At 41.8% G+C, this 227,280-nt stretch overlaps 73 protein-coding genes across 73 annotated transcripts; 38 read left to right on the plus strand and 35 right to left on the minus strand.

Moving 5' to 3' along the window:
- Positions 1 to 15: 15 nt before the first annotated feature.
- Positions 16 to 178, minus strand: BDB00DRAFT_868376 (uncharacterized protein; the record flags this gene model as incomplete). Its single annotated transcript, XM_053126461.1, has 1 exon — positions 16 to 178. A coding segment is annotated over one exon (163 nt), but the record flags the coding sequence as incomplete, so codon positions are not given.
- Positions 179 to 369: 191 nt separating this feature from the next.
- Positions 370 to 1,042, plus strand: BDB00DRAFT_936198 (uncharacterized protein; the record flags this gene model as incomplete). The annotated part of the gene is made up of 1 exon (XM_053129219.1): positions 370 to 1,042. Exon 1 carries the CDS (start codon positions 419 to 421, stop codon positions 1,040 to 1,042), a length of 624 nt encoding a protein of 207 aa, XP_052983598.1. The 5' UTR covers positions 370 to 418.
- BDB00DRAFT_804045 (WD40-repeat-containing domain protein) lies at positions 1,042 to 4,851 on the minus strand. Its single transcript, XM_053122082.1, has 13 exons — positions 4,585 to 4,851; positions 4,422 to 4,500; positions 4,102 to 4,350; positions 3,942 to 4,025; positions 3,516 to 3,858; positions 3,245 to 3,411; positions 3,059 to 3,171; positions 2,845 to 2,980; positions 2,664 to 2,763; positions 2,348 to 2,594; positions 1,547 to 2,250; positions 1,355 to 1,450; positions 1,042 to 1,283 (listed from the first exon to the last, which is right to left on the minus strand). The coding sequence occupies exons 1-13, from the start codon at positions 4,708 to 4,710 to the stop codon at positions 1,169 to 1,171; spliced, it is 2,559 nt and encodes an 852-aa protein (XP_052983599.1). The 5' UTR covers positions 4,711 to 4,851; the 3' UTR covers positions 1,042 to 1,168.
- Positions 4,852 to 5,839: 988 nt separating this feature from the next.
- Positions 5,840 to 8,973, plus strand: BDB00DRAFT_936201 (major facilitator superfamily domain-containing protein; the record flags this gene model as incomplete). Its single annotated transcript, XM_053129220.1, has 10 exons — positions 5,840 to 5,886; positions 6,307 to 6,523; positions 6,617 to 6,722; positions 6,810 to 6,826; positions 6,923 to 6,997; positions 7,104 to 7,354; positions 7,448 to 7,745; positions 7,860 to 8,166; positions 8,257 to 8,298; positions 8,379 to 8,973. 10 exons carry the CDS (start codon positions 5,840 to 5,842, stop codon positions 8,567 to 8,569), a joined length of 1,551 nt encoding a protein of 516 aa, XP_052983600.1. The 3' UTR covers positions 8,570 to 8,973.
- Positions 8,974 to 10,311: 1,338 nt separating this feature from the next.
- Positions 10,312 to 11,666, minus strand: BDB00DRAFT_784692 (uncharacterized protein; the record flags this gene model as incomplete). The annotated part of the gene is made up of 4 exons (XM_053120481.1): positions 10,312 to 10,886; positions 10,959 to 11,196; positions 11,284 to 11,498; positions 11,579 to 11,666. 4 exons carry the CDS (start codon positions 11,664 to 11,666, stop codon positions 10,312 to 10,314), a joined length of 1,116 nt encoding a protein of 371 aa, XP_052983601.1.
- A 1,352-nt stretch (positions 11,667 to 13,018) lies between these two features.
- Positions 13,019 to 15,824, plus strand: BDB00DRAFT_868381 (uncharacterized protein; the record flags this gene model as incomplete). The annotated part of the gene is made up of 3 exons (XM_053126462.1): positions 13,019 to 14,135; positions 14,216 to 14,629; positions 14,695 to 15,824. 3 exons carry the CDS (start codon positions 13,019 to 13,021, stop codon positions 15,822 to 15,824), a joined length of 2,661 nt encoding a protein of 886 aa, XP_052983602.1.
- Positions 15,825 to 16,134: 310 nt separating this feature from the next.
- Positions 16,135 to 18,053, minus strand: BDB00DRAFT_756775 (major facilitator superfamily domain-containing protein; the record flags this gene model as incomplete). The annotated part of the gene is made up of 7 exons (XM_053118933.1): positions 16,135 to 16,325; positions 16,424 to 17,070; positions 17,148 to 17,250; positions 17,316 to 17,374; positions 17,455 to 17,618; positions 17,704 to 17,826; positions 17,973 to 18,053. 7 exons carry the CDS (start codon positions 18,051 to 18,053, stop codon positions 16,135 to 16,137), a joined length of 1,368 nt encoding a protein of 455 aa, XP_052983603.1.
- A 5,041-nt stretch (positions 18,054 to 23,094) lies between these two features.
- BDB00DRAFT_756754 (major facilitator superfamily domain-containing protein) lies at positions 23,095 to 25,303 on the minus strand (the record flags this gene model as incomplete). Its single annotated transcript, XM_053118930.1, has 7 exons — positions 23,095 to 23,325; positions 23,421 to 23,726; positions 23,895 to 24,192; positions 24,311 to 24,519; positions 24,643 to 24,759; positions 24,901 to 25,023; positions 25,124 to 25,303. The coding sequence occupies 7 exons, from the start codon at positions 25,301 to 25,303 to the stop codon at positions 23,095 to 23,097; spliced, it is 1,464 nt and encodes a 487-aa protein (XP_052983604.1).
- Positions 25,304 to 30,475: 5,172 nt separating this feature from the next.
- On the plus strand, positions 30,476 to 32,560 carry BDB00DRAFT_936205 (cytochrome P450). Its single transcript, XM_053129221.1, has 2 exons — positions 30,476 to 31,008; positions 31,123 to 32,560. Exons 1-2 carry the CDS (start codon positions 30,621 to 30,623, stop codon positions 32,286 to 32,288), a joined length of 1,554 nt encoding a protein of 517 aa, XP_052983605.1. The 5' UTR covers positions 30,476 to 30,620; the 3' UTR covers positions 32,289 to 32,560.
- Positions 32,561 to 34,227: 1,667 nt separating this feature from the next.
- BDB00DRAFT_756730 (uncharacterized protein) lies at positions 34,228 to 35,135 on the plus strand (the record flags this gene model as incomplete). Its single annotated transcript, XM_053118926.1, has 3 exons — positions 34,228 to 34,822; positions 34,906 to 34,996; positions 35,072 to 35,135. The coding sequence occupies 3 exons, from the start codon at positions 34,228 to 34,230 to the stop codon at positions 35,133 to 35,135; spliced, it is 750 nt and encodes a 249-aa protein (XP_052983606.1).
- A 1,228-nt stretch (positions 35,136 to 36,363) lies between these two features.
- Positions 36,364 to 37,300, plus strand: BDB00DRAFT_804065 (uncharacterized protein). Its single transcript, XM_053122083.1, has 2 exons — positions 36,364 to 36,939; positions 37,073 to 37,300. Exons 1-2 carry the CDS (start codon positions 36,632 to 36,634, stop codon positions 37,077 to 37,079), a joined length of 315 nt encoding a protein of 104 aa, XP_052983607.1. The 5' UTR covers positions 36,364 to 36,631; the 3' UTR covers positions 37,080 to 37,300.
- BDB00DRAFT_620105 (uncharacterized protein) lies at positions 37,172 to 38,814 on the plus strand. The gene is made up of 4 exons (XM_053118052.1): positions 37,172 to 37,439; positions 37,554 to 37,589; positions 37,670 to 38,110; positions 38,190 to 38,814. The coding sequence occupies exons 1-4, from the start codon at positions 37,311 to 37,313 to the stop codon at positions 38,709 to 38,711; spliced, it is 1,128 nt and encodes a 375-aa protein (XP_052983608.1). The 5' UTR covers positions 37,172 to 37,310; the 3' UTR covers positions 38,712 to 38,814.
- A 253-nt stretch (positions 38,815 to 39,067) lies between these two features.
- BDB00DRAFT_804075 (metal-dependent protein hydrolase) lies at positions 39,068 to 40,725 on the minus strand. The gene is made up of 8 exons (XM_053122084.1): positions 40,667 to 40,725; positions 40,538 to 40,569; positions 40,254 to 40,413; positions 40,010 to 40,165; positions 39,790 to 39,945; positions 39,386 to 39,717; positions 39,248 to 39,322; positions 39,068 to 39,165 (listed from the first exon to the last, which is right to left on the minus strand). Exons 1-8 carry the CDS (start codon positions 40,673 to 40,675, stop codon positions 39,099 to 39,101), a joined length of 987 nt encoding a protein of 328 aa, XP_052983609.1. The 5' UTR covers positions 40,676 to 40,725; the 3' UTR covers positions 39,068 to 39,098.
- Positions 40,726 to 41,473: 748 nt separating this feature from the next.
- Positions 41,474 to 43,998, minus strand: BDB00DRAFT_620187 (uncharacterized protein). Its single transcript, XM_053118053.1, has 2 exons — positions 43,749 to 43,998; positions 41,474 to 43,659 (listed from the first exon to the last, which is right to left on the minus strand). Exons 1-2 carry the CDS (start codon positions 43,930 to 43,932, stop codon positions 41,777 to 41,779), a joined length of 2,067 nt encoding a protein of 688 aa, XP_052983610.1. The 5' UTR covers positions 43,933 to 43,998; the 3' UTR covers positions 41,474 to 41,776.
- Positions 43,999 to 49,388: 5,390 nt separating this feature from the next.
- Positions 49,389 to 51,595, plus strand: BDB00DRAFT_804081 (Metalloenzyme, LuxS/M16 peptidase-like protein). The gene is made up of 4 exons (XM_053122085.1): positions 49,389 to 49,554; positions 49,806 to 50,009; positions 50,102 to 51,207; positions 51,283 to 51,595. Exons 1-4 carry the CDS (start codon positions 49,489 to 49,491, stop codon positions 51,287 to 51,289), a joined length of 1,383 nt encoding a protein of 460 aa, XP_052983611.1. The 5' UTR covers positions 49,389 to 49,488; the 3' UTR covers positions 51,290 to 51,595.
- A 1,869-nt stretch (positions 51,596 to 53,464) lies between these two features.
- BDB00DRAFT_925865 (uncharacterized protein) lies at positions 53,465 to 55,505 on the minus strand (the record flags this gene model as incomplete). Its single annotated transcript, XM_053128820.1, has 4 exons — positions 53,465 to 54,211; positions 54,320 to 54,430; positions 54,534 to 55,078; positions 55,397 to 55,505. The coding sequence occupies 4 exons, from the start codon at positions 55,503 to 55,505 to the stop codon at positions 53,621 to 53,623; spliced, it is 1,356 nt and encodes a 451-aa protein (XP_052983612.1). The 3' UTR covers positions 53,465 to 53,620.
- An 809-nt stretch (positions 55,506 to 56,314) lies between these two features.
- On the minus strand, positions 56,315 to 57,215 carry BDB00DRAFT_868392 (ferritin; the record flags this gene model as incomplete). Its single annotated transcript, XM_053126463.1, has 5 exons — positions 56,315 to 56,459; positions 56,535 to 56,634; positions 56,741 to 56,771; positions 56,860 to 56,979; positions 57,072 to 57,215. The coding sequence occupies 5 exons, from the start codon at positions 57,213 to 57,215 to the stop codon at positions 56,315 to 56,317; spliced, it is 540 nt and encodes a 179-aa protein (XP_052983613.1).
- A 3,004-nt stretch (positions 57,216 to 60,219) lies between these two features.
- Positions 60,220 to 60,716, minus strand: BDB00DRAFT_756723 (Cullin binding-domain-containing protein; the record flags this gene model as incomplete). Its single annotated transcript, XM_053118925.1, has 3 exons — positions 60,220 to 60,441; positions 60,494 to 60,568; positions 60,648 to 60,716. 3 exons carry the CDS (start codon positions 60,714 to 60,716, stop codon positions 60,220 to 60,222), a joined length of 366 nt encoding a protein of 121 aa, XP_052983614.1.
- Positions 60,547 to 61,572, minus strand: BDB00DRAFT_620330 (uncharacterized protein). The gene is made up of 6 exons (XM_053118054.1): positions 61,387 to 61,572; positions 61,159 to 61,278; positions 61,045 to 61,090; positions 60,878 to 60,939; positions 60,648 to 60,786; positions 60,547 to 60,568 (listed from the first exon to the last, which is right to left on the minus strand). Exons 1-5 carry the CDS (start codon positions 61,447 to 61,449, stop codon positions 60,769 to 60,771), a joined length of 309 nt encoding a protein of 102 aa, XP_052983615.1. The 5' UTR covers positions 61,450 to 61,572; the 3' UTR covers positions 60,547 to 60,568; positions 60,648 to 60,768.
- A 1,380-nt stretch (positions 61,573 to 62,952) lies between these two features.
- Positions 62,953 to 63,351, plus strand: BDB00DRAFT_725291 (nucleoside diphosphate kinase; the record flags this gene model as incomplete). Its single annotated transcript, XM_053118232.1, has 1 exon — positions 62,953 to 63,351. A coding segment is annotated over one exon (399 nt), but the record flags the coding sequence as incomplete, so codon positions are not given.
- Positions 63,352 to 63,821: 470 nt separating this feature from the next.
- BDB00DRAFT_804106 (PQ loop repeat-domain-containing protein) lies at positions 63,822 to 65,524 on the plus strand. The gene is made up of 4 exons (XM_053122086.1): positions 63,822 to 63,975; positions 64,085 to 64,179; positions 64,289 to 64,362; positions 64,453 to 65,524. Exons 1-4 carry the CDS (start codon positions 63,931 to 63,933, stop codon positions 65,292 to 65,294), a joined length of 1,056 nt encoding a protein of 351 aa, XP_052983617.1. The 5' UTR covers positions 63,822 to 63,930; the 3' UTR covers positions 65,295 to 65,524.
- Positions 65,525 to 67,175: 1,651 nt separating this feature from the next.
- On the plus strand, positions 67,176 to 69,023 carry BDB00DRAFT_756810 (uncharacterized protein; the record flags this gene model as incomplete). The annotated part of the gene is made up of 2 exons (XM_053118939.1): positions 67,176 to 67,584; positions 67,654 to 69,023. The coding sequence occupies 2 exons, from the start codon at positions 67,176 to 67,178 to the stop codon at positions 69,021 to 69,023; spliced, it is 1,779 nt and encodes a 592-aa protein (XP_052983618.1).
- A 70-nt stretch (positions 69,024 to 69,093) lies between these two features.
- Positions 69,094 to 71,408, minus strand: BDB00DRAFT_804115 (carbon-nitrogen hydrolase). Its single transcript, XM_053122087.1, has 6 exons — positions 71,238 to 71,408; positions 70,963 to 71,162; positions 70,276 to 70,874; positions 69,974 to 70,207; positions 69,741 to 69,900; positions 69,094 to 69,617 (listed from the first exon to the last, which is right to left on the minus strand). The coding sequence occupies exons 1-6, from the start codon at positions 71,306 to 71,308 to the stop codon at positions 69,298 to 69,300; spliced, it is 1,584 nt and encodes a 527-aa protein (XP_052983619.1). The 5' UTR covers positions 71,309 to 71,408; the 3' UTR covers positions 69,094 to 69,297.
- Positions 71,409 to 75,785: 4,377 nt separating this feature from the next.
- Positions 75,786 to 77,388, minus strand: BDB00DRAFT_804121 (uncharacterized protein). The gene is made up of 5 exons (XM_053122088.1): positions 77,189 to 77,388; positions 77,061 to 77,106; positions 76,882 to 76,985; positions 76,515 to 76,805; positions 75,786 to 76,434 (listed from the first exon to the last, which is right to left on the minus strand). The coding sequence occupies exons 1-5, from the start codon at positions 77,315 to 77,317 to the stop codon at positions 75,976 to 75,978; spliced, it is 1,029 nt and encodes a 342-aa protein (XP_052983620.1). The 5' UTR covers positions 77,318 to 77,388; the 3' UTR covers positions 75,786 to 75,975.
- A 93-nt stretch (positions 77,389 to 77,481) lies between these two features.
- BDB00DRAFT_620810 (ribosome biogenesis protein SLX9-domain-containing protein) lies at positions 77,482 to 78,266 on the minus strand. Its single transcript, XM_053118055.1, has 4 exons — positions 78,137 to 78,266; positions 78,000 to 78,069; positions 77,736 to 77,916; positions 77,482 to 77,653 (listed from the first exon to the last, which is right to left on the minus strand). Exons 1-4 carry the CDS (start codon positions 78,206 to 78,208, stop codon positions 77,536 to 77,538), a joined length of 441 nt encoding a protein of 146 aa, XP_052983621.1. The 5' UTR covers positions 78,209 to 78,266; the 3' UTR covers positions 77,482 to 77,535.
- A 111-nt stretch (positions 78,267 to 78,377) lies between these two features.
- Positions 78,378 to 79,541, plus strand: BDB00DRAFT_868400 (inhibitor of apoptosis-promoting Bax1-domain-containing protein; the record flags this gene model as incomplete). The annotated part of the gene is made up of 5 exons (XM_053126464.1): positions 78,378 to 78,531; positions 78,645 to 78,753; positions 78,834 to 78,973; positions 79,080 to 79,197; positions 79,286 to 79,541. The coding sequence occupies 5 exons, from the start codon at positions 78,378 to 78,380 to the stop codon at positions 79,539 to 79,541; spliced, it is 777 nt and encodes a 258-aa protein (XP_052983622.1).
- Positions 79,542 to 80,054: 513 nt separating this feature from the next.
- On the plus strand, positions 80,055 to 82,615 carry BDB00DRAFT_756804 (alkaline-phosphatase-like protein; the record flags this gene model as incomplete). The annotated part of the gene is made up of 7 exons (XM_053118938.1): positions 80,055 to 80,224; positions 80,319 to 80,682; positions 80,789 to 80,839; positions 80,927 to 81,528; positions 81,602 to 81,881; positions 81,961 to 82,312; positions 82,404 to 82,615. 7 exons carry the CDS (start codon positions 80,055 to 80,057, stop codon positions 82,613 to 82,615), a joined length of 2,031 nt encoding a protein of 676 aa, XP_052983623.1.
- A 2,081-nt stretch (positions 82,616 to 84,696) lies between these two features.
- On the plus strand, positions 84,697 to 86,678 carry BDB00DRAFT_925876 (uncharacterized protein; the record flags this gene model as incomplete). Its single annotated transcript, XM_053128821.1, has 2 exons — positions 84,697 to 84,925; positions 86,578 to 86,678. 2 exons carry the CDS (start codon positions 84,697 to 84,699, stop codon positions 86,676 to 86,678), a joined length of 330 nt encoding a protein of 109 aa, XP_052983624.1.
- A 574-nt stretch (positions 86,679 to 87,252) lies between these two features.
- Positions 87,253 to 87,777, minus strand: BDB00DRAFT_868403 (uncharacterized protein; the record flags this gene model as incomplete). Its single annotated transcript, XM_053126465.1, has 2 exons — positions 87,253 to 87,592; positions 87,686 to 87,777. 2 exons carry the CDS (start codon positions 87,775 to 87,777, stop codon positions 87,253 to 87,255), a joined length of 432 nt encoding a protein of 143 aa, XP_052983625.1.
- A 2,427-nt stretch (positions 87,778 to 90,204) lies between these two features.
- On the plus strand, positions 90,205 to 92,501 carry BDB00DRAFT_951452 (major facilitator superfamily domain-containing protein; the record flags this gene model as incomplete). Its single annotated transcript, XM_053129586.1, has 6 exons — positions 90,205 to 90,387; positions 90,499 to 90,621; positions 90,755 to 90,920; positions 91,032 to 91,191; positions 91,301 to 91,598; positions 91,711 to 92,501. The coding sequence occupies 6 exons, from the start codon at positions 90,205 to 90,207 to the stop codon at positions 92,263 to 92,265; spliced, it is 1,485 nt and encodes a 494-aa protein (XP_052983626.1). The 3' UTR covers positions 92,266 to 92,501.
- Positions 92,502 to 93,732: 1,231 nt separating this feature from the next.
- BDB00DRAFT_804146 (uncharacterized protein) lies at positions 93,733 to 94,868 on the plus strand. Its single transcript, XM_053122089.1, has 2 exons — positions 93,733 to 93,932; positions 94,032 to 94,868. Exon 2 carries the CDS (start codon positions 94,308 to 94,310, stop codon positions 94,593 to 94,595), a length of 288 nt encoding a protein of 95 aa, XP_052983627.1. The 5' UTR covers positions 93,733 to 93,932; positions 94,032 to 94,307; the 3' UTR covers positions 94,596 to 94,868.
- Positions 94,869 to 95,454: 586 nt separating this feature from the next.
- BDB00DRAFT_936220 (major facilitator superfamily domain-containing protein) lies at positions 95,455 to 97,766 on the plus strand (the record flags this gene model as incomplete). The annotated part of the gene is made up of 7 exons (XM_053129222.1): positions 95,455 to 95,647; positions 95,738 to 96,004; positions 96,118 to 96,240; positions 96,307 to 96,472; positions 96,561 to 96,720; positions 96,838 to 97,135; positions 97,212 to 97,766. The coding sequence occupies exons 2-7, from the start codon at positions 95,798 to 95,800 to the stop codon at positions 97,764 to 97,766; spliced, it is 1,509 nt and encodes a 502-aa protein (XP_052983628.1). The 5' UTR covers positions 95,455 to 95,647; positions 95,738 to 95,797.
- Positions 97,767 to 99,102: 1,336 nt separating this feature from the next.
- On the plus strand, positions 99,103 to 100,534 carry BDB00DRAFT_868406 (uncharacterized protein; the record flags this gene model as incomplete). The annotated part of the gene is made up of 4 exons (XM_053126466.1): positions 99,103 to 99,763; positions 99,898 to 99,973; positions 100,058 to 100,416; positions 100,503 to 100,534. 4 exons carry the CDS (start codon positions 99,103 to 99,105, stop codon positions 100,532 to 100,534), a joined length of 1,128 nt encoding a protein of 375 aa, XP_052983629.1.
- Positions 100,535 to 100,753: 219 nt separating this feature from the next.
- BDB00DRAFT_621041 (uncharacterized protein) lies at positions 100,754 to 104,102 on the plus strand. Its single transcript, XM_053118056.1, has 3 exons — positions 100,754 to 101,182; positions 101,351 to 101,758; positions 101,908 to 104,102. The coding sequence occupies exons 1-3, from the start codon at positions 101,013 to 101,015 to the stop codon at positions 104,033 to 104,035; spliced, it is 2,706 nt and encodes a 901-aa protein (XP_052983630.1). The 5' UTR covers positions 100,754 to 101,012; the 3' UTR covers positions 104,036 to 104,102.
- Positions 104,103 to 104,619: 517 nt separating this feature from the next.
- BDB00DRAFT_756736 (uncharacterized protein) lies at positions 104,620 to 105,723 on the plus strand (the record flags this gene model as incomplete). The annotated part of the gene is made up of 2 exons (XM_053118927.1): positions 104,620 to 104,998; positions 105,062 to 105,723. The coding sequence occupies 2 exons, from the start codon at positions 104,620 to 104,622 to the stop codon at positions 105,721 to 105,723; spliced, it is 1,041 nt and encodes a 346-aa protein (XP_052983631.1).
- A 74-nt stretch (positions 105,724 to 105,797) lies between these two features.
- BDB00DRAFT_804156 (dolichol-phosphate mannosyltransferase) lies at positions 105,798 to 107,192 on the minus strand. Its single transcript, XM_053122090.1, has 7 exons — positions 106,879 to 107,192; positions 106,746 to 106,779; positions 106,590 to 106,666; positions 106,473 to 106,498; positions 106,301 to 106,396; positions 106,163 to 106,231; positions 105,798 to 106,079 (listed from the first exon to the last, which is right to left on the minus strand). Exons 1-7 carry the CDS (start codon positions 107,137 to 107,139, stop codon positions 105,860 to 105,862), a joined length of 783 nt encoding a protein of 260 aa, XP_052983632.1. The 5' UTR covers positions 107,140 to 107,192; the 3' UTR covers positions 105,798 to 105,859.
- Positions 107,193 to 109,946: 2,754 nt separating this feature from the next.
- Positions 109,947 to 114,005, minus strand: BDB00DRAFT_621130 (Rab3 GTPase-activating protein catalytic subunit-domain-containing protein). The gene is made up of 10 exons (XM_053118057.1): positions 113,027 to 114,005; positions 111,949 to 112,949; positions 111,563 to 111,829; positions 111,036 to 111,476; positions 110,815 to 110,935; positions 110,550 to 110,719; positions 110,384 to 110,449; positions 110,259 to 110,305; positions 110,046 to 110,154; positions 109,947 to 109,969 (listed from the first exon to the last, which is right to left on the minus strand). The coding sequence occupies exons 1-9, from the start codon at positions 113,886 to 113,888 to the stop codon at positions 110,148 to 110,150; spliced, it is 2,982 nt and encodes a 993-aa protein (XP_052983633.1). The 5' UTR covers positions 113,889 to 114,005; the 3' UTR covers positions 109,947 to 109,969; positions 110,046 to 110,147.
- A 516-nt stretch (positions 114,006 to 114,521) lies between these two features.
- Positions 114,522 to 116,647, minus strand: BDB00DRAFT_756863 (ATP synthase regulation protein NCA2-domain-containing protein; the record flags this gene model as incomplete). Its single annotated transcript, XM_053118940.1, has 7 exons — positions 114,522 to 114,643; positions 114,721 to 114,837; positions 114,920 to 114,944; positions 115,023 to 115,157; positions 115,236 to 115,583; positions 115,695 to 116,047; positions 116,233 to 116,647. 7 exons carry the CDS (start codon positions 116,645 to 116,647, stop codon positions 114,522 to 114,524), a joined length of 1,515 nt encoding a protein of 504 aa, XP_052983634.1.
- A 115-nt stretch (positions 116,648 to 116,762) lies between these two features.
- Positions 116,763 to 119,413, plus strand: BDB00DRAFT_804162 (uncharacterized protein). Its single transcript, XM_053122091.1, has 10 exons — positions 116,763 to 116,913; positions 117,024 to 117,141; positions 117,260 to 117,444; positions 117,554 to 117,758; positions 117,862 to 118,017; positions 118,103 to 118,226; positions 118,312 to 118,472; positions 118,548 to 118,696; positions 118,774 to 119,082; positions 119,165 to 119,413. Exons 1-10 carry the CDS (start codon positions 116,813 to 116,815, stop codon positions 119,301 to 119,303), a joined length of 1,647 nt encoding a protein of 548 aa, XP_052983635.1. The 5' UTR covers positions 116,763 to 116,812; the 3' UTR covers positions 119,304 to 119,413.
- A 2,828-nt stretch (positions 119,414 to 122,241) lies between these two features.
- On the plus strand, positions 122,242 to 123,001 carry BDB00DRAFT_804164 (RlpA-like double-psi beta-barrel-protein domain-containing protein-containing protein). Its single transcript, XM_053122092.1, has one exon. It carries the CDS (start codon positions 122,431 to 122,433, stop codon positions 122,815 to 122,817), a length of 387 nt encoding a protein of 128 aa, XP_052983636.1. The 5' UTR covers positions 122,242 to 122,430; the 3' UTR covers positions 122,818 to 123,001.
- Positions 123,002 to 124,844: 1,843 nt separating this feature from the next.
- Positions 124,845 to 125,337, plus strand: BDB00DRAFT_756689 (uncharacterized protein; the record flags this gene model as incomplete). Its single annotated transcript, XM_053118923.1, has 2 exons — positions 124,845 to 125,016; positions 125,090 to 125,337. Coding segments are annotated over 2 exons (420 nt in total), but the record flags the coding sequence as incomplete, so codon positions are not given.
- A 217-nt stretch (positions 125,338 to 125,554) lies between these two features.
- Positions 125,555 to 127,225, plus strand: BDB00DRAFT_868415 (uncharacterized protein; the record flags this gene model as incomplete). Its single annotated transcript, XM_053126467.1, has 1 exon — positions 125,555 to 127,225. The coding sequence occupies one exon, from the start codon at positions 125,555 to 125,557 to the stop codon at positions 127,223 to 127,225; it is 1,671 nt and encodes a 556-aa protein (XP_052983638.1).
- Positions 127,226 to 128,012: 787 nt separating this feature from the next.
- Positions 128,013 to 129,958, minus strand: BDB00DRAFT_804176 (hemolysin-III related-domain-containing protein). The gene is made up of 5 exons (XM_053122093.1): positions 129,505 to 129,958; positions 129,270 to 129,399; positions 128,720 to 129,182; positions 128,541 to 128,641; positions 128,013 to 128,448 (listed from the first exon to the last, which is right to left on the minus strand). Exons 1-5 carry the CDS (start codon positions 129,894 to 129,896, stop codon positions 128,386 to 128,388), a joined length of 1,149 nt encoding a protein of 382 aa, XP_052983639.1. The 5' UTR covers positions 129,897 to 129,958; the 3' UTR covers positions 128,013 to 128,385.
- Positions 129,959 to 130,239: 281 nt separating this feature from the next.
- Positions 130,240 to 131,765, plus strand: BDB00DRAFT_951484 (GTPase Spg1). The gene is made up of 6 exons (XM_053129587.1): positions 130,240 to 130,661; positions 130,751 to 130,857; positions 130,956 to 131,027; positions 131,129 to 131,265; positions 131,349 to 131,432; positions 131,506 to 131,765. The coding sequence occupies exons 1-6, from the start codon at positions 130,531 to 130,533 to the stop codon at positions 131,677 to 131,679; spliced, it is 705 nt and encodes a 234-aa protein (XP_052983640.1). The 5' UTR covers positions 130,240 to 130,530; the 3' UTR covers positions 131,680 to 131,765.
- A 3,145-nt stretch (positions 131,766 to 134,910) lies between these two features.
- Positions 134,911 to 138,175, minus strand: BDB00DRAFT_920721 (uncharacterized protein; the record flags this gene model as incomplete). Its single annotated transcript, XM_053128746.1, has 10 exons — positions 137,934 to 138,175; positions 137,697 to 137,801; positions 137,585 to 137,604; positions 137,374 to 137,483; positions 137,100 to 137,288; positions 136,802 to 137,010; positions 136,286 to 136,735; positions 136,129 to 136,194; positions 135,941 to 136,060; positions 134,911 to 135,876 (listed from the first exon to the last, which is right to left on the minus strand). Exons 1-10 carry the CDS (start codon positions 137,991 to 137,993, stop codon positions 134,911 to 134,913), a joined length of 2,295 nt encoding a protein of 764 aa, XP_052983641.1. The 5' UTR covers positions 137,994 to 138,175.
- Positions 137,781 to 138,641, minus strand: BDB00DRAFT_804186 (uncharacterized protein). The gene is made up of 2 exons (XM_053122094.1): positions 138,400 to 138,641; positions 137,781 to 138,299 (listed from the first exon to the last, which is right to left on the minus strand). The coding sequence occupies exons 1-2, from the start codon at positions 138,544 to 138,546 to the stop codon at positions 138,189 to 138,191; spliced, it is 258 nt and encodes an 85-aa protein (XP_052983642.1). The 5' UTR covers positions 138,547 to 138,641; the 3' UTR covers positions 137,781 to 138,188.
- A 1,695-nt stretch (positions 138,642 to 140,336) lies between these two features.
- On the plus strand, positions 140,337 to 141,810 carry BDB00DRAFT_756750 (Alpha/Beta hydrolase protein; the record flags this gene model as incomplete). The annotated part of the gene is made up of 6 exons (XM_053118928.1): positions 140,337 to 140,655; positions 140,915 to 141,101; positions 141,180 to 141,262; positions 141,366 to 141,452; positions 141,556 to 141,636; positions 141,728 to 141,810. The coding sequence occupies 6 exons, from the start codon at positions 140,337 to 140,339 to the stop codon at positions 141,808 to 141,810; spliced, it is 840 nt and encodes a 279-aa protein (XP_052983643.1).
- A 1,443-nt stretch (positions 141,811 to 143,253) lies between these two features.
- On the plus strand, positions 143,254 to 144,665 carry BDB00DRAFT_804187 (UAA transporter). Its single transcript, XM_053122095.1, has 2 exons — positions 143,254 to 144,355; positions 144,437 to 144,665. Exons 1-2 carry the CDS (start codon positions 143,431 to 143,433, stop codon positions 144,559 to 144,561), a joined length of 1,050 nt encoding a protein of 349 aa, XP_052983644.1. The 5' UTR covers positions 143,254 to 143,430; the 3' UTR covers positions 144,562 to 144,665.
- Positions 144,666 to 145,216: 551 nt separating this feature from the next.
- On the plus strand, positions 145,217 to 146,231 carry BDB00DRAFT_756785 (uncharacterized protein; the record flags this gene model as incomplete). Its single annotated transcript, XM_053118935.1, has 2 exons — positions 145,217 to 145,478; positions 145,591 to 146,231. 2 exons carry the CDS (start codon positions 145,217 to 145,219, stop codon positions 146,229 to 146,231), a joined length of 903 nt encoding a protein of 300 aa, XP_052983645.1.
- Positions 146,232 to 147,358: 1,127 nt separating this feature from the next.
- Positions 147,359 to 149,987, plus strand: BDB00DRAFT_621705 (uncharacterized protein). Its single transcript, XM_053118059.1, has 8 exons — positions 147,359 to 148,126; positions 148,250 to 148,341; positions 148,458 to 148,531; positions 148,611 to 148,653; positions 148,759 to 148,842; positions 148,926 to 149,080; positions 149,160 to 149,337; positions 149,420 to 149,987. Exons 1-8 carry the CDS (start codon positions 147,559 to 147,561, stop codon positions 149,561 to 149,563), a joined length of 1,338 nt encoding a protein of 445 aa, XP_052983646.1. The 5' UTR covers positions 147,359 to 147,558; the 3' UTR covers positions 149,564 to 149,987.
- BDB00DRAFT_756586 (uncharacterized protein) lies at positions 149,702 to 150,091 on the plus strand (the record flags this gene model as incomplete). Its single annotated transcript, XM_053118915.1, has 1 exon — positions 149,702 to 150,091. A coding segment is annotated over one exon (390 nt), but the record flags the coding sequence as incomplete, so codon positions are not given.
- A 584-nt stretch (positions 150,092 to 150,675) lies between these two features.
- Positions 150,676 to 152,572, minus strand: BDB00DRAFT_621556 (GDP-mannose transporter into the lumen of the Golgi). The gene is made up of 5 exons (XM_053118058.1): positions 152,205 to 152,572; positions 151,707 to 151,976; positions 151,326 to 151,597; positions 151,015 to 151,229; positions 150,676 to 150,892 (listed from the first exon to the last, which is right to left on the minus strand). The coding sequence occupies exons 1-5, from the start codon at positions 152,445 to 152,447 to the stop codon at positions 150,756 to 150,758; spliced, it is 1,137 nt and encodes a 378-aa protein (XP_052983648.1). The 5' UTR covers positions 152,448 to 152,572; the 3' UTR covers positions 150,676 to 150,755.
- Positions 152,573 to 160,133: 7,561 nt separating this feature from the next.
- On the minus strand, positions 160,134 to 160,530 carry BDB00DRAFT_756712 (uncharacterized protein; the record flags this gene model as incomplete). Its single annotated transcript, XM_053118924.1, has 2 exons — positions 160,134 to 160,327; positions 160,392 to 160,530. Coding segments are annotated over 2 exons (333 nt in total), but the record flags the coding sequence as incomplete, so codon positions are not given.
- A 57-nt stretch (positions 160,531 to 160,587) lies between these two features.
- On the minus strand, positions 160,588 to 161,384 carry BDB00DRAFT_784731 (uncharacterized protein; the record flags this gene model as incomplete). The annotated part of the gene is made up of 4 exons (XM_053120482.1): positions 160,588 to 160,615; positions 160,707 to 160,826; positions 160,907 to 161,007; positions 161,274 to 161,384. The coding sequence occupies 4 exons, from the start codon at positions 161,382 to 161,384 to the stop codon at positions 160,588 to 160,590; spliced, it is 360 nt and encodes a 119-aa protein (XP_052983650.1).
- A 6,544-nt stretch (positions 161,385 to 167,928) lies between these two features.
- On the plus strand, positions 167,929 to 168,325 carry BDB00DRAFT_756751 (uncharacterized protein; the record flags this gene model as incomplete). Its single annotated transcript, XM_053118929.1, has 2 exons — positions 167,929 to 168,067; positions 168,132 to 168,325. Coding segments are annotated over 2 exons (333 nt in total), but the record flags the coding sequence as incomplete, so codon positions are not given.
- A 2,524-nt stretch (positions 168,326 to 170,849) lies between these two features.
- On the minus strand, positions 170,850 to 171,246 carry BDB00DRAFT_756770 (uncharacterized protein; the record flags this gene model as incomplete). Its single annotated transcript, XM_053118931.1, has 2 exons — positions 170,850 to 171,043; positions 171,108 to 171,246. Coding segments are annotated over 2 exons (333 nt in total), but the record flags the coding sequence as incomplete, so codon positions are not given.
- A 10,359-nt stretch (positions 171,247 to 181,605) lies between these two features.
- BDB00DRAFT_784733 (uncharacterized protein) lies at positions 181,606 to 182,076 on the plus strand (the record flags this gene model as incomplete). Its single annotated transcript, XM_053120483.1, has 2 exons — positions 181,606 to 181,665; positions 181,789 to 182,076. The coding sequence occupies 2 exons, from the start codon at positions 181,606 to 181,608 to the stop codon at positions 182,074 to 182,076; spliced, it is 348 nt and encodes a 115-aa protein (XP_052983653.1).
- Positions 182,077 to 186,440: 4,364 nt separating this feature from the next.
- BDB00DRAFT_804285 (uncharacterized protein) lies at positions 186,441 to 190,214 on the plus strand. Its single transcript, XM_053122096.1, has 8 exons — positions 186,441 to 186,807; positions 186,952 to 187,110; positions 187,196 to 187,426; positions 187,557 to 187,629; positions 187,729 to 187,852; positions 187,955 to 188,222; positions 188,312 to 189,197; positions 189,276 to 190,214. The coding sequence occupies exons 1-8, from the start codon at positions 186,522 to 186,524 to the stop codon at positions 189,973 to 189,975; spliced, it is 2,727 nt and encodes a 908-aa protein (XP_052983654.1). The 5' UTR covers positions 186,441 to 186,521; the 3' UTR covers positions 189,976 to 190,214.
- A 334-nt stretch (positions 190,215 to 190,548) lies between these two features.
- On the minus strand, positions 190,549 to 191,016 carry BDB00DRAFT_868433 (uncharacterized protein; the record flags this gene model as incomplete). Its single annotated transcript, XM_053126468.1, has 1 exon — positions 190,549 to 191,016. One exon carries the CDS (start codon positions 191,014 to 191,016, stop codon positions 190,549 to 190,551), a length of 468 nt encoding a protein of 155 aa, XP_052983655.1.
- Positions 191,017 to 191,422: 406 nt separating this feature from the next.
- Positions 191,423 to 192,349, minus strand: BDB00DRAFT_621974 (uncharacterized protein). The gene is made up of 3 exons (XM_053118062.1): positions 192,115 to 192,349; positions 191,843 to 191,997; positions 191,423 to 191,720 (listed from the first exon to the last, which is right to left on the minus strand). Exons 1-3 carry the CDS (start codon positions 192,247 to 192,249, stop codon positions 191,663 to 191,665), a joined length of 348 nt encoding a protein of 115 aa, XP_052983656.1. The 5' UTR covers positions 192,250 to 192,349; the 3' UTR covers positions 191,423 to 191,662.
- Positions 192,350 to 192,523: 174 nt separating this feature from the next.
- BDB00DRAFT_804294 (ribonuclease H-like domain-containing protein) lies at positions 192,524 to 194,326 on the minus strand. Its single transcript, XM_053122097.1, has 5 exons — positions 193,623 to 194,326; positions 193,395 to 193,498; positions 193,065 to 193,313; positions 192,965 to 192,997; positions 192,524 to 192,870 (listed from the first exon to the last, which is right to left on the minus strand). Exons 1-5 carry the CDS (start codon positions 194,257 to 194,259, stop codon positions 192,694 to 192,696), a joined length of 1,200 nt encoding a protein of 399 aa, XP_052983657.1. The 5' UTR covers positions 194,260 to 194,326; the 3' UTR covers positions 192,524 to 192,693.
- Positions 194,327 to 195,257: 931 nt separating this feature from the next.
- Positions 195,258 to 198,435, plus strand: BDB00DRAFT_804306 (eukaryotic membrane protein family-domain-containing protein). Its single transcript, XM_053122098.1, has 8 exons — positions 195,258 to 196,127; positions 196,225 to 196,547; positions 196,660 to 196,827; positions 196,913 to 197,238; positions 197,339 to 197,407; positions 197,473 to 197,732; positions 197,832 to 197,967; positions 198,163 to 198,435. Exons 1-8 carry the CDS (start codon positions 195,322 to 195,324, stop codon positions 198,286 to 198,288), a joined length of 2,214 nt encoding a protein of 737 aa, XP_052983658.1. The 5' UTR covers positions 195,258 to 195,321; the 3' UTR covers positions 198,289 to 198,435.
- A 65-nt stretch (positions 198,436 to 198,500) lies between these two features.
- BDB00DRAFT_804308 (uncharacterized protein) lies at positions 198,501 to 200,596 on the minus strand. The gene is made up of 4 exons (XM_053122099.1): positions 199,899 to 200,596; positions 199,774 to 199,822; positions 199,256 to 199,638; positions 198,501 to 199,143 (listed from the first exon to the last, which is right to left on the minus strand). The coding sequence occupies exons 1-4, from the start codon at positions 200,425 to 200,427 to the stop codon at positions 198,773 to 198,775; spliced, it is 1,332 nt and encodes a 443-aa protein (XP_052983659.1). The 5' UTR covers positions 200,428 to 200,596; the 3' UTR covers positions 198,501 to 198,772.
- A 1,941-nt stretch (positions 200,597 to 202,537) lies between these two features.
- BDB00DRAFT_804313 (major facilitator superfamily domain-containing protein) lies at positions 202,538 to 205,342 on the minus strand. The gene is made up of 8 exons (XM_053122100.1): positions 204,850 to 205,342; positions 204,720 to 204,744; positions 204,356 to 204,639; positions 204,174 to 204,251; positions 203,791 to 204,108; positions 203,281 to 203,609; positions 203,100 to 203,183; positions 202,538 to 203,007 (listed from the first exon to the last, which is right to left on the minus strand). The coding sequence occupies exons 1-8, from the start codon at positions 205,179 to 205,181 to the stop codon at positions 202,814 to 202,816; spliced, it is 1,644 nt and encodes a 547-aa protein (XP_052983660.1). The 5' UTR covers positions 205,182 to 205,342; the 3' UTR covers positions 202,538 to 202,813.
- Positions 205,343 to 207,622: 2,280 nt separating this feature from the next.
- Positions 207,623 to 209,044, plus strand: BDB00DRAFT_804318 (ClpP/crotonase-like domain-containing protein). Its single transcript, XM_053122101.1, has 5 exons — positions 207,623 to 207,957; positions 208,044 to 208,230; positions 208,328 to 208,402; positions 208,524 to 208,728; positions 208,812 to 209,044. Exons 1-5 carry the CDS (start codon positions 207,787 to 207,789, stop codon positions 209,023 to 209,025), a joined length of 852 nt encoding a protein of 283 aa, XP_052983661.1. The 5' UTR covers positions 207,623 to 207,786; the 3' UTR covers positions 209,026 to 209,044.
- Positions 209,045 to 209,798, minus strand: BDB00DRAFT_925903 (uncharacterized protein). The gene is made up of 3 exons (XM_053128822.1): positions 209,527 to 209,798; positions 209,348 to 209,440; positions 209,045 to 209,234 (listed from the first exon to the last, which is right to left on the minus strand). Exons 1-3 carry the CDS (start codon positions 209,611 to 209,613, stop codon positions 209,172 to 209,174), a joined length of 243 nt encoding a protein of 80 aa, XP_052983662.1. The 5' UTR covers positions 209,614 to 209,798; the 3' UTR covers positions 209,045 to 209,171.
- Positions 209,799 to 210,965: 1,167 nt separating this feature from the next.
- On the plus strand, positions 210,966 to 212,499 carry BDB00DRAFT_804324 (deoxyhypusine synthase). Its single transcript, XM_053122102.1, has 3 exons — positions 210,966 to 211,292; positions 211,385 to 211,771; positions 211,837 to 212,499. The coding sequence occupies exons 1-3, from the start codon at positions 211,083 to 211,085 to the stop codon at positions 212,362 to 212,364; spliced, it is 1,125 nt and encodes a 374-aa protein (XP_052983663.1). The 5' UTR covers positions 210,966 to 211,082; the 3' UTR covers positions 212,365 to 212,499.
- Positions 212,500 to 213,454: 955 nt separating this feature from the next.
- On the minus strand, positions 213,455 to 214,211 carry BDB00DRAFT_804327 (uncharacterized protein). Its single transcript, XM_053122103.1, has 2 exons — positions 213,907 to 214,211; positions 213,455 to 213,808 (listed from the first exon to the last, which is right to left on the minus strand). The coding sequence occupies exons 1-2, from the start codon at positions 214,115 to 214,117 to the stop codon at positions 213,648 to 213,650; spliced, it is 372 nt and encodes a 123-aa protein (XP_052983664.1). The 5' UTR covers positions 214,118 to 214,211; the 3' UTR covers positions 213,455 to 213,647.
- A 183-nt stretch (positions 214,212 to 214,394) lies between these two features.
- Positions 214,395 to 214,853, minus strand: BDB00DRAFT_756676 (ribosomal L27 protein-domain-containing protein; the record flags this gene model as incomplete). The annotated part of the gene is made up of 2 exons (XM_053118920.1): positions 214,395 to 214,607; positions 214,692 to 214,853. The coding sequence occupies 2 exons, from the start codon at positions 214,851 to 214,853 to the stop codon at positions 214,395 to 214,397; spliced, it is 375 nt and encodes a 124-aa protein (XP_052983665.1).
- A 1,555-nt stretch (positions 214,854 to 216,408) lies between these two features.
- Positions 216,409 to 217,585, minus strand: BDB00DRAFT_804330 (uncharacterized protein). Its single transcript, XM_053122104.1, has 3 exons — positions 217,403 to 217,585; positions 216,778 to 217,308; positions 216,409 to 216,707 (listed from the first exon to the last, which is right to left on the minus strand). The coding sequence occupies exon 2, from the start codon at positions 217,100 to 217,102 to the stop codon at positions 216,782 to 216,784; it is 321 nt and encodes a 106-aa protein (XP_052983666.1). The 5' UTR covers positions 217,103 to 217,308; positions 217,403 to 217,585; the 3' UTR covers positions 216,409 to 216,707; positions 216,778 to 216,781.
- Positions 217,586 to 219,173: 1,588 nt separating this feature from the next.
- Positions 219,174 to 220,929, plus strand: BDB00DRAFT_925907 (Alpha/Beta hydrolase protein; the record flags this gene model as incomplete). Its single annotated transcript, XM_053128823.1, has 8 exons — positions 219,174 to 219,692; positions 219,776 to 219,804; positions 219,890 to 220,044; positions 220,158 to 220,243; positions 220,348 to 220,434; positions 220,546 to 220,626; positions 220,696 to 220,774; positions 220,893 to 220,929. Exons 1-8 carry the CDS (start codon positions 219,230 to 219,232, stop codon positions 220,927 to 220,929), a joined length of 1,017 nt encoding a protein of 338 aa, XP_052983667.1. The 5' UTR covers positions 219,174 to 219,229.
- Positions 220,930 to 222,291: 1,362 nt separating this feature from the next.
- On the plus strand, positions 222,292 to 223,883 carry BDB00DRAFT_868444 (Alpha/Beta hydrolase protein; the record flags this gene model as incomplete). The annotated part of the gene is made up of 7 exons (XM_053126469.1): positions 222,292 to 222,772; positions 222,859 to 222,887; positions 223,005 to 223,159; positions 223,236 to 223,408; positions 223,500 to 223,586; positions 223,691 to 223,769; positions 223,850 to 223,883. 7 exons carry the CDS (start codon positions 222,292 to 222,294, stop codon positions 223,881 to 223,883), a joined length of 1,038 nt encoding a protein of 345 aa, XP_052983668.1.
- Positions 223,884 to 224,122: 239 nt separating this feature from the next.
- On the minus strand, positions 224,123 to 226,413 carry BDB00DRAFT_936246 (FMN-dependent dehydrogenase-domain-containing protein). Its single transcript, XM_053129223.1, has 7 exons — positions 226,256 to 226,413; positions 225,833 to 226,138; positions 225,283 to 225,744; positions 224,993 to 225,183; positions 224,645 to 224,896; positions 224,471 to 224,527; positions 224,123 to 224,365 (listed from the first exon to the last, which is right to left on the minus strand). Exons 1-7 carry the CDS (start codon positions 226,299 to 226,301, stop codon positions 224,192 to 224,194), a joined length of 1,488 nt encoding a protein of 495 aa, XP_052983669.1. The 5' UTR covers positions 226,302 to 226,413; the 3' UTR covers positions 224,123 to 224,191.
- Between the last annotated feature and the right edge of the window lie 867 nt (positions 226,414 to 227,280).

Consider the following 227,280-nt stretch of genomic DNA (forward strand, 5'->3'; position numbering starts at 1 on the left):
TGGCAAGGGGAGCACCACGTCCGGGATCGTGAACAATTTCCTTGACAAGACCACGGATGTAGCCGTGACGTTCAGAGTAATCCTGGACACGGAATTGGGCAGCACCCTTACGACCGACAGTGTGGGCCTTGAAGACGCTTCCAGCACCTTTTCTTTGAGCACGAATAACGCGACCCATTTTTATATATCTAAATCATCCATTCATCCATCCGTCCGTTTCGATGAGTCTTTCGATAATCTATCCATCTCTTTGCTAGATCCATCGCTCTCTGTCTGCTTACCCCCTTGTTCAAAAAGGCCGAGCAACTCTATGCACTTCGGGAACCTATTCATCGAACAACGGCTCCCTGTACTGGATTCAAACGCCGACATATTAAACGTCGTTTCATTTTTACCTTCCTCCTCCCTTTTCCCTAAAATGCAACACCGTCCCTTGGCACAACTCTTGACACGCGCCGAATCGTGTTATAAAATATGGTCGCAACAGCATGCAAGATCTGTCTCCTTATTGATTACGTTATCCAACGTTGTTGCCCAGCGTACTGCAGCAACTGCCAATAGCAATAACGACGCGTTCGAATCCATTGACACGTCCCGACTCGTCTATAAACAATCGCTCGCGTTTGAAAGCATAATTGACAATCTCAATAGAGTTGTAGACGGTTTGGAATCGATACTGTTTGATCTGCAAAAGTTAGAATCAGACGCCGCCAAATGGGTCACTAAAGAAACAGCCACTACTATCAAGTCAAGAGAACCTGCACCACTTTCGACAGAGACATTGATCCAGGTCGCTGCTATTCAGCCTCACGACGTGCACCGTTATATCGCTGATGTCCTCCATATGCTACGCAAAGATTTTGAAAATAAGCAGACATGGATTGATGAGTTACCTCTCCACTCATCGCGACCTGAGCAATTGGAGGATTTAATTCAACAGTGGGATCAACAAACGCATGTACGACGTGAGCTGGTCGAAGAAATGTCTGAACGGATCAAGCTGTATAAACAGGTGTATAAGGTCGTTACATCCACCGATTGATTGGTAAGTAAACTTTCAATAGTTTTCTAAGTGATTGAGTATGTAGAAAGGAAAAGCAAAAAAAGAATAGAAGGACGGTTGTATATGTGCAAGGAAAATACATATGATATTACAAGGGGAAAGATGTTAAGCTTTCACGTTTAGGATTCGTACAGAGTGATCTTCACCAGCGGAAGCCAGTTGGAATGCTCCATCATGGGTTCGCCATGACAGCGAACGGACCACACCAACATGGCATGATCTACGGTGCAAAGAGCAAAGAATATGTTAGCGCTACAATGGATGGGGCAGATAGTGGAAACGGACGCTTACCGTTTATCGACATTGTGCCATGATCCCCATTCGCCAGCAGTGGCTGCGCCCAACAATTGAAGCTGGCCATCCTCTAGACCGACTGCAAGCAGATATCTACACCCACCGTCATACAAACAATACAGCAAAATAAATATGTATATCCTCATCTTTACGAAAGCAACAATATACAACAAAATGGAGTATACTTACTGTCCATCGACTTGTGCTGGTGCAAATTCGATTGCTGTCACAGCTTCGACGCATTTGATGGTAGCAACACAACCCCATGTCTCTCCTTGTTGTGTCCAGATCTTGATTGACTTGTCGCGGGAGCCGGTCGCAAACATAGTATCGTCATGACTCCATGAGCAATCCCAGATAATACGAGCATGTGCCTTGTTCTTTGCTACCAGCTGATACGGCGTCTCTGGGTCGCCTTGAACTCGCTTTGAAAGTGACCAGAAACGGTCTCGAGAAACCGTCAATAGCCAATCATCATTGTGTGAGAAACGAGCCCGCGTCACTGTCAATGTATGTGCGGCAATCTTTGTCTTGCTTTCCTTCCAGTTGGATGTGTCAAAGAGACGAACGACAGCGTGCTCAGGTGTGGCAGCCTTGCATCCAGATGCAATGTACTTCCCGTCGTGGGTTGCTTCGACACAAATGATTTCGTAGCCGTGACCGTACAGTTTTTCGACTTCTGGCCATAATGTGTGTTGTAAAAGATGCTCTTCGAAAGGTGGATGATTCATGACCTCCATTAAGGATGTTGGCGTGGAAGATGAGTGCGCGTAGCTTTGGATGGCTGTATGATCTTCGTCCGCAGCGTCGGTCATTTCGCTGATGTCGCCCTCGAACACGGCCTTGTTTGATAAACCAAGTGCAGGTAGATTGGCACCTACAGGGCGACTTTCCTGTACACAGCAGTAAGCGTCTTATCTCCAACATATGCATACATAAGCTCCCTTTCTTTCATCCATGACAACACTTGAATGTAAATTTCTTGTTTACCGTTTCAACAGCCATGTTCTTCTCTCCTGTCAGCTCAGCCAAACTGGCGACGCAGGATTTTGGTGCATCAAACACACGCAAAACCTTTTCGTCAGCGCCACTGACATATTGCCAGTCATGAATGAACGATAGACATTTAAGATCGTATCCATGAATTTGGGGGCGTCCCATTTCATGCCACGTAGTCACTTTTTGGCCATCCACTTCTCTACACCAAGGAGCAAAGAGCCGAGTGCTTTGATCCAAACTATGTAGTATTATTGATCAAGTTAGCATCCCTATCCTCTTTCTGTGTTTACTTATTCCAAATACTTACCTAGCAGATAAAAGGAAACGAGACTTGGGGTCCCATTTTACGCTTTCTACAGCCTTAAAGTGACCGCTGATGGAAACTTCAGGAGCCCATCGGTTATCATCTGTGTTGTTTTATAGAATTCGCTAGTCAGTTCTCTTCCGAAAACGCCGTAGATTTCTTTCTTTTCATAACTATCGCGTACCGGGATCTGATGAAATATCTTTCCACAAATGGAACGAGCCGTTGGCACCATGTGATAAAACGTGATGCCCTTCAGGACTGAACAAAGCACCACAAAAGCCGAGGTAATTGTTACCACCAATATCACCCATTCGTACCTATTTTCATAGAAGATACGTGTGAGCGAGAAAAGAAAATAGCGGGCCCATTTAAACACGCAACAACTTTTTTTTTACCTCATTCACCCAAACACCTGTTGCTGGATCAGGGCTCCAAATCATCATGGACTTATCACTCGATGCCGACAATAGGCGCATAGGCTGTATATAGCGGGCAGCACCATTGGCATCTTTTACACATGTGAGTCTCTCTTATCAATAATTTTCTTGTCCCAATTCAGTAATCACTAAGCGCATAGTTACCTTTTTCCATCCGTGGCCGTTCCCAGCATACGCTATAAACCCAATCGTCGTGACCCATCAGAAGAGCTTCAAACATGAGCGAATATTGCCGTTTTTTGGAAGGATCGGATGAATCCTTAACCTCCACAAGGTGCGCTTTGGTGCTCAATTCGACTGCTTCGCCTGTTCTAGAAAAATAATAACAAGCAAAGATATGAGCATGCTAATTGTCTCGCAAATGAGTTCTCGAGATCTTGGCCCAAAATGGTGGGTGATAGTATTAACAACTCACAAAGCACTTTCTTGCAAAGCTTGAAGTAAATCATCCGTCAAACCATCATTTTGTTGGTCTTGTTTGAATGGCGCCGACTTTGCTGGCGCGGCAGGTGTATGTGGTGAGACTTTCCAAAGACGTATGTACCGATCTTGCGAACCACTTGCGAGCATAAGATCACCTTCTCTCAAAGTATGGTTGGTAGCTGTTGCGTTGACCTGAGATCCGGTGTATGTAGCAAAGGCAAGCGAGCGGACCCAGTTGTCGTGGCCTTGTAAGACGTGTCCCTTTTCGAACTTGTCGTGTTGATAGATATAAATAGTGATCTTTTTGTCGGTATGTGCACATGCAAGGATTGGAACTTTACATTATGAAACATAAAGTTATGAACATTCATTTATTATGTCAGATCGATAAGCCGCGTATTTATAGATATGGTCTTACTTGTGGTTTCTGGAAGATATGATAAAGCAAGTGCTGTTGGATATTTGTTGCCAGAATCAAGGACTTGCAGTAGTGTCAATTGATCTGTAATTAATTCATTAAGTTTTTTGATCTTGACGTTTCAGGAACTTTCTTCTTCCAATGCCATGTATTGGTTTACCCTCAGTATCGCTTTTGATATGTCGTTTCCAAATACGAATCGTTCCGTCTGTTGCGCCTGTAGCAATAATATCGCCTTGATCCGCTGCAATTGATCGTGCACGCATACAGCCAATAGCCTCGACTGCACCTTGGTGACCTTCCAGCGTTGCCGAGTTCACCCACATATCGTTATGCTTTTTCCATATTTTGGCTGTTTTATCTGCAGAACCCGAGACGAGTGCGACGTCGTGTAGATCCCCTTCATGACCTGTTGTAAACTACTGGTTAAACCTCTTCCTTCTCTTGTTCCTCCTTTTTATTTTCAAAAGCTTTACAGACCTCGTTCAATGAAATCAACGCAAATTACGCGATCGGTATGTCCTGGTAACGTTTCTAGAATTCCCTGACTCGTTTTATCCTATAAAAAACATTATAATGTCAGTTTTCGACCGTTTTGCTTATACGACCTACTACTTATGTAATAAAAACTTTTTCTTTATACCAAAGGGTTATAAAGGGCGATCAGTTGGCTTGCACCAAAGGCAACAAGACCATTCATACCCCAGGCAGCGGCATGAGTCGTACGATTACAGCCAATCGCTATATATTCCGTAGAAATCACAGGCATGGCAAAATGTAAGACGACAAAGCGTGTAAATTGTGCGTCGGTTTCAAAAGTTGAACTGCTGGTTGCCCATTTTCGGAAATCGCCACAAGCCTCCCATTACGCCTGCAGAAACCAAATTCATGCAAAATCGGTTTTCTTTACTAGCTTCTCGTACAGTCACCAAGGCTGACAAAGAAGGATGTACGCTTCTTTTCTTCGCTGGAATCTATCAAGAGCTGTAAATATGGTACATATATCGGTTGTTGGGTTGTCAAAAAGGTTATCGGTGTTGAACACCCATCATACTGTAATGACGTATAAGTCATCATAGAACGACATGAACATCCTGTTGGAGGCTTCTTAGAGGGTTGTTTGTCCCACATTGAACGACCTCAATAGCCCCTTTAAAACCGAACACAGCTTAAGAAAACATCAAGGAGAAAATGTCATTTGCTGAGTGTACATGCGATTAGATTATACGTTTTGCAGCCAGAGAAGGATGTGGTAATTCAAATGGTCAGAGCCGAAAAACTAACACATTCCATTGGCACATTCGAATATTGCCAGCGAACCCCTGATATATGGTACATTACCCTTTACAAGATACGATATGTTATTAAAGCATATTATCAAGAGATATATAAGTCTTTCGTGAGTGAATCGTAAGAGCAGCAGTATAGTATCCAGCAAGTGAAAATCACACTGTCGATTCTCATAAATCCACATTTGGAAAGAACGGGAAAAGCGTGGTAAACAAATGAACCGAGCATAGTTATGCTTTTTTGTTCAAAACCAGCTGACATGATCGAAAACGATAGTAAATTGGGCGCGAAGTAGCGTTATTAATCTCGACTCGTGCGCTCGCTCCTAAGCACTAACGTGAAAACGTTCCCACCCTTTTGGTTGTGCGATTTGTATGTTACAAACAGACATTACAATACAAAGATATATATTAAAGGTACAGGCCTTAGTAATCACGCCATCTCTTAAAGAAGCTTCTCCAAGACAAATGGCTTGTGTATTCGATCGTATACCATACTTAATATGGTGGTTTTATACCTGCACATTCTGCAAAAATACAAAGCGTCAAGGTTTTGGTCGAGCGCATTGTTATTAAACCTGAACCACAGTTTGTACCACATTACCCACTATGCCGCGGGAATGTAGAGACAGAAAGACACAGCACATTTCCACATTGTAAGTTTATATTCTTTCTCTAACAATCGCTTCCCAAGATGCTTTCGCTTTTGTACTCTGTGAACTTTGTGCCTCTACATCAAACTACATTTTGGTGCTGTGTAAAGTAGCACACAGCGTCATAATTGTATTCAACGTCACGTCGCTCTGGTGCACTAGTGATACTTGACTGTACTAAGCACTACTCTGATGATCAGCAGCCGCGACAACACCCCCACACATATGTTACTTATTACTTTCTCTGCTCCTTGCTCTACTGTATTGTGTGTGAACTTTTAACGTGTGCTCACGCGCATTACTGGTATCGCTCATATAAAAAGGGACTGATGTACACCGGGATTTTTTTTCTCCTCGCAACTAGTTCTATCAATTAACTTCTTTGCGGAAATTCTTGAGCACGAGTGATCAGCCTATGAACAGCAACAACCAACAAACGTTCGAGACTTCAGAAAAAGAAGAAGTCCAGTATACAGAGGATGTACATCAAGCTAGTAAAATAACCACCACGGATGACACAGAGAAAGCAGGAGGCGATCTCTCGGTTCGGTCGTTTGAAGGAACACCGGAGGAACGGGCCTATGTCCGAAAACTGAACTACTTTATCATGCCGCTGGTCGGTGGAATCATTTTCGTACAGGTAGATACTGAAATACTGATAGACATATACTTAGCAAAAAAAAAACCGTCGATTATAGCTTACTTGACGACACTTGTCTCGTTTATTAAACAGTTTTGTGATAAAGCAGCCCTCAGTGTCGCACCTGTATTGGGACTGAATGCAGATTTGCAGCTCACAGGAACACAATTTTCGGTTCTGGGCTCTATGTTTTATTTGGGTAAATATAGTCACGGATTGATGTTGTTGAATCTACGTCATGTATTGTATGGTTATTAATATGATATTATTTTGTAATGTTGTATAGGGCATTTGATCTACCAGGTATATTTCAGTGCCTGTTATCTTCTTTGATTTAAATGGCGTGGATACTGCTATATAGCATAAAAATGTTGTTGACAGAAGTTTGAGTTTTATTAGATACCCAATCAATTCATTCTCCAACGCGTACCTCATGCCAAATATCTTTCAGTATTACTCTTATTCTGGGGTGTGGTAAGTATAAAATTTTATATTCGTTCTATTTTAAGGCTATTTTAGTAGAAATAGTACCTGTAATAGTGTCACCGTACGTGCTGATGCAAACAGCAAAAAATCATAGGTAATGGCCCTTACAGGAGCATGTCAAACTTTCGGCCAAGTCGCAGCCATGCGTTTTCTCCTTGGTTTATTCGAAGCTGCTGCTATGCCAACATTATATATGATCACTGCCACGCTTTATCGTCGAACGGAGCAACCAGTGCTATTTGGTTATATCACCCTGTGCAATGGTGTAGGCGCCGCTATTGGCGCTTCGATTTCATACGGCTTCGCGCATATGAACAATGCTCGTGGCATTGAGAATTGGAGATGGTACGTATGCTGTTACTGTAACTACTGCTTGTTTCAACGATATCTCGTCATCCCATTATAATATTAATACTTTGAACGATTACCAAAAAACAGGGGTCATATTTGCTTTGGGTCCCTCACTGTCGCCTTGGGCGTTGTTTCTTGGTTTTGTTTGGTGGATAAGCCAGATCATCCCCTCCTACGACTGACGGAAACGGAAAAACAAATTGCCAAGGATCGAACGCGTGATAATGCCGTTGTCAAAAACAAGATCTTTAAATACGATCAGATGTGGGAAGCAGTGAAAGAACCTCGGTATTGGTATATCATGATTGGTGGTTTATGTATCAGTCTGCAGAACGGAGGTATGCTTGTCTTCAGCACAACCTTTGTCCTTGGTTTAGGCTTTACCGTAAGTAACTATAATTACTTTCTTTGGTTGATCCTCTGGAAACCATCTTATGCGTCGCTACTCTACATCCCGTTACATGTATGCATCGATCTAATGATAAATTGGTGATGTTAGGGAGAGCAATCCCTGCTACTACAGATCCCGAGTGGTATGGCATCCGCGCTGGGAGTGTTTATCGCAGTACTCTTAGCACAGAAGACGAAACAAATGCTTTACAGTTCTATGTTTATGCTCTCCATCGGTATAATTGGGCTGATTATCCTGTTAGCCATTCCCGATGGCGCAATCAAGCTCCTTGGATTTTATCTCAGTTGGGCTGGCACTGGATCGTATGCGCTAGTTGTTACTATCATCGGTAACAACGTTAAAGGATATACGAAAAAGATTTTTTACAACAGTTCTATCATGATTGCCTATACAGGTAATTAGTCAAAAAAAGAGGTTCCAAAAAATTCTAATGCATAACTTTGCTCGAATATCTAATACTCATACATGTGTATATACTCAACAGTCGGCAATTTCTGTGGCCCATTGATGATGGCGGACGTCCAAGGTAAGAGTAACCCACAATTCTCGGTATCTACGCAAGAAAATGATTTGTGCTGATTTTCTTTTACTTTTACCTTTGTTTAGCACCAAGATATCTCGGTGGTGTCGGAGGCTTCCTTGGCGGCTTCGCTGTTGCCTTCATTTGTGTATACTTGGTCCGTGTCCAAGGTGCTCGCGTCAATAATCAGCGTCTGGCTAACAAGTCAGGAGAGGAGACAGATGTGTACTTAGATCTTACGGATAAAGAAGACAAGAACTTTATCTATCGGTTATAGGTTACATATTAACCTACCCGCTACACGCATCTCAACACAGCCAAATGTAATCAATACATACCATACCATTATTGGGTATAACACGCGAAGCGTTCATTATGTATAACCTTTTGTTCTTCTTTTAATATCTTAATGCTATGAAAGCTCCCAATTTATGTATAAAGTATCTATAATATGCCTGTACTACATTTGTCTTCCTATCCAGTCACGTGTGGGATGGCCCACTATATTAGGGACCGCGCAACATGCATGAAAACACCGAGCTTCGCACGCTTTCTATGAAGTATGCATTTGATGGGGGTAGGCATTTTACCTCTAACGAGTAGAAAGTACATTTTTTAGATAAATATCAAATTCAGGCTATGAAAGAATCTAACTGCACGTCGACTTTGTTAATATTTCACGAGTCATCAACACAGCTTATTAACCAACATATTTCAAGGTTGATAAATTCCGAAAAGCGCTTTATAATTAAACATTTTTCGAACATATGTTTTGGTTTCTCAGTAAATCTAAGCTTTCAGTGATGTGTGATAGAACCACAGTATTACCATCGAGAGACAACACTGGCTTCTGCCTCATCTTTTGTAAATTGTTAGGAGAGTGCTTATACTGATTCGAATGTAGCTACATGTAGTGGATTCATCAAATTTTTGTCTTTTATTTGAATCTCACACCTACGAGCAGATTAGAAAATATCATCGTACGCACACTCTCTAAGGGACTTTCAACCATTATTTTGGGAAATAACAATATTGGTGAAAACGGGGATGTATCACGTTCTATGTATCATACGATGATTTCCAAACTCGTCATCTTTTTCACTCTAATGAAGGTGCGTCAGACCTCCAACATCCTGTTTTCATCGTTGACGGTCGAGTACCGGTACCAGCCAATGTCCTTAACGGATGAACCCGTGCTCTTGCTTTTCGCACTTCATAAAACCCTTTTTTGGTAATTCAAAATTGCTCTTCATCCTGGGACGGATTTGGGACCGTCTGGTGAACAACCCTTAGAAATCGATTGGCTTGTTGAGCACTCGGCGAAAATTTCTTGCTCGTGGACCACATTGGTTGCAATTGTTCCAGTATCAAACTGTGCCAATAATATGACAGGTGAATGCCAATTATATGATATCTGGTCCTCGAAAGATGCGAATGACGGAATTCGCGATATCACTTAATGAAGGATAGCAGTGTTATCCACCGATTGCGTTTCTTGCTGACCGTCATAAGTTGCTTGAATTTGTTGCTAAGTACTGCTCGTTCTGGAGGACCAGACATCAGTTCCATCCCTTCTCGGTATATAGATGCGCACCTGGCAGAATACCAACTGATATATGTGTCAGGTCTAATTATGATACAGATAGCTAATTACCGTCCAGTAGTAGTGCATCAACTGAACAGTGAGAAGAACTAAGCTAAATGATTTAATATGGTTGTAATATAAGCTTTGCCAGGAGAAGTTATAATTAAATAAATACCGAAGAAAAAAGACATCATACTTCGGATGTGTATATTGTGGGTGACGCTGATGATTGTTGTGAAAAGAGGATAAGTGGAAAAGAAAATAGCAATGACAATGATAGTAAAAATAACAATACAAGAAAGAAGTATCATGAAATGGTGAGAATATCAAGTAATGAAGAAGAAAAACAATAAAAACAGATATACAGGAATGATGAGAGGGAAAGAGCGGTGTGTGCCAGGACGACGCAGCAGGAGCATCTTGAGTTATACAATCTATAGTAAACTACCGCAGACATCTTTACCAAAGGGTATCGAGCGGAAAAATTCCAGAACATATGGGCGAGTGAAGACAAATGGATTATCATGCCACAAGGCCCAGTAAGCGAATCCATCAAGGAAAAATGGGAAAGTCAAAAATGCATAGCCGATCACCCAAGCGCGTTGGACGATCTGCTTGACCAAGAACGACTCGAGCAGAGCTGGAGGCAAAAGCTTTTTGGAAAAGCGGGCGACAATGCGCTCAAAGGTCATGCCAACGCCGTGGATGAAAAAGAAGAACAACTGGTTTCCAACAAAGAAGCGCGAGTAGACGGACCAGCCGACGTTGGCGTAAACCATGTATTCATGCATTGAGCCTGAAACGGCAAATACGGCCAAGGTACCCGCAAGCAGGGCAAAAGGTAGAGGGTTCTTGACAGTCTTGGCAAGTGCGCGTTGGGTGATATAACGGGCCGGGCGGAAGCCGAATGCAACCCAAGAAGTATGCAGAAGCTGATGCCAGCGGACGGACCAGAGTTCTTCCAGAGAGGTGGAAATGATAGGGTTTATCATTAGTGAGCGCCATTGATCTATTGAGTATTAAGATACTGTCGGTTGAGTTTTAAGCGTTTCAAGGCAGCGAAGAGGTACTTATTATATACCATTTGAGTACGAGCCACGGTCATAGTACAAACAGTGAAATAGCTGTAGCGAGTAGCCGAATATGTTGAATGCACTGTTGAGGACAAACACAATGATGAACAAGAAGGCGAAAAAGAGAAGAGGGCGGTCTTCGCGCATGGTGATCACATCGTTGCCGGTGAATGTTGTAAACCAAGAACCGATCACATCGCAGAGGGCTGCGTGATAAGCCAAGTACATGACGATGTGATACCATTTCTGTAATATAGCTATGTGAGTAAGCATGTTTGACAACAAATCGGAAGGAGGAATTCAGGGGTCACAGACGGGACCGGGATAATATACCTTGTCTTTGACGTAAACTTTTGGCTTTGCATCGTCATCCTTCTTCTTGTGCTTGCTTGGCTTGGGGAACTTGCAGAGAGAGGACCAGAACTCGGTGTACAAGTAGTCTGGATGCGCATATGCAGGTTTGCCGTACAGCAGTGGGCTGATCCAATAAAATTCAAACAAGCGCAGAAATAGGTTGTAACATGCAACAGATACAATAAGATCGAACACTGTGTATGTAATAGCAAGAAAAAGAGTGGTGTGTCAGTATATAGGGAGAGGGAGACTGTTGTTAGGATCGCTCATTTACCTCCATTAGCACATGTCAAGAGAAATGGAGTCAAAAAGACGATCGTCAGAAGTGGGATAGATAAGAGTTGCTTGGCAGTGGTGGGCATTTTCTCTTTGACGATCATAAGTGCGAGTAATCCCGTCGGCACCGAAAAGGCGGCAAAGGTCAACGGGATACCAAGTGAAATGCGGGTATCTCCGGCTTGAAAAAGCGCATCTATCGATTGCATCGTGCTGTTGCTTAGTGGTAGTAGTTGCTGCAGTGTTTGCGAATGGAGAAAGGAGGAGTTTTCGTTTATAAACTTTCTGCAAACAAAGAAAAAGAAGCTTTGAGATTGAACTAAGGGCATCCCTTTCCTTTTTATAATCGACCCTGAAGTGGGGACACACTCTCGTTCTCCGCCCAACGTGGAGCACAAATGCGGATAGAATCAGCCCAACAAAATTCGGCTTCATGGTTTGTGCGCAAGAATCACTTGCAGGTGTGATGAACTACTATTATTATCGGATGACAAAACGGGACCATCGCCCGTTGTTGTTGGTGGTGCTGCTGCTGATGATGATGTATTAATTACAATACTCTCCTCCTTGTTTGGCCGTGTGCTGACCTACTAAACGACTGATGTTGTCCATCAAGATGTCAGCTGCAACAAGCACGTTTTTGGCAACTTGATTTGCAATGTTGTTTAATAGCTGTTCCGGCGCAAAGAAGAAGAAGAGTTGTCAACAAGGTTTTGGCATGTGATTCTTTATTAGACAAATTATCGATCTGCTTGTAGCTATCTATTAGAAATGTTCAGCCGCTCGACATGTACTTGTTCTTCGATAGTATTACAAATGCATACGGCGCTATACTATATATATGAAAGCGGTCATCTTCAATAAGGCACTGTGCAACATAACATCCAGGTGAAAGAGAGAAAGCGACTCGGTAGACTGGGGTTCAAAGCATGTTATTTAAAAGGTACACTGCAAAGTTACACCAACTTGATGGAAACACTTTAGCATGTGCCTGTTTTCTTCACCTTTCCATTGTTTGCCCTTTGTTGCTGACCGTATTACATTTCATTCATATATGCAAATGAAAATAAAAAATAAGCACAAACACCGACTAATACAGAAAAAGCACGGTTGCCATTATTTCTTACATCACAGCATAGCTCTCTGTCTGTTTGCCCCTACTTAGCAGAGAAAGATGCGGAGAGGGAAAGGGTATTCAGAACATAGTGATAGAAGCAACCCGTCTACTTTTGTTTTTTGCCAGTTACTATGTAGTTTACTAGAGAGCCAAGACTCTAACCCGACGAGTCGTCTTCTCAATGTGGAAAGTTACAGCTCTTTTTGTGCACCAAAAAGAGACGATGTTCCAGGCACTTTTATTTCCAGTTTTATTTTTCTCCACTCGTTTCTCCCACATCTTTCCTTTCTTCCTTCCTTCTCTCGGCTGATTTCGATTATCATGACGGCTCCTCCAGTTCCTGAAAAGAGCAGACTACGTAAACAATCGACAGTATCCATTGACACGACAGCGACCACAGCCACAACCGCAAATAACACTGCTGGTAACAGCGCCAATGTCGAGCAACAGCAGCTTAGTAAAAGCCGCTACACAGAGCAATTTGACTTGATTCCACCCCCTGAACTGCTCGAGGCGCTTTCTTCCTCCACTGTCGACAATGACAGCAAGCGAAGCAACAAACCGTCCACCACGCATAAAACGCTACGACCATTCCTGTATTCATCCAACAGTACAACCACAATCGAACAAGTGCAGCCATCGCCCAATAATTCAACGTCGCGCCCACCTATTTCCAATGCAACATTCTGGTCATCGTCATCCATCTCGCACTCATTCTCGGCGCGTAACCTCAGCAGCTACAAGCTTAGCGACCTCTCCGAACCCGAGGATAACAGCAGCGTGAAAAATAAACCTGCAACAACACCAAACAAAAAGCAAGCTAAAAAGAGCAAGAGCAAACTGTTCGGCTCTAGCGTGAGTTTGTCCAAGAGTACACCAACGACGTCGCATGAACAGACTAATAAAAGCACCAATAACGAAGAAGAAGAATACGTCAAAACGAGCGGACCACGCGTGCCCACGATATTTAGTTTGAACCGTGCGGATGTAATTATTTCGCGACTGGATTACTGGCAGCACTTGCTCAAGGCAGTCATTAACTGGATGGAGGAGCTGGTCAAGATCAGCTTCCAAAACAGTCGCTGTTACTCACAACGTGCCTTGCCGGTCCTTAAAGAGGATATCGGTGACACCTCTGATGATGAAAAAAATGCTATGGCTACAGTGCAAGCGGGTCTTCAAATGCTTAGCATCCAGCTCGCCAACGAAGAAAAGGAGTTTGGCAAAAGGATCCAGCAGGATTTCCTGCCTGGACTGATCAAGTTACGCAAGGATGCCAAGGAGATGATCCGTGGTCTGAAGGAGGAGCCTGAGCTGGTCATGGATGAGTTGCTCAGATATGCTGAAACCACCCGCAAGAGCATGACCCAGCTTAATCGGCACTGCAAAGCGGCAGAAACTTATCCTGTGGAACATGATCCATGGCTTGCCAATTTGTGTAAGTTAAAGTTTCAGAGGGATATAGTATGGAGTGGAATAGGGCACATATGCTAATACGCGTAGTTCACTAAATAATAGATGTGTTGCGCCAGCTGAAGCATGAAGTGGATGAAGAGAACCGAATGCGCAAGTTGATGATGCCCATCCAAAAAGGAACGGCGGCATATGAAGCCCGTGCGCTCGAGCAACTCAAACCAGCCATTGAGTTTTGCTACAAGAAGCTTGCACCCGGGTTGTGGGAAGGCTCTGAAGAGAACGATACACCTTTCAGACTTGTGATGGAGCACATTGCACCCTCCACAGAATGGAAGAGCTTCTACGAAAGCAAGAAGAAGGACCTGGTCAATGAGGAGAACCCGCTCAAGGACTACCTGAAGATCAACTATCCCAACAAGTTGAATCCAAAGGTTATGACCGTTGCAAAGGGCATCATGGAGCGCCGTACTGGTGTCTTGAAGCAATATACAGAGCGTTATTTTGTTCTCAGCCAATGTAAGCTGTAATTGCCCATCTTTCTGCTATGTATGCTTGAAAAATTTATGGATTTCTGTTGGTAGGTGGTTACTTGCATCAATTCACGATGGGCGACAAGGTGTCTCCTGAACGATCCATCTATATTCCTGAATGCACAGTTGTACCCTCGATCGATATCAGTCACTTTGCCGAGAACGACAAGACTGACGGACCATACACGTTTGAAATTCACAAGCGTGGGACCCAAGTGCTGCAGCGAGACCGTGTGTTTTATTTCCGCACCAATTCGCGCGAAGAGCTTTTATCCTGGTGTCGTGTATTGTGTGATGTTTCCTCGGTAGCACAAGGCACCCGTATGATTCCACATCCTATAACTAACACTAGCTCTGCTACACGACCTTCGGACTCTGTATCATCGTCAGCATCGTCTTCAGTAGAAGGACAGCACAACAAAAAGAATAGTTCAACAGTATCTGTCCCAACGATTCGGTCGGTTCGCTCGAACATGACAGCTACGCCTCCAGCAGCCTCGCAACCAAATAATACTGCTGCTACTGCCAGTATGACTACCACGTCGAGCACTAGAGTACTAGTAACTTCTACTACTACTGATACCAAGACTACAATGGAAGCAGATGAGAAAACCGAAACTTCTGCAAGCGAGGCAGCAACTCCTGCTAGTAGTAGCAGCAACGGCATCAATGGAACAAACGGTCATCGACATATTAGTTTTCCATCAGCTACTTCTGCTGCTGTTGATGACGACGAAGATGACGCAGCTAGCATCAAGACCGCACGGGCCACCGCAGACGAACCAGAGCAGGAACAATCCAAGAAAGATGAAGAGCAAAAGAAAAAGAAACCCCAGGAAAAGAATCCACACAACGAGGCACACGAAACCGAAAAGGAAGAGAAGAATGAGGAACAACACCAACAACCAACTTTCGTACGACCTGAGTCACGAGCTAGTACCGTGGACGACAGCGAATCTTCTGTATACTTTTCATCTACCTCGGGTCCACCTTCACCTACATCAACCACTAGCTCGATACCCGATCATCACTTTGAATTCCCTGCATTGCAAGACGATGACGACAGCAATAACTATAACAGCAACAGAATTGATCGTCAGCTAGAAAACGATGGTGAAGAAGACGAGCCAAGTACACCCCGAGCTCAATTCTACCAGCCCATGCTAAACTTCTCCATCTAGTATGTAACAGTAATAATTAATGCAGCTTATTTATTTATGTATCCTTTCATAGTACTAATAAATACCATAATACATGATCTTTTTGATTTTATCGATATCAACAAAATGTACACATCGATCTATGATCCAGTTTATATAATAAAAATATGTTGAAGAGGAGCGTGGAATTATTTGGATGTAAATATATAGCTCTAAGAGAAAAGGGGCTTAGTGTATCGTTTTCGGTGCTGTTGTTGTACAAGGAAAATGCGACAAAGTACTACGAGGAAGAGTGGGTTTTTAAAGGATATAGGAACGGAAGTAAAAAAGGCTACAGTCGATACAAGAAGTTGGAATCTTGCTGGTCACTGAGATCATCTTCCACGTTGGTCAAGATAGACGATGGTCTTGCTAGGCGTCGCTTGTTCATAACGCTCATTTGCCAGCGAGCGACAAGCAACAAAATTACGACAACAACATTCGCGCAGCAATAACCGACCATTCCTCCAACATAGGTTGGAGCTGTTCAATTATTCAAGGAAACAGAGTTGGGTTGGTAAGTTGTGACATATAGACATCTTTGAGTGATCAGTGTAGACATATAAGTTTCAAAATAATACCTTGAGTTTCCACCATCATCAATGGACCGCAAAAGTTGCCCAGCGTGTAGAACACCATCAAAATGCCGTTATAAAAGATCTTTTTGGTATAGCCGCTAACATTGTTAGAGATGGACGTGACGAGCAAGACATAGGCGGCACAGTAGGACCAGGCCATGTAAAAGCCGACGAGTTTAACACGCGGGGTGGGGATGACGATCAAGAGGATCAACCCAATGATATCAATAAACATGAGGCCACATGCTGTATACAGCGTTTGCTTGAACTTGTTGACGCACCAGACGCCCAAGACAATAAACAAAACGGTCGATCCACCGGCTCCGATGGTGAGGAGAATCGAGTCGAGGCCGGTGAAGCCGAAACCTTCGGTGATCTGAGCGTTATAGATAGTCATGGCTCCATTTTGCAAGTTGATCAACAAGCATGCAACACAGAAACACCAGAATCGAAGTTCTTTGCAAGCCTCCAAGATCTGATCACGTTTGATCGTTGTGGTGCGGACTACAGCGTTGTCTCGAGTGCGTTCTTCGACGAGGATCTCTTGTTCGGCGTTGAGGTTGAGTGCTTTGGCCTTTGGGTTGTCGATCAGGCAGAAGAAGCTGAATACACCCATGGCAGAGGTGATACAGCCAAGAATGATCATAATCCTATATAATTTATTATATCATTAAAGAAGTTTGGAAGACTGTCAATTAGGTGAGAGCATCATAGACATTTGTTTTACCATTGCCAGTTGGTTAGTCCCATAGTATTGGTCATTCGACCAATACCGTAACTGATCAGGCCACCGACGACAAGAGCAATACCGTTGCAAAGCCAAAAGGCACCTATTTTGTTGTGCAGGTTTAGGTTTCATTGAGCAAAATCGCTATTCTGGCAGTGATATACTTACCAAGACGCGCAGCTTGTTCGTGACGGCGGTAAAACGTGCTTACCAAAAGTGTCAAGCAGCTAAATTGAGATTGACGACAGACGAATATGTTTCAGTCACTGTAAAAATTTCTCACCAAGGTTCTTTGTAAAAAACTTACGGATAAATGCCGGCCTCAAAGAAGCCCAACAAGAAACGCAGTGCAGCCATTTGAGAGAAGTTTGTGCCGGTAGCCGTACATGCGAGTACGGCGCCCCAGACGAATACAATTGTGCCTATGTATCGACCGATGGGGAACCGTTGTAAAAAGTAATTGTTTGGTAACTAAGAAAAATAGGGTGGTGGTGCGTTTTGAATGTCAGCCAGGAAGAGAAACAGCACACTTCCGTTTTGTGCGACTCGGGTTTACCTGGTACAAGAGGTATCCGAGGTAGAAGATCGAGCCGAGCAAGCTGTACTGGTTGTCAACCAGTTGCAGGTCTTCTTTGAAGCCCATCACGGCAGCATAATTGATTGTGGATTTGTCAATGAACTAGATAGGTTGCAGCCGTGATTGCCATGGCAATTAAAGAAGAACGTGATGTTGTGTACGCTGTACGGTGAGATACATTGTGCGCAGGTGGTACAAACCGATCTTATCAAAATTTGTGATGCTCCTATGCGGAGGACGTCGTTTACCTGTAGCAGGTTGATTGTGCAAATGATGGGCATCACAAAGAAGTCGATCTTGCGGACAAGTGCGCGCTCTTCAGTCGACATGGGCTGATCGTCCTCGCTGTACCCTATCGAGTGTTCGTACTGCGACGATGCATAGTCGCCGTTGCCGTAGTCGTGTCGCCCGTAGAGTGATTGGCTGGATTGCTTTTCGACCATATCGTTATTGGCAGCTTCGTTTGATATTCTCGGATTGTACATTCTACAGCTGCTACTGCTAGCTTATATTTATCGTCGTTCGTGCGTGCGTGCGTTTGTTCGTTCGTTCTTTCGTTCGTTCGTTCGTTCGTCGTGAGTTGTCGGTCCCAGCCCTTTGGTGGAAAAAGGGAAAAGAAGTTGGGATGTTCTCTTTTCTTCGCTGTGTTGTTGACGAGAGACGAAAGAGAAAGGAAGACCGAGAGTATGGCACTTGGCTAAGAGTGGGTGTGGAACGAAAAGAGAAGCAAAAGAAAAAGAAGGGAAGGGAAGGGAAAGAAGAAAGGAAAGAGACAGCGTGGGGGAGACGGCTGGATAGTAAAAAATCAAGGAATCACCCTTTTTTGTGTTTTGCGCTTTAGCTTTTTTGCTTTAATGCGTCAAAATTCCCAGTGCTTAGACGCCGGCGTTTCAATGGGGTTGGAAATAAAATTATAAACTGTTTTGTATCTTGCCATGTGGGCGCCCTTCAGCTGGTGCTTGCTTGCATCGTCAAGGGAGCCCCCCCCCCCCAACCCCTACCCTCTCTCGCCTTACAAATAGCATATTACGCACATCGTATATAGTACATAGAGCAACACACCCCGAGGAGTCTCCTTCTTCTTATGGGCACCTCGCTCCTTGTCTGTCTCATTTGTCATCCCGCGCGATGCTCGAGCCAGCAACAAACAACAGCTGCAGTGCATTTCTTGTTTCTGTCTCCCGTCCTCGCCTCCACCTCGGGCCAATGCAATTGTTTTCATCCCGCAACGAAGAACGTATGATAGCAGGGATGGTACCATACAACGAGCCCCATTGGTCAAAGGAATACAAGCAATATTAACCCAATATGTCAAGTGTAAAAAGAGAACTACATAGAAAAGAAAAAACTCCGTTCCTGGCAACGGACAGTCATTGCCATGTAGTACGAAAAGTGCGCAATAAATCCGATGATGAAGATCAAACGTCCGATCTGGGAACACACACAATAAAATTCTTGTCCTCTCCTGTATTGTAAACGACAAGCGGTATAATAAGCCCTCTCTCTTTCTATCGCGCTAACTGGAAATGAAATCATAGAACATTAAGGAGGTTAGAAGGAAAAAACCCTTCCATGTCCTGCAGGAACGTTTTGCAGAGGAGCGTAGAGAGGGAAAATGGTTTTCCGAGTAGGTAGGACGGGAGGAAAGCCAAGGAATATTCTACTTTTGCTATTCCTTTAGTGTGTGAAAACCGAAAATCTGTATACCTGTAACGCTGTAAGTGTGCAGCAGCGACAGCGTAAACATTACATTTATACACACCCATCAATAACAACTCTGTACTGGGCGGTATCACAACGGGCGCACAAGCAAATAAGAGTCTCAAGGAGGGCGCCGAAACTGTGGCAAAACAAAAATCCGGCCATTACTCAAAAATAAAAATGCTGCAGGTCCCTGTATGTTGTGCAACAGACCATTATTCCCTCTTCTTAGCAATGGCTGTTATGTACTGGTCAAGTGTGGAGGGAATTAGAAAATTTATTTTAAGCTTTGTGCATATCAATTACCAATAGTAATACAACAATAGTAATACAATGGTATATATCGTGTGTGGTGAGATTGCTCCTGCAGTGGATTGTAGTACTGTTAGCTTGTAGAGTATCACCGTAAATTAGTAATTTTGTGGGTGTATGAGTGGAGCGTCTTCAGACGGGTCCACCATTTTATTCATATAGCAAACGCTCTAGCAAGTATTGGACGCGGCTTCCCATCGTGCAGTATGATATGAGATTATGACCCTGTATAAGTGTATCCGCTCGTTGATAGAGTCAGAGGAAAATAGTAACTTAGACTTACTAGCCATGGTAGCGATTTTAGATGGCAGTTCATCGAGCATTTGTTGTCCCATTTGAACTTCTTATAATTTGAGTAGCTTCGATCTAGTCTGTTCAGATTGCTAATGCCCATGTTCCAGTGCTATGTACACCCTTTTGCTGAGTAGACTTGAGAACATGCAGACCTCGAGGACTGTCCTGGTGCGGCATTCATGATAAGGAAACCTTGTCTGTATCGTAAAGCATATTATTATCATGATCGACACCGCATAACAGCCATACTCACCTCATCAATTTCTTCCAACACTATCATACTATTAAAATCTATTCCTTTCCAGGTTAAGTTCCTCACTTCTACTACATCCTTTTGTTAAAATTTCCACCCCGTACAATTTTAAGGCAAATCAAGTAGCTTGTTGAATCGAATCATTATCCCCTCACTATACCTTTGCTGGAAGGCACGATCAGCTTGATTGTTTCAGTTCTCGAAAAGATGCGTGATAAGTACTGGGTATGTGGGTTGGAGCGGGTAAAAATACGGAATTAATTGGCATTTCAATACGACAATCGATGTATGATACTTTGAAAACTACAGCTCCTTCATTGGTCAATGAAGGTATGTAGAAATATAAAGAAACGATGTTGAATATCTCATTTCCTCATCATCCTGGCACATACGAGCGAATCTTGTCTTCCTCGAGAAAAAACCCATCTTTACAATTGACTCGCTCGATTTTCCAATTAATTACAACAATGGCAAGCATTTGCATTTCATCGTTTTTTTACGATATTCGCTCACTCGTTACCACTTGATATGACGTAGAATGACCCCATTTCCTTTAGAGTGTTATGGACCGCTCACTCGTCCGGTTGCTCCACGTGAGGTTGTTTGCGTCGTCTCAATGAGAACAATCAGAATATAGAGTTGACGAACATGTTCTCATTTCCCCTCTCCATCGCCCTCCCTTTAAACCCATATACATCGACAATGGATGTGTTAAACTCGTAGAAATAAGAACTGAATCGCACACTTTGTAGAAGTCCAAACACCGTGATTACATACACAGAGACACGGCCCCGATATAAGAGCTCATAGAAGTTTGTACTTTTTTATACAAGCGTCGCAACACCACGCTATACGGTATTCACGGAAAAGAAGCAGCATCTTCCTGTCATTTCAGACTTTTTGAGCGTGCCAATGCAGCACTTGCGTTTTTTCTATAGAATTGCTTTTATGTTGTGGGAAACGCAGCATGATGCCCTGTTATTTGTGCTTTCCGTCCACGCATAGTGCTACATAGCAGATGGCGTATCCCTTCCATGGATGATTACTAACCATCCATTGTACTCTGCAGTACGCAGTTACACACTGTGAATTGTCGAATAGTATTTTTTCTGATGATTTATACGCATTTTGCCTTTTTCATATGCTCCGTAGTATATATAAACTGGTATGTCATTGACCAAGCGTATGTTATTTTGGCTTTCAAATGTGTAAGATTGTATATGGAATGTTTTTGTAGTGCTACATTTCACTTGTTTTGACAACAAGCACATCCAACAATAAGTAAAAGAAGAATTCATCTGCTGTTATACTTATCATAGCTGTTTAAATTGCTCGGTTGTAGCATCAAGCCGATAGGAAGTTCTCTAGGCCATGATGTAGCAAACAGACATGAAAGGTTGAATTCAAAGTAATGTCGAGCTGTGACTAGTTAACCAAAAATAAGAATAATGAGTCATTGGCAAAAAGTACTCCATTCCGGTTGTTAGCGTGGTCCATATTGTCTTACCATATTTATTTTGTAGATTTTGATGAAAGAGAAAACAATAGTTTTTATACATACATTATCAAAATAATACCACCCTCCTTCCGTATTATGATCTTGTGTCATCAAGGAACCCCTCACCTCACAACAACAGAAATCGTGTCATCGTCGAGCACCTACTCAAAAAGACTCCTGCTTTTCATGGACACACCCTCCTTGCCTTACTCATCTGTCATCCCACGTGATACTTAAGCCGGTAAGATTTATAGCTACAAGCGTGAGCTTGTTACAACCTCCCATGTCTCTCCCAGCAAATACAATTGGTCTGATTTTCTCAGAAGTACGCTGCTCATAAGCTCTAATTGAGCTTCCTTTGTTTCGTGACAGACATACAGTAGGGATGACGAGCCCTATTGGTCAAAGGAATACGAGCAATAGTAACCCAATATGTCAAGTGTTAAAAGAGTACCACATAAAAAGAACTCCGTTCCTGCCAAATGACAGTATTGCATGTAGTACAAAAAGCGCGCAATATTTTGATGATCAAGATCAAACGTCCGATCTAAGACACAATAAAAATTATGTCCTTTGTATCATATACCGTAAGCGTGTCATACGCTTTCTCTCTCTGTTTCGCGCTAACTAGAAATGACAGCACAACAATATGAAAGAATATTATAAGGTTAGAAGTAAAAAATTTCAAGAATAAACAATAGCGTTTTGGAAGGGGGACACAGAGGAGGTGGACGGAAAGAGGGCTAAGGAATATTCTACTTGCTATTTTAGTGTGTTTGAGAACCAAAAACCGAAAATATGTTCAGTGTGCAGCAGCAGCAACGTAAGAGGATGATGCGCCCTTTCTTTACACGCCACCTCAACATGAGTCTTGTAGTGCGTTCTACCACAACAGGCTCTCGAGGAAGCTACCGAAATCGTGAGGAAAAACAAATATGCAAGTCTCTTTGTAGCTCAAATATCTGGTTATAGTATTCAAAAAAGATGCTGCGCGTTCCTGTCTGTCGTGCAGTTGACCAACGCTTGCTCTTAATGCTAATAATTACATTTATGTAAGCATTAGTCAAGGTGTGTCTGTGTGGATTACAAGAGAATTAGAAATTTTATTTTAAGCTTTGTGCAAAAGTCATCATATAGTAATACATGGAATATATATGGTATGTAGTATGTTTCTAGGTAGTAAGTTAATATAAGGTGGAATTACAAGCGGTAGCTAAAACAGAAGCAAAGAGCAAAGATTAGTTTTTTTGTGTGCATCAAATATCATCAAACAATCGCTGCTGCTGTTTACTACTACTACTACTACTACTACTTACAAGAACTTAGAATCTTCACGATCAGTCAAATCATCAGTACCAGGTGGTGGGGCGTCGTTCTTCTCCAGAGCTGCAGCGCGTTCACGGTTGATTTTTGCCATGCTATAACGGGCAATCAACAGCAAGAAGATGGAAACAAGGTTTGCACACATGCAACCGATCATTCCTCCGAGGTATAAGGGAGCTTGCCAGGAGACCATGATAAGAGGACCAATGAAGTTGCCGATCTACGTAATACATGACATTTAACACTAATCTCCCATTTGACAGAGCGTGTTGCGTGTAGGAATATATATCGCAATGTTCATAGAGACTCCCATACCGTATAACCGGCGATGATACCACTAGAATAAAAGATCTTCTTGGTATAGCCCGAAACGTTGTTGGCGACGCAAACAAGCATCAAGGTATAGGCGGCACAGTAGGCCCATGACAAGTAAAGGCCCACGAGCTTGACTTGCGGCTTAGGAATGGCAACCAACAGGACTAAGCCGATAATGGCGACACCAAGGAAAAAGCAGGCAACGTAGATTGTCTGGCCATAGCGTCTGTTGTACCATACAGCAGCAGCGATGAAGATACAGTCAGCGACACCGGAAGGAATACTGAGCAGAATGGCATTTAAGCTCTACAATAATAAGAACAATGTGCAGTGGCATGCCAATAAATTTTTTCGTGGGTTACCGCGGCAATGGATTGATAAATTTAGTAAAAAAACATCTTCTTTTGTAACATGCCAATATATGCAGCAGCAGTAGCAAAATCAAGCGGAGAGTCGCATAAGAAAGGGACTTACCGAAAAGCCAAAACCCTTTGTGATGATGGAGCTGAACGTGTTCATTGCACCATTCTGGAAATTCACGAGCAGCGAGGCAAAGACCAAGCAGTAGAACCGAGGTTCGCGGACTGCTTCCCACATATGGTGCACCTTGATTTGCTTGGTACGTACGACCGCATTATCCTGCAGACGATAGTCCACGATGCGCTCCTGCTCAGAATCAAGTCGGAGAAAACGGGAACGCGGGTTATCAATCAAACAGAAGAAGCAGATGAGACCGAAAGCGATGGTGACTGCACCAAGAATAATCATAATCCTTTTCGAAAAAACCGTATTCTTTGTTATTAGCACGTGTACATATACAATAGTTGACGTTTCTCCAGAGAAGAAAAGCAGAAGCACATCTGATGGTGGAAAGGAATACTAGTTCTTACCATTGCCAAGAAGCCTTGTTACCAACGTCTGTCATGTTGCCAATACCATAACCGATCAAACCGCCAACGGCCATGGCAACACCGTTGCAGATGTACACAATGCCGAGACGACCAGCTTGCTCGTGGCGGCGGTACAAGGTACTGATTAGCATAATACAGCACGGGTAAATTCCTGCCTCGAAAAAGCCGAGGAGGAAGCGCAAAGCAGCCTAAGACAAATTTGTCCCGAAACAATCAGCCTCTTCTTTCTCATATATGGACTAGTTGGAAAACAAGTCTAATCTTCTAAGGGTTTTTTTTTAAAATATGAAAGATGGAGTTATGCAGCTTACCATCTGTGAAAAGTTTTTGCCTTCGGAAGTAACAGTTAAAACAAGTCCCCAGAGGATGATCAGCGAGGAAATGTATTTCGTCAATGGTACACGTTGAATAAGAACGGCATTTGGAACCTGAAATATCAAGCGTGTGTTTGTGTGTTTTGCAAGTTTAGGTTAGTTTCGTACGCCAATACACTTCTTTTTCAGAGATCGTATCGCTCTACTATGCCTCTTTATCTTGATATGATAGTAATTTCAATCTCGACACTCTACCTGGTAAAGTAAATAGCCCAAGTAGAAAATCGAACCGAGCCAGCTGTACTGCGAGTCGCTGACGTTGGTATCTTCTTTGATACCGAGCACACTAGCGTAGTTCAGTGCAGACTTGTCAAAGAACTATATATGTTTTTTTGCTCTTATGTCAGTAAACATTCAATTTGTTTCTCTTTGAATTGTGATCATACAATTACATGTGTTGGCCGCTACTAATAATTACCTGCAAAAAGTTGAGGATGGCAATGCATGGCATGACATAGATATAATCTAACTTTCGAACCAAACGTCTTTCAGCACTGCTGTAGGAGACGTTGTCTTCTTCTTCGTTGTGCTTGACACTTGCAACATCAAGCACGTCCTCCTTTGTATCAGGGGCATACTCGGTTTTCGAGTCGGTCATTATAAGGTAATATAGAAATTACAGGAGGTAGAGGGAGATTAAAGAAGGGTCTATCGAAACTTTGCTTTTGGTAGAGCTCTTGCTAGATATATATTATGCGTTATATATAGTAGAGAGAAGAGAAGAAGGGAGGAAAGATGTTGGAAGTGCAAAGAAAAGTAAACCAGGGGCGTTAGCAAGGAAATCTCAGTACTTAGTAAAGGTTACACACGAAATGTGATGGGCTGCCTTTCAAAAATTCGGATGTATATTTTTTTTCTTGCTTTGGTGTAATGTGTACACTGTGAGAAAACTTTTACAAAACCCTGTATATGGCGAAATAAAGAAGAAAGGCAGAAAGTAGAAAATAATAATGATGATACTCGTAAGTTAGTATCCAAACAATACATTATCTTTTCATATGTGTTATATAAACAGAATGATGTTTTTTTCAATTCTGTCATATAGAAGAAGAAAAAAAACTTTAAAAAAACGACTAGGCCGAAATATGGTTAGTGTAGTCCGCTGTTTTTGACTTCTGATGAACGATGTTGCTATTGCAAGACATGCACGCATGCGGAGGCGCGGAGAGAGGAAACGTGAAATAAGGGTGATGGTATCACACAGTGAGGATAAATGAGCAGATGTTTACAATATACGCACCACAACGATTCCCGGGTTCCCGAATGGCAACGGTCTGGTCCCTGTATCCCTTCTCCTTCGGCAACATTCGCGAGAAAGTTGTTTGTCGGTAGACCCATTTAGTATACGCCTCGAGGTTCTACAAGCGAGCGGACGTTATAGCGAGCCAATGGCAATAAACTTTCGATGTGCATGTGTGTCTACGTTTGTGTGATCTAGTAGTGCGTTATGTACTACACGACAAGTATTGGGTGATTTTTTCTTTTTGCGAAAGAAAGTTCGATGCTGTTACCAGGAGTGTGGAAAGAAGGATGCCTATAAAGATGATAACGTCAATCGTAACATCGAATCGCAAACAACACCGGATCAACCCAAAATGGAAAAATTCAAGAACTGCTTCTTTATCGTTGCCTTGCAAAGACAAAATTCACACGGTGAGTAACAGGTAGTACATCTATTACTGCAAAGGGAAGTCTTTTTGCTCCCTTCTTATTTTCCTTTTGCATGGGTAAGGAAAGATGCTGCTGTTGTATGTATAATACTTTACATCCCTGAATGAGACGGATCACAAAAAACAACGTTGAGACACAACTCTCTGAGTCCCAATACCTAGCGCCGCCGCTTCTTGGACATGCATGTGTGATTTGCGGAGCAAACTGCAGTGATGGCCGGTGCTCAAACTCATGAACTGTAATTCAACAGAAGAGTAAGTCCATACGACTATAAGAGGAGCATACCGCTTGATGCGCACGCCCTAAGCACTGTCTTTAATTGATGGTACATAAAATGTCAATACTTTTCTTACGTCCGACTTTGGTACGTTGTCATACAATATTAGAAGAGCTATATCGTATAAACATGTCCCGCTTCTTACAAGCTTTCTTGTTGTGACATAAATACATACAACAATCGACCTACAGTTGTAGTGTGAAGCGCTTCTTCTCGTCCCAATCATTCTTCTATAATGCCAATAAGCACAACAACATGCTGCTCAGGAAGAAGTGATAGTAGGATAACATTATTGAAATAATAGTAGCATTATGAGTTATCTTCTGTGAATAATAGGAGACGCCAATTGCGCTTGGTGCTGATAACGCGATCAATTCAAGGGTTCTTACTTTCGCTGATAAGTCTATGATCCTGTCGAGCCATTTCATCTGGTGGTCGTGCAAAGGCCAACATTACATGATGCCTTGACCAGTTCAACGACAAAACGGAGATTGATGTATATCATTTTTTGCAGAAGTCGATGTCGAAATTATATAGTTGCAAAATTATTACGCGCACAATACCCATCGATTATATTTTGCTTTACTGGTAGTCGCTCTTCATCACACCCGTGTTTATCGCACGTATAGCATAAGAATCAAAAGAAAGGGAAAGATACTGTATCAAAGTCGTGAACATATTAGGTTCTAAGAGAAGAAATAACAGTAATTCCTCATTTTGCTACGATGCTCCAGATAACTTAGCCTAAAAGTTTACTTGGTCGCACCGAGTGAAAAGTCATGCATACTATTTTGAAGTAATTTGAGAAGTAACTTGAGCTGTTAGCTAAAAATAGCTTGTATACACGCTGGAACAACTGTTGTCTGGTTTTGTAATATGCATTCATTATGAATCTATCAGCGCTAACTGTGTTTCGACTTCAAAGGCGGATTATAAGCGTGACTCCTGCTACAGTAAGCAATTCCATGATGATATCTCTTCACTAATTACTCCAAACTGTTGCATTTGTGCTGGCAACTATGGTGAGGACCAAATAGTGAGGAAGTTATAGAAGAACTGTGCTTATATATTACGAGGTGACCAGAAGCGCGACTCAGAATGTGTGGTCACACATTTAAATTGCAGTTGCTGTCCTGAGTGCCAACCTTACTTGTTGTTTCGCATCTTGCCTCAAACTTCTAAACCCTACTATGGCTATTTCGACGTCATTACAACTTCCAACCCTGGTGGAGTTAAGTGATTCTCACTCAATACTCACTCTAACTGCATAAACTCGGCATTACAGATATTAGACGTTTGTTTGACAGGGGAAACTAGCCTAAAAATTGCAAGAGTACGCTGACGCAGTAATCATGTTTACACTTGCACTTATCGTACTGCAAATCGATCTAATGCCAGACATTGCACTCCATCGTGCTGCTGCTTACGAAAAGCAGGAACGATACGATCTTTCCGTATCAGACGCCAAAATCGCATATAATTACAGCTGTTTTTTCCGCTACGACGCCTACACTGTGAGTGGCGACGCAATACTTTTGAGAAAAAAATAAAAGGAGACAGCAGCAACAACATAATGAGGAGGGATGTCTGATCCTCAAGAACATGCAGTACTTACCAGAAAATACAAGCTAATTATTGCGGTCATCAAGAAACGCGATCGGTGGATGACACTGCTATTACCGTACGCAGTGATAACGCGAATCCTGTCGTTCGCATCTATAAAAGACCATATACAACTGGCATCCAGCTGTTGCTTTTAGCATCAAACATACTGAATTAATTACAACTGTTGTGGTCAACGATACATCTTAGCAAGAAATGTCCGCTGAGTGCTTAAAAAACCAGTCGATCGCTAAGGACTATCCACCGAACTGATCCAAATCCGTTGCCGTCAATACTACAAGTAGCACAAGTATGGTTGCATAATGCCTCATTAGTTGCGCTGAAAGATATGGGAGAGAGGATATTAGATCATTTGGGATTGTTGTATAAGTAAAAAGGCGTTACAGATGAATGTCTTGTGGGATGTTCTTTGTAACTCTTTCATACCTTCCTTTCTCCCTCTGTAAGTGTCTATCTATGCGCGAAGATCAACATACTCTCAATACAACGGCATGAAATAGAACCTGAAGAAGTGGCATTCCATCCCAGGACCAAGAGCATTCTTGAATCGATTAACCTATAGTAGTTGAGCCGCAATTTAGCGTTGCAAACAAAAAGAAGAGAGAGCATATGAGTATTGCATATGTCGAGGCTTTAAAAAAGAGTTTGACCTATGTGTGCGTTAGGTCGCGTATCCTGACTTGTGCCTGAAACCGTTCCTGTCGGCTGCGTGATTGGTCCAAGTTTGCTAAACCGGCAGCAGCAAGCAGAACATGTTCGATGGTTAAATCGATCCACAAGTCTTGCTAATGTATGTCTTTGTTTTTCTTTTTGTGGAAGTAGGGGTGGAATGACACCTCAGTGTAACCTATCGTAGAATACTCATGCAAAATTTCATTTATTGATTAAACAACAGGCAGGAGTCAAATTGATCGTATGGTCCGAGGAAACGGGATCCGCGAGCAGTCCAGAGGAAGAAGCTGATTTACTTGAAAAGACGAGAAATCATGCCCTGGAAAAACAAATGTATCTTGCTCTTACTTATGACAAGGACGACGAAACCAACATTTTAGAGAACAAGTTGGTTCTAGTAACGCCAAAGAGCGAAATTGCCATTAATTACAATAAGACCCATCCCGTACCATTTGTTGTATGTGTACATAATATTATTGGGTTTACTACTATCGGTACAAATAGCTTTACTATTGACTCTAAATTACCACTGCACAATAGGAGCCACAACCGCCGGGAAACGAAGAAATTCAATACGTGGATACGCCAGAGCTCGGACGTGTCGGTGCTGCTACTGTATCTGCTTTGATTACAACTTTCCGTGGTATATCCGTCAAGCGAGTAGACATAATGTTGATGTACTGCTGAAGGCATCATGGACATGAGATTTATATATTACATACTCTTCCAAAAAAACACGTAAAGCGGTAAAAGCATAGTTGAGAGCAACGCCACTAGATATAAACTTTAGGCCCTATAGGAACGTATCACGCAAAGAGCAACAGCTTACGAGCAGTAGAAAACGGAATCACTGTGCTCCGCTGTGGATCGCAAAGCTTGTCCGGTTTTATTGAACCTACATTGAACGGCATATCGCTATATGATGTCTTCCTGTTCTTCTTCTTCTTCCTCAACAACTCGCATCCGAAGCTGAAATGTATTTAAACATTACATGTAATAGTGTAACATCAGAAGATGATCCTTCCAGCGAGTTCTATATCTCACATGGCGGACCCTCAATCTTTAAACCGATCATTCGTTAAGCCGATCACTTTCTCGAAGAACAGAGGCGATCGGTTTAACGAGCGGGTACTGTATCAATCATTGGTCACCCAGATGTCATACATATGCGTTAGTACATGATTATGCTCGATACTATAAATAAGTGCTGTTGTTGTACTGAAATAGCATGACCTTCGTGCGAGACTGTGGACGCCTCATTCTGACAAGCATATGTTGTTTGATACTTGATGTGTTATATTATCAAATTTCAGCCGACAAGAGCAGAGATGTGCAATATAGCTTAAAGCGACAAACTTGGCAGTAATGAAGATTCCAAGATGCTGGGATTGGAAGTACACTTAATTTAAGTCCGTCAATAAAATGATAAGGGCTTTCCAGCCCCAATTTTGGCAGTTTGGTCTATATTTGTATAAATACGACCTGAAAAAGCATATTTTTTTGTGTTCCTGGGACAACAACACAAATGCCGCACATCAAGTATACTCACACACCATCATACGATAAACGATTCTTTCTCTTTCTTTCTCTCTCACACTTGGATATTCTATTTTTTTTGGCTCTCCAATTTGTATATTAATCTACTTTTAGGTATATATAATACAACTTAACCATGTCATTAAGCTGGGACACCATAACATCGGCCATAGTCACACTAGTTACGGTGTCTGTTGGTTTTTTCATCACCCAAATCGCACACGCCTATCTATGGGACGGCAAGAACGAGAACGGTACATCCAAATCACCATGGGCACCGAGTCCTTCGAATTTGCCGTTCTACTGGAACGGATACAAAGCTTTCCGTCTGCATAGCTATCTCGCCCTGACGGATTGGTCAAAACAATTACAAACTAGCATATATACTGTTAAATTGATCCAAAAGCGTGTGATTGTGTTGAGCCATGCTGACGTGGTGCGCAAGGCCTTGGTGGAGTTGGAACAGTCCAATTCGTCTCGTTCTATTACAACAGATGCGATCGAAACAGTGATGGGTGATCAAGGTATTATCACATCTCTCTTTCGCTTTCTTTCTTCTTTTTTTTTTTTGGGGAGAACGACCGTGTAAAGTGAGAGAGAGAAAGAGAGCTGTACTCATGGATATTAATGACTAAAAGGAAAAACGGTGTTTACGGCTCAATTTTCGGCGTATTGGGGACGCCTTCGCCGAGCTATCAACAGAGTCATGCGTCATGTGGTTGTGGAAGACAAGGGCTTGAGCACATTAGTGCAAGAAGAAGGCAAGGTCGATCCGGAATTGTTACGGGAAAGAATCAACCGAATGGCCATGGAGGCAGTAATTGAGATGGTCATGGGCAAGCAATCCGAGATGCCAGCAGAATGGGTGGACGCATTGATGCAAGTATGCAAGGAAACTGAGCAACTCCAGTCAAGCCGATTTTATTATCGCTACGGTGCATTGGTCCCGATCATTCGTACGCTGGGAGTCGTGTTGGGTGGCCATCAACCCGTCGTTCAGCTCCGAAATAGCGCTCTGGACATTCTGCTCCGAATGCAACAAGGCAATGTTCCTGAAAGCTTAAAGCATGTCGAACCTTCAAAAAATGATCCTACACCAGAGCCCATTGCACCCGATGAGATTTTGACGAACTCGCTGCACCTTATCATGCACGGATACCGGTTCCTTGCCTCCTCTCTGTTCACGCTCCTGCAGCGTCTGGCCAGTCAATCTTATGATATCCAGGCACATGTTGCTGCATCGCCAGCATTTGCGACAAGCTTTGTCGCCGAAACGATGCGCTATACACCGCCTATGCGATTGTACACACATACGGCACGATCCGATCATGATTTAGTATGGAATGGCAAGAGTTATCGTGTGGATGAAGGCACGCCCTTGGTGGTGAATCTCGATATGATCCATTTCGACCCGCAATACTATTCCAATCCCTACAAGTTTGATCCTGAACGGTTTTTGGTAACCACTTCTGAGACAACAACAACAACAAAAGGTGTGTTATCGCTGCCGTCCATTTTGGATGACCGTGGTGATAATGACGAGGAAGGCGCAAAAAAGAATAAGAAACAAGAAAAGTCGTCTGTTCGGGACCATCTGGCGTTTGGTGTCGGAAGGAGAGCCTGTCTTGGAAGCCGTGCAAGTCAACGGGTGATGGTGGCAATGCTGTCGCAAATCGTCAAGAAATACAAATTGAGGGGTGGCGATCCTGATTCTGTGGTCGATCATGCTAGCGGAATTTGGTCTTGGACAGGCCGGACCGACACGAAAGGGGCGACGATCGAGTTTATCCGCAGAGGAGTGTAGCATTTGCATATACAATAGCAGTACATAGTAGTGTATTGGTAGTAGCTATTCGGTTTATATTATACGCACAGTATTAATGGCTCACTCCTAATGAAATCACCCGGTAATGGAAAGCAACTTTTTTTTTCGTTCAACATGTAATTTATAGTAAGAGTAAGAATATAGAAAAGGGGAGATGCTGCATTCTGATGGCAAGGGTGGCTGTTGTTTTCTCCGTCCATATATTCAATTGTATAATTAGTCAGTATTGATACCCCTCTCACATATACACCTCCTTTTGTCAAAGAAATTATACGAAGGAAAGATAAACTTTTGATCTCAGAGTTCTGAAAGATTTTGATACAGTAATAAGTGGGTAGAACAAAAGAAGAGAAGAGAAGAGATGTTATATATAGTCTTGTTTAAACGAAATGTCTCGGAGCGCGGACCTCGTCGAGCGAGACTGTGGAAAGTTTTTTTTTGTCCTACAATGCCGTGCATAATCAGGTTGAACACAGAAAAAAAATGTTTCCATTTGATGATGCTGCACCAGCACACCACGACATAAACATTAGAGTCTATTCAATGTTAGGCCTGTTGTTTGTTGTTAATGTTATTGTTGTTGCCATGGCCACCTTCACCTCGTTACTATGTAGTATGATTGATTACTGATAATGCTGTTGCTATGCAACGAAAACTGCGATCGATCGTTGTGAAAATATACACTACCAAAAGCAAGGGCGGACTTGGAGGCGAGCGGGAGACAAGGCTCTCCGAAATTATGTGTCGTGTCAATAGGAGAAAAAATAGGAACGCAGGAGAATTAGACATGAACGATAATAGAAGAGTGAGAGGGTGGGTATCAATACGACAGAGACACACAGTGGAGTAGCAACCCGCAGAAGAAAAAGCTGACGATGCATATTAACAAACTCTAGCGGCAGCTATTAGTGATATTATGGCGAAATGAGAGAAGTTCGCTTCCAGAGATAGAATCCAGTGTTCATATAATTTAGTTATTACACAGCAGGTATGTAACCGCTGTCCATTAACAAGGCAAGTAGGTAACCTGGCCCTAATTTATTCGAGTTGCAGGGCCACTAATCTTTGGAGAGTGTTTGTACGACCCAGAGTAAAAAAAAATTACATGTCGACCCTGCTATTAGTTTTCAAACTTCTCTTGTCCATCTTTTCCCTCTTTACTCTTCTTCTAATCCGTCCTTTTTTTTCTCGTAAAAGAAAAAACCCACTCTCTTTTCCCTTCTCCCTCTCATTTCTACTCGCCTTCTACTATCCTTTAACAAAACCACAAAGAGCCTTTTAATCCTTCTTCCCTCTTCACTCTCGCTACACTTCACCTCTACCCCATCACACACATACCGCAACTGAAAGCTCTTCCCCACACACACTCCCTCAACTGAATAACCCAACTCGCTCTTTTCCTCTTAGTCCCTCCAAACCTTCTCTAAAAACAACAACAACCAACGACAACTCTCTTCTCTTCCTCTCAACAACGACTACAACCCAACGATTTCGATAAAATGGAAACAGACTTCGGTTTTGACGAATACATCATGCCCACCACGTACGCCGACATGCCTAAACTCGAGTCGTACGATGCTCAACTGTATCCTTCTGGTAAGTTTTGAAATAGAAACAACCTCTGCTGTCAAGAGTGTTTTCTTTCTCTCTTTTTTTTCCCCTTTCTCAGGGGGAAATACTTTTTTTGGGGGTAGAGGAATGTCGAGACAGTCTGTATGAAGAAAGGGAAGAACGGGAAAGAGGCAAAAAAAATGTAGTTAAGGGATGGGGGCGGGGGAGATGGAAAGGTTGGGTGCCCGTTTAAACCGTACAACTATAATGTGACGTCACTTCTTTGGGCTTAACCAAACTATTATAACAATATTAATTAGAAGGCATGGGCTACATGTGTGATCCCAACGTAATGACGCATACCAGTATGCCTGTCGCGATTCCGCAACATCAGCATCAGCATCAGCATCATCACCATCATGCGCCAGTGTTAACGTTGGATCATCAACAACAGCCGTTACTGCCCTCGAGTCCCGAGAACGAGTCTGTTCACTCTCGACAGCTTTCGCCTCCAGCGACGACACCTCCGCTCCTGTCGTGTTCTCCGACGTCAACTTCAGGTCATACAGTAACACCAGTTGCAGCAGCATCAACAACATCAACAGCAGGAACAACAGCCCACCACGTTATTTCTGAAAAGATTGCTCAAGTCAACAAGTTGCCCGAGTCATTTTTGCCAGAGTTCCATCAGTACTCCAAGGAGACGTACGAGAATGGCTCGTCCAACAGCAAAAAGCGACGACGCAACCACAAGGAGGATGGGGATAACATTGACAATAGTGCCAGCTCTGATCAGGAGGACGATATGGACAGCGTCTCGGCCGCAGAAATGCGTCGCCAGATTCATATCCAGTCAGAGCAAAAACGACGAGCCCAGATCAAGGATGGGTTCGACGAATTGCGCCAGCATTTACCTGGATGTGTCAACAAAAAGATGAGCAAAGCAGCCTTGCTCCATCGAAGTATGTATTCTATGAATAGAGTGCGATAACAGTTCATGATCCATACGATGTCGAGAGGCTGACCTTTATATATTTTTATGTAGCTGTTCAACACTTGCAACATCTCAAGAGTACGCAAGGTGCCCTTCTTGCAGAACTTGAAAGACTAGCAAATGAAAACGAGCAATTGCGCAAGTAAGTTTTGTTTGTAGTAGTGAGAATTTATGCAAAGAAGAAAGAACAAGATCTGATTGTGATAATTTGCTGCAGATTCCAAGAATCCGTGCTTCACAAACAAGCACTTGACAGAATGTACCAAATGGCTCCCATGTAAATGTTTTTGACTCTCATGCCCACCTATCACTATTTCTACTACTACTACTATTTATATAAACCACAAACTGAGTACCCCACCTCCTTGAGTTCATATCAAAGCACACTAAACGACAAACCTCCAAGATTCCCCACAACCTTTTCTCTGATTTCCTTTTCTCATCTATCATTTTCGTCAAAACCCTCTCTCACCCTATCCCCCACTTCTTTTTTTTTCTACTTATTCCCTTTTTTTCTCTTCATTTCCAATTCCAACCTTTTTGTATACACGGGAAAGGATCATCTCTAAGTTATTCTATGGCTGTTTTTTTTTCTTCTTTTCTTTACTTGATTAACTAATTAAGCGTTTGAGCATGCTTTTTTTTAATATAATTTTGCTTGTCTCTCTAAAAACCAAATGTTGCTGTTGTGAGCTCTATGTTTTCCTCTCAGTTTATCATATACACTGTGTTTATATATAGTGCGTACGTAATGACATGATGTGTTCGCCCGCTTTAATTATCATGGCATATGTATGGCTCAGCCTTGCTCCTCCTTGCTTTCTTGCAGAAATGTTGCTATAATTATCAACTTTGTGCAAACAAGAAAGGTGCAGTTGGTTCATTAAAAGATCATCCTCATTTTTTGACCCGCCACACAAATGCGACCTTAAAATAAAAGTGATTAATTAAAAAAGTCAATCGAAAACGTGTCAAGTGTGGCTCAAGCACGTAGATTGCCACGTCGTCGCCCAATATGCAAATTAAAGGGCCACCAGTTTATTGTCCATTCTAATTATATATGTTTTGTATGTGAGCGAGAGATGTAAATTGATGCTAAATTTATATTTTCAGCAGCGACATGAACCGTCAACGTAGCTTACATGTACGACATAGCAATGCTTATCCCTTTTCGGTGCGGGTGCACAGACGCACACACGCTCTGCTTTAGTGGTGCATACACTTTTCCAACTCGATTGCAGCATCTATGTAGCGTGAAAAACACTCGCTCTTACACAACAACAACAACAACATCAATGTCGCTACTGACGCCTATGCTTGGTGTGGGCGAGTGCTGGTGTCGTATCGGATATTCCAAGCGTGTAAAAATTTTTTTTGTCTCTTTCTCACATTGACACATGGACCATGTGCCCGACAGGGACGCCGACACGGCACACACGCCGCGTGTAATATAGCTCCGTGTTCTCTCTGTTCGTCATCATAACACTAGGGCTAATATTGCTTTTATTGTTTTCTCACAAATTGTAACATATCACACCCTGGAATAACCTGGTAATTATGCTGTTGACCCTTGATACTTGTTTATATTTGGCAGCAATTCTTTGTGCAACTTGACCCTTCTTCTTCTCCCTCCTTTGATATGCCGTGCTCTTTGTGCTGTTTCTCCCTCATATTGTACAATCTGGTCCACTGGTTGGATAGCTGACTACTGGCGGTGTGTGTGCCCGTGCCTTACGCAGAAAACAAAAAAGATCGTGTTCAATCATCAGAGACTGCTATGACAGCGAGCTCCAGTGTTCCAGTACGTAATAGCAGAAACACCCGTCTTGTGAAATATCCGCACTTTCGTTTTTTAAGGCTGCGTTTAAAGTTGCTTTGCATACAGTTTAGTTGTGCCGCTATGATGGGTTATAAATATACACCGCTCTCCAACATGCATTTCCCGAGATTTCATCCAACCCTTTTCTCTCCCTTTCTTTCTTTCCTTCTCTCTCTCTTTTTCCTCTCTCTCTCTCGCCTTCTTTTGCCAGCCTTTGTTCTATGCGTTGTTTTGGGCATACAATTGATTGAAAAGCCATTTACTAGGTAGGCATAGTGCCGCAGCAAAACGCCAATTGAAAGAGCTTGGTTGCGAGAAGAAGAACAACGCACCCAAATCAAAAAAATTTACCAAGTTAGGCACGCCGCTCACTTTAAAAAACGCACGCTCCTCCTGTAGTGTTTGAGATTTGTAAAGCCGAGAAAAGCAATCAGTTATTATGGGTCGCAAGAAGATCAAGATTCAGACGATCCAAGATGAACGCAATCGTCAGGTACATAGTTTTCGAAACTTTTCACGGAAATTTGATCGTTGCCTACTACATACAGTTATTAATAGCAGTTGTCAATCTTATTTAAATAAACTATCTCTGATATGACAATATTAGGTGACATTTTTGAAACGAAAGAATGGGTTAATGAAAAAGGCGTATGAATTGAGCGTCTTGTGCGATTGTCAAGTTGCTCTGATCATATTCAATACCCATGGCAAGCTAGTGCAGTACTCGAGTACTGATATTGACAGGATTTTGATGAAGTATACAGAGGTAATAGATCAGCTGGAAGATGGGAACAAGGAGGGGCAGGGGCTGGACAACAACGCACAAAGAATATACCGATGGCTCAACGTCGTGCTTACTATTACATCACATCATTGATAGTATAACAAGCCCTTTGAAACCAAATCAAACAAGGATGTGAGTGTTTTATACGCCATTCAAAGAACGTTTCCTGCTTTCTAAAATAGTGCTAATACAACTTATTCAACAACTTGTAGTTTGCTACGGCTCAAAATGAAGTTGAAGAAGGAACATCGCCATCGCCAGCAGCTTCTATCGCAGCAGCAGCAACAGGAGAAGCTGCAGGCCTCATGAATCCTCTGGAAGATACAACAACCGAGGATGTCAAGACCATGCCATCGGCTGCATCTTCACCCGCATTGTCGTCAACAGCGAGTCACCATTCGTCGACGTACCATGCACCTCCACCGATGCTTCACCAATCGCCGTACTATTCTTCTGTAGCCAGGCAGCCACAATCATCATTGTTTTATCAGCCACAGCCTGCTCAGTCGCCGCAACCGATGTACCGTGGTACACATCAAACACCGTCTATAACAACGACAGCAACTGCAACAACGTATCCACATCAACAGCAACATCACTATGACCCAATGAATCGCGAACGATCGAACTATATGCTACACTCTCATCATCAGGTAAATTGCCACTACTTTTGTAGAATCACTCCTTTTCATGTGGAAATTAAGTATCTTTAAAATTGTCATCCCGGAGCAGCAACAGCCAATATATCCATCTTCCGCATCATCATCGACAACGACTACTACCACCAATATGAGCTCACCACAGCCGACGACTCCATCCTATGCAATGCCAGCTACGGCACCTCTGCCGACATCTACAACAACTGCGACGACCGCATCGGTGTCACCGTCAGGGGCGGCGGCGGCGGCGGTAGCAGCAGCAACAATGACACGAAAACAACAACCTCCGGGACTGCGAGTTCAAATTCCACACGAACAGCAACAGCAGGCACCTGCTTCTGCGCTACCGCCATCGCAGTTTGCCCAGAACTTACCATCGCCGTCCGTGTTTTATCCAGAATTCTACCAACAGAGCGAGTTGCCAAGTCCTTTGCACTTTTCCGCAACACCCACGACCTCAAATGGCATGTTTCATTGGCCGCCAGCGGCGCCCACGCCACCACCACTACCGCCGCCGCCGCAAAACCAGCAACAGCATCGGGAATATAAGCCGTCGCCACTAGCAGCATCATCATCGGTGGTCGATCTAGGGTAAGAAAAGGGGCCCCGGCGCGAACAGAAAAAAAAAGTGTCATAAGTCGGAGAGATAAACTGCAGACCGAAACTGACCGGATCGCCAAAAAAAAAACTTTTTTTCCCAGGCTAAAACGATCGCTCGAAAGCACAGGCAGCAGCAACAATAGCAGCAGCAGCAGCAGCAGTAATAATCCCGACCTATTCAGTAAACGCATCAAACATGGATGACTTTTAAAGTGTACATAGAACAAAAACCCTTCACAGCTCTTTTACTCTCTTTATGGTTCAAACTCTTATACTCGTGCTTGTTTTTAAGGAAACTTTTATTTGTTTTTATGTTGATAATGAAATATATGCAAGGAACAGAAAAACCAGAAAATAAAATTATACTATGCAGTGCTCTTTTTTACATTTCCACAGCCAAACGGGCCATTTCATAGGCACCATGACGCGACTTGTTACCACCGATGAATCTAATAATAAACCATGAGTCAGAAAAGAGAATCCCTCAGGAACATTCTTTTTCTAACTAGCAGCCAACGGGGATCCGCTTACCCTCCAGCATGCACAAAGATACAGTCATTGATCGCTGAGATCTGGCTCAACTCTTGGTCACGGTAACCTCTCCAGCTAAACACCAAACACAAAGATGAGTTTAAAGAGTTAACTTGACAGACCTCGACATAATCTTACCTTTCAGGAAGACTCTTTCTGTTCTCGAAACCTTGGGGACGCGTAGGCACACATTGGATACGCCAGTTACCCTCAGGCGCAGATTCAGGGTACAGCACGTACAGAATGCTCTTGTCACCTTCTAATCCACGTTCCTTTTCCAAGTCCATCAAATGTTCTTTCCATGGGCACGCGCGTTCCAACGCAATCACACGACCCGAAGAATGGACCTGGTCGCGTTTCTCCAAGGCGTCCACAACGAGCGAGCGCGCAGGTAACCAGGCATTGGCCATGCCGGCAACAAACGCGGCTAATTCGCTGCCTGCCATATCAGACGCAGAAACGAATTGTTCCTGAAATACAGTAACAATGACGTCAGTTTTTCCAATGGCGCTTCCATATTGCAACATAATGCGAAAACTTACATCGACTTCAGGGTCAGTAAGCTTTTGGTTCCATGAAGGATTCTTTTGTGCAACGCGGTTGGCAAGACTGGTAGGGCTTTCCTTGAACAGTGGAGTCAAGGTATTGGGGTAGGCGCTAATACCATTGTCGTTGGCATCCAAAGACTCGACGAAATCCTTTAAATATGGTTCCTTTCAATTACTATCTTTTTCTGTTTCCTACCATCATACTTGCACTTACATTGTAAGTCTTTTGATAGATCGTTTCTACATCTTCTGCAGTTTCAGCTTTGTGCAGCAAATTGGCAATCACTTCGCGTCCAAAGTGCTTATAGACGAGACCAGCTGAGCTCAACTTTGTCGCGTGTTTGTCATCGAATGTTTCTGCGAATCCACGCTGTAATTTTGATTCGAATGTGTTGGTGTGAGGGAGGGAATGAGAGAGAGAGAGCACAAAAATGTGGCGTAGTGTGATTTATCTTTACCTGGTGGTGATCATATTTGTGTTCAGCAGGATCGTAAACGCCACCCACGTCGACTACGACATTGCATTCAGCCAACTTTTCGGAATCGCGTGTTCGGACAAGACTTGCGCCATTGAATTCCTTGGTTTGCTTGAGCATCCAGACAGCCAAGGCTTCGTCGCTAGAAAAAAAGACAGTTGTTTATTTTTAGCTTGAACAGTCCCTCTCTCTTTCTTTCTTTCTTTCAAGTCTTCTTTCTTTGACACGTCGATTTTCTCTACGTGTAACGCAATGATTTCTTTTACCAGTGGAAATGCCCACTATGGGTACCTATAACCTATCGTAAGAGAGAAGAGATAGGTCGCGGTTAGTAGTTTAGAACTCTTGTAATCCACGATTCTGTAAACAGGTTCAGATCGAGCCCTTGAAATTACTTTTGGCATTTGAGTAACGAAGGTGTGGAAAAGGCGATTCACGGTGGGCAGAGGGAGAGAGAAGAACAAAAATTTTTTCGTTCACATTTACAGCGTCCGCCTTTCATGCGGTTGTGCAGGTAACACAAGCAATGTTTGTTTCTGGGTCTGTCACCCAAACGGGCTCAAGGAAATCAAGTTTTATTAATGGGCCGGGGGCGTGAAGGTGGGGGGAATGATCACTTTAGGATAAAATAAAGAGTGTGTAAGGGTAACAGCAATGATGGATAGATCGATGATGAGAAAACTGCTGGGAAGTTGGCTTAATGATTTACAACTGAGGATCAAAACCACAGTGGCACTTATTATCAAAGCAGGCTGGAACCATCACTTTTTGGACGTTCGAGTCATCGCATTTTTGGCTGCACCATCCCATATTCAAAGAGTTGCAATCATAATTGCAGTCCATTTGACGTTTTTGGAAGGTACTGGAGAGTGCTCCAGAGCGTTTGCTTTGTAGAAGAGAAGACGACGAGCCGGATGCACTTGCCACCGCCGCAAGCAACGAGATGGAGATCAAGGTTTGTGTAGCAAGCATTATGGTTGTCCGTAGGAAAGTTTAAGTTAAGAAATGGAAACTTTTTGGTAGAAAAAAAGAACTTTGTTCCCCCATATATCCAGGTTCTGTATATATATATATATACTTTTACTATGATGAAATAGGAGAGGTACTGGGAATCATGGGAAAGGAGTGCTAGAGCAAGCGTGTATGCATTAGTAAAAAGGTGTGGAGATGGCATACTAGCCATGTGCAAAACTGCAGTAATGGGTCAATGGACTTGAAAAGATCTTTATTATTAACTGATGATGGTATAAATCATTATGTAATTACATGAACTATTATTATTAATATGCTGATATCTATCTATGATGGTGAATAATGCTAAAGGAAAAAATCAGGATGAACGAGGAAGAGAACTTCAGAGAAGAATTAAGGATACATACATACACAAGGAGAAATGAAGCTGTGGGAATAGGATGGAGAAGTAGTAGAAGAGGAAGAATAAGAAGAAGGGAAAACCATAATAAGGAGCATATAAGACACGGGAAGGAAAGGCGTATATTTTCTTGCTAATGCTCAGTGTAAGCAGGTGGAGGACCCCATTCAGGTTGCATGCATGGAGGTGGGCTGGAGATGGCAGGAGAAGGGGCAGTTATCGTAGGGGCCGAAGAAGGGAACATGTTTGCTCGCCATGGGCTTGATCCACTGCTGCTACTACCACTAACACCATCCAACATGCTGTTGCTGCTGTTAATACTGCCGCTGCTCGCAGCTTTACCAGTGCTGCTACTGCTGTTGTTGTTATTGGACCCCGACTTCTTGCTGTCAGCACGGTTTTTTAGACGCTTAGCTTGACAAGGACATTGCGAACAAGAGCCCCACACGGCGTCCTGAGTAATCGGCCAGCGCTGGACCCAGAATTCGGTTTCATTTGTCGACCCACTACTGGCATTGACTTGTATCGTCTCATAGCTTGGAGGAGGCGGCAAAATAGTCTGTCGTTCGTCATCTGCGGCAACCAAGCGACAATCGAGTAACCGCACAGGCGTGGTCAACTTCACCTTGAGCAGCTTGCCATTGCATTCAATGGCGACAATGAGATCCAACCAGTGACGAATGGAGATTGATTCGTGTGTCATGCTCGGTCGCAAAAAGTGGGCGCACGTTGGCACCGGCATAACGAACCGGCCTTCAAAATACTCGCCAACTTGTACAAGCTGATCTAATGACTTGAGGTTCAGCAATTCGCCGGATTGTGGATCTTGTGCTTCTTCTTCTTCTTCCTCTACTTCTTGGCTGTAGCTGTCATATGGATGAACATCGAACGCGCCTACAGACTGTTGACAAGCACCGCTACCTTTTTCGACAATCGATCGACGGTTGTTGTGTAATTCGTCTGACCAGTGGCTGCGGTTGTGGCGATATCGACGGCTCAACACGCATTGTTTCTGCTTCTGTTTTCTCTTTTGGATTGCTTCGTCGGAAGAGTCTGTGCAACTGCTGCTTTCATCATGTTCGGTCGGAAACCCGTACGCCCACTTGAGTATCATGGCTAACGTTTCTTCATCCTTCCGAGTTTCTGCCTGACCTTTTTGTCCCGCACTTGCATGATCGCCAGGTACTTTCATGGTATACTCGCGTGTCTCAGAAATGCGCGTCATGATCGAACGAATTTTGATATTGTCCATCAATGGCTCGAGCAAGACTTCAATACCAATACTAGTCCCAATGGCAATCGCCGTACGATCAATACCCAAGCGATACCGTAATCCATATTCCAATCCATCCGCAGGTTGACCCCAGTTGTCGACTGTTCTGCCTGCCATCGAATACGCTAATCGGTCGTGTTGCTCGTCGAGCGCCAAGCCAAGATGAAATTGTCCAAAATAGGAAGGGTGGGTGCCGTCGTCTTGTGCGTGTCCCAAATCAAAGTATCGATCCAAGCTTGTTCGACGGTGAGGGCCTAATTCGATTTCTTCGTCGGCTGAGGGTGCGCTTAATGGTGGTCGATCTGAAGATGATGGTTGGCGATGTGCTATGGTGTTAGTAGTAACGGTTGTTGTTGTTGTTGCTGCTGGTGGAGGTAATGGTCGTATTAAAGAATGCTGTTGCTGTTGTGACGATGGTACTAAACTAGGGATGGGCTCTATAGCGCGCACAAGTCGTAAACTTGCCGTCGCGACTAGCTTTTGAGTTCTTTTAAATCGGTCAAGAAAGGAAACTGACGATTCGTCCGAGGACTTGCGAAGGGTGGCTGTCAACTTGTAGGAAATGTCAAGACGGTCGGGTATGCTGATGGTGGTGGGTAATGAGCCTGGCAGAGTGAATTCGAATGGAAAGCGCTGGATGCCGCTGGGCATGATACCTTGTGCGTTGGGTGGTAATAACGACAGTTCAATGACGTACAGCTTTGTGTCAATTGGCTTGCCCAGTGGCCGTATGCCCATGATATCTGTTCATGTTTGCTTATATGAGACAACTAACGATACAACACTGTATTTGTTTTGTTGTGTTAGGTATAATGGGGGCCACAACACATACCTTTCCATGGGTAGTAGCGCTGAAGACCTTCAAACACTAGATCAATGGGGCCCTGGATGGCCGTGTCGTTGATGAAATGAACAATGACCTCGCCGCGTACTATGATCGTCCCATTGGTGTTACCAAGGAAGGAGACTGGCTCATCGAGGACGAGTCGCAAGCAATTCTTCTTTGTAAACGTCATGAACTGGTTGATGCAGATGGACGTGGAAAAAGAAAAGAAACCTGGGTAAAACACGCGGGGAAAGCGGTTCTTTATAAATGCACCCGCCGCAGCAAGCATGTGGCTGTCCTAGAGCAGGAGGGTGGTATGAAGATGGTGGCGATGATGGTATCATAGCGGAGGGTTCGAGGCGGAGGCCACACTCCACGCAAAAAAAAAGATCTCCGTTATGTCGGGCCATCTGGCTGCTGACAAAAATAATAGAAGTCTCTCTGTTTATGTTGCTGCTGATACTTTGATCATAATCGGCCAAGTGAGTCATGGAAGTCATCTGAGTCACACATACACACAAGACCACATATTAACCACGTCTGTCAAAATAAAGCCGTGGTTCTAGACAAAATAAGTGCAAAGCCTCAATGTTATACAGATTTGTAGCAGCGGGGAAAAAGGCAGTGGTTTCCGTGATGATCCCAATGTTACAGCAGCGATTGCTGACAAATACAGCGCCTTCAAGCATGAATCCACTTCTTGTGGTCCTTATTTTCAATGACGATAATGTCAGATCCGACAACAATAGCAGTAACAGCATTGCACGCAAAGCAAGTCATTTTCAAGCCGCCAAAAAGGGCCAATATGGAAACGCTCAATATTAAAGAGTGGTGAAAAAGTATCCAGTGAAGACTGAGTATAGTAATTATACATTATCTATCTTCAATTACACTTTAAATGGGAAATGGTGATGGTGACGGTTGATGCGTTGGTGGAGACGAAGTGCGCGAGAGAGTGAGCGCATCTTTAATATTGAATTACCACCGACGAGCTAGCAAAAAATTGATCTACGGATACAGCTTCCGCGGAAACAGGAAGCCGTGAGTCATTCACTTGCTAAGCATGACTCTGCAAAATTCGCAAATAATAGGTAGCACTAACAACATGAAAAAAGCTAAAGAGAAGTCTATGATGCCATGCTTTTTACTATTTCTGACAGAAGAGTTGAACACAAGCATTTTCTTATGTTCTCATTATTAATAGCGTAGTGTGTAACTGCTAAGTGGCGTTTTTCCTTAGCATTTGACTTCTTAAAACAGCATGTCCTCCGCCATATAACAAGACAGCACATGAAGTACAACGCCTCTACTTTTCCCCAAATGAGGTCAATCGGATTTGTAAGCGATAGACTATGAATTGACCATGACTATTCCTGCGTGTCAAACAGTATAACGATTATTAATGGGTTTTTCGTTGCTGCTGCTACTGAGTGTAGTGTACCTTACCAGTTGTCGCGTCACACGTCAACAAGAATAAAGAGAATGTGTGACACCTTTTCATATTCTTTGCACTGGAAATTTAGCCAGCCGCGGTGAGTAACGTGTTCTACGATAAGATCGTTCCGTTTGCTTATATACGACAATTATTGATCCCGGATAAAACACACACGACGACAAAAGATCAGTGGGGATGCAAGGTGGAATGTATACGGATAAACATTGCTTGGAAACGAGGCCCGATTGGACGATAGATCATTCGTTCTCTATCTAGGTGTATTCTTGCTGACGCTCGTCGGCATGTGGGTGCTGCTTCTTATCTACTCTGATGCAACAGTCCAATGAAAACGGTTTTTGACGCTGTTATTTTTGCCGGGTGTTGTCGCTGTCGTGTGGCTCAATCATGCATCACATTCATAGATTCTGATTCCCGTAGTGGTGCTACATATCATCTCAACATCATGTTTACCATAGACTCGGGCACATTGCCCTTATGTGAGACTCAAACATGGATGCTAGAATCCGGTGATTCTCCTTTCTGGCAGATGACTTTGTTGTTGTCGGCTCGCGTGCTACTGCAACCACCACCTCCCCCGCATGAGCTACGCATGAAACTGCATAGACTGTTGGGTATTGACAGCTTATCATCCAAGGTAGGTTTTTAAAAAGGGAGCGGAGAAGCCGTTGTCGCTTTGTTCAAGTGTCACCTGAAACTAAAGCATCTCAATCTTTCAAAAATCCCAGAGTTACACAGCTATTCGCTTAAACCGAGATTTGTGTCCGTCTTTCGCATTATCAAAAACATGTGCCATCCATGATGCTTGTTTTCTACGCATTTTGTATGACTAGTGTCTGTAGGAACAGAGTTAACTCTTGACATAAGAGGAAAGGCAGTTGCTATTTTCTGCAGAAAATACTCAGTAGCTTGCCTCTTGTACATAGTGGTTTGATGATACAGCAAAGTGGCACGGGTTTGCTGCTGGCAGAATTCTCAAGAATTGCGTTATCACTCACCTCCCACAGTTATCTGACGCTATGATGTAGTGGAAAATGTAACTGGGAAGAATGGCGACTTGTTTCTTTTGTACACATGGACCATCATCTTCTTTCCTTTTTCTACTTTTGTTGTCTCTGCTTTATTTTCTATCTTATCAGATTCCGATCTGTCCAATAGATTCCTCCGTGGCATTTTGCCATATTGAAATTGGCACCATACAAAACACTTCTTTTGTTCTCACGCTCTTATTCCAGGATGTAAACAGTTCTTTAACGTACGCCTAAAATATATAACAATGAGTCACCAGACTCAGTACTCATTACTCTGTAGTACTGCAGCGAAAAAGAAAAGGAAATTGCAATCGACTTTTCCGTCAGTTCTTTCTTCTCTGGATACCATAAGTTGTATCCGGCTACACCCTGAATCACTCGATATGTTGTTGTGTACAAACATGCTAAGTCTTGAAGACGGTTAAGGGGTGCTTTTTGGGGGGATGGGCGTGCGGACCTCGGGTATTGAAAAAGGGTTGCGTCTTTTCTTTATTTTTTCCCATTTACTGGGAAAAAGTTAAAAATTAGGAAAACCGCGCCTCATTCCATGAACTGTGGCGTCGAAGCATCGTGCACTGTCATGTACTTTTGTAGCTTTTGCAATTGCTGTTAAACTCTTTTTAGAATAGCTTGCTCATATGAATTAAGCTAGATAATGGCAGAGATAACATCAACGACAACGTAAAAATTTGTAGGGATTTCCTTGATCTTTTTGAAACAAAACAAACTTCTTGAAAAGCCTTAAGTAAGCTGGAAGTAAGTCCGATCAATCGGGGAAACCTTTTCTTTTTTAAGTGTGGCCATCACATACATGTTCTGTTATCCTGTACTATCTATTTGTTAGCTTTCATGTTGTTCTGCATAAATATACCTCTATAGCAGTGGAGATCATCAAAATTGTTGCTGGTGTGGGCCACGAATCGAGCACAGTGTCATCGAAATAGTCTCTTATCAAGCAGATTTTTTAAAGAGCTTAATCCTGAGATATATGGTGGGTCTTTTTCCAACTTGACTAATATTCCTAGTATTCAGAATGTACTTTCTATTATTTATTTACTACATACGTAGTATAGAATCTCTGTTTTCTATTGCAATAGGTTTAACAAACACTTTGATCGTTTATGCAAATGGAGAGACGTCTAGCAGCTTTTAAATACTAGGAAAACTAAGCTGCTGATTCATGTATCGCTGTTAACCTGTTACGTAAAGGCTAATTATAGAAGTAGATATAGCATTGATTGACAAGGACACATAAATCAAGATTAGCCCACCACTGCCACTACCACTATGGAGCAGCCGCTATCCAAGCATCCAATAGCCGCTAGATATTCCGTGATAATTGCTCGCAAAGACTTGCAATATGGTATGCAGCTACTCGACTTATAGCAGTGTATGTCCTCTTTATAGAAACTACAAACAAATGTCTGCTGCTTATCCGATATACAGCGAGTTACATTCCTTTGATCCGGTTCAATCTAAAGCTTTCATATTGTTTGATAAAAATAGAGTAAATTCCGTGAAGTCTTAGCTCGTAAAAACTATTGCTATGGTGCAAGTAATATAACGCCTAATAAATAAAAAAATTATCATCCTTGTTTTTGAGATTATTTGGAAGTTGCTTCGCTCCACGTACACCATTTCTTCGGGTGACAATTTCCTGCTATTGTGAGTTATATTTCATACAAACGATTATGGAGATCTTCATCCAAATCACGCGGGAGATGTAGGGTGCACAGAATAAATGCTAATTCGAGTAGTACTCCAGCGAAGGTGAAATGGAAAAAGGACGACAAGTACGTGAAAAGGGGTGCATGGCATTGTTGTTATGGGAAATCAGCTTTGATAAATCCAATAGTGTCAAGTGTTGTTTTCGTGTAAAGAGCAGTCTGGGTTTGTGCATCGTATAGCACAGTTGACTTTTGAAGACCTCCTCGTCTGTACTTGTGTAGTTTTGTCAGGTGGTGACATGCGGGATAAGTACAACTGCTCCTATATCCGTTCGTAATAATCACCTCATCATTTGGAGGAGCTGCTAACAAGCCCTTGAGTCGTTCTTTAACTCCGCGCTCGTGCCCTTTAGTTTGGAGTTAAACGAAAGAAAGGCTATAAAAAAGCGAAGGTCTGTTTGAACTTTGCAACGCGCCAGCTGCTGGACAGCTTTTGGTGGTAGACACGATATCGATAGTGTGCACGCTTGCTTTTGCAGTGCCGCCCTATTACCTCGTTCTTGATTAAAAGCTGCTAACCGGTGTGCATGGTGCTTCTAATCTGATGTTACCGCCTTTTATAATGTTTGTGCACATTTGTGCTTCGGCGGTCGAGGAATCGTGGCTGTTGGTATTGCGGGTGTTGCTAATCCTTGAGTTAGAGTTGAAGACGCGTAAAAGATTGATATGAGTGTAGGTGTAAGTGCACAGCGGCAAAACAGCGTATCACTAATGATGCTTTTTCATTCGCACCAGCTGCTTCACTGCACTGTTCCTCGTTGTCGACGACTATTCCCAAAGAGGCCATTTCCAGTAGGTACATTCGAATCGCAGACGCGCGTTTCGTGGCGACTGTGGATTCAATTCTCTTAATCTGGCGACGAACCGCCATAAGCTTTCCGTATGAATGGCAGTTCCTGGTTTTAATCTTCTTCCCTGATCGACACTTCCTTCCCGAATCGGGCCTCTTTTTGACGTGTCTAGTGCGATACGATGCCAAGATTTATATTACTTGCTTATTATAATAAGATTGATACCTTGAATATCGATCTTGAGTGGTGCCATGTCTGCGTATATGGTAATTCGAGTCGGGCATACAACACAACGTAGAAACAGCTTATATAGTGATTGCTGAAAGCCAGTAGAAGAAATATTCACAGCTCAGTACTCTGCGGCGACCGTTGAGTCGTTGGTATAGCATTCATTTTGTTGCCATGGCTATAAAGAAACAAAAAAAGAAGAGCGATGCTGCAAACAGCAGACACAGAGATAGCCCTACTCCAGGAGATGCTTTTTCATACTTCGTGTAGAACGCGAAAAAGGGAATCAGTGAAGGCAGAATATATACTGTTTTGCTCGTACGATTTTAGTTTGGCAACCAGTGCAGCAAGTCACGCGTGCATTTTGATGACATCGAACCGGGGAAAGCGGGTGGCGAACCCCCTTCGAATTTCGTGTGGCGATAAACACTCTAAAGAAAATATTGAAGTTTCCCTTCGTTGTCTGTTTGTCCATCAACCCACCCCCTCACTCTCTACATTGCACGAAATTTAACAATGGCATCCAGACTCCTGTCGAACACCCTACAAACCCTACAAACCCGCGCTGGTTTGAGCAAGCAGGTATTTTTTCTAAATTGTAAAATTATCGAACAAAAATTCCAGCCTCCACGACACAAATTTTCGGTCGACTCGACGAAAGCAACGCGCGTGATTCGTGAAACATTTGAAATTCGACAGGACGAAATAATAGCAGCATTACAACGAATAATTGGCGCACAGACAGATACAGCGACAACGATGAATTAAGGAGGCTGGAATTATGATTATGCAATTGTACTGATTCCTCGATCCCACATAAAAAACATCCTCAGCTTTCTCGTCCCTTGGCAACGGCCGTCGCTAAGCAAGGCTTTGCCACCCGTACTACCGTTCTTCCCAACGGCTTCACTATCGCCACTGAAGAAAACCCTAGCGCAGGTGCTGCTACTGTTGGTGTTTGGGTTGAGGCTGGTTCCCGTTTGGAGACTCCGCAAACTCACGGTGTCGCCAACTTCTTGGAACGCGCCACTGTCCAGGTAAACTGAACAACGGCCGGATCAGAAGGCACTATGACGTTAGAAATTGAGAAGGAAATTTGGGAAAAACTAAATAAGAGTTATGCTTCTAGAGCAAGAACGCTTCGCTTGAGAAGCTCGGCGGTGTCTCCACTTCGGCCACCACCCAAGAACAAACGTTCTTCGCCACAACCACCCTGGGATCCAAGGTATCCGAGAGCGTCGAAATTCTCGGTGATGCTCTCCAGAACAGTCAGTTCGACGATGCCGTTTTGGAAAAGGCCCGTGCTTCCGTGTTGAAGCAGCAGGATGCCGTCAGCAACAACGAAGGCATGACCTTGATCGAACACCTCTATGCTACTGCTTTCCAAGGTGAAGCTCTTGGCCGTCCCGTTGCCGGTTACAAGGAGACTATTGAGAGCTTGACTGCCAAGGACCTGTCTGCATTCCAAAACGAGAACTATGTCGCCCGCCGCATGGTTCTTGTCGGTGCTGGTGATGTCGACCACGATGCCTTGGTGCGTGATGCTGAAAAGATGTTTGGTGGTTTGGAGACTGGCGCTGAGGCTGCTTACGAGAAGCCTTCGTTCACTGGCTCCGAAATCCGTTACCGTGATGACGCTCTGCCCCGTGCCCACATTGCCTACGCTGTCGAGGGCGCCCCTTACTTGAGCGTCGATTACTTCAACTTGTCGGTCATGCAAAAGATCATTGGCTCGTGGGATCGTACTTTGAGCGGTGCCAACAACTTGACCTCGCGCCTATCCGCTGTCGTTAGCAAGAACCACTTGGCCGATTCGTTCGTCTCGTTCAACAAGGGCTACAAGGATACCGGTTTGTTCGGTACCTACTTTGTCTCGCAGAACCGCACTCAACTCGATGACTTTATCCACTTTTTGCAAAAGGAATGGAACCGTCTTTCTACCACCGTCACCCCCAGCGAAGTCGAAATCGCCAAGCAACAGCTCGCTGCTAGCTTGTTGTTGAAGATGGACTCGACTGGTGCTGTTGCTCAGGACATTGGTAGCCAGGTCCTTGCCTCTGGCAAGCGTCTGTCTCCTGCTGAGTTGAAGGATACTATTAACAAGATTTCTGTCAAGGATATTCATGCTACTGGCAGCAAATACATCTGGGATCAGGAACTTGCTGGTGCTGGTCTCGGCCCCGTAGAAGCCATGACTGACTACACCCGTACCCGAGGCAACATGGCTTACAACAGGTATGTAATCAATGAGTGTTAGAGGGTAAAGGTTATTCGATGTTTTGCTAACATGCCCTTTCACTTGTCATGTAGATACTAAGCTTAGATCCAAAATCATTTGACTCTTTCATTTTCCCCCGTCCCTCGCTATCACTTTCTGTATCAACTTCGGAGTACATTATAATACTAGAATTCTGCAACAGTCTATTGCTGATGTTTTTCAAATTTTGTTTTGGGATATACGTTTGCATGCAAAGTGCATCACTATCTAGGCTTTATTATCAGTGCCAAACGCGATCGATAGACATAAACAATAGAGTGGGTTGAAAGAACCTATTTTCGGGCTTTGTTTTCGATATTAATGCTGTTTACCTCTTTGATTATCGCTAGCTGAATTACATCGCTACTTTATGACTGATTTTGTACTGATTGAAATGTAAATCATATTGGCAAGCTTCAACTGCCGTGTGACGGCTTAAACAATAAACCCTAAGCTAAGCTATAACTGTAAGTCGTTGAACAACGTATTTTGCTTTGAATAAAGCACAACGCGCTGGCATCGAAGTATAGAATATCGAAGAGGCTCGCTAACCAGGAGACAACGCGCTCTATAATTTCTTCATAACGTCACATTGACAGGTTGTCGCTCCTGGCGGTGCTGCTGCTCTCCTTTCTACTTCTTCGGCTCATCAACATCCTGGTTGTTGCGGCTGTGCCCCTTGGCCGTCACTGCTACTTCTTTTCTTGAATCGGCCGTTGTGGCATATTTTGACTTACTTGGAGTGCCCTTGTAGCGATTTCCATGTATCTGAATTGGTGCCCTGGAAAAACTTTCCGAAGGCACCGTTCATGCATGAAAACATCAGAAAATTTTGGTGTTACACACACTTTTGGAAAGTTCCCACTCGACTCTTGCCCCTTGTGCATATGGTACACCGATAAGAGGCAAGCTTAAATGAACAGAAAAGAAACGAAACTCATCGTGATCGCCAAGTAGCGGGATGGGACGAGTGTGTGCATGGAGCCTGGAGCGTCTACAATGTGCAGGTGTTATCGGTGTGAAGCATGGCCCTTGAGAGATTGCCATCCATTGTTCGCGATCCTTGTGCAACATCGGATGGTCAAACACGTCAAACTGTGACGCCTACAAAAGAACAGGACTCGACTGCGCATTTTCCTTTCTCTTTTCTTTTCTTCTTCCTCACTGTCGAAAGATCTTTTCCACCTTTTCCACTTCAATGAACGATACCTATAAAAACCACATTTCAGCTTCTTTATTTGAGGGTTGTATTCTGCTACTTGGGTATGAGTGGGTGTACGTGCAGAATCAGTATTCGTTATTGTTTTCGGCGTACATTTGCGACTTTCATTAGGATCTTTGTGACGCAGTACACGAATCGCTAATGCAGCGAGCCCTACCCGTGAGCGCACTACAAGCCGTAAAGTTATCTTTACCGCAGTGCACTCACAAAGGAAATATACACGTAATTTCGCCCTTGACAAATTATTCTCACCCATCTTCTATTTGTAGTGATCTGTTATTGGGAGGTGTAGGTTCCTTTGGAACTGAGGCTTGTGGAGACCAAGGGAGAGCAACCTCTCCTTTGAGGAACGAAGGATTCATATACAAGCCGGTCATTTGCAAGCAATAATAAATAAAGTTGTCCTTTTTCTACTTTTGTGTAAAATAACTCATTTCAAATCTCTTGAATAACGTACTTTGAAGCGTTTGTAACACTTTGAGCTAATTTTTAAAAACTTCAGTAAACGCTTGATTGCCGTCATTAGTGACGTTGGCACATCTTCATGGAGTACTCTGTTGCAGAATACCTCTTTTCAAGGACATTGTGCGTTTATTTGTGCGCTTCCTGAACAGAGCGAGCAGTCGCTCTTGAAGGTTTTTATTTATTGCTTTTAATCACATAATGTCGTATTTCTTGTGCGTCATGACCGTGCCAACTTTTTTGATCCACTTGGAAGTTTGAAAAGTCAATTAAGATGTGAATTACAGGTACGGGTTTCAGATACTAACCCTGGATTTCTGAAAACTGCTTCATCCTTGCATGTAAAATAGCTGTTGACATGATGAGAATAGCACGATATAGTAAGAAAGGGCTGTGTAAAGCAGTAAGTGGCGATACTTTTACTGTAAGACAATAATAATATGTGACATAGAGCCAATAGATATTATTGTATTACATCAAACAGAAGCGTAATATAGTATCCACATTCGCAACATATTGAACATAGGCAATTCTTATATTATTTATGTGATGTTTATGGGACATGCTCAAGCACTATGTGATTGATTTACATACGTGTGTCGACGTACTTCAAAATAACACCACATGGGGAAAATTTTATCTATTTTTATAGTATATTGATCATTGCAATCATGCTCGATATAATCCACAAGGTGTTTCCATTGAGTTCATCGTTCATGACGGTCGCGCATTATGAGAGAGTCAAACGGAATTTTGATAAAGTTCACAAGGTCATCAATGTGATATAGTCCACTCGAGCTTACGATTTCAAGGATGCGCAGATGCTTCATACTTGAGAGTATGTCAAACAACTCTTTGCAAAATGCGGTGACCTTTACAAGAAAAAGCTTTTCCACCGACAAGTAAGCCAGTTTTTGAAGAACATGCAATGATTCCTCGGTTGACAGGTTCTCGTTGTTGGTCACGCCCTGAAACCTCTCGTCTGGATGATTTACGTTGTTTACGTTGTTTAACTCTAGTGTCTTTAGAGTTGTCACAGAACATAACGCGTCGAGAAGCCGGTTATGAAGAATGTTAAGCGCAACAGGACCAATAACATGAAGTTCCTGTAAGGCGATAAAGCCATCAGTAGTAGTATCGTGACAGGCTGCCGAGGCCTCCAACCAGTCGCATAAAGGACTCATGACATCGTCATCTCGAAGCTCTTGGCGACGTAATTGATCAATAAATCGATAATCGATAGTCAAACGCTTTAGCTTGGGTATGATATGGAGTGCATGGAACACAGGCTGGTATGTCTAATTTGCCGTACACCGAGTGCGTGAAGACACCACTTCCAGGGCCTGACACTCGGTAAGAAATGATGCGATTGATTGCTCGCTGCACGAGATTCCATCCAGTTTTACTGTTCGCAGCTGTAGCGCATGGACTGTTTCCAAGGCGTCCCAATTCATTCGAGCATCAGATACACCAGCACTGATCGTCAGGGCTTCCAGGGATATTTCATGATTCTTGATCTGTTCAAGGACAGTTTGATATCCCTCCTGTCTTCCTTCGCAATATATAAGGGTGCGCAGCCCCCTTGATTATTTTTTTTTGACAGCTTGATGATGCCATCACTTGTTTTGTCTTTTTGTTCTTTCTGTATCCTGCCATCCACCCTTCCACATCCGGTCTTGGGCTGCTTGGAGAACTGTTGTATGCCAAATACTCCAGCTTGGGGCACCTAACAAATATATCACGCATGTTCAAGTCAAGTTGCCCAGAGAGCAAAAGATCGAATGGTGGACTGACATAAGAGTTGTTGAGTCGCAAGACAGCTAGGTTCGGGCATTTGCTCAATATTGATCCGAGTCGTTGACGGTGTGCAAGTGTAGCGTCAATGCTTAAACATGTCATTGCTGGGAAGACGATTCCATTATTACTGTTGCTGCCGTCACTTCCAGTTGCGGGCTCGTTAGTGCATATGTCGGCATAGTGAATACCGCGAAAGCCATTGTCGACAGAGTAAGAGAATTGAACTAGTTTTGGACATGCAGCGATGGTTGTAATAAATGGCATATTTGCCCGGTGCTGCAAGAATGCCAGTTCGACCAGGTTAACGCTCAACATACGTAACAGACCCAAGATGTTGGAGTTCACGCCGAACAAGCAGCGTTTGAAAACTGTATACAAGTTGTAAGCGTTCATCTATATAATTAGCAAAGCAAAAATAGGGCCGATAAATATGTACAATGTATCAGACTGTGTAATAAGAATGTTCGATGAAGCACAACACAGCATGATGGCTCACATTTGTTCCCGCGATCATTAGTATCACAGCCACAAGAGTACCATATATAATTTCGGGTACTTGTGTGCTCTTGCTAATGAGCAGCTTGTGGCAGAATGTGCCCTGTTGTGGAATGGATACATATCTTTGGCTCAAGAGTGCTTGAAAACGTTGTTAAGTCATCCTCGTGCACCAATGTCTGCAGCCATACCTGCTGAATGCAGCCATTGCTGAGCATAGTTTACGAGGTATTTGAATCGTTTCAAGTGTTTTCGGGCGCCTGACATGATCAGGGCATCGTACTGCAATGCCACCATCATAATGGGCAAGTAGAAGATGGTATACTTTAAAGGAAGATGAACTCTAGCGTTCCTTCTGTTTAATGGTGACTCATTCGTTTGCACTAAAAGAGTATCTACAAGTAATATGTATGTACTGAAGTAGTGCCTATGCAAACTATATCCAAGAAACAATACTGGTGTTCATAGCCTATCCATTTTACTTTGCTTACTAAGTACAACATACTTTTTCATCAAATGGAGAAGAAAAACATTTAGTATCTATTACATAATAATATTGCTCGGAAGTTGTCGATGGATTGGTGCTTGGAAAGCTATCACCCGATTGAACAACCATTCCCCTTTTATGGAAACAAAGATCAGTCTTGTAAAGCCCCGCTCGCAGGATGTTCGTGAGGGACATGTGGGAATTCGACAACAATGTCTCGCCATCATCTTGTCGTCAACAAACTTTCGTAGAGATTACATACTGATGTGAAGGAGACGAAAAATTTTGCTCAGGGGAATGCAGATCGATGTTACGTTTATTCCAAAAGAAGATCTCCTGAGCAAGCAATGAAACTACGGTGGCCAGCTATATCACTGATCTCGTCTATACCACATATATGCATGATCGCACATCAAAGCTCTATGTTCTTGCATATTTGTATGTGTTAGATGATAAGTGATCAAAGTATCATGGTAACAGCGATTTACAGAAATAGCAATAGTAGCAGTGGAAGTAAAGTAGCTTTACTACATTGATCTCCAGCTGACCACTTCACTTCCACCATTACCATCTGCATTCTTTCCGCGCGTTTATTTGGTAAATGTTAAAGAGTTAACAGCGCTTAGATAGTAAACTCGCCATCGTTATTCAAGATGGCCTGGTCGTACATGTAAAGACCCAATCCTTCACCGTGTGTACGTTCAAGTTGAGTGATACCCTTAGCGACTGCTTCAATAGACTTGACGCGGCTACGAAGCTGGTTTTTTCTAGTACATCGTAGCAGTAGTATTACCACGCGGTAAGTATCAGCTCCTTCATTTTTTCAGTACTTAGCAACATACTTGAGCCAGTGTTTGAACTCGGGATCAGTCGAGTTGATGGCAATCGAGGAAAGGTTTAATAGAGACTTGTTGACGTCCTTTTCGAGGGCAAGGCTCGCCTCTACACAAGAAAAGATCAAGAAAAAACAATAAGGTTTTAATATATCTTTGATCACAACAATCTCCATTGATGTTTCTGGGAATAAATAAATAAATAAAAAACATACCCACCGCACTGCGAGCAGACGCATACTCGGACTACTTTCCCCGCCCCATTTCTCTTGTCTGTTAGCATCACATCTGATACATGAAAAAAAATGGGTGATAGCAAGCAGTGAAAACTTACGCTGGGTTGTGGAACGTCCTTAATGAAAGCTATACCGCCACGCGTGTTTTGGTAGTCAATCAGCATTTGAACGCGTTCCCCTTCGTGTTCCGCTTCTTCCAAAAAATGCTTCACGAGGCCCTGTATATTGTATAGGTAAGATATGTGGTTCTGAGAGGAAATATCCTCTCACTCTCTTTCTCTCTCTTCTCGTAAAACTACATAACGCATACAGGCAAAGCAACATCATCGCGATCGAAATACGCGGCAGTCGAAAGGTATTGCTGTTGGGCAATCTGGTCGATTTGGATCTGCTGGTTTAGTGCGTTTTCCGATTCAGTCGAATAGTTCTGCTTGGCAATCGAAGCTTCAACCATGGTTGTTGTGGTTTTTCAAGAGTGGGGGGGGGGGGGTTGGTGGGGAAAAAGAAAGAGAAACAGTGATTTTCAGGTTGCATCCAATTCAAGGACAGGGCCTTTATATAAAAAACGGAGACATCACGAATTGTTTGTGCTGGTCTGAAACGTTTCCGAGCGTACGCGACCGCCGTGCAACCAAAACAAAGACGCGTGGGCCATTTTTAGTCTTCTTTGTGCTTCTCGCGATACATCCAGTATGCTTTGGTGCAGCTCGTATATACTGCACTCGACTGAGGCAAGATCTAAAGTGTGCGTTTCCTTGTTGTATGCTTCCTTTGCTACCATTGGATATGCTGAATACTACAGTACTTTGTACATGCAAGTCTCTCAGCCCTACTGTCCAACACTCTGCACACAACAACTATTTTAACAAAGCTACAGCCGCCTGAATGTATAGTAGCCACATTTTATTTAATTCGTTTTTGCCGTTTAAGAAAGAAAGAAAGACTAGCAGCACGATCAGGTTTGATGCTGGCTGCTAGAAGAGGGAATAGTAACTGGGGGTATGCGAACTAGTTAGTTTGTTTCATGTCGCCTTGTGATTGCCTGAAGGGGTACATAAAACAAGAGTATGACGACAACAATAAGATCCACCGTCACTGTCGCATACATTATGTGTCACCCAAAAAGGCCTTCAAGTGGAGTATGAAGATGACTGCTCGCGCTGCTTGTCATGACAATAGCGATGGTGGTGATCTACTTGGTATTACGCGTGCATTGTGTATTTTGCGTGTAGTGGTACCAGACAGACGACCCCAACAATAAAATTTTAAAGCGAACCGTGAGAATACTGTTTTCTTTGTGCATTTCATGCTGTTGTTGACTTGAGTAGTGTCGGTCAGTACATGATAACCCTTACTTACCACTGCTGTTGCTTGCGTTGCCGTTCAACTGTCGCTCTGGAGTGCTGCTACTGGTTATGATGAGATGGTCATAGCAGCCAGCAATGTTACGGGGCTGGTATCGACACTGCTGCTAAACAACAGAGGAGAAGGCATTCCACTAGTGTTATCCTTAACATTTTCTGCGCTGTATATGCCGATGCTTGGTGCGGCTGTATCCTATTGCTCAAGTGCTTGAACAAAGATTTGACCTACCATCTTGCTGATATGACGCGAGAGCTTGTCTACTCTTTGCATATGATGGTCATTCCTTGGCATGATATTTTGGACAAAGTGGGTCGAGCCAAATCGCTCGTCCATGGTGGTGTAGTGGAAGAAAAGAAAAGAGTTGTTGTCGCACGGCTGTAAAAGCATTTGTAAATGTACGAGATTGGTTGGGTTGGATAGATATCACTTGATACCGGTGGATAAAAAAGCAGTAGTAGAATGTATAGAAAGAACAATAGAAATGCCTTTTCTTATTTCGCTCCTTGTCGTCTCTCAGTCCTTATATATATCTTTTTTTTTTCCAATGTTGTTACTGTTGGTGGCGTATGTATCTCTACACTTGCTTTCTCGGATACAATGCCGATGGTTCAAGTTATACAATCGTTTCACGATTCACTTATTCTTGGAGTGTATCGATCGGCAGGGATTCCGGGTTTTTGTAGCGAGTCACACGCTCAACTTCTAAGGGTAAGATGTGCCATACATTTTCTCTTCATGTGTGCGCTTTGTAAAAGTTTTGTATGAACAATTACCTTTTATCATCTTGATGCTTATCAGCTTCCAGTAGTCAGCACAAAAAAAGCTTGCATTTAGCAACAGAATGAATAAACGCATATATTACTGCGAACAGCAGAAACTGACTGCTGACCCAGCAAGTCACAACAGCGAAAAATGGATCACGCCACGGGACCCATTCTTCCAGCGCCCGCCGCCAGTTGGGCGTTGAGCACCCTTATGTTTGTCTTTTTAAAAAAAACAAACAGTAGTGTAGAGAAACCGTGCACGACCTAAACATTCCCTCTCCAAGTTGTAATGGAGGCAGCTGGTGCGGAGCTATAACCACGATATGAAATTTAGGTCATGATACTTTCTAACAGTAAAAATAATCGCAACCCAAATATCAGTTTACCGTTTGGACCTTTCTAAGCCTTGCAGGGTCTTGGAAGGTTGTTTCAGGTGTCCGAAAGGCTGCTAGCGGCTACAAACGGCAGGATGCGACTCATAACGAGAGGGCACCCTGCCATTGTTAAATATCCTCGGCTATTGCCCAACACACTGGAGTTAAAAACAATGATAACGAGCATGTACTTTTTAACTGCGTATCATTTATACCTCCCTTTCATTGACAATTATACATAAAAAGCAGTGGTATATAGTAGGAGACCCTCAGTTTTGCAGCTTCTTTGGAGCCAATCCAGCTCTCACTTAGTAAGGTCGCAGTTCACATTCTCATGAAGAGCCAGTACAATGGGATTCGAACTAACGTGTCATAAAGTTGTCACGACTGGAGTGGCTATGGTAGTTTGTTCTTGTTTTATGTTATCCTTCGATGCCACAATGTTTGTTGTGGTTTAGAATACTTATTGTTAATTCAAACATTCATTTTTTTGTAAGGAGTACATACTAAGGGAAGAGGTGTATATGAAACGGTACAGCGCGTACCTTGATATCCATCCATAATCAACAACATCGCAAGCATTCGCTCGGGGGCACCTTTTCATCAAGTGCATAATGAACAGTTTATCATAAAGAATGGTTAATATTTGTACACTTCACTGCGTAGATAAGCACAGTGAGATGCTGATTTCTTGCAGTCAAACAAACACTAATTTAGATAGTGGTAGCACAAGGAAAATACAGCCAAAGAAAGAAGCGTTAAGAAACTTGCGGCATAAGTTTATGTACACAATAGACAAAACAAGACAGAACAAAATGTTGTGATTAGTTGAAGTGGTGAGAGGAGAGGAGAGGAGAGGAGGTAAAAATAAGGGAGCATCAAGGTCATATATATTGGAGGAAAGATGTGAAACCGGTCGTTTTAGCACTGCCCTTGTCGTTTCCATTCTACAAACTCATCCAAAAGCACCGGCCCTGGAAGGAAGCATCCCCAACAACAACAACAACAAGCTCCAGTCAGTTTCTTCTTCAATTTCACCGTCTTTATAACAACAGCAAACCCCAGCCTTACATGCGGACATTTCATCATAATCTGACAGGTCGCTCGACACCGTCAAAATAAACTCTAAAAAGCTGTGCCATTGGTCGCGATTGATCACTTTGACAGGCTTCTTTTCCTAAGTGGCCATTTTCAGCATATTGCGATGACTCGTCAACTGATATACGTACCTGCAAAAACTGGACGAAATCCGATACGATCGGAAATTGCTGTCCCATCATCATTGTCCATAGCACGCATGCCACCTATTATCAAGAAGCCCCTCATTAATGTTACCATCCTGTTGCATCCTTTGTTATTGTTGTCGTGAATTTGAGTACGTACGTCTACATCCATGCATTTCTGGTCCTTATTTTTTGCGTAGCCGAACGTGTAACGGTACACATCTTTCATTTCGTTGGGATCATGTACTACCGCTTTTAAATCAGACCTTTTCTGCTTGAGCTTATCCATCGAATCGGCCCTAAGCAATATTTTGAAACGTCCAAGTTAGATCCTACCAAAAATGACAGTATATATCGTTTTGATCATGGTGTCAATGTCTTTTTGTTTACCCTAATGCTCGCATGCCAGTCATCCATTCGTCCTTGGTAATATAACCTTAAGAAATTTCGTACTAAGCATATGTTGTGTCACACAAATCCAAGTTTTTTTTATACCTCCAATCACCCACACATGCTCTTCTCCGCACACTAATATTATGGCCTTTTTATATATTTACCCATCGTCTCTGCCTTAATTTTCCATGCAAATACAATCCCCAGAACCTATTAATTTACATGATGAGTACGTATCTTTGATATAAACATTAGGTGAGCTTATGATATATCCTTACATCTTCTAATGATAATCCAAGATCTTCAAAAAATCGCTGCATGCCTTCAGGTGATATCATGTTCGGGGTATCGGGGTCAGCATACTGCTCGAACCAACGCTGACATGCTTGTTCATTGAACTAATGATGCTTCAAAGTTAATAAATAATATAAATAAACAAAATAAACGGATATCTTCCTCAACTTCCTTCAAACCCATTCCTAATCCACCCCGGCTATAATCGTTACCTGTGGTCTATCAGAAATCAATCGTAAAGGTGTCAATTGATAGTTGAGAATAAAGAAATACATGAATAACAAACTCTCACGCCACACACTGCATCAAAAGCAAATGAATTGTTAGTCTGGCATTCCCGGCCTCTTACTCTGCAGGAATAGGGCGGTAAGTTGCTGGTGCTGCTGCTGGTGCTGCTGCTGTTGTCGTCTTTAATGATTGCTGATGCCCATTCGGCTTTGTCGTTGTGGCTGCGCGATGTTGATTGAGTTTTAAATTACTGTTGGATCGCTTGGTCCGCTTCGACGATTGCGTCATGTTGCTATGCTTAGCACCCATCGTTGTTGTTGTTGTTGCTGCTACTGTGTCCAGGATATAGTCGGTGTACGATTGAGTGGACCAATTGCGCTTCAACGACATTTAAAGGGGCTATGTGTGTATGTTGCAATGCAGCCCTTTATAGAAATAGCGCACACAGGTTCTTTGTCTTTTGTTCGCCAAGGGGAACGAAGAGCACACGTACAAAGCTGCAAAGGAAAACGGAAAAAGAGAAAGAGAAAGAGGTACACAATGGCGTGTGTGTGTAAATAGCAAGAATATACACGCGCGCGGGGAGCAAAACTGCTTGGTATTACAGTCAATGGGTGATACACTCGTGACGCCATTTCTGGCAAGAGTGCTACACTTTTTTGCTTGCACACATAGTGCACCAGCCCCCTTTGTCCCTTTCTCAATAGATATCAAAAGAGGCACTAGCTTATGCATAGCATTCAATTTCGTTTAATTCTGTTCTGTTCTGTTTATAAAAACAGTTTACAATATTCGAAGGAAACTGTATTAACAAGAATACATGAAAGACAAACCCTGCCTGCGGACGTAATAATTATCATTTATCGGATAAATGCTCGGGATGATCGGAAAAGCATGGCGGACGCTGTTGGAAAATGCGGGCGGAGTGGATTCCTTTCTTTGCCAAGCCGAAGGCTAATATCAAACGTATAAAGGTTGTTTGGAAACTAGGTCTACAAGGTCGTATGCAGTTACACTCGCAGCACAATTCTTTCTCTCTTGATCTCTCGTACATTTTCAAGTCCTATTTTGCGGCAAACTTTGTTTGGACGGCCGTAAACTGTCGGAATGAACACCGAAATGACAGGCATACGACACGGCATAAATGTATATCGGACAGCGTCATCGAAACACCACGCGTGATCACTAACATCTCCATAGCAACAGCAGATATTTTACATAGCAGCAGAAATAAGAATGATTACCCGGTGACTTAATGCACACTTCTCCCCCACGTATCTTCATACGCACCCGCAAATGCCTTTGTATAATCGCCATATGCAACGCTGAGCAGCAGTGAACATATTTTTTTTAAAATGCCGCATGCCTTTCAAGCTTGTTGTTGGACGGCAAGGCGCACACCACTACACCTTACACGAAGAATGGCGCGACTGTTGATCGCATGGATCACTTGTGTGATTGGCATTATTTACTATTACGTGCCTATCATTCCAGGTCTAAAATACCGAGTATGCAGTGCAGTTCCAGCAAATAGCTTATTGTGTCCCGTTGAAGAAACACTGTTAATGTTGAAACCCGATGGTGTCATGCACAAGACGATGGTGCTGCAGCAACTGAATCAGGAGCACGGGTTTCGGATGGTCAAAGCCAAGTCAGTTAATATGACACCAAAGGACGTGATGTTGTGGTACCCAGAGCTGCGCAACAAGGAATTTTTTCCAAGCCTGCAACGCTATTTGACACGGGGACCTTGCTATGCGGTTATCTTGGAGCGCGTAGATGCGATCCGAGGGTTGAGGCATCTGGTGGGCCCCACAAATCCAAGCATAGCAAGACAAGAAGCGCCCTGGTCCATCCGAGCGCAGATCGGCTTATCGGTTCAGGAAAATGCGGTGCATGCAAGCGATTCTCTAGAAGCTGTGCGTCGTGAAAAGGCAATCTTGTTCAGTAATCATGTTGAGGAACCAACACCAGCATCATCATCATCATCATCATCAGGGGGCAGCACATGATAAACAATATGTAACCCTGCTTGGGCATCATGTTATCTCTTATTACGCAATGCACACAGCCACCACCACCACCACCACAAGTCTGCTATCTCTCATTTACTTTATCTCTTTTGATTTAAAAGCTGTCTATTTAACGTACTGCTATAGTGTAAGAACTGAAGAGATCTAATTAGCGTGATCGCTGGCATGAATATACGATTCTTGGAAATATACTGCAAAAGGGGGTAGGACGGAACTAAAAATCTTTTCTTTCTGACCACGATGATTGGTGAAGATCCGGAACGATAACACGCTAAAAGCGCCGATGTGCCTGAAACTGAAAAGGAAATTTTGATATCAATAAGGGTCAAGTCATGTCGTTTTTTCTATCGCCCAGAAAATAATATTTTGCTCGTATAAATAGGTTGACGCAGGATTTCTTTTAGTTTTTCCTTCTTCCCGTTTGTCTTTTCTTGTACACACACACACACTCTCTCTCTTTTTCTTCATTCTATCGTTTCCGCAGACAATAAAATCATGACTCAATGCGTTCCTGCGGAAGGATACATATACTGGATAAATGTATGTTTTGCTCTGCTCTCTCTCTCTCTCTCACATAACTTGACCCGGCATTCTTCGAAAATGAAACATTTGAAGTTGACGATTTGCGCATAATTACAACCAACCACAGTTGATCTTCGGCGACTGCGTATATAGCACACAAGAGGCCATCAGTGTACTGCTCGGCTATCTTTCCATCGTTTGTTGGCTGAATGCACAGCTCCCGTATGTGTTGTTGTTGTTGTTGTTTACGCAAATGACGTGAGAAATTGCGGGGTCGTAACTGATTGTTTGTTATACAAAAAAACATCGTGCATGCCTTCTTTGTCTATAGCCAAGTGATAGAAAACTATAAGATTGCCTCCGTTGACTCGCTGAGCATCAACTTTTTAACCATCTGGTTAGCAGGCAGGTCACCCACCCCCCCACCCCCCCCATTCATTTTGTACATTTCAGCATTCAGCGTGGTATTAACACTATCTAAATGGACACTCATAGGCGACGCGGCTAATCTTATTGGATGCATCTTGACTCATCAGCTGCCTTTTCAACGCTATCTTGGAATATACTTTGTATTTATCGACGTTGCCTTGCTGGTCCAATGGATCTACTACACCCACAAGAACAACAAGCGAAGCCGATCGAGAAATAGAAAAAACACAACCGATGACCCACTGTCACGCGTATTTCAACACCCGTCGGCCCGTACGCCGCTTTTGATTGACGGCAAATCACTCGAGGACGAACTTGCGCCGTGCTCTGCATCGTCATCGCCAAGCAAGTGGTACACATTAAACGATACTGCTAACAGTAGCGACACAACGCTGACGAACAGCAACAGGACCAAAACGTTGATGGTCATCATGTTGCTTGGCTTCCGCTTGACAACCAGCAGTAGTGGCAGTAGTAACTTGGTAACAACAACACTTACAGCAGCAGCAGCAGCAGCAGCAGCAGATAGCAATGACGGCGTACTTGCAGTCCAGGACAATGCACTCGTGATTGGCCGTATCTTTGCCTGGGTCTGCACTACGCTCTATCTTTTGTCACGCATCCCTCAAATCCACAAAAACTTTAAGCGCAAGTCCATCGACGGACTGTCGCCGACTCTGTTTATCTGTGCTGCATGCGGCAATCTCACGTACACAGCGAGTATCTTGAGCAACCCGAACCAGACGAGCGAGTCGCTTGTGGAAGCGATACCGTATCTGATCGGCAGTGCAGGCACGCTCTGTTTTGACTTTACCATCTTTTGCCAGTTCTTATGGTACTGGAGACGCGGCAACAATAAGCGTCATCATCATCATCATCTTCACAGCAATCATGTTACTACAGTCTAAACCTCACATGGCTATTTTTTCCTTAAAGAGCCTTAAAGATACCTATCTCGACTCCATGCTATTTCCGCTTTTCACCGCAAATATCACCCCCTACTCTGTATACACTTCCTTGCAAACAAACCTTGTACATAGATAGTTCATCATCATCATCATCATCATCTCTCTCTCTCTCTCTCTCTCTCTCTGCGCCCTTACACACAAGACTTCTATATAATCATAGCAAACCTCTTTATATGCTATTACTAATCTCATACACACTATACATAAATACAACTGATCTTCTCGCCATATTTGAATGATACGACGTGTAACAATGCCCGTAAGAGAACAAAAAGACCATCAGGAAAGTAAAGAAACTCAGGTACTTCAGCAGAACTCTCTCTGTGTACATTCTCCGCACTCTGCATTCTTCTGGCCTTCATTTTCTGGTCAATCCAATCTCTCTCTCTCCCTCTCCCTCCCTCTCCCCCTTTTCTTTCTCGTTTTGCAAACCACTCAATATTAAACCCTCGAACTCTCGTTGTATGCTGGTGCCTTGAAACGCCACTAAACTAACCAGTAAAAGACAACTTGCAGCAAAAGCAGCAGCACTCGAATCCGCACCTCCATGCCGTGGTCTGCGCAAAAACCTAAACGGCCTTTCCGATTCCTCGCTTATCTGATTGTCCTTGCTGCCTTTGCTCTTTTTGTCCGCCACCTGTTTTCAACACCCCCATCACCACCGCCTGTAACTCAAGATTGGCAGAAAAAAACACCTCCAGCTCCCATCCCGACCATAACTGCAAATAATGTGTCAGATCCCGTTAATGAGGAAGATTACTGGCCACAATGGGACACTTGGGGAAAAGGTTTGCAGAACTTTTCCAGTTTGCTGGGTTAATCGGCTTTACAAGTCTCACCGTGCTTTTTGATCTTTATTTAAATGGGTTAGATGGATGGGTCATGGGATCTGCAGATCTACAGCAACCGTTTCTAAGCAACCTTCAAACGTACAAAGAACAAGGACACGACCGTGCTGGTTTGACGCATCTATTAGATCAACCGACGAATATTCATGCGCTAGCAGCAGTGGATGTGGTCATTCGTGTTACAGACGCTAAAGAGATCCAACCGCAATTAGAAGCTATTGTGTCCCAAACAATCAAACCCAAGACAGTGTGGCTGGTAACATCTTTGCCGGATCCTTTGGACTACTACTATCCCAACGCACGTACCATTCGTATACCCCCAGATGAAGACAGCAACGACGACAACGACTCCTCCTCCTCCTCCTCTTTTATAAATACAATGGGGCTACCCTTTTCCTCGCTCCCTCTCAACGAGGACATAGATTGGGTCTGGGTTCTGGATCAAGATACCATACCAACGTCATCCCGCTATCTGGAATCAATGCTCCGCCTCATGCACTCGCCACCTTACCAAAACGCGTTACTGGGCACACACGCTGTACTCTTACCCTCAAATTTTCATAATGACGGGGATGACGACAATAACAACAACAATGATGCAGTGGTATGTCTCCCTGACAAACACATACCGACCGTATCGCAACCGGCAGATATGGTACAAGGATCATGGGTGCTTGACAAGAAATGGATCCACTTGTTGAGCAAGGCAACACCCGATGAAATGCAACTGCCGCTTGCTTATGCCATCTCACACCAGTTGAGCAAGTACGGTGATATCATGACGGTTGCTCTACCTTTTCATCCCAGACTGGATCTCCGGGTAACATCTAGTAGCGACATGTGCCAGTGCGTGCAACAGGCATATGTCAAAAATGATGGATGGAAGCGCATGCGGGCCCTGCGCACCAGTCCCTCGGCGTTGGATTATCGGCAAGCAACGGTTCGGAGCATTGGCTACAAACTCGACACGGTTATGTTTGTCTTGGACGGGCCGGAGCAAGCAGCAGCTTTCTATCCGCTCATGTGTAGATTCGGCTACACTGTGCATGCTGTCGTATCGGGAGCTGAACGTGGCCTGTCAGGGTCAACCTTGGAAAAGACATTGAAGGATACGGGGTGTGGTCGTCGAGTGGTAGTGCATGATCTGGATGTCATGGTGTCGGCAGAAGAAGGCACCTCGGCTACGGAAGTGGCAATGGGTATTGCAAGGCTGGTTCGTGTTCTTCGACCGCGTGCTCTTTTCCATGTACTGCGCGACCAGCCTTTGTCGCATGCTTTGGAGACAATGGCCGATAATGAAAAGATTACAGCCATCGGGTTACCAGCAGACGATGTGGTCCATGCACTGTGGATCTCCGATTTACCGCTTGAAGCTTTAGAACGTAAGCTCCAGGCTGTTTCGTTACGTTTGGTAGATGAATTGTACTAATACAGGAGTGGAAAATCTCTAGAATGGCACACCCCAGATATCAATCTAGTGGTGATTACGGATCGACGTCCCCATTCACTTTCTCGCTTACTCCAATCAGCTGAACGATCGTTCTACTTGGGCGATAAAGTCAACTTGGTGGTTCATTTGGAACAATCGTCGGATCCAGTGACGCGGATGCTTGTCAACAACTTTCCCTGGCGGCATGGCAAGAAGATCCTTCGTCATCGGATGAGGAAAGGTGGATTGATGCCAGCTATTATCGAATCCTGGTACCCAAAACACATTAACGACTATGCTGTGATATTAGAAGACGATGTTGAAGTATCGCCGCTATTTTATGTCTGGAGCAAGTACAGCATCTTGCAATATCGCTATACGCATGCAGTGGACGATCAACTTCGACGTACAATGTATGGTGTCAGTCTCTATTCGCCTCGGAGTCTGGAGCTTCATCCGCCCGGCCGTCGACCGTTCCATCCCGACAATGTGCTTCTTAACCACTATCCACCGCGCATGCCGTATGTTAGCCAAGTTCCATGCAGCTGGGGTGCGGTCTATTTCCCTGAACATTGGCGCGAGTTCCACGAGTACTTGACAATACGACTGATGGATATGAATCAAGACAAGCTACTCAATGTCACAGTCCCACAGAGTCGATCTGCACGCTGGAAAAAATCGTGGAAGAAATATTTTATTGAGCTTGTATACCTTCGTGCCTACGTGATGCTTTATCCAAATTTCCAAGAATTCGAGTCGTTTTCAACCAACCACTTGGAGACGGGCACACACGTCAAGACCACCGCCAAGCGATTGAATTCTATTAATGCATTCTTGGTGCCCCTGATGCAGCGTGACACGATCCTGGCCCAACTGCCCAATCACCGCTTACCCGAATACGATGATCTACCTGTACTCGATCTGTGGGGCTATCTAAAAACACACGACGAACTCGACGAAACAGCAGCGCAGTGGCACACTCGGATATCAACGTGTCCACGCACAACAGGGACATTCGATCCAAAAGATCTCCTGTGTCCGTTCCCGCCGCCCGAGGAACCTGTTCCTGAACCTCCGAAAAAACCCAAAAAGATCAAGACAGCCTATGCGGTTGAACCGATAGAATATGTCACAATGTACTATAATACCCATGGATCCCAGCAAGCCAAAGAAGAGCTAGTGGCTATTGACCACAACAACGATGATGACTTGCCGGGACCGATCAACGTAGCCCGGATGCCATCCGCACCGGATGATGGCAGTAACCTTTGGGATGATCATTGGCTGGATTTGCTCAGCGAGCTGGACTTGATGAATCAATTATATACCCGCATGAATCCAGAGGATTTGCGGGACGTGCTTGCTGCAGATGCTGAGCTGGATCTGGATTAAGCAAAACATACACACACACGCATATTTAATTAATATTTCTTGTATGTACAATAATAATATATCAAATAACAGTACTTCTATTGCTATATGATAGCCGATTTCTTTCGTCTCCAACAATTTCCTGTTGTTGATTAACTAAAGCATAATTGTACATTCTGCGCCTCCTCTCCACTTGAACGCACTGAGACTTCGCCAATAATAGTCAAAGAGGAAATAACACTCTTTTCATTGTTACAAAACAAATGTTAATAATTATTACATACAAATACATGATTTACACTTGGATCTCACCACCACGGCGATGCTTAACGACGGTATAGAAGACAAGATACACAGTTGCCAATAATCCCACGCCAAAGCATGCGAATCCAAACAGATCACCGGTGTAACCATACAAAGTCTTTCTGCGTTTCTGGATAGGCAAGTGGAACAAGTATTCTGAGTCGGTAATGGTGGCTACATGTTGGCTGAAGATACCGTCGAGTGTGGGTTCGTAAATGCCGGACATGGTTTGCGATCCACACCGGAGTAAAGTAAACCCATTTTCTACGGCTCGTAGACCATTGCTTCTGCCGTGGTACGTTCCCTCGGGACCTAGTGTATGTCATGAACCGCGCATTAAATTATTTTTCGTTCGTGCATTAGCGTAGGTATATATGAATATGTGTAAACAGTTTAAACGGATCTTGATAAACTCAAAAATAAGCTATTATTTACCCCATGTCCATGATGATTCGATCATCACATCCACATTCTTCTTGCTGGCTTGACCAATAAACCAAGGGAAATTGAAATCAAAGCAAATACCAGCACTAATACGTCCAAATTCTGGAGTATCCACATACTGGATTTCATCCTTTCCTGGTGGCCGTGGTTCCTGTTTTTCAAGTTAGTATTTTGTGTATGTATACGCATCCCAACGACGAGGCGCAGCATCATGAGGATATTACAATGAACGGCACAGGATAAGCCTTTTTATAATTGATGGCGACGTGACCCTCGGGCGTGACCAACACTAGCTTGTTTTCAGATACGTCGGGTGGGATGATTTGGTTGTATGTGATGGCAAGATAGACTTGTTTTTCTTTGGCGAGTGCTTGTGCTTTTCCAATCAAACTAGCCTCTTCGTCATAGGATTTGGTGGAAGCCGTCTCCTCGGTCCATGCGATCAATTTCGCACCAGCCTATATCAGAAATGTATATATGCATGAGCATGCATTGCATCTTGACCCACTATGTAGAAACAATTTACATCGGCAAGAGTCGCGGAACGATTCAACCATCGGTCGTGATCTGCTTGCAATTGCCAGTGAATACCACCAGGTCCAATCACACAGCCGACAGGGACGGTTTTCGGTACATAGTCAGGGTAAGCGATTTGGAAGAATGACTTTGGATGGATGTTGATTTGCCAGCCGCCAAAGAAGGATAATAGCGACAGTAAAGCGACATACCAAGTGGCAGGATGGCAGAGCCAGCTCTTGGGACGAGCAGTGTGTTCTTGCTGCTGTTCTTCTTCATCGTCGGTATTACTGTTGAACACTGGTTTTTCAGAAGAGGTACGGCCGAACTCCAGGACAATCGTGGCAAATAGCGCAAGCACAAAGTCGATGGCAGGTCGACCGCCGAGCCAGGTTGCAGCTTGCACGATATCAGGAAACCCAGTCAAGATGCTGTTGGAATACGCGAGGCTGTCGCCAAAACCAATCAAGTGTCCGAAAATGACCAACCATGAGCCTGCAAATAAGAGTGGAAAGACAAGCACGCGTAGAGCGGTGGATTCGTGACGACTTGCAAGGAAATCGCCAATCAGAGCAATAAGGACGTTGACAGAACAACAAATCGCGAGCACTATAAAAAGCGTTGTGTGCGAAAAAACCCCATTGTTTAGATCTAGGAAGATTTTGACGTCTGTTTTTTTTTCTGACAGTGATCTTACCAAGCATCCACCATGGGTGTTGAAATCGGCCGTTGCCATAGATATCGTCTTGAAGCCCAAGAATGGAAATCCAGAACGAAGCCAAATTGACCAGAGAGGCAATGATACCAGTATACCAGTGCTGGCGTGCATAAGAAAGCAAAAGTGGGAAATAGAGTACCGTCACCAACGGAATCGCATGAAAGGCACTAGCAAACACGCTACATACAAGAAGATGACATAATTAATGCAAAAAAAAATGAATTTGAGCCTTTTTCTATAAAATTTTCTTTTACCCCACAACAAATAATGGCAGCACAAGCCATTGTTCGATAGCAATCGTCTTTAGCTTTTCCGCTATCGTCATGGTGAAAAGGTGGAGGAAGAAGTGGGAAAAAACGAAGACGATGGGGATGTTAACTTTTTCCCGTATAGATTCCCTTTGTTTAACGCCGCCCCAGGATGCGTTGGTCGATCGAGCCGTCGAACATTCTCAGCGATCGGGGCGTCACACGGATCTGATACCATGATCCGGTTACGTTCCGTCAGCTGCCCACATCTTTAAAAATTTTAAGGGCTTGTTGCTAGTGGCAGCGATTTGAGTAAAGAATGCATGACTTGTTATCCTGGTAGCTCATCATCCATGTAGTATCATCATATAGCTCCTGTTCTGTAACATTATCATTAACGGAAGCAGAAGCATTGCCATTGTTGTTGTTGTTGTTATAACCGTCTTTATCATATTGTTATGACACTTCTCATGTGGTCAAATTTAGCTCCAAAAAAGTTGTGTCTAGCAGCAGCAGCTTCTTCTCCTTTCCTTCTAAAATGTTCAGAGCCAGGGTTATAGAAGCCAAGATCACGATGGCAGATCACGCTCCTCCTCTGTCCTCTATTACGGTATATATTTAATTGGCTCAACCAGTCGTTTGTGTATAATATGTAGTACATTGTGTGCTCAGATGTGCAGGAATAGTTTCGTGAGGTTAACATGGCATGGAGGATCTTATGAGGAGTCCATAACTGCCGTACAGTTGCATATAACTCATTCGTGACATTGACGCTATTTATTGTACACTAGTGAGGGAAAAGTTGCAGAAGCAGTATATGATAATAAAGTAATAGAATGGATTGAAAGAAGTAAACGTAGTGGGAAAAAAAGGGTCAATGTATTATGCAAATCTTGAAATGTTCAGGTATGCTTTGATGATTTTCAAGAAAAGGTTGATCGGAGGTGTGATGGGAAAAATATAATACGGGATATGTTTGCCTATGTAGATACGTCAGGTGTGCTAGGAAACGACACTGATCGATAAATGTACATTGCGGGAGTAAGCGAAACATGTTTGCTTTACAAAGCTACGTTGGTTCCCTCCTTAGTACTTTATAGGCTTAGCACCCGATGTCTACTAACGTCTGGAGTCTTTGTAGCACGAGCACTGGTTGATCGTCTGGAGTAGGCAGGCCACAGAGAAAAACATGCTACATGTGAGGACCAAAGATTGGTTCGACTTGACAACGAACAAATGGAAACTCATTGTAACTGTTCTCATCGTCCAGACATGGACTACAAAACATCGTAAGGTAGGACTTCGTGTTAAGATAGAAGTATAAAAGAAGATGTGTGAACACCCCGTTTGAACAAAACTAGGACCTTTATTAAGGGTTCCTTATTGAAATAGAACGAGATTAAGTCGTAAAAGTCCATGCAATAAGAGTTGTAATAGAGTTCAGTAACAGCCAACACGCACAATGGGGTGATGCAAGTTCAGTTGGCTTTTCCTACACGTATCCTGAACATTTGTGTATCGTGGAGTTGGCAGAATAATAGCAAACAGCCAAACCATATTGAAGCACAGAGTAAATATTATGTTAATGCAGTCTGTTAGATTAATCATTGTACTTTTTCTATCATATATACTTGACAGATATCTAAATGGGATAAAGTGAGGGTATCATGTAACGAGATCCTGGCGCACGTTCTAGATAATTCGACGATTATCTTAATTTCAAATGTTACAACTTTCTTGTGCTTCTCTTCCTGCATTTCTCCGCCTTTTTGAAAGGCGCACAGGCTCCCCTTATTTAAAAGCCACAGTTCACTCGCCAATACGCAGCCGACCTAATTTCAGCCGATCAATTTCGTTTATTGCACCCACGAACTGAGGAATGGGAGAAAGAGTGTTCATTCCCGTGTGCTTGTCTCTTACTATACGAACAGACGTTTGTAGATCTGTATCTGTAATGTCAAGGCACAGCCGGTGTGTTTATTACACATGACATAGTGTGATATCCCTGATGAGGCTGCATCAATTTGTTGATACAATAATCTTTAGCGGATCAAGTCCGCTTTCAACGACGTTGTACAGTATTAGAAACAGCTCTGTAATATAGTACTAGTATTTAGAACCCAACACATCTGCGCTAGCATATTACTGCTATAAAAAATTAGAGAAATACTGTAAAATCGGTCTTTTTTCGGCATGCAGCTCTATGTTCGCTGAGTTTTTTTTTAGCATGGCGGTGGAGAGAATATCATTTTTTACTTGGCGCGACGTTTTTCGATTCGGCATCGAGATATAGCATGGCGTGAGGTGCTATTATGTGGCGAATGATGTATTGAGATATGACGGCTTACTATTTCACTTTTTATCATAGCTTTATTCTTTGTTGGATATGTGTAAGTGCAAAATGGTGAATAAGAGGGGAGATGCACACCTGGAATCCACGCTTAGTAACAGTTTCTTGTCCCATCGAGTATGATGGATTCTAGCATTGTTCATGATAAAAAACCTTTCATGGGTATCGTTTTTTGAAGCACACCATCACCGTTCCCAAGAATTGGCAAAAATGTTTTGCTCTTGTACCAATTTTGGCAATTAAGCGTTGTTCACCGTCCTCCAACTTTCTTTTCTTGTAGCCCCCGGCCACTGCTTGTGGTCTCCGTAATGAGAGATTTGTCACACCTTCTTTAGCAATAGCGTCGAGAGTCGATATGTTGACACCACGAGTTTTAGCGACTAATGCCTTCGACAGGAGTACCTCTTCGCAATCGCCCGAAAGTTCGCTTCAAATTGCAAAATGAACCATACTTCATCGATAAAACGACATTGAACGAAATCGATATTGTTTCTCCTGAATTCGAGTACCCACTCTTTTCTTAATGGTTCAAGGGAGACCCGGTGCTCCGTGAGCTCTGTAGCTTCTTCATCGTAAGGCCACAGTGCACAAGATGCGTTTGTAATGCGCTTTGGGTGATGAAGACTCGGAAGTGCTCATGGAGCTTTTCCTGTGCTTGCTTTATTGTAGGAGTAAAATCCGCGTCATACATATTCTGAAGAAATAGAGTATGATCAGTATTTCGGACTGGCACTGCTCTACACTTCTTTCAAGCTGGCTTGGGAGGTACATACGGTACCCCATTTTGAAACCGGGCGTAGCATCGTTTGGCGTACGTTCAGGCTTTCGTAACAGGCGAGCAGCCCCAGCAGCGCTCAAAGTTACATTTCAATTTAGTACATATCAATTAACTAGATGATATTCTCATCGGTGTATCTCTTGTTGGGACCTACAAAATCAGTCTCCGATTAGCACTGTATGATAGTTTAGTTTTAGCCATAGTGGTCAACAAATAGAAACTTCTGTTTTAGGCTTTCTGCGCAGTCCGTCTCTTATTTCCGTTCCGTTTTCTGTTACAGGATGTTTGGAAGCATTAAGAGAGTGATTTTGGTTGTTATCCCCAGCTTTATTGGTTTCATGTTCGATTTCATACTGTTTTTTATCGTACCGGCAATGTTCAAGGTCGATTTCAGGCAAATTTGTACAGTGCCTTTTGCGAGTTATTAGCTGCCCTTGCCATTGATACATACAAGACAGCATATACCATTTCACTCCCATCATGTCGACAATGTGGTAAGGATCTTCGGCTTCGATTGTTCCCTCTGCATTTATTATCGCCTTTGCTTCGGCACTATCACCGTCATACCATTTGCAAATGGAAGTTCTTGTTCATATAGGACTTATCCTATTGCAGTTTATCTTGTGTAAATATTTGGGGAGTGTAGACTACGTACATCATACAGTAATTAAAAATGACGTGTACTTGAATCAGAATAGATGCTTTGCTTTCTTTATATCCGGGCGTTGTTAATGCTCTGTGCTTGACCTCAAAATGCTGATGAATTGCTTGGCATTACATGGCTCCACTCATATGTATTCTACAAAGAAACAACATCTTCACGCCCTGTTGAAAAAACGTCGCGCCAAGTGAAAAACGTATCGCGCGCCCATGATATTTCCCACCACCATGCTAAAAAAATTTAGCGCCATTACGAAAAGATCATCCGCCATTTCTATGGAAAAAACCTGTGCATAAAAAAATCTTGACATTCTGTGCATGAAACACAGAAACGGGAACTAAATTATGGAGCGTCGGCATCAGTGACCACACCCTTTTGGTGAGCAAACTGCTAGTAGTGCGATCCGAAACTCCGTGCCAAACAAATTGCGCAGATGATCCACATGCTGGGAAGACAGATTAGAATTTCTAGATACATCCGAGGATCTGGTAGCTGTGCAAGCGGAAAGGAGAGTTCAGCAACCAAACTACCACACACGTGCTGTGTGTTATTATATACAGTGAAGCGGTGTATAGACAAAATATAAGCAATCTACTGGTGCTGCTATATAATTCCAAGATGTGCTGCATGTGCTGCACGTGCTGTTGCCTTGTGCATCACAGATGCGTGAGCGTAAACACAGGCTGCTGTTCTGCAACTTGTGCATCAGTGCTCGGTAAGAGTATACAACCAAGTGCTCATTGAGTCATACAATACGGTTATACGCGGCTCAAAGATTACTCGTATATCTCGTTTTGATAAAAAAAAAGCCGATAAGCGAACTTAATCAGTTAAATCTAGGAAAAAGCAAAAGTTTAAAAAACAAAAGTACAGTATGATTTACAAGAAAAAAGAGGATAAAAGAGTGCGGGTCGATACGGTGGAGGGGTATATCAGAGCGAGGATGAAGGTTAATTTAACGCAGATCTTCCTCATTAGATGAAGGCACAAATGTCTTGCTTGAAGATGACGGCCAACGCTTGTTTCTGCTACTGCTGTAGTTGTAATGATCCGTACTATATCGTGGTAGGCTGTCGTCGTCTGCTATATGAATCACATGGCCGGATTCATTAACTTTGAGCCCCAGAACCGACAGCAAGTTTGGGTCGACGCGTTTCTTTTTCAACGTAGCAGTAATACTCTTTTTGGCAGGTTTCAGAGTGTAATATGTCGTGTTTTGTTTCTTTTCCGAGGATGATGGCGGTAAGTTGGAGAATCCAGTGGGCGGCATGATCGTTGTAGGTGGTGGCGGTGGCATTGGCTCACCGATTTCAGAGAGTGGCGGCACGACAGGAGGCGGTATAGGAGCAGCACGCGGGGGAATAAGGAAGAAAGATGTGCCTGCAAATACTGCAAATACCAGCATCCAATGAACCTATGTGTGTTTCTCAGTTAGTACGTTTTTCTTTACCATTTGCTAATCCATATGTTGCTCGAGTCCTTTTTTCCCCTTACATAGATGATATACATGGCGACAACACATAAAAGTGACCATTTGACTTGATTGGCGAACAGACGATCACAGTTGTAGTAGTCCATTTCTGACCCGATTGTAATGGTCGTGTTGCCTCCAGTTTGGCTTCGGATGTCGTCTTGGGCAACCGAGCGGGAGTGGTCGATGCACCATGTTTCAAAAGCACCTCGGTTAACGACGAATAATATGTAGTTAACTAGCATCGATATAAGCACCAGGCTGGCACCGGCAGCAATCACATAGACCATGATTTGAACTCTCACATATATAGGCTATGGTAAGTTGAATACATTATGTAAGTTATCTCTATGTTACTACATGTTTTCTTAGAGAATAAGAAATGCATACCCGGAAATAGACGACCACAAAGCCAGCAATAGAGATACATCCGAAGATAAGATTCACAACACCAAATATGATCAATGGTACCTCATGTAGATGTGAATAGAATGCTATAGCAGTGTATTGCTTTAGTACGCAATATGTATTATCGACCTGTACATCATTGAGTATTCTTCTCGACTTACGGCTTTTTTGCATGAATGCAAGGATGGCAAAGTAAAAGCTGAATCCCTAATATCACCCAGGCATACAACGGTCAGTCATTATCTTTAGCAGATGGAGAGATTATAGACTGAGTGGCCGGTGTCCTTACCGCCCATGTTAAGCACGCGACCCCGCTTCCAAAACGATTACTGAAGCAACCACAGCACTTGAGCGGCGACAATAACCGAGTCCAATAGTACCGTGTGGCGAAATCTTCGTATCCATGTGTGAAGTCCATCTCAATTTATAATTATGCAGGTACTTGATAGACGGTTGATGAGAAAAAAAACAGAGGAAAGGGAAAAAAGAAGAAGAAGAAGAATAGGCTGGGATACCTTTTGTTGTTATTGTAATTATTAAAAAAAAAGACAAAATTCACTATAATACAAAATGGGTGGTGTAAACAAATGAATACCAAATTAGGGTTTGCCACTCCAGGAATGGCAAAAGGACAAATTATGCGTTGTTGCTGCTGCCATATGTGTTCTGTACATGCTGTCGAATTGCTGCAAGAGGGTTTTGCTGGAATGCTGGCAGCTGCATCACCTTTTGGAACCGTACAATTTCCTGCATCCTATTGTAGTAGACATTACACATTAGAGATGATGTCCTTGTGAGCACCGTCTCCCGCATGAAAGAAAAAAAAATGCCATTACTCTGCTTTCCGCTTGGACTTGTTGGTTTGAAACTTATTGGTGGGTATCGCAGCTGGTCTGTCCTTTTTCGTATCTTTGGTTTCGATCGTATCGAGAATATCGTGAAACTCGGTCAGGTCGGTTTGAAGGTTTTTGCTTTTCTTTGCTGCACGCTTTCGTTGTGCATGCGCTCGATCCAATTCTGTTATTTTGCAGGTGCAATTTAATTACTTGAATCCACTTGATTGCAGCAGCTTTCTGCCCTAGCTTTTTAATTTATCTTACTTTCAAGCCAGGCGTCGTGGCGTTGTTTTCGTTTTTGGTCTTTTGTGTCAACTGACGCTGCAGGTGCCGACTAATTGAAAAACAAAAGTGAGATAAGATCATCGTTGATTTAGGGATTGAATAAATGAGGATTTTACAGTGGTGTCGTCTTTTTTTGCGATCGGCGTTGTCGTCTTTTTCAAGCCTCTGCTCTTTTGTGCTTTTGGCATTTTCTCTTAAATGCGGATCTAATTGATAAAAGACGGGAGGATCACGAAAAATTTTGTGTCGACAGCTCGGTCATGCGGGCGGGCATGAGAAGACCCTTTTCTCCGCAGCTGCAAAGCCAAGCTTTCTTTACTAGAAACCACTCTCAACACAACTAGAAAACAAGCAGTTATGTCTTACGGTGCTCAGCATCAGCAGCAATATTCAGCTCCTCCACCTGCTTATGAAGAAGAAGCACGACAGCCACTATTTGACGGTGGACATGCCGATGATGACGATATGTACAAAGAAACGATTGCCAACAGTCCAGTTGAAGTGCGAATGCGTAAGCAGCCTTATAACTTTTATGTGTTTTATTGAATCATATACATTCTTCCCTATTTGTTCACCATTTTATTTTTCTCCTCCTTCTCCGTTTTCATATTTGAAAAACTATAGAGTTCGTACGCAAGGTCTATTCAATCCTGTCTGTACAAATTCTAAGCACAGTGATTATGTCGGCCATCTACATGTATAACGAATCTGCCAAACTATTTGTTCAAACAAAGTAAGGCTCCTTTTTTTTCTTACCATTTGAAAGCTCTTGTGTTACGAACACAGAAGCTAAACTTTATATTTATCATCCAGTGCCTGGATGCTATACATATCTATGTTTGGATCCTTGGGTGTTCTGTTTGCATTGATGTGGAAAGCACGCTCAACACCTCTGAACTATGGTCTCTTGGCTATATTTACGTTGCTGGAAGGCCAGTTGGTTGGCACAGTTGGTAATTAATCTTTTGAGGGAGAGGTTGCTTTTTTCAGAATGGAGGATGATGTGTGTATGATAGTGCTGGTGCTTATTTTTTATTATGCTTTATCATCATTATGCAGTTACATTTTATGATCAAACGATTGTACTCCAGGCGCTAATCATCACATTCGGCGTGTTTGTTGGGTTGACGCTGTTCACATTGCAATCGAAATGGGATTTTTCGGGAATGGGACCATTGTAAGTATGCGGAGCGAATGTGTGTGGATGGTTAAGGTGGAGGAAAGAAAGAGAGTAAAAGCTTACGTCTTCGAAAATCAAATGCTAGCTTGTTTGCCGGGATCTCGATTCTGCTACTTGTCTCGATCGTTCAGATCTTCTTGCCATTCTCAGAAGGATTCCAACTGGCACTCGCCGTTGCCGGCGTGGTCATATTCTCGGGCTATATTGTGTTTGACACATACCTTATCTTCAACCGCTACTCTGCTGAGGATTATATAATGGCCTCCGTCAGTTTGTATATGGATATTATCAACTTGTTCTTGCGCATCCTGCAAATTCTCAGTGCAATGCAGCGGGATTAAAGCCTTTGTAACAATATGCTGTATTTGCGCAGCGTTATAGTATATTTACTGACATAATACAATTTGCTGGACTATAATAAAGCATTAAACTATTATTTTCTGCTGTGCCGAGGAGAAATTGATCGTTCGTCGATACCGTACTTATCCGACGTCTGATGGCGCGGGTTGAATCATCATTCTATGATGCGCAGATAGGCTGTATTAATGGTTTACAATTATCTCACAGCGGAGAAATATTGTCCGAGCCAACGAAATTTTCCCTCTGCGGCGCATGGACAGGCAAGTGCAACCCCGGTAACGACAGTCAACGACAACGTGGACAAGACAACGACCGTCAGTAGGGACGTATCCCGTCAATAGATCTTGTGTAACGCATCGCACTTGTTCAAACTGTTATATAAAAGATCGAGCTTCGTTTTCTTATTTTGATTAGTGTTGTTACCGGGAATCACTACCACCAAACCAGCCGTTCACTGCTCAATCTCTCCTTCTTCTTTATCTTCTTTCTCAATCATGAAGTCGGCAGGTCTTTACAAGATTGCCTCGTTGGCATTAATTTGCTCTTCTGCTTTGGCATCTGCTCTCCGTCCTGAATCTTACCGGTTATTCCCTGATCCTGAAGGCCAGTACCCGCGTCTTGGTGCCTGCCCTGATGATCACAGCTGCATTTTCCCGCCTGATTTGTAAGTTTAATTTGCAGAAAACAGCGGCTATCCTACATTAAAGTAGACGTTCTGTATGTATCTAACCGTCCTTCAACTTTATATAATGAATTAGATCCCAATTCTTGCCCGGCTCATACTTCGACTTGCGTGTCGAATTGCACGCTTATGACAAGAACACATCCAACCCTGCTCCTGAGGCTTATTCCAATTTCAAGACAACTGTGCGCAAGGATGGTGGCAAATGGCGCGATGTTGATGATTTCTTTGACTATGAAGAAACACCTGCTTTGGATAACTGGAACTTTGAATGGGTTGACTCGATTGAGACTTCGCTTTCTGAGGATGCTAAGCCCGTGGATGTCGCAGTGACCTCGCGTATTTGGCGCAAGCTTAAGTTCGATAAGCCTGGTACCTATGATGTCTCAGTCCAATATGGGCCTAAGGAAGGCTACACTGTTCGCTACACAGTTATTGAGGTAATTTCAGCTCAACATCTTCTGGCCTTGTCCTTGTTTAGCAATAGCTCTTCTTATGAATCTATGCTAACATTTTTGATATTGCGTATAGCCCAAGAAGCCCAAGAAGAAGGCAAAGAACGCCATTCTTTTTATTGCCGATGGTTGTAACGTTGGTGTGAGTATTTTGAATATATATGTTTATATACTGCGTCATTAACATGAGCCTAAACTAAATCTCGGTGACACATTACTATCTATCTAGATGATTACTGCTGCTCGTGCGCTGGCTCGCAAACACACTAGCGGTAAATACCACGATCTTCTTTCTTTCGAAAAGTTTGACAACTTGGGTCACGTCATCACCCACTCGGTGGATGGCTTGGTCACCGACTCTGCCAACTCTGCTTCCTCGTATGCGACGGGCCACAAGGGTAGTGTAAGCGCTCTTGGAGTGTACGCTGACTCAAGCGCCGATCCATTCGATGATCCCAAGGTTGAACTGATCACAGAGCTTATCCGTCGTCGCCAACCTGGTAAGGCCGTCGGTGTTGTTTCTACTGCTGCTGGTCAAGATGCCACCCCTGCTGCCTTTTACACACATACCCGTGAGCGTGGCCAAATGGCCCATATCGTCGACCAGATTGTTCACGGCGTTCCTGACTGGGTTGATGCCGTTGCTCCTGATGTCTGGCTTGCTGGTGGCGCTGAATACTTCAAAGGTGAAGACGCTATGAATGGCACTGATTACTATTCCTTGATGGAAGACAAGTTTGGCTACCAGGTGGTTATGAACAAGAAGGATCTGAACAAGTATAATGGCGACGACAAGCTCTTGGGTGCTTTCCGCACCGGTAACCTTGATGTGTAAGTTGAATGCTGTACTATTAAGATATGAGTGAGTTTGTGGGTACTGATTTATACTCTTTTTCTGCTATAGCTGGATGGAACGTAACATCTTTGTTAACAACACTGTTGGCAATGGTGCTGCTCCTGACTTGAGCGGTAACGATGCTTTGGGCTCGGACCAACCTGGCTTGGAGGACATGACTATCAAGGCCCTGGAGGTCTTGAAGAAGCGTGGTGGCAAGGATGGTTTCTTCTTGATGTCGGAAGCTGCCTCTGTTGACAAGCAGCTCCATCCTTTGGATTTCTCGCGTGCCTGGGCTGATTTGATTGAAATGGATGTTACCATTGGCAAGACTGTTGAATGGCTCAAGGTATATAATACATCGGCTTTTATTACATAACGCTTCTTAATTTGATAGTATGCTAATTTTGTTAATTTTGCTCTATTAGAAAAACGGCGAATACGAAGACACTTTAATATTATTCACCAGTGATCACTCGCACGCCTTCGATGTCTATGGCTCCGTCGATCAAAAGTACATGGCGGAACACTTTTCAAACAAGGACATGCGCGACTCCATTGGTCTTTATGCTGCTTCTGGCTGGCCAGGCTATTTCGATAATGACAATGATGGTTTCCCCGACAGCTGGACCCCAGCTATCACTTTGGCTGCCGGTACCAACAACTTCCCAGACCACTATGAAGCCTTTACACTGGCTACCACCCCTCGTTCACCTGCTTCCCGCGATCCTCATGGCGCTTACGTTGGCAACAAGGAGGATTCTGCAGGAAAATATGGCAGTAAGTTCTTTGCGTGTCTTTTTTATTTATTTAAAGTGGGACAAAAAAAATCTGAGAGAAAAGATGACCTGACAATGATTATCATAAATAGAGGGTTTGGTCATGAACGGTAACCTTCCTGTCACTTCGGGCCAAGGTGTCCACTCGATGGCTGATGTCTTTATCTACTCCAATGGCCCTGGCTCTGATTCATTCAAGAAGACTATTGAAAACTGGAACGTCTTCTATGGCCTCACCGAAGCTTTGGATTTGCAGCGTCCGACCAAGGATGAAAAGAAGCACAAGCACAAGCACGACAAATAATTATTTTCTTGTAGTTTTCTTCGTATTGCACCACCCCACTAAGTGCTTTTGTCACACCAAGTAGTTATGTATACTAGCTTTTTCCCATCATATCCCTATATTACAACACTTTAGCATCTATAATAAATCAACATAATCCTTTAATTACATATCTCTTTCAACAGCTACATACTTATATACACCACTTTTATTTTGCTTTAGTATGGTTGAGGCTAAGCGACCAGTTTGTCCCGTACATGTGTCTTTCTCACGTGTAGAATCAGCATGACATGCACTCTACAGGCCAGATCTAGTTGCCTTTTATACCGATTACTATAATACGTATAATTATTAGTAGAATCTTTATAAATCACGTTTCAGCGTTTTTCCATCAAATGCTAAATCCACGTGGATGTGCCCATCTGTTTGGGAGATCGCCTGAGATTGAGCTGCCTTTGGAGCGCCGGGTATGTTTTCAGGTGGAGGCAGTTCGACACATGTACAGCAACGCTTTTCTTTATTACTTTTTATCCGTGATTTTGCTTGTCCCTACAGTTACGATAAAAACAGCTGCCCTGTCGTATTTTTCACTTGTCACCCACATATGACATGGAACATAATAATGACTGTAATTAGTTGGCCCACGAAAGCTTGGGACAGTACGATATGATGGCTCTCAAGCTTCGGACCACCTTCCGATGTTTTGCCGTATAAGACTACTACATATACCAATACGAATCTTAATATCAATGACCAAGTTTCTTCAAAAGAATTGGGAAAGCCCGTTTATTTTGTTTCAGCTCAAATTGAGTTTGTACAGCATCTTACCGTCGCCATTTGTATTGCACTTTTCCTAATTTACAATATATTGGCTACCCAGGCCAGTATTGATTGAGCGGTCTGTATACTTCAAAGTACGATACATCATTCCTTTGATGGATGATGAGGGGTAACAAATTGGTTCTTTTGTCAATCTTCTAGAAGACGGGCGTCAACTGCTAGCGGGGGGAGCTCACCAAACGGGCAAGCCTCAGTGGATATGGCCATATCTTGTCCTCGCGTACCAGTGATCCCGCTTGAAAACGTCGCGCAAAAGCCAATTGGGAAGATATCGCGAGAGTCCATTCCAACGCTGTGAAATGGGTAAAGAGCTCGGATCATCCAATTTTGGGTAAGCCATTGTCTACCTATAGCAAGAGACGTAAATCTGTTTCTGTTTCTTGGAGGGAAACTTATATATAGACTTACAACCAAAAAAAAAAAGCTTATAGACCGCGGCCAGTCTCGCTAATTGGTCGTCTACACACTCCCATGGCTTTTCAATCCGCGTGGTCATCGACACCTGTGCTTGTCTCGAGAGCTGTGCGGTGCTTCAACGGACTCAAAACGTTGGAAATATATTAGTGTTTCAACGTGCCTGATAAAGCTTTGGCAACTGTTTTATCGGATCTCAAGTCGTTAAAATAAGTCAGGTTTCACCGGGTGACCGCAGTAAGCGAACAAGTGGCTCTATCCTTGGACTCTGTCAACATGGTGCAACTGTTGTCATCAAGTATCGTTAGCGATGGCTGGAAGCTGATTGATAATTGGAGATTTTCATTAACCCTGTCGTCACTAAGGCGACAACCAGTCGCTCAAATCGTGTGACAAAGTGTCCACGACACTAAAAAACTATAAACGCCACCGTCATCACCATCACAACAACAGCAGTCATGGAAGCACCCATGTCTGATGCATAGTATGTCATTTGTGATCTCTTAAATGTCTAATACGATCATTTACTGAGAAAAGGACGGCTGATGATGCACTCAGAATGGATGTCTTGTCACCACAAAATAGTTGCCATGAGATCGTCGGCAAAGTGAAATTGATTTTGTCTTGAACAGTATTGAGATTCGGGAACAATGGAGTCGACATTCAGAATGAGGCAGCCAGCACTAACCCAGCTTTAATTGTAAAAGGCTATTAACAAACAGAAGGGCTTCAAAGACACTCTCATTCTACCGTTACCGAGTTTCACCACTTCTCCTTGGTATACACTTTGCCTTGGAGCACGTGTACTGCACGGTCATTAACTTCTGCGCCATTATTTCTTGGTGTATATGGCTTCTATTTATGTGAGCTTCTTGTTACAATATCAGGCAATCAACGCTCTGGCATTCGACTCTCGGCATTCGATCCTAGGACTCGACTCTCGGAAATCGACGCTCGGCAATCAACTCTCTGGCATTCGACGCTCGGCAATCGACGCTCGGCAATCGACGCTCGGCAATCGACGCTCGGCAATCAACTCCCAGCTTCAGTGTTCGGCTCCCAGCACCCGAGTATCCAGTAAGCAGCCCCTCCAGCATTCGACAACAGCAGCGAATTGCCGTCCTTTTGGGTGTTTCGAGAGTCAATTCCTTCCCCTACCCCTACCCCTTCCCTTTCCTCTTCCCTTCCTTCCTCCCTTCCTTCCCCTTCCCCCTTCCACTTTCTCCACTCACAAGCAATCTTCAAACCGATTGCTTGCACTTGACTCTCAAACTATATGTACGCCATGGCTCCCACTCGTTCGTACCAATGATGGCTTGGGTTTGTGGTTGATTGACTCAAAGCCAAATGATTGGGAGACTGGGACACCCAGGCAGAGGCACTTGGTGGTTTTCCCTCCCTTCCCCCTTTACATACTCCTTCTGCTTCTTCTTGCTTTCTTCATGCTTTTTGTATAGCCTGCAGGTTGTGCGAACAGCTTGTTGAGGGCACTTTGTAAAATCGCGTTCTTATTATTTGTCTTTATCGTCCACTGATTGTGTTCATTTAATAAAATTTGTACTCTTCGACAATTGATATTCATAACGATAACTTCCGTCTTTTATAAAATGTTTCTTTACTCTATTATTACAATGATTAAACCCCTGCTCTTTTACTCTATATCCTGCTCAAACTCATTTACAATTTCTTTCCTTGTGAAGGTATTCGCGGATCGTGTTTTAATATCTTCGCCCCTTCATTTGACAGTTTGGCGTGCAATGTCCCAGTTTTTATTCAAGGTAAGTTGCCATTTAAGAAAGGCTTACACTAGATTCGCGATTACTTTTGCTTTGCGATGCCTTGATCAAATTTACAGATCTCGTCTTTCTGTTTTGCATACAATACCTGGGCAAATGTTTGACACAAGCATAAACATGGACCACGTAACACAATGTCAAATTCTTGTGAGACCCGTTGCGTGGCAGTGTCAGTACTGGGCACATCAGAAATTGATGTAGAGAAAGTTGTCTAGAAACAGCAGGAGCTCTCTTAGACTTGGTGGAGCAAGTTGATCATGTTGTGTTCTTAAACTGTACCATTACTGTTATGGGCGACTCGTCATATCTGTATGTATTACCAGTTTGCCATAAATACTAAACTTTTTTTCCCGTGAAAGCTTACATTTTCTTTTCGCTCCAACTTTAAATCCGTGTCAAGTTACATACCATTTCTCTATGCAGTCAAGAAGGAAAATCTCGGAAGATTTGTTGATGCAAGAACCCCCTATCACACTATAGGAAAGAAAAAACCTTAATATACCTTAAAAAACCTAAAAAAACCTAAAACCTGAAAAAACCTGAAACGGGCAAATTAAGGTATATTCAGGTTTTTTTTAAACCTGAAAAAACCTGAGAAAACTCGAATATACCTTAATATTATCTGGTTTCTCTGATTCGTTTTATTGGTCGGCTGAAGTGTGGAATGCGTTCAACTGTGTTTATGATTGGGTACATACATCGTGTCTTATTGGTCGTTGTACGTATAGCTGATCCGTTTGGGAGCATCATTGGATATTTCATCAGCTATTCACATTTCCTCATTGATCCTCTTTCATATTATGTATGCAAAAAACTGATTTCGATTGGATGACAATATGTTTATTATTAAATTTTGCTTTCTATATTAAATCTTTAACAAATCATTTTTGCATTGTGTAGTATACAAGCAAATAAGTGTTCAATTCTATTTAGTTGCCAACACGACCGCAACAGCGAACACCACGAGCATTACGAGCACCGACGCGAGCAACACTGGTGCTGTCAGTGAAGTCATTAGCAGATCCATCGCATGAACGGGCGCGTTTGCGTGATGTGTCTCTCTTTTGATTAGGTTGGTATATCATGGATGCTCATTCTATGCCATGCAATATGGATTTTTGATCTACTGTTTACCTTGGCTTAAAGAGAGCAACACACTGGGCAGTTGCGACGCGTCTTCGTCTTCCGACTATTACACTAGGAGCCTTGAACAGTCGTCTGTGTTTGATGTCGACGGCAACGCAACCTCATGGTGTTGACGAACGCTGATTGAGTACAACCAGTGTGTGTGCTATGAAGTACGTCAAATACATCAGCATTGGTAGAGTATATATACCTTTATTCTGAAAAAACACATGTTTCCTCTTGTGGAGCGCTTGATAATGTCTGATAGCGTTTAAAAATTGTAATATTTTGAAGGTAAGCATTATATACATATATATCGGAAACGCTAATACTCCTAGTATGTACTTACTGATTTTTGGTAGAAGCCGCCCTAGGCAACGCGTTTCTTGTAAGTTATTGCGCGATCCCCCGAAGTTGCAGGATTTTGTTTGTAGCCCAACTGTTCACGCACGCAGCCAAGGGTGCAGATCTTTAGCATGCGCTCTATAAATCTTGTTGCGCCTTCAAGGTCGTCTCTGGTATCGCTGACCAGCTTGTTCTAAGCAAATCAATATCAGGTTTGCTGAGAATACCATCGACCATTATCCCAGATCGTCCCCATATGTTGTCCCTGATATTGACTTCGTCGCTGCGCGCGATATCCAATTGGTGCTCCCTGACAACGTCGTGGCACAGACTGGTCAGCTCCTCCATTACAAACTTCGTCTGTGAGTCGACTTTGCGTTTGTAAGACCGTGTCAAGAGCATGCCGTCGAACAGCCCAGAAGAAAACGCTCTTGATACGGAGCTGGAAGATTCTACAGATGGACATGAAAGGACAGCACTGTACATCCCCAACTATAAGAGTTACTGATGTGGAAAGATCATCCAACGCCTTACTGTGACATCAACTTCCCTTGCCAAGGAGCCGACCGACCGTGCAAGTGCAAGCATTGAATCGTTATTGTTTTTGATAGCGTTAAGAATAGCTGGGATTTGAGGATTCATGTTAAGTTGTTTCTGTGTCATGTTTTATTATTGACGAAAGAGGAGAAGGAATAAGAAAAGGAACGATTTTTTTTTCAAACGGCAAGATGAAGCATACAAGGAGAGGCAAGGTCAAACAAATGAGGAGAAAAGGATCAACTTTGTTTTGATACTGCCTAAAATGGGAATCACCATAGATACCGCAGTTCACCAAGAAGTTCGTTGTCTCGTTTGTGACCTGCAAACGTAGTGACGCTTCGATGTACTTTCAATACTGCACACCAGCTGTTTGATATGCTTTACATTAACAACTTTATCGTGCGATACAGCCACGTGCCACTGTCATTAGACTTTTCAGCGTCATATACTTTCACCAAGGCAAATAATCTGGCAGCGTCTACATCATAATGCTGAAAGTACACCATAACTTCACCAATACGTATAAGCCTGGACTGCTGAACGCGATTGTTACCATGCCAGCTGTTGGTGTTAATGGTCAACCGCAGGCGGCATAAAATTTTTCTTCCGTGATAGAGAAGGTGTTGACATATTGATGAGATGAAAAAAAAATGTGGTCAGGTGTGTCGGAAGTTTCATTTGGTACAACAACGGTGGTCCTGGTTGAACTAAATTCAGGTTTATTCAGGTTTTTTAAGGTATATTAAGGTTTTTTTTCCTACAGTGTCAGCACCATAGGCAATATTATGCGGCTCTTGCTCGACGAGTCGAAAAGTTACATGTTGATAATGACATCAACAGCAACGAAAGCAGCAAAAAAGATGACTCTGATAGCTCTCTTTGCAAAGATATTTTTCTCTATCTGTTGATAAGGCTCCGATTTCAAGACCAACAACATCAAATGGTCAACCTAGATGATCCAAGCAAGCTTCAATATCGACACATACATCTACTGGAGCCGCCCAAGTTTTCGACTTTCCAAAGCTACTTGCATCATGGCTTGGTATGCTTCCGATGTGGAAACAACTTTGCGTTACGCCAAGTTTTTTCTGACTCAAATCGAACCTCTTCTGCGTGACGAGAATACGTAACTGATGGTTTGTACGAATCATATTTACAACTACGGAAAATCCTTTGATCCTCAAAATTTGAGTAATAGCTTGAACCTTATCGATGTCGATCTTGAACGAGGATTGAGTCTGCAGCTGTACCCTCTTCCAGTCGACTCGCCGTTGCTGAAAGTCTCTGGACGCACATCGCAAGCTTTTGCAAGTTTGTCGAGAACCATTTACATTATAACAATTTTGATTTCGTTTCATATAGTGTTCGCCAAAAAGTAGCAATAATGAGGGAAAGCGGTACGCAGGTCTACTAGTATATCTGTCTATTGTAGCGTCAACCTTATTTAGACTAAAATGCCTTTTGAATGCAGTTATTGTACTTTTGTAAAAGATGGTGGATGAATAGAATACTTACTTACATGTTTCTGATGTGTCAGCCTACAGTAATTCATGTCTGAAAGGCATCACGTATCTTTACTTCAATTCTCAAAACATAACTTATGTTACAGTTTAATGTGAGAATCACTTACCATTGACAATCTCTGAACAAAACCAAATTGGTAATAACGAAACGTCGAAAGTGCCAACAATAACAAACGACTCTGCACATACACTTTTCTTTTCCGGCAAGGTGAATAGACAGCCTTACACTGAGTTTATTGTTTGCGACTACGACTTCTCGAGAGGATCATAAAGAAGCATTGGTTTCTCATTCCGCTTCCATCCACTTTATAAAGATATGAAAGGTATAGGACGTTTAAGCTTGTCTACCAGATAATGATAGCGTTTTCTATCTTGACAAATCGTTTCCAGCGATAGAAAAATCTATACTATACGCGAAACAACATATTGCATGATTATATGGGAACTCTCATAAAACTAGGAGCCAGGAATATAGTATGTACTGTATTTTGCTAAAGCAGCTATAATTAGAGAAACTATAAATGCTTCAGCTACACGAAAGAATTAGGTGCACAGTGACAAAAAGTATTCAGTTAAAGAAGAGAAGTAATGACAGCTTACACATTCCGTCAGTATCCTCATTGAGCAAGATATAGATTAATACATATGTCTATCATATCTGTTTTTGTAACGTGACCAATATTATCGCTCGCCTTGCTCTGTGTAACATCCATTCGCACCTTTGTTCTTCCTCCGCTATGCCAACCCTGGAAGCGTTTTATTATGACATCAACCAATCTTTATAGAAAAGGAAGCAGGTAGTGAATTTTAAGGATGCGATGTCATGCTTGCAAAAGATGAAACAATTGATCACTTTCTTGTCTCGAAACGAGCAGGTTGACTTGCATTTGCACTAATACAGCGGGAAAAAAAGACAGAAGAAGGGGCAATATTTTTATGCATGCATATGCATAATCAAGTTCAGTTCTGCTACAACACTTTCCCCTTTTCTTCGCTTTTTTTCTGACTCTATCACCATTTATTTTTTATGACAGCATCAACGAGAAACGACGTCGATGATGCTTTTCTCAAGCGCACTGCTTATAATATTACCGGCAGAGAAGAAAATGAGAAAAAGACAGAATTTGTTTATTCACCCGAAGAGAAGAAACTCCTGCGCAAAATCAATCTCGTCACTGTACCATTCATATGTGTTATATCATTCATTCAGGTACATTTCACGTACCCTCTGGTAGCAGAAACACAGGAGGAAAAAAATCAATCTGTCAGCTTATTTTTTCGATAAATAACAATGTCTCTACCTTTGCATTTAATCACCAAGTTCCTGGATAAATATACTCTCAACTTTTCTGCAGCCATGGGCATTTTCGAAGATACTAAAATTACCGGCAATCAGTACAGTTGGCTAGGGTCCATATATTATTTGGGATATCTTGCATTTCAGGTACAGTATGTTTATGCAGTATATTATATTTGGTGCAACAATTCTACTTGTAGAGGCAAAAGCCTTGTTTGTCCTCTCTGCAAAAGTGATGCGATAGCATGCTGAAATGGCTGTTCACTTTACATATTATTAGTTCCCGAACCAGTACTTTCTACAGAAGATTCCTATTTCAAAATATCTTGGTGCATCACTTATATTGTGGGGCATCACCGTTGGCTGTACTGCACTTGCACACAACTTTTCTGAGTTGGCAGCTTTGCGTTTTCTGTTAGGGCTTATTGAGTCCGTAAGTTACCCATGTAAGGCAACAATAGCAAGATTATCGCTTTACTGTTTTGATAATACTAGTTTATATTGATATAGATAGTATGGATTAAGACTAACATCAACTGCTTGATATCTTTATATAGCGTTATATCTACTTATCAGTATTCTATATCGACGCACGGAACAAGTTATATGGCTTGGAGCAATTCCTGCATGTAACGGGTTAGGTGTTGCATTTGGAGGCTTAATCGGATTGGGATTCTTGCGTTTGGACGGTGCTCATGGTTTGCGAGCATGGAGATGGTATGTGATATAATGACTTTGATATATACTATAACTACATAATAGTTTGTCGTGGGGGTTCTTTTGTGCTCATACTGACGGTTTTGTCCTGAATTAAAATACCCAAAAGGTGCATGATCATTTTAGGTTGCCTTACCGTCGGTGTTGGGTGTATCACATTCCTTTTTCTACCCGACACTGCAAAATCTCCATGGTATCGCCTTTCTCCAGGGGAGATAGATATAGTTGATGAACGCATACGAGATAATGCAGTCGTACAAAGCAAGACAATCAAATTTGAACAAATAGTAGAGAGCCTAAAAGAAACGCGATTCTATTGCTATATCCTCATCAGTTTTTTAAATCAGCTGGTGAATGGTTGCTCTACCTTCTTCAGTACGATGATTATCAAAAGCATGGGATTTTCGGTAAGGACGCTTTGCCATCATTATTTATAAAGTTCTCGGCATAGGGTATTGCTGTATAGTTGTTTTCGTCCACTAATCATACTTAACGTTTAATATGTTTAACTACAATAAGAATACACAATCCATTCTACTGAACATCCCATCCGGAATTGTTTCTATCCTTCTCATGACTGCAGCGATATACTTCAGTTATCGGTTTAACGAGATATGCTACGTTGGCGCCGTGATGACCGGTGTAAATTTTTGCGGAATACTTTTACTGGTCACTCTTCCGATTAGTGGCGTGATGCTCCTCGGTCTCTTTTTAACGAGTACTGGAATGTCGTATCTATTTCTTCTCGCATTAATCTCCAGCAACTGCACAGGTTATACAAAAAAAGTTTTTACCAATAGTGCCAATGTTGCTGCATTTTGTCTTGGTAACTTCGTGGGCCCTTTGCTGATGCGACAAGAACAAGCGCCACGATATCTTGCTGGGATGATTACTTACTTGGTTGCATTGGCTACATCCATCATCTTGTTTTTGTACGTGCGCTATACATACGCTTGCGATAACAGATATCGAAAGCATTTGAAGGAGGAGAACAAGCTACTACCACAAGTCGAAGAACGAGAACAAATTGATATGACAGATCGACAAGATTTACATTTCTTATACCGCCCTTGATTCGTTCCAGTATATTCTACGCATTTAACGAGCGATTACACTATGAAACTAGTATACGATTACATTATCTCGCCTCGTACCTGCAAATAATAGCTGATCCCTACTTTTTAAGCATTTGTATTTGTTATGTACATGTCGTATTACTATAAAATAATTGACGAGTGCTGCACACTCCTGTCTATTTTTGCGGATTACATGTCTAATGCAGCGCAGTAAAATTACGTACATCATTGAAGGCTCAGATTGTAACGTCGTATATTTGCTTGCATTACGTATTGGAATTCTTGGTTATCAGTACTATGCTGATCCTAGCTTACTTTAAGAAGCATTGCTATATAGAACACTTACTAATTAGCTGATCTCTGATCTCTTGTACTATGCATTCTTCTTCTTTTTTTATGTTTTATGGCTGTGCATTCAAACCCGCACTAACAGCAACGTACAACATAAACTATAACGATAATACGTGCTTTGTTATGTAAGTGTACCAGAATGAACCTTGCATATGATCGACAATCAAGTGAATCATCAGGTAAAAGCTGATACTTTTCTTCTTCAAGTATTTGAACTGAGTCGTATAACGTACATATAAATCGTAGATTATACAGAAAACAACATCTAATATTGCTCGACGACACGGGAAAAATGCGAGGAAGCAAGAATCAAACTTTGATACCACGATTAACGAAAAGGTTACAAAAGACGAGAATAATCATGAAGGCGATAAAATTACAAGGCTTGTTTACACTAAGGAAGAAAAGAACTTGCTGTTCAAAATCAACTTGATCACGGCACCATTTATATGTAGTATTGCCTTTCTCCAGGTAGCGCATCAGCTGACTTCGTGTCCAAAAAGAAGGAGAAAGATTGCTGTATGCATACACCTTTGCATCATTATGCAGCCATGTGCCGCTGTATTTCTTCTCTTTTACGTATACCGTATAGATGTTATCCGCAAACATAAAAGTGTCTGGACATGGTTGTCCTCAACTCTGCAGCTGTGATGAGCCTGTACGAAAACACAACGACTACGGGCGCCGAGTTTAGTTGGTTAGCGTCAATGCTTTGCGTAGGGTATTTGACTTTCCAGATAAGCCTGGTGCTACAGTACATCTGTCACATATAAGCATAAACAGTATCTTCTCTCGTTCCGTTTTGATTATCGATAACAATACCAACAATTACCACGTGTGAAATAGATCACAAAGCAGTATCTTTTACAATAATTTCTGATATCAAAATACTTGGGTACATGTACAGTCCTGTGGGGTTCTATACTTGGCAGTACCGCAATAGCACAAAATTTCATCAATTTCATGTTGCTATACAAATTTAACAAGAGTTTTCTAGAAGCTGCTGCTTGTCCTTATTTACTTGATTACGCCTGTATACTGCTGATTTCTATATAACAACTAAAACACAAAGATGCGTAACAGGCCTATTTTTACTCTAGTCATGAGCACAGTGTATCGACGCCCTGCACAAATCATATGGCCTGGCGCAATTGCAGTATTTAACGACTTTGGCATTGCAATTGGAAGCCTGCTCAGATACGGCTTTTGGAACCTGGATGGTGTCCACGGACTAAGAGCATGGAGGCATTACATGCTTCTTTCCCTTCATCCTATTATAAGTGAAGTAACATTCCATCTGAGCGGAATTAATACGTAGGTAATTATACAACGTTTAGATGAATGTTGATTTTAGGCTGTACAACAATCGTAATCGGCATAATTGCATTTTTACTTCTACCCGACACGGAAAAGCCCCGATGGTATCGGCTGACACTCAGAGAGCATAATATTGTTGAAGAACGAGTACGTGACAATGCAGTGCCGCAAAATAAAACGAGCAAGTTAAACCAGATACTGGAAAGTTTGAAAGAGCCTCGATTTTACTGTCTTACCCTCACTTGCTTCCTAATTGATTTGGTGAACGGTTGTGTGTCCATATTCAGCACAGCAGTTATCATCAATTTCGGGTTTTCAGTAACGATGGAAATAGTATACTGCTTCATCTCGCAATGCTTACTTTAATATGATATGCCTGCATACTTTGGCTTGTCAGCAGTTTTTTGGGATATCGCAACAGTTTGTTTTAGTCATCGGTTCAATGAAAACAGCTACATTGGTGTCTTGGGAAGCTTAACGTTTTTTACCGGTGTCGTTTTGCTTATTGTGCTTCCAGTAGGCAGTGCACAGCTCGCAGGCACCTTATTAACCAGCATAAGCCCCGTAGCAATGATGAGCTCTGTAGCGATTTCCAACAACACAAGCGGCTACACGAAAAATGTGTTTACAAGGGAGCATACTTTCCAGCCTATTGCCTGAATAGCTTTATTAAACCGTTACTGATGCGACAAGAAGAAGCTCCTCGATACCGTAGTGGCATGATTGTTTACATGGCGGGGATGATTATTTCAGGTCTCCTGTTTCTTCACACACGTTGGACGTATGTACGGGAAAACCGAAGGCGTAGTCACATAGAAAGAGAATAACCAACTTCCGCCACTAGTCCGAGATACATAGCAAGTCGATCTCACAGATAAACAGGATAACGATACATGCTACAGTACAAGTGATCTTCCCTTTATATAAATGACAGTTCGTTTTTTAGACCATTATAAGCGAATGATATACTCATGCTTTTGTATATAAGGCATGAATTGCTTGATGACCTATACGTTACGTATGCAGAGAAAAAACCTTTAGGAGCTTATTCCATTACTACATGCACTACGCCCCTTGATTTCCCGCCTTCCTCTGGCCATCTTTGTTCATATGACGAAAAGCATTTAGTTTCACGTTAAGACAACGTGGCTTGATAGCAGATCTATACAGACGAATAAATACAAAGTGAGTCTCAAAAACCCAACACAACCGTTACTGGCTAATACAGATGATCACAAGGCAATTTTAAGACCCTGAGTTGGGCGTGCAAATGGCCAGCGAGTTTTACAGTAGTGATCGAAAAAGTAGAGGGGCTCTTGTTCTTTTGGAAAACAACACCAGCAGCGCAGCATATGCAGATGATCCTCATGCATGGTGTGACTACCTGCAGCAGTAGTGTAGTATTTTTTGAACTATAACGCCGTTGTGCTGGGCAATCAGCACATCCGGGCAATCCAACCAAGAATCGCTCATTACTCGTCTGCTGCGTACTGTTTCTGATTTTCCGTTTCTCCCTTTTGTCGGCTTTAAGACTTTTAAATTTCTTCCGCTTCTGTTGCTTGTAATCCAAATTTTGCACACACACACACACACCTATCTCTACATACAAACACAAAGCGCATCTATCCAATCCATACTACTACTTTGAGGAAACAGCAAGTCAGTGATTCGTCCATAATAGACGCATTATCTTAGGATATAGTATAGCGCAGGTCTGTGGGGTAGATCGCTTATAGTCGCTTACCGATAAGTTAAAGATAAATAACTCATCCGTTATCATCGTCCTTCTTATGCCGCTCTAGATATTAAATACACAACAATCATCATTTTTTAAACACGGGTTGTCTATCTTGCTAACAGTCATGAAAGACAACGCTGTCGAAAACCAAATCGAAGAGGGTCACTATAAAATCTCGACGACATCCGCCGACATTGATGATCACGACGCAAATAGCATCAAAGGTTCTGGAAAAACTCGAAAGTTCGTTTACACTCCAGATGAAAAGAGATTGCTTCGAAAAATCAATTTTGCTACTGTGCCCTTTATATGTGCCATCGTATTTCTTCAGGTAATTGAGCATTCGACTGATCAAAGCGCTAGGACGTTTTTTTATGGTTGAAGGGCATTTTTAGGCGCGAACTTCTCCTTAATTTTGAGCCATGTATCATTGCATCTCTGTAGTACCTCGACAAAGTCGCCCTAAATTTCTCTGCAGTCATGGGCCTCTATGAAGACACAAATTTGAATGGCGCCGAATTTAGTTGGTTAGGGTCCGTTTTCTATTTAGGATATCTACTTTTTCAGGTAAATGCTCTTTGCGCAGAACGCCATTAGCTTTTCCTCCCTTAACAAACAAACGCAATCATATAGGTGCCGGGCCAATATTTTATCCAGCGATTTCCAATGTCAAAATATCTGGGCACGTGCCTAGTACTCTGGGGTGCTGTACTTGCTTGCACAGCGCTTGCAACCAACTTTTCTCAACTAATGGTCCTACGGTTTTTGCAAGGTTTTTTTGAGGCTTCGGCGTATCCATGTTCGTAGTACATATGAAACTTGTAAAAGTGATAGCTCTGGCTTTTATGATTTTCCAAATAACAGATTTTACTACTACACTTATTTAGGTATACAATTACTTATAAGCACTATTTACCGTCGGTCTGAACAAGTTATCTTGTTCGGTATATTGATGATGTCCAACAATTTTGGAATATCTATTGGTGGTTTGATCGGATTCGGATTTCTGAACCTTGACGGTGTACATGGTTTGAGTGGCTGGAGATGGTAAGCTACAATTAAATATCTTTGAATATGTAAAAGACGATACGCCAATTAGGTGTTAAAAAGAGAGAGCACTCACAAACTGTTCCGGGCAATTATTCATACTACCACTGCGGGTAGGTGTATGATCATTTTAGGTTCCGCTACTGGGATCGTCGGTATCCTGACGTTTATTTTCCTTCCTGACACTGCAAAGTCGCGATGGTACCGATTGACTCCAAAAGAGGTCAGCATTGTGCAAGATCGAATGCGCGATAACAAGGTTGTACAGAATAAAGTAATCAAGTTCGATCACATATGGGAAGCTTTACGAGAATCAAGGTTCTATTGCTACGTTCTGATATGTTACTTGGTACACATCATTAATGGCTGTACAAGCATTTTCAGCACAAGTATTATCAAAGATATGGGATTTTCAGTAAGTCTAAAAGTGTTCTTGAGCTTGTCGAAGTGATAATTTTCATAACCTCTTCCAATTTCTGTTCATAAAACAGAATATGGAATCTATATTGCTCAATATCCCTTCTGGATTCTCGGCCATGATACTTGTTTTGATCACAGTTTACTGCAGCCGTCGATTTAATGAAAACAACTACGTTGGAGCTCTAGCGTGTGTCGTCTCTTTCACCGGAGTTCTGTTGTTGACGGTCCTTCCTAGAGGCGGAGCTATGCTTGCCGGGATCTTTTTAGTGACCACGAATCCAGCATCAGCGATTGTTTTGTCAGTCATTTCCAACAATGTCAATGGCTATACAAAAAAAGTGTTTTATAATGCAGCGTACCTTGTTGCCTATTGTCTCGGTAACTTTACCGGACCGTTGATGATGCGACCAGAGCAGGCTCCACGCTATTTGGGCGGCATGAGCGGTTTTATGACAGCAGCACTAGCTTCTGCTGTTCTTTTCCTATATGGACGATGGACCTATGTCAGCGATAATCGTTACCGAAGGCATTTGAAAGCAACAGAGAAGCTACCATCACCAATAGAAAGTGGAGAGCTAGTAGATCTCACAGATAGACAAAACCTAGAGTTTTTGTATCGTCCGTAATAGTGACATTATCGGTAGCAGCTTTATGTATACATTGTCTTTGTAAGGATACCCATAATAATTATAGAACAACACAAAAAGCGGAACAATTATATTACTCGGTTTTACGTTCAAATCGGCATTGTATTTCATGAGCTTGGGAAGCTGTGCGGAAGAATGCTGAGGAAATTGCTTACCGCGAAGCTTTTTTTTTTCGCCAAAAACTTTAGGGTGTAAGCTTTTGTCATGGAAACGTATCAAGAAGAAATTAACACTTCAATTTACCGTTTAGATTTTCAGGAGCTACTCTGTACTCTTTAAGATTGCTCTTCTACTCCTCTTTTTCCAACTTCTCGCAGACTTTGTAGTGACTATTCAATATTATTTATGTATTTTGACAGCAGCCTTATCAACATCTCTTTTTGGGTGACACTGAGTGTTGACGACAATCCATCAGAAGAACCGGCTGCCACTTGCTCATTGATCCCTATCCGCTATATAATCGATGTTGACGCTAACATACAGAGGTAGTGGATTTTACAAACGATGACAATCGATCCAGCGTATGTGCCAACAGATGTATGTTAGTATACTAGTCATTGATCACCCTTCTTGAGAGTGACTCGGCGGAAATTATGGCTTTCGCTGTAGGAACTATCATTATGTATCTCTGTTCACTGGTATGCATCCATTATGATATCAGCATGTCTTTTTTTTGTTAAAAAAGTAAGAACGTGACAGCTGCTGAGACCGCCGAGTACTCTGTACAGATTCGGTCTACTTTAATCACCGTTCTTTTTAAATTTGCGATGTAACAATGAAAAAAAGGCTAGTTTACAAGACCAAGTGTTTTTACCGTATTAATTAAGTATTAAATATTGATTAATTATGTGAGGGTGAATTGCAAACATTTTTTTCTCAATCACCTTATTCCTCGGCAGAAAATCTCGAAAGCATATGGATAGTGTGGGCTACGTATTATTGTGCTTTAACATTCCACATTGGCCTCTCAAGTCTACATGTTTTTATGGTATTGTTATACAGCATATATGATGAGCTTGGTCCACATATAGTACGTCTGCGAAAAGCAGTGCTCCAATTCAGTTAAAAGTTGAATCTTCTGATTGGATGCTGCGGCAAAACTGCTCCGAGCTAAAATCTGAGTTACTGTTGTTGCGTGAAAAGTGTGCTAAATATATACCAAACAACATTGCTGCAATCAGTCGCTACTATACAGACTCATCCTCTCTCTTTCCGCACTTGCCAAGAGCGTTTTGCTTCTCGGCGACCCAAGCCTGCCCAACCCACTCCTTTTTTCTAGCATACTTATTTGCTTCCATTTGCTTCATTTTCCGACATGAGCGAAAGAGATCTTGTTTTGGCCAATTACATGTTGGCATCTATTCAAAAGGACCTTGGCTTCCTCAAAGACAACCATTACTTGAACGCCCAGACCTACAGTGAAATATGTGCACTTCTTCCTTCTACACTTTCTGTCAATGACAACAGCCGCAACAACAGCAACAATGCCGCTGCTGCTAACACTTATAAAAAGCCTCCCCTTCCAACACGCAAGTCGGCAGGTTTGACACCAGGTCAAGCGCCTGTACCTGTCCCTCGTGATATGCCAAAACTACCAGCTCGTCGCTCGGCAGCAGAACAACAACCACAAACACAGCAACAGCATTTACCTACGCCTGCACCACGACCTTCACCTCGTCCTTCACCTCGGTTGAACGCAGTAAACGTTATGCCAATGCCAGCTCCGGCTCCAGCACCAGCTCCGGCTCCAGAACCCGTTGTACGACATTCCCCTGCTCCAGCACCAGCTCCAGCACCAGCAGCACCAGCAGCGGCCGAACCATCGCCAGCTTTACCACCACCTGCATACTCTAGCACTTCTCCTTTGGCTACCGTAGAAGCTATCTATGATTATGTAGGCGATGATCCAAAGACAGATCTTAGCTTCCGTTGTGGTGATGTGATTCAAATCACTGAATATGGCAAGTGCTCACGCGGTTCAGGAGGATGATTTAGATTGGATGGATGACGAGGGAAGGAAGGGCTAGACTAGGCATTTTTGCGTGTTAATGGTTAGTAGGTGATTGATTGTAACAACGGTATGGTCGATTAACCGATGTTTTAACAATAGTCAACGACGACTGGTGGCGCGGTGAACTTCATGGCAAGTCCGGCATCTTCCCTCAAAACCATGTCAAAAAAACAACGTAAGTTGCTTGAGTTATTGTTGAATTCTTCACCACTATCTTCTTTGAATGTATATTAAAAGAAGCAGCAAACTTCCTCCACAGCGCACCTGAACCCGCCAAGCGTGCTGTCCCTCCAAAACCTGCTGCTGCACCATCACCTCCTCCTGCCGCCCAGCAGCACTATCAGCAACAACAACAACAACAACAACAACAACAAACACCATCTTCTTCAACAACTGCACTACCATATAGTTACCCGCCTCCTCCAACAACAATGTATTATGCTCCACCTCAACATCCGCCAGCGCAAGCTTATTATGCTCCTCCTCCTCCCACGGGTCAACCTGTAGTCGTACAACAAGACGAGCATCATGAAGAAGGAGGTGGCAAAGTGAATAACATGGCTAAAAAGTTTGGCGGAAAGGTCGGTGAAGCAGCAGTATTCGGCTTTGGCGCTACTCGTAAGTACTTCTTTCAATGGATATGTTGCCCTTAAGTCATGGAATGCTAACTGTAATATCAAAATCTTTTATTTCTTCCTTAATAGTGGGTAGTGAAGCTGCTCGTGCCATCTTTTAAAAGGAAACGTATTTGTATTTGTCCATCTCATATCTCTCTATTCATTTTACCCGTAACAATAATAAACCAATTGCATAGGATATTATTTCAAACGGCTTTTCTAATCTCAGGAAAGAGCAGAGTTCTATCTGGAACCTTAAATGAAGCCATCTCAACTTATTATCTCTATAGCGAATCCTATACATTGTCTAGTAACCTACACAGTCCAATGTAACTCTACTTAACCAAGGGGGACAAAGCTGAAAAAAAAAACGCCGAGTCCATCAGCAACCAGATAGCTTAGGCGTGAATGATGATGGATGGTGTATATGCGCCGCTCTTGTTCGCTCTCTGTGACGGCTTATTACCACTTTAACAGCAGCAAGCGAAAACAAGGCACTTTTTTCTGTCGGCCAGTTTCAAAGCAGTTCGTTTTAGGAACCACTCATTACCCCCCCCTCCTCCTACACACCCAACCTCTACACATTGTCAAGGCATCATGGAATCCAATGTCGATACTGAACTCAAACATTTGAACATTTGTGACCAGCTACGGGCGAATTCTTCTTTTATGAAGGTTCTCGCGACCCTATTTCACTATGGAAATCAGTCGATGAATGCCGCACAGTTGGTGATCGCTGTCAGGGCACTTAATCTACTCCCACTACGGTAAATTTAACGCTTCCATGGTTCATCCAAGATTGCATGTACCGATTCTGATACAATCCTGTTACGGATCGGTGATCTTTATTTTCGACGATTCTTTTAATTTCTACTATAAATGTATATATTTTCGTTAACCTTGAAAATCCTACTTGTCCACATGTACATTTGCAGAGGCGAAACACCCAAGAGCACAATCCAAGGCATTATCTCTACGTCGCGTAAAGCTGCTAGGGATTTACGACAGCCAGATCCGTTCCAAATTGACAAAGACAATTCTGGACGACAAGCCAAATACTCTATTGCCGAAGTGGTACTGAACGGTGCAACGGTGCCAGCAGTACAAGAAATACCCGATGAACCGATCATATTAAAACCTGTGGAACACTCTACAGCGTATGCTTCGTCGTATTCTGGCCAACTTGGTAAACGCCAGCGCAAGACACCCAAGTTCTATACACCAGATGGGCTCCGCAAAGTAAAAAGTCGCAGTGCACGAGCAAAACTGCAACGCAAACGAAACGCTGGTTACGGCGGTGATTCCGACAGTGCATCTGATATTGACGTGGATTTGGATGAAGAGTACGTTGCACTGATATTTTCTTGATTATGTGGTCAAGGAGGAGAGTACAGGTTGAAAAGGAGAAGGAGGGATTGGAGTATCGCTCATTTTATGAGGCCAAAGAGTACGAAGTTCACCAAACATCAAGAGTGCTAACGGCTGACGATAGCAGCTTCATGTCTATGGGATCATCCGACGATGACGACGATCGAGCAAGTGCAGTAATTGAAGAAGATACCATCAGTGGTCATTCGCTCGTTTATGCACCACCAACCACCGACAATACCGACTACATTGACCCTATCAACTTTGAAGATTATCCGATTGCCGCCTATTTTGCTATTGCACAACAAAAGGGATACTCGTATCCACGATTCCGATCGCATGAAAAAGTCAAGATTCCGAAAATCAACTGCGAAGACAAATTTCGGGTAGCAGATATTGTTAACGAATCCACGAAACACGTCGTCGGCCGCATGTTCATCTTAGCCGATGGCCATGGTGGCCGTGGTTGCTCTGAATACTTCGTTCGACACACACCAGCTGCGGTACAAAAGCTTTGTGCCAACTACGATCCACAAAAGTTCGAAGACAAACAAGTTCATAAGAGTTTTGAAACCGATATCAAAAAGATGGTAGAAACGCTGGATTCGGAATACCTCGATTTGAAGCGGATACAGTTAGGAAGAGGTAGACAACGACAGCTGCAGCTGCAACAACTGCAACAACAACAATTAAATTCACAAAAGAACGGTGATGACAGCAAGGAAGCGGAAAAGAATTCTACCAGTGCCACAACAACAAACGATAATGGCAGCAGCAGCAGCAGGAGTAGTAGTACGACAGCAGCTACTGAACCAATCAATCACGAAGAAATGGATAACGATGGCTGCACACTTATTATAAACATATTCTTTGGCAACTGGCTTATCAACATTAACGTGGGTGACTCTCGGTCCGTATTAATATCAGCACCAAATCCAGCGACACAACCACAGCGGACAGCTGAGGAGCTCAATAACTATCCACTTATGTGCGGCCTAGACAACGACTATAAAATGGACGTAGTCTTTGCATCACAAGATCACAAACCATATCTGGAGCATCTTGCACGAGAGATTCTGGAAAACGGTGGCGAATTCATTGACTCTGTGCAAGACCGAGTGATCAAGGTTGACTTGGACAAATTGCGGGAGGACGGAAATCGACAGGCCAAGCGAGTAGCATTGAAGAACGCCAGAATTCGTCCTAAAGGATACCATGCAAACCACAACAATGGCAACCACGGCGGAAACAGCAACAACAGAGAATCGCCAAGCGAAGATAATGCTGCTAGTGGTCAAGGTGGATATGCGGCACAAAGTGCCGTACGTACAACAGCAAACCACTTTAGTAGCAAGCCTCGCTCACGCGAAGATCGAATTCCATCTTTGAATGTGGCCCGATCCTGTGGTGATTTGGATTTTAAAATGAATCCAGAAAGGAAGATCATCTCGTGTGAACCTGATGTGGCATTCTTTCGCATATCCGACGATGCCGATTCAAATGATGAACCGCCATCAACACCACCACGAACACTCACCACATCCGGCATTCATAAAGCAAAACGACGACACTTCTTATTCATGGGCACAGATGGTATGTTCGACTACATGTACGAGGAAACACCGGAACGACAAAATCGTGCGGTTGCAAAGGTGCTTGGGCCTATGATTGAAGACGGTGAAAAGGTCGGTGCTTTGATGCTGGACGACGAAGAAAATTCGGGTGGTCAGACTATCGAGCACAACTCGGAAAACAAAGAAAACAACAGCAATACCGCAACACCCATGGCTGTTGATCAACCAACCCCTACTACGACTAATAACGACAAAACTGCTTCCACACCCGATAAACCTCCATCTGAACAATCCGCATCCACTCCCGACGAGACCAAGGGTGATTCAACCGCTGCTACAGCTGATATATCCAACAAGGAAGACCAAGTCAAGAAGGAAGATGATGAACCCAAAGAAACAAATATGGAGACTGAGGATACCAAAAAGCCAGACGAAAAGGCAGGAGGCGAGGGGACAATGAAGGAGGATGGTGAGAAGGAAGAGGAACAGCAACAGCAAGCACCAAAACCAAGGTTATTCCGCGAACTTGACGATGAGACGGCCAGACAACGCAAAATCAGAGAACGGACACTTGTCATGGCAGCACGGTATTTTGCAAATCGCGAGAGTGTACACGGGTTTTTCTCATCCACGTTACAGGATTACGATGATTGTACCATAGTGCTGATTGAAATTTGAAAGTTTCCATCTCTTGCTCTCAAGTTCGGTTGCTGCACGCAACTTTTTCTTACCCCTTTTCTCCCACTACCACATGTTATTATTATATTGATTTGGAGCAACTTCTTTTCTCTTTTCTGTACAGTGTTTTGCGTTCAATAAGAAATATAAAATTCGTTGGAGGGATTTATCAATCGCCTGTTGAGACCCCAACTTATAATACATATGACATGATCAATACTTATATCAATGCGGCACACAAGGGAGAGTATCAAAACATTCTGAAGGGCTCGAGATCCTAGCTCTGCCATACTGGCATATCCTGAGGCTTTCAAGGCCTTCATCCCAATATACGTGACGATTAATGATCTATCACTTCCATTTCATAGTACTTTAAAGCATGTAATATGACGCTTCCAAAAGCTTGGCCTGTTGTTTGGTTAGACCATCGAAGCGTTGCATAAATTCTAGAAAGGAGAAATGAAAAGCCGTTTCGGACGCGTAGCTACGTGGACCATGTTTCACAATACGCACGCTCTGACTTTCTGTTCAAGACTCGCAGTAACGGTTCCAACTACGGACTTGTTAGCTTACTTACTACGTTAATGGTAGACTATCCTGTGGACGTTGGGATATTGGTATCCTATTTTGTACTGATTGGAGGTCTATTATGGCGCATTCGTTCTCCATTACAACAATGCATTCAAAGCAAGCAATTCGGCGCAACTGTGTTTTTCGTTGGTGCCCTCGGATCATTTCTGTGTACCTGGTTCTATATGATTAGCTACTTTGTCCACAGTTACAAGGAGCACGACACCTCGAACACTCCAGTCTCGCTCAACACCATTTCACACTGGTTGCATAACGTGTCTTTGTTCGACGATGCTTGGCGTACTGTGAGCCTCGGAAATCTTCAATGGTTGTGGAGTCATCAACTATGTCTTTTTACAGTGGGTGTATGGACACCGTTTTTAGCCGTTGAAGGTATGTGTCATCTCTTGTTACCATGGCATCAAAGTAAACTGCATGCTTAAAAATTTACCGTAGGTGCACGTCGCAAAATCCCGTACCTATGGGCATATATGTTGCTAGGCCAAGTAGTTGCCATATCAACCGCAAGCGCCCTGTTTTTCGCCGTCGTCCTCGCATACCCACGAACCGACCTTGCTGGACCTTCACGGTGCCTGAACACAACCCTTCTGATTTGCATTTTCAGCGGCATGGTCACCGTCGTTTTGTCTCCGTTTGTGGCAGCATCCGAATGGTTCCTCCCTAACCTGCTCGTCATGCACGTCCTCCTTGTGTTCCCATTACTTCCAAGTAAACCGGCCATCTACAGCTATACTGAACAGACAGTCTATGTCGCAGCTGTTTACATGCTGAGTGCCGGCGCCAGTCTTTCCATCTATGTACACCAGTGGATTACGTGCCTTGTTGAATCGGGTAGCCTCTATGAAACGCTCATATCCATGGTCGATGTCTTCTTTGCCCATCCAGCCCAATCCAGTATCAGTTCAGATGTTGTATGGGTTCAATTCTTATGTGTGGCATGGATGCTTGTCGATCGCCTGATGAAGACTGGAACTGTCTCTTTATCCGTTTGGACTTTAATTGCTCTTACACCCATCTTTTCTGTATCGGTCACCATGCCCATGTACCTCGCATTTTCCGAACTGATGGCCGCTTCCTCCAAACATCGTATTAATTAAACAAATCACCTGTCAAAATTCTCAGCGTGTTAGTGTAAAATAAAATAGAGGAATGATCATGATATATAATAAAGGTGATTTTATTTTCCAAAAACGAAAGAGTATGGAAAAGGGAGGGAAGCGAAGGAAAAGGGTTTTATATGGAAACAAAAAGACGCCAGACGCCTTGCGCGTATTGAGCGATTTCGGACATTCCCATCTTACTCTCACCATACACTCGATCCACAAAAGTGATCGGAACTTCACCAACAGTGTAGTTGAATTGTCGTGCTCGAACGATCATTTCCATCTGGAACACATAACCCTTCGAGATGGTGGCATTGATAAGCTGATACAGCACATCCTTTTTGTAAAGTCTACAATTTGACACTTGTTTCAGTCTTCCTATGTGTCCACAGGTACGTTGAACGTACGTATAGAAAAGTAAAACAAACATTACCTGAAGCTGCCTGTCAGATCAGACGACTTTGGACGCAGCATGATGGTGGCAAGATAGTTTGCCCCTCGGCTATAATTGGAATTCATGAATATCCTACATTCTTTGAAGCATAAAAAGTTATGTTGATGTTTGACGTACCTGACAAGTTTGCGCTTGAGATCCCAGCCGTATACACCGCCACCTGGTAAGTATCGTGTGCCGCTTACAATATCGTAGTTGTGCTGTGCTTGGAGTCTATAAGCACGCGATTTATGTTAGCGAGGTTTGATATAAAAATGCTAAAACGCGGGAGTCTTATTGTATGCATTACCGAATCATTTGGGGGATGAATTTAGGCTAATAACCAGAAGACTCAATGTCAGCTTCAAATACAGCTCAAAGAGAAAGAGTTTTCTTGCAAGGCAATATAGACAGAGAGTAACATTACATGATGTGAAAAGTCGGCATCCATGATGATAATATAGTTGCCTGTTGCAAACTGCAAACCGTGAACATATGCTGTGCCTATATATTATTATGCTATGATGTTAGTGTTTTCAATGCCGCTTCACGAGCAACCCTTTATTTTCTTATGGTGATATACCTAGACCCAGCTTGCCGGCTCGTGGTCGCAGTTGCTATATAACCAAAGACAAACAAAGCGAACAAGTACTCTGATTTAGAACAATAGTGAAGCCACTAATGAAGGGGAAGAGAGGACTTAAAGTAATACTTACAATGTGCTCTTCACCGTAAACTTTTTGCAATTCCTTGGCGACGTCTTGCGTGCCGTCAGGACTACCGTCATCAACAATGACGACTTCCCAATCGACATTCTCTTGTGTGAAAGTTCTGGCCAACAGCCAGGTGATGATGGGCAGATTTTCACGTTCGTTATATGTTGGTAAAAGGACAGAGTATTTGTTTACGGTCATTGTGCCTGACGGATGGTGAGACGCGTCGTCAACAGTAAGTATAGCGTGGTTGTCTGTCTCCATAACACACAGCCTTTTTGAAGGGGCGGGCTGCTGAAACTGAAAAATGATGCGTGCCATCAAATTACCACTTTGACTAAATATGTAGGATCGGACTACCCAATTATGCTTCACAATATTATGGCATGTATGGTAGTACAATGAAACAAAAAGGCTTTTTTCGTCATTTTATTTAGTTTTCTCGAAAATGTATGCAATTGATGGTATCTGGTATATCACGAGTCGCTAATACTTAACGCAAAGCAATCTACTAATTCTAGAGGGCCTCGGCCGCTGAAGGCAGGAATTACAACACATTAGGGATGCGTGCGCAAAGAAACGGTCTTTCGCGTGAATCGATGAAACATCCTAAGATGGGTCTAGAGAGAGGCTACTTGGAACGCGAGAAGAAAACAAAGGATGGGAAGGGAATAAAAATGTACAAAGCAAGGGAGAGAATAAGCAACGAAGGAGGACGGTAAAAGAAGAGGCGGAAAGAAGAAGTAAAATTTTGACGACTTCCTCAGGTCCCGGACAAAGCAAAGGCGCCCTCGGTCGAGGCGAATGGATAGATATTTACCAAACCAGATGGACTACCTCACAAGGTGGCTACTTGCAAAGATAGCGAACAAAGAAAACCACAGGCTTGAAGATATAATCCACAGTAGCACCTTTGTTCTACTACCTAGAGTGGTGACGAAAATCGCACGGGATAAATGATGATTAATTCAACTGACAGCTGGAAAATGTTTTTACAAAAAGATGCTTTACGACAAGGAAGTTTCTTGAAAACTCCAAATCAGATGCTTGATAAACTAATGAGCTTGTTAACACTGTTATCATTACTATACGATAAAGAATAATGATAGCGAAGAGAACGTATTTAACTTTAAGAGAAAGCTATGATATCTCAATCTGTTAAGCTACTGTTGAAGATGCTGGTGGTGCTGCTAGTAATGTTATTGACTTCTGTTTGGTAGTTAAAGTATATTCTTGGAAGGCATCTAGTGGAATCACCAAAGTGGTGTCCATATTGTGTTGCCGCTGCCCCAGATATACCAATATCGACTGCTGCTTGTGCGTCTCTGCCGCGCGTGTTACAGCCTATGATATCTATAAGCTTTACAGCATGCCAGCGCCTTATTATATTTTGGTAGACACGGCATTTCCATGCACCAAGGATTTGAAGGGAAGTATTGTGAGTATGCCCAAACAAAGCACGGCGGTGGATCGTGATGGCGATAAACAAACATTTGCTCGTATCACCCGGTACAGACAAGCAGCCGAGTAGGTTATGCGTGCGCTCCGGAGATCCTCCGCCTGTGTCAAGCTGCATCTACTTGTCGACCAGACCAAACGTTGAGATCCGCAATTTATCTATGATATGCACCTTTTTGCCTAATTATTAGAAACAAACAAGTGCAGCAAGTCTAACTTGTATTTTTTTCGCCGGTCATCAATACCGGGCAATTGCGGCTACTCGATTGTTTTTTGCCACCGCGTTTCTCATGCCTTGAAATGTAGCTCCCTACTCAACGTCCACGTTCCTTGTGCAGACGGTATGTTGGATGATACGGGATAACTGCTTGACATACATCCTATATATTACAATACCTTTTGTTTTTTATTTAAGCATTTCGTTACATTTTATCACATATCTAAGCTTTTTGCTACCTTACCGAGCTTTAATAAGCTCGTAAAGTTTCAAGAAGTATGTTTCATTTTTGGGATTTCTGCGTCCTCTAAATAGTTATTATCGATGGAGACGGATTTGCTCGCTGGTAAGCACTTTCGTTTTTACGAGGACGTCGTTTGCAGAAATAAGAAACATTATGAAGCATGACCACACACAGTACTATATCAATGCAGTCGTCGCGGAATAGCACTTTACCGAAATTTGCGTGGCATCAAGCAAAGCTTGTAATATCATCGAACTTCGAGTGTTGTTGCATGGCTAATAGTCAATAGTCCATAGATACTTTGTTATGAGTTTGCAAATTTGGGTGTAATCTCGATGCCATGCATGCAATGACTCTTCCTGAATACATACAATCCATCCAATTTGGCGGCGCCTTGTGACTCTTGGAAAAGTACAGCTTTATCAATATATCACAAGCACTAGCAGCCTATGTACAGTACAATTGCTATTTTTCTTACACTACAGTAGATGATGCTAATGCGAATATGCTACTGTTTAATTTCAGGTATAGCAATTCATTGTTGATCGTATCAGTGTAAAGATCAGATTTGTATAAGCAACTTTTTATCCCAATAGAAAAATAAGCAAAAGTTTGGGAAAATATTGTTGTTTAATACAGTATATCTACGTCAAGCAGAATGATTACATTCATGCGCTCAATAAATGTCTCTTTTCAGATTGATAGTATATAAGGTTAATTCATGGATGATGCTAGTACAGCCCTAGTTATTATATGTGTTGCGGCTCTTATTGGTATAATGCATCAGTGGATTGCATATCCACTATCCGCAGTTCGTTGTCTTTGATCATTGCGTATAAACGCAGTGGAAGTGCTCGACCATCGGCCGCGGCATTAGGGCAGTTGCTATGTAAAACATATTCTCGACATGCTGGTTCTAAAAGATAAGTACCGATCAGTATACTATATAGTAGGGATATAGTAAAATGATAAAACACCTACGTTCAGAACGGAACACACCAAGTACCGCTTCTCGCTCTTCACCTTGACATATTTCAGTATCTGTGGAAGTCAATAGTCGATTTACCAGATCATACTGGCCAGGAAACTTTCGCAATAACGATATAGCGTTGCACATATTGGACTCTTGTTCGCGAATGCTGGTAATCAATGGGTTCACTGTGCATTTACCATTCCTATTCAATATACATTTATAAGAATTAAGAATTCGAGCTCTTAATGCTGGTGCTGCCACTATGATTGTTAATGTACCTCAAGTAATCCCAAGGAAAACTGGTAATATCTTCTCCAAGCAAAGACATGCCTTTTGCCACTGCTAGCGTACAGCGAACCGCAGGATGAGATATCAGAGTATCATATGCTACTAGGGCAACGGTAGGAAGTAACCTTGAAGAGTAATTAGGTCAGTGAGATCCTTCGAAAGTATTTTGACGATATCAAGATCCATTTTTCTAATATACGTACATTGCAAACACTTCATGGATGGATAATGTTTCTAAGTAATGTAACGCCTTGATGATATTGGTCAGCTATATTAACTCTATCTGCTCTCTACAAATTGCTGGATCATATTCATGCAAATAACTCACTTTTTCTCCTTCTGCAGTTACGTCAAATAATGGTTTTTGGCGATTTGCCGGTGTTCGTGTAGAGCACTAAGTGATAATATTTTGTCATTACCATTGATGTTGAATTAAGTACTTACGGGGGGGGGGGGAATGGCATAAACTATGATAACTCTACATGAAATTTTACCTTCCATAGATCTTGCCATATATTACTTGAATCTGCCATGCGAGCACTAAGCCGTCCTCCGTGTCCATCTTCCTGTTCCTCTTTGGGCTGAATCCAGTCTCTAGGTGAATGCCACCGAACAAAATCTTCAAGTGTGGCATGTGGGTTCGCGGCTTTAAATGCTTGCATATCTAATATGAGGATAGGTTTTTGGTTGTTGTAATCGTGTGTCTTTAGTATTGCAGTTGCCGGTTTTGTGCATCCGAATCGGCTGCTTTCAACGTACCAGAATAAAGTTGTGCAGATTGTAACTTCGCTCTTATACGCGTTGAATTTTCTGATGTTCCCAGGTTTTCGAAGACGTCCGCTTGCTGTTTGATCATATCTTCTGTCATAAATCCTGCATCCTAACAGAACCATATATGGCACATGGAAATTGATTTGGAGAGTGCAAGATAACAGTGAGTCGAATGTAATACGTTGATAACCGTGTATACATATACCAACCTGAGTAATAGGTACCCACATCGGTTCGCTTGATTTTAAAATTTTCAAAGTAGGGTGCTGATACTTGCGACCGTCAAAAGCATCTGGATCCCTAATTTCATACTGATCTGGGTCAACCGGTTTGCTGTTGGATTGTCGAGTGTTGTAGGATTCTGCGCTTGATGGATAGTTCAAGCCCACAAAGGATTCTGTCATAGAATGTGGGTGTGCCAGTTCTGATACATCTGATAATGAAGACGATCTTGATGATGAAGATAATTTTGCCGTCTTATCAGTCGCAGTAGCACTAGACTTGCGCGAGCCCGATTTCGGTCGCTTCGGGGTGTCTGCAGAGCCATCGAAATCTTCCAATGGATCGAAAAACATGTCACTGTCGCTGATATCCGATTGATCATCATCGTCTTCATCGTCTTCATCTTTTCTTTTTTCATTATCAATTTTCTATAAATAAATTAGAATACCCGCGTCAGAAATTAAAGGCAGTTAATAAAACAAGCGCTGGGTAATTCATGAATTATTCTCGTTACCTCGCCCTGTTCGGATTCGATTGAGACTGGGCTATTTTCTTGATGTTCGTCTCCATCCACCAGCTTTTCCAAAAGTGAGTTGAATTTATCAAATTTACTATCCTTGGAGCGAGCATCCGGTTTTTGAACTGCTACCAAGTCATCAAATAGGTTTGAAATAAACGGACGCTGTAAACTACTATCGGTTCCATTTGTTGCTTGGCTTTCATCACCGCTGTCTAGTCGACGTTGGATACAACAGTTGACCATAGCCAGCTTTTGATGAAGCTACCGAACATGTGAATAGCGATATATATGAGTACATAAAGAAAGCGAAAATATTTCCTTTCATCTGTCTCCTGCTTTTACAATATGTAATATTTGTCGCTCAAAGGCAGATAACTTACTATATTGTATCGCAAATCTATACCATGTACATCCGGATAATCATTTGTGTTGTTATCAAGTTTCTCCGTCTTATCATCATCGCTGCACTGATCATAAAGAGAGATATCGACATTTGGAATTCGCTTGAGATGTTCCCAATGCCATCGTATTTGACGGACAACTTCCATCCACAGAGTCCTCAGGAAGGCGATACATGTTTTTCCCTTTTCCAGTTTGGACGGGTCGGATAGTAAATGTAATGAAAGTAACATCATATTCCAGAAAAAGGACCTGTAAGGTACCGGTGTTCCGCGCTTAATCCGATGACCGAGTGAGCTGGCTGTATATACTTTTGGATGGTCTTTGTTGTTGTGCATGGTTATAACATAATCGTCACGCGATTTTTGTAATTTCAGGTGCTGTTGTTGGCCATCGAACAGTGTTTGAATAATGTTGTCAATGTGTTCCGCCTGTGCGGCTGCTCCACCGGTCTGGTTGTTGGATGCGACGCCTGCACTTGAACCACCGCGTCGATTGGGTCCCATGGCATGAAACAAATTCCGTACCAATCCGTTGTTCTCCCTTTCCATGCGTCCGTTGTTACTACTGTTGCCATTTTCGTTACTCGAGTCGTAAGGTGAAAGGTAATCGCGATTGGTAGGGTCACGGATCCATGATCCAATAACCTGGTCGAGTAAAGTCGAAAGGTACGCGCGCTGTTGCGATAATGGTGCAATTTCACGCGACAAATAGAGTTGTTTAGCCGAATCAAGCGTCATGTTGGTATCAATTGGATTGTCCTCGTATGCTTCGGATGGCATCAAAGGAAACACGGCATTTAATGCCAGTGTGCGGAGTGGGTCATTATACGAGCCGAAGGGCAGGGCGGGAAGATCGTCGTCATTGATCCAGCCATCCAGGGTTTTCCAATTTTCGTCAAACCAGTTTTTGAGAGTATATGCGAACACAGCAGCAACCATAGAGTCGTTTTCGGTATCTTGTTCATTTGGGGGCAATGCACCTAATAAGATAATGAACTGTCATCAATAAGCGGACATGATATTCATGCTTGCAATCTCTTCCGCTATTCTGCCATACCGCAATCTTCGTAGAATGCCTCCTGTTTGGCAAGGAAGAGATTGCGAACACCATCCAGTCGAGTATACTGGGAAGAAACCGGATGTGTGATGGCTGTGTTGAATCGAAGCTCGATGTCGCGTACACCGTTGCCTTCGTCCGCTTGCATAAGATACCCAATATACATGTTGCGGCGTCCCGAACCGACGGGCACGAAAACAGGCACAGAGCATTTGGCGTTTTGGAAAGCGATCGCACAGGCGGATATAAGCGTTTTCGCTTGATGTAAATCGACCGTTAGTTTTCCTGACGAGAACAACTTTGCCTTTAAAGAATCCAACACGGGTGTAATAATGAATAGTCGATCGAATCCCGTCCATCGATGCAGTATGTGGTGGGGAGTGGTGCCATTGCTGTCACTACCCTGCTGTTGTTGTTGTTGCTGATCGCCTGATCCAAGTAGATAGAAATCGGCAAAAGCGAGAGGATGCTGGTGATCCTGGTGTTGTTGCCGTTGTTGTCGTTGGATTGCAAACGGATGGCAATGGTAAGTTAACTGGTACGTCTCTTCACCAATCGACAAGTACTCGCGACGTAAATAATACTCTGCAAGCGAACCATGACTATTGCTTTTGTTGCTTATGTTGCTGGTGCTGCTAAAACCAACGGCGTCGTTGGTCGTGTTGAGACTCTCGTCGGAAAAGATACCGTATTCTCCATCCTTGGAACCCCAGGAGTGCAAAATCTCTTCGATCGCCGTGCTGAGCCGTTCGAAATTAGAAACGGACGTATAATCGACAAACTCAAAAAGCTCTTCACTGCATGTGGAGCTCTGTCTTCGTTTTGATTGTGGTGGTGGCTGTTGTGCTTTGCTGGTCTCCATTGATGCACATACGAGAGAGGGAAAAAGAAAAGAATGGATGAAGCGTATCACATATTATTGACGGAGCTTGTGTTGCGCTGTTGGTGGTTGCAGCTGCATGACGTTCATCATCATGAGGTGCAAAGAATATAAAAGTGACCAGTTTCATCAGCAGGAAATGAAATTAATATGAAACTTCTGTTGTCCTTTTTACACATTGCATTGTTTCTAATATTACATGCTATTTGAAAAGGAGAAAAGAGGAGGTGTGAAGAGCGAGGCCACATCACCATCGACAATTATTACCGGCTACCCTTTAACGATCCTTGCGGCTGTAAAAAGTCCCAGGATCGGTTCATGCGCGTAACCACATTGAGTTTTTGAGCAACAGTTAGTTTTGGATTCTCTAAATCGCGTAAATCTTCCATAAAATGATCCCTGATCGAACTTTTCCGTGGCAGCTGAAGCGCGTAGATGCGTAATAAGTGAATTTCACATAGCAAGATACCATGGCTTTCGCAACCCAGCTGTTCCTCTTCCGGTTTAATATCTGCAGATGCCAAGTTAAACAGGCGCTCAACGCGTCTAATCGAGAGACACACAACAAGTTAGTGATTTTCTCCATGCTGATACATGTGAATTTACTTTTAATCTTTACCGCATGACTTCACGAATAGGCATAGCTATCTTTCCTACTTGGTATCCTGAACGTTTTGAGTACAAATTTTTGAGCCATGAGAACGAGGCATAGGTCAACAGCATAGATGGCGCGACAGCTAGTATATTGATCTTTAGTCAGCGTATTGTTCGTTTTGTTTGAGGAAAACTATACTGCGTGTCGATATTGCCTTACCGAGGAAGGCAAAGTTCAACTCGTTCGACTTCAAGAGCTTGTCAAGAGCCGCCATGGCCAGATCCACATCAACTTTGGTCTTTTGAACTTGGATCAACAAGGTTTGGATAAGGTCGCCTATATGATAGATGACAGTAACGGATTAGAAGCAGGAGAGACATATGATTATAAGCATACATGCATTAGCAGAATATCTTACCAGTGATTGCGTTTTTTAAAGGATGCTAAATACCAGGAGTAAGATCAGCAAATCACTTTATATAAGTTTAGATTCTCCACGTCTCTACTAGGCATATATGTACCTTTATCTCATTTTCATACGCTCTTAGGACCACGGACAAATCACCATCACGGACTTCAGTAACTAGCTGCTGAGCGTCGCTTTCCGATAGATGATAATGATCGCTTGCAAATTGGATGACCATTCTTTCTAATGACTAGATCACAAGAACAAAAATTACTCTAACGTTCTTAATTTTGGTGGTTAGAGGAATTGTTGATGAAAAGCAACTTACATCCAAGTCACTACGCAGACCTTCTTTGCTCAATACACCCAGCCGTTGATCCTTTAAACGAATCGTCTCCCACACCTTCAGGACAGGCTCCCAAATCCAATTAACGGCAAAATCGCAGGCGGTTTTACCGAGCTCGTGAAACCATGTCAGGAACGCATCTCTCCGATTATATACATAGGTCGTGGCTGTGTTACCAACTATGTATAGTACCAGGCCTGGAATCCAATAACGAACAAGCGCTGAGGGAGGTTGGTAAAGCTCGTGGACAGAGTTCAAATTCTCGTGGCAGGTTGGTAGTTCACCGATCATTCGGCTGAGTCTTTTGGCAATTGCATGAGGGGTACTGCGCTCAAGAACGCTGTTCATGGAATCTATCGATCGTAACAGTTGATTAGCACGCCATTATTGAAAGAATAATCGATAATGAGGATCGTTACCAATAGCATATTGAACATTCACAGGCGTAATAGTCGTATCATCTTGTCCTGTCATTGACGATGAAGTGCTGGCAGCACTGCTATTCGGAATGCTAGCAGTAATAAATGGCTCCATGATATACTCCATCAAGTTCACACAGCTTTCGATATCTTGTGATATGCGCTCAGGTGTGAATTGTGGTGCCATTTTCATTAACAATCCAAGTCGCGTAGCCTGTTGCGTTCGTAGTGATTCGAGCATTTGCTTTTTGTGGCCTATTTCTTCGTGGATCAGTTGCGCTAATAGCGGTCGATGAGGTGAGAATAACTCGAGCGAATGACGGATCGCTTTCTTTGTACGCGTCCGATTCGGGAAAAGGCTACTAATAACGTGGTCTGATGATCTTAAAACCGATCCTAGACCGAGTTGAGTCGTACGCATTGTGTTGACTGTATGAAATGCCAACGAAACAACGCGTACAGGGGCAGCTAAAAGACGTGGATACATAGTACATATTAGGTTTGATACATTACTCTTGTCCTTAGCAAGTCTCAAGCCAAGTCTGGATTAAATTACTTACTTTGAAGTGCATAATAGGTTTCATTAAGCGAGCTGCCATAGACGCTATTCCAATAGCTGACTGATTCGGAAAGTGGAAGTGTCGAGTTGAGCACACGGTTGAGCAAATCGCCATACAAAGCGACCGAGCATTTGGCAATGAATGCCCACTCGAGTGTTGAGCCTTCTCCTGCTGTGTCCTTTGTCGAGGTATACAAATCGAGATATTTCTTTACTGTTTCGACTATGGGCAGCGTTGGTCGCGACAAGTCTATGTCTTGGCTTGCGAGTGTTAGGAACAGGTTGGGATCATTGTGCTGGCTAAGTGCTGCCTCGGGATTAGACACGTTTTCTGTTTGAGCATATTCCTGCAGCTGAAATGCAGTCGAGAGCGAGTTGTTGAGCTGATTAATGTGCTCGTTCACGAAGGTGGTCATGACGAAATAGCAAAGTTCGCGTATGTGTGTCTTACGTTCTCCTCTCGTCACGATGTTTCGAGATACCGAGAGAGAACTGACTTTGAATCGATCATGCATCGTAGTTAAAAGCAGCCCACACATTGCTTTTTCGCGCTCTATTACTTTTTCCACGCTTTTCCACTGATGACCATGACTCTTGATTACAACGCCATCAAATCCAACATCATTCCTCACAAGGTTGAAGGCACCAAGTACGCCTACGGTACTGCCGGTTTCCGCACCAAGTATGTTGCTTTGCGAACTTTTGGGGCTTTTTTTAGCCTGTTGTCATCGCTTTTTACCCCTTTGTCAATCTGACAGCTTTACTGTTTTTTAAATAACCTTCGTGAAACAGGGCCGAGTTGCTCGACTCTGTAATGTACAAAGTAGGCATCTTGGCTACCTTGCGCTCCAAGAAGTTAAATGGTGCCACTATCGGTGTCATGATTACCGCGTCTCACAACCCTGAAGAGGTAAACTGCAATGATCCCAATATTTATCAGTTGTTATATGTCTCATCGTATTATACGTACTCTCGCAACTGGAATTGATATACTCATATTTTTTACTTTACTGGATCGATATATAAAGGATAACGGTGTCAAGCTTGTTGATCCTCGTGGTGAAATGCTGGAACAGTCATGGGAAAGCTATGCTACTAAGCTTGCAAATGCTAACGATGGGGATAGCTTGGCCGAAGCAATTGACCAGATCGTTACTGCTCATGAAATCAACGTAGAAGCACGTGCAGCTGTCATCTATGCATATGATACCAGGTAAGAAGAGAAAAGAGAGATCGATGAGAGTCCCTGAAAATCAGCGATAGAGAGTGTCAAAAACTGAATAAACGATACGTGCCATGTGTATTTTTGTGGTGGAGCATAGACCGAGCTGCCCCGAGTTGGTAAAGTGTCTGGAACAGGGCTTGACTGTGTCTGGCGCCGAAGCTACCGGATTTGGATTAAAGACAACGCCCATGCTGCACTACCTTGTTCGTTGCATCAACTCAGCTGGTACCAGCGACGCGTATGGTGAGCCTACAGAAGAAGGCTATTACAAGAAGCTTTCGGAGGCCTTCAAGGTTGCAGTGGTAAGTGGTCTGAATCTAATTTAAGGATAAATCAGCTCATGTACAACTATGTCGCGTCGTCGTTAACAAGCGCTATTTTTGTAACACCTAAAATAACCTACAGAGCGGAAAACCTCGCCTGTCAACTCTCCACGTTGATTGTGCCAACGGCGTCGGTGCACCTAAATTAGCGGAGTTTGCAAAGCATCTTCCAGAAGATGTTCTTTCTCTCAAGATCATCAATGATGACACCCATACCCAGGGCAAACTCAACAAGGATGTAAGTCACTCTCAGTACATTGGCGGGAAAGCGATACAAATAACTCAACATGCTCATATAATGCTAACGGTATCTACATAACCAGTGTGGTGCTGACTTTGTAAAGACACGCCAGCAAGCTCCTTTGGGCTCTGAAATTGCTCCTGGCGACAGATACTGCTCGTACGATGGTGATGCCGACCGTATTGTCTTTTACTATGTCGATAGCAGTATGTACTTTTTCCTAACTCCCTAGAGATCCTTCACCCGAAAAGATAAAGAGTGAAAAAACCGATCTAATACAAGGATTTATAGATAACGTCTTCAAGCTGTTGGATGGCGATAAGATTGCTGGATTGGCTGCAATGTTTATTATGGAACTCGTGCAGGATGCAGGCATCGATACCCTGAAGGTTGGCGTCGTCCAGACCGCATATGCCAATGGCAGCTCCACCAACTATCTTACCAACGTTCTAGTAAGTAATTCTAGAGGAATCCATGTTTTGGACGTGACAAAAACATTAACCTTTGGGTTATGTGTACGAGTTTAGAAAGTGCCCGTGTCATGTGTGCCCACCGGTGTAAAGCATCTTCATCATGAAGCCGAAAAGTACGATATTGGTGTTTATTTTGAAGCCAATGGACACGGCACTGTTCTCTTTAGCCCCGAAGCGCTCAACACAATCAAAACCGCTGAAGCGTAAGTGCATCGTTCGTACTACAAATACATTAACAGGAAAACATGTTAACTAAATACTTTAACTCGAAAATATGCAGTAAGACGCCTGCACAGCAACAATCCATCCAGCAGTTACAGGCCGTCACTGATGTTATTAACCAGACCGTCGGTGATGCTATTTCAGACATGTTACTCGTTGAAACCATCCTTACCAACCGTGAATGGAGCCCAGAGGAATGGGACCAGGCATACACTGATCTTCCCAACCGACTGGTGAAGGTCGTTGTCGCTGACCGAACCATTTTCAAGACCACAAATGCAGAGCGCGAGCTGGTTGAACCCGAAGGTCTCCAAGAAAAGATTAATGAACACGTTGCCAAGTACTCGCAAGGCCGTTCCTTTGTTCGGTAAGAGCACATGCTTCCTATTAACGACGACCTTCAAGGCCAAATTTACTGTGATCAACTGATTTGTTTTGTTTCGCTACAGTGCTTCTGGTACCGAGGATGCTGTTCGTGTCTATGCTGAGGCAGCGACTCGATCGGAATGTGATGAATTGGCATACAAGGTATCGCTTCTTGTTTACAACGAAGCTGGTGGCGTTGGCAAGCCTCCCATGATGCCCTAAAAGAGCCAAACGATATCTCTTTCTATTGTAATGTTGCTGCTGATGTAGATAAATTTCAAGATAATAAAAAGATTGAACAATAATAAGAGGACATAATCGGATGAAACAAAGATTAACTCCAATACGTCTACGGTATTTAGTTATCGCTGAGGCACATGGAGCCATTTCAATCACAATGTGTTACAAATCAGTGACTCGCACAAAGCCATCAGAATCCTACCTCACGATATACATACATAATATCAGCCATTATCAAAGAACAGCCTTATGCGTTGTATTCATGCTGAACATTCAGCGAGCTACCAGCACTGGATTTTGTATAAACAAGCCATGTATGTTTTTCGTGCTTTACTAGATAACCAAGCAGATCAGAACATATACCTTATTGGTTTGCGTTGCGTCGATATTGACAGCAAACTTTGCTTCTACATCCATGATTTTTCTTCCTTCGTCTACAACGTGTCTCATATGCTCCAGGCTGGTTCTGGCTTTCGTTTATAATTCGAGCCGCCACCACTTGCAACACAAGCACCAGAGCAAATTTGCATTATCGACAACACCACGAAAGCACATTAACCCTAATTACCATATCAACATTTTGCGACAGAATACCACAGTTGCAATGGCTTACTTCTTTGGTGCACATCCGCCACGGAGTATGTATCTCACTAGTCATCCTTTCCCGATACACTATTTAACACCACTATTGATGCTGACGACCCACTACTTAGAGTATGAATCAGCAAGTAAGATATATCAATTCTCCAACGTGCATATCTTGTTTAACAACAAAATGAAGCTCTTCTGCATCTTATCATTGAATATCCTTTCGAATCTTGTTATTTGAAACCATGCCTGGCAACTTCTACCGGGATCTATATCAGAAGAATACTGGCATCGTTTCCATTACCTTCTGGGGTTTTTCGTGTGCACATTCTTCTGAAGATTAATTAGGATTGAGAAAATTTACTGCAACATAATGAGATGTTGTCAAGTGGTAATGTCGTCGCTATTAGCATGTCCTATTATATATTTAATAACACTGGTTTGAATGTGTGTTTATTACTATACTTCTTATTCTACTCTTCTCCATAAAAACGGATTGACAGCGTGTTTTATCAAATGATTCTCGAGGGAAAAGACTCGGTTTGAAGTAGGATCGACGAACATGGTCAGCAAGATACCGGCAGTATAATAGTAGTAGTCGTAGTGCTCAACAACAGCGACAACAACTCTCGTATACTGTAATATTACATAAAGACCAAGTGCACAAAACATTTACCGCTTTGTCGAAGGATGGAGGAGGTGATGGATCTGATCGTTGCGTTTCTTTCTAATATCGTCGTAAAAGAGACTCGAATCATCCATATGTTTGTCAATCACAATTTGCCATCTCAGCCTCAACGGTTTTGCAATTATAACGCTTGTGTTAGAGCTACGTTGAACCATGGCATCACTTTTGAAAGCTGTCACTATCATGCTCCTCGGAACAAACATCGACGACATGGGTGGGCATGATCACAGATCTGCGTGTTTCACTTTCATTTAGAACCCTTGGGAGCGTCATCGCAAGCAACTTCACGGCAATGATGGTCAAGAAGAAGATAATTTAGAGGCCAATGAAGACCTAGGAAACTGCGGTAATTCTGTTTTGACGTGCTCTATCATCTTGCGGAAAGATATAAGCCTTGACAAAGCGCGATTTACTGTCACTGTGATAAGCCAGCGTTACTGAAACTATATCAACATCAAGTGCCTCTTTCAAGACCCTATTACACGGTGTGGAAATATCAACATAACCCCAGGCTGCACACTTTTCGTCCGAGGCGACGAAGTGCACTTTACAATGCCCCAAGTTTTGGCGCATTATACTCCAGAAGTTTCTGCTCTGTCTCCTTCTACCTCCTCATCACGAGCACAGACATTCACTTTCTCGTTCTCATCACCACCCGCATCCGAGCAAGGGCACGAATCACCGTCAACATACCGACCGAAGCAGGTGGCTATACTATATTTCTTGCTCAAAGTACATAAGACCTATGTAATCGTTGTACCATAGCCAAGTGACATATTACAACTATTATTGCCAATAGACACTTGTATACATAGAAAGGAAAAGCATCATGTCTGTACTGAAGTTCTTACATGGATTTTATTGTCGTAAGTATGTTATATACGAGTAGCTAACACTTCTCGCTCACATTTACTTGAGTATCTGCTTACTGTAACTTGTCTACGTCTACGTAGAAAATACGCATTAATGATCGAATAGCTTTCATTTTACCGCTTTGGTATCACTCACAGTCTGACATGATGATTCTCCTTTTGCTGATGCCTTCTCAGTATGACAGTGATACCATCTCTTATTCCCCTATCAATAAATTGGTAAGCATACGCTCCCCATTCTTACGCTATGGCACGTACATGGCGCAACTGCATAATCAAGCCGATCTAAATGGTTCCGGCTTATTTTACCCTGGCTTTCATTCTTGTATATTTTAAGGTTCGTTTCTCCTCACCACTCTGCCCATGCAGGACAGGAAAGAGTGTGTGTCAGTGCGAGTAGTGTAGATAAGATGCAAAAAGATCTGAGGAGAGAGAGAGTGTGTGTGTGGGACGGTGGGGAAGATAGGGAGGGGTTTAATAAAGTACATGATGAGAGTCTGCAAGTGTAGTTTGACAGCCTAAACAGAAGCTAACGCGCTAAAGAATCAAGTCCGCGCAGCATAGTGGCTCGTGGGTTGCCATGAAGGGAAATGCAGAACAAGGCCGGTTTGGCAAACGGGGGAAGGTTCCATCCCAACTCAACCGCACTACTGCTTCTGCCGCTCTCCTTTAACTGGTAATATGGCTAAAATTTCCACCCTCTTGTTGCATGGGCTGGATATTATAAAAAGGCGTAGTTCCTGCCCAACGCACCCCATCTCCTTCCCGATCTTAGCGAGCCACCTTCCATCTCAACCCCACAGGCACTCGCCTTGTTCTTCCTTTCTGTTGTTGTACTATTCCAAACAAAAGCAAAAAAAGAGAAGCCCTTTCCATTCCCTTCAAACATATCCCATTCCCATTCCTTCTTCGTTTCCACTTGTTCCGATAAACCGACAGACAACAGCAGCAACAGCAAACAATGAAATTCTTTCTCGTGACTCTCGTAGCAGCACTACTCGTCTTGGTCTGCTCCTCATCCGTGAACAGCCTTCCAATTGAGCGCCGAGGTGGTGGCGGTTCGTTCTCGGGCGACGGTACCTTTTACACGGTTGGATTAGGATCTTGTGGCAAAACCAACAAAGACAGCGACTTGGTCGTTGCTTTGAGCTCGAAATTGATGAGCTCGGGTAAAAATTACTGCAACAAAAAGATCAAAGTAGAGACCGACAAGGGAGACGTTACTGCCACTGTCGTCGATACGTGTCCTGGTTGCGCCAAGAACGATGTGGATTTCAGTATAGGTGCGTTCGAGAAGATTGGTGATACGGCTGCTGGTCGTATCAAGATCTCTTGGTCCTTTGCTTAAACGATCTTCCACCCATTCAGTTCAAACAGTGTTGTATTTTACCCCTGCGAGAAAAAAAAAACTTTCATTCTTTGTTGTTCCTGTTGTATTATCTTCCCTCCTCCTCTCAACCAAGATACCCGCTCGAGTTTGTTTTCTTGTTTTTGCAATAACCTTGGTGACAAAATATCAAATAAGAATTCGGACTTTCCTTTACTCTATTATACTGTATGATCAATTCATGGCGCCATGTGTCTATTCCTGCAAGGTAGCCAAAGGCGGCGTGCTATACAAACTTCCCCTGAGAAATGTGATCGGACCACGGCAAAACGTACAAAGTACGACACCATTGGTGCGATACACCAGCGACAGCATGGTGATGCATGATTGTGGTTAGGCGTAGTGAAAGAGACAAAGAAGACTTAATATATACAAGGGATAAATACTATACCATAGTTAAAGTTACAGCTATGTATGATACAGGAAGTAATATAAAAGCCGCACACGCACATGCATGCATGAAATGCGGCTCTGGCGTATCGCCCTTTTTCGATGATTGCAGTTCCTGGTTCAGGTGGTACTGTGCAGCTATGTAGTTTACATTTTCCACTTAATTTAGCTCATTAGCTGATACAAGTTCTTGTGGGTCGAACTGCGTTGCCAGGTAAACCTCGTAGTAGTTGATTAGAAAAGTTTACGTTGGTCTGTGCATACCTACAGTACTGTTTCATTGTCTCAGAAATTGGTATGTAGTGTTTGAAAAATGGTTAGAATGGATTAGGAATCTTTTTTAAAAACGACAATTAAGCTCACATACGACTTCGTCTTTATCGTCTTCTATCGTCATCAATCGTTGCACGATAGTGTCAACCACAGATATACAAGACAAAGCGAAGCGGAAGAGCTTACTATCATACTGGACGTGATGCGAGTTTGTTAAAGGCTCGTCTTTGTCTATCTTTAAACAGACGCATATAGTCCTAGCTCTTCGTATGATGCTCGAGAAGAATACTTGGGTAGCAGACACCAGAATTATCCGCCATTGTACACAACAAGTATGTAGCTACCAGCTTGGGAAGAGGGAAAAAACTATAGTGCGACCCGCCCCTTTCTAGTTTATGAGCTTTCGAGTCATATTTCTCTTTCGTCATAAAAAAAAGTCGCGTATGTGACAGAATGAGTGTGGTTGCACAAGAAAATGATGGAGTTTGCACCTGACAACAATTCATTCATCCCGCCCATCAAAACATAATACACTTTGCACAAACGCGACATGGCACAACCTGCTGCAAAAAAACTTCTGGTCGTAGGCGGTTCAGGGTTCTTAGGTACGCTCTGTCTTCTCCTTTACAAACAGAATCTGAAGTTTTAATATGGCGTTGTTCCAAAAGGTTTGAGCGTTTGCAAGCATGCCATTCGACAGGGTTGGGAAACAATTAGTTTAAGGTGTGTGTCTGCATTTGTTTTGATCGTTTGAAGAACGATCGTTGTAGAATCCATTATGACGAATGACTTTATTGTAATAGTCGACGAGGTACACCTGAGATTCTACAACACGGGCCGCGACCTGCTTGGGCAGAAAAGGTATTATATTTAAATCAGAGAAACGTGTGACCGATCCCACCTCCGTGTACATATTGGAAAAAAGCTGACCTCACGCGGGGGGAAACGTATTATAAAGGTACTATGGGAAGCAGGCGACAGTTTAGAGCCAGCCACATATCAGCACTTGCTCGAAAACGTGACCGATGTTGTACATACTGTTGGCATGATTTCCGAAATGGATTACAAGCAAGTGGTAGGAGCAAAGAATCTATGCGATGCAGCGAATGGTGTAGCACGACTGGCAGGCGAACTTGTAGGTATGCGGGATCGTGGTAATCCGCTTCGGGAAACACCGCGACCGACGTTCGAAATGGTGAATCGGGATACCAGTAAGTAGGGAAGGCTTATTAATGTGTGGGTATCGGAAGTAGTAGTAGTAGTACAAAATAAAAACTATGGCATGAACGATGGTGATCTTTGATGGCTGATATACAAAGAAACAAGCTGTGACCCTGGCCAAGGAAGCTGCGAAACAACCGTCGGTGGATGCGTTTGTATTCGTATCAGCATCGGACATCTTTCCCATGGTGGATCCACGCTACATTAGCACAAAACGCCAAGCCGAGCAGTTCCTTTTCTCAAGACCTGAATTCCGGTCGATTGTGCTTCGACCAGGTAACATAAGACTATGAGTCATGCGCGGATGCAACTGTTAGGAGACATTTGACTCATGTATAGCACCATTAAGGTTTTATGTATAGCCATGAACGACCAGCTGCCACACCGCTGGCCGCGGCTATCCAAGTCGCCAACATGATAACCAAGCCGGTGGCCAAGGAACTCGATACGCTGCCCTACGGTACCAGCTTGACCACGCCGCCGTTGCACATCGACACCGTTGCCAGTGCAGTGGTTGCAGGCATTGCGCAAAGGGGGCTCAAGGGCATCTTTGATGTGCAAGCCATCCAGCAGCTGTCTCGTGCACCTGTATCATAGAAATAAAATAACAATCCTCTCCCAAAAAGTGAAAAAATGTCCGCGTCATCTGGCTCGCTTGTGTATGCGTGTGTGCACTGGGCATTTATTCTGACTTTCCTTTTTTTCCTCCTCTTTTTTCTTTTTTCTCCTCTTTTAAATTAATCGGACACACACAGACTGTACACGGGCATATCCATTTCAAACATAAAAGCAATGAGTCATTAACCTGACTACTATGCTCTTACGTCCTGCCAAGATATTCTCACCGCTGCATCAGCTACGGCATTTCCTTGAAGCCAAGGTTACCGAGTTGGTGCAGCAGCAACAACCCACAGTTTCGTCCGCTGTCCACAACGCAAAAGCTCGATTCTACCATGCTTCTACAACGCAACAAGCCATTTCGACTGCCACAGCACAATTCCATCCCAAAGCACCAGCGCTCTATCATGTCGCCGAGCAACAACAGCAGCGATTACTGAAAGTTTTACAGCAACAGTTTCCCATTGTCAAGGTATTCTCGGCACCCACCATTGCCAAACCTTACGCATTCCAACTATCGTTTGCGAACCCGCAGCAATTTCGTACGATTGTGTCCTCCACTACAACAACGACTTCGTCTTCGTCTTCAGTAAGCTTTCTAACTGGTCAAACGGATGGGTTCTTTGCTGCTGCCAACGGGTTCTATAACAGTGGCGGAGGACTCTTCCCTCGTACAGTGGTAGGGTATGCTCGTACACCCTTTGCCGCTCGTCAATTTTCGACCGCCAAATCACCGTGTGTGACCCTGTTCCAGCAGACAGCAAATAGTTCGTGCGCCAATACCACTGGTGCTGGTGGGTTCTCACACATCTCGTCTCGCTTCTTTTCGCCTGCCGGTTCGAAAATGTCGTCGCCGTTCTCCAATGGGAACGAAGCCCACGCTCGTCCTTCGCCCCTGTCGACCGCAAACAATGATGACGAGAATAAGGATCCTGCTTCTTGCAAGCCCAACAACTTGTTTTCCCGCCAGCAGCAATGCAAGGGCATGTCGGACTTGATCCAGGAGGAAGAAGAAGAAGGACAAGCCTATCCCAACAAGCGTCATCAACCTGGGTTGGTTCGTCGTGGCTCTGTTGCCGCCGCCGCCGGCAATGACGGTCGACGTCGCACTGCATCTCGTAATGCTCGCAACAACAGCAACAAGAACAAGATGACTGGTGGTCCACAATACGATTATATCATCCGTCACGATGATCTGTCGTTCAGATACACGCCACAACATTGCAAAGGAGGCACGACGGCATCCACAACATCCGGACGACATCATCATCATTGGCACTCGAGTCGAGTGAAAGCACCGCCTGACAAAACAGTTCAGCCCACGGTCGTTTGTTTATCATTCCAATTGGACGGCGCACCCTTGTGGCATTCAAGCGAGCTGCGCACTTGCTCAAGTTCACAGTTGTTGGATATTTCGCTGATCCAATCCGTGCATTCGATTGCAGAGACGTATCAGATGTACTTGGCCCAGGTGGTCATGCTTTTGAACCAAATCCAACGTTATGGCAAGAATTTCCGTGCTGTGTTGTTGAACGGTAACGAATTGTGTGTCTTTTTTCCGTCTTCTGAACACTGGCCTGAGCAAGATCGTACAGCATTAGCCCGTCAATGGTTGGCTCAGGTTGGGATTGATCCAAATAGTGCGCACGTCGTCCTCAAGGAAATGCCCTTGCCCGAAGAAGACCGACAACAGTCTCTGCATGGTTTAACGACGGTTGGGAACAACACTAGCAAGGAGGCGCCTTTGATGGATAATGTGCAAGACGCTGAAATACTGGGTCCTGAATACTTCAAAGGTATCCAAGCATTTTTAGACCATGTGGATGATCTTATTGAAACCGGTCCTGCATTCGTACGCCACCACTAGTCTCCCTCTTTCTCACTTTTTGTCAAGCAAATACGCTTATCACTTATCCCCCGTTCACTGCAAACATTATGCCTAATTTAGATTTTCGTATTAAACGCATACTAAGGCTTCCTTTCCTACATTATCTCTTTATCTATCCAATCCACCACCCGTTCAACGTCATATTCTATCAAATAAACGTTATTATGCTTATCAATCACACTCGCATACATAATATATATACATACAGGTTGAGACGTTCTGGTACGAATCTGGTCAGTTACAGCATCAGAAACTACACAAAATAATATAAATATTATGCCTTGGGCAAAACCATCATTAGAAGCGCCAACACGGTCGACTTCATTCTTACTGGAACAATTGAACCATGTTGGCAGGTCTGGTCAGCACGCTGAGAATACCATGGCCTTTATATTTTATCCGAAAGCTTCTTTTTTGTGTCACCGCTTGTCTGTTCTGAATTCAGCAGTGATACATTTCAACATTTAGCCGATCTCTGATCTGCTGTGTAGTTGGCAGTGATGTTTGTTAATCATCCAAGTTCACTCGATTGTTTTCTGACCGAAAGAAAGGTTACCGGGGCTTTATGTCTCTTTAGTATATTGAGAAGAATTTACGATACCGTTTACCATCGCTACTGCATCTCCTATAAGGAGCGAGAAGTAACAACAACTACAACCGGGCTGTGAAACTGGGTTGTTTCGGATGAACATCTCGACTGCGTCGGTCATCTAACGGGGATCGTCGTCATGTTGCTTAATTGTCAGAGATAATATAGGAAAATCAAACAGGAATACTTTTTATTTTATATATACGCATATAAGAATATTTGGGCATTGTTGTTGTAGTTGGAGATATATAGCACAACAGTATGGAGTCGACATTTTTATATGTGGCACGCGAGAAAGAATAAGGCTTGTTGCCGTGCATTAGTATGGGAGGTCAGAGTGTGCGTGCCCCAGCAGAGATGTCCCACACCCGACGCGGTATACACAATTCTATCCGATGAATCGGAGGATAGACGATGGTTGTAGTTGTTGTTGCTGATAAAGGTGGGGCGAAAGTGGATGGAAGTTACATAAATAAACTGGCTATGGGTTGATGATGACGATGATGATGATGATGACGATGATGGTGGTGGTGGTGGTAATGACGGTGATCTAGACGGCGCAACCGAAAGTGAATCGATTCTTGTAGAAATGAAGCGACGCCATGTAATGGAACTATGGCATTTCATCATGTCACGTGTTAGCATGTTTGTCTCCTCCAAGACGTGTATAAACACAAACACTAGATAAACAGACATTAAACTTACATAAATGCCAAAGCAAACAAACACATGCCAAATAGCATGACTTGTCATGCCAGCATAATCGAACCGTCCAGGGAATTTCTTTTCTGGCCACCGATTCACATCTAATGATAGAAGCAACAGCAGATCAGTATTGAATATAGCTGCGGGGGCTGGCTGATTGTTGTTCCAAACAAACTTACAAAAGAGGACGCCAAGCAGGTACATGGACACGCTGATCATGGCTGGTTCTAAAAATGCCCACGTGGACCAGAATCCGTAGAGGGCCACCAAATGAAGCACGGGCACGATGGACGAGAACGCAAGGGACAGGAATACAGCGATGCGAATGGGTCGGAACTCTTTGGTGTCCCAGCATTTAAAGAATGGCAAGACAACACCGAAGCTGCTGACGAAGCCTGTAAAGACCATGTACCGTGAACGAGCTACTGGCCGGCAGTAGTATCCATAGTACTCGGTGACAAGAACAGAGGCTGCAATCAGCAAGGCAATGCCAATGTAGTCGAGTGTTGCGGCAAAGCCCTTGATTTTGTGGTGGCAGATGAAGGTGTGGTATATCGATGAGCAAAAGAGACATTTCAATGCGGCTATGCAGAAGGTAGCAAAGATGGCTCGGTCGCTCACGGGTGCTTCCGGGAAATGGTGCTACGGTAACCAAGCAACAAATTTAACTAAGACTTCTCTCTCTCTCTCTCTTTCGCTTTATGCTTTTAAACAGATTCAAACCCTTACGTTGAAGACGGAGACGCTGAGGAAGGAAAAGAAAATGAAGCCGATCAAATGGCTCCAGATGTTGAGGGTTTCGTTGTGAAGCATAAAGATTGATCTGACGCAGTCTCGGGAAGATGCATAGAACCGGTATCTAAACAAAAGTAATAAGGGGGTGTTAAACACTGCAAAGTTCCAACCGAGGAGGGGGGGGAGTGCCCAAAAAGAAGGGGGGGGGGAATTTAAAAAGAAGTCTCACCCTGACAACACGTATTCGTTCTCCTGCCATTCTTTTGGCAGTTCGTGGTATCGTAAAAGACGTTCAGCACCGACCACCAGGGCTTTTGCACTGTCCCAGGTCTCGTGGACCTGATCGTCCATGTACTGTAAGAATCCGGCGGATTCGTCGTCGTCGCCGTCGTCATGAATGTTGATCGTGGAGGAGTCGTCGGAGGAGGATGAAAACGTAGCGAGTTCGGGCATGATGGTGGGAGAAGAGGGAAGAGAAGAGGTGGAATGAGAACGGCAGCGTGTGCGTGGTGTTGTTAGGCAGGTGGTTGCTGTGGTGATTGCGGTGTGGGTGTTGGTGCTGTTACTCTTGTTACAAACAGCAGGCTGATTGTGATACAGCGAATGGCGCCTCATCATCATGATGGAATTACTGTTGCTCAGCCCTGCTGTTGCTGCTGCTGCTGCTGCTGCTGCTGCTGCTGTTTCTGCTGTAATTGTAGTAGTAGTAGTAGCAGTAGTAGCGGTTGTGCTGCTATTTACATCCACCATTTATATTTACAAAAGCAGGTGGGGTGTGTGAAAAAAAGAAACGGAAAAAAAAGGTGGAGAAAAGAAAAAATTGTTTTTTTTAAGGTACCAGCTCTCCCCAACCCCCCATTTGAACATCCGGTGAAACCGATCAACGGACGTGGAGGCAGACACATCCCGCAGAGCAACCACAGAGTGCGAGGCCAGAGAGGTCCGCAATTTTATCCCAATTCGGAAAACGCCCCCCCACCACAGTCCAAGGCGATCCCCCGTCACATCCTTGTGTCTTGCATTGTTCTCATTGGACACGAAGGGGCGCTCATTGTCCTTTGTCCTGCTGCACTCTGGATTGCTCTGATCTGTGATCTGTGACGACTTCTTGTTCTTCTTTGTTGTTGTTGTGGCTGCTGAATAGGATATGAAGAAATAATATCACCTCTTGGTTTATTTGAACAAAGCGTCTTGTCTTTTTTTTTCTTTCTTTTTCTTTCTGGTTTCTAGTTCTTGTGTAATACACCAAACAGTCATGACCACTTCGTCATCGTCAGCCATACCACCTTCACCACATGAAACTGCTGCGACGACTACTACCAACACTTCTACTACGAGCACCACGAGAAATTCTCCAGCTGAAGTCTCCGAACCTCCACGAAAGAGGTATGATCTACCGCCTACTTGAATTACAAAACAAGCCTAGTGGCTGTGAACCTTCCTCGAGGGAAAACCTAACCCCTGTGATGATGTAGTATCGTGCTCAAAACCGGTATAGTTGGTGATACAAACATCGGAAAGACAAGTCTTATGGTCAAGTACGCTGAAGGCGCCTTTGATGAGGAATATGTACAGACGCTAGGTTTGTATAAAGAAAAGTGTGCGGTGTGTATGAGAGTTTAAGCGAGTGGAAGGAATGAAAGATGATTGCTCCAGAAACTGATATATTCATGATCACAGGCGTTAATTTCATGGAAAAGTCGATCGTGATCAAACACACAGAGATTACGTTCAGTATCTGGGACCTAGGTGGTAAGCTACAACGGGTGCCGTTGATTGTTCTTCTTTTTGCTGTTAATATTGGAACTGTCTGTGAAGAAGCTTGCACTTCATTGATATGATGATGACACTAGGCCAGAAAGAATTCGTGAGCATGCTCCCTCTGGTATGCAATGACGCAGTTGCCATCCTGTTCACGTTTGATCTGACTCGTAAATCAACACTCAACAGCATCAAAGAATGGTATCGACAGGCACGTGGCATGAACAAGGTACGAAGAAGTAGCCTTTTCATTATTCGATTGTTTACTTTGTTCTTTCCCCCCCTGATTATCCTGATTTTCCTTCATTTCAGTGCGCTATTCCATTGTTGGTCGGAACTAAATATGACGAGTTTGTCCATCTTTCCGACAATGATCACGAGGAAGTAACCAGACAGGTAAGGTCTACATACTGGTTGTTATAAAAGGTTGATAGCTGATATTTCTGGGGGTTCTTATGCGTATGCGTAGGCAAGAAAATATGCACGGGCCATGAAAGCACCCTTAATTTTCTGCTCAACGGCGCACTCGATCAATGTACAAAAGATATACAAAATCGTTCTCGCAAAGGCGTTCGATCTGAAATGCACCATTCCAGAAATCTCAGAAATAGGCGGGCCAATTGTGGAGTATACCTACTGTTAATAGTTTTCTTCTTCTTTCCCTCCTTTCTCCTGCACTTAAACTGTACCAAATAAAGCAAAAACCATCATCATCTGACTTGTTGCTCAGCTTATATACATACTGCATTCCCGTTTACCCATATAGTAGATCAAGTAAGTAGAGCATATCTTAAACGGACGTAACTCGGTGCCTTTTTGAAAGTCATCGCAGCCGTCGAAAGTGACGAGATAATGACGTATTGGATTATCAAAGGCTTTGGATTTTGTAAAGGCAAATTTGAATATTTAGGCTGAAAGCCATTAGCACTTTTACTGTACTGTCGCTACATAGGTTGCTGTCTGATTTATATCAGAACGATCTCTATCATAGACAGTGGTGGAAAAGTTTAGACTTGCAGATGAAACAATTGTCTGATCTGATTGGATGTGGTAAATAAAGCCCCAATCATCATTTTCCACCTTGATATGAGCGCATTTGGGCCAGCTTTGACATGACTACTACTCAACAATTATCGTCTGACTTGCGCTCGCTGATCCGTAAACAGTCATGTGTTGAAGTGATTATACTGAAAACAATAAAAGGGTAGTGATAAGTCACCTGTAAGTGGGTCCAGAAGGGAGTCGTAGAGAAAAAGGCAAATTAGCATTGACGTTTTATTCATCCGGATCAACCCAAAAAGGGTTTATTTTTTTCTACTCATCATGTCGTCTGGGAATATAGAAGCAAGATATGTTGTAAGCGCTAACGTGAATTGTGATCTGATCCTGCCATAATTACTAGTTCTCATGGCAGATAAATCAAGTATCACTATGGTGACGGGTGAATAAATTTTTTGAAAGTGCTGCTATGGCAACCACATGAAACTATTAGAATGTGGCTCTCACACATTCTTTGACTCAATCACTACTATACACATGTTAGATTGGAAATTACTTTCCTATCGATGTAAGAATTTATATACCTAAGCATTACGTTTATTGTTCTCTATTTTCACACTCTATTACATGGCAGTGATCCGTTTATCCCAGGGTCTTGGCTTGAAGATAAGGACATTACACTACTGTATCCAAACATGATTGTCAAATTCACGTACACCGACGTTGTGCCATTGTTGTTGTTTTAACTTTCTACACACGATCCATTCATTGATACTGTACTGTGAGCTATAAGCGGTGCAGTATGCACTGGTTCCTCCATTACAGTATTTTTTTTCTGTGCTACAGAAATTTGAGAGGCGCATCATCTATTTTCTTTTCCCTTAAATAGCGTAGTGAGTGCAACAGCACGTTCCATGAATCATTGTACTGCATCCACCTTTTTTCGCATTAAGCTTTTCCTTTTTCCCTTCTTTTCTCAAAGCTTATGTAAAATCCACCAACCATTATTTTTGTGATTATGCAGCACCTTTTGCTTGTTGTTTACAGGTACGTCAAAGCCATACATTTCCGGGGATTCGAAGTACATATCCGGTAAGCAGGCTATAAGGGAGAAATGGTATGATGGTACATATATATTGTTCTCTTCCTGCTCCTGAGCTCTACTCTAGCGGCACTTCAACGGATCGGTTCCTGACCCGTGCCACTACACTTGATCTTTGATTTTTGTGTCCACTACAAAAACTGATTTAGGAAAAAGCTTCTAATATTGATGAACCTACTTTATATATATATGCTATGCATCAATGTTAATCTCAATATTGATCCTTGGAATACCATAAATTTACTTAAAGTTTATGCGTAATCGTCATGTGCTAGGAATAAACGACTACATTGGGATGGCACTGGTTTGAAAAGATGAAGCTCATAGCCAAAAAAAAAAAAAGAAAAGAAGGGGAAGAACCCGACTTGAGTACTCACCGAACTCGAACACCAGCCTATGAGCCTGAATGTCTGGAAAATATTTATTCACTCTTATACATCACACTCAACACGGTATCTACTGTTTTTTGCTGTCAAGGTATTCACACTGTCCCACTTTTTTGAATAGTCGCCTTATTAGTTCTATCAGCCAGTTTTGCTACGTATCACCATAAAGCTGTGTCGTGGTATGAATTCTATTTTATTTTTGCGTTTATGGGCAATGGACTTCCTTAGTCATGAACCGCTGCTGTACAAATTAGTAAAGTTATTAGAAACAGAACTTCAGTAAGTGACGCTTACAATACGACAGAGTGTGTTCATAGACCTTTATAGTATTGTGCTTACTCTAAATGATCATTGAAATCTTTGTTTAAGACTGAATTTAAACAGTCTGACGTTTCCAAACCATTGGGAGGCACCTTTAAGAAACAATAATGAGAGCATGTCAGTACATAATATGATGTAGAATTGTTATTTAATAAAGTAACAGATGACCTACGAATTTTTCCGTTTTCTCGAATTTGGTATTCGCTCCCACCATGCCCAATAGCTCATAAGACGAGGCGGAAGACCCACAAATACTAAAGGCTCATATATTTCTAGCAACACATTTACATGCTATAGGTGTTATATAGTGTATAAGCACTTCATACAATCGCGTATGTTTGTTAGGCGTGTGTAAGGAATACCGGTCTTGATAACATATTTAACGAAATCAAACTTATGATACCAACCGGGGAGCGCCTGGATTTTAAAAGCATATCATATCATTGAGCTTAGGCACTTAAAGCTCGAATAAATTCTATCAATATTAGTAAAGTTACCTTGCTTGGAAAAGGTATGGGTGATATTCTTGCCGATAAAGGTTTAAAGCACATACATATGACGACTGCAACTCGCAGAAAATGCGAATAAAGTAAGAGGAAATTAGGGAGGTTTACTAAAACTGATACCTTTTTACTTTTATTTTTGTCGTTGTGATATCGTCAGAGCTAATGATCGGCTACTTATTCTAAGTGATCTGCATGGCATGCGTATGTCAGAGTATGTATAATCATCGATTGAGCGTGTTGCAAACAAAAGCACGACATCTCTTACTATGTACACTTGTATTGTATCACACAAGGAATTATAAACACATACTTCATACTTGGGTTGATAGCTTCAATCGATCGGGCATATATACAGTGTATCCTGAAGTTAGGTAGAACAGTATGTTCTAAAATAGTATGAGCAACTGCTCAGAGACGAAAGTACATAATGCAGTTTTAAAGACGACCTTATTGCACCACATTCTTATAGGTGAGGTACAATTACAAAGCGGAAAGAGACATGGGTCATATGATGTGTGCTATTACTATTACAAATTACAGATAATAAAAAAAGTGAGCAATTAACCAAGTGGATCAAATGCCGTCAAGTTGTTGAGCTTGTGTCCAGTTTGGCCTTGCATAGATGTGCGAGATTGTGCTGATGAGCGATTGCTCGATAACGGTTGTAGTAGTTCCATGCTTGAAGATCGAGATGTGTTTGTGGGTGTGGTTGGCATTATGCTTGTCGAGGATAATCCGTGTAATGCAGCATAGTTAGAACCGCTTGCTGCAGATGCAGATGATGAAGATAGTGATAGCGTGGCCATTGATAGTTGTTGCGATTGTTGATGTTGTTGTGGAGGAGGCAAGCTAGGTATGGATGAAAAGGGTGATGATGATGGTTGCTGATATGTGGATGGACCGGCAAGTGTCGGGATAGTAGTGGTGCTGTTATTGTTGATGCTGTTGTTATTGCCAAAGCTGTGAAGCGGCTTACTTCTATTCATGGATGATGACCAATCTATGGTATTTGATGTTGTTGATGGGGCATGAGAAGTCGATGAATAAGAAGACGAGTTGAGATTCATTGGACCAGCGGCAGGTCGTCGAACTGGACTTGATGATCCAGATGAAGGTGATAGCGGCGCCATCATAGGGCTTTGTCGGCCAGAGGTACTACTTGAGGGCCAGCCACTGCTTGGCGCCAATCCACTCATGAGATTATTGGTTGTCGTTGCTGCTGTCGTTGTTGCTGATGCTGTGATAGGTGAAATACCCATTGTAGAAGGTAAATCCATGGCTGAGAACATATCAGTGGTTGCTGTTGGTGTTTCAGCAGCTGCTGCTGCTGCACGACCCTGAACCAATGCTTCGAACGACACATCTTCGTCTCCTCCACCCAATGTTGCGTTGCCATTCATTGGTGAAGATTTAGCACTCACGCTCTTGGTCTGATCTTCAAGAGATTTAACTTCCTGTAAATGCCGGGTGTGCGCCTCCTCAACACGGTTCGTCAGCTCTCGAATTGTTTTCATGAATTTGCGGAACTGTTTGGGTATAGTATCAGCAAAACAACATTCATTGTAGAATCAACCCTTCCCGCATAATTACCTGTTCCAAGTTTAATAATGGTCCAAAGCTCATTCGCCACAATTGGGGTAAGATTTCAGTTGCAATAATTTCCTTATCCAAGTGCTTGCCAAGTTCATCATAGACGGCCAATGTGGATAACTAATCATATAAGAGGTTCTGTTAGAAGGCACTCTACATGTAGCGTGGATATGTAGGTGTGTAATTACCATTACTGCAGGCTCTTTTGTCTTGATATTTTTCAACAACGGCACAAGCTTTTCTTGCATAGTATACTAAACGCACAATAAATCAGCATCAAGACAAGCTTTTTTTCATTTGATTCTAGGCTGGAGACAAGTTTAAAAGGAGATGAATCGTATTTACCTTGTCAATTACTTTGATCATGGAATGGAAACAAATCAGGGTGCTCACTTTGACGGACAAGACAGTTGTTTGGACAAACAATGCTTGTACTCTTGGAAACACGGCATTCTTTACTGTCGTATAATCCAGCGACTCAGCCAACGCCGGAACAATACGCATTGCCTTTTCTTGCACCAAAGGCGTCGGGGCCTCAAGTGCTGCATAAACGAGTGGCATCACATCGTCCCTGAACGTTTCCCGTGGCGTTTTCTGCTGCAGAATATCCAGCTTTTCCAACAGAACGATCATGTTTTGTGGCGGGTCACGGACGTTGAATACGGGTTTTAAGGACGGTAACACGAGCTCGCAGAATTCGCGTTGATTCAGTTGCTCGACGATTGCAAAAACATTGGGTATGGTATAAGGTAACAGCTGATGATTCTTCAGTTCTTCCAAGAGTTGTGGAAGGATCTTTTGAGAAAATAAAATCAGTAAAGCCACACATTTTTACGGTCATGGCCAGAATTGTCCACTCACCTTTCGCTTCAGTACACGTTCCGGAAATTGATTCAATACACGCGCCAACCCTTTCATAAACTGACTCTTTTCTTCGCGCGTCTTTTCCGGGAAACTCTCCAAAAACTTCATCGTAGAAACGAGAATGTTGTCAAAGTATTTTGACTTTTGGAACTCTTCCGCTGTAATACGTTGCGAAGGGTATCGTGCCAGCAAACTGCGGATCACATCTGTTTTGTATTTAGTTGTCACGGAACACTCTATCTGATTGCTTCTTGCTGGCAATTCTCCAACCCTTGGTTACTATGCCTTTACGTACCTTGGAAATGAGGGGGCATGTTTCTGTAGTCTGTCGAATTTAAAGATTGAACTTTTCGTTCATAGGTGCGCAGATTATTGAACGTATGCAATAAAGGCACACCCTTGTTGTGGATGGAATATGCTAAACAGCCCAACGAGAACATGTCATTGGCTAGCGTTACTTCGTTATCGAGAATGAATTCCGGAGCTAGTAGTAGATGATTGATTTAGTTCTATGCACATTGTGACCACTCTTCTCCAAGTTCTCGATAGACATTGTCAGAACTGCTTACCAGCATAATCCAGGTTGATTTGACACTGTTCAGGCAGATAATCGTTGAAGTCATAGATGCTGCTGGTATCATGCTCGCTCGGATTGTTGAGAAAAACGCCAAAGCCCAACCTTTTTGTTTCCACATAATTAACGAGAGAAGTTAATTCTTTCTTTCCCCTCTAAATCCGTCACAGCTATCCGTGTTTTCCTTCTTGTCTTTCTCAATTTACCCTCCAATTTTCCAGTCGCCCTACAATTTATTGAAAGATCGCGTGTCAACTTCCCAAATACATTTTCTTCTGAGTTATGAAATGAAATAACCAATTGCTCTCTATCCAATACCTTTGCATTAACAAATATAGAATCGGGAGTCAAATTGTGATGTACCACTTTGGCATCGTTCAGAAACTGCATTCCTTTGCCTACTTGAGACAATCCTTTTTGAATCTATAGAATCATTTGGATATATCGTTTTTTGTTCAGGATATCATTGCACCTCAAAACTCCACATGCATGCGCACACACACTCCCTTGCTTTTTGTTGCCTTTCCTTTTTGCCCATCAAAGTATTGTCATTACCTCTAGTTCATCAATTTCATATGCCGTATCGCTTCCTGGCGACGAATAATTACTGTCCATTTTCAGCAAATGAGATAAGGTGCCCAACAACGGTTCCGTAACAAAGGCGATCGAAGACCTTGATTCCGAAACCGGCTCTACCACTTCCAAGATGGATGGATGCCGTAAACGTGCCAAATTGCTAGCCTATAGCGTGGTAATGAGAATGTTTCCCTGATTGTTAGCAATCTGGTAGCCAAGTATTATCGGAATTGTTCAAAGGAAACTTGCTTCTTTTTTTAATAGTTCGTAGACTTTTTCCGTATCATTTTTCGAGGCACCTCGTTCGCGTTTAAAGGAGACATCAAGCGATCGTTTCTCAAAAATCTAAAAGTAAATGGTGTCGTTTTTGTTGGGTTGTTCATCAGTTTTATATACGTGACGATGGTGGTGTGATGTGATGATGCAGTGTTGTTCCGTTACGTACAAAAATAGCGTAATGTTTTCCCGTCGTCTTTCGTAAACCGAGATAAATCTTCCATAGTCCCGCTGTAGATATTTGCGATTTAATATCGTATCGAGACGTTATGCTGTTGGTTATGGAGTTGATGAACGAGTATATGGCTGCGCTCATGTTGATAAAAACTCGACGGCCCCAAAGTATTTAAAAGAAGGTTTCGTCGTACAGAACCTTTTTGTAGTCGCCTTAAAAGAAGAGATATCTGTGGGTTAAATGTTCTGGGTCTGAACTCATTCTCTCGGCGCTTTGCTTGGCCTTTTTGTTACTGCGACTTTGCCTGGTTATAATCTAGCCGTGGTATCTGATGCTTCTCTTTTTCTAACCTCAACGATATGTTATTTTTTCCACTTTAGCATCAAACGACGCCAAACTCCTTCATTCACTGTTGATCCTAGAACTCAGCATATGTACTGACTTCCTAGCTGCTGATACTGTACGCCGTTACCACAACATATTGAGATGGACGGATAATCACCTTCACACGAAGCCCACTACTAGTCAATAACACGGAGCCAATAGCCCCGCGTGTAATCGTTTTATGAAGGCAATTGATTTACCTGTTCACTTTGCATATATAGCATAACATCTCTCTGATACTATTGAGGACTGCATGGAAGAAACAAGCAACCCTTTCACTATGAATTTTGGAAGGGGAAACAGCAACGAAGTATAAAACTGGTGTATAATTTGTATGTAGCCGAACACAAGTTTCGTATGCCAAGATTAATGCTTGTAAACTTTAAGTGGGTTTCACAAAAAATATATCCACGATTGGCATATTCCTCTATTTGATTTTGGTCGTCGTGAGGTAGACATATCAATGGAGAGAATGAAATTGGTGCTGCTGATGTGGTTGCTAAACGCTAATTAGAAAATGAGCAAAATGGACATATCGTCAATGGCAAAGATATATTTCCATTATTGAATGATGTATAGTGTTGTAAATATTATATTCGTTTTACGCTCACGTATATGAGCTCCAAGCAATTACAGAACGCTTCCGCTTTAGTTCAGTGCAATCACAAGATGTATCGTTGTCGTACATACTGCTGCTAACTAACGTCCTACAAAACAGACCTCCTTTGGTACATAATATTGTTAGTAATCGCTCCTATGTAGTATGTATGTCTTTATGTGAGAATTTGTAATAAAAGGAATTTCAATTTAAATCACACAGTATGTACAGTTCATGTGTAGATGTCTGTTGGTGTAATGCAGTAATGGCACAAAATGCAATGGTATCTTTCTTTGAAGAAAAGATACAAGGAAAAATTTCGCTAATTTCAGTCATCATAAATGACAAAATGCTTGATTTTTCGCATTGGCTTTTTGTGCGGGGAAGAAGGCAGATCGATCAACGTTACATTTTAATTAATCGACATTGCTGGTATCACCAAGTCATTACCCTCTCGGAAATGTTGTACGTCTCTATGGGAAAATTTCTTTGTCAATGCCAGGGGCAGACGATATTGTACCTGAATGTTTGAAAATTATAATTTGCTTGTCGTGGGTGATATACCATGTTCTTGGAATTTGTTTTACGCAATGCACCTGAAAACTTTACCACGGCTATTCCTGATATGGTGTAGTCTGCAGCTTTTTTTACCATTTCCTGCGTCGCTTGACAGCAAGAGACGAAAGCGCATATTTGTTCTACTGCTGCCATATGCTTTCCAATACGGAGAGCGTTCTTCCTCGAGACGAAATATGATAACTTAGCCGCGGCATTGGGAGAAAGAAAAAACTCCACTTTTCATATGCAAAGGGAAAATGAAATATCGAGACAAAGGGTATAAATACATCTTGAGACAAAGAATCTGTTCATATCACCTTAATCGATCCAACTTTTTCGCATCTAATCTGCACCCCATTATATCATTTTCATTATACCAAGCTCAAAGAAAATGAAACTCTTTACTACATTGGCTGTTGCTTCGTGCCTGGTTCTTCCTTTTGTGAGTGCCGGCCCCGTCTTTTTAAAACGTCAAAGCGATGAGAATCGCATGGCGACATCCGAAGAAGTTGAAAACCTAAAGTACTACATGACGCTTGCTGGCAACGCGTACTGTCCAACGGTCATCCCCGGGGGCCAATGGGATTGCGGCAATTGTGACCGTACTGCAAACATGGAAATCGTTGAAGTGTTTACTACACCAGAGCACGACACGAATGCAATGGTTGTTCGTGACGACGAACGCAAACGTATTATTTCCGTCTTCCGTGGTAAACTATAACCGAACATTATTCTTATTGCCAATTGGTAATGATGTTTCATTTCGCTAAGAGCAACCATAACTTTCTTTGCTACTTAGGTTCCGTGTCTCAACCAAACTTTGAAGCTGCAAGTATTACTCATATTTATATAAGATCCACAATATGATCTATTCACGCTGAGCACTGACACTGTCTTCAACAACCTTCAGGATGTAGATGTCGTCTTGATCAGGTATCCAGGCGGCTCTCTGACTACACGAGTTCACAGAGGTAACAATTAGCACGACAAGCAACAACAGTAACATACAATGGTCTGAGTTAACTAATAACAATTATCTGGGTACGTACCAATTCAAAGGATTTTATCAAAGCTATGAGGAGGTGGCCGAGCAAATTGTTTCTGTTGTTGAGCAACAGGTACAAGAGTATCCCGATTACTCTTTGACATCCACTGGGTAAGTCAATAAAGCGGATCCCATACGATTCATCTGTACGCATTTCCATCTAACTAACTGTAAAAATAACCAACTTAGACATTCTTTGGGTGGATGCACCTCAACGCTTCATGCTCTGGATCTTCACCAGCGAGGCTACAATGTCACTCTTTACTCCCATGGTAATATTAAGCAACACTGCCTAGGGCAGTATTATATTGACACGAGCCTGCTACTCATGAATTTATTACTTTAATGCTTACGTACCATTCATTATGTATGTAGCCGCTCCCCGTATTGGTAACCGGGCATTTGTTGAATATGCTGCTAGTACGGGAATTCCATATTATCGTCTTACTAACAAAAGAGACTGTAAGTAGTGTACCCTTTTCATAGTGAATGTCTATTACCACCGTTGCAATCGCATAAGGAGCATATGTTTACTTATAAATCTCTTGCTATATATATACAACAGTGTTTGTTGACTTTCCTTCGCGCTTGCTGGGCTATGTTCACGGAGGCACCGAGTATTGGATCAATTCTCGAGATGAAATCGGTAAGTACGACAGTGTTTACGAAAATTTATGAAAGTGAAAGTGATGTCCTTATTCACCAAGCTAAACTACATGAAATGACAATGCACACAGAGGTATGTCCCAACGGCCCTGAGACAAATGGCTGCTACGACTCTGGCTTTGGGATCAAAAATATCGATGACCATCTCCAGTAAGTAGTTTATTGAGATAGAGTCACTTAATCGTGCATAATGATACTATCATTAAGAGCGATGACTGACAACTTTTTTAAAACCCTAAAGATACTTTGATTTGGCAAATAACGAAGGATGTGGCCCGCAAACCAGCTCGCTTGAAGGTCTATTCTAACGGGCAAAAGCCCTTCTTTATTTTACTACTACTTTCTTCTTCACGCTGTGCTATGGAAGACTTTTATCATATTGACTGTGTTTATCCAAATAAAGTAAGCTTTTGCCAAAGCATTCGATTACTGCTATAAATATGTTGCCTCAATTTATCTCTCTCTTTCTATACTTACCTGCTTGTGATATCTCAGTATTTGGAACACTTACAACTACATGATCATGATAGCAGTCACCTTTGAACTTTGCATGTGATGCGTCGTGTGTCGTTTTGTTCACGTATCGAAAATAAAAAACGAAATTAAAGATCTTGAAAGAGCAACGCAAGTGTAGTAGCAAAGGTGATAAAAAAAGGAAAAAAGAAACAGTTCCGGAAGTCTCCACAGAGGCGCGTCAAAAGAAGGAGGCAAAAATACTTTGGAGACAAACGTGGTCATCCGGGTCTGTTGGTAGTACGAAGGAAATGTTGCGACGTTCTGAACGCGAGTTATACGAACTCCCAAGCAAGGTGATGTGAAATATTTCAGCTACTAATTAGTTGTGCTACGAAAACGAAAAATAAATCTCGATATCGTGGGATCCAATGGGGCTTCCGACCGTTAAGGTACCTATTTCGAAGAAGGCGAGATGATGGCGTTGATGCTCCCCGCTCTTAGGCTCTATTCTGCTCAACGGTGTAACTATCCCTCTTTGTTTTCGTCCCTGGAATCTCTCCGAGCAACCTTTGAGAATGAAAGTACTTTCTGAACATTGATTCTGATGTCTTGCTTGACACCCTGCCTTCTACTAATAATACGCAGACATTTTCATGCGCAAGAAATAACGATCGGTAGAAAATCTTATAACTTGGACCAAAAGGACAGCAATACCTAAGCCTGGTATCCATCAACGAGCCTAAGATGTGGTCTGCCAATATTAGCTCATAGACATTCGATCAACTTGGTTATCTATTGCACAGAAAAGAGCGATTCCATATGGGTTATCGAGTAATCTATTCCCAATGACTAAAAATCCTCAGGCTATCGCCACTTTTTCGTACTTCAACTTCAAGTAAAACACGCTTTGAAGCTCTATGATGTTGAAGTCATCGATGTGGTCTTTAAAATACTGGTCAAGCGTTGGAGCTGGTATTACCTTGATTATGATTCGAAGTTTCTAATACAGTAAGACATCTCTTCAGATTAGTTTGACTCTCTTTTCTTTAACATGAAACGATGGTCATAAAATGGACTTGGCGGACACAACTAATCGTTCAATAAAGGTATGCAGTTACAGTCATAAGTTAAATCCACTCTACTGATATAAAAGTAGTACTCCTAAAAAGTTCATGCCAACAATATTTCGAATGCAGCGGAAATGAGGTTTTTCCATCCCATACCGAGCCAATAATGTCATGCCACCAACCTTTCAAAATAAAATAGCTCCCTTTTCGGGCCTGTCAGTACCTTTCCCCTCCTTTGTGTGTGTTCTTGTATGCTCGTCTTCACGTTTTGCGTTGCAGGAATCTACGCATGCTTCCTCACATGGGGCGTCATCCAAGAAAGAGTGAGCACCACACCGTACGGTGACAACGATGCACCAGAGAAATTCCGTTACTTTATCTTTCTCAATCTGATCCAGTCCGTGATCGCCGCCATTGTGTCATTCATCTACGTCAAGGTCAGCGGACGACACCTCAACCTGACAACTTCTCCTCGTGCACTCTACGTTAAATACGCACAAGTTGCATTTACCAACTGTACTGGATCGCCCTTTGGCTATGCAGCACTCAAACATATCGACTACCCGACCATGATTCTGGGCAAATCGTGTAAACTGATCCCGGTCATGTTTATGAACTTGGTTGTCTACCGGAGGAAATTTCCATTGTACAAGTACGTCTGTGTCATGTTGATTACGGCCGGCGTTTCGATGTTTATGCTGTATCATCAAGTTGAGGGAGGCAGTAGCAAGAAGGCGGCGGCTGCCAATTCGTTGTGGGGTCTGTTTTTGCTTGGCACCAATCTTGCTATTGATGGCTTGACCAACGCGACTCAGGATCAGATTTTCCATGACTATGGCCAGTATGTCAGTGGCCAACACATGATGTTCTTTATGAATGCCATTGGCTCGATTTACTCGCTGGCATTCCTTGTTTTGAATCCTTACAACGACGAACTCAGTTTGGCGATCCGGTTCTGCCAAACCCATCCAGCTGTCATCCGCGATGTACTTTTGTTTGGTCTCTGCGGTGCAGTGGGCCAATGCTTTATTTTTTATACTCTCCAAGAATACGGCAGTTTGCGTTTGGTGACGGTGACGGTGACACGAAAGCTGTTTACAATGCTGTTGAGTGTGTTTTGGTTCAATCATAAGCTCTCGTTGGGTCAATGGCTCGGTGTTGCTTTAGTGTTCCTGGGTAAGAATTGGAAAGACAGAAAGATTGGAAAGCATGCAGAAGGGCTAAAGTCGGAAATTCTCTCTCTTTTTTTGAAAATAGCGATTGGCATTGAGGCGTATATAAAAAAGCTGGAATCGGCTCGACTTAAGAAAACGTTCAAGCCAAGTGAAAAGGACAAAGGATTAGCAACTATTGCTGAGAAGCCTCCCAAGAAAGTAGAATAGGCCTTTTGCTTGCTACCTAGAGATACCGTTTCATATATATTTCACATTTACATCCCATTCTTCCAATATTACACACGCATCATGACTTTCCACCTCCGCCCGACCCTTTCTTCTTGTCCTTGAGACTTTCTAATTGTGAATAGTAATGGCCACCATTCCGCCTATACGCATTGTCCATTGGACAAAAGTTTTTTCTGCTGACTTTCATGGGGGTATGTTGACATGCATATGTGTATATGTGTGCATAAAATTGTTGTCAAAACAGCCGCTTATCTGATATCTACGTTATCTTTTATATGCAGGTACCGACTTGGCGGTGAAATGTCAAAAGGCTGAAGATCTACCCGTTAAAATGACGAAAGATGACCAATCTTGGTGCACCATTACGGGCGATCGAAGCGAAATTGTTGACAGAAATGACGAGAAGAGCATCGATACTACCGCAGTAGCAGCAGTTGTATTTCATGCCTCAGACTATAGCGACGACGATATACCTTCGCACATCCAAGGACAGCCGTGGATTTTATATACGATGGAATCGCCCATGGGCCCGGCGTTTCGAAGAGACGAGGAAAAGATGCGTACGACGTTCGATTATCTTGGAGCCTACAACCTAGACAGCCGATTCTTTTTCCCGTATTTCTCGCCTCGGATCATGACGCCCTTAGAAAACCCCGTATCTGAGGATTTCATCAGCACGAAAACGGACGACGCTCCTATACTATGGATAGCATCGAATTGCGATGCATGGAGCGGACGACACCATTACGTGAAAGAATTAATGAAATACATTAAAGTGGATAGCTATGGCAAGTGTCTCAATAACAAGGCGTTTCCGGAAGACAAGCAGCGGTCGGATTTAATGCGACAATACAAATTCTATCTTGCTATTGAGAATTCCAACTGTGACGACTATGGTAAGAATCTTAAGGGTGTTTTCTCTTTTTTTAAGTGTGAAAGGGGAGAACAAATATTACATATGAGCTAATTGCATTTAAGGGGTGTTATCACAACAACGATGAACACTAGTTACGGAAAAGCTGTTTGACACGATATCCTCATCGACGGTGCCCATTGTGGATGGTCCACAAAACTACGAGGCATTCATACCAACCTCACGAGCAGCGATACGGATGGATGCGTACCCGGATCCCCGCGAACTAGCCGATTACATCAATTACCTGGACAAGAACAACACAGCCTATCTCGAATACTTTGCGCATCGACGTCAACAGGATATACCACTCAAAGAACGGCTCAATCCATCGTTTTACGGAAACTGGAGCAGCTCGGAGCTGTATACTCAAAGGGTAAGCTGGTGTGGTGTATGCCATGGTGTGGCTCATTGGTGGCGCGCTCGTCACGATCCCTCCTATCCGGCACCAAATGACCAGGAGGAGTACGTACGCACAGATTTGTCGTGTCTGGCGCCAGGGAAATGGGACTATGTTCGCAGAGGACCACCCTATATACCAATATGGAAGCCGTCCATGCCAGACGAGTTCACTCGACCCTGGATGAAGAAACGGTTGCCGCTATATGGTGTCGGTGACGGATTGTCAGTTCGGAGTATGTGGTCGACTTATATGCTACTCTATTTGGTGTTCTTCTCCTTTATTGCCCTTTTGATGTACAAACGCCGTGGTGGCAGTAGTGGTGGAAGTGGTTAGGACACACACGCACCCGCTGCTGCATAGAACAACAACCAGACATAATCCACTAGAACAAGTCAGACAGCCTGTAAGATCGCCCATTATTCGTATTACTATAATCATCATTATTAGCCCCAGTCAAGTCACAACCACTTTATTCACAATAAACGTGTGTGCCTTGTTCACGTTGCTTCCCTTCTTCTCCTTGTGTGCTACTATTTATCATTCCTGTTGCTGCTGCTGTTGTAATCATTATGTATCCTCACTCATTGTCTATTTTTGTACTTAAGACACCACATACTCCACCCGATGCTTTCTTGTTTTTTTCCCTCTCTTCTTCAAACCCCCTGCTTTTTTTTTCTTCCTGATTTTTTTTTCCTGGATTTATATTTTACCATCATTTAAGCATAATTATCTTTTCTCTTCCCTCTCTCTTTCTCTTGTGTGTACACTTTTCGTTATAATGCAATCTACTAGTAGTAATAATATCAGCGAGTCCAAGCCAAAACTATCCTCGTCGAAAACGATCCCTAAATTTTGGAAGCTGTTTAGCTTCAACAATAGCACCACCCGCTCATCCAACCATTCCAGCAACAACAATGAGGGCAACACCAATAACAACAACAATAACAACAGTGATCAGCATACCAATCTAAACTTAGGTATGCAAACAAGAACTACTATCCCTATCGAGAGTTTGATTGGATACATCATTCCCTCTCTTTCTCTTCTTTCTTTCATTCGATCATGTACGCCGCAACTGTTGACCGACGTTTTCTGTCTTCTTTATTCACTTTCCAACGACATACACACAAAAACACGACAGCAGGAGGGACAAAGAAAGGCCGTAACAGCAGTGCGACACCCGACTACCAAGATCAATTTCGTCGACGATTGTACAAGAATAAACGAGCAACAAACCACAGCAGCAGTAGCAAACGACTAAGGTAAGAAGGGTTTAGGCTCATACTATCATGCCCATCATCACCATCACCTCTTCCTTCCTACAATTCACCCTCTGCCCCTCCGTCTTCTTCTTCTTCCTCTTCCCCCCTCCCTGGCAAATGAAAACCAGCTGAAAAAAAGAGAGCCCATCGCTGCATATACGAGTAACTACCTTTTACCTATTCCAAGAAAAAGACAACCTCCTTCTCTGCCCCATCCTCCCCTTGAGTTTTCTTATCCGTCTTGTCGGCTTGATCCTAACATTTCTTCTTTTTTATGACATGCCATTATCATTTCTGTTGCTGCTGCTACTACTACTACTAGTGCATTCTTCTTGACCCCTAATGATAAACAGCACGAGGAGAACAAACTTTTGAAGCGGCAGAGTTGTGCGGTTGTCATGTCACATCATCATCACCGTGACACGACGACGATAACAACAGCAGATGACGACGACCTTGTTCTCACAGCCGATGAGCAGCCGAATTCGGATACTGTTTCTTTACCGCCACAACTGCAGCAGGAAGATCATTATCATCATCCGTCTCACGTTCCTCATCCTCCAATACCACCCGTACCCCCACTACCACCATCAGCAGCAGCATCATCGAGTTTAACAGCGTCCGATGATAAACAGAAAGATACTGATAGTAGTCCAAAGGATGAAGGCTCATGGCATATTGTCAATACTCCCTCTTCAACAACAAAAGGCCGTCCCATCGAATCATCATCAGCAGCATCGTCTGCTTTTTCATCCTCTTCCAGCTCTTCTTCACCCTCGTCCACTTCATCGCATTCAACGTGTAATCACAGCGTCAAGGGATCGCCGTCTTCTTCTGCTTCTGCTTCTCCAAGCACAGCAACATCAGAAGCAGCAGCAGTAGAGCACAAGAATGAGGCAAACCTCCTGCGTGAGGAGCTGGAAAGGGAAAAAAAGGTTGTAGCTGCATTGCAGAAGCAAAAAGAAGGTGTGTATAGGCATGAGCTTGATCTTCCCATATTTTGCTTTTCATGCAAAAGAGGCAAATTCTTGTGGGCTCCCCTCCAAACATTGCCAAGAACCAAGGAACTAACTTTCGTGATAATGATAGCCTCGGCAAAAGATCTGGACTATTTTGGTAGAATTGTCGAAAAACTTGCGGACGAAAAGTCTGTGCTGTCGCAACGACTAGAACTAGAGAAGGTACACCATGAGACGTTTAACGTACTAGTAGACACGGATAAAGAAAGACACATGTTACAGACGAGTGAGAAAAAGACCTTTTGCTAACCCTGCAGTTTGTGCACTCGATCTTCCAGTTAAATGTCAAGCACAAGGAGCAAGATATGTCGATACTTTTGGAAAAGATAAAGACTTCTGCCGACGACGCGAGGTTTGTTGTTTTGCGGCGTCTTATTGTATCATAGAGCAGACCAAGAAAAGTCTTGCTCACAGTGAAATCTAAATAATAGATACAAGTCGTTAGAAGCCAGCAAATACAAACGCGAACTCGATGTATGTGCCATGTTACTGCGAACACAAAGAAACTAGATGTCTTCTATGCATGTCGAAATAGAGTAGCTTTCCTTCATTTCTCTAACTAACACGCCCTCGTTCTAGGATTTGCGGTCACAGGTGGAGAGGGATAATCATGCATACGAGGATCGGATCCGTCATAAAGATGAAAAAATCAATCATCTCCACGTAATTCTGCTCTTCTGTACACTTTGCCTGTTAATGAATCACACGCCATGTTTTATTAACCCCACGGAGGAACTCTTCTATAGTCGCAATTGGGAAAAGCAGAAGAGCAGATACAGGCTCTGAAATATGCCATGGAGCAGCTCGCCAAGGCACAGACGAATGCAGTAGCTACCCCAGCATCAGGACACGCCAGCAGTGATGCAGAGAAAAAGATCGAGCCACGACCGGCAGCATCGCGGTAAGGGAAAACATATGAACGTGCTTTATGCAGTGCATGCATCGTCCTCTCGCTAACCGGAGTTAAGCAGTAAATGTAGCAGCACTTTTACGGAGCATAGCAGCAGCAGCAGTAGCATCAGCAGTGGTGCTAGAGATGGTGGTGCTGTCCCTGGAAACCCACAGACCCCAACAGCAGCAGAAAAGCCATCATCTGCGAAGGGTGAAAATGACACTTTGGATCGCGAACTCCGTGATCTGACACAGGAAAAGGAGCAGGTACTACTACCTGCTTTCCATCCCACAGCGATACAAATTGGCCAAATAGTACACTACTGACACAACCATAATCCATAATTAGCTTCTACTGCAATACTCAAAAATACCGATATCGGGTGCCACGCGACAATCACGAAGGCAAAAGGATCAACTTGAAGAAAGACTCGACAAGGTCGATGCCCAGCTGAGTCGTGTCAAGCAAAAAATAAGAATCAGACGTGCATGATTTTGTAATACACAAAAAAAAAACTATCATATGAAAACCACTATAGTACATTTTAAATTCGCCTCGTTCCAATAATCTCTGCACACACTTGGTTTTTACAGCGCAAATTTCAAATATAGTTATATTTTATGTATCAACATGGAAGCCTGGGAAGTGCTCTGTAGTAAAGCGTTCAATGGCGACGAAGCTGCCAATCACCTGATTCTGTTCCTGGAAGGATGTGGCAAATTAACGGCGACCGGATTCACCGTAACGACATCGTCCCTGAACAATCCCGATTGCGCATTACTTGAGCAATTAGGTTTTGTTGCTGCCCAGCCACAGAACAACAACAACGAATATACCCTACCAGGGCAACAATGGTCTTCATTTCTCGAGAAAAAACGAAATGCGCGTGTAGCCTGGCACGAGCAACGACAGCGCGAGTTGCGATTGGAGTTGAACGATGCCTTGAAACAAATTCAGGTTCTCGACGGTGTGAATGACCAACAACGCTTAGCACTCGTGAAAGAATTTGCTCGACGGTTCGCCAATGACGTCGGCGTCATTCCTTTTATGCGTGGCCTTGTAGGGTTCTTACGATACCAGTTGTTCAAGCACGAGCTGGCGGACTGGGAATGCTATGAATACGTCTTGACACAGAATGGTACAGAGGTCATGGTTGAATACATTCGGTTATTGCAAGGCGTCTTGGGGTTCCAACTCGTGTCCAATAACATTAATAAGCAGCAACAGCAAGAGGATAGCGTTGCCATAGCAATACAAGATACCCAACGAGAAGAACAGAGCAGTGACGACGACAGCGACCCGGTGTTGGTGTGGAGAATGAACGAACAGCTCACTGATCATGCGTTATCAGACATCTTGGATGCGTTACCAAGAGAACAAGGCATCCACGGGTACCGATTGTCCGGTATTGGCCGACAAGTTAAACTGTCGCCACTTATGGGATTACAGCATCCCCACTTATTTGTTCAATGGATCCGCCAACTGCTCCAGCATTGTTTTTCGTTTATACCTTTAAAAAGATGATGTATTGATTATATCAAAAGGAAGAATGCAAGTTGTTGTTTTTCTCTTTGCTACTGTAAATATTTATTATTATCTTTTGGCTGATGGGGATGGTGTTGGTGGTTGTGGTGATATGTGCGAGTGAGAGAAAAGCGATATAGGTTTTCGGTTGGTCTACAATTTACAATTTCCCGTTTGCTTTGGCAGCATCGGCAGCACTTTGGCTGGAGGCTGACATGGGAATACTTTGAGGTTGGTTATTAGCAGGCTTGCTACCGATTGTTTTGGCGTATGAATAGACAAGACCGGCAACGAATCCTGGGGGAAGAAAAGAAAACGCGTATAGGAATGATTAGTTTAGTCTCCACGCGCATCTTTCTCTTTCCCACCTTATGAATATCTACAGTACTGTCCACTGTCACTGAACTAGTCTTACTTACCAATAAAGATGGCAGTAACGTTGGCAAATGTGGCAGGGTCACCAAAGAACATGATGCCAGAAACTGCGATTGGCAATTTGTTTAAGGCACCAACCATGGAATATGTTGTAGAAGAGGTGGAACGCACACACCAAGCCGATGCATAGGACATGGCGAATGCAGACACGCCAGAAAAGACCATGGCGTAAATCATCTGTGAACGAATCTCCTCAGGGCTAATAAAATCGATTAGCCTTCATTGTGCATGATAACAAGAGCTACCAACAAGAAGGACAGATAACGGCCCTCTCATGTTAACCTTTATAACTTACAAAGTTCTGGCAAAGTTTTCAACGCTCCAATCTTCAAAAATAAGGGATGGGATGATCAAAAGTGGAATGGATAACAGGTTGTTGTAGTATACAGTGTCGAAATCCTTAAAGTTGGTCAACTTGATGCGCTTGCGCATATACAAGACGAATGCTGCCGATGAGAAACAGTTTGTTGCCATCCAAAAGTAGCCGATAAATGTGCTGTCCATCGTGACGATTTCGGAAAGCGTTTCAGATACATCGGCCCATCCAGCAATGACAGAAGAAAGGACCTGATCGCCCCCATTCCAAAGTTATACGTTAGTTTGTCTCTCCATCCTGCTCAATAACATCCATCCTACGTTATCGTCTCCACCACAGCCGCGTGTCTTTCTTCCTTACCATCAAGACAAAAGAAATCAGCATTAATCGAGTGACGTTTCCACCAAACCAAAGGACTTCTCCATATGCAATTAGAATAATTGTCAGATTTTTAAAGATCGTGTATATCGGGATTCGCAGATATTGCAGCGATTTTGAGCCCGTGTAGATCATTGTTACAAGTGCTCCCGCAATAGGAAACCACTTGCGTGCCTCATCTTTATCGAAATCTCGGAATTTGATCAGATTGAGGAATTTAAACGTTTGAAGTAACATTACAGTGACCACATTCTAAGGATAACATATTATAAGCCATAGACAAACCCCATTTAGCTTTTCGTTTTGTTTTAAAAACAGTATAAACTACTGCTGCTTCTTCGATACGCCTCTCCTCCACACACAGCACAATCACTAATGCCCACCACTGCTCTCCCAGACTTGGGTTTCAAGTGTGAGAGGGACACAGAGAAAAAGATAGGGAGACCCCTTGAACCAAAAGCAAAAAAGATACAAACTTACTTGAACTGTCAGTAACAGAAAGTTCATGTTGAATCCATAGCCGCTCACTACATACTTGTTGGTAACGGTCATCAAGATGCTTGCACAACAATAACTTGCAATGGGTAGTGCGGCGCGTGTTCCGGGAGAAAGCGTAAATAGAGAAGGGGCGACGATGGAAGGTCCTGGAGCAGTAGTAGAGGATTTGCCAACGTCTGCTGAATCGTTAATGGCGACACGATATTCTCCTTTTGAATCCGTCATGTGTGCGCGTTTACGTGGATATGTAGATAGGTAGTGATGTGTCTCGTTAGACTCTATTGCCTGACGGGGTGGAAGGGTGGGAGGGGTAGGAGAAAGCAGAGAGAGGGAATGCGGTAAGGAAGCAAGTGTTTGAAGCTTTTGTTGTTTTAAGGGGAGAGAGAATAAAAGAGGGAAAGGATTAAAAGTGGACGATTTGAAATGAATGCTCACCACAAAAAAATAAAAAAAGGCAACCCCGCTATACTAGCATCTATTTACCATTAATGGCACTATTTTGGGTTATTACATCGGCAAGGCCGCCCTCTCTTCTTTTCTTCTTGGAAGGTTTATTCCTGAGCATTGACATGCTATTTGAGGCTTTGCAGAACGCATTGCTGTGTTTCCATAGGAGAGTAAGTGCACATGCTATTGTTCAAAAAGCATCGCCGGATATGTCCTTGTTTTTATTGGCTCCTTTGGAAACAGCAAGTGAGACTATTGTGTCTTGGCGTTTTTCTTCTTTGCCGTGTATCAACCTTATGATCCCTAATGGTCATTTATATAATTCCTTGATTATTAGGGCTATGGCTTTACAGTAGGACCTTTTCTTCATGTAGAACCACATTATTCTATATACGATATCATAGCCGCACACAAAGAGAAACACACTAATAAGTTATCAGCGGCCGCAGAAGTACCTAAGTCAACAGTAGTTTTGCGGTGTAATGTATGCTTGATGTTTGACTATATAAAGGTTTGACCAGTGACAGCGTATTCTCCTTCAAGAAATCGTATGAGGACGCGCCGGGGTCAATTACCCACGCAACAACAACGTCAACCTTTATCTTGCGAAGACGGCGATCCCAAACATGCGCTTGTGTCACGTAACCCAAGGACAAGCCCATTCATATCGAAAGCGGCGTTATTTTTAACCGAGCTTGCATGTTCTTAAAATGACCTCTCTACTTCCTCAATTGCGGTTGAATATCGTAACAACTGGTACGATTACGTGATGAAGCTCAAACAGCAAATATAGAGAATGGGTTTTTTGATCCCATCAACTGTGATTTAAGGTGTTTTAAAATGACAGCCTGCAGGCTGCTTATGTCGTCGTTAATACAATCTGTGTAACCGAAGGTTTACTGTATCTCCAGTATATAGCTGCGATACATAGAATTATTGGTTGAATCCTCCATAATGGCTCCACTGCCTGCTCATTTTTACATCTTAAATGGATCGATGAAGTGTCATTCACAGGACATACCCTGTCAAAAAGGCCCATTCACTTTCCGTACCGTAGCTCTTCAGACGAGGATGCTTTTCACTGTATTTATCGCTTTACTGATCTAACATATCGGTTCCTGACAAGTGTGAAGAATCACTATGCGTGCCTTGATCAAACCTGTTCCATCTTATTGCGGAGTTCTGCTGCTCGTCTAACCCAGTGCCACAGCCAAGTGACCTTTCCCGCTTGTTTGAAGTTTTTCGTGGCCATGACGCAACACATGGTCAACTTGGCTCATGTTGGAAGTCTTCAGCCAAGTAACGGAACCTTATAAATGCACGCTATGAAGCAATGGCTAGCGGTAATGGAGTATAATATGCTTGGACTGCCATGCCTACAGAGCAAAGTTTGCTTGCTGTATTCAGGGGTGCGCTTCATGTTGTGTCAATGGGATTCTTTTTGCCAGCAGCAGCTCACAATTACAGCATAACTGCAAACAGCTTGATTATTATTTTGCATGTGTTGTTCTATAGGTGATTTGGCCTGGAGTACTTGTATAGGTGGTTTCCATGTGTGTTATAGAGCGGTACTAGACCCGATCATGGCAGCGTGGTTGTCGGCATTGAAGCTTTGCCGGGGCGTCTGACGTTTCTGCATTGTATATTCATCCTTGACATACAGGATCTGATCTTGTGGGGTTGGATTTCAATGTCCTTTGGCCTGGAGTACTTGTATAGGTGGTTTCCATGTGTGTTATAGAGCGGTATTAGACCCGAGCAATATCCACCTGGCCACGACCAACGAAAATTGCTCATTTCCAGAGCATTTTTAACCTGTGTAATTTCTATCGACGCTTTGTGATGGATATGCTGGCCTCACTGCCCCTCTCATTCGCTTACTGCGTAAGGACGTTCCTTGGGAGTGGGATGATGCTTGTGAAAAATCCTTTCAGGAACTCAAGCGACGTTAATGTTCCGCGCCGGTGCTTGCAATCCCGGATCCCGACCGCCATTTTTACGTACACACGGACGCTTCATCAACGGTGTCAATTGCTGGTATCCTCTCACAGGAGCAGGACGACGGTTTATTGCATCCGGTTGCTTATGCTTCGAGGACGTTGAAGGGCGCAGAGATGAATTACCCGGTTCACGAACAAGAACTTTTGTCAGTGTCGTACTGTTTAGCACAATGGCGACATCATCTGGACGGTCAAAAGTTCACAGTGTTCAAGGACAGCCGCGCCATCTCGATGTTACACGCCAACAACAAGAATCTCTCCAAGCGTCAGATCCGCTTGTTGGAAAAACTGATGGCCTATCAGTTTAACGTGCATCATATTCCTTGAGAACAGAATACTGGTGCAGACGCTTTATCAAAACGACCGCCCAACGCTCCTTCACAACCCGACGTATCAATGGGACTTTGTGCTGTGGTCCTCACAGTGAGAGGGGAGACGCCTGGCAAGGAATGCGCCAGCACTACAAGGACGATTCTTTTTGGGCAGACGTTTTGACTCGGCTTCGGACGAACGACGACGACGAAGAGTTCAAACTAGCCGATGGCATCATCTATCGCAAAAAAGATGGACGACGCCAAATCTGTGTGCCGCGCATGCCAACGCTTCATAATACCCTCTTGCATGACGCACACGACGCACCAATCGCCGGTCATCGCGGCATCGATGCAACGGTCGAACGACTTGGACGGACTTATTACTGGTCGCACATGAACAAAACAGTGCGACGTTATATCGCGACGTGTGACATGTGCCAGCGTACCAAGTTACCAAATGCCAAAAAAGCAGGCTTGTTGCAGCCATTGCAACTAGCTACTGGACGATGGACCTCGATTTCGGTTGATTTTATCACACACTTGCCGAAGACGCTACATAAGTTCGATGCAATTGCCGTTTTTGTGGATCGGTTTTCAAAGCGCGCACATTTTGCTCCATGCAAGACGACTGATACAGCAGAGGATTTTGCTCATCTGTTCTTGCGTGAGATATACCGACAGCACGGCTTACCATCAGACGTAGTCTCGGATCGAGATGTCCGCTTTACTTCTAGATTCTGGAAAGCCTTGACGACGATGCTTGGCGTACAAAGAAATTTGTCTAGCAGTCTGCACCCAGAATCGGACGGACAGACGGAACGCACTAATCGAACGCTCGAAGATATGCTTCGTCATTACGTTGCCTATAATTAATCGGAATTGGGGCGAATGGCTGCCGGTCCTCGAGCACACCTACAACGACGCCAAGCACGCTTCTACAGCGGTAACACCCTTTTATGCTGACTTGGGACGACAGGTGTCACTCGCTTTGACCACGGGATCTGCCTCCTCCGATGTTGATTCAGCAGACGTTCTCGCTACACGTTTGGAGTCTATCCGTCTTCAAGTCACTGAGGCAATCAAGGAAGCAACGGATCGCCAAGCCAAGTATGCCAATATGAAGCGACGTAATCTGGAATTCGACGTGGATGACGACGTATTAGTCAAGACGACCCACTTGAATCCTGATGTTTATTCCAACGCTCCCGCCAGAAAGTTACTTCCATGGTGGGCGGGTCCTTACAAAGTTCTTGAACGTATTGGATCCGTGGCATACAAGCTTGATTTGCCGGCTTCGATCAGGGCTCACAACGTTTTTCATGTGAGCGCCCTCAAGAAATATTTGGAACCTGACGATGTGGGACGCAAGCCTGAACGGCCTCCACCAGTGATTACCAATGTTTCTGACGACGAAGACGAATGGGAAGTTGAAGTTATTCTCGACGAGCGCAAGCGACGAAACAAGCTACAATATTTGGTTAAGTGGAAAGGTTATCCCTTACACGAGGCGACGTGGGAACCTGCCGAACACCTTACTAATGCGCCCGAGGCTCTACAAGACTTCAAACAATTCAAGGAAGCAACGCCATCAAACACTTCGGATACGAATTTACTTCCTCGACGCCGTGGTCGTCCCCCCAAACACAGACGAAACAGGTAACTGCATGTGCAATGGGTTGTGGTGTTAATTTTTTTTTATAGTTCCTCTGGGTCTATTTCACCACGACGACCACATTTTGGGATCTCTCGCGACGTTTTAATTTGCGGGGGAAGAACCCTAGAGCGGGACGATTTCTATCCAGTCGACGCATAAAAGGATCCGTCACTGCTGTAGAAGAGTTCCAGCATACGAACCCACTTGGACGCGCACAAGGACGGTGCATACTACTCGCAGATCGACGCACAGACATAACGAGCTACAAAGGACGGCGATTGAAACGACGCAAATCAAGATATGCTTTGGACGAGTCGAGCACCTGACGTTCTACTTTGAGTCGACCTCTTGAGGTAGACGGGGGAGGATGTAACGGTCTATACCGTTACGACGATATCCAACCTGCATTGTTGACGATCGACAACGCATGGTTCAGACGATAGGATGACTTGCGGTCAACCGCATGTTGGATAAGGAGTAATAGGCGCGGATATTTTAGATAGTAGTATGATGTAGATCAATACTTAGACGATAGCTAGCTCCCTATTACTCAACGTATATATAAAGACGGGTTCCTGAGCGTATATATAGAGACGCGACCCTGGGTTATATGTATCCCTATCGTTTCATCCTTTGATATATCCGAGTCTCACCTTGTTTAGTGATTCACACTGTCTACCCATACACGTTCCCGATTCCCGATTGTAAGTATCTGGGCCGACACTGTTACAATTCTATTATTATCCTATATCTTATTCAACCACGACCAAAAAAGTAGTACTTTCTCTTAGGGGGACATCCAACTCCAATTAGATATTAGATAATACTATTGGCTGTAAGAAATCTATTGGCTGTAAAAATCTAAATTGTACAAAAAATTGAATTTTGTGTATATATAGAAATAATTGGTAAGAAAGGAATGCCAGGTATGAATTCAAATTATGTTATATACCAGTTGAAGAAAATATTGTAAATAGTACTAGAGTATGCAATTTTATAATATACCAAGATTATGCTTATTGATATATTCCTTCAATAAATCCTTTTGATTAAATTTATCAATTGATAACCAACTGTTATCATCAGCACTATATCCAACCCATTTTACTTCATATAAATATGTACCATTTTCAGTTTTATGCCTAATAATCTCTTCTATTTCATATGATGCCATTGCTTGTTGTTTCCCTTTATTTCGCTTTCTTTTTTTACTACGCTCATTAAATCTTGGAACATCATCATTATTGTGGTAAATCGAAATAAACAAAGACAAATAAGTCGTTTGAGAATGGATTATATTCAAAAGATTGAACAAAGTACAATATCAGCTATAGAAACTATCTTCTTTTATATCTAACTTTCAAACATTGTTTGAGAACTCGGTCTTAACGGAGAAACAGATCTGAAGGTGGAAAGCTTATCAACTTCTTTGTCAGCAAGGACCTTACTGGTGCTTTGCTGTAAGAACGAATAAAAAACTTTTATGATGGTTTGAGATGTGTTCTTGGACGGTTGTTTCATACTTGGTTTCTTTACTGAGTTTTATGAAGGATTCACATTTCAATCCAGCTAGGTGCATGTGCGCAACCGTGTCCCTTATTGGATCCCGGTGCGGTAAAGAGAAACCTTCTATCAAGACATCTGTCTGTACCGGATCTTAGTTTACGACAATTATCACTATTACTCTGATTTGAATTATTATCAGATTCATTATCAACAATCATTTCTTCATTTTATATAGCCATATTAAGCAGGTCATTTTGCAATGTGATCATTTTATCCAGTTTATCTTTATTTTGTTTATCATTGCTGACCACTATATCAATTAGTTTATGCTCTACTGGAAAATTAGCATCATTACTTTGCCATAGTTTATGGTGTGGTAAAATAGGAATATTGAACATTTCTACAAATTTTGTAATATTTTTTAGTAAACAAGCTACACGAAATTGCAGATTATAGTATTTTATGTTATCCATTTTAACAACTGACTTGTTATTATTGAATCGGCAGAATTTATTCCCAATTTCTGAAAGATGATTCTCAACTTTTGTCCTAAAACTTCCAAATGTCTTATTAAAATGATCCTCAGTAATCGTTAAAGGGCTCATTTACATTTTTACGTATAGGGTATACAAAATTATCATGGCTAAAGTGATATCCTTTTTCATTAGCAAGCTCTGTAAATTGTGTGATAAACAAAGTATATCTACCATCAACTGCCATTATGTCATTCTCATGCATATATTTAAATAATTTCATGTTTAAAAACATGCTACCATCTGAGCTATCAGAACAAAAGTCACTTTTAGAAGTATAAATAATCATATCATTCATATCACTAACGAATTTGGTACGTATTCCATTCTTCTTAAATTTATAAGAATACATTCTTTGAAAGTGGTTAATTTCAGTATCTACATAGTTAATTCTTGAATCATGACCATCTAATATAAGTGTTACATGTTTAAATAAGTCGAAATTATGCTTTCTAGCAGATAGGATACGTAATTTGATAGATGAAAACATGTTATTCATTGAATCATTTACTATTTTGTTGATTCGTTTGTAGTTGTCCTCATCCATCCAAAACTTTTTATAAAATGTATGAAATGTGCTATGTAGCAAGTATTTTTCAAATTTTTCACTACATACTCCAGAGACTAAATGATATAATAAAAACAATCCTTTTTCAATTTCAAAGTAAGGTCTGGGATATTCCTTGTTTGTATATAAAACTACTAGAAAATAAAATACAGCAACATAACCTAATTTACGTAACATTTCATCCTTAATTTTTTCTATGAGTTTAATATGTTTCAAATCAGTTCTATGTTTATATTTATTATGTACAGTAGGCCAATTCCATTCTAGGAATTGCCAATAATCTGCAATAATTGAGTTTACTTCATTTGTAATCAGTGGTGTATAGTTTGTTGTATCCATTGGGTCATTCTTTGTTTATATTATGGATTTTCAATTTTTATAATCATTGAATACATGATTTTGGTCACATGATGTCATAAAATTGATAAAATATCAAAATAGATGATATAATTTAATATGGCAGCAAGCAATTTATTAGATTTATCAAAAACTATTGTAAATTTATAGCCAATTTGGTACTGTACATCCCGCTTATCAGAACCACAATACTACACAAGTGGTTTTTTTATCTATTTAAACCTAATATGGGAACTTTTTTTCAAATATATTACGTGTTAGGGATTTATTACAAATTTAAAAACAAAATAGGAAATGGCTTCAACATACATATATACACATAGCGACACAACAGTAATTTCTTCCCACCTGAACCATCGATTTCCCTTTTTATCATTGTTCATCTGCAAACTGGATCGAAGAGCTTTTTGGCAATAGTGCCGTTGGTCTCATACATTTTTTTCTTGCGAGTGTATGTTCATCTTCCACCCATTCAGATCTAATTGCTATTAACGATCGTTCAACAAGATTCTATTATATGATGTTACAATATTTAGAAATATGTGATTGATCCACTGAGACTTTGTACAAAAAAAGCACTGACCTTCAACTGAAATAGTCCTCGTAATGTTCCTTCCAATACACCCATGTCGTTTCTTCCTCGTGGTAAGTAGCAAGCGCGCATATTGATAAATCTGTAAATTCGATCATATTCGAGGTCCATCTTGAATGTGCGCATAGTAAAACCTATATTTTTTGGGGCCAGATAGTATTAGCATCAAATAGAGATCTTATACACATAAATATTCACCTTCTACCAAAACTCCAAATACAACCAGATCAGGGACATGCCGCTCCACCATTGAATCAAGCATGATCTTTATCTCAACTGCCACTTTGAAGAAATCTTGTTCGTTTGTTTTCAACTGAGATTTCACCTCGACAACCAACGTTCGTAAATCTTCATCTTTGATCAGTAAGGAGATTGTTGCATCTACTCTAACTTTTTACGAATTGCTCAGTTTTGTGAATTGCCTAAATCAATTGTCATAGTCAATATTAAGAATAAATAAACGCATATGCATGTAATAAACAACAAAAGTATAATATAATCAAAAAGTATTACCCGTCACGTTTTGTATAAGGAATGCCACGCATAACTCTATTAAATGTGGGTTTAAACACAATGTCGCCAAAACGATCTTCATCAACCCTTAATATGTCAGTGTCATCATATGCTTTGTATCTATATACATAAAGATCATTAAAGTTAAATGTCAAAACTGCCCAAAACTGCCCCAAAACTATAAATTGTCCCTGTCTTACATATTCTCAATGATCTCTAATACCAATTTTTCGTCACCGTTCTTGCTATACTTCAGTTTCAACATTTCTTTGATTCCTTGATTATCCTTGTCTTGCATTGCCTATTACACTAGTCAGTACCCAATTGTTATAACCATTCAGGCGTCTGGTTGATAAATAGAATACTCAGTATAGTAGATAAAAATATAATAATTTTATCATCCAAGAATAATTAAAAATATTTCTTTCTTCTTTTTTTCCTTCTGGTTAATATATATTTAGAAAGATTTTAATCTTTCAAATATATATAAATAAAAAGTAAAATGTATCATTTTACTGTTTATTGAAGAAATGGGGTTCCATTACCTATAAATGCAGAATTATATACCTCTTCAAAGCAATCACAAAATTCCTTGATTTCAGAGCTGAGCATGTCATACATTTCATTTTGGCCCAGATCTTCCACAATTTCGGCCAGAGTAGCATCATTCAGGTGCATCAAATGGTTTCGGACATCACAATATGCGTCTGCATCAAAATAATATATGAAGTCGATGGATAACAGTTCTGATCGACTTAGCGTGCCATTTTCAATGTTCAACTTATCAACACATGAGTTACGAAAAACATTCAACTTGGCTGACACATTGATTTGATTAATTTCCACTGTGTATACACTCGTTAATAGCTGAAAAGGAAAAAATCATAAATTATGTGATACAAAAGATAAGCAATATTTATAGGTAAAAACATTGAGTTCAGGCTCTTCTGAGGTTTCAGAATCATTTGTTGAATTACTTGTTACAGTTTCTTGTGAGCTTGGCAAACTGTCTTGTATTTCAGCTCGAATATCGTTATTGACTTTTCTGAATACTACTCCTTGCGTCTTCAACACTTCAACTTCATGTTTTTGCAATACATTTTTCTGGTTTCTATCAATAAGTTTTCTTTAGTATCTTGAGTGTGATATATGCATGTATGAGCCCTTTCTACAAAAAAATAAATACCTTTTGCAATTCTTTTTCAATGTTTAAGGATATTAGGAGTACATCCATTATAGGTCTCATATAAATTTCACACTCAATTTACTTATAAAAAATCTTTAAAAAAATTGAATTTTCTATCTAAAAATAAAAATAGTTGAAAACATAAAATATTTTTAAAATACGAAATGTTTATATAAAGTTACCATATATTAAAGAAAGCTTTTGATAATGAAGTTGATGGAATAAATTATTTACTAGATAATAAATATATTAAAAAAAGAGATATATGTAACAAATGTAAAAATAATAACATTAAATTTAATTATAAACGAAAATTATATGTTTGTAATTATTATAAATGTAGAAAAACATATTCACCATTTAAAGATACAATATTTTCAAAAATGAAACTACCAATTCATTACTAATTACATATTTTATATGAATTTTTAAAAAAAAACACTAATAACTAGTATTTTTAAAAGTTTAAGTACAGGATTTTCATCTCCTAGCAGACGTTTGAACTTTTATTTAGGCAGAAGGGATTTAATTTTAGGCAGAGTGGACATGACTGTTAATCTAAGTGGACATGAATAAAAGTTAATCTGGATATGAATAATAAATAATCTGGACATGAATGAAAATCGAGCTGGACATGAATGAAAATTGGGCTGGACATGAACGAAAATCGATCTAGACATGAATGAAAATCAAGCTGGACATGAATAAAAATCGAGCTGGACATGAATAAAGATCGATCTAGACATGAATATAAAACGATCTAGACATGAATATAAATCGAACTGGACATGAATATAAATCGATCTGGACATGAGTAAAATCAATCTGGACAAAATAAAAATCAATCTGTATATGAATAAAAATCATTCTGGACAAGAATAATAATCAATCTAAACATGAATAATAGACAACCTGGACATAATAACAGTCAACCTGGACATAGTTTTAGTCAACTATAACATAATAAAAGTTGAAGTAGATAATATATTAAGTGTAGCAGAGCAGAATATATGAGTACTTAAGATTTTTATTTCAAGTCAAGACATAATAGAAGTTAAGCAGTACAAAGCCAATGTCAAGATGTAGTAGTATGGCTGTTTCACTCGTGACAAAAAGCTTGTAGGCTAATGTACAGGAAATGGCAAGGGTGCGTCAGAGACTCACTGTGTGCATAAGCCTATTTTGCTGCTGTGGGAACAGGGCCTGAGCGTTTCCCCTCATTTCATTTTACCCAGGTTGAGTTTGAAACAGATTGGAGGCTAGTGGCTGAGGTAGGTGGAAAGTGTGGGGTTTGTTAGCAGCAGCAGGGAGGAAAAAAACAACAACCAAAGATCCTTTTTTTTCTCATTACCATTCGCCATGGCAAATCAACAGCTGCGACGCACACTTGTAAATGGCTCCTACTCTCTTCATGATGAACAAAAAACAAGGAAAACAAAACGGCACAAGCCACGGATTTATTGAAAAACGAAATGAAGGTAACTGTTTTCTTAAAAAAAGCATGTGCTCAAGATTTGTAAGGAGTAGACCGCCGTTACTGCTGCTTAAAAAAAACACTGGGTAAGTGAACAAGGGAAGGAAAAGGTTATCGGTTGTGCTTGGGGTATAGCTTTAGTGGACATATGCCCATTCAGAATTACTGCTTCTTTCTCTTTTTCTCTGTATACACGTGATGCACCATCTTACACCAATCCAACGTCAAACTTACGTGCGTAATACAACATCGTCCTCTACCTGCACAAATGATTCGTACTCACAACAAGAACGACGCAACAATCTTCTTCTCCATTACTCAAACACAATCATATACAACATGACGCTGATCCGCCATTGGCTTGCAAAACATACAGCCTGACGCGAATACTTTTTACCTTTTGCATATACCAACGTTAACATCGCCGGTCTTTATGGATAAATGAGCTGTATATAGCAGGAAGGATAACTGACGCGTTTCTTTCTTTTTTTGTTGCTGTGGATTGGATGAAAATAAAGTATGTTGACCGTTATATAAGAAAGACAACGAAGAAGGTCCCACAAGAGTTATATAAGTGCGAAGGATGTTGTTTCGTGGTGAAGGATGGTTATTGTAATTATTGATATTGCGTGGCAGAGCGTCTGGTGCCATGCACAGTCTCGCGTTTGTGAACCTATTTGTAGCCACACAATTCCGAGATGCGATCCTTGAAGATCTGCCATCGAGCAGCAGGAACGCACACGAATTCATTAGGAATGAGTGCAAGAACTCCACGTACAGTCGAGTGAGAGAGAGCGTAGCGAATGACGTCAAGGGTACTAACATGTCGGTTGTTCATAGTTGTTTTTATTAAAAACAAATAAAGTTGCTGTTGTAATAGCAAAAAACTTCCTCCTTCATAACAACAAACGCGTTTTCTTCTTTGTCCCTGCCATATTATCATCACCGCTCAGAGCTATATTTATAGTTTTTATAGAAGCACTTGTAATAACATGCAATACCATTTCACACCCGTTTATGCAGACAACTGAAACATAATGACTACATAATGTATGATCTTTTACTTTTATTTTTTTCATCCCAACCATAACATCTACAGTAACAATAATAAAACCCTACATACCACCCATCAGCATATATAGCTACCTTATCCATCAAGACCGGCAATGTTCGTGTTGGCATATGCAAAAAGAAAAAGGTAATCGTTGTTGCCATCGTGTGTGTGCGAGTACAGCGAATTGCAGAGGAGGATTATAGTTGTGGTGGTGTGTATGCATCATAGGAATATAATTATCATCACATTGATGTGTATACCAACAGCAAAGAAAGAGATGGCCGTCATTACGATGATGATGTGCTTGAGCGTACAAGTATCAAAACAAAAGACCGGCGTCATAGTCGTCATCGTGTAATATGGGCGTACATGATAGTGAAAGGCAAATGCGTCAGGCTGTATATTTTGCAAGTCAATGGCGGATCAGCGTCATGTTGTATATGATTGTGTTTGAGTAATGGAGAAGAAGATTGTTACGTCGTTCTTGTTGTGAATACGAATGGTTTGTGCAGGTAGAGGACGATGTTGTATTACGCACGTAAGTTTGACGTTGGAATGGTATAAGATGGTGCATAAGTATATACATAGAAAAAGAGAAAGAAGCAGTAATTCTGAATGATAATATCTCCACTAAAGCTATACCTCAAGCACAACCGATAACCTTTTCCTTCCTTGTTCACTTATCCAGCGTTTTTTAAGCAGCAGTAACGGCGGTCTACTCCTTATAAATCTTGAGCACATGCTTTTTTTAAGAAAACAGTTACCTTCATTTCGTTTTTCATATAAATCCGTGGATTGTGCCGTTTTGTTTTCTTTGTTTTTTATTCATCGTGAAGAGAGTAGGAGCCATTTACAAGTGTGCGTCGAAGCTGTTGATTTGCCATGGCGAATGGTATTGAGAAAGAAAAAGGATCTTTGGTTGTTGTTTTTTTCCTCCCTGCTGCTACTAACAAACCCCACACTTTCCACCTACCTCTGCCACCAGCCTCCAATTTGTTTCAAACTCAACCCAGGTAAAGTGAAATGAGGGGAAACGCTCAGGCCCTATTCCCACAGCAGCAAAGTAGGCTTATGCCTTATGTGCACAGTGGTGAGTCTCTGACGCACCCTTGCTATTTCCTGTACATTAGCCTACAAGCTTCTTGTCACGAGTGAAACAGCCATACTACTATATCTTGACATTGGCTTTGTACTGCTTAACTTCTATTATGTCTTGACTTGAAATAAAAATCTTAAGTACTCATATATTCTGCTCTGCTACACTTAATATATTATCTACTTCAACTTTTATTATGTCTTAGTTGACTAAAACTATGTCCAGGTTGACTGTTATTATGTCTAGGTTGTCTATTATTCATGTTTAGATTGATTATTATTCTTGTCAGAATGATTTTCATTCATGTACAGATTGATCTTTATTCATGTCCAGCTCGATTTTTATTCATGTCCAGCTTGATTTTCATTCATATCTAGATCGATTTTCATTCATGTCCAGCCCAATTTTCATTCATGTCCAGCTCGATTTTCATTCATGTCCAGATCATTTATTATTCATATCCAGATTAACTTTTATTCATGTCCACTTAGATTAACAGTCATGTCCACTCTGCCTAAAATTAAATCCCTTCTGCCTAAATAAAAGTTCAAACATCTGCTAGGAGATGAAAATCCTGTACTTAAACTTTTAAAAATACTAGTTATTGGTGTTTTTTTTTAAAAATTCATATAAAATATGTAATTAGTAATGAATTGGTAGTTTCATTTTTGAAAATATTGTATCTTTAAATGGTGAATATGTTTTTCTACATTTATAATAATTACAAACATATAATTTTCGTTTATAATTAAATTTAATGTTATTATTTTTACATTTGTCACATATATCTCTTTTTTTAATATATTTATTATCTAGTAAATAATTTATTCCATCAACTTCATTATCAAAAGCTTTCTTTAATATATGGTAACTTTATATAAACATTTCGTATTTTAAAAATATTTTATGTTTTCAACTATTTTTATTTTTAGATAGAAAATTCAATTTTTTTAAAGATTTTTTATAAGTAAATTGAGTGTGAAATTTATATGAGACCTATAATGGATGTACTCCTAATATCCTTAAACATTGAAAAAGAATTGCAAAAGGTATTTATTTTTTTTGTAGAAAGGGCTCATACATGCATATATCACACTCAAAATACTAAAGAAAACTTATTGATAGAAACCAGAAAAACGTATTGCAAAAACATGAAGTTGAAGTGTTGAAGACGCAAGGAGTAGTAGTCAGAAAAGTCAATAACGATATTCGAGCTGAAATACAAGACAGTTTGCCAAGCTCACAAGAAACTGTAACAAGTAATTCAACAAATGATTCTGAAACCTCAGAAGAGCCTGAACTCAATGTTTTTACCTATAAATATTGCTTATCTTTTGTATCACATAATTTATGATTTTTTCCTTTTCAGCTATTAACGAGTGTATACACAGTGGAAATTAATCAAATCAATGTGTCAGCCAAGTTGAATGTTTTTCGTAACTCATGTGTTGATAAGTTGAACATTGAAAATGGCACGCTAAGTCGATCAGAACTGTTATCCATCGACTTCATATATTATTTTGATGCAGACGCATATTGTGATGTCCGAAACCATTTGATGCACCTGAATGATGCTACTCTGGCCGAAATTGTGGAAGATCTGGGCCAAAATGAAATGTATGACATGCTCAGCTCTGAAATCAAGGAATTTTGTGATTGCTTTGAAGAGGTATATAATTCTGCATTTATAGGTAATGGAACCCCATTTCTTCAATAAACAGTAAAATGATACATTTTACTTTTTATTTATATATATTTGAAAGATTAAAATCTTTCTAAATATATATTAACCAGAAGGAAAAAAAGAAGAAAGAAATATTTTTAATTATTCTTGGATGATAAAATTATTATATTTTTATCTACTATACTGAGTATTCTATTTATCAACCAGACGCCTGAATGGTTATAACAATTGGGTACTGACTAGTGTAATAGGCAATGCAAGACAAGGATAATCAAGGAATCAAAGAAATGTTGAAACTGAAGTATAGCAAGAACGGTGACGAAAAATTGGTATTAGAGATCATTGAGAATATGTAAGACAGGGACAATTTATAGTTTTGGGGCAGTTTTGGGCAGTTTTGACATTTAACTTTAATGATCTTTATGTATATAGATACAAAGCATATGATGACACTGACATATTAAGGGTTGATGAAGATCGTTTTGGCGACATTGTGTTTAAACCCACATTTAATAGAGTTATGCGTGGCATTCCTTATACAAAACGTGACGGGTAATACTTTTTGATTATATTATACTTTTGTTGTTTATTACATGCATATGCGTTTATTTATTCTTAATATTGACTATGACAATTGATTTAGGCAATTCACAAAACTGAGCAATTCGTAAAAAGTTAGAGTAGATGCAACAATCTCCTTACTGATCAAAGATGAAGATTTACGAACGTTGGTTGTCGAGGTGAAATCTCAGTTGAAAACAAACGAACAAGATTTCTTCAAAGTGGCAGTTGAGATAAAGATCATGCTTGATTCAATGGTGGAGCGGCATGTCCCTGATCTGGTTGTATTTGGAGTTTTGGTAGAAGGTGAATATTTATGTGTATAAGATCTCTATTTGATGCTAATACTATCTGGCCCCAAAAAATATAGGTTTTACTATGCGCACATTCAAGATGGACCTCGAATATGATCGAATTTACAGATTTATCAATATGCGCGCTTGCTACTTACCACGAGGAAGAAACGACATGGGTGTATTGGAAGGAACATTACGAGGACTATTTCAGTTGAAGGTCAGTGCTTTTTTTGTACAAAGTCTCAGTGGATCAATCACATATTTCTAAATATTGTAACATCATATAATAGAATCTTGTTGAACGATCGTTAATAGCAATTAGATCTGAATGGGTGGAAGATGAACATACACTCGCAAGAAAAAAATGTATGAGACCAACGGCACTATTGCCAAAAAGCTCTTCGATCCAGTTTGCAGATGAATAATGATAAAAAGGGAAATCGATGGTTCGGGTGGGAAGAAATTACTGTTGTGTCGCTATGTGTATATATGTATGTTGAAGCCATTTCCTATTTTGTTTTTAAATTTGTAATAAATCCCTAACATATAATATATTTGAAAAAAAGTTCCCATATTAGGTTTAAATAGAAAAAAAACCACTTATGTAGTATCGTGGTTCTGATAAGCGGGATGTGCAGTACCAAATTGGCTATAAACTTACAATAGTTTTTGATAAATCTAATAAATTGCTTGCTGCCATATTAAATTATATCATCCATTTTGATATTTTATCAATTTTATGACATCATGTGACCAAAATCATGTATTCAATGATTATAAAAATTGAAAATCCATAATATAAACAAAGAATGACCCAATGGATACAACAAACTATACACCACTGATTACAAATGAAGTAAACTCAATTATTGCAGATTATTGGCAATTCCTAGAATGGAATTGGCCTACTGTACATAATAAATATAAACATAGAACTGATTTGAAACATACAGTGAACCCCTGCTTTTTGCAACAGCGGGAATACCGTCAAAAAAGTTGCAAAATCTGAGGAACTGCAAAATGTGAATATGTTACACAAGTGGGATCGATAAGCTGGCAATCACATCTTTCCTTATTTAGTTTAAAAGCTCTTAAATAATAGAATACAATAGTGTATCTCTTTTGTCACTGGTTCGAGTCTCACTGTCTCTGAAGTTTGAGATTAATATACAATATATAAGGCTGAAGCGGGAAATTGCAGGTCCCGATTTCCAAGTTGCAATCTGCAAAAACTGAGGAATCTGCAATTTTACTAAGTGTTGAGCGGGAATCTGCTCAAAAAAGTTGCAATAAGTGGGGATCTGCAATAAACGGGGGTGCAAAAAGCGGGGGTTCACTGTATTAAATTCATAGAAAAAATTAATAGTGAATTGTTATGTAAATTAGGTTATGTTGCTGTATATTATTTTCTAGTAGTTTTATATACAAACAAGGAATATCCCAGACCTTACTTTGAAATTGAAAAAGGATTGTTTTTATTATATCATTTAGTCTCTAGAGTATGTGGTGAAAAATTTGAAAAATACTTGCCACATAGCACATTTCATACATTTTATAAAAAGTTTTGGATGGATGAGGACAACTACAAACGAATCAACAAAATGGTAAATGATTCAATGAATAACATGTTTTCATCTATCAAATTACGTATTCTATCTGCTAGAAAGCATAATTTCGACTTATTTAAACATGTAACACTTATATTGGATGTTCATGATTCAAGAATTAACTATGTAGATACTGAAATTAACCACTTTCAAAGAATGTATTCTTATAAATTTAAGAAGAATAGATTACGTACCAAATTCGTTAGTGATATGAATGATATGATTATTTATACTTCTAAAAGTGACTTTTGTTCTGATAGCTCAGATGGTAGCATGTTTTTAAACATGAAATTATTTAAATATATGCATGAGAATGACATAATGGCAGTTGATGGTGGATATACTTTGTTTATCACACAATTTACAGAGCTTGCTAATGAAAAAGGATATAACTTTAGCCATGATAGTTTTATATACCCTATACGTAAAAATGTAAATGAGCCCTTAACGATTACTGAGGATCATTTTAATAAGACATTTGGAAGTTTTAGGACAAAAGTTGAGAATCAATTTTCAGAAATTAGGAATAAATTCTGCCAATTCAATAGGCCAATTCCATTCTAGGAATTGCCAATAATTTGCAATAATTGAGTTTACTTCATTTGTAATCAGTGGTGTATAGTTTGTTGTATCCATTGGGACGTTCTTTGTTTATATTATGGATTTTTAATTTTTATAATCATTGAATACATGATTTTGGTCACATGATGTCATAAAATTGATAAAATATCAAAATGGATGATATAATTTAATATGGCAGCAAGCAATTTATTAGATTTATCAAAAACTATTGTAAGTTTATAGCCAATTTGGTACTGCACATCCCGCTTATCAGAACCACGATACTACATAAGTGGTTTTTTTTCTATTTAAACCTAATATGGGAACTTTTTTTCAAATATATTATATGTTAGGGATTTATTACAAATTTAAAAACAAAATAGGAAATGGCTTCAACATACATATATACACATAGCGACACAACAGTAATTTCTTCCCACCCGAACCATCGATTTCCCTTTTTATCATTATTCATCTGCAAACTGGATCGAAGAGCTTTTTGGCAATAGTGCCGTTGGTCTCATACATTTTTTTCTTGCGAGTGTATGTTCATCTTCCACCCATTCAGATCTAATTGCTATTAACGATCGTTCAACAAGATTCTATTATATGATGTTACAATATTTAGAAATATGTGATTGATCCACTGAGACTTTGTACAAAAAAAGCACTGACCTTCAACTGAAATAGTCCTCGTAATGTTCCTTCCAATACACCCATGTCGTTTCTTCCTCGTGGTAAGTAGCAAGCGCGCATATTGATAAATCTGTAAATTCGATCATATTCGAGGTCCATCTTGAATGTGCGCATAGTAAAACCTATATTTTTTGGGGCCAGATAGTATTAGCATCAAATGGAGATCTTATACACATAAATATTCACCTTCTACCAAAACTCCAAATACAACCGGATCAGGGACATGCCGCTCCACCATTGAATCAAGCATGATCTTTATCTCAACTGCCACTTTGAAGAAATCTTGTTCGTTTGTTTTCAACTGAGATTTCACCTCGACAACCAACGTTCGTAAATCTTCATCTTTGATCAGTAAGGAGATTGTTGCATCTACTCTAACTTTTTACGAATTGCTCAGTTTTGTGAATTGCCTAAATCAATTGTCATAGTCAATATTAAGAATAAATAAACGCATATGCATGTAATAAACAACAAAAGTATAATATAATCAAAAAGTATTACCCGTCACGTTTTGTATAAGGAATGCCACGCATAACTCTATTAAATGTGGGTTTAAATACAATGTCGCCAAAACGATCTTCATCAACCCTTAATATGTCAGTGTCATCATATGCTTTGTATCTATATACATAAAGATCATTAAAGTTAAATGTCAAAACTGCCCAAAACTGCCCCAAAACTATAAATTGTCCCTGTCTTACATATTCTCAATGATCTCTAATGCCAATTTTTCGTCACCGTTCTTGCTATACTTCAGTTTCAACATTTCTTTGATTCCTTGATTATCCTTGTCTTGCATTGCCTATTACACTAGTCAGTACCCAATTGTTATAACCATTCAGGCGTCTGGTTGATAAATAGAATACTCAGTATAGTAGATAAAAATATAATAATTTTATCATCCAAGAATAATTAAAAATATTTCTTTCTTCTTTTTTTCCTTCTAGTTAATATATATTTAGAAAGATTTTAATCTTTCAAATATATATAAATAAAAAGTAAAATGTATCATTTTACTGTTTATTGAAGAAATGGGGTTCCATTACCTATAAATGCAGAATTATATACCTCTTCAAAGCAATCACAAAACTCCTTGATTTAAGAGCTAAGCACATCATACATTTCATTTTGGCCCAGATCTTCCACAATTTCGGCCAGAGTAGCATCATTCAGGTGCATCAAATGGTTTCGGACATCACAATATGCATCTGCATCAAAATAATATATGAAGTCGATAGATAACAGTTCTGATCGACTTAGCGTGCCATTTTCAATGTTCAACTTATCAACACATGAGTTACGAAAAACATTCAACTTGGCTGATACATTGATTTGATTAATTTCCACTCTGAGGGTTAATCATTATGCTGATGTTTGAGATTGTTTGGTAGATTTTATATAAATTATTGAAGTTTCTTATCTTCGGAGTTTGAAATCATGCATATTAAAAAAATTTATTTTAAAACAAAATTATTATATAAAAATAATATCTCAGAATGGTTGCTCTAAATGAATTTCTTCCAATTAACCACATTCAGTTATCTTTAAATTTACGTAATGAATTAAACACCTTTATAGAATCTGAATTTGATTACTTTATAGAACAGAATATTATTAAAAAAATCCAGAAAAAATTAAATAATAAAATAAAAAAACTATTTTCTTCAGACCATTTTCTATACCTTTCTATGCATAATGACTTTTGTGTTCATAAGTTTAGACAGGGAAAGAATAATGACAAATTCTGTGGAAAAGAAATAATTAAAAATGGGAATAAAAAAAATATGTCTGTAGAAAACATAATCCAGACCATATACCTGAAAAAAGGGAAGAAAAAAAAATAAAAAGTAAAAATACTATACAAGAGGTAGATAACCGTATTATAAGAAAAAAAAAAAGAAAACCAATAAAAATAACTATAGGGAATCCTTTTTTCTTATATTTTAATAGTATTTTGCCATAGATACAGGATTTTTCATCTCCTAGCGGACGTTTGAACTTTTATTTAGGCAGAGTGGACATGAATGTTAGTCTGAGTGGACATGAATGAAAGTTAATCTGGACATGAATAATAATTGATCTGGACATGAATGAAAATCGAGCTGGACATGAATGAAAATCGAGCTGGACATGAATGAAAATCGATCTAGACATGAATGAAAAATCGAGCTGGACATGAATGAAAATCGAGCTGGACATGAATAAAGATCGATCTGGACATGAATATAAAACGATCTGGACATGAATATACATCGACCTGGACATGAATATAAATCGATCTGGACATGAGTAAAATCAATCTGGACAAAATAAAAATCAATCTGTACATGAATGAAAATCATTCTGACAAGAATAATAATCAATCTAAACATGAATAATAGACAACCTGGACATAATAACAGTCAACCTGGACATAGTTTTAGTCAACTAAGACATAATAAAAGTTGAAGTAGATAATATATTAAGTGTAGCAGAGCAGAATATATGAGTACTTAAGATTTTCAATTTAAGTCAAGACATAATAGAAGTTAAGCAGTACAAAGCCAATGTCAAGATATAGTAGTATGGCTGTTTCACTCGTGACAAGAAGCTTGTAGGCTAATGTACAGGAAATAGCAAGGGTGCGTCAGAGACTCACCACTGTGCGCATAAGGCATAAGCCTACTTTGCTGCTGTGGGAATAGGGCCTGAGCGTTTCCCCTCATTTCACTTTACCTGGGTTGAGTTTGAAACAAATTGGAGGCTGGTGGCAGAGGTAGGTGGAAAGTGTGGGGTTTGTTAGTAGCAGCAGGGAGGAAAAAAACAACAACCAAAGATCCTTTTTCTTTCTCAATACCATTCGCCATGGCAAATCAACAGCTTCGACGCACACTTGTAAATGGCTCCTACTCTCTTCACGATGAATAAAAAACAAAGAAAACAAAACGGCACAATCCACGGATTTATATGAAAAACGAAATGAAGGTAACTGTTTTCTTAAAAAAAGCATGTGCTCAAGATTTATAAGGAGTAGACCGCCGTTACTGCTGCTTAAAAAAACGCTGGGTAAGTGAACAAGGGAAGGAAAAGGTTATCGGGTGTGCTTGAGGTATAGCTTTAGTGGAGATATGCCCATTCAGAATTACTGCTTCTTTCTCTTTTTCTATGTATATACTTATGCACCATCTTATACCATTCCAACGTCAAACTTACGTGCGTAATACAACATCGTCCTCTACCTGCACAAACCATTCGTATTCACAACAAGAACGACGTAACAATCTTCTTCTCCATTACTCAAACACAATCATATACAACATGACGCTGATCCGCCCTTGACTTGCAAAACATACAGCCTGACGCGATTACTTTTTTCCTTTTTGCATATAACAATGTTAACATCGCCGGTCTTTATGGATGAATGAGCTGTAGATAGCAAGAAGGATAACTGACGGGTTTCTTTCCGTTTGTGTTGATGTGGATTGGATGAAAATAAAGTATGATGGCCGATATATAAGAAAGACAAAAAAGAAGGTTCTATAAGAGTTATACAAGTGCGAAGGATGTTGTTTCGTGGTGAAGGATGGTTATTGTAATTATTGATATTGCGTGGCAGAGCGTCTGGTGCCATGCACAGTCTCGCGTTTGTGAACCTATTTGTAGCCACACAATTCCGAGATGCGATCCTTGAAGATCTGCCATCGAGCAGCAGGAACGCACACGAATTCATTAGGAATGAGTGCAAGAACTCCACGTACAGTCGAGTGAGAGAGAGCGTAGCGAATGACGTCAAGGGTACTAACATGTCGGTTGTTCATAGTTGTTTTTATTAAAAACAAATAAAGTTGCTGTTGTAATAGCAAAAAACTTCCTCCTTCATAACAACAAACGCGTTTTCTTCTTTGTCCCTGCCATATTATCATCACCGCTCAGAGCTATATTTATAGTTTTTATAGAAGCACTTGTAATAACATGCAATACCATTTCACACCCGTTTATGCAGACAACTGAAACATAATGACTACATAATGTATGATCTTTTACTTTTATTTTTTTCATCCCAACCAGAACATCTACAGTAACAATAATAAAACCCTACATACCACCCATCAGCATATATAGCTACCTTATCCATCAAGACCGGCAATGTTCGTGTTGGCATATGCAAAAAGAAAAAGGTAATCGTTGTTGCCATCGTGTGTGTGCGAGTACAGCGAATTGCAGAGGAGGATTATAGTTGTGGTGGTGTGTATGCATCATAGGAATATAATTATCATCACATTGATGTGTATACCAACAGCAAAGAAAGAGATGGCCGTCATTACGATGATGATGTGCTTGAGCGTACAAGTATCAAAACAAAAGACCGGCGTCATAGTCGTCATCGTGTAATATGGGCGTACATGATAGTGAAAGGCAAATGCGTCAGGCTGTATATTTTGCAAGTCAATGGCGGATCAGCGTCATGTTGTATATGATTGTGTTTGAGTAATGGAGAAGAAGATTGTTACGTCGTTCTTGTTGTGAATACGAATGGTTTGTGCAGGTAGAGGACGATGTTGTATTACGCACGTAAGTTTGACGTTGGAATGGTATAAGATGGTGCATAAGTATATACATAGAAAAAGAGAAAGAAGCAGTAATTCTGAATGATAATATCTCCACTAAAGCTATACCTCAAGCACAACCGATAACCTTTTCCTTCCTTGTTCACTTATCCAGCGTTTTTTAAGCAGCAGTAACGGCGGTCTACTCCTTATAAATCTTGAGCACATGCTTTTTTTAAGAAAACAGTTACCTTCATTTCGTTTTTCATATAAATCCGTGGATTGTGCCGTTTTGTTTTCTTTGTTTTTTATTCATCGTGAAGAGAGTAGGAGCCATTTACAAGTGTGCGTCGAAGCTGTTGATTTGCCATGGCGAATGGTATTGAGAAAGAAAAAGGATCTTTGGTTGTTGTTTTTTTCCTCCCTGCTGCTACTAACAAACCCCACACTTTCCACCTACCTCTGCCACCAGCCTCCAATTTGTTTCAAACTCAACCCGGGTAAAGTGAAATGAGGGGAAACGCTCAGGCCCTATTCCCACAGCAGCAAAGTAGGCTTATGCCTTATGCGCACAGTGGTGAGTCTCTGACGCACCCTTGCTATTTCCTGTACATTAGCCTACAAGCTTCTTGTCACGAGTGAAACAGCCATACTACTATATCTTGACATTGGCTTTGTACTGCTTAACTTCTATTATGTCTTGACTTGAATTGAAAATCTTAAGTACTCATATATTCTGCTCTGCTACACTTAATATATTATCTACTTCAACTTTTATTATGTCTTAGTTGACTAAAACTATGTCCAGGTTGACTGTTATTATGTCCAGGTTGTCTATTATTCATGTTTAGATTGATTATTATTCTTGTCAGAATGATTTTCATTCATGTACAGATTGATTTTTATTTTGTCCAGATTGATTTTACTCATGTCCAGAGCGATTTATATTCATGTCCAGGTCGATGTATATTCATGTCCAGATCGTTTTATATTCATGTCCAGATCGATCTTTATTCATGTCCAGCTCGATTTTCATTCATGTCCAGCTCGATTTTCATTCATGTCTAGATCGATTTTCATTCATGTCCAGCTCGATTTTCAATCATGTCCAGCTCGATTTTCATTCATGTCCAGATCAATTATTATTCATGTCCAGATTAACTTTCATTCATGTCCACTCAGACTAACATTCATGTCCACTCTGCCTAAATAAAAGTTCAAACGTCCGCTAGGAGATGAAAAATCCTGTATTTATAATTCTGTATCTATAATATACTTTTTGATATACGCTATTAATAAATCTTTTTCATTAAATTTATCAGCTGATAACCAACTATTATGTTCATGACCATAATTTTTCCACTTAACTGAAAACATGTATATATTGTTTTTATATTTATGTCCAGTAATTTTTTCTATTTCATATGATTCACTATTATCTCCTATATTTCTTATAAATTGTATATTATTTTCTCTTTCTTTTCCTTTACCTTTTCTACGCCGTTTCTTTTCATTAGATTTTGGTATATCATCTTCACTACTATCTTCTAAATTTTTGTCACTATAATTATCAACTTCCATTCTTTCATTATTTATATTTAAAGATACTAGATTTTTCTGTAATTCTAACACTTCATCTTTTCTTTTTGCTTGTTCTATAGAATTACTAATAACAATCTCTACTAATTTAGCCTCATAAGGAAATTCAAAATCTTTAGTTTCCCATAATTTATGATGTGCTTATATATTTATATTAAATTTACTACTAAATTTATTTATATTTTTCAATAAACATGCTAAACAGAACTGTAAATTATAAAATTTGATATTATCAATTTTAGCAATTGAATTGCTATTACTAAATCTATTAAATTTGTTACCAATTTCAGAAAATTGATTTTCTACTTTAGAACGAAAACTTCCAAAAACATCATTAAAATATCTTTCATCTGCATTCAAATCAATGTTAACATCTTTTCTAATGGGATATATAAAGTAACTATTATTAAAATCAATTCCTTTTTGACTAGATAATTCAATAAGTTGATTAACAGAAAGTATATATCCTCCATCCATTGCTAAAACATCATAATTATTTAATTTACTATATAGCTTCATATTTAAAAACATACTTCCATCTGAGCTTTCTGTACACATATCAGTTTCTGAAATATACAATATTATATCATTTATATCACTATGGTGCATACTGACTTAAACCGTGAGCTGTCGAAAATTGAGAATTTTTGAAACACCGCGGCTAAATTAACACCCGAAACACCCGATACGTTTCTTCATATATCATACTCTATGTTTGCACTAGTCAGGGAATTACATGATCGATACTATACTCATTTATTTATGAAAGTCAGAAATAACAGAGGTAAAAATACACACTAATCACTTGCAATAATTCTGCGGTGGGATTTGTAACTTCTAGAAGTAAATTTCTCTACGATCTTGGCAGCTTCACGATCGTCTTTCATATCCTTATATGCTTAAATATAACACCAGTAACGGTTGTAGTATCGACGTATGATATCCGCTCTTTGACAGGTACACTTCGCTCAACTCAGATAATGTAGATTGAAACGAAGTACTGACAATGGTTGGTACTGAGTTATTCTCGATTCTGATTCATGTTTAAGAGATTATCGGTATTATATTGCAACGAAGTATTGACAATAGTTGGTCCTGAGTCATTCTCGATTGTGATCTATGTTTGAGAGATTATCAATATGGTGCTAATTATGTAATATTTGATTCATCCATGTGTGTGGTGTTCTCTCTACTGCATTTTAATGGTTACAAAGATGGTGGAGTGGGTTGAGTTATTTGGATCAATCTCAAAGTAGTGTAGCTTCACTACAATGAGCGAGTATTAATGAAGGAAACACAACCCTTGTGTAAAAGTAGTATGATAATGAGGATAATGTGTTTGTGTAACCATGACCAATGCAATGTTACACAGACTGTAATAGCCTACATCACCTCACTGATCTACCCCTCCCACCTTGTCGAAATCTTGGGTCTATATAGTAAATTTTCATATTCCGACAAAACTTTGATGGCTATCAGAGCTCTCCAAAACACCTTTTTCCATAAAGTAACGAGTAAGAAATGCTTATAATATGCTATTAAACACATCTTGCTGGTCAGAATCTCAGAAAATTCACTTTGGACAACTCTGATACACTTTCTTTTTTTGGGTCGGTATTTCAAATATATTAACGATTCAAGTCAGTATGCACCATAATAATTTGAGTTCTAAGTCCATTTTTTTAAATTTATAAGAAAATAATTTTTCACGTTTTATATCTATATTAACATAATTAATTCTACTATCATGGCCATCAATTATTAATGTTACATGTTTGAATAATGATGGATTATATTTATGTACTGATAGTACTCTTAATTTTATAGAAGAAAACATATTTATTAATGATTCATTTATAATTTTATTTATTCTTTTATAATTTTCTTCATCCATCCAAAATTTTGTATAATATTTATGAAAGCTACTTTGAGGAAGATATCTATTTATATCTATTCTTGAAATACCTGAAACTAAATGATATAACAAAAATAGTCCTTTTTCAATTTCAAAATATGGTCCTGGATATTTCTTATTTGTATATAATACTGTTAAAAAGAAAAAAACTACAATATATCCTAATTTATCTACTAATTCTTTTTTAATTTTATTTATTAATTTTATATGTTTTATTTCTACTCTATGTTTATAATTATAATGTATTATAGGCTAATTAGTATCTAAAAATTTCCAATTATTAATAACAATTTTATCTACTTCATTATTTATTTGTTCTTCAATATTAAGTTCAGGCTCCATATTTTATTATTATTTTTATTGTTATTATAAAATTCACTTTGAAAATTCTCAACCACAAGAAAAATTCTCAACCCGTAAATAATTCTTAACTAATAGTTTTCAATAAAAACTGCTGCTAGTGGTTAACCTCCTGTATATACAATCGTTAATAACTGAAAATGAAAAAATCATAAATTATGTGACATAAAAGATAAGCAATATTTACAGGTAAAAAATCATCAAGTTCAGGCTCTTCTGAGGTTTCAGAATCATTCGTTGAATTACTTGTTACGGTTTCTTGTGAGCTTGGCAAACTGTCTTGTATTTCAGCTCGAATATCGTTATTGACTTTTCTGACTACTACTCCTTGCGTCTTTAACACTTCAACTTCATGTTTTTGCAATACGATTTTCTAGTCCCATCAATAAGTTTCCTTTAGTAATTTGAATGTGATATATGCATGCATGAGCCCTTTCCACAAGAAAATACCTTTTGTATTTCTTTTTCAATGTTTAAGGATATAATTTCCCAGTGCTCCTTCCTATTTTTAAATTTACCAATCTATAGATTGATATGAAGAGTGATATTCAGAACTAGATCTAGGAAAAAAAAAGTCGTTGTTCGTTTATCCATTATTAATATTACCTTATACTTTTTGCCCAAGCGCTCTGCTTCCTTTATAAATCTCATCTTCCAGATACTCTCCAATTCTTCGATATCTTTTCTCGATTTGTGCCACGTTGTAAATTCATCTTCATGTTCTCTCACGAATTGATGGAATTTGGGCACTTTCTTGGTGCTAATAAAGCGAGTGAGCTCTGTGTCAACGTTAATATTAATATTTTCTCAGTCACTTGAGAAAAAATTTACATACTAAAGTTCCAGGTGTACTTGACTTGCTCTTGCCCATTGCCTTGGAAACAAGAAAAGGGTTGTCTTGGAAACGAAAAAAAGATCGAAAAAAGGATTGTCTTGGAAACGAAAGAAGGATAGAAAAATCAAATTGGGGCGGGCGGGGTTAAATCTCCTAGGGAAAGTGTTTGCCAATCATTTTGGAGTTAAGGGATGCTCTCTACGCATTAGGGTATTCTACCAGGCTCTGTAACATCTGTCCAATCAAATTATGACGTTAAGGATGCGTTGTTACAGTTACACACAGGAACCTAGTTCTTGTGGCGTTTCTAAGCATCCCCAGCGGTTTCGCTAATCCAGCTGCAAAATCAAGATCCGAAAAAAAAAAATTTACCGCTAGAGTGGCTTCTTTGATAGTTTCTTTATTTTGAAATCGGTATTTTCGGTATTATAGCACGCTAGCAAATATAGAGTCAATTTGCCTCAAGAATAATTGTGGCCTTTTTTTCTTTTCCTTAGTACTGGCCCTTCCAAGCAGTAGGACAATTCTTCCATTCGACATGCATGCAATCAAGAGACCCAAGCATGCCCGGAAAGTTGCGCTTTTCAGCAAAAGCCAATAGCCTCTTGGTATCTTCTGCATTGGGCGCACGAAGATATTCGTCACCAAAAGCCTTGATTACTGCCGAGCAAAAACGCTTTAAACACTCTAAAGCAGTGCTTTCACCCATCCGAAGATATTCGTCGACTACCTTGGCACTGCCTCCGTAAGCAAGTTGTCTCATCGCAGCAGATACTTTTTGCAACGTCGAATGGCCCGGTTTTAACGCAGCATCATACTTTTGTTCAAAGTAATTGTCATGCTGTTTTACGCCTTCTACTATACGTAAAAAAAGATCACGTTCCATACGGTAGACGCGCCAAAAGTCTTTATCGTCATATACGGAATCTTCAGCAAAATAGTCCTTGTATAGACGATCTGCGCCAGCTACACGATCGCGTTCCTTTGTTTTGCGCCCAGGAACAGACCCGTTTTTACGGGTTGGTGTTTCTCTATGCTTTCTGGCAAGCATTTGAAAAAAGGCGTTTTCGTCTGCGGGTTCCAATAATAGCACTCTCTTCTTCCTCTTCGAGGAGAAGATCAAAAAGTTCGGATGCTGTAGACATAAAAGATAGGAACAGAAGAAAGGCAGTAATACCGAAAATACCGATTTCAAAATACCGAAACCATCAAAGAAGCCACTCTGGCGGTAAATTATTTTTTTATTTCGGATCTTGATTTTGCAGCTGGATTACCGAAACCGCTGGGGATGCTCTAAAAGAGAGAGCGTTTTCGCACCCACGCTTTCCTTTCTTCTATTTAAAACGCGGTCGCGGGAGGTATAACAAGAAGCAAAAAACCAACGAACTTCCTGCGCGGGAACGCACGCTTCAGTTCTGGACGCCGCGTGCAACCCCATCCACGTTTGACATGAGCGACCATTCAGTCGAAACAAGTCCTGAGCAAGAAAGCGGACAAGCTCACACTAATGTACATAATGTCTTTCCCTCTCTGATTAATAGCATAAAGACTCATGGAGACCGCATAAAACAAATATAGCTTTCATGCAACTTATATATTATTCTCTTGTCAAAAGAATCATACATGTGATAGTGGTCTCAAAATGATGACAGTGGCGAATGCTATATTTTGAACGAAATGCTGCATGAGATTGAGGAGGATGAGACGCGAGAGAGGGATGATCATATCACTAGTAGCGTTAGTGTAGAATGCGGCGGTAGCGCTATTCCTGATGATGAATTGGAGGAAACTGGAAACGACGATAGAACTTACAAAGTGCAAAGCCGTGGTGTGCTTGCAGAGTATTTTCTTAACATTCAAAACCGCATTTCCCGTAAAGATGGTGGCTATCCGAGCGAGTACAGAAGAGGCACCTTTTAGGTGGAGCCAAAGTTGTCTTATTTTGCAATGAAAGAACAAAACACCTTGGACCCCGGAATCCTGTACCATGTTCGAGTATTTCTGTTGCTGCACAAATGTCTTGGTGAACAAACTGTATTGCCGCGAGGAATGCTGCACCGACAAAGAGTCACTACTTACTGATAAAGGCTTCTACAAAGATCCTTGTGCGCGTAAAGTTGTGGGCATGCACAGGTACATTTACTTTCAAAGCAACAATAAGTGAATAAGTAATGGAATAATTAAGCTAATATACACGATTGATATTCAAGGTCTTTTTATATAATCTCACGACGATACGAGTGCTCCGTGTGCAAAAAGTCATTAGGCGCCCATGATGAAAATATTTTGTCGCAACTTCCGGAGCAGCTAGCAGCAGAGTTTCCGGTCATTCTGACTTAGCGATGCGCTGTATCAAAAGAATTGATCGACATACTGCGACCTTGCATGCAACATGCTATGGGAATCGCCAATATTAATGACATGCTACAAGAGCTTCATACCAAACGACATATCCGACTTCATATCTTAAATACTCTAAATCAACTGGATCATCAGCAACATCAGCGTACTTTGGTCGAGACATGGAATGCGACCAAAACATATGCAGAATTTTCGACATTTGACAATCCTCAAGGCTACGCCGGCTATATCCCATCCATTCCGTATTTTCGCTTAATTTACAACGCTGTTCTGGATGTACTACGCCCGTTTATGGACAAGCAAATGGCAGCAGTCGATGGCGAGATATTGAAGGGTGATCATACCTTCAAGTTCATCAAGAAAATTGCTAAAATGCGCGACGCACCGACCTTTGGTGCCTTATACACAGTATGTAACGAATATGAAGAAATACGCATGCAGCTGCTAGTCGCGAAACAATCTCTATCGCACTTGAAGACTCCCTTTGAAGAAATGATGAAGACATACAACCAATGTGGCTTTAAACCTCCTCGTTTTGTTCTTCACTGACAATGTGCGAGGGGATAAGGCGTTTTTGTTGAAAGTGATCAAATCTTTAAAGGAAGGACCAAAGCAAACACAACAATCTGCAAGTCAACCTGTTAAAAACCAAGCACCTTTCCTACGACTACCAAACAACATCAAAACCCACTATGTTCGAGACGCTATAGAAGCAAACGACGTGATAAACCGAAACATTATGGAAGACTCTAAAACGAGTACTTATTGTGGTTGGCATGGATTGTGAATGGAATTACCCTCCTCCGGGAAAAGTGACAACGGTGCAGCCAGCATACAAGGTATAACATTTTATTATCATAGCAGCATCTGTATAACCGTATGCTTACTCGGTAATCTGATTAATTCTGCATTAGAACGATGTTTTTATACTACCAATACACCAGTTTGACAGTGTACCAACATCACTCTGTGCTCTTCTCCGGTCTCCTAAAGTACTGAAAGCTGGCTGCCACATAGATGGTGACATGAAAAGCTCCATCGTGATTACATTATATCATGTAACGAAAATAAGGCACTGGAGCTTGGCAAATTTTCTCGTAGGCGTGGCTTTGTCGACAATGGAGGAGTGTCGTTATCTGTGTTAGCAGAAGCAGTGCTAGGCGCCCCATCGGAAAAGGGTACTAGGAAGAGCGATTGGGAGGCACGAAATCTTTCGCCTACTCAAATATATTATGCAGCGCTGAATACTTGGGCATCACTTGCTATATACACAAAACTTGCCCCGTTTCTTACCGTTGGTAAAGCCATACCGTGGCCCGTATCACAAGGAGCTTTTGTTGCAATATCCTCTGCTAGCCTATGGTCACGTCTGATTGCTTATGGGGAGATAACTCAAAACGGGCATCAGGTTAGTTTAATATGTAAGCTTTTTATGAGAAAAGCTCGCTAATATATACAACTATTTATTTGTTGCTAGCATATGCGTGATAGCACCCAGTATATATAAATAATGTCGCCATCCCGGGTGCAATAATCAGTATATATGAGAAGACTTTAGCCGATTTCGGTCAACCACCGTTTACGATCACATTACCGACGTGCATGCTACGATTCGAAAAGAAATCGCTGTGCCAGCAACAGCACTATGATACATGTAGCTCAACAGATGCAGAAACGCCATGTATCACCATGAATTCGAACTCGCCTAATGATGCATTGGACGAAGACGACAGAAACTCGGAAGAGCTGTCGTCATCTGATGAAGAAGCGGACGACGTTTGCAACAATCAAATTACATCGACAACTCCACTGATTGCTGACTCTACACAGACCGACATAGCCAGCTTTGAAGCACAGCAATATAGTTCGCACCAAATCAACCAAAATCCATCAAGAGTCTTAAAAGATATATATATATCATTTCATGGCATTGATTAAAGTGCCCAAGCGCCACAAGCTTGCAAAGGACTTCAGCCGCCGACTACGGGATGCAATCTTCGTTGTGGATCTTCACGACAGACGAAAAGTGGAGGAATACCTAGCAAAACAAGGCCTTACTTGGACATACATGCTCAACTCAGCAACCCTTCTTGGATATTGCGAAGGGTAAAACGTTTGGTGCCACCACCAAACGAAATCGGGCCGGTTGTTCAAACCTGTTCGCAGAGTATGGCAACCTCATCTGCACAAGGACAGGACGAAGATTATTCGACAATGATCCTCGCCATCAAGCTCAAAATATGCTCAAGGCGATTTATGAAGGCCAAATTTCAGACCATCCTGATGTGCCGATGTATTTCAAAATTGGATACGACAAGAAAGCAGGCTTACTACTATATCGCTGTTGTCGCGGTACCAACTCTCTCTCGAGGGAGGGGTTCATGAAAACATCATACGCGCTTTTGGTTGTAGTGGAGCTGGACCCCACATGGCTCATTGTTTTTTGGCTGAAAATCGTCTTCGACACAATAGCAGAGTAAGAAGCATATGTAGCATGTCGTTTTATTATATTGCATTACTTATAAAGGGTTTTAAAAGAAGAGGTTGGCACCATGAATCGCTATCAGCGTCTGCATAAAGGTCATTATGACCCCTGGCTCACCGAGGCACTATGTATCTACGAATGAAACTTGGCACTGTTGCAACTGGTGGTGCTATTGTGGAACAAGGCGCAGGCATCCTCACGCCAGGCTTACATTTGAAGGCATCTGATGAAACTTTTGGGATATCGAGAATGGCAGCTGATGTTGCAGAGGAGCTTGGTATACACTTAGCGAGGGCGGTAACGCAGCAGCAACACGACCAACATTTACTCATGGTACGTCCACACGCTCTTGACATAAGCATCAACATATTGCTACCATCCGGCTCGACAGCAAATCCAAAAAACAAACGATATGTGTTTCTCGCTGACAAGCAAGGTGTTAAATACGCTGTAACGCCGCTTTATACCCAAGAAGAATTCATCAAGTTCAACAACATCATAACGAAAGAAAGTATCAATGCATCACGATGGGTAGACCTGGCAAAAAGAGTGGAATACATGCAACTTGAAGGAAGTCGATGGATCAACGATATTTTATAAGACACCGGACCATCTAAAGTTACATTTTGAACGCTGGAACGAAAGGAGAATGACAAGTGCAAGTACTGCAATCAGTAATGGTGTTTGCGATACAATGAGAGAAGATCTTCAATCACCGAGTAGAGGGCAGTCTATGTTACTTGCTAATACCCCTTCAGGTCCACCATTTGCGATTACACCTCCCTTAACAGCACCGCCATACCAGCCGTCATTCCCAGCAGCGGCAACTGCTCAAACAACAGCAGCGGTTTCAGCATCTGCAACGACGATACAAACCTATTCACCCCCTGCAGCAAAAAGAATACCGCCTGCGCTAGCGTCGTCAAGTATACCATCAGAACCCTTGTTCCGTGTTAATGTTAATATCCCAAAAAAGAGAGCACGACGCAAAACCATTGCAGGGGATACTCCACAAAACCGTGTACATCCTTAGCTACATAAACAGCAACTATTACCGTGACTACACCCAATAATACTACAGATAGCATTGTAACTTCCATTTTTTCTCACAATAAACCTTTGCTACCTTGCTCATCACAAGAGCGCGGCTTTATAAAAGCGCCATGCCTTGATCTCAGAAAAATAAAATAAAAATTAGTAATTCTTCCCCAGGAATATTACTAGGGTCCGTTTTTGCGATACCGCTAGGGATGCTCTAACCACGCTCTTTCACTAGTTCTCCATACTATTAACTATCGGAACTCGGTGGAAGTGTTCCTGACTCCTGTGTCACGTACTTTAGAAGGTAGTTATATAAAGAGTATTCGGCGCTATTATTTAACCGAGTCTTTGCGCGATTGAGGAAGATATGCCGTCCGGCACAAAATTTTACTTATACAATCCCTCTTTTCCGCGTTTGCATACATAAACACGCACACACAGCCAACACTCCGCGACGGACAACAAATATATACACCTCATGGCTACTCTGAGAAAGAAGGCCAGGGACACGGAGCCTCTCGATCCAGTCAGCGTGTCTGAAAAGGCCCTTGTCGAAGAAGGAGCGTCTTCTGGCGGTGCCTTACGTTCGTGGTTCCGTCTATTCGCATGTTGGGTTTTTGCGATTGCTGTTGCCACTCACCTGCATTACAAGCTACCTGAACCAAAAAGTCATCGCGGTGTAGATCCAACCACTGGAAACACCGAATTCTCAGAACATAATGCCATGGAAACTATTGCTTATCTTAGTGACACACTGGGTTACCGTAAGTTAATATCCCGTGTGTTAAAAAGTGTCTGCTGTTGCTATCGCTGTCGTCAGTGGCATTATCACTGACTGCTACATAGTAAGCAGCAGCAAGGAGTCAGTGACGGAGTTAGTTAACGATGGAGAGGTCTTGTCTACACAGGTATCGTTGGCACCGTCGAAGAGGCACAGACATTTGACTATTTGGAGAGCGCGGTTCGCGCATTCAAGTCCGAGGCCCAGGGTATTTCCGGAGCGCCCAAGTTCGACATATGGGTGCAGCAAGCAACTGGCACACACCGATTCGATATCATGGATAACAGTATGTGTACAAGTCGAATGAATGGAAAACATTGTGGGTGTAAACATGTGGCGACCTAAAGATGGCTAAACTGCTTATTTGAAAGTGGTGTTCAAGGCATATACAAACGTGACAAACATCATTGTGCGTCTTTCATGTCCCGAAACAGAGTCTCGCGCTTGTGAGGATAATGCTATTCTTTTGAACTCGCATTTCGATACCACACTTGGCTCACCGGGCGCAACGGATGATGGCTCGGGCGTTGCGGTCATGCTGGAGATCATTCGAGTGATGAGTCGCCGCGACTGGTCCGGTTACAGAAACTCAATCGTGTTTTGTAAGTTTTATACGTGATCTAGTAGGGAGAAATGAAGGGGTGATCTGCATGTGAAATATGTGTACCAAGGGTGGAAAATGGGCTGTGAAGAGGCATTGGGACTAAAGAGCGTGATCAAACCTTTTTTTAGTGTTCAATGGTGCCGAAGAAAGCTTACAGGACGCTTCCCACGCATTCATCACCATGCATGAAATCAAGGATTCGTATGTGTTATCGCTATTGTTGATATATTGCATCTGAAGAATGAGGGATGACAGCTAATTCGGTGCAACGCTGACAAACGCGTTTCCATCTCCATACAGTATCCGCTCAGTGGTGAACATTGATGCTTGTGGCACCTCCGGTCGTGAAATTCTGTTCCAAGCAAATTCAAGAGAAATGATCGATGCGTACAAGCAAGCTCCTTACCCACATGGTACCGTTGTAGTAAGTCTCTAGGGAAAATTCCCTTCCGGATTTGCGGATGTGGAAGGGGAAAGGAAGGGATATCCGACAAGATGATAATTTTATTATTTCTCCAAAATTCAGGCCAACGACGTGTTTAGAACAGGCTTGATTCTCTCGGATACCGACTTTAGACAGTTTGTCCAATATGGCAACTTGACCGGCATCGATATGGCCATATACAAGAACTCGTATTTGTACCATACGCATTTGGATTTGACTGAAAATTTGGAACCCGGAGCTATTCAGCATTTAGGTGAAAACACCCTTGCCATTGTGGACTATCTCGCAAAGAATTCTACACTATCCAATATTGAGCGTACAAGTGAGGTTGTATTTTTTGATTTCCAAGGTAAGCAAAGGATAGGCCCTATGAACTGGAAGACAAGTGGCAGCAACACTGAACGTAGACACTCGCCCTTTCTTTGATTTGTGTGATAGGATTGTTCTTTGTTGTGTATTCATGGGCCACAGCATTCAAGCTCCAAATGGGTGCCGTCTTCTTCGCCACCATTCTCTTTGCCTTCACCGTCTACAAGACGGCCCATTCATCGCCTTACCGCACTATCCCCAATATTGTGGCCTGCTATATCAAAACGACTGCATCCATTTTCCTCAGCGCTGTTGCTGCCCTTGTGCTTCCTGTATTGGTTGCCTTGTTCCTGACTTCAGATCCAATTGGTCGCAACATGGCATGGTTTGCCCGGGAATGGTATGGTGCCGTGATCTTTTGTCCCATGTCCCTGATCGGCATGTATGGTGTCCAATACCTCTTGTACGCATTGCCCGGCCCCCAACATGTTGATATGGAATACGGTGCATTTGTCTCCCTGACCGTGGCCTTTGCTATCAGCACGTTCTTGACAACATTGACAAGTGTCGCCAGCTCGTACATTTTCTGGTTGTACTTGAGCATCCTCTTCGTTGCAACCCTGCTTAACGAGTTCGTGTGGAAGCCTAAAGCCACGAAGAGCGTTGTCTGGAAGCCTCAGATCAGTGGCTTGACTTATATCGTATGCGCGTTCCCCATGACGCTTCTGTACACCGACTACACATATGCCATGATTGACATTTTTGTGCCCTTGACCGGCCGTATGGGCTTTGACACACCTGTCGATATCATCATTGCTGTCGTGTTTGGCATGGTGACGTTTATGACCACGCTTCCCTCCTTGGCACATGTTCATCGCTTCGGCAAGCGCTTTTTGCGCAAGATCTTGGTCGCATTGGTGATGCTGCAAGTTGCTGTGCTTGGTGCCGTGGTAATTCGTGGTGGAACCTACGGTGGATGGGCTTTCCCTTATGACGAGTTTCATCCTAAGCGCCTGTAGGTTAATAAATGGACTATGTAGGATAAGGGCATAATACAGATGTTAACCACCAGATATATGGTTTTTTCCCCTAGTTTTGTCCAGCATCTAAAGAACTTGACATCGGGAGAATCCCACGTTGGGTTTGCTGAAGCCGATCATGGCCCCTATATTGAGACCGTTGTTACGGCTGTAGAAGATGCTTTAGGCGTCAAAGCAGAAGCTCGCCACGGTTCCGAAAATGCCAACGAATGGGCATCCATTTACCCCTTTAGCGCATTTTTGGGCGGCTATCGCTTCAACACCAAGTCTTACTTGGAAGCAAATGGCGTCAAGCCCGACGATTTGCCAGGACCTTTCCCCAAACTATCAGCACAAAATGACAAGTACGATCCGGCTACTGGGGTGCGATCTTTCTCAATTGTTTCGGTATCACCGACATATACTTGGACTGTCATTGCTTTCGATGCTGACGTGCTTACCTGGAGCATCACCGATTCAGAGCCGCTGGAAGGGCCTACCCATTATATTGTACGTCATGTTGTAGGCCACGGTAACGATGCATGGAAGCTTGACCTTTCTGTCCGGGTGCCCGAGGACAAGCGGGCCGAGGCCAAGGCGGGCAAATGGAAGATGCGGTTTGAGTTTACTGCATTAGAAAAGGAAAACTTTGCTGGTCACGGTATCGAGCGTCCAACTGGAGGTGTTGGTATCTTGGGCGTTGTGCGTGATGTACTACCCATTTGGACAACACCTACTTGGCTTAGCAGTGTTGTTAAAGTATGGGAACTGTAAGCAAAAATGAAGGAACATTAACTATTACTTGCATACACGACACCCCTCACCTTTTCTTTTTCTCGTTTTCCACATCCCACACACAACATACTACACAAATACATCCATCACATTCCTATTTTAATCATTTAGAAGCCTTTTTGTAATATTTACAACAGACAACGACATATATAAAAAAGAAAACAATTTTGCTTGTTTTTTCTTTCAATAAAATAATTAAAGCTTCTTTTGTATGGACAATGAGAAACAAAATACATACAACATCCGTTATTCAAAGTATTAACTGACTTCTTATACAGATGGTATTCTTTTTCGCTCAATAGACTACGGATTATATGCGAAAAATAGAGCGCAGTAATTTTTACATAGAAAGTTTCCAGGTTTGGGGCTATCATATCAAGGCTATATGCAACCAATTCCAATCCACGGTTGCTCTGTTGCGGTGTAACTTTCGAATCCAAGTTTGACGGATGGTATACGTGACGATTATTTAAACTGAAAAATTGCAGCCATCGGTAGGATGCATACTCATCAGATGCCACAAAATATCGACTTGCGAAAGAGGTAAAAGGTTTAATGGGAGAAACTATTCAGGAAAAAATTACAAATATGACTAAATGGATCAAAGGATGGATCGGAAACTGCCTTTTCCAAGCGTTCAATAAATATCTCTTCTTCTCGGCGACGAGATCGACTGAAGTATTTTCGAAAGTCAGTGAAGAACTGCTCCAAAAAAGTTGAGCGAGTAGATAGATACGCTATCACCACATTGTTGGCGCCGTGATTGCTGGGATCAGCTGAAAGTAGACTATTTTGTACCATTTCCAAAGCCATGCTAGCGGGAGAGGATGCAACGATTATTGGTGCTCTATTGGCTGGTACTGCTACAGCTGCTGATGATGATGATGATTGTCTGGACTGACCACCTGCTGTACAAGTCCGGTAAATAAGGCGCATCGATGATTGACCCAGCGTCTCTTTGAACGCCTCCACGACATTTCTTGCGAAGACGGCAACGTAGATATCAAAAACCGTTTGCATTGTGTCTGCGAAAAATGGCTTTGTTTACATGTTATTGAAGCAGGCATAGAACTCATTTCCAACAAAAGCGCCATATTCAATGTCATCGGCTCGGTATCGCTGTCATTAAAAGACTAGTTGCTCAGAGAAGAGCGCAGATGATGATTCTCTTGGTCCTTCATCTTCCTCTTCCTCCTCTTCTTTATCTTCCGATGCGGTCCAGGTGAATATAAGCTTGTTGGCTATATAATTTTGAAGGCTTATGTTTAACATCGGGTTAAGTTGCGGATACTGGCTGAGTAGCTTCTCTTTGAGTGTGCTAAATGTATGCGAGTGAATGGTGTCAATTTATTCACGAAGGAATGCTGCTTTCTCTCGATCCAAAAGGGAGGATGACGTTCTCACTTGCCTCTCGGAGCCACGTGTCGAATAAACTTGAAGCTTGGGCAACAGTTTATACACGTATCTATCAGGAGCGTTTTCGAAATGTTGGGGATATTCTAGTTGCGGCTGATTACCTATTGCACGAGCATGTCGAGTAGTGATTCTCTTGTAGGCGTCTCCGATGCTGCGCGTATAGATGCTGTTGTTGTCTTCGCTGTTTTTTTACTTTTTCTTGTTAGATTTTCTCTTCATTGTTGCCATTGACATCTTGGATTTATATCTTCTACAGTATCGTCACCCCTCGATACATTTCAGTGTTGTATGATGCTGCTATTATTGCTCTAAGAGATAGCAATTAAAACCGAACAAAAAAAGGCACCAACCAAGTTCCCAATATCAATTAGGGATGCTTCAGCCAACGGATCTATCACCTCAACGATAGTAGATAGTCATTTCAGCCAACCTTGAATGTCTCAAATAACGACTGCGCAGTTTACCGGTAACCGAGCCGATAAGCTGCACCGGGTCTTGTGCGTTGTCGCAACAGCAATGTCCAGTTGACACCGATGAAAGAAGCTTTTCCACATCTACTTGTAGTCCCGTGTTTCGGCTATACTTCTACTTCTTTGTCGAGTGGTTATCCCAAGGTATATCTCGCTACCATCTTTGTCCGTGTGTTCGGTAATCCGTGCCATTTTATAAGTGACGACTTTGGTACATTGTAGATTTACAAACCTCAAAGACGCGCTCTTTCAAACCGAGGTTTATATAAATCGGGTACATCGCCTGTTGATGAAGGAAAAAAGAAGCACTTTGCTCTCTACCGGCGGATGAATAATATGTAAAGATGAATAACAAAAAATAGATCATCACCGGTCTCAATAGTGTTCATCCAAGCTTTTTCATGTGATTTTTAATGTTAGTAGTGCGTGGATGATAATTTAGAAGAGCAATAGCAATGTTTTATCTAACATTGAGAGGACGCATATGAAGAGTCAGGGCTAGATACTGATCCGGTTATTAATGTAGATTTCCCCCAGAGATCGTTATTCATATAGAAGCTTATACGATATGTCCTTCATGTGTCCAGCAATACGTTCTCATATAAGTTGCAGTGATAAAAATAAAATGGATAGCATCAAGCCTTATATAACATGTTTTCCAAGCGTCTTCATTTATATTCACAGACCATTTAAGCCATGCCTCTCATATGCTCTCCTCCAATTTCACCTAGCTATTCAACATATAATTTTTCCATGTTCGACATATATACACAACATTAAAACCTTTACAAGCGAGTAGCCGTTTTGCTTTTTACAATTTTTGACCTTGTGGAGATTTCATGTACTTTTCCAACAAATCGACACAAGTCTTTGCATCCTCAAATGAGTCGTGTCCTTCAGTACTATCTTGAATGAATTTTTGGAGGATTTTCGTCGAAAGAACCCGCAAGCCATAACGGAAAGGAAGACCCTTAGGATGGGGATAGAGCTATTATACAGAGATGAAAAACATTAATGTTTGAAGGAGGCGGATGGAAAAGTGTCTTTGATTATCCCCTTGTAACAACAAGTAGGAAACTTACTGTCACAGTATCGATGATTTTGGGATGGAGTAACTATAAGTGATTATGTGTTTTAGTACGTTGAATAAATAGAAAGGTTGAGAAAAATGATTTTCCATACCCTCAAAGCATTCATATCATTCTCCAATCCATGGCCAAGTAGAATGGTATTAGCATCCACGTATTTGAACAACTCCTTCCGAACGCTGTCCAGATTATGCTTTGCGCCTGCCAATGTTTTAATACCACTATAACGCGTATTTAAATCGATTACCATATGGGACGGGAACACAAGTTCATCCAGCAAGATTTGACAGTTCTCATCCACAGCGGTTACACGCACAAGCTCCATGCCTGCCGTTGTATATGCCTAAGTTCAATATGATAAGTCCAGCTGTTAGATTCCCGTTATTGCCTTACGTATATTCTGTACACGGTAAATTAAAGGTACCATTTCACAATCCAAGGCCACTACTGTGCGCGATTCTTTTGCTGCGCCTGCCTCAGGCGTTGATATAAAAGGAATTTTAGCGTGCAGATCTTGTGTGTTTTCATCTATACACGAAGTTGTACTCCACTTAGTAAATTTTTACATTGTATATCCAAATCTTTCTTTCTCCATCCCTTTCCGATTTTAAACTCGTTGCCGTTTCCTCCCATGCCGTAGGTAAGATCTTACCTTTATAAACATGGGGACCTTTGACACAACCCATACTACCATGCGACTCATTGCAGCATGTATACAGTCGTAACTTTTCACCCCGGTTCATGACCATACGCATTCGACCATGATGATACTGACAGACATTGAGATCGCTTTCTTGCAATACATCCTTAACCACATACGTCTTTTTGCATCGGTCACATGCCTTTTGGGATCCAACCGTTTGTCCATCGCCGCCCTGTTGCTCTAACTCTGCTGCCGATGGATATCCCATTGTTTTCAATTGTTCCTCGGTCAATACAAGCTTATTGGCTTTCTCCAAGGTAATCACTATCTGTTGTGCTTTGGTTGCTGGATCCACCCATTCGCCGTCAATACCAATATCTTGCTCGTTCTGTGCCACAGGCCGTTTTTTTAAATTCATGAGGATATTGGTCGCCATTTGCTTGTATCCTGCTTGATTTGACGTCTTTTCGAGGATCACGGATTCTTGTGCTTTGGCATGTTCGGTGGCTAATGTAGGCTGCGCAGCCAGAAGGGGCTGATAAATGCGATGAAATTGATCATATAGGCGCTGGGATATCAACTTTGTTATACATGTGTAATCGTATTTGTAAAAGTTAGTCGCCGCATTCAACATGATTTCATACATGAATATTGGATTTTAAGAATTAGTAACTAAGAATAAATGATTACCTGGCGAATTTTGAGAGGTGTATGGGCTTTCAACGTAGGCATAATGCTGGGCGGGCCTGTGGCTGCTACTGAGAACTATAAACATTGGGCTCGTGCTTTTAGCTGGCAATACAATAAATTGAACTTGTGCAACCATCCTGTCATTCAATCCTTTTCCTTACTGATGGCTTATGCGCTATCCGCCGTGATTCAGTCATGGATGAAGAAGAGAGCTGTGTGCTCACACCTGCTTTGACAGGTGCTGCAGCTCCTTTGGAAGACTGCATAGAGGATGCTGATGCGGATGGCGTTGCTGACATTTTGCTTGTAGTAGTAGTCGAGGATGGTATACGACCAGTTCGTGATAAGGCAGAGGATGTTGCTGATGATGCTGGCTTGAGAGTATTAATGGGTCGGCTATTAGCAGTGGTAGCAGATGCATGAATAGGCCGAGCGGAAGAGGTGCTAGCCGTAATGGTGGTGGGTTTCACAAGACGTGGAATAGCGCTTGATGTTGGCCGTTCTCGGGTTGGCTTTGCTGCTACCTTTTCATGCTGAGCAGCTTTCTTTTTGGCTTTACAGGCAAAAATAAAAATGCTAAAACTAAGAATGACGAGAAATAAAACTTAAAGATTCAAAGCATAAATCGACTGAATTTACATAGAGCGCGATCGACATCGGTTGGTTGTGCTTTTCGTTTGGTGCCTGAAGCTGTCGATGATGGATCTAGTTTAGATGCATAAAATATGAATCAGATCTACCACCGTAACTTCTCCGAAGGTGGGCACGTGAGTCGCCCCAAGAACTGCTAAACATTACTTGATGTGGGTTGAGGAGGATCATGAGAAAAGACACACGTAAGTCGTTGACATTTCAGGTACTCTGGACACGTTATTTTTTTGAATAGACCCGCAGTGGGAAACATGATAAAGCTACAAAGAAAAGAAACAAGTAGAACCTGTGATTTGAACAACCGTGAGCTTATACTTCCAGCCCGCTTTTTCCCCGCACGATATCCTTTCTTTCCTCCTACGAGAAAATGAGCTCCTCCATGGACGACGGGTTCCAACAACCACGGCGTCGAAAGCATTTACAAAGTCAACAATTAGCACGATCGTCATCACTGCCGAGCACTAAACCAACTGTACGATCGTCATCCCTTGTACATAACAATGCAAACACATTTACACCTTTAGATCAAAACCAGCACTTACACCGACCTTCACCGTCGACAAATACCACTAGTAATATCATCATCACCAATGGCAGTATCAGCAATACCACTTCCAGTAATAACGGAGGCAAAAAGAAAAAGAAACGAAAAGGAGGTCATAAAGGTATACTATCACCATCGCCACCGTCGTCTTCACCATCTTTAGAACCATCTATCATACCAGCACCATCATCCTCGTCAACAACTACTGCCGCCAAAGCAGCCAGTGCCACAGTAAAAGACGAAGAACAAAAACATCAACTACCATCATCAACTACCACCATCACCAGCAAAGAACAACAAAAGGAACAGCAGCAGCAAGATAATACCAATACTGCAGATAAAAATCATCAACACGGCGTGTCATTCTCATTTTGGGATTATTTGCGGGACGAATTAACCGTATCAGATTTCGACACACAACAAGAGATCAAGCGTGAGCGGATCACCAATTTTCTTGGTGTGCCTGCCGCAATCGAAAAGCTCATGGCATTTGGATTTGTCGTGTGTCTGGATTCGTTTTTGTACACATTTACGATCCTACCTTTACGGTTTGGTCTGGCGTTCTATCATTATATGCTCAACATGTACCATAATATCCTTGTCCTTTTGTATAAAAAGGACGATGACAGGTAAGAAACAAGCGCTGCGTTGTTGTGTGATCGAGAGTACATTGTTATTATCTACTGCTAATCATCTCTCTCTTCTATTATCATACATTTTCTAAAGCTTAAAATGGTTACGGCCTTCGCAAAAATGCGACTTGTTGAAAGGATTCATCTCCTTGATCACATGTGTCATGATGTCTACGCTCGACCCATCCCGTATCTACCACTCTATCCGTGGTCAAGCAGTGCTCAAGCTCTATGTCGTCTTCAGCGTTCTAGAAGTATTCGATAAACTCTGTTGCTCCGTGGGCGGAGATATCCTGGATGCTCTCTTTTCCAAATCAACTTTGGGCAATTCGGAACATGGCAAAACTGGTGGCGCTAGTTATGCTAAGCGACAACTCAAACCTGTTACCTTGTTTTTCCTGGCAACAGGTTACATGGGTAAGTAATGAGATACAGTGAAAAAGAAGAAGTTGGTGAACGCGAGGTTGAAAATGTAAAAGTCTGAAGCTTATAGGTCTCGATGCTAACTGTTTTATAATCGATTTGTCAGTGATTCATACGGCTGTTTTGTTTTTCGAAATGATCACCTTGAACGTAGCAATTAATTTCTACTCGAATGCGTTGCTCTCGCTACTTATTTCTAACCAGTTTGTCGAGATAAAGCAATCTGTGTTCAAAAAGTTTGAGCGGGAAAACCTTTTCCAATTAAGTTGTAGTGGTAAGTATGGGTGCTTGCTTAGTAGTGAGACATGAAATACACGGATACGTTCTGTTGACATGAATTCAAACTTATCGAACTGTAGACATGGTTGAACGGTTTCAGCAAGTGGTTTTTCTGATCATCATTACATTGCGCAACGTCATTGAGCTCTCTGACTCGTCCCCATCATCAATACTGCCTTCCACGTTTGTACCACTTATCAAACTACCCGCCACGACGACCTTGAACGCCCTCATGACTCCTGTTGTGATGGTGATCGCTTCGGAGCTCATTGTGGACTGGCTCAAACATGCGTTCATTACAAAATTCAATCAAATACGGCCATCTATTTATGGCAAATATGTTGACGTACTCTGCAAGGATTTAGTCGTGGGGAGCCCGGGTCGATTAAATGGCCGTACACGCAATGTAGGTTTAATAAGAAGAATTGGAGGGATTATCACATGGACGATTCTTTTTGAATTAGTGTGAAAAATTGTCCATGAGTATATTAAACTATTCTATCTAGGCTTTCATTGACCAGTCGCCCGTTGTCTCACGGCGGATTGGATTCCCTGCTTTACCACTAGCTTGTCTTGTAAGCGCTTGCTAATTTAATTTTTGATCAAAGCATTGTGATCGCTTATCGAATGTTTGTAATAGCATATTCGCATGATTCAACAGCTCCTACCAATGATGTTTGGAGCTGGTGATCAAAATAACGCATCGAGTGCGTCTTCATTTATTATACAAGGCGTGTTTGGACCGTTGGCGGACCATCAAAGCGTCATCGGATCGCTGCTTCCGACACGGATCCAGCTGATCATTGCCTCACTGATACGATACGGATGGTTGGAAAAAGGATTGGACCGTGTCCTACGGGTTGTTGGACAGTTCCTCATTATCGCCATATTGGCTGTCTGGTAATGTGTTAAATTACTGTTTAGTAATCCCTAATAAACGCCATCTATCGTCGTTGTTATTGTTGCTAATGATTCTCTGCTTCTATGACATCAATACAGTCTTTTGGCACTCAAAGTGTTCGTCGGAACTAATTTACTCGGATATGCTTATCGGCGGTACGCTAGCATGACAGAGCGCGATACCCGCGAAAGCGAAAAAGACAAGGAGATGAAGGAAATGAACAAAGATGAAGAGGTATGTCAAATAATTCGATCTTTCGTTTCTTCTTCTTCTGTGCATGTCTGTTATGTATTACACGTATACAGACATGCAGACAGCACGCGCGGGTACATGAATGATATACGCACTCCTACCTCTGTGCTGTTGCTGCCGTGCCGTAGTGTATATGTTTGTGACAAAGCTAACTTGGATTGCGCCTTCCCTGTGTAGCTGTACAACAAGAAATTGCGGGAATATCTGAGTGATCCAGCTGACAGCGTAATGGGGCGTGGCCCAGTCAAATACACACTTGAAAACGTGGATCGATTCTCAATGGTCAGAAGTCGAATTCCTTGACAGCTGTCCCTTAGTTTTAGCTGCTGACTTGTATCCTCTCTTTTACGAGGGTGAGAAAAAAATGTTAATAAAAAAAGAAGGTTTGAATGGGGCAAGCAACACGTTTGGACAAAGAACAGCAACAAGCTTCCCCTCCGGCAATCGTCACACAAAGGAACCACAGATCCCCAAACTATTTCGGTTGTTTGCATCATCAACGCGCTTACACAAACATTGCGGTAAACTTTTTTTTTTCGTTAAACAAATGGGGGTATTACTAGCAAAAAGGAAAAACAACAAAAAAAAATGAAAAAATAGAAGTCAAAGCCATACAATGAGGGAATAGTGCAGCAATAAAAAACAGAAGGGAGTAGGAGGGTGGAGGGTGAAAATAGGCGTGATAAGTAGGTAGGTAGGTAGGCAGGCAGGTACGTTTGTTAAAGATAATGATACTAAGCAAGAAAATGGGTGTGATGAACAGAGGCAAATAGTATGTTCGTTCTTCTTACCAGATCCAAGACATTCTGGATTTGGCTGGGGATGATGGAGAGCAGTAATCTGATTCAGAAGAGGCAGTAGCTTGGACCGGCTCATCGTCTTGCTTATCGAGATATTCCAGACTGGATTGTGGAGCCATCATGACGGGGTCTCGGAAACCGGGTGTTTCCTTGTAAGCCACAGCCGCCTTGAGTGCCGCCGCGATAAGCATGTACAGAGCTTCGGAAGCGAATTCGTGCAATCGGTATTGCTCGTCGGCCTTGAGAAACAGTTTGACGCATTCGACGCTCAGGCTTTGTGCCTTCTGTGCAATGTGGTATTGTCCATCGATCCAGAACAGTATTTGAACGAGGTAGCCAAACATAAAATAGGCAATGTCTACACACGACCACAACGCCAGTTAGTTCCTTTTACATGTTAACATAACGGGCTTAGTCTGCCCTTTTTCTTCCCCAAAAAAAAAGTTAATATGCAAAAAGATGGAGTGTACCTGGCAAAGGCGACTGTTTGATCAGAATGGCACATGCAACAGTTGCATTGATAAGGAATTGACCAAACTGCTTGAACCGCTCAACTGGATCGGAAGGCGAGGCGACACCGTTGGCGTGGTGTTGCAGTAACGACGATGATTCAGCTTGATTGACATTGCTGCTGCTTGTATTGTTGTTACTGTAGTATACCCGGCTGCTGGCAATCGTTGTGATGGTCCCAAGTGTCGTGGTGATCCGAGACAAGCCTAGCGAATCCAAAATCGACCGCCTTTTTTGTTGCGGTTGTGTATCATCGTCCACTAAATCATCTTCTAGGAACTGTTGCAGTCGTTTTTGCCGATGTTGGCTGGCGATATTAAGAATTCCCACTCGTTCCTCAACACTGCGGTTGGTGTGTTATATCAAAAGAAATAAACAAATAAAGATAAGTCTCTTGTGCCGAACTTATGAAAACGGAAGGAGGCGGGGTGTTGTCCGGGCTGGTTTGGTTGGTATTGCAAAAGAAGCTGGACCTTACCTTGTCAACTTCTCTCGTAGAGCAAACTTGGTTTTTGGGTCTGTTTTATCTAGCAAGGCACACACAACAGCTTATTAGTCTACCACTCCAATAGCCTTCAGTTTACAAACATACAGAAAACTCACTTGGCAAAGCCATGAGGATTTTATCAATGCCTGATAGATAGATGTCGAGCGCAACAGTCATGTTGCCATCCTCATACTCATCCGCAGCAATGGCGACTAGCTTCATGCCCTGCGAGATGCTCCGACGATCCAACATCTCGGGTGGTTGTGCAGACAAGGCGGCAGCATCGTCTCTGATTTTATCGGCTAGAACAGACATTTCGGATGTCCAGGACGTTGACGGGGTAGGCACCGGACTGGATGTTCTGTAGTCATAGGGTGGTGGTGGATGATTGGAGGAGGATGTGCCAGTGCTGCTGCTACCACTACCCATCATGGCGTTGCTGTTACTACTGTATTCCGTGCTTCGATTCACACGTGGATGGATGCCAGCAGCCACGCTGGGATTGCTGTTGTTCTGTTGTGAGTAGTAGACGGCAGGTGATGATGCATTGAGTGGCAGGCGCGATAATGATGAAGATGCTGTAGAGGTGTTGGGTGTGTGTGATCGCCGTTTACTGTTGGCTTTGGAAGATCCTAGGAAGGGCATAGCTTATAATGTGCTTAGATGTTGTTGTTGTTTGACAATAAGATACGGGGATCTAGGTAGACAGCGCTGGTACTAGTAATGACAGGAGCAAGACCAGGAAGAGAAAGTAGAAGAAGAAAGAGGAGAGGCTACAATGATAAAGAGGAAGAGGAAGAGAAGGGAGCCTGGGTCAAAGCGGTTGTTCATTTCAATTTTGATTTTTTTATGTTTCTTTACAATTCACATGTGAATCGAGTGGAAGGACAAATTTGAACCCAACCCACCTTGGTCGCTCTGTTGTTCCGGACTTACAAAGTGCGCACACACGCCGTAACACACGTAACACAAAAAAACCAGCACCACTGCCATCATCGATTGAAGCAGAAAAGAAGCTATCACTTTGTTTTGTTTACTTTCTTCTTCCGTTATTTCTTATCGTCCATGCACGCACTACAAGCAACCGCATGTGTGTCACTTGCTAGTTGGTTATTGTATGAAACCAGCAAACAGATAAGTACAGATCACTAGATAGATCAACTCATGCATAGAATAGTAGATTATTCTTACAACATTTCGCCATGTGAGTTGCTGCTGTGTGTACAATTAGGAAATAAATCAAACAGAGAGATAGGCTCCGATGACAAGAATAGCCTTCACCGTATTCCATAAGCGACTGCGCACTGATCAGTCAAATCCTCATGCACTGGTGATTTTCTCCCTTTTAAATCGGATAATCCGGCACTTGATTCAATGTGACTTGAAAACAGTTACCTCGTTACTAAAAAATTTGTTCACTTCTTACTACTAACTTTAACAACAAGGCTCTCTCTCTCTCTCAACCTCTATTCGTAGAACATGGATCGATGACATGTTAAATACACGTTGTAGCTTGTTGAAAGTCGCCGAGTCTACATGTTTCTGATGTGTTATCATCATAAGCATGACCTGTATTTATATCGGCGTTTCTTTTTTCATATGTCTCTCAAATCCTAACCCAGTTGATAGCGCTCTTACTTGATTGGTAGTAAGCTTTAGTGGGCTAGTATATGGCACATCATCTCTATAAAAATGTACAACTCTATCCCTTTAGAGTATTGAATTCACTTTTAAGAACAGAGTATGTATATATACTGAAGGCAGCATCATGGTTGTAAAGATAATGATTATGTTAAGCTTTTTTTATTGTTCACATGGGAAGCAATAACTATGATGACCCAAACTGACGGATAACAACAAAATTGACTTTGTTTGGGTTGCCACGAGTATCAACAATAACTCAGCGCAAAGTGACGGGTGCTCGTGTCAAGTGATGTTCGACTAGGACAGAAGCATTCTTTTTAGGAATAGTCAAAATAAAAATTTCAAAATATGATGCTTCTTATACCATAGTCGCTACGATTTTCTAAAACACGCAATAATACGAAGAGCATAACAGCTTCAGAGCAGGAAACTAGTCAGGAAGCGATTTGAACAACTTTCACCACTGTGTTTATCGCCTTGTGTGAAATGTTAGTCAATGCTGGATAATCTGGCGCAGCCAAAAGGGTCGTTGGATGAAGCAAAATACCAGTAGTAAAGACCTCTTCTTTGAGCTCCATAATCATTTACAGGCCAGGGCTTATGTAGCATGTCCTCGAGAATTCGCAGGTTATGATATCATCACGCCGATGATTAGAGTACTGTCATCCATCTACCATATAAGTAAACGGCAGTAGATCGTCAAGTTTTTTGTATTAACGGTTTCGTACGATTATATCCGTCTTAAACATCGTAAACATAGGGAGATATGAAAAGGCTGATAATGCTTTCCAAACAAGACGTGACTTTGTCTGGTTGGTCATTATCGCATATGGTCGTCGCTAGGGGTGTCGACAAAAAAATAGTTTCATTTGGCAGAGTGGCCAACAAAGCATACTGTAAAAAAAGAAGGGTGCAGATCGGGGTGGAAGAGCGTGAAACCTAGATACACCATCCATTTGAAAACTTATACATACAGTGCTCTACAATGTAGAGTTCCCCTCTACAACCTTCATCTTGAGATAAAGGCTCAATAGCATTTCTTTTACATAATGGCTTAGTATGCATGACTAAGTAACATCTTACAGAAAAAATTACATATACATTTGATTACCATCAAAGTAGTATACTGGAAGTTTTTTAAAACTGCAATAAATTACAAGGTTAAAGTGTGCTTTTTCTTTCCAAGTATGTTGTTAGAGTATATTTACAAATATGCGTGTAGTAGTAGTAGTAGTAGGATGCAAAAGAGATAATACAATGAGAATGAGAATGTAGTAGCAGAAGTGTATAGATGCGGAAAAGGTGGATTGTTTGATTTTCTATCGGCTGTAGTTGTGTAGAAGGTTGTAATGATAATGATGTATGCTTTTTATGAAGTCAGTCTACATTATAGGCCTGCTTCCTTTCTCTTTTGGGCCCATTTCTTGCCATAAATGCGAATAGCAACCATGTTGGCCGAAATTAAAAGCATGGCAGCACCACAAATAGTATAAAGAATACCAGTGCCTAATGCGCGTTGGATATCGGAAGCAATGAGTGAGCCAATACCAGCCATAATGTAACGTACAAAATTATTGCAAGCTAAAATATAGTAATGTGGTCATGTAATAGAGGCAGAATCTCAGTTAGTGGTTGTCGTTTTGACTGTAGCCTGATACGATAGTTTTACTTACCAGTGACTGCAGCGCCTTGTTTCGAGAAGCAATCTACGAGGTAGGCAGAGACCGTAACATTGGGTATCATAAGAGCAAGACCAACTGCATAATAAGGAGAGTTAATTGTTAGTATATTTATGTCCATTTCCATATAAATGATACTTGATATAAAATCATGAAAGTAGTTATTAACATTTACCAAAGAACAAGCATACTAGACCGACGCCATAGTGGACATTCTTTTCTATGCACCAGCCAAAAGCAATGAATGCAAATAGCTGCAGTACCAGAGAGCCATAAAAAACCGGGCCACCAAGACGCATTTCAGCACGTATTTCTTCGGTGCTTTTAACTTTTTTCACGCGCTTCTTGTACGTCGTATCTGAAAATTTGCCACCGGCAAGGCCACCGATAATCGCTCCAGCTGCCATGGGGAGATAACACAATCCAACTGTGCCAGAGTCGAGGCCATATTGGTTTGTATAAATTCGAGTGAAATTCGTATTGATGAGGTAATATACAAGGAAGCTGTATATCAAGAAGTATAAGGAATCGTCGGCGGTGGATTACAGTTATGAGCGTGAGCAAAATAAGACCTTTTGAATGACGTAATGACCGTATGATGATCATCATTGATCGTGATGATGATGTTTGTGTGTGTGATGATCGAACCACTATTATGAATCGGATAGAAAAAAAAATTACTTACAGAATTCCTACGAAAGATATGGCAAGCATTATGTTTGGGAAACGGAATAGCTGAAGTGGTCCTAAAAGTGCACCGAAGTTCGTCTTCGTTTTTATGGTCTTTGACGTGGCGTTCTTTTCTGGCGGGGTGGATGGACCTTGCTGCTGTTTCTCTTGGATGTCTTGCTCTTTTTGTTGAAAAAGCGCTTTATCAGACGGTCTCCATGTCTCTGGCAAGACCAAGAGAATACCAACCCAGATACAAAACGCGAAAATGGCCAAGAACCAAAAGTTGCTTCTCCAACCGAGTCCTTCATTAAGGTAGCCGCCAATGATTGGGCTGGTGAAGGTTATAGTGTAAGCCATGATTGCCTTTGAAATGGTACTATGTTCACTAATACTTACGCAATAGCAGGGCCTAATAATGGACCAGATGTATAATAGGCAAATGCACGTCCTCGTTGATGTGGCTCAAAGATATCGCTGGAGAAAGAATAATATATATAGAAGATCAACGCGTCAGGAGATAAACCAGCAGCAAACGTTAGTCGACGACAAGGTAAAGCTTATGTTAAAAGACCAATTACCTTATTGTACCAGCGCCCATCGACATTACTGAAGAGGAGCCAATCGCACTGATGGCTCTGAAAGCAATGAACATACCAATATTAACAGATACAGCGCAGCATATACTGCCAATGACTGAGATGAAAAACGATGCAAGGTAAATGGGTCGGCGTCCATATCGGTCGCCTAGCATTGACCAAGGGAGAGGAAAGAATGCAGTGACAAATGTAAAGACAGAGAGTGATGCGTTCATAGAAGTGTCTGTGGTGTTGAGCGCAACTTGCATGTCAACAATGGCTGGATACTGTTATGTTGGTATGAAAAAAAAGATGTACACGTTAGATCAACGGCGATCATTATATAACAACTAAATGAAATACTTGCATAAATCGTGGTAGCGACAGGTGAACTATTCATGTATACACATCATGGGGCGGATTGTTCGTAAGTTTCACAAAGAAGAAAAAACCCTCCACTTGAATCATGATTTAAGAAAAAGTGATAGCGAACGTACATGGTTCCAGCGACCGCTACAACGAGCAAGATCATCGATTTTTTGACCATCGGATAATCTCTCGGATCAAGAATTTGTTCCTTTTTGCCTATGCTAAGTAGATCTTTGGTGTACCATGGTCGGTCCGTCGTCGTGAGCGGCGGCTCCTTAACAGTTGCTGTTACTTCAGAATCTGCACGTCGTAGTGGTAATCGCTTAGGCTCGCCTTCATGCACAGTTTGGGCGTCGTCATCGTCGTCGTCGTGATCGTTCGTGCGTCTTGCATAATTTGCAATTTCGGGGGTCGGCGCTATGGTAATTGTTGTATGCTGCTGCTGCTTATGTTCCTGCATTCGTTAAAGCTTATTGTTTTTGGTGACCACTTTGCCAACGATGATATTGGCTGGTATATGAAGAATGGAGCAGGAAAAAAAAGAAAGAAAAAGAAGTTTGATCGGAAATAAACTTGCTATAATCACTTGCAAGAAAACTTTTCGGGTTGGGTGCTTTATATAAATCCTGGTACCTGTGGCGTTTTAGATCAAGCGAAATCCTTTTTCCGAACCGTATACTTTGAGGGCGGGGTCGATTTTCTTGATCTGGTAGATATATAACAATTGTTGGAAACAACAACACAAAGGAAAAATATTTTCCCTCCTTCCTATCTATTAATGCTAATAGGAATTTATTATATGGCTAAGGCTCATTCCAAAAACGCATCATTTTTTACAGTATGTTATTCCGGTACTTGATCTGAACGATCTCCTTTTTTTACCGTCTTTAATCTTACTGAAAAGCGCATGTTCACGATATTCCAAGACGTCCAGCACTTCTCGGCCGCCGAAAAGCGGACAGCGAATTTTATTATGCGTCTGTGTAACAAAGCTTAGATAATAAGTTTCAGCTTGAAGAGGTTTGCCAAGGAGGTGAGTTATACGTAACTTGGCGTAAGTATCTATGATAGCTAGCAAATCGTAGGCACTAGTTGTAGCTAAAGAAACACATTACAGCTTCAAAATCTATCAGTATATGCTCGGGATAACTAATTACGCAGCGTACGTCAATATGTATATATACGAGAGAAGTTGGTTGTCTAGTACGATGAAGATTTCGTCGGAACCATGTTTTTCCTTCTTGCATTCTAGTCTCGGGCGGAACAGGCCATTCCGCGCCAACAAAATATGAGAGTCTTGCTGTCAATGGTAGAACCATTACGCAGAAGCAAAACTCTATTACATTTGGGTCCACTATTTCTCAGGTAACTTAGACAGAGCGTGTGGAAAGTAAAACTTTCGCTTGGCTCGCTTCCGAACTTTCGATACAACAGGCACATAAGCTTCGTCTTTCTTTAATGAGCGTAAATATTTATCTGTCTATATTCCGTTTCGTGGAGTTGTATAACTATATAAATCGCTATTCTCAACCGTTTTTCCTTGCTGCCCAGTCAGGGCTGTTTTAGACCGGCAAAAACTTTCAGATGTGACGCGAGCAAATATGTCCCTTAGAACGCAGTGCTCAGTCTTTCGTAACTATTAAACAAGATCGGACAGCAGTATACAACGCACGAATTATAATGGTGTGGTAAATGGGTCAAGAGATTGCTACCAGGACTTTTTATGTGTAGCAAAGTGGCTAATAAGTAGTATGACTTGTGCTCATCCACAATATGTCAATATCAACAGATTGAGTGCCATATTTTACTTTCTGGGACTGGGAAAGCAATGGTTCCATGCTTACACACGGATTTGTGGATGCAATTAGAAAACACTACCTTCGATCAGGTTGGTACAATATATCATATTGTATGAAAGAACGCCCTTTCGATGTTGTATGTAGAAATTACAGAAGTTATTATGTAAGCAAAAGGATACATATAATTTTGTGGAGCTTGATAATAGAGAAAACCAATACGCACGGCATCATTCTTAATACCGCTTTTATGGTGTTTGATGCTTTACTGTATTAGATGAAAAGTATGCATGACGAAGCAAGTGATTGTTCTGCCTGCTTTACATATTGTGTTGAGATTCACCAGTGCAGTTGTGAGAAATAGAATCTCATTATTGTTCCTAGCATTTAACGATCGTACGGTAAGGACGCTAATAAGCATATTATTCAATAAACGGGGGGAATGATTCCAGTAATTCGGTATATATAAGTTTACCAATAACGGCAAGCTTTTTACTATTGTATTTTGCACGAGCTGGAATTATTAAGCTGTCATAGTAAGACCCGTACCGGTTTCCATTCGCATGCATGCTTTATCTGGTTCTGTTTATCCTACGCATGCCCTCAGTACATACTACGCTGGAATAACAGGCATGAGCAATCCCTACTGAGGCTTCTCTCCTTCTCTCCTAGTGTTTTTCAGAAGTATGTTTATACATAATCAGCGGGTGACGAGAGAAAAAGGACGCTGTGTCTTTCATAATAACTAAATTGCAACGGGGACGTGAAGCCTTTTTAGACATCTCCAAATAATGAAGAGCCTGGCGAGGGAAGCATATTAATGGGGTTGGAGAAGGCAGTAAACGGCAATAGAACGTCTCCTGTAATGCCCTAAAGCTGGTTTATTGGGAAACAAAGGTTATGCGTGCTCGCTTTTTACTGCAGATTCTACACCTGTGTGCAGGATCCTATGTCACTGAGGCATTATGATGCTGTTCACTGGGAGTACAATAATTGAAATTGACCTACAGTCGTAGCATGTCATGACAGATGATGGACCGGAAAAGCACTGTTGTCATATGCGATATCTTGTATCAATCAGTGCGGCCCGTTCGCCTTGGTTGAATTTATATTGGGGCTGTGTATAATGTCAGCGAAAAAAGTGTCGTGGGGAAATCAAATCGCCTTAGTAAGGTGTGAACACCGAGTTTAAAAAAAAAGAACCACGATGGTTGCATAATCCAGCTTTACGACCTTTTAACTTCTCTTTTGTTACATACCCTGCACAAAATGCAATTACCTTCAACTCAATTCTTGTTACTGTCCATTCCAGAGCCTCATGTGCTCCTCATCACAATCAACCGTCCTAAACAGTTCAACGCTTTGAATCCCGAAGCCAACTTTGAAATGTCCAAAGTGCTTGACTGGGCAGAGGATACTGACGATATCTGGTGCATCATTGTAAAAGCCCCTCTCCTTGCTTTTTTTGAAACTGCCCGCTTTGTATATGAGACATACTCGTGTGTATTGATGTATTGGAAACTTAGATTACAGGTACGGGCGGCAAAGCTTTCTGTGCAGGCATGGATCTTGTCAACTGGAACAAGGACCGAAGCAGCGGTAACAACAATCAAGGCAGTGGTGAAACTATGCCTCCTACAGGCTTTGGTGGTTTGAGCAACCGTGGATTGGCTCGAAAGCCTGTCATTGCTGCTGTAGACGGCTATGCACTTGGTAAGTTCTTGTGCAATACCGCCATGGTAATAACACGCGCGCGTGTGTGTGTTTTCCCGGAAGCTGTATTAGCCCTATTAAAACGTGGCTCTCATAGGTGGAGGCACTGAGATGGTGCTGGCATGCAACATCGTTGTTGCTACCAAAAAGTCTAAATTCGGTTTGCCTGAAGGTAATAAGCGTCGCATGAATATTCGAGTGTGAAATTCCACAAAAACAATAACACGAGATCTTTATGCCCCACCCCACTCCCCCCAAAACAACAAACTTCCAAATCCCCCAAACCCTCATAGTGAAGCGAGGTGTGACAATTGCTGCAGGTGGTTTGGCACGACTGGCACGTGCTGTCAGCTATCAGGTTGTGAGCGAAATTGCCTTGACAGGTCGTCACATTACTGCCGATGAATTCAAGAAGTACGATCTCTGTAACGAAGTCGTCGAAGACGGTACTGACATTGTCCAAGCTGCACTTGGTTGGGCCAGAAAGATCGTTTCAAAGTAAGTATATCGCCCCCGTTTCTTTGTATGATCCGCCAAACGTGTTCTTCGGTGCTAATCCGTTTGATTTCCCATTCAAATAGCTCGCCAGATGCTGTGTTTATCACAAAGTTCGGTATCATGTTGGCAATGGAACGTGCATCGATGGAGCAATCTACGAACGAATGGATGGCTTCGGAGGAAGCTGTTGCTTGGCGCAATGGTGAGAATCTAGCTGAAGGTCTGGCTGCATTTGCGTCGAAACGAGCTCCCAACTGGAAAAATCCAGCTCCTCTTACAAAGAAGAGCAAGTTGTAAATACCAAATACAAAATAATTATTACTGTTGTTTTGTTCTTGTGCGTACGTCTTTTTATGAAGAAACAGAGTCTATTATGCATTCCTTTGTATATAGTGCAATATGGTTGTTGATGATGGCAATGATGACGATGTGTAGTAATAAGTCTAAAAGCTTCCACGGCGTTGTAAATGCTCACGTGCGGATGTACGAAAGGGGTATCCTGCGCTCTAGTAAAAAAAGAAGTAGTAGCAACGCGTGTACACGTGTGTGTACGTTAGATCAAGAACAAAGGCCAGCGTTATATTTTCGCCAAGAAGGGGAGAAGGAAACTTTTGCTTACACGTTGTGCCTCAACTTCTGCGATTCGTTCCAATGGAATAAAGATGACCAAGTAGGATACACCAATTGCGGCCAAAATGTACAAAGCTGCTTTCTACAGTAATATCGTAGTTCGTCATGAGTTGGTTTTCAGTTTTAAAAAATTGAGTAATGAAGTTCCTCATTAAAAAAAGCACATACCTCTTCAAGCAAAAGATTAAAAAGGCCTAACGATGCAGTCAAATAACCCAGCCAAAAGGCTAGGATAACCCCGGCGAGTATGCGCATACGCTTTATATGGGATGAATCACTGCCAAGTTGGACATTCAGACCCGATCAGGTTTACCGATGAGGAAGAAAAAAGAAGAGAAAGGGTCTGCCTTAGTTCGTCTGGACCAACCATCTTATCGAAGGCAACTGGTGTCACGGCAGACGGAGAATGATTTCATTTATTTTGCTATGCAGACTGGAAGCTCCAGCTCTATTAATGATAACTTAAATAGCTGCCATATATCGGTGGGCCTAAAGCTAATAAAAAAAACCAAACAACGATAGTCTGCAGTTAAGAGAGGATCTCTGCACTAATAAATGCTCTCAATCTAGTTAGTGAAATAGCAACTTTTCGCTGTTGTTATTGTACCATCGTTGCAGTTCATGGATACGGCACGACAAAGTAGTGTAATACTAGAGCAATGGACTATAGATATGTACAAGAGGCTTTATATTGGGGCCTAAATATAAAACAGCTTCTACATGTGAGCGATTTCTTACGGTAATATATGCAGCGGTTTTATCTTGACTATAATTTACTATGTAATTTCAACTATCCAAGGAGATGTACTGTACTGTCGTTCACTCAATATACTGGTTTGTCCCACTCGATGATTGCACACACAAGGAGAAGGAAGCATATTATAAAAAAATTGTCGAGTGAAAAGGATCGGTAAAAGCGAAAAAATAGCGGTGAATATGTGTAGTAGCTAGCGAGTCACTTCTCCTTTCTTGAACAGTTCAGAATATCAATCACACCGTTGGAAGCTGGATGCCTTGGTGAATCTCCTTTTATCTTCTCTATTCAACTTGATATTTTTTTAACCCTTTACATACTGACAAGCTGTTGTTATTAGAAGTTCGCTATCAAGTGGACACATGCGTCATGGCTCCACCAAGATTAAGGCTGCACTACGCTTGTAGTCGCGAGTATCTCACTTCGAGTGTATGTCCGTACTGTTTTCTATGGTATTGAGAAGCGTTTCTACGAAAAGGTGCACTCAGCCAATGGGGTTAAATGTTGCAATAATATCCAGTGTCCAAGTCGACAGTCAAACACACGATATACCACAAGCAATCGTGACAACAGTTCATCCATTTTGGCCGGATTTATTTACCAAACCAACCAAGTAAAGAATCATACTGCGCTGACTCCTAGTAACGGAACTCATGTGAATATACAATTTCTCAAAGCTGGGAAGACTTCATAAGGCCATATTATACAGTAACTAGCTCAGAGATTTAGCACCGTGAAGAAACTTCCTTTTGAAGTTGCACTTAACTAGTAACAATGATGGTGGAACGAGCCTTGTGCTATTTATCATTTAGATTTTGTAGCAAAGCCCATACGAGTGCACGGACGGAATCGTTCTACCGTTTCTCAGAACGTAAGAATCCGGGCTTACAAAAAAAAAAGTTTCAGCTTGGACCTTCTCCACTCGCAAAAAAAAACTCCACACTTTTTCTTTTCTCGGATCGCTTTTAGCATGTCAACACAAAACGGCAATCAGAGTACTCCTTCTGGCGCAGAAGCAGCTGTGCTGCTGAAGTCGGTTGAAATGCCTGACGATGCTGTGCTGATCCAAGGTCCTGACTTTAACAAGAAACTCTCGCTGTCCGATATTATGGGTACCTACCCTACAATGGGGTTTCAAGCAAGCGGTCTCGGTGAAGCGATCGACATTATCAAGCAAATGGTAAGCAGGGATCTTTGAAATATTTGTTGTGCTGGTGGAAAAGGTAGGGGTGGTGCATATATTGAAAGAGAAGAAATTGTGTTGCTGCGTAGCGCAAGTGGCGTCTGTCGGACGAGCCCATTGCTGAAGACGAGCCAGACGAGTATCGGGACATGGATGTCCGCAGAAACACAAAATGCAAGATTTTTGTGGGCTACACATCCAACCTGGTCTCCTCGGGTGTGCGTGAGATCCTGCGCTTCCTGGCTCAGCACAAAATGATCGATGTGATTGTCGCCACTGCTGGTGGTGTGGAAGAAGATTTCATAAAATGCCTTGCCCCTACCTATCTGGGCGACTTTAACCTCAAGGGTGCCGATTTGCGCAAGCAGGGCCTGAACCGAATTGGCAACATGCTGGTGCCTAACAACAACTATTGCAAGTTTGAGGAATGGGTTATTCCGATTCTTGACAAGATGCTCGAGGAACAGAAGAAGGATGTAAGTATCAGGGCCGAGTCAAAGGTACGATGGAAAAGAAGAAATACTGACGATTGTTGTTTTAGGGCAAGATCTGGACACCTTCTGCCATGATCCGTCGTTTGGGCGAAGAGATCAACGATGAGTCCAGTATCTATTACTGGTGCGCAAAGAACGATATTCCCGTCTACTGTCCCGCCATTACCGATGGTTCGCTGGGAGACATGATCTACTTCCACTCATACCGCAACCCTGGCCTGATTGTCGACATTGCCGGGGATATCCGCGGCATGAACACCGAAGCCGTGTTTGCCAAAAAGTCGGGCATGATTATCCTCGGCGGCGGTCTCGTGAAGCACCATATCTGCAATGCCAACATGATGCGCAACGGTGCCGACTTTGCGGTGTACCTCAACACGGCGCAGGAGTTTGACGGAAGCGATGCAGGTGCTCGGCCCGACGAGGCAGTGTCCTGGGGTAAAATACGAGGTGATGGCCGATCTGTAAAGGTCTATGCCGAGGCCACCTTGGTGTTCCCGCTCATTGTGGCAGAAACATTTGCCAAAGAGTACCACGAGGAACAGGAAAAGACTGCGACTGGTAGTACAGCTTAAGGATTAATTTCAATGTTCTTGCTTTTAAAACATGCATGCACCTCTCTCAACACACACACACACACACACACATCTGTACATGTCATCCACACGCATCCACTAATCTTTTAATGTTTAAAAGAGCTTTTGTAAGAGCTTTTGTATAGAAAATGAATTGAGATTCGCTTGCTTGCTGCTCATTTGTTTGCATGTTTGCTTCGCTGCTGTAGGTGCTGTGGCTGCTATTGAGAGATGGTCCAGAGGGGGGAGACAGTGTTAAAAAAAGAAAAGCAAGAAAAAGAAGACATGACGGTTGGTTTTGAGATTGTTGGTTGATATACATAAGAATCGTGAGGTGTGTGTGGATGTGTGAGTGTGATGATGCTGTTCTTGGTAGTGCTGGTGGTAGTAGTAGTAGTGGTAGTAGTAGTTAGTTAGTGAGCGTGGAATGAGATATACTTTGATCGTTATGGCAAAGAGCCCACTTCATCGTTTTCGTCCAGACCGTCCTGACTATCGATATCAATGTCGTCATCGTCATCGGACACATCACCCGCATCTTCGGCTGCTGATCCATTATTATTTCCGTTGTTGTTATTGTTGTTGCTGATAGTATTGTTGTTACTATGATTACTACTGCCCATCAGCACCTCCAGCAGCACCTTGCGCTCTGTTTGCAGACGCTTCAGCTTCTTTTGCATCGACCCCCATTCCTCGTTCAGCAGCTCGTTCTCGCGCAGGATGTATCGCAGCTTTGCCTTGGCCAGCTTGTACTTTTCGCTTTTGCTTAGTGGCTGATCTACGTCTTCCTCAGACACTGATCCTCGTCGTTCCCGGCTGCTGTACCCTGTTGTAGCTCCACCTCCTGCTCCACCTCCTGCTGATGCTGTGTAGGTGTTGCTGCCGCTGTTTGTAATAGTAGCATTATTGGATAACCCTTGCTGCTTTTCCGCCAGCTTGCGTCGTTTCGTAGATGGTTGTTTTCCCTCGGATTTCCTTGATAAAGAAGTAGATAGATATGCTGCTTGATTTTGCTGTTGCTGCTGCTCTTGAGATGGTTGTTGCTGTGGTTGCGGTTGTGGTTGCTCGTGTTCCGCTTTTTTGTGTCGCACCAGCGCATCCTGTCGCCCGAATCTACACATAAACAGCATATCAAAAACACACGTTCGTTCATACACTGTTCCCTGATCACCTAATAGCTCCTTTCCCGTCTTGTTGTAATCCTCTATCTTAATACCTCCTTCCTCCTCCCCTTCCTCCTTCTTGCTCTTTTTCGATGGAGAAAACTCTTAAAATAGAGAAACTTACGCTTGGTCACATCCGGGATGGTTGCAAGCAAAAGGCTTTTCGCCAGTATGTATACGTAAATGCATCATTAAAGCGAATCGCGAATGGCACTTTACACCTCGTCGATTACAATCGCTCCAATCGCAAAAATATTCAGGTCGTTTCCAGCCAACGTGATCTGTTTAATCAAAATGTATTCGTGTAAATGAAGTCGCGATTCTTCCAACGGAATCCATAAGGTGTATGCCAAGTGTGTCCTCTTTTTACAACACTCACCTTCAGATAAATGGTGGGCTAATGCAGTATGGTCAGGGAATCGCCGGTGACAGTCCCGCCAAAGACAAGTAAGTGAGCTACTGTTGGTGCTGGTGTTGATGTTATCGGTGGTGGTGGTGGTGGTAATAGTGTTGCTGTTGCTATGATTCTCGCCATCTTGGGTATCAGTAACGGGTAGAGCAGGGACTAATGGCGGTGCCGGCAGCGACATGATAATTGTGTTGCAAGCAAAAAGAAAGTGAATTTGATTTAAAGAAACACAAAAAAAAGAAGAGTGAAAAGGCCCTTTGCTTCTTTCACTCCGAACAAAAAAGGCGTAATATACAGGGCGGCCTCATACACCACAAGAGCACACGCAGATGCGGTAAAAATAATGAGATATTTTGGCAATGTACTGTTTCAATATTATTTTTTATGTGTCCTTTTTTATAAAATGATGATTGGATATATACACATCTATAACTTTTTTGATAGTAGAATAGAAACAATTATGCGGAAGGAGAAGAAGAAGAAGAAGACAGGGTGGTGAGATCAATGAGATCGAAGCGGCGTGGTTTAGGCTGGTCATGAGGGATGGGAAGTGCGTTTTCACGGTCATACACGACACCAACGAAACGTCGTTTTGGCTGTTGAGGATCTTTGTAGAACTGGACAAAGCCGCCTTCTAAAGCATAAAGAGTGTGATCTTTACCGATACCGACCTATTACGTTCATTGTTTTTTTTTTGGTTAATATTTTTTACAGTCTCTTTGAGCGCGCTAATACAAGGCTCAGTAAGCACTCACATTGTCACCAGGGTGAAATCGCGTGCCTCTTTGTCGAACAATGATATTACCGGGAACAACTTCTTGTCCACCAAACTTCTTGACGCCCAATCGTCGACCTGCTGAATCTCTACCGTTGCGTGTGGAACCTCCAGACTTTTTACTGGCCCATCGTACTTGCATCAATTCTACATGCAACAATCAAAAGCCGAATGAGTTTTTTTTCTCGGAAGTGTTCGAATTCGAGAAACTGATCATGTTGGGTAAAAAAGAAGCAGCAATTTACCACCGGCATTGAATGCGGTACGTGGGCATTGTTTCAAGGCTTGTGAGCCAAGTTGCGTAAAGGATCGATTCAGCAAGGACATTTTATGTGTTGTGGACAGCTTCTTTCAAAAATTCGACAAGCCGAAAACAAAAATAATGACTATCGGACTTTGTGTTGCAAGGAGGGGGTGGAGGGGCTGTTCCGGTGGGCGAATTGGAATAGCACTTGCTTTGAAACCAACGTTTCTACTTCCTTCGGGTTTGCAACGACATAGCAAGATACAGCATCTATCACCATCATCAAAAGTGCACTTTTTAGAAAAAGGCAGCTCATAAGAGTAGACTTCTGTTAGGCATCCTTGCTTTCGATCCTTTTGTATAAAATAAGCAGAAGAAACACTCAAACAAATCAAGTTGTATGATATATTTATTAATAATAATGAAGATATGATCTTTCTACATTTTGACATAGTCAACTATGTACATTGTACCTGATAGATTGCAGATGCCGCTCCATGTACATTTATAACTTTCCAACTTGTGTAACTACTGCTGTTCTTTCCATACCATCTGCGACTTCTTCACTTACGCTCCGCCTTGACCTTGCAAGATGGTACATAGCTAGGCGATGATTAACGCATTAAAAATACTGATGATACCTTTTATTGAAGGCCAGCAAATGCTCTGCATGCTCGACAGGGACGAAGTCTCACTAAATGCCATTGTGTGAGATGATATCTGCAGGTTCTGCAGGCGTAAAATATTCGCTTCGCTCAGCATTTGTCTGTAGCATCAAGGATCAGCGGATGGTTTGTACTGAAAGGAAAAAGTGGTGTGCTTAGTGCTTTATTGGCTATGTTTAATATAATACAGTGCTGATAATGTCCCCGTAAAACAAGTGGTTGGCGCAATAAGGAGTCTCCATCCGGCCAGGCAGCTTTTCTTGACCATTTCAATAGACTATCGATTACATAATGGGGGCATATGCAGTTATTGGCGTATTAGCCTTTTGGTCTTTGACGAATCTATTAATTGAAAACTGCCATTTTTTGTGGGTGTCAAGGCCAGCTTCGGGCAGTATTCACTCTAAGCATGGGTAAGCTTTGTACTTATGTTTTGGATGTACGAAACAGAAGATCTCGTGCTGCTTTTGGGCCTTGATTCGGAGCCTTTACAGTCATCGCTGTTTTCTAGGTGCACCATATTGAGGCGCCAATCAGGTGTGCTTCGTGGCTATACATTATAATTTAGTATTAATGTTACTTCTTTGAACTCTACGTCTCTTCAGTAGTATTATACATACATTATGTTCCTCTGCTCTGACGATCTGTCTTTCGAAACATGACGATAGTTGGTCAACAAATTTTTCTCAGTCTTTAATTGCGTGCGATGAATAGCGCGTTATTCTTAACGAACTCATCAAGCTTTGGCTCGCTTGTGGTCAGAATACATATATGTAGAGAATTATTATCGCATCAGAATGATGTGAGGACCAATATTCTGCTTCGTATATAATTGCGAGGTTATATCTAGTTTTGCACACTGAGAGACCGCACAAAGATGCATTTCTGTGGTTTGATCACATGTATATGGTGGATATTGCGCTGAGTCCAGTAATGCGCGATCAAGTAGCTGATACAGTGGTCCCGGTTTTTGTAACAGTCACCGGCATATTAGCTCTAGATTAGCTTAGTGAGATTCAAGAACATGATGCAAGTTCATAGTATTGGAAAAGGTGGGGTTACAAAGAGCGGACGACGGCTGTAACTATCAAAATATATTTAGCATCAATTCGAGGAGTGAGTGTCAAACACAATTTCAAATTTATAATATGTACCTAAAATTTATACCGCAGGCCTGAGACCATGGATTTTTTTATAAGGTACAAGCGACTGTCTAAAATGAGAGAAGTTGCTGCAATGTCGCATGTCAAAACTGAAGGTATTCACCGCGTGTAGACTAATTACTACACAAATGCTGCCAGTAATGGAAACACCAAAATCGCCAACCCTCGCACAATCCAGTGATTGCCATGAAGTGTCAAAAGAAAACACTTCAATACTATAAAAGATGTACAGTACCAACTGATTCGTTTTGATATTTACTAGTGCGATGTGGGGAAAAAAGAGCAAGTGACGCACATGCGCGTGAAAAAAGGACGTCATCTGTTTTAGAGAGATACCATGCAATAAGAATACATAGTATTAGCGTCACTTCTTGCATAATTGACATTGATTAAACATTGCGTCGAGCAAAGAAAGGTGTTGGTTAAAAGAAGATGAGTGCTGTCCGCTAACAAGGTCTCTCCCCTCTCTATCTTTTACGAGGATGCACGGAATAAATGAGTTTCTACCTTGAACGAGAGAACTTAGTATGTATAACATCTATCCAGTTATAGAACTTTGCTACTTTAAAGCCACTTTTTTACTAATATATGCTCTGTATGTTGATAATTTAATGGACAGAATGCAATGTGTGAACACAAAGGGACAGCTACAGCCATACGTCAACTAACTACCTGCTTACGGTTCGGGAATAATCTACCGTATACAGTATCCCTGTTTATAAAGCCTCTCAGTACTGCCTTGGATGGCCGTCATTCTATGCCGTGTTCGACCCCACCCAGCTCTTTCCCCCCTGGGTCCAGATAACATTATTTTTTTAATGGTGATTCCACTGGGTCATCTGACCCGGATCCTTTTACGCGACATATTATCTTCTATTGTTTTCACGTTAATCATTTGTACAATAACAGTGGCAACTTTAATACATATGTAAAGTAGAAGCAGTATTATTTGTGCTGTATAGCACAACGCCACTCTCAGTTTTGATACTCGACGTTCGAAATATGTTGCGTCACGAACAACGAAAGCAATCAAGAGTGTACAGTATGTCAGAAAAACATATTTTTTTACATGATGCTTGTACATAATCTACTCGCTGTATACAAGTAATAGTTAAATGCTATTACATACGCAGCGTTTCACATTCTGACGCGAAAAATTCATATCGTGTATGAACAGCTTGTGCCAATAAACCAGAAGGAACACTTCGGCTTTATCTGAATAGACACTCAACTAACGTGCCAATGTCATGATCAATCTGAAGCAGACATGTGGTATAGCATTCGACATTTTTCGGAACACCACAATAGCGTAGTTAATCTTATAATTATGGCTAACATATGTTTAAAGATCGAACCTATTAGCTTCCTGCGAAAAGAAAATCATATATTACCAATTATCATTGACAACTAGTTGTGTATTCGGCAAGGACAAAAAATGCCAAGAGTTCCGCTTTGTGGTCAAACCTGGTGTGCAACCAGAAGTAGCGGATAATCTCACGGAAACAGATCTCGCTTGGGTACTCGTCGAGGGGGATTGATTGTAATTATTAAATAGAAGAAGCTACACACGATCGATCAATGATGTAAAAACAGTGTGGGGTTCCGGCTGTGCGACCGTAATTACGATTCTAAGCAGCGTTATACCAGTAAAAAGCCGTACTCAATGAACTAGGAACATGCGAGCACTCATGGCAGAAGGAAAGGAAAAGTATCTATGTCCGTTATCACTCCGTGTAGATTTTGGCATCTGTGTTAAATAGCTAGCAGTAAATATTGGGCTTGTTAGAGCCCTGTTTCAAAATCGCTTAACAGCAAGCGTTTTTTATTGCGGCGAGAAAGGAAAGTTACCATTTGTGCATGCGAATAAAGACCTCAAAATTACATTCGCACCATGTAATCATGTTTGTTTGCAGGTAAAAAAGAAAAAACCGATTATACTGACAACTGTGGCAACGGAGATATATGCATTGTTGTCGGTCATGGTAGTAAACGCCTTTATAGATCCAGCTTAGCAAAAGTTCAAAATTTTTGCTCACGGCTTCCTTTTTACGGCAGGATGTGGGGATTCCCAGGTACAGATCAAACGATCCTGCCATTTTATTCGATCGTAGCACAGGTACACAGAAACACAAATGCAAACGGTGAATTGTTGCTGCATTGATTACTTTACTAGTATAAACGACGAAACGAAACCACACACAAAGGTTATTCGAGGACTTCTAAGAACGCACATCTAGCTGGAGAAAGAATTCCATTATTTCTGATGGAAAGAGGTTGACTGAACGATAATGCTTATTAGCCGCTTGGATTATGCTGGATAATCGGAAGCGTTCAGCAAAAGTATATATAATACGAAGCTGATAGCTCTGTTGTAAAAGCATCAATTCTTTCATTTAAGAATACATCACTCGTCTATACCTCCACCACAAACTAGTATTTTCTAATTATGAAGCTAGCCGCTTTGCTCACTCTTGTGCTACCCTTTGCAGCCGCATTTCCTACTGCCATGATGGCGAAAAGACAAGAAAATGTGTCGGAAACTGTAGCTTCTGGTATCGAGGAACACGGCCCACTCCCCGAGGGAACCAAGACATTCGAAGGAGGAACTGCTCTTGACATCGACGAGTATCCAGAATCTGTTGAAGCTGCCCTGAACGGTACCCGTGCCGAGGTTTTGAGCCTTGCCGTACGCGATCCAACTTCCGCAGAAATGGATGACCTTGAATTCCATACGGCTCTTGCAGCTAATGTCTACTGCAGCGCAGTTATGCGTGGTACCTGGATCTGCCCTCACTGCTCTAAGACGCGTCATTTAGACATTGTCGAAACGTTCAGCACGCTACTCTATGACACGAACGCTTTGGTTGCCCGCGACGACAGTGAGCAGGTGATCTACGTTGTTTTCCGAGGTAATTTGCGAACTATTAATGTACTACCTATCCACCCTATATCGAGTACAAACAGTAAAGCTTAATTATTACTATATATTAAGGTTCCTCATCGATCCAAAATTGGATGGCAGTAAGTAATTGCTTTGGAGATGGATGGCATAAAATATGCGAAACAATAGTAGCGCATCATGCTAATGACTATGTGTATCATACAGAACTTGAATGTTATCCTTGCCAACTACCCTGGTGCTCTTGGTGCTCGAGTCCATGCTGGATTCTATAATAGTTATCAAGACGTGCAATCGCGTTTGATGTCGCTAGTTCGAAGCCAAGTCAGCAGCCACTCTGGTTATGCTGTTCATGTCACAGGGTGAGTTGATATGAAAGTTCTCAGTATATTGTGTATGAGCATTACCATATCTACATGGCACATAGAGAGCTATATATAATTGATGTATTGTTCTCGGTATAAAACAATGACAGTCATTCCCTTGGTGGTGCCTTAGCCCTTTTCCATGCTCTCGATTTGTACGAAAACGGCATTACCAATGTCAGATTAATTACTCAGGGTAAGTTTCCCACAATTTTCTGCTTACCGACATCTTTCGTTTTATTTGTGTAAGGAATAAAAATTGATGGCTCATCAAAATATACATACAACATAAACTATCAGGACAACCTCGCGTGGGCAACACTGCGTTCGCAAACTATGTTGTTAATACTGGTATCCCTTACATGCGTGCTGTGAACCAGCGTGATGGTACGTATAAAATCTCCTTCGTCTTCCAGCGTCTACCACATCAATAGCGACGGTCTTTTCAATCATTACTCATTGCAAACTATCACACATTGTACTTTTTTGTATATCCAGTGGTGCCCCATATTCCGGATCTCGGCTATACTCACAGCGGAGAGGAATTCTGGGAAAGCACCGGTCTTTTTGGTGGCGTTCGTAAGTGAAAGATTGAATGTTGCATACGCTCTATCTTATAATAGGATTCTAATATCTTTTAAACAACAGAGGTCTGCCCTAATGGTATTGAAACGGATGACTGCGCAAACTCCATTGCTCCATTCACAAGTTTCCTTGATCACACAAGGTATAAATTCATACGATAATAATGGCAACCCTTTTTTCTGCACAGAGAGACGATGATTATCGTGGGTATCTTCTATTGCTAACTCTGTAACGGAAATTTTACGTTTTGAATACTACAGTTACTTTGGTATGACCGTCGGTCTTTGTCTCCTTTAAAAATTGCTGGTCGATTTTACCTTCTTTCTTTTGGGGAAATCACTCCCCATAACAGCAAAGTGCAACATAATTAGTGTAGCTTTTTCTTTTTCATGACTATTGGTCCATTATTCAGCTACATATCGAATAAAATGTTCCATTTTATACTTTACTAGGAAAATATCGGTGTAGCTTAGTATTGGTGATATTCATATATGTCACTACTAATTTTTCTTTGCTGGCTGCTGTTCCTGACGCTAAAGTTGCTTCTTCTGTCGAATAGTAATTTCTTACTAATGACTGCTTACATGAAGTTAACAATTTAGAAGTATCAGAAACGATGATATCTTCTAATATTCAATTAACAGTTGCAGCGTAGTATATCTAAATCAAAACAACAACGCCACGAGAAAGCACATGGACAACATATGCCTATCATATCAGTTAGATGATGAAATTTGTGTACATTATGTACGCTATTATTAAGTCTTTTTATTTTTTTCTCTTCAACTGATACATTTGATTTCATTCGAGCATTTTCAATGAGCACTAGCATTTTTGAAGTAGTAGTAATAAAAAAAAGCGGGTGGGAATCAAAACCCTCCTCTTGTATTTACTGGTGTAATTTGAATCCAAACGATGGTGTAAGACCACTCGCACTATTTCCGATTAGCAGATAGATCAGCCTATGTTGGAGTACACAACAAGCAATAAGAAAGCGTATTTGGCATTTTACTCACCAATTTGGCAAAGATCATTTACTTACGATACTATTTGTGTTACGGAAAAGAAAGAACCTTTCTCTCCATCTCCTATAATCACACAACTCAGGAACGTACTTACTCTGTATTAAGTCTCACGATCAGTGGATAAATTTGTACACCGTTCTATTAAATAATAAGGAGCAATTGTGTGGACATACTATTGCCAAACACAAATTCACATGCATCTTCGGTTGAGACATCGGTGGTGACAGCGTCATCAAAGTTACACAGGTAGTTCTGCCTCGGATTTTACAGTATGAGAACGTATTGTCTTTCTAAGCTGCTGGTATGTAACTTGTTTACGAGAACTGTCTGTTTCAACACCCACGGTGCACGTTTTTAGAACTTGATCGAAATCAGGAACGGTGTTTTTCCATGAACCGTAGTAATGACAGCACAAAAGGATGGAAATAGAAATTCACCAACTATAGTAATTAATACTTGCCTGTCAACGTACATTTACTTAGTAAAACATGATATTTTGCCCAACATAGATCCGGTATCGTTTTTACATATAAAGGACGATTGATTTCAACTCATCTGTCATCTAAACAACAACGACAAAAGACCTCTCTCGCTGGACTATAAGAGGCTATTATTACCGAAAGATCAATACAATATGAAGTTCTCCTTCCACTTGACACTCGTTTCCTCATCTCTCTTACTGCTTCCTTTGCTTGCAACTGTATCGTCGGCTGTGCCGCTTGTTGCGAGACAAGATGATGCTTCCGAGACTCCTGAAGGTCAAGCAATCGAACGTAATGGTCCGCTTCCAGAGGACACAAAGTCAGTCTTTGACATGGCGCTCAATTCCACGGATTATCCTGACACTGTCGAGGCCGCACTCAATGGAACGTACGCTGAAGCGTTGGCCGCTACCCGTGATGCGACCGCTGCCGAGATTGAAGAGCTTACTTTCTACTCTGCACTTTCGGCTAATGTGTACTGCCCAGCAGTGATTGGCGGACTATGGGTGTGCCCCAACTGTGACAAGACGCGTCACCTCGAGATCGTCGAGACATTCAACACACTTGTCTACGATATGAACGGTATTATTGCCCGAGATGACGATAAGAAGGAGATTATCGTCGTTTTTCGAGGTATTACAAACAAATTTGGACATGCATTCTCTCGATTATATAGAAAAGCACTAACCAAGAGTATATTATATTGCCATCTTCACTAGGATCCGTTTCTATCAACAATTGGATCGCTGTAAGCAAGTTTACTTCTTTATTTATTTGCACTATTAGTCTTTCCTTTTGAAAGAAAGTCAAGCCTTATATATTCCTCATGATGCATCTTCTCTAATCAAAATCTGTGTCTATCAAGGACTTGAATGCTGTCCTCGCTGACTACCCCTCTGTTACGCTCGCTCGGGTTCACGCTGGCTTCCTTGGCTCATGGGAGGATTGTAAATCCACGGTCACTAGTACGGTCGAAAGTGAATTGAGCTCTCATCCCGATTACAAACTTGTTATTACAGGGTTCGTATACCACCACCAGACTAAGAGTAAAACAATGATAATATATCTAACTATATAATGACCTGCTTCTATATAGTCACTCTCTTGGTGGCGCTGTGGCTGTACTTGCTGCTTTGGATTTCCATGCCGATGGAGTTTCTGATTTGGCACTTTATACTCAAGGACAGCCCCGTGTGGGCAATCGCCGGCTTGCTCAACATATTGTTGATACCGGAATCACGTATAAGCGTGCTGTTCATGCCCGTGACAGTAAGTACTAGACATGAATATTGTTGCTACTATTATTCAGTTGAGCGCACCCAAGCATATAGTGACACATACCTGTCTCATTCTTAATTAGCGGTTCCACACGTTCCTGATAACTTGAATGGATTCTATCATGCCGGAGAAGAGTACTGGCAAGTGTCTGATCTTACAAGCCGCGTCCGTAAGTATACCTTTTCGTGTTAAAAGATGTTATCGTATGATAGATGATATATCGGTAGAGCTCAGGCACAATGCTAATACTATATCACATGACATTCCAACCAGAGGTCTGCCCTGACGGCCTCGAAACGTCTGACTGCGCCAATTCTATTGCTCCCTTCACCAGTTTCGTTGACCACACCACGTAAGTCATGGTGTTATTTTTTTTCGTCAGTTCAAATGACATTTTCTCGCAAATGAGTTACTAATATAATCTTAATATAGATACTTTGACATGAGCACTGGTATTTGCTTGTAAAAAGTAGTTCTTCGACTTGAAATCGCCCAGTGAAAAATTGATCTATCGTACATATAGTACCCGCATATTTACAATAAAATCGCTATCATGTTATCCTTTCTTTAAGCTAAGGACGCTTTTTACGCTTGTTTCTGGGTTGTAAATCTTACACAATATAGCCGCGGGAAATGATGGATGACGATGCATCATGGGGTCAACTTGCATAAATTTTCGATAAAAAAAAAGGGTATGTTCACTTCCTCTGTTACAGCTACTCTGATGTAGATCAAAAGTTGCTTTCAACATTATATAATGACTTTCTTTTTTATTTACAATTTGGAAAAATTCCCTCGAGGTTGCATTCTTTCATACGCATGCTTAGCCAAATAATCCGTTGGATTAGCAACAAAGTGATCCTTCAAATTTCGGATATCTACCATTTCTGGTTTTATATGTGCAAGTGTAGGTGTGCCCATCAAACGCATACACATTTCCAATTCATTCTAACAAAAAACAAAAATACAATATAAAAACCTCTTGTTTTTTAAAAAACACAGCACGACGTAATATGATAAATTTCACTAGACTTTTAGTTAAGTCAATCGTACCTGGTACAAATCCAACAAACGCTCTACACCCTTTTCACCGTAACATGCCATGGCATACTACATAAAATAATCAAGTTGTTAATTTTTGATGTTTTGTAACGTAGATCAGGATGTATGCTGTTTAAGCGTAACATAGATGATTATAGGGCTATAGCAACAACAACAACAACATACCAAGTATGGTCTGCCTATGCCTACAGCTTTCGCCCCCAAAGCGATAGCTTTGAAAATATCACTGCCACGTCGAATACCACCATCAATATAAACTTCTATGTCATTTTCTAGTCGTTCCCTTTTTAAAGCATCCATCACTTCGGGCAAGATTTCTATAGGGGATGGCGCGAAATCCAGCTGCCGACCACCGTGGTTGGATATTACGATGCCTGCAACCTTGTGTCGTGCGGCCAATACTGCATCTTCACCGGTCTGAACATATAGGAGATCAAGAAATTACATAGTAGGTTTCAATCAATGGGAAAAAAGGCACCGCTTTGTTTTGGCTGTGTAACTCTTTATGTTTACCTGAATTCCTTTGAGGACGATGGGCATGTTGGTGAGTGATCTGAACCAAGCAATATCTGACCAATTCAAAGACATATCCACAAGTGAGCTCATGGATTTTGCAGTGCCACCCGAACGGTCCAGATCACCATCCTGCATGTCACTGGGTCCTTCGTGCGTATACTTTTGACGTAAATCCTTCTCACGTCGTCCTATTGCCTCAAGTGTGAGAATATACGAACTCTAATATATTTTCCAAGGGAAGGGAGAAAGATTTCGCCGTCTCAATATGCGTTCACTCAAAAACATACCAACAGTAGCAGTATCCACCGTAATAAACAGTCCTTTAACACCCTTGGCTTCGGCCTGTTCAATGATTCGCCGCGACATTTCTCGGTTAGGGTTGACATATAGCTGGAGCCACTGTGACTGATTAGGCTGGATGCGCGCATTGACAATCTCATCCATACTGCAGGAAGCAAAGGTCGGGATCATCTGAATCACTCCGCACTTGCCGGCCGCTCGGGCTAGTACTTTCTCACCGTCTGGATGGGCCATTTTACCCAAGGCAGTGGCTGAAAGGTAAAGCGGCATCGAGACTTTGTCGCCGAGCATGGTAGTATTCATGTCGATTTTTGCTACATCTACCATGACACGAGGGCGGAGCCATACGCGATGGAAAGCATTGTGGTTCTCACGCATGGATACTTCGTCGTCTGCGCCGGATGAAAAATAATACCATGCATCTGTCTTGAGAATCGTCTTCGCAACCGCTATTATATTCGCAGAAATATTCAATACATGTTAGAGAAGTGCCAGTTGTATTTGTCTCTAGCAAACTTAGCAGTAAAGAAAACGTACATTCAAAGTCAAATGCATTATACATTTCGTCGAGGCGGGGCATTTTCTCACGGGCAAGCCGTAATCGTTTGTCGTCTTCGGCCTCTTCTTCTTGCTGTTCTTCTCCTGCGGCCGGAGCAACAACATGACCAACGCACACATCAGCACTTAGATAGCGATCAATGATGTCAGGGGGATGGATGGGCTCGAAAGCTTTTGTTCCATCTTTTCCGGCATATTTCATTATGATTTTTTGACCTCCAGGATGGTCTGGGAGAAAACTGGTAAGGTCATATACTCTTCCATGGAGAATGACCCAGGCATCGTCTGTTTTGAATGAACAGGAGGAAGAGAAAGAGAATGTTAGTTTGATCTTGTCATATCTTACTTAAGGTGGTTGTGCCGTGAGAAAGAAAGGGTAACTGCTTATTTGTTTGATCGTACCTTTTTTGTTGTGCTGAGCAACCTCTTGCAACGAAATTGTTCTCATATTGGAATCGGCAACGTCGTGGTGGTATAATTCGTAAGCGAAGAGCGGGGAGAAAGAATAAAGTGAGGAAAAAGAGGGACAAAAACGATAAATCAGTGGACGATGAAATAAGGTTTAAACGACGTTGCATTGCACCATCTCAGAAACATGATCAGGACAACTTGCTGCATGCAGAAAGATAGTGAGTGATCCGAGCACTCAAACAACTATCATTGGTCAGACAGGACGCAGTGTCACACAAGCAGAATTACTCCTTTGACGCCTGTCACTGCTGATATGCACCAGCAGGAAAGACATCATTGTCACCCACAGGCGTCAATTGAGTGTTAATCTAGCCTCGTTACTTCAACTATTTTATATTAATCGCAACTTGGCAATTCATTATGGCACACTGAGTTCATTCTTGCTGCTTCCAAAGATGGTGGTTCAAGTCATGAAAGCAAAAGGCTGAGATCAGCTCACACAGTTCGCTAAACAGCCTCTAATTCGCCGGGAAACAATTTATGATTTGGCCCAAGTCTCTCAGAGCTCTTTTAATAAAACCGAATCTACGTAATCCACGCATTGCCCATTTACAGTGCTTCGACAGTGTTCCGGTCAATTATAGCGTTATTTTTTCTGAAACCAATATCTATTCACCTGCATATAGCTCTGTATGTCCTTCCCTCTGGTTTACTTAGGAGTTAATGGACAAGAAGAAGAGCACTAATATGTGCTATAGCAAATGATCATTGCCATACGCACTATGATGTATCAGGAGTGGATGCATATATTATTCTAGCTGAAAAACTATACCGGCAAAGATGGTCACTTATACGATATGTTCTTGGTGTAATGAAGTACTGACAAGAAGGGGAAATATAATAATAAGCTTTACACAAAATGTGATACTAAGCTTTTTACTCGAGCACAAAATGCTATAATCTAACCTTTTTATGTGTTCTGATCCCCTTCAACGGATGAACGACACAGCAGAATA

The sequence above is a fragment of the Zychaea mexicana genome (assembly GCF_025766255.1).
Source record: "Zychaea mexicana strain RSA 1403 chromosome Unknown BDB00scaffold_9, whole genome shotgun sequence".
Classification (NCBI taxonomy): Eukaryota; Fungi; Mucoromycota; class Mucoromycetes; order Mucorales; family Lichtheimiaceae; genus Zychaea; species Zychaea mexicana.

Excerpts from the sequence above, each read along its gene's own strand:
- BDB00DRAFT_804045 (XM_053122082.1), bottom strand. The coding sequence starts at position 4,710 with ATGCCTGTGATTTCTACGGAATATATAGCGATTGGCTGTAATCGTACG. Across the intron at positions 4,501-4,584 it reads TCGCCCTTTATAACCCTTTG|GATAAAACGAGTCAGGGAAT; the intron begins GTATAAAGAAAA and ends TGTTTTTTATAG. Across the intron at positions 2,764-2,844 it reads AGATATTTCATCAGATCCCG|ATGATAACCGATGGGCTCCT; the intron begins GTACGCGATAGT and ends AAAACAACACAG.
- BDB00DRAFT_936205 (XM_053129221.1), top strand. The coding sequence starts at position 30,621 with ATGTCATTAAGCTGGGACACCATAACATCGGCCATAGTCACACTAGTT. Across the intron at positions 31,009-31,122 it reads AACAGTGATGGGTGATCAAG|GAAAAACGGTGTTTACGGCT; the intron begins GTATTATCACAT and ends AATGACTAAAAG.
- BDB00DRAFT_804065 (XM_053122083.1), top strand. The coding sequence starts at position 36,632 with ATGACAGCGAGCTCCAGTGTTCCAGTACGTAATAGCAGAAACACCCGT.
- BDB00DRAFT_620105 (XM_053118052.1), top strand. The coding sequence starts at position 37,311 with ATGAAAAAGGCGTATGAATTGAGCGTCTTGTGCGATTGTCAAGTTGCT. Across the intron at positions 37,440-37,553 it reads TTTTGATGAAGTATACAGAG|TATAACAAGCCCTTTGAAAC; the intron begins GTAATAGATCAG and ends CATCATTGATAG. Across the intron at positions 37,590-37,669 it reads AAACCAAATCAAACAAGGAT|TTTGCTACGGCTCAAAATGA; the intron begins GTGAGTGTTTTA and ends AACAACTTGTAG.
- BDB00DRAFT_804075 (XM_053122084.1), bottom strand. Across the intron at positions 39,718-39,789 it reads TTACTGACCCTGAAGTCGAT|GAACAATTCGTTTCTGCGTC; the intron begins GTAAGTTTTCGC and ends ACTGTATTTCAG. Across the intron at positions 39,323-39,385 it reads AGAAAGAGTCTTCCTGAAAG|CTGGAGAGGTTACCGTGACC; the intron begins GTAAGATTATGT and ends TTTGGTGTTTAG.
- BDB00DRAFT_620187 (XM_053118053.1), bottom strand. The coding sequence starts at position 43,932 with ATGACGTTTACAAAGAAGAATTGCTTGCGACTCGTCCTCGATGAGCCA. Across the intron at positions 43,660-43,748 it reads GCGCTACTACCCATGGAAAG|ATATCATGGGCATACGGCCA; the intron begins GTATGTGTTGTG and ends AAACATGAACAG.
- BDB00DRAFT_804081 (XM_053122085.1), top strand. The coding sequence starts at position 49,489 with ATGGCATCCAGACTCCTGTCGAACACCCTACAAACCCTACAAACCCGC. Across the intron at positions 49,555-49,805 it reads GCGCTGGTTTGAGCAAGCAG|CTTTCTCGTCCCTTGGCAAC; the intron begins GTATTTTTTCTA and ends AAACATCCTCAG. Across the intron at positions 50,010-50,101 it reads TGGAACGCGCCACTGTCCAG|AGCAAGAACGCTTCGCTTGA; the intron begins GTAAACTGAACA and ends TTATGCTTCTAG.
- BDB00DRAFT_620330 (XM_053118054.1), bottom strand. The coding sequence starts at position 61,449 with ATGTATTTCTTTATTCTCAACTATCAATTGACACCTTTACGATTGATT. Across the intron at positions 61,279-61,386 it reads TGATTTCTGATAGACCACAG|TTCAATGAACAAGCATGTCA; the intron begins GTAACGATTATA and ends AAGCATCATTAG. Across the intron at positions 60,940-61,044 it reads AATTAAGGCAGAGACGATGG|TACGAAATTTCTTAAGGTTA; the intron begins GTAAATATATAA and ends ACATATGCTTAG.
- BDB00DRAFT_804106 (XM_053122086.1), top strand. The coding sequence starts at position 63,931 with ATGACTCAATGCGTTCCTGCGGAAGGATACATATACTGGATAAAT. Across the intron at positions 63,976-64,084 it reads GATACATATACTGGATAAAT|TTGATCTTCGGCGACTGCGT; the intron begins GTATGTTTTGCT and ends AACCAACCACAG. Across the intron at positions 64,363-64,452 it reads TTTAACCATCTGGTTAGCAG|GCGACGCGGCTAATCTTATT; the intron begins GCAGGTCACCCA and ends GGACACTCATAG.
- BDB00DRAFT_804115 (XM_053122087.1), bottom strand. The coding sequence starts at position 71,308 with ATGACGATAGCGGAAAAGCTAAAGACGATTGCTATCGAACAATGGCTT. Across the intron at positions 70,875-70,962 it reads ACACCCATGGTGGATGCTTG|TGCTCGCGATTTGTTGTTCT; the intron begins GTAAGATCACTG and ends CGCTTTTTATAG. Across the intron at positions 69,618-69,740 it reads CGAATCATCATGGACATGGG|GTCCCGAGGGAACGTACCAC; the intron begins GTAAATAATAGC and ends GACATACACTAG.
- BDB00DRAFT_804121 (XM_053122088.1), bottom strand. The coding sequence starts at position 77,317 with ATGGACTTCACACATGGATACGAAGATTTCGCCACACGGTACTATTGG. Across the intron at positions 77,107-77,188 it reads TCGCGTGCTTAACATGGGCG|GGATTCAGCTTTTACTTTGC; the intron begins GTAAGGACACCG and ends GGGTGATATTAG. Across the intron at positions 76,986-77,060 it reads TGCATTCATGCAAAAAAGCC|CATTCTATTCACATCTACAT; the intron begins GTAAGTCGAGAA and ends ACACTGCTATAG.
- BDB00DRAFT_620810 (XM_053118055.1), bottom strand. The coding sequence starts at position 78,208 with ATGCCAAAAGCACAAAAGAGCAGAGGCTTGAAAAAGACGACAACGCCG. Across the intron at positions 78,070-78,136 it reads CAAAAAAAGACGACACCACT|TCGGCACCTGCAGCGTCAGT; the intron begins GTAAAATCCTCA and ends TTTTTCAATTAG. Across the intron at positions 77,917-77,999 it reads CCACGACGCCTGGCTTGAAA|AATTGGATCGAGCGCATGCA; the intron begins GTAAGATAAATT and ends GCAAAATAACAG.
- BDB00DRAFT_804146 (XM_053122089.1), top strand. The coding sequence starts at position 94,308 with ATGCCTGCATACTTTGGCTTGTCAGCAGTTTTTTGGGATATCGCAACA.
- BDB00DRAFT_621041 (XM_053118056.1), top strand. The coding sequence starts at position 101,013 with ATGGAATCCAATGTCGATACTGAACTCAAACATTTGAACATTTGTGAC. Across the intron at positions 101,183-101,350 it reads CTTAATCTACTCCCACTACG|AGGCGAAACACCCAAGAGCA; the intron begins GTAAATTTAACG and ends GTACATTTGCAG. Across the intron at positions 101,759-101,907 it reads GACGTGGATTTGGATGAAGA|CAGCTTCATGTCTATGGGAT; the intron begins GTACGTTGCACT and ends GGCTGACGATAG.
- BDB00DRAFT_804156 (XM_053122090.1), bottom strand. The coding sequence starts at position 107,139 with ATGGAGACAGACAACCACGCTATACTTACTGTTGACGACGCGTCTCAC. Across the intron at positions 106,780-106,878 it reads TTTACGGTGAAGAGCACATT|CAACTGCGACCACGAGCCGG; the intron begins GTAAGTATTACT and ends TTGGTTATATAG. Across the intron at positions 106,499-106,589 it reads ATGCCGACTTTTCACATCAT|CCTAAATTCATCCCCCAAAT; the intron begins GTAATGTTACTC and ends TCTGGTTATTAG.
- BDB00DRAFT_621130 (XM_053118057.1), bottom strand. The coding sequence starts at position 113,888 with ATGGAGACCAGCAAAGCACAACAGCCACCACCACAATCAAAACGAAGA. Across the intron at positions 112,950-113,026 it reads GGCATTCTACGAAGATTGCG|GTGCATTGCCCCCAAATGAA; the intron begins GTATGGCAGAAT and ends TTATCTTATTAG. Across the intron at positions 110,720-110,814 it reads ATCTGCACAACTTTATTCTG|ATATGCAAGCATTTAAAGCC; the intron begins GTACGTTGAAAG and ends TCCTCATATTAG.
- BDB00DRAFT_804162 (XM_053122091.1), top strand. The coding sequence starts at position 116,813 with ATGACCATGACTCTTGATTACAACGCCATCAAATCCAACATCATTCCT. Across the intron at positions 118,018-118,102 it reads AGGGCAAACTCAACAAGGAT|TGTGGTGCTGACTTTGTAAA; the intron begins GTAAGTCACTCT and ends CTACATAACCAG. Across the intron at positions 119,083-119,164 it reads CAAGGCCGTTCCTTTGTTCG|TGCTTCTGGTACCGAGGATG; the intron begins GTAAGAGCACAT and ends GTTTCGCTACAG.
- BDB00DRAFT_804164 (XM_053122092.1), top strand. The coding sequence starts at position 122,431 with ATGAAATTCTTTCTCGTGACTCTCGTAGCAGCACTACTCGTCTTGGTC.
- BDB00DRAFT_804176 (XM_053122093.1), bottom strand. The coding sequence starts at position 129,896 with ATGATGATGAGGCGCCATTCGCTGTATCACAATCAGCCTGCTGTTTGT. Across the intron at positions 129,183-129,269 it reads TCAGCGTCTCCGTCTTCAAC|CACCATTTCCCGGAAGCACC; the intron begins GTAAGGGTTTGA and ends TGGTTACCGTAG. Across the intron at positions 128,642-128,719 it reads CCTGCTTGGCGTCCTCTTTT|ATGTGAATCGGTGGCCAGAA; the intron begins GTAAGTTTGTTT and ends TTCTATCATTAG.
- BDB00DRAFT_951484 (XM_053129587.1), top strand. The coding sequence starts at position 130,531 with ATGACCACTTCGTCATCGTCAGCCATACCACCTTCACCACATGAAACT. Across the intron at positions 130,858-130,955 it reads GGAATATGTACAGACGCTAG|GCGTTAATTTCATGGAAAAG; the intron begins GTTTGTATAAAG and ends TCATGATCACAG. Across the intron at positions 131,028-131,128 it reads CAGTATCTGGGACCTAGGTG|GCCAGAAAGAATTCGTGAGC; the intron begins GTAAGCTACAAC and ends TGATGACACTAG.
- BDB00DRAFT_804186 (XM_053122094.1), bottom strand. The coding sequence starts at position 138,546 with ATGAGCGCAGCCATATACTCGTTCATCAACTCCATAACCAACAGCATA. Across the intron at positions 138,300-138,399 it reads GAAAACATTACGCTATTTTT|ATTTTTGAGAAACGATCGCT; the intron begins GTACGTAACGGA and ends ATTTACTTTTAG.
- BDB00DRAFT_804187 (XM_053122095.1), top strand. The coding sequence starts at position 143,431 with ATGCTCGTCTTCACGTTTTGCGTTGCAGGAATCTACGCATGCTTCCTC. Across the intron at positions 144,356-144,436 it reads TGTTGCTTTAGTGTTCCTGG|CGATTGGCATTGAGGCGTAT; the intron begins GTAAGAATTGGA and ends TTTTGAAAATAG.
- BDB00DRAFT_621705 (XM_053118059.1), top strand. The coding sequence starts at position 147,559 with ATGTCACATCATCATCACCGTGACACGACGACGATAACAACAGCAGAT. Across the intron at positions 148,127-148,249 it reads ATTGCAGAAGCAAAAAGAAG|CCTCGGCAAAAGATCTGGAC; the intron begins GTGTGTATAGGC and ends TGATAATGATAG. Across the intron at positions 148,532-148,610 it reads ACTTCTGCCGACGACGCGAG|ATACAAGTCGTTAGAAGCCA; the intron begins GTTTGTTGTTTT and ends TCTAAATAATAG.
- BDB00DRAFT_621556 (XM_053118058.1), bottom strand. The coding sequence starts at position 152,447 with ATGACGGATTCAAAAGGAGAATATCGTGTCGCCATTAACGATTCAGCA. Across the intron at positions 151,230-151,325 it reads GAAAACTTTGCCAGAACTTT|CCCTGAGGAGATTCGTTCAC; the intron begins GTAAGTTATAAA and ends CGATTTTATTAG. Across the intron at positions 150,893-151,014 it reads CGTTACTGCCATCTTTATTG|GATTCGTTGCCGGTCTTGTC; the intron begins GTAAGTAAGACT and ends TTCTTCCCCCAG.
- BDB00DRAFT_804285 (XM_053122096.1), top strand. The coding sequence starts at position 186,522 with ATGGCTACTCTGAGAAAGAAGGCCAGGGACACGGAGCCTCTCGATCCA. Across the intron at positions 187,111-187,195 it reads ATTCGATATCATGGATAACA|TGGTGTTCAAGGCATATACA; the intron begins GTATGTGTACAA and ends CTTATTTGAAAG. Across the intron at positions 187,630-187,728 it reads ATGCATGAAATCAAGGATTC|TATCCGCTCAGTGGTGAACA; the intron begins GTATGTGTTATC and ends ATCTCCATACAG.
- BDB00DRAFT_621974 (XM_053118062.1), bottom strand. The coding sequence starts at position 192,249 with ATGATCTATTTTTTGTTATTCATCTTTACATATTATTCATCCGCCGGT. Across the intron at positions 191,998-192,114 it reads TGAAAGAGCGCGTCTTTGAG|AAGTATAGCCGAAACACGGG; the intron begins GTTTGTAAATCT and ends ACAAAGAAGTAG. Across the intron at positions 191,721-191,842 it reads CGTTATTTGAGACATTCAAG|AGCAATAATAGCAGCATCAT; the intron begins GTTGGCTGAAAT and ends GCTATCTCTTAG.
- BDB00DRAFT_804294 (XM_053122097.1), bottom strand. The coding sequence starts at position 194,259 with ATGTATGAAATCATGTTGAATGCGGCGACTAACTTTTACAAATACGAT. Across the intron at positions 192,998-193,064 it reads ATGATATGAATGCTTTGAGG|TTACTCCATCCCAAAATCAT; the intron begins GTATGGAAAATC and ends AATCACTTATAG. Across the intron at positions 192,871-192,964 it reads AAATCATCGATACTGTGACA|CTCTATCCCCATCCTAAGGG; the intron begins GTAAGTTTCCTA and ends TCTGTATAATAG.
- BDB00DRAFT_804306 (XM_053122098.1), top strand. The coding sequence starts at position 195,322 with ATGAGCTCCTCCATGGACGACGGGTTCCAACAACCACGGCGTCGAAAG. Across the intron at positions 197,239-197,338 it reads TAAATGGCCGTACACGCAAT|GCTTTCATTGACCAGTCGCC; the intron begins GTAGGTTTAATA and ends TATTCTATCTAG. Across the intron at positions 197,408-197,472 it reads CTTTACCACTAGCTTGTCTT|CATATTCGCATGATTCAACA; the intron begins GTAAGCGCTTGC and ends TGTTTGTAATAG.
- BDB00DRAFT_804308 (XM_053122099.1), bottom strand. The coding sequence starts at position 200,427 with ATGCCCTTCCTAGGATCTTCCAAAGCCAACAGTAAACGGCGATCACAC. Across the intron at positions 199,639-199,773 it reads CTACGAGAGAAGTTGACAAG|TGTTGAGGAACGAGTGGGAA; the intron begins GTAAGGTCCAGC and ends CACCAACCGCAG. Across the intron at positions 199,144-199,255 it reads CAAACAGTCGCCTTTGCCAG|ACATTGCCTATTTTATGTTT; the intron begins GTACACTCCATC and ends GGTCGTGTGTAG.
- BDB00DRAFT_804313 (XM_053122100.1), bottom strand. The coding sequence starts at position 205,181 with ATGCAGGAACATAAGCAGCAGCAGCATACAACAATTACCATAGCGCCG. Across the intron at positions 204,745-204,849 it reads GTAGCGGTCGCTGGAACCAT|TTCACCTGTCGCTACCACGA; the intron begins GTACGTTCGCTA and ends ATACATGAATAG. Across the intron at positions 204,640-204,719 it reads CTGTCGCTACCACGATTTAT|TATCCAGCCATTGTTGACAT; the intron begins GCAAGTATTTCA and ends CCAACATAACAG.
- BDB00DRAFT_804318 (XM_053122101.1), top strand. The coding sequence starts at position 207,787 with ATGCAATTACCTTCAACTCAATTCTTGTTACTGTCCATTCCAGAGCCT. Across the intron at positions 207,958-208,043 it reads ACGATATCTGGTGCATCATT|ATTACAGGTACGGGCGGCAA; the intron begins GTAAAAGCCCCT and ends TTGGAAACTTAG. Across the intron at positions 208,231-208,327 it reads TGTAGACGGCTATGCACTTG|GTGGAGGCACTGAGATGGTG; the intron begins GTAAGTTCTTGT and ends TGGCTCTCATAG.
- BDB00DRAFT_925903 (XM_053128822.1), bottom strand. The coding sequence starts at position 209,613 with ATGCGCATACTCGCCGGGGTTATCCTAGCCTTTTGGCTGGGTTATTTG. Across the intron at positions 209,441-209,526 it reads TTAATCTTTTGCTTGAAGAG|AAAGCAGCTTTGTACATTTT; the intron begins GTATGTGCTTTT and ends ATATTACTGTAG. Across the intron at positions 209,235-209,347 it reads CAGAAGTTGAGGCACAACGT|AGCGCAGGATACCCCTTTCG; the intron begins GTAAGCAAAAGT and ends TTTTTTTACTAG.
- BDB00DRAFT_804324 (XM_053122102.1), top strand. The coding sequence starts at position 211,083 with ATGTCAACACAAAACGGCAATCAGAGTACTCCTTCTGGCGCAGAAGCA. Across the intron at positions 211,293-211,384 it reads TCGACATTATCAAGCAAATG|CGCAAGTGGCGTCTGTCGGA; the intron begins GTAAGCAGGGAT and ends GTTGCTGCGTAG. Across the intron at positions 211,772-211,836 it reads TCGAGGAACAGAAGAAGGAT|GGCAAGATCTGGACACCTTC; the intron begins GTAAGTATCAGG and ends TTGTTGTTTTAG.
- BDB00DRAFT_804327 (XM_053122103.1), bottom strand. The coding sequence starts at position 214,117 with ATGTCGCTGCCGGCACCGCCATTAGTCCCTGCTCTACCCGTTACTGAT. Across the intron at positions 213,809-213,906 it reads AGCCCACCATTTATCTGAAG|ATCACGTTGGCTGGAAACGA; the intron begins GTGAGTGTTGTA and ends TTGATTAAACAG.
- BDB00DRAFT_804330 (XM_053122104.1), bottom strand. The coding sequence starts at position 217,102 with ATGACGTCCTTTTTTCACGCGCATGTGCGTCACTTGCTCTTTTTTCCC.
- BDB00DRAFT_936246 (XM_053129223.1), bottom strand. The coding sequence starts at position 226,301 with ATGAGAACAATTTCGTTGCAAGAGGTTGCTCAGCACAACAAAAAAG. Across the intron at positions 226,139-226,255 it reads TGCTCAGCACAACAAAAAAG|ACGATGCCTGGGTCATTCTC; the intron begins GTACGATCAAAC and ends CATTCAAAACAG. Across the intron at positions 224,366-224,470 it reads GTTTGTTGGATTTGTACCAG|AATGAATTGGAAATGTGTAT; the intron begins GTACGATTGACT and ends GTTTTTTGTTAG.